We start from the raw sequence: 264,058 nt of genomic DNA on the forward strand, positions 1-264,058 counted from the left end.
TGGCAGGATAAAGTACAGGACACTGAGGTCCTTTCTTGAGCTGAACTTCCAGGCATTCAAACTCTACTGCAGAAAACACAACTCCAATGGGCTGGCCATGTTGTCTGATGTCAAATGTACATTTGCCTAAAAGAGTATTTTACTGAGAGCTCACACAAGGCAAGTGCTCATACAGAGGTCAGAGGAAGCGATACAAGGACACTCTCAAAGTCTCTCTGAAGAATTTTGTAATCTATCATGAGACATGGGAGACATTGGCACAGGACTGCCAGCATGGTGTGCCTGCATCAAAGAAGGCACTGTGCTCTATAAGCAAAGCAGAATTGCAGTAGCTCAAAAGACATTCAAGATGTGCAGATTTAGAGACATCTTCATCACCAGGTTAGAACTGTTGTTGGTTTACTTTTTGTTGTTCAGTTGCGTGCAACTCTTCATGATCTCATTTGGGGTTTTCTTAGCAAAGGTACTGGAGTGGTGTGTTGTTTCCTTCTCCAGCTCATTTTATTAGATGAGGAACTGAGGCAATTGCCCAGGGTCATACAGCTAGTAAGTGTCTGAGGCCAGATTTGAATTCATGAAGCTGAATCTTCCTGATTCTGAGCCCAGTACTCTATCCACTTCACCTCTTAGCTACTCCTTCTCATGGATAAGAATGTTTAATTTATGATGTTTTAACAACAACATGATTTAGATTTTGTTTATCATTATATAGTTGTATTTTTTTAAAAATTAATCATTCCTTGTGTTTATAGATATTTATGTCTTTATCTTATTTTTCCCTTTGGACAATAACGTCTTGATAGATGCAGATTAGGTCTTCTTTTTCTTGGTAACCCCTCCACGGTATGTAGCTTACTGACATACATAACTGCTAAACAACTGATTGATATTGACATAATATGATTAAGCATAGAATGAGAAATGCAGGTCTTAACAAATTCTCTTTTTATCTTAATATGGACATTAGAAATACATAAACCTATGTTCCATATAAAATTAGCATCAGATTTTAAAAATTGTCCTCATGGAAGGGTAGTTTTAACTCTAGGTGGTCAAGTCTTAAGACCATGTAGAGTATGTGTTAAGAGCCACAAAGAAGAATGGTAATTCTGCTACATAAATTAGATTTTGCACAGAATAAATACTCATGATGAAATAAAGTTATTAATATACATTTAAATTTACTTATTTCAACATATTATTGCCACATGCAAACAAGATATCATTTTGTCCTCATAAAAATCCTTGAAGGTAGGTGCTATTATTATCCCCATTTTCACAGATGAGGAAACTGAGGCCAACAGAGGTTATGTTATTTACCAGGGTCACACACCTAGTAAATGTATGAGGCAGGATTTGAATTCAGGTTTTCCTTACTGTAGGTCTAGCACTGCACCACTTAGCACTTAGCATTGCCTTCTTTTATATTCCTCACAATGCCTACCATTGTGCTGGTCACAATGACATTATGAAAATATTCAATACATAGCTATTTATTGAGTTTTTAAAATGAGCTTACATATCTAGGATAGATGGCACCATTCCAGGAGCTAAAAATTCTAAATATGGATGTTGAAATTTACTATTTGGTGCTAAAGTATTTCCTTCTAAGTTCTGCTTTGAGAAATGATTTTTATATACATCTTTATTTGCATTATCCTCAAAGAATACAGATGTGGAATAAAAGTTTGCTTTAAATGTCTATCATTAGTAATTAAAATAATTGTGCTAAGTTGCCTGGGTAATGACTTATTTTGTTTGTTGTTCCTTGTTAACTAGTCACAGATGGTTAATTTTCTAGTCACCTCTGTCTCTTCAACTATCTCTCCTGGTCTTAACAACTCTGAGTGAAGATAGTTTAATTAAGAATTGCTTTGTTCCACACCCCCTCCTTGGGCCTTTAAAGTTGACCATGGAAAATTTGATAATGGAAAAATAAATTACTTAAAGCAGTTATTAATCTGAGGATTTAAACAGTATCATGGGACCCAAAAGATACCATGCAGAGAATTCTGAAACTTTATAACAAGATGTTTTTTCCTGTAATTTATAACACATTGAAATAACATGTAATCAGATGTCATTTATTTCAAAAGTGTTAATTAATCTATTCTGAGTTCACTTCTTAAATCTAAAACAATGAACAAATAGAAATTTCTTTCTCTTACTCTATCCTCAGCTAGGGATTTCAAGGAACTCATTAGAGTGTAAACAAACACACCCTTATTTTTAAAACCTTCAGGAGTCTTTTCTATGGAGCTTCTCTCCTAAGCATTGATTCCCTGAGCAATATATCCTATGTGGACAAACAGAATTTTAAAATGTAATATTTCTTAGTTCCCAGGTTATTTTAGCTTTTGTCAGATTTAAGAATGTTAGAATTTTAGCCATAAAAATCACATCCCTAAACAGTTTTTGATGGCTTATAAAGATTTATTCTGATAAACTGCCAAAATACATGTTTTTGTAAAAAAAAATCCATTGCATTTACTGGGGACTGTAAATAGAGATCTTAAATTACTTTTAAAAGTATTAGTGAATACTTTTAAATGTTTCTGATTACATATTATTTCAATGTGCTACATATTATAGCAAAAACATCTTGTTGTAAAGCTTCAGAGTTGTTATTAAGCTGCAATAGTGTATTTTGGGCCCCATGATACATGCTTAAATATTAAATAAATTAAAATTAATAACTGCTTTAAGTAATTCATTTTTCCATTATAAAATTTTCCATGGTCAATTTTATCTAGCCATATTCCTATGAAGTTGGAAAACTTAGGAAAAGAAGAAAATAAAATGAATCATTCTAGATACACCGAAAAACCAAAACATTTACTCCAAAGAGATCTTGGTTCTGAGAGTACAACTTTCAGGTTCTCACAGTATTGCTACAACCTAGAAGATGCCTGCTACAACTTGAGGAAAACTTCAATCAAGTCTCAAACAGGCAGGTTTTTTGTTTTGATCTGACAATAGTGTTGTTTATATAGAAATCAGATACAACGCGTAATTTTATGGCCTAAATTCTAGTTTCAGCTCTGACGTCAGGCCATCAGTAAGAGAGGCAGGAAGTCTGCTTCCCCAATCCCTAATTTAAGAAACAAGGCAATGAATTTTGTGTCAATCTCTGAAAAAAGCCACCTCCTGATCCTGAAAATAAGGAAAATTCTTTATAAACCCAAGGGGGCAGTGGGGGTAACTAAACATAAAAAAAGTTATCTACATGCAGAAGCCCAGCTCTGGTTCAACGAGAAGTGAAAGGCACGAGTGGGTAACTGATGAAAGGTCTAGCTAGCATCCCTTCCCTTCATCCTCTTAGGCAGTTCCACCTGGTGGTCCAGACCAAATCTGGAAGTCTCATCCAGCCAGGTGTGAAGGGTTTTTTCCCTCTCTCCGCCCCCCTCCCCTAAGCCCTTCAGCACCAGCCTTAGGCTCGCAGCAGGTGGCTGAGCACCCACGGGGGGTGGGGAGTAGGGCCGAGGCGCCTCAGCTGGGGGAGAAACGGGGAAACGAGCACGCGCGCGAGGGAATCAAGAGCATCTCTGAGAATTCGTTCCCGGGCTTTTAGCTCCGGTTGGATGGAGATGAGACGCTCGAGGCGTGTGGGAGGAGGGGCACGGCCAAGGTTGCGGCTCTGGCACGCGCAGGAGCTTGGTCCAGGATAGGAACTGGAGGGGCGGGAGAGGGGGAGAGGGGGAGGTGTCGAGTTTGGCTCGGGAGCGCCCAGCGGCCCCGTGGTGGAGGAGGAGGGGGATGGGGGCGGAGAGGGCGAGCAGGTGGATCTGCGCTGGCGCGCGGGGGCGCGGAAAGGCGGCGGGGGTTGGGGGGCGGGGATGTGGAGTCGTGCGCGAGCGGCTCCTCTCCGGGCTTCGAGGCACCCGGCGGGCTGCGCGAGGCGCGGACCCGCGGGGTGGTGACGAGGCTGAGGGGGCGGAGGCCGCCGCGGGGCACGAGCCGTGCCGCAGGTGACCGAGAGGAGGAGGGTGAGAGAACAGACCGCTTCCTCGGCGCTGAGGGCGGGGACGGGGGAATTAAATAAAATAATAATTAAACAACAAACAGACGCCGTGCGGCCCACAGGCCCGTGCCCCCTCCCCCAAGCCCTCCTTCCCGGCATGAGCATCTCCCTCCCCGCCTCGGAGCTCTGAAGAGGAGCCCGGCGCGGCGGGCCAGAGATGCCCCGGCCAGAGGTGGCTTAGGGGGCGCGGGCTCCGGACGAAGGAGCCCCGGGGCGGGCCTGGAGATGGCGGCCCGGAGCGCCCCGAACTGCCACCTGCGGCTGGAGTGGGTGTACGGCTACCGCGGCCATCAGTGCCGCAACAACCTCTACTACACCGCCGCCAAGGAGATCGTCTACTTCGTGGCCGGGGTCGGCGTCGTGTACAGCCCCCGCGAGCACCGGCAGAAGTTCTACCGGGGCCACAGCGACGACATCATCAGGTACAGCCGCGCCGCTTCTTCCCGCTTCCCGGCGTTACCTGCCTGCGACCCCCCATTCACCCCGCCTGCAGCAGGAGTTGGCTTGGGCCCCTCTGGCAGCCTGGAGGAGCCTATACAGACCTCCAGGATAATGATTTTTAAATGCATAAAATACAAAGGAAACGAATTATGTTGAAACAAAGCTAATTCCTCCTTCCTTTCCCCTCTTATCCAAGTTCACGGGCTCTCGGGTTGAGAATCCCCAGTCCTGGAACTTGGTGCTTTCGTCAGCTCTGTTCCCTTTGCCTCTTGGAAAATAACCTTCCCTAGAAACAGCCCCATCACTTTGAATGTTGTAAGCTCCTTTTTCCCTACTGCCTCTTTCCGGGCTCTCTTTTGAGTCGTAGGAAGCCACTTGGTTCATTTTCTTTGATTGCCTATCGGTCAAAATAATGAAGGAAAAAAAGGCTTATTTGATGACATTATATTCCATTCCATGAAAACATCCAGCTATTTCTAATGAGATACATCTTAAGGTAACAGGGTACCAGAAAACTCCATCGCCAAATGGCAAAAAAAAAAAATACAGGATGCTCTAGAACTGGGAATGTTGTGTCACTATGGTGGCAGGGTGGAGGTCACTAACCATTCGGACATAGTTATTAGCTAACTTCCAGAAAACATCATTAAGTCCATTTGACTTAGAAATTTGCAATGATTGATTGGGTAGGCATTTTGAACGGTAGGATATTCTTATTAAAATAAAGAATTCCCTTAAATTTTCACTAATTTTTATTTTTGCTCTGCTATCATGAAGTAAGACCTAAGATTTTTTTTAAAAAATTCTGTTAGCAACTCCTTTTGTATTTTTCTTCCTTACCTAATAAAGTACCTCTCTTTAGTGAATTATCTTGTTCTTTCTTCTTTTGGATAATAGCTTATCTGAAATAATGATTTTGTGTGTGAACAGGTAAACCTCCGTGATAACTAAAGGTTTAACAGTAATGCAAACTATTATAGACCACTGACAATGCACTTAAGTGCTTTTCAGAGGGGCTGTTCGATATTTTGAAAAGCATATTTGCTACTTTTGGACGGTGGAAGATTTGTGTTGGGTTGGATCGGATCTAACTCTGCTTCTTTTTAATTCAGAAGAGGTAGGGAAAGGTATACTCATCTTACATTTGAGCAAGGGATCTGGTACTTTAAACACTGCTGCAGATATTAAAGTCCTTCAGTTACCTTTCTATATATGTAAAAGAGAAGAAATTAATAGAAGAAGGAAAGAAAAGACTATGAGAATAGCTTTCATTTGATAGGGGAGGAATTATTTTGGAAAACTTCTGTGGTCCTTTTTTTAGGTTGCAGTGTAATCGTCTACTTAGGAGAAAAATGAAGAGTCATGACATTTTTTTCTGAAAATAGTATGATTATTATGGTGGTATTTAGTATTACAGATCTATGACAAGTGTCCAAGCTGTTATAAAATTCAGAATCAATATATTAATTTAAATAATGTAATACATAGGAAAAAGAAGTTTGCCCATAGTGCTTATATATTTTTCTTTCAACCTTGCTTCTCCTCTCTCCCTTGCTTAAACTCTGATTCGTGTAGCCTTATTTGAGGCACCACACCAGATGTTTTATCTGTTAGCTGAAATTCTGGTAGGTGGATAAGTGGGGGATATGCAAGTCTTTTGGTAGTGAAGCCATATCTATAGTGGCTAGCCATAAACAGATGGTTTCAAGGCCTTGTGGAGGTGAAACTTGTTGGAGAGAAACTTATTTGCCGTTTTTATGGAAGTGGTGATCATTGGATCATCTGAATCTACTGGGACAATAATACATTTTGCTTTCCTTAAGGGGGAGGGGAGTGCAAATATTTTACATCCGTTACCAAATAATTGAAGGCATAAAGTAAGCTTTCCTTTTTGCCATGTTATAATTAAAATCTGATTTTATGCAATATACCTATCAAAATATATCCAAGCAAAATAGAAAGGAGGTTGTGAAAATTTGAGATTGTAGTGAAGTTTTAATCTTCTGGCATCCTGAAATGGATGGAATAGTTTTCATTTAATATTTAGGTACTAAAAAAATGCAGCCATACATAGAAATTAGCCATGATGTTCTAGTAATTTTGTGTGTATTAGAGGTGGCAGAGATTAATGAAAAGCAGAAAACAATTAGGACATGTAAATAGGGCAAATATTCATAATTGCATTTTGCTTAAATTGTATTTCTCTTTAAATTCATAAGCTCCATAAAGTTGATATTTTGATGGTTCTGAGTAAGAATCTTTACGTTTTTATAATTGTGAGGCATAGTAGAAAACAATGCAGTGCCGCAATTTGACCCAAAGCAAACATTCCCCCTTGATCTATGTGGTAGTAATTGATTTTGGTTTTTCTTTATATTTAGATATAGTTTGTATATAGAAATCTTAGGGGTTATCTAGTCCGACTTCACTTTATAGAGGAAGAAATGGAGGTATGGAGAAGTTAAGTGATTTACCCAAGGTCACTTAGGTTGCAGTTGTCAAAACTGTGCTTCCAGGTCCTCTGGTTCTAAATCCAGCACTTCTTTCACTGGATCGTGATACTTTTCATTTGTATGAAACTTACATTGGTTTTGGTTTTTGTTTTTGTTTTTGGTGGAGGGCTCAAGTTGGTCTTTAGTCTAGAGTGATTTCAAGGTGTAGTTTAATGGAGAGAATCTGGTTTGGAGTCAGAGGACCAGTGTTCAAATCCTGGCTCTAATGCTTCCTCCCTATGTAATCTTGGGTAAATCATTTTACCCCTCTAGGTCTCAGTTTCTTCATATGTAAAATGAGAAGATTGGGTTAGATAGCCTTTGAAGTTCTTTCTAGGGTCTTACATCCATGGTCCTAGGATCTGATTCTCCCCTATCACTTCCTTTTTATTTGAAGATCTCACTGTTATAGAGAATGTAAAGACTGATGCATGATCTTTAGTTATTTGTCTGTTGAATTTGTTTCCCTCTGTTTAATAGCTGGTTGTGCTACATTGCTTAAAGTTATGTTTCAGTGTGTTCTTAAGCTTGTCTTCTAAGTCCTATTTATGGTTTCCCCCACCTGCCACTTGGCCCAGATCCTCCAGTTTCATGTAACCTAGGAAAGCTATGTACCAAAGATACCATACTAGCTATCGTCCATCTTTACCAGGGACCTCCCCCCTTTCTTTCTTTTCCTTAAATGTTGTTGCTTTAGTCTTCTAATAAAATGGCTAACAAGGTTAAATATAATAGTCTGTTATAAGGCCAAGACACTGTCATATCCTACTCATCAAAAAAAAAAATCATACCATTGTCTGGTTGAGACTTGAAGATGTGTTGGTACCAAATCTTCCTGCTAACTCCTGAAGAACACACTGGCTTTTTAAAAGTTTAGTTTTTTTATTTGTATCCATCAGGTTATTATTCACACACTTTGCTTTTTAAGAAACATTTTTCACCATTGAACATCATTGGGTCATGTGAAATTTATTGTGATACATGATGTTAAGTGACTTCATGGAATGAACCATGAGCTCATATTTCAGTTTAAAAAATCTACTTTATATGGCATCTGGTATCTTTATTGAGAATTGAGAGATTAATACCTGTGCAACCTACCTATGAGAAGCCACATTGAAAAATGTAATATTGAAGGTGCCCAGCACAACTGATAGCCACCAATGGAAGAGTAACTTAAGAATATATGTTATGGTGCGTTGCAAGCTTTTGTTTTTGGATTGGTTATAATCTTTTAATAAGGCATAGATATTTTGTCATCAGTTTTTCAGAAATATTGTTCATTTGAATTGTATAAGGTAAGGTAGCCACATTTATATGTTAAAGTAAAATAATTTTTTTAGACACAATTATAGGCAATTAAAAAACATTCGCTTAATGTCCTTCAGTCTTGTCATGTCTGACTTCTTGTAAGTTTACCTAAGCCATGAATATTTTACAGTTTAAAAAATTTCTAGTTATTCAGCATGATGTAGTGGAAGAATACTATTGAAGTCCCATTCTTGCCATTTTATTACTTATATGACCTTGGATTAGTAATCTCTCTAGACCTCAGTGACCTCATCTGTAAAATGAAACAATTGAATTAAGTGACCTCCAGTGGACCTTCCAGCTCTAAATCCTACAATATTTAATTCCAAGATTTAACAAATTATATTTGGCTCTTTCTGTTAAACTAATATACTGTGTAAAAAAAGAAATAGAAGATGCAGGTCCTGCCCTTGAGGATTTTTGCAGATCAGTAGTTTGTTTTAGGATATATAATATTTTGAGGCTCCCCTCAGCCTTGGTTTTTTTGGTAATGGTAGAAGAATATCTCTTTTCACTGTGTTTCTTGTAAATTGAACGATCATAAATCTAATAATGATTTAAATGTAGTAGGCAGATTAATGGAGGAAGAACATTGGATTTGGAATTAGAAGGTCTGGTTTTAAATTCTGGTTCTATTACTTAGAACTTTCTCAGGTCATTTCCCTGTTTTAAGACTCAGTTGTTTTATCTGTGATGGGGAAGAATTATATTAGAAGACCCTTTACATCCTGTGCAGCTCCAAATTCTATAATCTTGTGTTCTTCTTCAGATTTAGGACAACAGCTTTTCAGGATTTGAAATGAGCTCCTTTAGATCTAGTTTGTTCTGCCTTGAAGTTCCAAATGCACACTTGGCTTTTGTCATCATTATGCACCTCTTTCCAGTCTTAAAATAGGAATATCTACGATTTCTGTCAGGTTTTAATTTGGGAAATGGTTAGATTTTATATACCAGTTCCAATACCATACTGGAATTCTTTGAAAGGGGATATGTACACCCAGAAAACAGTATCACAGCAATCTCATATTACATAGATTTAATGAACTGCCCCTCATTAATTAGAAGCTGAGTTTACTTAAGCTTAATAGAGTATTTAATGGTAATCCAGTAACTTTGTAAGATTCATGTGATGTATCTTCAGGAACAACAGATTGCTTTGCGGTGTGTCAGGGTGAAAACTAGTGGATTGCTAACAGATTTTGAAATGAATAGCTGCATTTCTTGTTGAATAGTATGAATAAAATAAGGAAAATGGAGCAAATTGACATTAATGTCACTTATTGATATTTTAAGCACATCAATATGAGTTTAGTCTTTTTTAACTTTTCATTGTAATAATATATTTCCACATACTTGATTGCATGCTTGAATACTACAGATAACTCTTAAACAATTTTTTGCAAGTAGTCCGAAAACATGATTTGTGTGCAGAAAGTAAATAGCATAGTAAGAAAAAAAAATCATACTCAGGGACTAATATGAACTCAGTATCAGTAATTTCAGTATTTTTCTCCAACCTTTGATTTCATTTTCTGGATTTTAAAAAATGACATTAAATTTGATTCATTTTAGCATTCAGCTTCAGAAGTAGAAAAATGTCATTTTCTCAGGTTTATTAAACTTATTTGGTACATAGTTGACTTGATCTTCCTTGATAAGGATGAAATGTAGCATGGTCACATTCAATTATTGTTAACCATAAACTTGTATCTTTAGATTCAGTTACCGGCGTTACAATTTTCTCCCTTAAACTAAAACTGCTTAACAAGTAGACTGGTCATTGTTATTTTTTTATTCTCTTTTTGGAAGTATTAACGAGCAGGTAAATATTTATCTTTACTAAAAGGGGAGGAGATACCTGGAGAATATAAGTAATTTATAAACTTCATAAACAGCTTTTTAATAATTGAGAGTTGAATGTGCTAATTTTTAAGAATATGTAACTATAAAAATCAGTTTTTAGTATTACATGATCCGTAAAATGGCAGAATAATTGTTTTCTGCAAACTCTTGCAATCCCAACACATCAGACAAAGGAATTATGTAAAAGATCTAGAGTTATTAAAACCAAATCCAGAAAATAAATACCACACTAGGTAAAAATTGCATGGAATAACATTGACAAGTGAGGTACTTAAAACCTCTACTCTGTGTCAAACATAATTAGCACAAGTGTCTTCAAACACTTGTGTTTCATTGTTCAGCTATGGATATCCCTCCCCTTCTGTAAACAGTGATTCAGCCTGAAAATCCCTTTACCCAGCAAGAATCAGAAGACACTGATTTTACCCAGCCACATGGTGTTAGAAGAGCGTAGTGGGAGAGGGGAAATGGACAGTGTAGGGAACAGCACAGAATTCACTATGGGGGAAGAATTTCCATGTCTTTTTCTTTTCCTTCCCCCTTTTTAAAAATATTCTCATAATCTTTGTTACATTATGGCTTTCTGGGATGTAAGGATACAGGGGGAAATTTGGGCGATGTAAAAAAAAATCAATAAAATTTGTTTTAAAAAAAGTTTCCATATCTGAAAGAAGCTGGGTATTGGAAACCTATTTGGTACCAACGTTTTTTCTCCTTCAATTCCTCCCCATCTTTACCACCAAATTTGCTTCAACTTGTGATTGAAGATTTATATAGCCTTTTGGGATTGAGGATGGAGGAAAGGAAGAATGAGGAAGGAAATCAAAGACAAGTAACTTAGAATATAAGAAAAATGCTGAGGGACCAAAATACCAAGGGAGAAAAATGCAGATAAAAACCTAGTTCAATAGCAGTCAAACCAGCAGCGTCATATATTGAAAAAGAAAAAAAGGAAAAAAGAGTAAAAATGCAAAGAGAGGCCAGAGTACAATGAACAAGCATTATACAATGACGATAAATTACTCAAAATTCCTTAGTGGAAAAAAGAATCCAGTAGATTCCCTAGAGATAATGGAATGATAGCAAGACATTCTGGAATGTTTTAAAATAGAAGTAAAACTTGTAGAAGATTTCATGAGCAGCATGACATAATGCATATAGAACTGGACTTGGTCAGGAGAACCTGGGTTTAATTCCTGTTTCACACAGTAGCTTTCTGAAATTATGAGTGAATTATTTCATCCATCATCTTCAACTTCTCATCAGTCCAGAACTTTAGACTATGACCCTGGAAACACTTTGGGTTGGGATAGGTGAGCTTTTGCCTTATTTACCCAGAACAAGGCTTTTACATCACTTTCTGGCCACCATTTCCAAATCATAACGGTGTGCAAATATTCATCCCCTTCTTCACTTTTCCAGCGCTCCGTTATGTATTGTTTTCTAGCTTTTTGAGAGCAAGGACTGTTTTTTTTTTTGTGTGTGTGTGTGTGTGTGTGTCAACTGCACTTCATGTGGTGCTTGGCACTTAGCACTTAATAAAAGCTTTCCCATTCATCATCATTATTGTTTGACCTCCATACCCCAGTTTCCTCACTTACAAAATGGGGAGGCTTAGACTTGTTGGCTTCTAAGGTCCTTTTAAATTCTAAGTCTGTGATCCTATCATCTATATTAGGCATAAATTTAGATTAGAAATCAGATTTGAACCAAGCTTAGATATTTGGGGGGGAAAAAGGGAAAATATTATGGAGAATTTCTCCAAATAGGTAGAAACTCTTAGAAGACAGGTTTGGAACACAAAAAGTACAGTCATAGAAGAAAATTCATCAAAAAAGAAGCAAAAGACAATATCTTTTAAAGAATATGTGAATTCTTTATAAACCAAGGGAACTGACCTGAAAAAAAGATATGCAGAGATAACTTAAAGATTATAGATGTCCCAGAAGACCATGCTAAATTAAAAAAATGCATGTCATAATGAGGAAATAATACAAGACAACTACCTGAAGTTTTGAGACAGAAGTACAACTGAATTAATTCATATATTAAAACCCCATGCTTAAAACTCCAAGGCATGTAATGGTTAACTCACAATTTTAATTTTGGACAACACAACAAAATTTCTAAGTAGCCAGGTGAAAATGTCAAGTGTGAAGGAATGCTATGTTATAACCCATGGTTATACCAAAGCCACAAGAAATCAAAGAAGAGAATGTAAAATAGGAAATCCCAAAAAGTAAAGAAGCTCAAGCTTTAGCCCATCATCGTTATCAGTCATCATCGTAGGTAACATTTATATAACTCTTACTGTGTGCCAGGAGCTTTACAGTTATTACCACATTTTATCCTCACAACAATCCTGGGGAGGTAGGTACTATTACTATCCCCATTTTACAGATGAGGAAACTGAGGCAAATGGGTTAAGTGACTTGCCCAGTGTCACTCAGCTCCTATGTGTCTGAGGCTGAATTTGAACTGAAGTCTTCCTGACCCAGGGTGCAGCTCTGTATCCACTTACTGCCCTTACTATAACCTACCCGGTTAAGCTGAGTCTAATCATCAGTGAGAAATTGAAGTTTCAGTAAAAGAGGGGGAGGAGAGAAGGCAGGGTGAGAGAGGAAGAGAAAGCTGCCTACTCTTCTATCATAGGTGATCTCGGCGTATTCCAAGCAAACCCCATTATACTAGAAAAAAATACAAACAGATGTGCACATTCTACTTGCACATATGACAAACCAAAAGCAAAAAAGTTAAATACCCTTATTAAGAAAAGACTATGTAATGAAATGAATCCATGTGTTTATAGGCTTTTTTTTAAACAAGAAAATAAATAGAAATAAAGCATAAAAGAACAAAGAGGTTCTTATTAAACAAGAAAAAAGATTCAAGGGATTAACTAAAACATTTAAGGAAAATATAGATAAATATGGAGAAGAGCAGGAGGAGAAACTGAATTTAAATGCTGTGGACTAAATCCTGTGATCTGCTATAAGTGAATCATCTTTGTTGGGAAAAATTGTACAGTGGGAAATTGCCTGAATGGGGAGATAGAAAGTGGGAAAGGTGGGATCTAGAGATGTACCCCTTTCTAGTCCATAGGTATATAAAAAACAGATTTAATTTTTGTAGTCTTTCAGTTAGAGGATGGGCTTTGGGAGATGAGGATTAAATCAGTGGGTGGAGGGAATGTCTCATTTCATAAGAAAGTAAAGTGTGCATTAATGAATGTTTCCTTGGGTGTGTGTGTGTATGTAGGTATATTCGCACATATTTAATTATATACACCCACATATATACATATGCCACATGTGTAAATATATGCATACTCTTTGTGTATATATAGATATATGTGTATATATATCTATACACACACACATACATTCATACTTTATGCACATCTGTGTAGATGTATATATATGCACATATATGTCTATAGAGGTTTTGTGTCAGGAGATTGAATGCTAGGAGATAACCTTCTTTGAGAAATTGTTGTACCTCCCAGGACTGTATTCTGCCTAGGAAAGTGAAAGTATGCATATCTAAAGATTTGTTACCCACAGTGGTAGGAGTCGGGTGGAGGTGGGACATAGAAGAAGAAATAGGATAACTTTAAGATGAGAGTGGTAGATGATGAGGTCAGGGGAATAGGACCATCCCTTATGACTTGGGCCATACCAAATGATTCCTACCACATGACACTGCTTCCATTTGAGGCTGTTTTCTTCTGGATTTGGTATTTCTAAGAGTGAGGGACAGTAGAAAATAAGGGAGGGGGAAAGATAAGAGCTACTAATTCGATAAAATAGAAAAGATGATAGAGGGAGTTCAGAGTTGGTACTCCAAACACTTTAGCCTTGTGAGGAATATAGAAAGAACTAAGAAACGGGTAAGGAAACAAGCCAACCTATGAGCTAAAGAATAGAATTGAGAATAGATTAAAGGGGGAAAAAAGTAAGAACAATTAAAATTGCTTAGAAAAGAGTGCCATAAAAGAATAGTATTTAAACTAAGAATTTGAGGAAAGAGAGGAAAGATGGGGAACAGAAAAACTCAAAAGTGGTGGTATAGGAGGATAATAGAAAACTAAAACAATAAATTAATAGTTTAAGTAAATTCAAAGGGTGAATTAGGATAGGACATGTAAACTAAAGTGGGGTGAGAGGAGAGCCTGTGAGCAGCTGGAATATACCTTTTATTAAATTATATTTTTTGCAATCAGCAAAAATCTGCTTTTTCTCTCTTACTAGGGTAAGAACCATAGTCCCCCAATTGAAAATGGAAAAAAAGTAAAGCCTTTGTTACAACCATGTATAGTCAAGCAAAATAAATTTCCACATTGTCCAGGTCTAAAAATAATGTCTTTTTTGCAAACTGAGTCACTCACCTGTCCATCAGGAGATAGTAGAATGTTATTAGTCCTCTGCAGTCATGTTTGGTCATTATGTCGATCAGAGTTCCTGATTCTTTCTAAGTTGTTTATCTTTGCTATGTTTGTTCTTCAGGTTCTATTCACTGTGCATTAGTTCATACAAGTCTTCCCAGGCTTCCCTGAAACCTTCCCCTTCAGCATTATTTATAGAATAATAGTCTTCTATCACATTTATATACCGTAACTTGTTCAGCTTTTCTCCAGTTGATGGGCATTCCCTCATTCCAATTCTTTCTCACCTCAACAAAAGCTTTTCTTTAGGACTAATCCTTTCCTTAATTCCTTAATCTACCCTCCTAATTTCTGCTTCTCTTCTTTCACTACAATTTCCCTAATAAGTGAAATGTATTTCTGTACCCAGTTCTGTGTTTTCTTCCCTCCTTTGACCAGTTCAGATGAGAATGAGGTTCAAGTGTCAGCCACTCCCCCACCTCTTCCTTGTTTATATAGACATCTACTTGTAAATCCTAATTATGTAAGAGAATTTTTCCCTAACCTTCCTTTCCTTCACTTTCCTCTCCACCCCCAACATTCCTCTTCCCCTCTATCCAGTCTTCTCTTAAGATCATCAGCATATAATAGAACTATTCTGAGGCCTTCTGTCTAATTAGACTCCCTCTGTGACTCTTCGTGATAGGGTTCAGAGGGGACACATGTATCGTCTCCTTATATTAGAGCTGTTTATTCTTGGTTAGTCTCTTATGATTGTTCATTTTTCCTCCTGACTCCTGTGTTTGAACTTCAAAGTTTTTCCACAGTTCTAGTCTTTTCATTAGGCATTCTTGGAAGTCCTTTTTTTTCCATTATAATTCAGTTTTTCCCCCTGTAGCATTATACTCATTTTTGCCGGGTAAATTATTCTTGGCTGTAAGCCTGTATCTTTTGCTTTCTTAACTATCATGTTATAAGCTCTCCACTCCTTTAAAGAGATAGCTGCTAAATTATGTGTTACCCTGATTGTGGCTAACTACTGTTTTAAGTCCAAGTTGTGTTACTTTTTTAAGTGAAGCTACTTAAAATGGAAGATGAAGGTATCTTTCAAAAGTATAGGTAGGTATGGAAATCTGAAACAAATAAAGACTGGAGAATATCAGAGTAGATATCCATTGGATTGGATAAATTAATATATCTAGCTACTGGAGCTGTGACTCAGTCTAATCATTCTGAAAAGCAATTTGGAATTATAAAGAAATGCTTAGAAAGTCCATACCCATTGACTCAGAGATCCCATTGCCAGGTTTGTAGCCCAGGAGCAAAGACAGAAACAGACGTTCCATACTGAAAGTATTTATAGTAGCATGGGAAATGACTAAACATATTTTTGTGCTTGAATGTAATGAAATATGATGAATATGAAAAATTCAGACGCATGAGGAGTATATGAACTGACAGAGAGTGAAGTCCTCAGAGTCATGTAAACAACGTACAATTGATTAGAACATTGTAAATGGAAAAGGCAGTAAAACAAAAGTTTGGACAAAGTTGGTCCCTGAAAACAGTTGAGAAAATGTATTTCTTTCCCTTTATTTCAGAGGTAGGGGACCATGGGTGTGGAATATTTCATACACTGTCAGATGTCAGTCAATAAACAGACAGTTGGTAAACATTTATTAAATGCCTGATGTGCTAGATACTGTGCTAAGGACTGGGGATACAAAAAAGGCAAAAGACAGTCTCTGTTTTCAAGGAGCTCACGGTCTATTGGGGGAGATAACAAGCAAACTAACGTATATAAACAAGCTATATGCAGGATAAATAGGAAATAATTAAGAGAAGGTAGGCATTAAAATTAATGGGAGTTGAGGAAGGCTTCCTATAGAAGGTGGGATTTTAGTTGGGACTTAAAGCCAGGGAAGTCAGTAGATGGAGATGAAGAGCAAGAGCATTCCAGGTGTGGGAGACACCCAGGGAAAATTCTCAGAGCTCAGAGATAGAGATTTTGTTTGTAGAATAGCCAGGAAGCCAGTGTCACTGGGTCAAAGAGTATGTATGAAGGAGTAAGGTATGGAAAATGAAGGAGAGGGATAGGTTATAAAGGACTTTAAATGCCAAATGGCATTTTGTGCTTGATCCTAGAGGCAGTAGGTAGCCACTGAAGTTTATTGTGTGTGCATGTGTGACATGATCAGACCTGTGCTCTAGGAAAATCACTTTAGTGGCCAAATGGAAGATGGATTGGAGTGAGGAAACATGGCTTGAGGTAGGCAGACGTACCAGGAGGCTGTTGCAATAGTCTAGGTAGGAGGTGATGATGACCTGCACTAGAGTGGTAGCAGTGTCCAAGGACAGTATTTTTCTTTTCTTTTTTTTAATCATGGTTAATCAAGGAAATATTTGCCCTTCTGTCAAGATGTGGGTCAGGTAAAACCTACATGAAGCCTTTCCTTATTTCTAGTTGGTTAGTGTCTTCCCTCACAAACTAGTTTGCCTTTAAGTCCTATTTGTGTTTAATCTTTATATAATTATATATGTACTTGTCTTCCCTTTTAGAATGTAAGCTCCTTATGAATAAGGGTTATTTCATTATCGTGTTCTGTGCCCAGCTCCTAGCACTGCATGTGGCACTTAATAAATACTTATTGCTTGCATTATTGGTTGATTCTTCTTTGAAGTTCCTTATCTGTTATAGCTTGCTTACTCTCACATGTGCCTCTCCATTGCCTCCTCTGATACTCATTTTTACTTAGACTAGCCTTTAGAGAGAGGCTTTACTTAAGGCAGTATGACTTATAGTCATACTGCAATAGTAGTAGAATATTAGTATTAACAATCTGGACCTGTATTTCTGGGAGAAGTTTGGTGTTATTAAAGGAGCTTTGTAATTTCCCAAAGGTAGCCCAGCCTACTCTCCTCCACTTTTTCAATTCTGAGGCCAACTCATTGTCCAGATGAACTTTCTGATCCAGTTATATACATACAGATGAACAAGTGCTGTAAAATTTTTTGTTCTAACTACTTGTTATAATGTAGGATGTAGATGCACTTCATCCATTTGGTTTTTTCCTGTGTGGAAGATTAGAGCAAACGCCTTTTAAGTAGTTTTATATCTCTTCCAGATGGTTCTGCAGTGTTCTGGGGCTTGATGCAACCAGCATGATGTCATCCACAAACAGGAGCATCTAAAAGGCCTTATCATCCATAAATCCTTCTTCAGATTTGGTTCTGATCTGTGTCTTCTCCATGACTGTGGTGAACAACTTTGGTGAGCATACCTCTCCCTGTTTTTGTGCTTCCCTTGATATTTATGGTCAGAGGGTTGTTTGAATCATGAATAATTTTTGCTACATTTATGGGAGCAATCTTGTTGAAAGAGAGCCTTTAAGATGTTTTGCTCTGCCAAGTCAGTTTTAAAAAAAAATTAACAAGTAGGGTTGAACTAGATGGTTTCCAAGATTCTTTTCAGTTTTAGATCTATAATACTATGATTCTTATTAGTATAATGAAATCATATATTCTTTACATTTTTTTGTCATTTGTGTGTTAGTAAGTATGTAGTCTACTGTGGAATATCACTTGTAAAAGCCTACTTGTTTCCTATTAATACTTTCATTGAGGATGCTCTTGTCTGTTAAGTAATTCTCATTAAAACTATATACAGATAGGAAAGTAGGAATAGAGTTTGGTAATTACTGATGTTTTCTTGGTCACCTTTTTCAGTATTAATAATCTTTGAGATGTTCACATTTGATTTCTTTCCTTATGATACCTTGTGAATTTACATCAGTTAAATGCTCACAATTATGCCACCTACAACTACAGGTCTTTTTTATGTACACTTGATCTAATCCCACTGTTTTTGTTCTCTTTAGAGCCACTTCTACTTCCTCTATAAAGCTTATCCAGAACTCTGATGTCAGGCTCCAAGTGTGGTGGCTCTACTGTCCATGATGCCCCTCCAAATTAAACCATCTTATACTTTAATATTCAGTTACTTCAATGTAAAGGTAGGCATAGGGTAAGATAGCAGAAAATATATCGAAAATCATGGTTTCAGAGTAAGAAAGAAAGGTCAAAATCTTGTAGACTAATACTGAACCTCTACACCTTTATGCCATGAATACTTTCTTTGAGAAAATATTGGATACTTTCTCAAGTAAGAGTTTAGAATATGAGTATAATATTGAGAGACACTAGATGTGACAAGTAGAAAATATCACAAAAAAAGAAATTGATTATATTTTAGCAGGCAGTAAATGACTAATTATTGAGTTAGGGGTTATTCCTAAATCAGCTATGTGTGTATCACTGACTTACTGGAGAATTTCAATCAATACAACATCAGAAAAAGGATAAAAATTGGAAGAGATCATGACCAATTGTATTGATACTGAAAAAATGGGAAATGGATAAAAGAAAAGAAATGAACCCAGACTAACATCATTTGCTAAGGAAATTTAACTGATGTAAATCAGTTGCTATAATGAGGGGACTGAAAGAGCCTAGAAACGACCTTAGCACAGAATTTTATCTCCTTGCTAGCCAGGGACCCCAATGTAAACCTATTCTTGCAAAATCTAAAGGAGGAAGATGATGGAAAATTATGAACAGTATTGTATCAAAATAGTGTGGACCAATAGAAGTTAAAAATAAGTTTACAGAAAGCTTTGCTAAAAACTCAATGAAGTAGATTATACCAAGACCATCTAACTATTAAACTGGAAGGACAACCGATTTCAAATATAAAAAAAGATCATTAACATTTTCTAATAAACTCTTTTCTTCATTGTTGACAAGGAAGCGAACACATATTACTGCAGCATATCAATTCCACAGCCATAAAGAAAATGGAGTTGGTGGGAGCAGTTGGACAAAACCTAGCATAGAGTGAGAATGGTTTTTATAGGAGATGACACAATTTTGAGGGCATCAAGAGATGGATTCTCAAGGTGTCTGAAAGAGAGGAGGGATACCATAGGCTTAGGAAAAAGTTTCTAACTTTATTATTACCAAAAAATGTGACTGAGAAAATATCAGTATCCATGGGCCTATATGCTTATTTTCTTAGCTCTATAAAACTTTCATGAGCGTATCCTTTCTCTCTATCATATACATATATATGTATATATAATGTAACTATTATTTATGTGTATATATCTATAATATATGCTCAATTAGGTATTTGTTTTAAGTGCTTACTAGGTGTCAGGTACTGTGCTAGGTGCTGGGGATACAGTGACAAAAATGAAACAGTCCCTGCCCTCAAGAAGTTTGTATTCTATCAGGGGTGAAAAAACACACTTAAACACACACACACACATATATACATATGTACACACATATGTACATATACACACACATGTATACATATATATGTTGAGAGCATGCTTTATGAAGTATGAGAAAGGAACTGGCAGGTTGTGTGTATTATATGTTAAATGTATATGTATTATATGTTAAATGTGTAGGTATGTATATGTGTGTGTGTGTATACATATATATGTATGTATACACACATACAAATACACACACCTACACATTTATTTTGAGGGAATGCTTTATGAAAGTACGAGAAAGGAACAGCAGGCTCTCACAAGTGATACTCTACAGCAGATCTCATTTTTATAGTCATCCAAGTGACTGAATAAAGATTCTCACTGTGCTTATTAATTGTAAAAACAAAATTTGATTTGATAGAGCAAAATGCCATCTTAAAGCCACTCCTTCAACAAGGTGTGTCCTATGCCTATGTCAGAGTTATCTAAGATTTCTTGAAAAAAGCAACGTAGAACTTTATTCAACTCTCTGGCTATCAATATTAAGTATGGCATAAGAGAGGGAGATGTATGCTCACCAAGGGTGTTTGCCAGTATTGTGGGGGATGCCCAGCACAGATTTCAAATGAAAGTGGGATTCCCTGTAGATGGTAAACTCCTTGAGATGATCCTGTTTGTAGATGACATTGTGCTGATAACATTTGACCTTGCTACTTGACTTGCCACTTTCATACACTTCTCTACAAGCATCTTTTATTGCTTGTGCACAAGAGAGGGTAGTTCAGGAAGAAAGAGCAATGGATTTGGTAGTAGAGAATCCCACTTCAAATCCTGACTCAGCCACCTACGACTAGGGTGACTTTGGGCAAGTCATATAATATCCTTGGGCTGCAATTTTCCCATATATAAAAAAGGGAGTTAAACTAGATGGCCTGTGTGTTCCCTTTCAGCACTAAATTTATTGTGCACTGTTGCAATTTCCTCTTCCCACTGTTCTCTGTTGTCCTCTGGGTGATCCTTACAACTTTAGTTCTTCAGAGACTGTATTTAGTGACTTAAATCCATTAAAAATCATTGAAAGAAGGGACCCTAAAAAGTACTTATTACATATTTGCTACGTGCAAAGCACTGTGCTAAGCTTTGGAGATAGAAAAACAAAGATACTTTTTGCCTTAAGGAACTTGCATTCTAACTGGAGAAGTGATGGCCAGGGATGGGCACTTTGGTCCTAAAAGTTACACAGTTAGTTGAGTGGGTCTTTAGGTAGTAGAATGGCAAGTACAGTGGCAGAATTGATTTGATCATGATGTTTATGGTTCCAGAATTGAGAAGAGGGGACCTGTCTACCTATGAACAAGTAAGCAGCAGAGTAGAAGGCTGGAGCATAGGGAAGGAAAGAAAACATGAAGTGTGGTTGCTAAGACTTTGTTGAAATAGTGGCATGGAAGAGATAGTCACTAGGTAGGACAGCAGTGTCTCAGGGCAGCAATATGTTTAGAAAGATTAATGGTGTTTTTAAAAGAAAAAAATGTCTTTCAGGGACAAGGTTGAAGCCCATAAAAAGCACTGTGTAATATAGCCTGTTGTCTTCCTCCTATTAATTCTAAGCCTTGTTCATTTTCCAGTTATAGTAGATACCCAAATATGTACAACTGAACCAGCTCTGTGGGTTGTTCAACTGCATATCATAGCCTAAATAATAGGTTTTCTTCATTTTAGATCTTCATCCTTTGTGGATGGTTAGGCCATACTTTGAGTGATTATGCCTGTCATTTAGAAGGCTTAGCAGTACTGCAAACAGCACAGTGTCATGCACAGAAATCAGTAGCTGGCGAACTCCACTGCCTTTGACTTGGACTCTCCTCTGGACCAAGTATAAACAGAGGAGGTGTGTGCTGGAGGGGACTCTGTATTGCGAGCATTGGGGGGATTAGTTTTCAGTGTGTCTGAACAAGAGGAGGATACCATGATAAAGAAAATGGTTTGGACCTTATTACCCTTAAATGAACACCAAGAAAACATAAATAGTTATCAACCCATATACCTAGTTATCCAACTGTAGAAAATTTTTGTGCGAGCTTGTGCATCAAGTACATCCTTGATGAAGTTATGAGAAGAGATCAGGCAGGCTCTTGCAAATAATGCAATTTTAAGAACACATTTTTAGAGTTACACAATTGACTAACAGATTTAGTAACCACAGTATCTCATTATGCTTACTGCTTTAAAAAAAATCTTACTCCTTTGAGGAAAACATGATCTTAATGTCCTTCAACAAGGTGGCACCTGTGAATATGTGAAAGTTATATAAGATTCTTTGAAAAATAAAACAATGAAAGTGATTTTGTTCAGTCTTCCAATTATTAGATTCAAATGAGGTATAGAACACAGAAATGTGTGCCCATCAAAGGTGTCTGTCACGGCAGAGATTCATGATAGATCTTCATATAGTACTATTGTTTAGTTGTTCAACTCTTTGTGACCCTCTTTAGGGTTTTCAGGACAAAAATACTGGAGTGATTTGCTATTTCCTTCTCCAGCTCATTTTACAGATGATGGAAATAAGGCAGAAACTTGGAAGTTTGGGCAAATAACTTGCCCTAAATCACACAGCTAGTAATGTCTAAGGCCAGATTTGAACTCAGGAAGATGAATTTTCTTGATTCCAGGTGCACTCTACTGCACCACCTAGCCTCCCCTTCAAATAGTAATCAGTTGGTAAAACTTAACTGAATTAACTTGAATTAATTGCTTTATCTCTTACCTTATTTTCTTAGCCTCCTAAAACCAGTATAATGGCATCTGCTCTATTCACCTTATAGGGTTGTTCTGAAGAAAGTACTTTGTAAAACTACAGTAGTCTGCATAAATGAGAGCTTCTCTTATTATTCAGAACTCTTTTGAGATGCTGGAATTAGATGCCATAAGAGAAAATGGAGTGAGGAAGAAGAGAAAATACTTATAAATTAATTAGGAAGGAGAGCTGCTTTACTAATTCTAGCTCAATTAGGCCTTCTCCAGAGTTTGCATTTTAAGAGCATGAATAATAACTTCATGGGTTACCTGTCCCGTATATCTTTACCGTGGATAGACATCACAAACAAATGGGTGGGTTCAGAATTGAATAGAAAGGAAGGAAACAAGCATTTATTAGGCATCTACTGTGTGCCAGGCACTGTTCTAAGCACTTTCAAATATTATGTCATTTGATTGCTCTTCACAATAATCTTGAGAGGTAGTTGCTATTATCCTCATTTTACAATTGAGGAAACTGAGGCAGACAACGGTTAAGTGACTTTTCCAGGGTCATGCAAATAGTGCCTGAGAATTTGAATTCGGGTCTTCCTGTCTCCTAGGGGTAACTAGGTATCTCAGTGGATAGAGTACTAGGCCTGGAGTCAGGAAGACCTGAGTTAAAATCCAGCCTTAGGAACTATTAATGTGATTTAACCTCTGTTTATCTTAACCCACTGGAGAAGGAAATAGCAAGCCACTCCTGTATCTTTGCCAAGAAAACCTCAAATGGGGTCACAAAGAGTCTGACACCAATGAAATGACTGAATGGCAACTTCCTGACTCCAAGCCCAGTGCTCTGTTCCTTGTACCATCTAGCTGCCACTTAGGAAGAGGAGAATGTCAGGATTGGAAAATCACATAATTCTTTAATGACCACACAATTCCTCACTGGGAGGAGGGGAGGGCCATATTTTAGTATCAGTATTTCACTGGCATTGTTGTATGAATGCAAGTTGAAGAACACTATAATCTATAAACTATTGAAAATAATTATTACTTGCAGGGAAATGGAGACATGTGGAGGGTGTGAGGAGTTTACAACAAATTATATAAAAAGAATTACTGAAGGAGAATTGGAATAAAGGATGTCTTGAAAGAAATGTATGAATTGAAAAGAAGATGGGCTGGACTTGTGAGAATGAAGGATAACTGATGGACAGCCCTTATGTTCCACTATTATTCTCAAGATGTCAAGAGAAAATGAATAAGGTCTTTAGCACGTTGGGTGGACTCCTTATAGTGAACTTATTACGGGAGGATATGGAGAAGAGTTGCATGGAATGGGTAGGAATGGATGATTTGTGATCTGTGGAAGGAAATATGCACACCGATAATGATCAGAATGCCAAATGAGTATTTGAGGTCGTCATTTCACTGAATTTATTACTAAAAGAATGCTTTAATACTTCCTAGGATTTATAATTTTGTTGATGGGTATTCCACTAGTACAGCTTGCAATCCTTCTACTTGGTAGAGAGAATGATTATTTCAAAAATGTATCACTCTGCCATTTCAAAATTAGCAAAATCAGTTATTAGATAAGACATGTATAGTCTATTACCAAGCTTATACTTGAAAACTTTCTAGTTTAATGGGATGTGCTAGAGTTTGCTCTTATTGGCATAACTTTAAAGAGCTTCTGCTTACTTCCATCCCACAATTAGGTTTCAGAATAGGATTTTAGTGGAGAATTATTATGAATAGCCTGGTAAAATTATTGATGTCTTGTGAATACTTAAGCAGAAGTATATTAAAATTGTGACTAATACATTTCTATAAAAGTTCTTTTAAATTAAAATAAAAATCTTATACAAACTAAATACTATAAAATATATACAGGCAATTATTTAAAAGTGTTCACTTTTTTTTGGCAGCCTTGCATTGCATCCTGAACGAGTGTTGGTAGCAACCGGACAAGTTGGGAAAGAACCATATATCTGTGTGTGGGACTCATACACAGTGCAGACTGTATCAGTGCTTAAGGATATTCATACACATGGTATAGCTTGCTTATCATTCGACTTGGATGGGCAAGTATGTGGTCTTTTTTCTAAATAACATTTTAAAATATGTACGAGGACTTGTTATGATGTTAGATGTCATTAGTTGTCATGTTAGAAATACTTAGGAAGTAATTGAAAAACTTTTATTAGAATGTAATAGTTGAACATTTCAAGTAGTTAGATCTCTAAGCACTATTTGTTTAGTTGAACAAAACTGGTTTGTTCTTGCCAGCTAAACAGTTTACCTTGAAAGCCATACTGATTATGCACTGGTAGAACATTGCCTGGTCATTAGCAATAAAAAATGTAATGGATAACGATTGCCAAATAACACATGGTAGAGGTAGAATAAATGGGAAAAAGTCTTAGAATTAGTTTTTCATAAGTTGAACTATCCTGATTTTAGTTTTTTAGTATTTCAAAAGGCAATTGAGATTAGATTTTTTTCATGAAAAATGTGGGATGAATACTTTAAGATGAGCTTTCTTTCTGTTACTTCTTTGTAGATAGATGTCTCAGAATGGGAAAGCTGTGTGATTTAATATGCACATTTACTAAAATAAGAGTAAAATCACCACTGATTAAATATCTGCCCCCAAAACGTTAGTTACATCTTATCAGCAAAGAACCAAGAAGAACAAAAAAATTTTGGCAGAGTTTTAGCACAGTTCTTGGCACATTGTAGATGCTTAATAAATGTTTATTTAAGTGAATTGTTTTAGTTTCTCAGATTTTAAAAGATAATTGTTGACAAACATTCATTTTTCTACCTATGGCTTGTTGCAAATATGATTTTAAAAGTGTATGCTAATAATAAACCTTACTCTTAAAATCATCTTAAACTTCTTAATTTGCATTTTACTAATTTATTATTCCTGTTTTTAAATTATCCATGTAGTACTAAATATTCCAAAAATAGATTCCCATACGTGACATTTCTTCAAAGATATCAAACTAACAGAAATCGAGGAGGTTGTTTTTATGTAAAATATTGAAGAAGGTCCTCTTTGACTAGCTGATTGAAGATCATAATTATTTTATTATAAGGAGTCATTCTGTTTTTTACTTTTAGAGACCCAATATGATTTTCCAGTACGTTTCCTAGAAAAAATTTTTAAGAGTTGTATTTTTGACTGAATGGTGTCCTAGGTTAGATTCCCATTAAGTACTTTTTGAGTCATAATATAGTAGTAATTCTATTTCCTTATTTCTTAAAAAGCTTCCTTGGTTTCCATTTTAAAGGGAAGATGTTATCTTACTGTTTAGATGTATCATAGTAGTAATAAATTATACCTGCAAAAATTTTTTACAATAAGTTTTATTGATGCTTTTCATTTTTATGGCAACATAATTTCTAGATATATCACCTTACCCCTAATTTAATGCTTATTTATAAAAAGAAAACGAATTAAGCAAAAGTGACAGTGTGTCCTATGTGATAACACGTGTAACATCTTTTCTTGTTGTACCTTGACTCCTGCTGAAAAGATATGTATTCCAGTTGTTTTAGGACCATTAATGGTTTTCAAGTACTAAGAGTTCGGATTTCTTTTAGTAATCTTTTCATTTACAGTATTGTAATCATGTGTTGTTGTTGCTGAGTTGTTCAGTCATGTCCCACTCCTTGTGACCCAATGGACTATAAAAGTCTGTCCAGGCTCATGTTCATTGTTTTCATGATACTGTCTAACCATCTCATTCTCTGCCATCCTCTTTTTCCTTCAGTCTTTCCCAACATCATGGTCTTTTCCAATGAGTCCTGTCTTCACGTTATGGGTAGTCAGTATTTAATTTTCTGTTTATTTCACTCTTGAGTTCATACAGATATTCTCATGTTTCTTCAAACTCCTTTTGTTCATCATTTGTTATTACATGTTCCATTACATTAAAACACCACAATTCAGACATTTAGTTTTTGCAGTCTTGAAAATCTTATATGGAGAAAACTAGAAAGACTTGTTAAATTTTCCTTGAGGAAGTTGAACTAGGTTATCTTTTGGGGCATTTCTACCACTAGTCCTATGAACCTAAACTGGGTATAGAGCCAATATGGAGAACCAGGTTGACACACACCCTTGCTACTCTCAACCCTAGTCCTGTGCTCACCAAAGTAATGAATGCTTTCCTCAGCTTTTCCTTGACTCTAAATGGACTTGGGGTAAATCCTTTTCCTGTCTATGGGTCTCATTTTCCTCTTTCTTCATAGAAACATAATAATTCCCACCGTGTCTGTCTTGTGAATTTCTGAAAGCATTATGGAAAATATGACGTGCTATACAAATGGAAGATACCAGTACGGATGCCTGTGTGACTCAGGTGTTCTCTTTTAGGTTCCATGAATGCTGTGATTACGTAGTCTTCTCTTGATATTTTCTAGCTTGCCCTTCATCTGAATTCAACCACATGGCACTTGTCTACTCCAGAACGTGCTGGGATGGTGTTTATATAAGGTCCACCCTCAGAATGAGGGTCATAATGCACAGTTTATGAAAGTTGGGTGGCACCTGCTTCCCAACATCCACACCTTCCAACAAAGTTCCCTGTCATAAGCTTTAAGACTTCAGTGTAACTAGATGAAATTTAGTTTTTTTTATGCCTCTAAAGAAACTATTGATGTTCCTTACGTGGTAAGAAGACACATAGCTGTTGAAAGAGCAGTGCTTTTGGAATGAGAAGACTTGGATTCAAATCTTATTTCTATCCTTTACTAGTTGTGTAATTTTTAGCGAGTTACTTCCCTTACCTGGACTTCAGTTTCCTCCTTCTTTTCTAATCCTGTTTATTTTATGATTTAAAAATTATTCTGAAACATGGTCTGTAAGCTTTATCAGAATCACAAAGGGGTGGAAGACACAAAAAAGGTCAAGGGCCTCTGGACTACTTAATTGCTAAGGTCCCTTGCAGCAGGCAATTCTGTGATCTTATGAGGTCTAGTTTCTCTAAACCCCTAGTAAGCATGTGGTAGAAATGTGACTGTACCCAAAGGGAACAGTAAATTACTCCATCCCCCAATTACTCTACTCTGTCCAATAAGTTGGAAAACATAAATTGAAATAAAAACTCTGTATCTTACTAGCTATGTGAATTTTGTTCAGCATATATATATGTACATTTTTTTCCGATCAGCAAAAATCTTTCGCCATAAACTGCACCCCGCCCTCCACCTTGTGAAATAAAGAAAAATGCAGAAACACAAGTAGTCTACAAAACAAATTTCTACATTGGCCATGTCCAAAAAATATATTTGTCTCATTTTGAGTCTACTGCTCTATTGGAGGTGGATAGCATGTTTCATCAGCAGTCTTCAGGAATTGTGGTTGGTCATTACACTAATCATAGTGTAATTCTTTCAAAGTTGTTTGACTTTACCATCTTGTTGTCATTGAATAAAATTATTCTTTGCACTTCATTGGGCATGAGATCATATAAAATTTCCTAGATTTCTCTGAAGTCATCCCTTTTGTCATTTCTTGCAAAACAGTGGTATTGTATACATGTGTATATATATCGTTACTTGTTTGTCTATTCCCCAAATAATGGGCACTCCCTAGATTTACATTTTTTGCCACCTCAAAAGAAGCCTGGCATTTCTTCTATTCCTGGGTATAGTCTCTCCCTGGACACTGGAGTGGTGTGCTTCTGTCTTGGTCCAGTCCCCAGTGTCCACAGACCTTTCTGTCTGTCTCCTTATGCCAACCTGCGCAAAACAAAAGATTTCTGACTTTTTCCAGATTTTTCCATCAGAATTTGGACTGGTGCATTTTCCAGATCTGTTTGGAGGAGCCATCGATATGAACTCATCAGAATTCCCAGAGCCCATTCCATTTAGGAATATTTTGGCAAAACACTTCTTATCTCTGTATCTTAGTTTCCTTATCAGTAAAGCTAGAGGATCAGACAATATGATCTATAACGTTCTCTCCATCAGAGCCTGTGATTCTAAGTTGTAAGGGCCTATATTTACGAAGAAGGTAATAAATTAGCAATGAAACTGAAGCCTAGAGAAGTTTACTTTATGACTTCTCCAGGGTCAGCAAGTCAGAGTAAGCCATGGTTAGTATTCACATAGCTTGAGGTCATTTAGTCTGACCTTTCCTTTCCTTTACATTCACAATTTGCTGTTGGTCGCATAGTATGAAGTTGAAAATTTAGCTGTGTGTTTTTTTTTAAAAGCTGTTTTTGAATGAGGTTGAAAGACTGGGAAAATGATGGCATTGGTAGGACCTAATGGAGCCCAGTTCTCCCCTTCCCCCATGGAACTCCAGAAATGCAGTAGAAGAAACAATGATAAAGAAAACCAATGAAAATTATCTGTAATCACCATCAACTCTGAATGTGTACAAAAAGACCACCTACCAGAATCCTACAGAAGAGCAGAGCAAGGGATTTGAGGAAGGTAGGGAGGATTTGGACTGGAAATTCACAGGGATTGTTAGTGAGAAAGAAGCAGCATTCTCCCCCCCTCCCATTTTACTTTTGTTTACTAGACTGCAAGAGTAAAAAGAATTATGGATCTCGAATGTAATGACTTGTTATTTATCTGTTAGCATCTTTCTCTTAGGTTTAGTAGGAAAGAAAGTTGAAACAAATGGCTAAAAAGAAAATTTAAAAATCCATTTGGGGGCAGCTGGGTGGCACAGTGGATAGAGCAACTGGCCCTGGAGTCAGGAGGATCTGAGTCCAAATCTGGCCTACTAGCTGTGTGATCCTGAGCAACTCACTCAACCTGTATTTGCCTCTCAAAAAAACATTCCATTTAGGATTTTTTTTTGTTTTATGAATGTATAGATGCTTGAGAGTTGGCAGTATTGAAACTTTCCCCAGATATGCGTATTTTCATTATTGTGTTAATAGTGCTATTATTAGTTATTAGTAATTTTAAAAACTACTCTGTGTACTAGTACTCTATGTACTAATTCCTTTTTTCCCATTTTAACACTATGAAATAAAGACTATTCTCTAAAATATCCATGAACCTTTTTTACTATTGGTTTGAAAAATGTAGTTGAGGAAGCTAGGTGGCATAGTAGAGCATATGGGCTTAAAGTAAGGAAGATCTGAATTGGATGTGGTCTCCAACATTTAGCTGTGCGAGCTTAGGCATGTCACTTAACCTCTGTTTGCTTTAGTTTCCTTACCTGAAAAATGGGGATAATAATACCTACCTCCAAGGGTTGTTGTAAGGATCAAATGAGATAATTGTAAAGCACAATGCCTGCCACATAATATATATTATATAAATATTAGTAGTAGTTACTGTAATATCCATCTAGTTCATTTAGGCTCAAAGTAGATTTCTTTGGGCCAAAAAAATCATATGTAAAATGCTTGCGATTTACATATTTCAGTTACTTGATTTATTCATTTTTCTGTTTAACTCACTGAAAATGGTCAGCGCTTGGTATCTGTTGGACTGGATTCAAAAAATGCAATATGTGTTTGGGATTGGAGAAAAGGAAAAATGTTATCTATGGCCCCTGGGCATACAGACAGAGTAAGTATTCTTCATTTGAATTCCTGGTATGGTGGGGCTTTGAGTTTTATTCTTTGTTGCATTATTGTCATGAATAGGAACTTTTTAATTAGAACTCCAATTTTAGAGCAAATGTAGAAAAAAAACCCCAGTTTTGGGAAAGAGATGTATTTCTCAGATTGAGGCTAGGTAAGTGTAAGATCTTTTGGGGAAAAACTTATATTGATTGATTTCAGTAGACTAAGAATGTGTCTGTGGTCATTGACACCAGAGAGATTAATGGAGTGAATTTAGTACATCTCAAAATGGATATATTTTTGCAATTTTAGAGGAAAAGCATATTGCTCATGAAAATTGTAAACATACATTAGAATTTTGTTTACATAGCCACCTCAATTTTTCTGCTCTGAGGCTTTGTCAAATAATATAGTGCATATCCTTGGGATCTCAAATGGTATAAAACTAACCACATAGACCATTTTAAAGGTTCTGTCTTTGTTAAATGCTATGCAAATTTTTCTTCATAATTAAATATGGATTGAAAACTGTAATAATGAAACTGCAAATATGTTTAATTTTTTTTATTGTACTAGAATTTAGTGCTATTAAATTTTACCTTATTAATGGTTTCACTGGATCATTCATTGAGCCTTGAAAATGTTATTCAGAGGCTTCATTATTATTTTTTAAAAAGCTCTCTGATATATGTATGTAAATGAATATTGCATAATCATGTAAGGCAGTGTAGTATAGTAGATGGAGACTCTGGGTCCATCACTGATATGTAACTTGAATCCCGGGAAGTCACTTTATTTTCCAAGAAAGCGATTTCTCTCTAGCATTGTGTATTTTCTCTTTGGTACTTGTTTTGTTTAAAATATTTTTCTTTAATGGATACATTATTTAGAGATTTATGGGTTTTAGGAATACCTGAGACACATATGTTGTAAAAATTCATTTCCTTTTATCTTTTAATAAAATTTATATGAATAATGTGTAATAAGAGGAAAGGCAGAGTAATGTGGATGGAGAGCTGACCTCAAAGCCAAGAAGACATGGGTTCAAGTCCTTCTTCTGATAATGTAGTGACTGTGGGACCCCTGGGTAAGACAGTTAACCTCTGAGTGCTCTAGGCACCTCTCTAAGACTGTAAGTTGCAGATAAGATACCAACCTCCTTTAGTAAAGGGAGTTTTACTCTTCTGTGTCAGTAGAATCACAGGTCTGTAATAGGTCATTTGTACATATTACAGTAACTCCAAATTTTGAAGGTGGAATCATATGTTTTTAATGGGTAGCATAATATTAAGACAGGTGGGGTTTTGGATTTTGATCATATTTAATGTGAGGCTAAAAATGTTATTAAAATATGAGTTTAACTGCATTTCTTGTTTATTTACAGATATTTGATATTTCTTGGGACTTGTATCAACCAAATAAACTTGTCAGTTGTGGTGTAAAACATATTAAGGTATTCAAAAGTGTCTTTTTTTCCGTTCAGCCACATCACATTTTGTTTTTTTCCCCAAAATTGAATTTCACACTGCTGCTTAATTTTTATAGCCATTTGAAATATGAATGTCCTCACTTTTATTTTTAGAATTTACATTTGCATTTCATATTTTAAAGCCCTTGTCAGTGGTTGTTCCAGTGTTTATGAGAAACTTAAGGTCAAAATTATAGGTAACTTTTTCTCCAGCTAAATGGGAAAGCTGCCATGTAACTTAATTTCCGGTGAGCCTCAGAGGCCTACTTGCAGGGTTCCACTCCAGTATCTATCTTATCTTTCTTGTATCAGATTCCTTTGTGGTTCCCCTTCAAGAATGTTGACCTCTGCTGTATTTAGTTATGATAAAAAAAAAAAAAAGAACCATAGATTTTGAGTGAAATCTTGGCCTCAAATCCCATAAGCCACTACTATTTGTTTGACCTTGAATCACTCACTCATCTTCTCTGAGCCTCAGTGCACATTCATAAATATACAGAATATTAATATTCTGTATATTTCACATAGGGCCAAAAGCTCAACTCATAGTTTATAAACTCATTGTTTATTATTAATGAGTATTTTATTTGTACTAGGAATAGATTTGTATCTTCTTTCTCCAGGAAAATACTATGAAACATAGTAGTTTTTCTTAGTGGCCAGCACATCAGAGAAATTCATTTCCATAAAGGAGACTTAGAAAAAGGTAATTAATACAAGTTTTGATAATTAGGAACCAAATAAAATCTTAATTCAATGAAGCAGTAATTTGTTACTGGAATAGATAAGAATCCTAGAAGATAGTGTTTAAAGGAGAAAAAAAGATTACTTGTATAAAGTACCAGTAAAGTATATTAAAAGTTTCTAGTTCATATTAAGATGTTGTACAAGCCCACTGAATAGTTTAATTTCTCCATAATTTGAATGTGGTTATTTGGTATTAACCTTTTCAGTGAGAATTAATGTTTAAAAATTATATCTATCCTATCAAACCTTTTCCATTCTTTCCTGTTTTCTTATGTGTACACTATTTACTAATATTTACTAAGTTTACTAAACTTGTATTATTTTTAAAAATCAGGGTTACAGATAGTTTCTCTGGCTTCCAAAGGGGCTACGTAGATTATTTCTAAGAAGTTTTTAAAGATTTCAAGGGAAGTGAATTTTAAAATTTAGTAGAAGACTATAAATGGGGAAAATGGTCTGCTCAACCAGAAAGCTGGATCTAAGGCAAAACCTTCGTGTCACTAAGACAGAATTCTAGATTAGATGAACCAATCATATGTTCTATCCAACATTCTTTTTGTTATTTTTCCTCCTGCAGGTAGCTAACCTGTACCTTTACCTTTTCTATTGGAAAGTTTACTATAGGTTCTATACTAAGTATATAATATATAAATAAGAAAAGTTATAAATAAGAAAGTTAGAAGGATCTTTATAAATATCATCGAATCTTAACAACCAGGGGTGGCATGGAATAGTGGATAGAGATTTGGCCTTGGAACCAGGAAGGACTGGATTTACATTCTGCTTCTGGCACATGCTGGTTGTGTGACTTTGGGCAGTCTCTCAACTTCTCTGTGCTGAAAGGGTCCCGAGTGGAAAAAGTTTAAGAAGCACTGTGTTTAGGCAACTTTATTAGGCTATAAATTGCAGACATAGGGTCCACCTGCAGGAACTCCTTACCTGGGAGTTCCCTGTACCAATGAAATCATAGGTCTTGTCTCTATCCCTATAAAAAGTTGGAACTGGAAAGAATTTTAAAGTAATCATGTCTAATGCCCTGGTTTTACAGATAAAGAAAAGTGAGACCCAAACAATTTTAGTGAGTGCTGAACACAGACTGTGACAATAACTGTTAATTCAATATTGCAATAGCATTAGAGAATTTTTTAGTCTTATGTCTTCTAATCCTTTAAACAAATCTCCCATTGGATGCATACTTCATAAACCATGCTAAATGTATGTAAAATATAGTTTTAAAAAATTATTTTTAATTTGCATTTATTATGTATTTTTATAGTTCTGGAGTTTGTGTGGAAACTCTTTGACTCCAAAGAGAGGCGTCTTTGGTAAGGCTGGTGATCTTCAGACAATATTGTGCCTTGCCTGTGCAAGAGATGAATTAACATATTCTGGTGCACTCAGTGGGGATGTCTATGTATGGAAAGGAGTCAATCTTATGCGTACAATACAGGGAGCACATACGGTAAGTATATTTTTTACTTTAATCTACAGTTTGTTACATGGACTGATCTAGTGAATAGAATGGATAGCTTTGGAGTCAGGAAGACTTAAATTCAGGTCCTGCCTTTGACACATACTGGATGTGTAACTATGACAATTTACTTTGCCTCTCAGTGCTCTCTGCAAAACTCTTAAGGTCTAAGTTGCAGAAAAATTGCTCATCTACATTGGTAAGAGATTTTCTGCACTGGGAGTTCCTTAATACTGATAAAATCACAGGTCTGGACATCCTCTTCCTTGCTACTCTTAAATGTAAGCTTTGTTAAATAAGCTTTTTCTAATATATTACAATACCAGCATGTTCAAACGGACATTTCTTTCAGCATGTCTTTACATACTATTGGGTACTAGTGCTACTGTCAGACCTTTTCTACACTGATTTTGTGAATTTGCATCTTATCTTTACATCATTTAAATATACACTGATCTAAAAGTGTCCTCAACTTTGCTTACTATACTTTCCTTTTGCTTAGGAGAAAGGAGGAGAATAGTAGTCTTGTTCTCGGAGCCTTGTATGTTCTCAGAGTGCTTGTATGAACATACAAGTGAAGTTAGATAGTACCTTAGGTTAGTATTAATGTAGCCTTGCAGACTGAAAAAAAGTTTATCCTTCCTCCAATTTTTAATATGTCTGCCTTCACAATTTTCATTCTTTTCTCTTATTAATATTTTGTTCATTAATACATCTGATCAAAGTGGACATCAGCCCAAGAAAACTGTATTAGTGATGATAATTTCTATATTCATCTTTAAATCAAATAATTTGTACTTTTATTTTTTGCTTATATTTAAGTCCTTGGGATATAATCTCATGTCATAACTAGGTTATTTTACTTTTGATGAAACTTTACCAAATACCATACAGGTAGCTGTAACTGGGTTATTTCAGCTGAATTTTGTGCTTATTGAATTTGGACTCCATATTGCCAACATTTTGGGATCTCCATGTGAAATCTTTGGGGTATATTTGTCTTTGGGATTGTGAGTCAAAGTATTTAAGTAATCTTCTAAAAAATCTTTGGATGTTTAAATATAGGAAGCTCTGTTATATCGGTTCAGGATATTTAAGTGTGTGTGTGTGTGTGTGTATTTATCAAACCAAAGCTAGAGTTTAAGTAACAGGGACACTGTTTAATTACTTAACTGAAATGTTTAATCAAGCATTAAATATATTTTAGTGGAAAACTGTAAATTAATTTAAATTATTATTTAGATGTTTTAAATTTTGTCAAACTAATGTATTAGTCCACAACTTTTTTTTCAGCAAGACTACATGCCATTATTTTCTTATTGATAGATTAGGAATAAAAATAAATTTTCTAATCTGTAATTGTGGTTACATGACTAAAAATTCTTATATTTCAGAATGTCTTCACCTAAGAAAGATATAGCTGAAATTTCCCAAGTAAATTACTTCATTATCTAGTACCAGAGTGCTTTTTAAAGTCTTAACTGATCTATGTAATACTTGCATGAAGTATAAATACATGATTTAAACTTTAATCTTTCTTACTGTGCACAACATGTAAAACAGGATTGATTCAGAGATAAAATGTTGGTTTTATAGGAGTAATATGTGGACTTTTCTCTGAGAAGTTCAAGTACTTATCGTTTTAGTCATTCTTTCTGCATTCATAGAGGATATCAAATTAAGCTGAATAGAAGATAGTCTGGGAGAGGCAGCCTGGCATAATAAATAGAAAGCTGGCTATGGAGCCAGGAAGAGCTAGAGTTCAAGTCCTATTTCTGACACATACTATATATATGATCCTGGACAAGTCACTTAAACTTTCAGTGCACTAGGTAACTGTCTGAAAAAATAAGTTGCAGGCAAGGTGCTTATCAGCATTCATAGAGTAAGTTCTTTTAGCTGGCTCCTAATACTGAAGAAATTATAGTTCCTTTAAAAAACAAAATAAACCAAAAAAACTTCTTAAAAAGTAATATGTAGTCATAGCAATTCAAACTATATAAGAAATTATTCTTTAAAATTTAATTTAAAGTTTAAAATTTAATTTAAAATGATGGAATAATTTAATTATTTAATAACTTAATTTAAATTTAAATTTTTAAACTTTTAAACTAAAAGTCTCAGATGTAGAGGAACGTTGTATAAGGATAGCCCACTGGTTGAATTGGAAATGGGAGGGATATACCTTTTCTGCAAAAGGATGGCTTTAATTCAATGCAGTAAACATTGTGTACTATATGCAAGGCTCTATGCTTTAATTAACAGCAAAGATGAAGAAAGATCTTCCTATCTAAGCAGTTAATATAATCTTTGACCTCCTTTGGTCTACTCGACAAGTAGCTTAAAGGTAATAACGCTTATATCTATATTTGGGGTAATGAAACATAGCTGTAACAATGTTTAGCAGTATTTTAAGTAAAGCCTAGAAAAGACTTTAAGATGGGGATATTACTCCATGAAAGGATATGCTTATCTACTGCCTGTGCTTTTGCTGCTATTGTCGTTGCCTTTATTTTTCTATCTTTCTCATTTTCTTTGTCTCCATCTGTCTGTATTTCATTATATGTATGTCTCTTTCTCCACCTGGTCATCATCCTCCCAACCTTCTGTTTTGCTTAACAGGCCATAATATAGGGGCAAAATGGTTACTCAGTCCTGGTTTAGTGATTTCTCCAGGTAAATACAAAGTTGATTTGGCAAAGAGAAGAGTAATGAACATAGAGAATTGTAAAGTAGTCTGGTATAGTGAGAAAAAAATTGACCTTGGACAGCCTTGGATTGATTGGTTAGGAGTTTGACCATATTTGCAAAGGGATATGAAGTGTCATTGGAAGATTATCAAAAGTGAAAGTGAGCAAGAAAGATAATTGTAATTTATTAAAGCTGACTGGGAGGGAGAAATTATCAAGGAAAATATGTAACATGAAAAGAATATTAGTATTTGGCAATTTATTGGCAATGTCAAGTAAAGGGCATTGAGTCATTGAAAACGGAATTAAGGAGCCAATAGGGTAATTATGCCATCTCTGAAATTGTAGCAGAATTTAAAGAAAGAGATGTCCTAATCATAGATCTGGTTGTTAAAAAGCTATTAAATAATTCATATAAATAAATATATATTTTTTTATTCTTGATACTGCAACATTTCTTAGGTTTTTCACAGCTGACTGGAAAAGTTAGTATTTGTCCCATGAGTGGTTTTTGAAATAATTCTCATATTTAAAAGACCCATGAAGCAATATTTGTAAAAGCTTTCCTACCACCTAATATACTAAATAATTTAAAACAAAAATGATTAGTACTGTTGTTATAACATAAGGTAAAAAGAAAAATGAAGCTCAGAGTTTTCTGAATTACCTATTTCAGGCAATTTCATAGCAATCTTATTTTTAAATATTATTTCACATTTTACATAGCTCATGTTAATTTTAGAGGCTTATGAACCTCTAAACAGTTTGCTACTATATTACATTACTATTTTACTTTTTCACTAATGTGATTGCAAATCGGCTCCCAGTTTATAGGAATTGTCTGTGTACTTTTGGGTAATAGTCAAGTTGCTTATTATAAGCTCTGGAATGAGTTTTTGGAATTGCCGTTTTCATCATTTATCACAATACTTAAACTAACTTCTCTATAGTAATGGAGGGAAGTATTGGATTATTCACTTATAAAATTAACCAAATCATTACTTTCTTTCCTAGGAACCAGAAATAGGGACTACATCTATGATTTCATTGGTATAGGGAACTCCTGTATGTAGAGGAGACTTTACACAGGTTGGCACCTTCTTTGAAATTCATAGCCTTAGTTGATCAATACACTGAGAGGCTACCTGATATCCCAGGGTCATGCAGCAAGTCCAAGGGACTTGAACCCAGGCCTTCTAATGACATGCTGCTTCTATTTCTTATAATGTAGTTCACTTTTTATAATGCAGTTAATAAAGTAGTGATATATGGTTCCAAGTTATTAAAAAATGGCCGTCATCTAGATTTTTAAAATTTACCATAAATTCTCATGTTTTATCATATATCATTAAATGAAATTCCATTATTTTAAGTATAGTTTTTGCTTTCCAAGTTGAAATTGTAAAAAAAAAACCAAATACATGCTATTAAGTGATGTTTTCTTTTTTCCCATAGGCAGGAATTTTCAGTATGAATGCATGTGAGGAAGGCTTTGCCACTGGTGGCAGAGATGGTTGTGTTCGCCTCTGGGATTTAACTTTTAAACCAATTACTGTAATTGATCTCAGGGAAACAGACCAGGGATACAAAGGTAAAAAGCTGTGAATTTGATTGGGTCATAATTGGGTAAGCTGTTAATGGACTACAACATTGTATAAGTGAGCAGAGGTGTGGATCATAAACTGAAATTTTCCTTTCACTCTAGCTTGCAAACTCAATTGATTTCATTTGAGATAAGAATTTTTGCTTTAATGTTTATAGTTTTACTGTGTTTCACAAAAGCTGCTCCGTACAAATAAAATGCTTATAGAAACTTGCATCAGGAATTTACATTGATTAATACATTTTTGTTCTTTTCTAGCAAAGTAGTGGATAAACTAATATAAATCCCATGAAGGGAATCTTGAACATTGGAATATCATGGAACTATAGAAAAAAACAGCGTACAGTGCAGCCATAGTTATTAAGTGAATATCTATAACTAAAAAGACTGGAAAAGTAGCTTTTTTCTGAAAACGATTTGCTTTCATCTGAACTTAACATATTTTTAGAACTATTTTCAAATCATATCCTTGTGAGCCCTTTTTATAGGATATCAGTTTCATAAGAATTTAGTTCTTTAAAGTGCAGTCAGTAATTTGAAATTATTTCCTCTTTTCTAATTTTAAAAAATTGTTGCAATAAGAGAGGGCTTTTTATTTCTCCACGAATGGAAAGACATTGTGCTAGGTACATAGTAAAATGATGGCTGCCTTCAAGAAACTTAGTCATATTGAAAGGGCAGAACCTAAAAATATGTAAAGGAAAATTGTAATTTAAGATAAATAATAAGGGGCAGCTAGGTGGCACAGTGGATAGAGCACTGGCCCTGAGTTCAAATGCGGTATCAGATACTTCACACTTACTGGCTGCGTGACTTTGGGCAAATCACTTAATCTCTATTGCCTTGACCGCTCCCCCCCCCAAAAAGATAAATAACAGTTCAGTACAGGAAACATGATTGTCAAATGAATGGTGTAGGACTTTAGAGGAGGGCTGGAGTGCTCTGGAAAGGCTTCATAACCTCATGTTTTGAGTCTTAAAGCATGGCTTTGAATAAGTAAAGAGGGAATGGCATTTAAGGGGAGAAATATTATAAATCATTGACATTTACGTGTCCCTAACTGATTCCTCAGGGAAGCTAGGCAGTACAGTGGATAGAGTGCCAGCCTGAAGTCGGGAAGACTGATCTTCCTGAGTTCAAATCTGGTCTCAGACACTTATAAGCTATGTGACCCTGGGCAAGACACTTAACCCTGTTTCCCTCAGTTCATCGTCTGTCAGATGAGCTGGAAAAGGAAGTGGCAAAGCACTATATTATGTTTGCCAAGAAAACCCCAAATGAGCTCAAAGAGATGAATATTACTGAAAAGTGACTGAACAATAATTTTCTGTGTCACACTGCCTGTAGAAGATATTCCAAATTTTGTTTTATCTGCTGAAGTTTCCTACACTTCTCCTGCCACACCCCTATCTCTCATAGCTGAGGATTTTGCTTCTTACTTTACTGAGAAAAATTGAGGCAATTTGATTTGAGCTCTCTCTTCTCTCCTTTTCATCCCCCAACCTTCTTGGATATTATCTCCCACCTTCTCTTTCTTTCCTCCAATCTCTGATGTAGATTGCAAACTCAATCATTACTTCTTTGTAATCTTTAACCTCTTTTATCTACTAGTTCCTTCCCTTCTGCCTTCAGACATGCCCAAATGTCCTTCATCCTTAAAGAACTTTTACTAGATCTTACCGTCCCCTCAAGTTATTGTCTCCTCTCTTTCTCAGTCAAATTCTTAGAAAAAAGCTATATATACTCATTATTTCCACTTCTTTCTTCTTACTTCTCAACTCTTTGCATTCTGGCTTTTGTCCTTACCACTGAACGGAAACTGCTGTTTTAAAAATTAATTGCCTTAATTACCAATATGAAGGTCTCTCTCCTCAGTCCTCACCCTTCTTGACCTGCTTGCTGCATTTGATACTATTGACTGTTCTTTCCTCAATACTTTATCCTCTCAGGGTTTTCATTCCACTGTTCTCTCCTGGTTCTTTTCCTACTCTTCTATCTACTCTTTTAATTGTTACTTTAGTTCAGGCCCTTATCATCACTTATGTAGATTATTTCAATGGCCTCCTAATTGATCTTCCTGCCTCAAGTCTTTTCCTAATTCCAGTGTATTATACTTACTGCCAAAGTGACTTTGTTTAAGTGCAGATTTGACCATGTCACTCTGCTAGTCAGTGAATTCTAGTGACTTCTTAGACCCTGAGAATAAAATATGAACTCTTCTGCTGTTTAGCTCAAGGGTTTTTAAACTGGGATTCATGAACATTTTTTATTTTAATATTTTGATAAATGTATTTCAATATAATTGGTTTCCTTTGTGATTCTTTCTATTTTATTTTATGTATTTAAAAACATTATCCTGAGAAATTATCCATAGACTGTACCAGTCTGCCAAAAAGATCCTTACTGTAAAAGGTTTAGCTTTTAAAACCTCTTCACAATCTGGTCCTAATTTACTTTTCCTTCCTGGTTGTATATTACTCACCCTCCTTTACTCTTTGAACTAGCCAGACTGGCCTTTTCTCTGCTCTCCACATAAAATAGATATTTTATGTTCCATCACTTTTCCAGTTAGGAATATTATACATCCAATCATTTACCAAGTCTTATTGATCATACCTCTACTCTTCCTGCATCCATTTCCTTCTGCCTTCTCACAAAGCTAGCTTTCTAATTGGTTTCCCTGCTTTTAGTCACTTCTCCTCCATAGTTGACCATGCTCAAAATGCTTTAGTTAGATGCTGTTGTCTGTAAGATAAGATACAGGCTCCTTTGTCATTTAAATCTTTTGCAACCTGATTCCAGTTTACCTTTCCTGACTAATTTCTTGTTATCCCCCCCACATACACTCTTTTCCAATCAAACTGGAATATTTGCTGTTACCTGTATATGATATTCTATTTCTTACCATTATGCTTTTGCATAGAAGCTTTTCCCTGGAATGCTCTCACTCCCTGCTTCTGCCAAGGAATCCTTAGTTCCTTTTAAAACTCAGCTCAAGTAGAAACTCCCACCTCAAGGCCACATGTGGTCCTCTAGGTCCACAAGTGTGGCCTGCCACAGTTGTTTATATGCTAACTCCACTCAAATTATACATTTACACTTACTTGGCCTATGTTTTATATTTATTTGTGTACTCATCTTGCCTTAGTGAATTTAAGCTCCTTGAGGACAGAAATTTTCATTTTTTCCCTTTGTTCTCCTAGCACGTAGCACAATGCCTGGTAAAAGAAACATTAACAAGTGTTTGATTATTTGAATTGAATTGAGTTGAATATTTTCCCAGGCATTGTGCTATGTAGTTATTTTCCCCTTTTTTCCACCGGCAAAATTATTCATCCTTTTGTCCTGTTTCTTTTAGCTATCAGAATTAAAAATGACTTAATAAACTGAATTATACTCAGTTGTAAATGATAGCAGCTTGATTTGTTTCCTTTTCTAGGGGTCTTTGCATTTATAAATGATAATCCTTGAAAAGGTAAAACCTTAAAATCATATAGAATGACATGTTCTGGGTTGGTAGGGAGGATAGATCTTCATGATGGATTTTAAATCATACTACGTACACAGCTCCCTGCTCCACCTATACATTATGAAATTCATTTTGTTTTTCGCTAGGTTTGTCTGTCAGGAGTGTTTGTTGGCGAGGAGATCATATCCTAGTTGGAACACAAGATAGTGAAATTTTTGAAATTGTGGTGCATGAACGAAATAAGCCTTTCCTGATTATGCAGGGACACTGTGAAGGTGAACTTTGGGCCCTGGCAGTGCACCCGACTAAGCCGCTGGCTATGACCGGAAGTGATGATCGGTCAGTCAGGTAAACAAATTATAAATTACTTATACAGATAGTCATTTATCTTTAGGGTGTTTTTTGTTAATTTTCACAAAATTCCAACTTTACTGAGTTATGTCAATGATATATATTTGGCATATATCTAGAAACTTCTAGAAATGGACAGTTTTAAAAGATATGTTTATGAATTGGTGGCTTCCTTTTTGTGAACTTTAGGGAGAGCATGAATAAAAGTCATATAAAACGATTAAGTGTGGCTGGAGTGTTATCAGCACTGTTGGAGGAACCTTGCAGATCATTAAGGTCATAGATCTTAATTTGAGTATTGAGTGTATAAGCATATAAATATGACCTTGATTGACTCAGTAGTCCTGTGAAGTCAACCTCTGGCTATGGCAATGATACGATTATTTTCTAAAATTTGCATATAAATTATGCTTGCCATTCACTGCCATCCAAGTTTTAGATCTGATTGAATGTGTCTACAACCCTATGATAGCAAAACTTTATGTACAGAACTAGATGCAGCCTTTACTCTTTGGTTTACTAGCCCTTACCTACTGTACTTACACTACTTTTCATCTGGTTGATGCAAAATCACAGGCATTGGCACCAGGATCGTGTTACCATGTGTCTGTGGTGCCTTCATGAGCCCTGTTTTTATCTCACCAGCCAGCCCTTATGCCACCAACTGGCTCATTGCTACCACTCCCCTTTGCTTTAACTCTTTACTGTTTAGAAAAGAGTACAGGCTTTCCCTTTCTCTTACGTTGCATTTTATAGGTAAGAGATCTTCTGCTTTTATCTTTTTAGGTAGTCAAAATAACAAAGAAAGGGAAAATTACCTATATCTTAATGTTTTGTAATTTTTTTCTATATGATGACTTAGCCCTTTTTGTTGGATTTATCTTTTCTTTCAATTAGGACTTAATTCTTTTCTTATTTAGTCCCTGTGCTGTCACTTCTCAGGAAACACAAGTAATTTTGTTTTTTGTTTGTTTGTTTGTTTTTTAATTTTATTAATTTATTTTTATTTATCAACAATCACTTCCATATGCTTTTGAGTTGAAAATTTTTCTCCCCCTTCCTCCTCCCTACCCTCCCCAAGACGACACAATCTGATATAGGCTTTATATTTACATACCCATGAAACATATTTTCACGTTAGTGAAGTTGTAAGTAAAAATTAAAACCAATAGGAGGAACCATCAGAAAGATGAAACAAAACGCAACAGAAGGTAAAAATAAGTGACAGCGATTGGACTTCCATAGTTCTTTCTTTGGATGTGGACAGCATTTTCCATCCTGAGGCCTCTGGAGATGTCTTAGATCTTTGTAATGCTGAGAAAGAAGGGTTCAGTTTAACAGTATTAGTCATCGCATAATGTGGTTGTTATTGTGTACAAAGTCCTCTTGGTCCTGCTCACTTTACTCAGCATCAGACCATATAAGTCTTTCCAGGTTTTTCTGCAGTCAGTCTGTTCATCATTTCTTATAGCACAATAGTATTCCATTACATTCATATACCACAGCTTGCTCATCCATTCCCCAATTGATGGGCATCCTCTCAATTTCCAATTCTTTGCCACCACAAAAAGAGCTGCTGTGAATATTTTTGTACATGTGGGTCCTTTTCCCATTTGTTTGATCTCTTTGGGATATAGCCCTAGAAGTGCTATTGCTGGATCAAAGGGTATGCACATTTTTGTAGCCCTTTGGGCATGGTTCTAAATTGTTCTCCAAGATGGTGGGATCATTTCACAGCTCCACCAACAATGTAGTAGTGTTCCAATTTTCCCACATCTTCTCCAACATTTATCATTTTCTTGTTTTGTCATGTTGTCCAATCTGATAGGTGTGATGTGGCACCTCAGAGTTGTTTTGATTTGCATTTCTCTAATCAGTAACACTTTAGAGCATTTTTTCATATGACTATAGATGGCTTTAATTTCTTCATCGGAGAACTGTCTGGGGAATGGCTTGGAAACACAAGTAATTTTGGATATAAATAAAGGCATGTCCAGTCCAATCTGGTCTAGATGCTAAGTCAAGCTCAGGGTTTCTAGCTGGAGTGCAGTGGCTTTGGAAAAGCCATTAAATTAAGCCATTGATTAAGCCACTCTTATAGAATCTGCCTCCTTAATCTTAGTTTTTAATTCAGAGTTGCCTCTTTTTGGCCTATGTTGCTTCAATGAGTAGGCCTTTTAAAAACCTTGCAATTGGAGATACAGCCAGCAAAATTACAGAGTAGTTATTTCCTACAAATCTCTCCAACCTAAAAATCTGAAAAAATTGGAAATGTGCACCACATATAGGATAAGGAAAGCTGATGAAAAAGACAGAAATACTGAACAAGGTGGAAGCCTCATGAAACAACATTGACATCTGACATGCTTTAAGATCCTTCTATGACAGTACCTTAAAACCATGCCATTCACTGCCAGCACAAGCAACCTCACAGGTTTATGTTTTAAGATCCAACTAATGGGGACGCTTTATTGTCCCCACCCCCCACAGCAGAGACGGTATTAAACTCTTTCCCCACAAGAGATGGGGAACACTTATTCTTCCCAGTTCCACTAAAGAAAGGTGTAACAACTGGTGTAGGATGGCAGGTGATGTGAGAGTGCGGAGTCAGCTAGAGAGGAAGATGACTTTCCTTTCAGCTGCTGTCACTCTTCTTACCAGTATATTAGAGGCAAGGATCCAGCTAAGACCTAATACCGCCCAAAGGGGAAGATTAAAGATATTCACCCCAGGAAGTCTGGGAAGCAGTGAAGATGAGAAAAACCAAGAGAAGTCAGGAAGTCCAAGACAAGCTACTGGTAAAATAAGAGAAGGACTGAAAGGTAAACAGTCCTAGAGAGAGGCTAAGTATAAACCTATCTCCCAAGCTGATAAACCAGCAGAGAGACTTATAAAAACCTAAGGAAAAGTGAGTAAATGAACGAAAATTCTGCATTGAAAATGCAGACTCCTCAGAGATCACAGAATATAGCAAGAAACTCCAGAATGACTCCAAAGAGGAATATAATGTGTAAAAGAAGGCATTAGTTTGGAAATCAGACCTCCCAACATAGAACTAAAGGAGATAAACAGGTTATAGAACTTAGAACCACATGATGAGGACTCTCTACAAAAGGAGCATGATTTATTTAGAACTCAGAAATACCGGTGTTGGCCAAAGGAGCAAAAGTCGGCAACTTTAAAACTGTAAAAGAACACATAATATACAAACTGAAATGAACTGACCTTGAAGACAGGATGGTGTTGGCCTTGACAGTAATGTGGAAATTTGAAAGTATGGGTAGGTTTAGGGGCTGGAGAGGGGGAATGAATTTAGTGTTGGATATGTTGAAGTTAAGAAGCATATAGGAAATTCAGTGGAAAAAGTCCAGTTGGCAGTTAGCTGCAAGATTGAAGCTTAGGGGTGACCAAGGCTAAAAATAGATATCTAGATTTCATTTGTACGAAGACAGCTTAAACCCTTGAGAGCTTGTATAGTTACTAATAAAGATAACATTTATATAATGCTCGCTAAGCACTTTATAATTATTGTCTCGTTTGATGTTCCTCATAACAATCCTGTGAAATAGGTGCTATTATTATCATCCTCGTATTGTAATTGAGGAAACCAAGACAGAGGTTAAGTGACTTTGCCAGGGTTTAAGGCCAAATTTGAATTCAGGTCTTCTGGACTCCAGGCCTGGCTGGAAAGGTGTTTTGAAAGCAAGAGAGAAAGCACCAAGAAAGAGAATAGAGAGAAGAGAGTTCAGGATAGAGCCTGGCAGTTAGGGGACCTCATGATCCAGCAAAAGAGACTGATAAGGAGTTGTCAAACAGGAAGGAGAGAACTTAGAGGAGGATAAAAGAGAGTATTTAGGAAGAAATTGTGGTCAACAGTGAAAAATGCTACATCAAGATCAAGAAGGATAAGTACTGAGAAAAGGTCATCAGATTTGTCAGTTAAGAGATTATTGGTAACCTTGAAGAGATCATTTGAATGATGAAGTCAGTAAAGTATTCAGCATCTGCTATCTGCCAGGTACTGTACTAGGCTCTAGTGACAGAAAAATGACTGAAATAGTTGCGACTCACCAAGGAGTTCCTATATTTTTAAAAGGAGACAAGTACATAAATAAGTATAAACAAGAAATACAAAGTAGTTAGCTAAAAAATAGTTTTGGAAAGTGCTAGCTGTTTGGGACGTTAGAAAGGGCTACATGTAAAAGGTGGTCGAGAGCTGTATCTTAAGGGAAGAGGGGAATTCTGTAAGGGGAAAGTGAGGAGGGGGTGCGTTCCAGGTATGGAGGGTGGCCCATGCAAAGGTACAGAGAAGGAAGTTGGAGTGTTTTATGTGAGAAACAAAACCATTTTGGTTCGATTTCAGAATATGGGAAGGAGAGTAATGAACAATGAGGTTGGAAAGATAAATTGAGACCAAGTTGCAAAGGGCTTTAAAAGCTAAACAGAGCAGTTTATATTTAATCCTAGAGGCAAAAGGGGACCACTACAGATGGTTGAATAAAAGAGTGACATGGTCCTCAGATGTGTGCTTAAAGAACATCACTTTGGCAGTAGTTTATAGGATGTGCAGCCATGGAGAAAGAGTTGAGGCTGGGAGACTAATTAGGAAACCTTTATGATAATGTAGGTGAGAAATGTTGAGGGCCTAAACTAAGGTGATAGTTTTGAGATTAGATAGAAGCAGTTGGATGTAGGAGATCGTGCAGAGGTAGGAAAAGTAAAATTTGGCAGCTGATTGGATATGTGGGGTGATTGAGAGTAAGGAGTCAAGGACAACACTGAGGTTATGAATCTGGGAGACTGCAATAATGGTGATACCTTCAACAGAAATAGGAAGGCTTGGAAGAGAGGAAGGTGGAGTAGGAGCGATAATGAATTGTTGTATACTTGTTTTTGTTTGAGATGTTTCTTGGGATATCCAGTATGAATTTTCAGTAGATAGTTGGTGGTACAGGTCTGAATCTTGGGGAAGAGGCTAGGACTGCATATGTAGATCTGTGGATTATCTTCATCAAGATGACAGTTAAACCCATGAAAACTAATGAGGTCACCGACAGGGAAAAGAGAGTGAGAAGAGAAGAGGGTCCAGGATAGAGCCTGTAGGAACACCATAGTTAGGGAGCATGAGACTGAATGGACAGATAAATAGGGAAATGCCCTGGGGAAAGCTGTGCTAGAACCCAGAGAAAAGAAAGTATGCCAGGAGAAGGGGGTGGTCAACAGCTTCACCTGCAGCAGAAGGGTCAAGAAGGATGAGGATGGAGAAAAGACTTCATGTAGCCTGAGATCACATTAGCTTCTTGAACTGACATTACACTGGGGAGCTTATGTGACATTTCAAAAACTAGCAGATCTTTTTCACATACAAGATGCTTCTTAGAAGCAGCTCCTCAATTCAGTGGCTACACTTCACAACTTTTTCTGCCCTCTGCCCAGATCTTCTGCCACTCTTCTTTGCTCTTAGGTTGCTAAATGTTTCACTGTTCCAAGTCCCCTCCCTAGTGGTATGGATTTCCATGATTTTATATTTGTTAAGAAAAAAGTACAGAGTAAATAGTAATTGACAATTCTCTTCATTAGTCACGGCAAAGTTATACTACCATAGCCAGTTCTTCAACTAGATGCTTTTAAAAAAATGCAGCAAGTGTCAGGGCTAGCTGGAGTAGGAGCATGTAATCATTTTCCCTTTCCCATTTGCCATTCTGCTTTAATATACATAGCTTTTAAAAATGCCTTTTGTTTCAAGATACTGATTAGCACTGTGAACCTAATTATAATTTTCCAAAACAAATTTCCATCTGAACTTACAATCTCAATCTTTTTCAACTTCATTAACATCAAAGTGTTTTCTAAGTTTTATACTACGTCATCCAACACGCAGAGAAATTTTTAAACAAATGTTCTTGTGATTACTTGTCATTTCCTAGTGCTTTTTCCTTGATCATCATTGAAAGATATAACTTTTCTGAAAGATATAACTTTTTTTTAAACAGTTTTGATCAGCTGATTGGGAGAAACTGATGCATACTAAACTGTTCTCAAAACCCTTTAGATTTGTATTGGAAGGATTCTAAGGCCCTATTTTTTCTACATTTTTTTTGGTTTTAAAAGGAGAAAGAGTATCAGAGAGAAGCTATTGACCACATCTTTCAGGAATAACAAAACGCAAATCCCCTTCCTCCCCTTATTCAAGGTCATCCTCAAAACCCACTTCATGTATGAAATCACTTAGGTGAGTGGGATGAAGACTAAATAAATCTTCAGTTCCCTCGAGCCTCTTATCACTTGCCTTTTGCCATGGTAGTCGAATTCATATCTATTAAAGTTAAGATAAGCCAAGAAGAAAAAGAAATCATTAAAAATTAAGTTTGGTTCTAGTTGTTTAATACTTGTATATTGCATAAAACACTAGATACTATTGTACAGTAGTGCCATGCTGCCTTAGAATATTAAGTCTAGCTAAATAAATATTAAACTATGAATATATAGTGAATATGTAATAGTTTTGGTCATGCATCAGTCTTAGATCATACCTTCATGAGATAGCACCATCATCTGTGTGGCTTTTAAATATAAAAATTTCAGTTAAAATAGAAAATTTCAACTTATTAATTTAAAATACTTAGGGCCAAGTCAGTGTGGTAATGCTATTATAAAGGCACTGATTCTGTAGCTATCAATTGTTTTAAGCATGCTTCTAGCAGAGAAGGGTTTAATTGCGACATTACCAATATCATTAAAAAGGATTCCATTGCTAAATAATATGGCTGTTTGTAAAATGTTATATTAATTTCTTTATTTAAAATGAAATCATTATTATTATATTGATCCTTTCTTGAAGATTTAATACCTTTTTAAATGTTTATATTTTAGTTAATTGAATATTTGTTACAGGATATGGAGTCTAATAGATCATGCATTAATAGCAAGATGTAATATGGAGGAACCAATTCGTTGTGCAGCTGTCAGTACAGATGGAATCCATCTTGCCCTTGGAATGAAGGATGGTTCTTTAACTGTACTTCGAGTAAGGTGTGTCATTAATTTAGAAAAGTATATACAATTTCTTAACAATCTAAGATTAGTTATTAACTTCATTAAATGTAAAAAAAATTTAACATTTAAATAATTTATAAACTTAAATGGAATATTTTTCTGTTTTTGCTTATAATAGCAAAGTAAATAAAATCGACTGATGTTTCTGATATTTGTACTGATTATAGTACACATATGTATATGTACACATACATACAGTACATATAGATTATATATAACTTCTGATAACAGTACTGATTTTCACTCAGCCTAATTCTCTACCCTAGACAAAAAAAACAAGCTTTTCTGTCACAAACTTAGGAAGGGACATTTCTGGCATTCCTGTATGACTTCATGTTCTATGAAAGAATATTTTCTTCTACCTACTATATTTGAATGCTTGGAAAATCTTGAAGAACTTGCTCAAGCAGTTTGTTTTGTATTGGTTGTTGTTGTTCAGTCATTTCAGTCAAGTCCAACTGTTCATGACCCATTTGGGGTTTCCATGACAAAAATACTGGAGTGGTTTTCCATTTCCTTCTCCAGGTCATTTTACAGATGAGGAAACTGAGGCAAACAGGGTTAAATGACTTGCCCAGGGTCACACAGCTAGTAAGAGTCTGAGGCCAGATTTGAACTTGGATCTTCCTTACTACAGGCCTGGTACTCTGTTCACCACACCACCTAGCTGCTCCCTTGTATTACTGTTTTGTAGTCAATTTTTGCCATTCGTGCAAAAGCTCAGATGTGCTAAGATGTTTTCCTTAAACTAGGAGTTTTCTTCCACATTCACTTATATTATAGGTAGCATAGATATTAAAACAGTCCTTTCTCTAGCCAGTTTCAATTCTTTTTTGTAGATGTAAATTTATTTTTAGGAGTCTTATTCTTAGGTTAAATTTCCCTGTCATAATAAGATAGTTTCTTAAAATGAAGTATCAGGTGAACACTTGTAGAACTTATCATTAAGACTTGCTTTGTATATCATTATAATCTTAGCAGTTTGTTTTTTTTTGCAGTTGAGCTTTTTGACTGGATTCTCTAAATAATAGTCACCTAAAATTGAACAGCTGTTTAAGTTCTCCTCAGAGAACAGTTGCTAATATGTAATATTAGAAATATCTGAAAATGTGTGTATGTTTTATATGTTAATTATGTTTTGGCATAATTACTAGTACTTTCTGTTTAACCTACCCAGTGATGTTTTCATATTTCTTATAGGTAATTTATATATAATAGAATATTGCAGATAGTCAGAAAGTGATTATGTCTACCAATATTTCATTTAGCTTGTTAAATTTGTATGTTCTCTGACCAGATAGCCCCACTTCTACCCAATTAAGCTCACATTTATATAGTGTGAAACACATAAATTATTTGTTGCTACTCCTGTCACCTCCCTGAAAACTTAATGACAGCTGCTTGTTGGCTTCCATATGACTAAGTAAAAATAATAGAGTATAAGGTACCAAAGAATAGATTTGGAAAGAATGGTCATAGTATGTCTGCTAGATCATAGAATTAAGCACATCCAATCATTGAACTTAACATAGTGGATCAGAGTATGACACTCCAGTATTATACCTAACAATAGCCCATGTTAATGTCAATCTTAAAAGGCTAAGGATGTGCCTTAGAGAAGTTAGTATAGGATAATGGAAAGAACAGAAGACTAGGAGTTAGGAAACCTATGTTCAAGTGCCAGGCCTGTCATTTATTTTCTTTATATCCTTGAAATATTACTTAATTTTTCTAAGCCTCAGTTTATGGCCTGTAAAGTAGAGAATTGGGGTGTCTAGATGGCTCAGTTCTGAATAGAATGCTGGGCCTGAAGTCAGGAAGACCTGAATTCAAGTGTGGCGTCAGACACTTAGTAGTTATGTGAACTTGGGTAAGTCACTTAACCTCTGTTTGCCTTAATCCTTTGGAGAAGGAAATGGCAAACCACTCCAGTATCTTTGCCAAGAAAACTCCATGGACTGTATAGTCCGTGGGGAATAATTACCTATACTGGTATCTCAGAGGGTTGTTGCCATCAAATGAGAAAACAGATGTGAAGTGCTTTGTAACTGTTTTTTAAATATAAATTAACATTATTACACTATTACATTTATTTATAGATTTATCTAAGTCTTTTTTAAACTTTTTGTATTATTCTGCCTTTTGCTTATGATGAGTCCCATAAATCAGGTACTTATAGTAAGTAGTATTTCATTTTCTTTATCTTGTCTTAACACATAAATCTTTCAGTAAGTTCCTTAAGTGAGAGAGAATATAAGATCCCATACTGTCTGATATTTATTGATTCTAAAAAAAAAAAAGTTGAGTTGGTAAAACAAAATCTAGCCTTGAGGCCTTTTCTCTAATAAATGTTTTCTAAACATTTGTGTCATTTATCAGAGATTCTCCAAGGTATATGATCCAAAGACAAGTGTGTTTAGTGATCTGCTGAGGTTTGACATTAAATAAAGTGAGACATGTGTTTAACTTAGGTATTTGCTGTTGTCATGAAAAAGGTCCTGTTGCAAAGTCTACATGAGAGAAGGAAGTGCTGCTATAAATATTGAGACTTTCCAAATGCCACTTTTCACAGATGACATTGTTCTAATTGCATCAAGTCCCACTAACACTATTACTTCTTCAGTGAAATCCAGTGCATTGTCAAAGAGATTGGTGTAAAACCATCTTCACCAAAAAAAGTGAATAATAAACTATAACATGCAGCCAGATCGGTAGCTGTTCAGATTAATCCAGTAACACATACTCAAAGACATATACACATACATTTTTTCTGTACCTTAAAGCGCAGTACAGACTTGCTTGATCATGGCTACTTCTTGCTTTCTGTCTGCTTTCTATGTAGAGCTGGAGTCATAGAGTGTAGTGTTTTTAAAATAATCTTTGTGGGAATGGATACAGAATGACTAGCAAAATCACAGAATGGAGCAAGAAAACCAGTTCGACTGGACCTGTAGTAGAGGGCAAAAGTAATTTAAGACTGGAAAGATAGGTTGGTTGGGACTGTGTTGTGAAGTCTTTAAAAGCCAAACAGCAGTTTGCAGATGATCCTAGAGCCAATAAGAAGCCATTGTAGTTTGATTTGGAAAGTGACGTGATCAGACCTGTGCTTTAAGAACATCCTGTCAAGGGGAAGCTAGATGGTGAAGTGGGTAGAGCACCGGCCTTGGAATCAGGAGGACCTGAGTTCAAATCTGACCTCAGACACTTAAAACACTTAGTAGCTGTGTGACTCTGGGCAAGTCGCTTAACCCCCAATTGCCTCGCAAAAAAAACCAAAACAAAACAAAAAAGAAGAAAGGAGGTCCATGTGAGAAATGTTTGCAAAATAGAAACAAGATGGTTATATGAGGTTGAGGGATTGTTTGACTACAAATATGTAAACCTAGGTGACATGTAGAATGGTTGTGTCCATGACAAAAATAGTGAAGTTCGGAAGGAGGAGGGGAAATTTAGATGAAAGATAGTAAGTTTTGAACATGACGTGTTTTGATGTATTTACTAGACATACATTTTGAAATACATGATAAATAGTTGACTGGAGCTTAAGAGAGACTAAGGCTAGATATATAGATTTAGTAGTCATCAACTTAGAGATGATAATGAGACCCCTGGAAGTAGATGAGGTCAACAAGTGAGAGCCTTGGAGTATACCTATATATAATGAACCAACAGGAGTGTGAACGTGGTCAGACAGAACAGTATTATGAAAATCCAGAGAGGAGAGAGGTCAGCAGTGTCATATTATGTTGAGAGGTGGAGAAAGATGAGGGCTGAGAAAAGGCCATGGCATTTGACAATTAAGAGATAATTGGTAACTTTGGAGAGAGCACTTTCATCTGAACAATGAGGTTGCAAGCCGTGTTGCTAAAAGTTAAGTAAGAAGGGAGGAAGTAGGGTCAGTGAGGTTATACTGAATAAAGGAGATGATGATTAAAGGAGTAAAAATGAAAGCTAATGACATTAGGAGATGTTAGAGTTTAGTGAAAATTTTTTAAGGATAGGGAAAGTGGGTGTATTTGTAGGCTGCGGGGAAGTAGCTAGTAGCTATGGACATATTGAAATTTATTGAGATAGGGATGATTGTGGGGGATAGTCTACTGGAGAAGAAAGGAATGGTTGAGATCAGGGGTAAAAGTAGAGAGAAATAGGGTCACATTTTATTAGAAACTAGAAGAAAGAAGAAGAGAATGGAGGATAATATAAGTGATGACGTTTGTGTCCTGTCATGATTTGATTATTTTAATTAGAGTTGTTGTATTTACTGATTAAAGTATCCTAATTGTTTTAAAATTAGGGTTCTTTTGTAGCAACTTCTTCCCAATCTTTTCCTTCAGTTATTTTAATTTTCCCTCTGGACCTGTTTCATTCATTCAACATTAATTTCACTTAATGTTAATGGAGTGCCAAATATATTTATGGGAATGGCAGGGGAAGGGACAGGGAGATATACAAAGATAAATCATAGTCTTCATACTATTTTTTGGAGGTGGTAAAATATAAACATAGAGAAATATGATATAAATAAGAATAGCAAAATGCCTGTGAGATTGAATTCCAGCTTAGGGGAAGTCATGGAAAGCTTTATAGAAATGAATGGTATTAGCTGGGCCTTTAAAAATAATAAGATGGCAGTAAACAGCAGTGAGATATGAAGAAAAACCAGGAGAGAGTGATATCCTGAAAATCTAGAGAGCACCAAGGAAGTGAAGGCAGTTATAATGAAGATGTGGAGACTGCTTGCAATATTGGAATTGTCTTCCATCACAACTATTCATTAAAACTTGTTTGGGAGAAGTTTAACTCACCTTCAGTATGCTGAATGTGTTTTCTGCTCCATTATGAATTGACAGTGCAAAGAGGCAGACTTAAGCTGGACCTCAATGAAGATTTCCTAAGAAGAATCCAGAGATGGAATGGACTGATTGGGAAGGTAGTCAGGTCCTTCTAATTAGAATGCTTCAAAGAAAGACTTAATCGTTCCTTAGCAGTTATTTAGTAGAATGAATTATTGTTTAGAATTGAGTTCAGCTAGATGACCACTGAGAAGTCTTCTACTTTATATATTCTATGACTAGATTATTCTCTGAGGAAGGCAATAATTCTTCTAATACTTGCATCTCTATAGTTCATGAAATCCTCAGGCACTGCAGAATCCTAGCATTTCAGAGTAGATAAGTGTCTGATCTACTTTCATGACAAATGCAAAGTCCTATACACTTTCACATGAAACATTTTATGGAAATTCTATTGCATGATAGATTTTGAAATGTGGTAGGTTCTCTGAGTATTTAATACCTAATTTGTTATTCATTCCCTAAGAGGCATCAGTGATTATCTTGAAGGAATGGAGAAAAAACTAAGCCATTTTCATAACTACCAATGTTTACTAAAAAGTTCATTAATTTTGGAGACTGGAGCTATGGATTATGATATCTTGTTCTGTGTTAATTTTCCCAGCCCTCTCTAGCTGGTGTAGTGGCTAGAGTGCTGGGCCTAAAGTCAGAAGATTAGTCTTCCTGAGTTCAAATCTGACCTCAGACACTACCTGTGTGATTCTGGTAATTTAATGGTATTTGCTTCAGTTCCTCATCTATAAAATGAGCTAGAGAAGGAAAAGGCAAACCACTCTGATATCTTTGCAAAGAAATGGGGTCATAGAGAGTCAGACATGACTAAAAACACCTAAACAACCAAAATCTAAGGGAAAAAGCAGTGGTCATCACTGAAAGTCCTCTCTGTCATGGGATGAGATGTTGCTTGTTAAAAAACATGGTACTGCTGGTGTTAGAATGTCTAGGGCGGTAAAGTTTATTCACAGACATGAGAGAAGAATTGGGTTTAATTTGGGTTATATGGTATAAGAGAATCAGTTACTGGAGACAGAGAAAGGAGAGGAAGAAAGAGGAAGAAGAAGGGAGGGTAGAGAGAGAGATCATGAAAGAAAGGGTGCATTCAGGAGGTTTGCCTCAGAATCAAAGGTATGGAACAGAATGAGGAATCAAAATCTAATGAGGCAGGTAGGAGAACCAATCTATGGCTTCTCTAGATTTCTAAGAAACCAGGTGTTCAACAGGATCTAAATTTGAGCAAGGAAAATTAGTAGGTTTTGTAATAAGGAATTCGTATCAATTTTATTTTAAGTCCGTGTTTGTGTGACCAAGTCCATTTTGGTTAGTGTTTCAAGTGAGCTTCAGATTTGGACTGCTTGTGGCTGCCATGAGGATTTCCACTATGGGAAACAGCTGTATCAGAGTCACAATAGGCATACTTTGCCATAAACATTTTATGTGACCATATCGGAGTAAAATTTAAACTGGTCAGGCTTCATTTTCCTTTTCTGTAAAACAGGAAAGATATTACTTTCTCCTCTAGTTATAAAGATTTTTTCCTAACAACTAGAATTGCTAAAAAGTGAAATGGGCTGCCTTAGAAGGCATGAAATTGCCCTGTCTTTGAAATTCTTAAAGAAATAGGGAAATGGGAGATGGTAAAATAGAGGCAACAGACAGGTGAATTCTCCTTCCCCTCCAAACAACTGTAAAGTAACACATTGATTTCATTCTGGAGTGGCAAAGTCAACAAAAGTTTGGGGTGAAACATTTTTCCCAGGCAAAGACAACTTAAGAGGTTGGCAGGAGAAGTCTGTGAACCCAGGGTGGGGGCAGGACTAGAGTGTACTACTCAGCACAGCACAGCAACACAAACAGTGGACCTCAGAGGTGGCTGGGACATCAGCAACATTAAGCAACAGAGAGCTCTAAGTCTAGAGAGAATAATGAGCTTGGGCACCTGGTCAGAAAAATATTAGAGGGGACTCTGAGTAGACACTGGGTACAGGACCCTTTTACCTTGCCTAAACACAGTTCTAGGTCACACTTCCAGGCTGGCTACAGGGAGCAGCGGCACTTCCTGGATGAACACCAAAGTGCAGTCCAGGACATCAGTGACCATATACCTTTGTAGAATATCACCACAGAAACAATGAAAAACTTAGAGACACCCAGAACTAGCTCTCAAACCAGCAGCACAAAAAACCTGAAGTTTGGGACAGTGTCTCTCCACCGATAGGTGAGCAGAACCCAATTTTAATATAAAGTTAAAAGTCAAAATAGGCTGGACAAATGAACAAGAAAAAAAATAACTTGAGTATGAAATGCTGCTATGGTGTCAGGGAAGACCAAGACATAAACTCAGAAGACGACAACATGAAAATGACTACGAGCAAAGCCTAAAAAAACCCTACTAATTGGACACAAACCCAACAAGAATTATTGAACTGAGAGAGGTTAGAGTTGTAGTGGAACAAATGGAAACATAAGTGAGTGATGGATGCGAGAAAATTGTGGAAATTGAATTAGTTGTTGCCTTTCATGCTAGAAGAGGATCTAAATGATATCATTATGTCAGAGTCAAGGTACTGTGGGTCCAACTGAGACTATATTAGATCAATACAGGCTCAGAAGGCTCTACTTCAGGTTCAGCACAAATAGTCCATATAAACATTTGGAGTGGAGATGTCTCTATATTTGCACATCTCACATTTCTTTTGAGCTGCCATATTTCTGTTTTGCTCAATGAATAGAGCACCTTCTTTGATGAGGGTACTTCACGATAGGTGATCTTGTGTCAGTATCTCCCACGTCTCACAGTTGATTCCAAAGTTCTTCAGAGAGAAAAAAAAAAGATGGCAGTAAACTAATGTAGAAGGTGGGGTAGACATCATAGAAGATATGAACAGTATGAGCAGAGGTATAGATATTTGGGGAATAACAAGTAGAACAGATTGATTAGAATACAGAATATGTATGTGAAGGAGAACAGTGTGAAATAAAGTTTGAGTGATAAGTTCGAGCTAAATCATGGAAGGTCTTTAAATACCAAGTCAAGGAGTTTGAAGCACCTTGTTTGAAAATGTTCTAGATTCAGGCTCATTCTTATTTTGTTCACGTGTAAGATAATGCTTTATATACTTTCTTTCTATTTGTCTTTTGTGTTAATGTTAACCATTTTGTTGATTTTTTTGGCTATAGTAACTCTTCAGGGAATAGTAAGCCCTGGTTCCTAGATGTCATTTCTAAGTAATAATTATTAGTTTAGAATCCATCTATATTTTGTATTTGTTTCCCCCTCTCTCAAAGTACCACAGTAAGGCTCATCTATTTTTTTGCCTTATTTGAGTAGCTCCGTGAGATTTTCTCTTATTTCCATAATCCTGTCAACATATTTTTTACAACTTAAAAGAGTTTAATGGAAATGTGTAATCCTGGCTGGTTGAAAATGCATTTTATCGACAGTTTATAAATATTTTAAACAAGATTAGCCCATATCCTTTGTTTCCTCTCTAAGTACGTTTTCCATATTAAGCCCTCCTCCCCCACCCCATGGTGCTTTAACTTCTTTTTATTTACTTATTTATTTTTAGTGGATTTAACTTCTTTTTAAAAGATCACTTTGATGTGAAACTTTGTCATACTATTTCTGAAAGCCTAAATAAAATGTCTGGGTTTTGACCATGTACTTATTCGTTCTTCTTAAGAATTATAGGTGATACATTTCCCTTTACAAAAACTATCCAATCTTTTCACTGATATATTATATTTGAAGTGTTCAGTAAGGCTACACTTTATTTTAGATTCTACCAGCTATTCTAGTATAAAAAGAATGTTCACTGGTCTGTAGTACTGAGAGAGAAGAGAGAAGAGAGAATCAAAGTATAAGAGGAGTGAAGCACGGATTGTGCATAAAGAGTAAGTAGCACTGAAGAAGGTTGAGGTGTCAGTGAGACAGGTCCAAAATCAGGCATGTGAAAGTATCCCCGTCCCAAGTGGGTGTCAGGTATTCTTTGCATTACTATAATTTTAAAAATCTGTTTCCATAGTTGTTAATATTTTTGTGAGTTTAAATACAGCCATAAGGTATATAAATATTAATTTTTGTTATCAGTATAGCACACAATTTTGAGTAGAAAATAAGGGTGATAATGTAACGGATATAGTGGGTATGATTACTGTCCTTGAGGAATTTGTGTATTTGAGGTGAATCAAGCTATAAATAGATACAAAAGAATTCCATACTCTATAAAACAAACAGGAAAAGCTGTCTCATGACATATTGTGTGTGCACACATATATACATATATACACATGTACACATGAGTATATATTTGTGCACATATACACTGCCATTGATGAAGCAATACATGCCTTTTTAAATGTTTCTATCAATTTGCTTTTCATCTTTGTCTTGTTATTATGGATAATTATGTATATAAGTTTTAATTTTAGTATTTTAAAGTCACAGTGTTTATAGTAAGACATAATGTATATGTGATATGAAAGTATTTCACATGTTTTAACTTATTAAAATCTTACTGTTTTATTCATTCTCTGTGTTTACCAAGTCCTTGCTTGGTATGACACTAGAATATGTTTATTGAATATGCCTATTTTTTAAATTGTAAAGTAAGCATGAATTATATATATATTGTTCTTCTTGTCATCTGTATTAAGTGAAGTGGCTGTTTCTGTGTTAACTATGTTCATATGTCATTTTTAGTTAATTTTCTTGTTTACCATTTTTGCTATAGACTCATAGTCATATTTCATTAGATATAAATTTCAAAACTGAATCAACACCAGAGTGACTTGCTCTTTCATATGTCTGGCAAATTTTCTTTCTCTCCCACAGAGATATGACAGAGGTTGTTCATATTAAAGATAGGAAGGAAGCCATTCATGAATTAAAATATTCACCAGATGGAACTTTCCTTGCTGTTGGATCAAATGACAGCTCAGTTGATATTTATGGAGTTGTCCAGCGGTACAAAAAAGTTGGAGAATGTGTTGGATCCCTTAGTTTCATCACTCATTTGGACTGGTCTTCAGACAGTAGATATTTACAGACTAATGATGGAAGTGGAAAAAGACTGTTTTATAGGATGCCAAGTAAGGTTTTTCTAATATACTATATATGTCACAAGTTTTAAAGAATGTCCACAAAAATTTTTAAATCTGTTATTAGAAGGGTAACATAACCAGCATTTAATTTAGTAAGACTGTTTAATAAAACCACAATGCCTTTGGGGTCATATTGTATTTGATATATATCTATATCTATATCTATATATATCTATTCTGTAGGACTAAATTAGAAGTAAAGACTAATGTAAAACAGAAAGATACCTTAAAAATAATTTAGTTCAACTTACTCATTTCACAGATGAAGGTACATTATAATGGGATCCTTTGGGTAATTAATTAAATCTTTGGATAAGATCCAAGATAAACTCATTTCATAATCAACTGTACGATGAATGTTGTTAACAGCAAAATTCCACTGTATTTTGGTAGGATTACAAAATGCCTTTCTTTATCTGACATTAAGTAACCAATAGAAAATGGATCTAAGATGAAAATTTGATTCCTAGTAGAATGGAGTCAGCTTGGTAAACTTCATAAAGGTAATTTGAAAGTAAGCACAACTTATAGTGCAAATATAACTAAATTTGAATAGCATGAACAAGTTTTCTTACAAAAGTTAAATTGAAATGAAGTAAGCATCATTATCAAAAATATTTGTAATTGGTTACCTTAGTGTAATATTTAAGTAAACTAGTCCCTGTTCTTTATAAGATAATGAACTTATATTTAAATTTCACACTATTTTTTCACTGCAACCTAAATGCAACAAAAATCTGAGTTCTGGCTGCTATTCAGAGTTGATAGAATCTCTTCCCATAAAGGATGATTTTACTTTCATTTGTTGGCTTTTTATTTTGGGCTCTTTTCTGTCAATCTTATTTTTTTTAAAAGCCTGGGTTCCATTATTTGGCTCCTGATTTGCCCCTGGCATGGCTCTTCCTCTTCCTCATGACTCATGTCAATACAGTGTTTTGTGTACTCCAGTCATAATGGACTTCAGTTTTGCTTTCCACAGTAGCCTTGACTACCATGTGCATATTTGAGTTTTTGCAAATAACTGATGGGAATTGTTCAGTTATATTCTTTTAGTTATTTCATGTTTTAACCTGTCAGCTCTTCCTTCTTCCATAATGCACAATCACACTCTTATGTATTCCAGTCAAACTGGGGTGGGAAGATTCATAGTGCTTAAGGTTAGACTAGATGGGGGAAAAAGGCAATTAAAGTGAATTTTTAAAATGAAAAAAATTTGATTTGATTTTAGGTGGAAAAGAAGTGACAAATAAAGAAGAAATGAAAGGTGTACAGTGGGCTTCGTGGACTTGTGTTTCAGGCATTGAGGTTAATGGAATTTGGCCTAAGTATTCTGATATCAATGATATAAATTCCGTAGATGGAAATTTTATTGGCCAAGATTTAGTTACTGCTGATGACTATGGAATTATAAAACTATTCCGATATCCTTGTTTAAGAAAAGGTATCTATTATCAAATATCCTGTCTGTTATTGTTATATACTGTTAAATTCTTGCGGGAAATTCAACTTGGTGTAAATATAGGAGTTTACAGTCTTTTTTGAAAATGTTTTTGGATTACTTTTTTTAAATAAGAAAAGTAAAATTTCTAATTGAGTAAAATTAGAGTATTAAAACTGGAGTTGTTTTAATTTAATATAAGAAAACCATTTTTCATATGGTGGACTATAATTTTTGCATCCTGAAAATTTCATTAGAATGAGAACTATTTTTTGTGTGTGTGTGTGTGTGTGTGTGTGTGTGTGTGTGTGTGTGTGTGTGTGTTATTAGTGATGGAAAATCACTCTTCTTTTCTAGTATTGTTCTCTTACCTTGAAAAATGTGTAATCCACATGGGTCTATATTGATAAATTACTGTATTTTTCTTACGAGTTTGTACATTCATTCATCATGTATTAATTGAACATATAGTTGTCAAGTGCCTGTTACACACAGGGTGCATATGAAAATCAGGATGACATAGCAAAAAGATGGTTGAATTTGAGCCAGAGTCCCAACTTTGCCATTTAGGATGGTGTGAACTTGAGGAACTCACTTCACTTTTCATTGCTTCAGTTTCCTGAACCATGAAATGTCAAAAGTAATACTGCACTACTCCCTTGGCAGAGTTGTGAGGTTCAAGTTGGAATAATATATAGAAAGTTCTTGGTGATTATGAAGTGCTTTGTAAATGTAAGATATATTTTAGACAGTGTTCTAAGTAATATTTTTATTTATTAAATAGTTCTTATATGCTACACATTAGATTTATTAAAATACTTTTTACAGCTCTTTAAAGTGATTTTATTTTGTATGTCCTTAAATAAAGATAAGGAATGTAACTGCTTACCTTCCTCAGATACATCAGCTTTTAACTAATATACTATTCTGTATATATCTATTATCTATATAGTATAATCCATATGTAATAAAATCCATTATCTCCTAATCTCATATTGTATTCTTTAGTGAAGCAAACAGTGGAAATAATCATTTGCTATTTTTTTATTTTAAAATATACGCCCCTGTGGCAGTATACTGAATTAGCCCATGGAAACAAGTCTTAAGAAAATTGAGCTCAAAACTAAAGGAAATTAGCTAACTATCCCAAAATAAATTTAATTTATCAAACATATTTACTTCCCACTATGTAGGTTCCTTCACTAAAGTTTTCCCCAAGTTCCTCATCTTTGTGTTGAGATAACCCTGAATTTTTGAAGATAATGCCAGTAGAGTTCAAGGTCTGACATATGCTGCCAACCTTGAAAGACTTTGAAATTTTAATTTAATATCTCTGCAATTAGGCTTATTTCAAGAGAAATCAATCACCCTTTTGACCGTAAGGTGATGAAGTTTTCATCTACAGCTACTTTTAAGGATCATCTGCTAAGTAAAGTTGCAATTTGTGTCAGTAAAGGGAGTGTTCACACTGATTAAAATCACAGATTCTTGAAGTACTTAGGTAGATACAGGTCAGTATTGCAAGGGATTGGAAGATACAAGGATGAATGAGACTCAGACCTGTTCCTTTAAAATATTGTAATCTAACGGGCTAGACTTAAAGCGATCATTAATAGCTACTACAAAATAGAATATAACACAGAAGGCTTCAAAAGCAAATTGACATTAGATCTGTTACTTGAAGGATGGAAAGAATTTCAACAGACAGAATTCAACAAAGCAAATTCAAAAAACATTTAATTAAACATCTTTTATTTTTACTGAGAACTATGCTAAATGTTGGAGGAGGTAAGTTCAGGTGAGACGTTTTCTTGGACTTGCTAGAGCTTTTTGTCTGGTGTGTAGTTAAGACAAAAGATGACTACAATGCATAGGTGGAACATTAGAGAGCTGAAAAACAAAGTGCTATATAAGGTCCAAGACAAAGGTCATTTCTCACAGAGAACAGCGAAGAGTTTGTGGAGTAGGTGACATTTGAGTTGTGTTTTAAAGGATAGATAAAAATTTGCAGACACCGAATGGGGAAGGCCTTTCCTAGCGTAGGGCATAATGTGATCAAAGAGATGGAGACAAGCAAACTTAGGGCGTTTTCAGGTTATAGAAAGTAAACTGGTTTATCAGAAGCATACAGTACATCATGGAGAGGAATTATAAATATGAAATAAGTCTGGAAAGGTAGGGTGGCATCAGATGATAGAGGCTGTAGAATGTTAAATAGAGGAGTTTGAGCTTTACTTGCTAGGTGATGAGGCAGTCTCTGAAGATGTTTAAGCAGAGGAGTGACATGATTAGAATACTGCATAAGGAAAACAAAGGTGACATGTGAAAGATGAGTTGGAGGGAGAGTGGAGGCAGAAATCTCTTTTTGGTCATATTATAATAGCTTATATGGATGGTAATGAGTGTTTGTATTAGGATAGTGGAAGTGGGAATAGAGTGGAGAAGTAGAAATGCTAGAGATATTATGGAAAGCATTTGATCATTGAGTAGGTATGAAAGATGGTAAGAATCGATGAAAAAAAAACACCTAAGTTTTGACTGGATGAACAGAATTGCCACTTACAAACATAGTGAAGTGAGGAGGGGTAGGTAGACAGAATGGATCTGTGCATAGGAGACAGAATAAGCTTTGGAAAGACTATGTTAGTGAAGAGAGTACTGTATTTGGAGTCAGGAAGACCTAGTTTTGAGTCCTGCATTATGTGCTTACTTTTTTGGGGTGGGGGGGGAGGCTTTATGTACTTGCGGTCTTGCCTGGGAACAGTTCATTTAACCTTTTTGAGATTACATCACTCTCTTCATCCAGTAACATGGAGATAATACTGAAAATACTCAGCTTATAGTGTTGTGGTAAGGTTCAAATGAGAGAATAGATATAAAATCGCTTTGCAAGCCATAAAGGAATATATAAATGAAGTTTATTATTATGAGCAAACACTCTTGGGAAGAGAAAGGCTTTGTGTGCCCTGTTTGTTCCATTTTAATAAATATTTATATTGAGTGGCAGGAATATATTTGCTTTTGAGAAATTTATATTTTCAGTTATATGCTTTCTCCATGATAAATATTATGGTTAGCTATAGCTAAGAGGATAGCTAGATTGACGAGCATTGGAAAAGAGATAAAACCACTACGTTTAGCAATTAGCAAAATTATTTTAAGACCCAAAATTTATTTAACCTATTTGTAGAACTATTGTACAATGCCATTTATATTGATAGATGTGATTTTAATTAGTCATGGTATTCTAAAATTCCGTATTTGAGAAAGGTGAGCATTTGAGGGGAAAATTTTTTTCTTCAAATACATCACATTAACTTGACTAGAAAAAAACTGTAAAAATGAATGGGTATTCTACCTTATTGTAAAAGTCAGCAATGTCAGATAAACAAGGGAAATAAATTCCATACTTAAAAGCTATATTATTAATTTAACAAAATTCACATTAGGAATAATATTTAGATTTTACCTTTTCAAATAATTTCATAAGGGAATGTGCGATACAGTAAAATTTAAATAAACTGGAAAATCAAATAACCAGATATTCATCCAGATTTTTTTTCTATGTTAAATTTTTGTGAGATCATAAATAACAGAAATGATAATATCAGGGACTTGGTTCTCTACAAAACAGATAAATTTCTAATATTTACCCTGAGTCAATGTAAATTCAGCTTAATATCCTATACCATCCGCATTTTTGGTACTATATAACTATAATTGATCAGAATGTGGATACCAAGGCAAGGTCATGAATCAACAAAGAAAAAATAAGTTGTTTGCTATACTAAGAAAAATAGAATAATATACGCTAGAAAATTTGCAGTGATAGTTTAAAGGAAAAAATTTATTCAATTTTTAGCCCCCAAATTTTAAATAAGAATAGCTTCTCTGTCACTCCTCCCATCCTTGTTTTTGGTTAATTGACATTTAGCTATAAATTTTAAGACGAGATTTATATTAACCCCATAATCTAAAATGCATTTTAAAAAATCAGAAGAAAGGATACTAATAATAATAGTTATATAGTTCTTTATAGTTTTCAAAGTAAATGATTATATATGTATCTATACATATATTATTTCATTTGATATTCATAACACCTCCTGTGAGGTAGACAAAATGTTATTATTTCTATTTTATGAATTAGAAATTTGCTCATGAATTGTTTCATATGTATTGTCTCCCCATTTAGATCATCAGTTACTTACATAGGTTGTCTATCATTTGCAAAATGTATATGAGAAATAACTAGATGTAACAAAAAAAGCACCCTACTTGGAGTCGAAAGACAATTTGATTTGAACTCTATCACATACTATCTTTGTGAAAACTAGTCATTTAGCCTAAGTTTCCTTAGAGCAGCAGTTCTCAAAGTTTTTCATATCAGAACCTTTTTTGTATTCTTAAAAATTATTGAGGACCTCCAAAGAGCTTTGGTTTATGTGGGTTTTATCCAACAATATTTTCCATATTAGAAATAAAACATCTTAGTATTGTTTTGAAAGTAGGTTTGACCTCATGGATCTTCTAAAAGAGTCTTGGGAACTGCCAAGGGTCTCTGGACTCTAACAGCTATTGCTTAAGAGCTGGGACTATGTATTAAATTTCTTTTATATCCTCATAGATTCCAGAATGAATGAATGAAAAACATTTAGGTGCTTACTATGTGTGATAAGCACTGAGAATACAAAGACAAAAGCAAGACAGCCCTTGCCCTCAAGGAACTTACATTCTAATAGATAAATATAACATATTAGTAAGCTAGAGTTGGAGGGGGTGGGATATGGGTTGAGGGACACTCAGACCTGGCTTAGAAATGGCAAAAAAGATGGCATGGTGGAAATCCTAGGGGCAAACACTCCATTGGGAGGTTAAAAAAGGCCAGAGTGCAGGTGGCATGTCTTAGAAATGGATGGAAAGTAGCGTGGCCTGGTTTTGTGCAAGATAAGATAAAAGCTCATCCATCATAACCCAGGGTACAAGGGGTAACAGTCCCAGTGCTGATAGGTGTGAGAGAAAGGCCAGAATGTGGGCAGCATAGCCTGAATGGAGTACTATGCTCAGTACATAGTAGGTACTCAATAAATATTTGTTGATGAATCAGTAATCCAGATTTTAAAATGACTTTCTATAGCCCTTAAAAAGTGACAATTCAAGCCAGTCTTCCCAGCCATGCTATAAATCAGCAGAGTAGAGATTCAAAACTTTTTCATTCATTATCTGATATCTTGCTTAGTCAATTGAGTCACTAGTTGAAGATAAGCAATATTAATGGGAGAAATGAAAGAGGATCCATGATAAATGGATATAACATCTGTTTTTAAAATGACATTTATGTAATTGTATAGGAAAAATACTGTGTTTAAACATGTATTTTTGTTTTAGGAGCCAAATTTAAAAAATATATTGGTCATTCAGCTCATATAACCAATGTCAGATGGTCACATGATTATCAGTGGGTTATTTCTATTGGTGGAGCAGATCACTCTGTCTTTCAGTGGAAATTTATTCCTGAGAGAAAACTAAAGGATTCCCTTCATATAGCACCACAAGGTTAGTAATTTATTTTTTAAAGTTTTATATATAAATACACATAAACACACACATGTTTAACTTCAAAGTGGTATCAGTAATTGTTCAGTAATTCCAAAGTAAAAAGATTTTAATATTTGAAGTAATTTAATATAACTTAAGCAATGTTAATTATTATTTGGATTTATTATTATAAGCATAGGGTTAGAGAAATTATAGAGCAATGAAAGGCAAGGTTATTTTAGGGACATTTTATCTACTGAACCCTGGGGAAGTAAATTTTATGCTAGTGTTTAAAAATATTCTGGGGGTATCTAAATATTTCATTGGTTTTTGACCAAAGGAATATTCCTTAAAATCAATTCATCCTCATTCCTTGTTTTTTGAGCTCTTTTTCACTTTCATGATAGGGTAAACCAATCTAAATTTTGGCATTTAAATTTGTTATATTAGGGAGTGGAGAAGTAGTGAAGGGATTTAAGAGCTATTGACTTTTCAGTGAATGGAGAGGAAGATTATATTATGGTTTGCTGGCATCTTATGTATGTATAATCTGAATGGGTTATTTTATTTAATTGTATTATACCTTATATTTTCATGTTGTTTGATAGTAGTTAGCTATTCATTTTATATTACTTTATTAAAATTGGCTTTTTTAATAATACTCAAATGCCTTTTAAATATTACAGAAAGTCTAGCCGACTCTAATAGTGATGAGTCAGATTCAGACCAGTCTGACGTTCCAGAACTGGACTCTGAAATTGAACAAGAGACTCAGATCACGTATCGTCGGCAGGTAATTCTCCCTTTTCATTTGTGTGTATTTTCACTTGTAAAATTTAATTCCCAGTTCTTTTTGTTAGCTTGCTTCATATTCTTCTTGTCTTTGTTATCCTTTCATTATTAGACATAATCTCATGTTTATTAGTAATATAACACAATAATTTATTTAAATATCATGATATGCCATATATTACTATTGTGATATGTTATAAGAAATCTTCCATAAAAATTCTTACTCTGATGCCTCATAACAAAGTAGGTTTTTAATGGCTATGCTGGCATAACAAAAATTCTGTTTAGGTTCTGATATCTAAAGAAGGCTTCATCCAATCTAATAAACATTTAATAAATGCTTATGATATGGTAAGCACTGGGGATACAATCAATAAAAAGAAAGACAATCCCAGGCCTCAATGAGCTTATAGTCTAAAGGGGGACATAATACATAAAAGGAATCAGGAAAGCAGTGGTGTGGGGGGTGGGGAGACAGGAACAGGACACTAAGACTGTCTCATTTTATGGAGTTGAAACCAAGCAGGGCAGCAGATACAAAGTGGAGTCATCTGAGAATCCAGTTTCTATTCCCTATAAAGGAAGGCATTGGGAGAAGTTTGGTACTCTATCCTTCAGTCCTCCAAACAGAGGTGAGAAGAGGCTGAGAGGTGGAATCAGTCAAGGCTTGAGTTAGCAGCCTACTGGTGAGTTTAGAAGTGATGAGGTTATCCTAGGAGGGGCATGTTGTTCTGTGGAGCTGAAACCAGACTAGTTTTGTATATAATCCTGGAAACAAGTTGCATTGGCTAACCACGTACTGGCTTAACTAAGTATAGAGAGGTTCATCACTAGTAGTATGGCTGTTAGGGGATGAAATCTTTGGCCTTTACAAATGAAATAAAGTAGAACTAAAACTCACAGTCCTGTGTATCCATGTTCCACTTAGACAGTAATGGTTGATAGACTAGCAGAAAGGGGTAGAAGGTGTGGAAAAGCTTGACCTTTGGTTCTTTAAATGTGAGATCTTTGTTCAACAACAAATGAGTTGATATACTTTTGGAGGAATTGAATCATACTGACACTGGCCTTCTAGTTGTAAATGAAACTAGAAGATATAAAGAAGTGTAAGTTAAATGGAAGAATGGTCCTCAGTGTGGTTTCATCCTTAGCAGTGCCCCATGGGAGCTGGAAGTGAGCATCACATCCACCATGCCCCTCTTTCATATTGCTACCCAGTAGATAACTTGAAGGAAATGAACGATAGCCACAGAAAATCATCTTCAGTTGTGAACTAAAGGCAGCAAAAATTATCAAGATAGATAATGAGGAAAATGAGGGCCATTTGTTATTGAGGTAACCATGTATTTCAGGGCTGTAATACAGGACAAAATGCATGTTGTTTAAACAGAGGCATTGAACTTTGAAAGCAGTTCAATTGAAGGAACACTGGATTCTTTGACAATGTCTAAGGAGTTGACAATTTCTCTAGATTTTGAGATTACACCAGTAGTTTAATAATAACAGCTAGCATTTACATAGAGCTTCAGGTTTTGCAAAGTGCCATTATTACCCTCATTTATAGATGAGGAAACCAAGACACAAGTTAAGTGATGTGCCCAGGGTCTCATAGATAGAAAATATCTGAATCAGGATTTGAACTCGGGTTTTCCTGACTCCTGGTTGAGCACTCCTATTATCCACTGTGCCTAGCTGCCTAGTTTTGTGGTTGAAATGTGGGTCAGGGCCTTTATACATTAGTGTGAGCCGCTAGTAGTATCAGAGGAAAATGCAGGGTCAGATAAAGTAGGTGAAGATAATGTGAAACTCTTAAATATGTTTGGCTAGTAATCTGCTCCTTGAGTTAGCAGCAGAGTTTCCATAGATAAAAATGCAACTCTAAGGAAGGAGGAGTATAATCCCCTCTAGCAAAGAAATCCATTGGTGATACAAACTGGGGCCTGGGAAAGACCTTAATTTAGAAAAGCCAAGGTCATCCACTGCATGCAGGGTCATCACCAGTCATCTTGACTTTTGTCTTGCCACTTTGCACAGCTTTGCCTCACTAAATCCAATTCATGCACAAGTCAAGACATCACCCTCATGATGTCTTTGGTCCTCTTCAAGAATTAAGGACAGACAACAACTCCAGCAAAAAATGCACAATACTCAAACTGGAATATAAAAAGATTGAAGGCCATCCACACCAAAATTAAAGGTTAATAATTCTTCAAGAACAGAACAAGGCTTTCAAAGACCCAATTCTCTAAAGGATATTAAGGCAAAAATGCAGGTAATCACAGAAAAGATTGGTCCATCCTCAAAATAAAACAAAAAAAGCAAATTCATCCTCTCTGTAAAAAATTGCTTCAGGACATCTGATCAGGAGGCTATTCAAAAATACTTGTCTGTGAAGGACATCTTTTTAAGAAAAAAACGTGAATGATTGTTAAAAATATTCTGCCTTATTTCTGTAATAGCTGATATCTGGCAATCCTTTTTATAATGCAGAGTGAAAACTTTTCCTACCACAACTTATAAGTGTCAGCTAGATTATACTGCCAAGAATGTAATGTCCAAAATACTTTTTAGTTTTCAAAGAAGGAACTCTACCCTTTGCTTTATTTAAGTATGTATGAAATGCTTTGATAGGGTATAATAGTAGTGGTGAAGGTCAGATAAATGGATGTTGGGTGGGGAACAAAATATACATGTGGAATAAATGCAGTATTTTAATGAAAAGTAAATGGTAGGATGGCTCAGAATTTTACCTTTAAGAGGCACATCAAGGAGTTGGTGGAATTATTTTCTTTGTTCATTGAAAGATAGCAAAGAATATCATTTTACAGGAGACTTGGGCATCTTGCCTTGCAGTGTTCATGAAGAACATCAGCAAAAAAGACCATCTTGAAGAAATTTAATCATATAGGTCAGCATACAGGAAGCAGCATGGTACAGTGGATGAACACTGGCTTTGGAATCAGAGGACATGAACTAGTAGTCTACCTCTGATGTTTATTCCTTTGATGACCTCAGGCAAGTCACGTAAGCTTCCTTGGTCTTCTTTACTCATCTGTAAAATGAGTAAAAAAGAGTTGGACAACATGGCCCTCCAAGGTCTCTTCTTTTTCTAGACCTGTGGATAGTGTGCTGGATTTGCAATCAGGAAGACCTGAGTTCACGTCCAGCCTTAGACACTTACTAGCTATGTGATCCTGGGCAAATCACTTAAACTCTTTCAGCCTCAGTTTCCTCTTCTGTAAAAGAGTATAATAGTAGCAGTAGCATAAAATCTCACAGAATTGTTGAAAGGATTGAATGCAATATGTAAGCATTTTGTGAACTTTAGAGAGCTAAATAAATGCTAGCTATCATTATCATCATTATGACTGGTTACAGAGAATGGGAAAGTAAAGAACTTATATACAGAGCTAGATAAGACCCTCCAAATTAAATTAGCACGTACTCTGGTACTCACTGACTTTTAATGCAGAGGTAAGCAGAGCAGAGGACAGTGAAAAATGTTGGAAAGTATGGTTAAAGACTAAAAAATTAGAGACTAAAGGCTTATATACTATATAGAAACCTTGAGGCCATTGTATCATGAATTATATGTTTAGGAACTAAGTTGGCAGGCACTGGATGTAGAACACTGAATATCTTCACAATCACTGAAATTGGCTATGTCTTAATAGTTAGGAAATTACTGGGTTAGTGATAGGAGATTGTGAGAATTGGCCTACTTCTAAGCCCTAGCTGACAGAAATAATGTCATGTTTGACCACTAATTGACATGCTTATACACTGGGAGATTCCTTTATACCTAATTGGTTTAGTTAGCTTCATTTAAGGAAAGAATACATGGTTCTCCTGATCATAATCATTTTAGCAAACTGTATCTATTCCAAGTATGCAGTGTTAACAGCTTTGCAAATTATACTGCCCTTTTGTGTCACAGTCTACGCCACTGCTGATTGACTGCCCCAAGGCCCCCTTCCTATTCAGGTTCTTTGAATCTGTCCAGCAACAACAATCAGATATAAGGTCAGGGACTCAGAGTTATGGGCTCTAGATTGAGATATATCTATCCCACTGTATGCCTTCGCTGAAACCTCCTGTGCTTGCCTTTGGTACAGAGAGGCTAAGGAGCCACCGTATTGCATATCTGTGAGTAAAAGACTGCCTAACTTGTGATCTTTTTTAGTGCGTGTGTTCTTTTTTGGTACCTCACCTACAGTCTCCTCACAGGGAACCATTTCTGCATCACCTGTAATCCTTGATGCTAGGGATGCTGAGGATTGCTTGAGATCAAGAGTTCTGAGCTGCAGTAGTGTTAAAGCTGCTCAGGTGTTCACACTGAGTCTAGTAGCAGTATGGTGATCCCCTGGGACCAACAGACCACCAGGCTGTGTGATGAAACGTGAACTGGCCTAGGTTGGAAAAATAGAATAGGTTAAATAGTTTAGGGATTGGTTCTGAGTGGCCACTGTACTTCTAGACTGAGTGAGATAGGGTGATCTAATCTCAAAAAAGACCAAATTAATTGCCAATTTAGAAAAAACACTAAGTTGAAAAGATATGACATACAATTAAAACAGTTCACATGATATATTCAAGCAAGCTACCAATTTTGAAAAACTGAAAATATTTAAAGAACAGCAATTAACATGAGGTATAGCCATTTTGCATAGAAGCTTACCCAAAGTAGTAGATTATTCATAATGGAGGCCTAAAGAGTAAAAAAAAAAAACTACTTCTGACAGCAAACCTTTAATCTCATTGCTAGACAGAGAAACATTTGTAGCCAAGGGCAAAGCAAAGCTGGTTTAGGATATAAACTTGTTTTTAACATTATGGAGAGTAACAAAACTGTGAGCAATATCACCTAGTAAAACCGCAAGAATCAGTGTAGACAAAAATAAGTTTGTGGAAGGATTGCTGTTAAGACCCACCTAAAAACACTTTCCAACATCATTTAAAGATCAAACTGGAATGACAACAAGCAGACAATAAAAAAGAATTTTCTACTTTTCTGCAGCAGAATATTTCCTTTATCTTCAACAGTGGAGTCACCACATTTTGAGCTCTTAACATCTCTGTCTCCAAATTGTATGCATAATGAAGAAGAAACAGTAATAAAGAAAATGAAGATGACAAGTTATATATATGGATAGAATTGTTTGCTGAAGGTGACATAGTTTTGAGTGATTGATTCTCAGGAGATCTGAAGGAGAAAAATACTGAATACTAAAAAGTCATGAATGGCCAAGGGGAGTTGGTGGATAGTTCTAGATATGAAAAAAAAAGCATTGGAAGCATTGAAAAGTATACAGAGAGGGAAGACCAGAAGAACACAAACAGCACAGTTCTTTTTAACGAACTACATAGCAAGATCATACTTTTATATATTATCTTTTTTCATTTTTTGTATATTGAAATACAGAGATGATATATGGTGATATCATAGAATACAAGTTTCAGAAAAATCATTTTAATGGTCATCAAAAGCACAATTGAGAGATGCATGGTAGATCTAAATAAGCTGCAACATAATACCAGCAATGACTTGCACACAAGAAATAGTGTAAAATAGGGCTTCTTAAGCAGGGTACTCCTCAGGTGGTCTGTGAGCTTTGATGGGAAAAAGTCACTTTATTTTCACTAACTTCTAACTGAAATTTAGCATCTCTTTCAGTTTTGAATGTAGGCAGCAAACATTCTGAGAAAGGGTGCTTAAACTTCAACAGACTTCCAAAGTGGTCCGTGACAAAAACAAAAAAGGTTAACCTCTGATATAAAAGATGCCATCCAAGAGATGTATGAATGGAAGAGGAGGTGGACTAGTAATTTATCGAGAGTGACAAATAATAGGTGGTCAGCCTGCATGTACTGATGCTCAATAAGTATTAAAAGACCTAAGGGAAAACACTGAGCCTGTAGAATAGATCCTCTCTAGAAGACTCATTGAAAGACACAAACAAGGGTTAAAAGGGATGGAGATATTTTGAATGGGTTGTGATCCCTACCACTGGGGCAATGTGGAATACCCAAATTATTGAGATCATAGATGCATTGAAGTGTTTTTATGCATACACACAATACGTATATACATACATATATATGTTAGTTTATGTATATAATTATAGTGATTTAATAATATAATTTTAATTAGTATATTCTAGTGGGACAAGAGTTGAACATGAAGTCAGTAAAGATGTGAGTTCAGTTCTTCTTCTAGTTAGATGATGACCGGTAAGTTACTTAACCTCACTTAGTTTCAGTTTCCTCATTTGTAAAAATGGGGATAATAATGAAAATTTAGTACCAGCTTCACAGGGTTGTTGTGAAAATTAATTAAGGTAGTATATATAATATCACTTTACAAACCTCAAATCACTCTATAAACATCAACTATTATTACATTAATCATACTAGTACAAGGAAACTGTTTCAGTCAAAGAAATTAAGTTAATGAAATAGCTAATTTTTGACCAATGAAATAGATAGAAAATCGATATCGTAGTGCAGGGGTGGGAACCTGTGGCCCTCTTGGTTGTCAGGGTCAGCCCTTTGACTGAATCCAAACTTCACAGAACAAAAACCCTTTATAAAAGGATTTGTTCTGTAAAACTTAGACTCAGCCAAAAGGCTGCACCCAAGGACCTAGAAGGCCACATGTGGCCTCAAGGCCGCAGGTTTCCCACCCCCGTCATAGTGTAATAGATATCTTTTCAGTGATAGTGAGTGATACACACATGGTTTGGATTGGTATTTCTCTTACTACTTAATATAAGTAAATTTTTGTTTTTATATCTATGCATTTGTGTACATATTTACATATTCATTTTTAAAGGTTTACAAAGAAGATCTACCTCAACTTAAAGAGCAGTGTAGAGAGAAACACAGAAGTGCTACATCTAAAAGAAGGGTACGAGCCCCAGGACAGAGTATACGGTTACATTTTGTACATGGGTAAGAGAATATTTAGGCTTTTTCGCACTTATTACAAATTTAGTAGTTTACATAAATGGGAAAGCTGTCTGTAGGCAGAAGAAAACAAATTAATTATAAGAAATGACAGAGTACGTAAGTGTATATAAGTTGGATTACTTTATGATTCATAGAACTATATATCAGTATACCTATCAGGAACTGTAAGCTAAAAATTAAATGTATTTGGAGGGTTTTCCTTTTATCTGTTTTTGAGCTAATTCTCATAACCAAGAAGTCATTTTCCTTCCAAAGTGAACTTCTGACTTTGTTGAATTGAGTGCAATAAGCAATTCACATTACAGAGGAGCCCAGACTCTGAAACTGTCTGAGACCTAGGAAGGATGTGATTATCATGCACTTAGTCTTTTTTCTTACCTCATAATTAATTTTCAGTACTAATAAGTAGTATATAGTTTCTATGTTTCTCTAGGAAGAAATAAAAATTAAAAACCCATTACACAAATCTTTTTGTATTTAATTCAGGGAGAATGGAAGATTTTATGTTATCCACTATCAGAGAAAAGCTTTCTCATTTTAAAAATTGACTATATTTGTTTCTGAGATTTCTTGTCAGTTCTGTGTATGGTTTTTGAGAAATACACATAAGTACCCGAGATTCTTCTTCAGAAAGTCATCCAAATCTAGTTCACTTATGCCCTGTTGTGATCAGGAATCTGGAAGTGGCAGAAAGATTTTTCTCTTCTGCAACTATGGAAAGTATATTCATAAAATCATAGAATCTCAGAACTTAAAGGATTCTAAGAGATCATTTAATTTAAGACCTACTTTTGAAGCAAAAACCCTATCTATAAAACACCTAAAATGGTGTTACAGGCATTGCTTCAGGGTTTTTTTTTTGACATTTGTAATTGTTAGGAAGTTTTCCACATATTCCTCAGTGTGTTATGCAGAATATTCCATTAATTAAAGATATTCTGTATAAATTGGGTTCCTTTTTGCTGAAGAAAGTTGGTATGAATAGAAATTTATCTGTTACTTTTAGCATTTTAGTATTTTTAGTTCTGTTTCACAGATATTTATTGTGCCTGACATAATAATATCTTCTTTGATTTGTTAATGATCGTTTTAAGACAAGTTAATATAAATAATATACATGTATTTTGTGGATTGTTTAAAATACAAGCATAATTTAATATGATTGATTCTATTTCTGTTTTAGTTACAGAGGCTATGATTGTCGGAGTAATCTGTTTTACACTCAGATTGGTGAAATTGTGTACCATGTTGCAGCTGTGGGTGTAATTTATAATCGACAACAGAATACACAGCGATTTTATCTGGGTCATGATGATGACATTCTCTGTCTGGCAATTCATCCTTTAAAAGACTATGTGGCAACAGGCCAGGTAAGTTAGGTGTTTTAGGAGTTGTGTATTTGTGTGAGAGATATACATAAATTCATTCATTTTTAGACTTTTTTGTATTTTGCACTTCCTACATTTATAGAAATGTGAATATGAAGAATTAAGAGGGATTTTCAGAATGAAATTTTTAAAAATGTAATGTATTTCAGAACAGAAACAACTCCATGTGTTTTATTTTGATTTCTAAAAGCCATTTTTAAAATTAATTTTTATCCATTTTGAATTTAAATACAAAAAGACACAAAAAGAACATTTCCATGTACACAGCATAAAGTGAGGACTCAATATAAAAACATAAATTTTTTTTTCCATTTCACACTGTTTACTTTAAAAAACTGCAATAAACACAACTCATTACACACACACACACACACACACACACACACACACACACACACACACACACACACACACACACATATGTAAAACCATAATGTAAAACTTTATCAGTTCTTTTCCTGGCAGTGGATAGCATCTTCCTTCATAGGTCATTTGTAGTTGATTTGAGTATTTGTGATACTCAGAATGAATTAGTTGTTCAAAGTTGTTCTTATGACAATATTTCTATTACTGTGTACAATATTTTATTGGTTCTGCTCATTTCACTTGTCATTATTTCATTTAAGTTTTTCCATGTTTTTCTAAAGTCAACCAGCTCATCATTTTCTTATACAGTAGTATTCCAGTAAAGATGAAGAATTATTTTGGTAGAGATTCTTAAAAAAGTAAAATATGTTTAAAGAAATTACTCAAAATTGTAAATAGGCAATGAAGTGTGGATGAATACTGGGATATTTTATATAAGAATACTTTAAAAATTAGCATCATTTCTGATTTTTTTTGGACAATAGCCTGAAAAATTTTTTTTCTGACAGTAGATATAATTTTGTACAGCAGAAAGTGAATATGCTCACTTATGTTTGTATGTATAAACATGAATATTTATTCTATCTTGCACTGTAATTAAGAGGTTTTGTTTTCCTGATATTCTATGTTGATTATTTATATAAATACATAAAAGCAGGGAAAATAATTATGTGCATTTCTTAGTCTCTTGGGATCAAAAATTATAGATATGATTAAATGTATGAAAAATTAAACACTAATTCCAGTTTATTAAGTATTTTGATAAACATTTTGATGCCTTTTGTTTTTAAAAGATGCCTTTTGTTTTTCCCCCAATATACCTTTATTAAACCTTAGTAACAAATAGAAGTGCATACAACATCCCACCTGTAGTCTTCTATCTCCTACCAAGAAGGTGGAATTGTGTGTATCTATTCTCCATTTGCATTTCATCTAAATTCAGCAGCATTTTGATATCTTTTTAAAAATATCATTGTTATTAGATATGTGTTAAGTTCTTGGTTCTGCTTTTTTCATTCTGCATCAGTTCATAAAGGTTTCTCCATTTTTTTTTCTGCATTCTTCATATTTGTTGTTTCTACCTTTTAGCAAGTTTCCTGGCACATTGTAGTTTTTTAATAAATGCTTGTTGACTTACAACTCAGTAATATTCCATTATATATACAGCAATGCCAGGACAGGTACATCTTCCACTCAGGGTTCCAGGGGTACCCCTGAAGGGTTGAGTGGCTGTGTTTCTTCTCTAATGCTATTGGTTTAAGCTTCCATTCCGTTCCACCAGCCCCGTTGTGAACTGCCAGTGATTTCACACCCCAGTTCCATTTGAGCAGTTAGTGTCAGGGAGCTTTTACAAAACTTTTACAAAGCAGTAGTTACCTTAGGGATACATTTTACCCCTGTACCCACCTGTCTCAGCGTACACTCAGACTTAATAAAATTTCTTTATAGCTTTGGTCCCACAAAGTTCCCATTCAAATATGGCACTGATGTTGGCTGAATCTTACCCCTGTTTCTCAGGGCATTGATACTGGGCTGGCTGCCTTGCAACTCAGCTCTCAGACTTTGGGATGTCAGGTGGTTTGCTCTCCTGATCTTTAGATACTAACAAGGTTGTAACTTCCAAATTAATCTCCTTCACCTAAAATGAAAAAAAAAATAATGAAGATATAGTCCATATGGTGGCTTCAAATGGAGAGGGATCAAGACCTCTCTTCTTCAGCTTTGTCTTTATTCTCTCACTGGCATGCCAGCTGTAGGAAGAAGTCAGTTGCTACCCACTCCCCTCTGCCTTGGATCTGTGACCTAGAACTGAGTACTAGACAACAGAGCTTCCAGATGTCACCTGTTCCTGTAACCTGTACTTTTTAAGGATTCCCCTGAGATCTCTTTCTGCTTCACTTCATCCTGCCTTGGTGCCCAATCTCTTTTTAGTGTCTGGATGTTGGAATGTTCACTGCATGTGCATGCCTGGCCAGACTTTGTTCCCACTGTCTAAAGGGATCTCTCTAAGCCACCTTGGGCTAGAAAAGTTACTCATGACTTTTTCTTGGTTTTTCTGGTCAGAACTCAGTTTGGTGCATTTTCCAGATATTTGTGGAGGAGATATGGTGGAAAGCTAGACTGTATTGCTACATTTGTCCATCTTGACTTCACCCCCTTCCCTAAATTACTTTCCAGAATGATTGAACCAATTTACAGTTCCACCAGCAGTGCATTATTGTGACTATCTTTCTAAATACTTTCAGTACTGAAAAATGTGCAGTGTTTCATGACTTGTAGATCTCTCCTCAAGGAGCCTGCTAACATTCTCTCTCTAGTCTAATTATAGTATGTGTGCTAAGGAAGCAAATACAGAACAAATACATGCTTATCATCCCTTATTAGGAATCCATGGCCTGGAGGCTGTTATTCCTATATTTTAATCACTGGCCTAGAAATCCTACTTCTCTTTGCTGAAACCTTTGCCTGTGTTCAGCAGCAGTGATAAAAACAGCACTTATACCTAAGGACTTCAGTTTTTTTGCCCAGTTCTTCATGATATTTAGCACTGCTCTAGATTTCTGGCAGCATAATTTCTGTGTGAATTCTTAAAAGTCATCATCCTGTTTCTTTGGCAAGAGTTTTTTTTTTTATCTCTTCATTAGGTCCAAGTATTTAGTAGTCCTTCCTTTCCTTCTCATTGTCACATCTATCCTCCAGCCATCTAACATAGCAGTCTGTCTTTTCATATCTTTTTTCTTCTTTGTTTTTACATTGAAGCCAATGTTATATTTTATTTTTCTTTCTCTTTTTTTAAAAGGAATATTTCATTCTCTCCAATAACCAGGAGAGTAGAGAGGAATTCTTTGAGTTCGTGTACCTTTTCTGGGAGGGAGACTGCCTATATATAAATCACTTAGTAGTAGCAAAAACACAAATATTCTATATTCGATGTACATCACTGCAAAAGTCTTCTTGCTCTTCATACTTGTTGGAAGTGAGATCTTCAGTCTTTCTTCATTCTTACTAGAAGGTCCCTTAATAAACTATTTCTTTGCTTCTTTCTTGAAGCTCTTCAATTCTTTCAAGGAAAAACTTTATTCTTTCTTATAAATGGAAAATAGAGATGCATTGCCCTAGTCCTTTCACCTTTCCTCTAGAGTGAAGACTAACATCCACTATGGACATATATAATTACTACTTGATATTGACCGAAACACAAGCATTGTACTCTTTATACAGATCACTTAATGTGAAATTCCTCTTACCCTCCATGTTTGCTGCTGTGGAATATTCTCTTTAGTTATTTGTCATATCTGTTGCTCTCTATGGTAACTGACATTGCAGATGTTTTAGGCTATTTTTCTTCCTCCTGCATTTTCAAAATAAAATTTTCTCGATTAGATCCAGAAATCTTTAGGCAAAAACATACATTTCATTAATTTTCATTATATATACTCCAGCCTTGCTAAAGAGGTCATTTATTACAATATCTTGAGCTGTAGTACAGCAGTCTAAATTTTATTGTCTTATGCTGTATATTTACTTCCCTAGTCTTACTTTTAAAGTTTCCTTCATCAAAGGCTTTGCTAAAATTTTACCTTCCCATTAAAATGTTCTTATTTCTCTAGTTGTAATAATTTCTACCTATTTTTGTTGTCATTACTCATTATTTAATCCATAAACTGTATTAGCCTTTAGTAATTATCTCTATCACATATTTGTACTTGTGGTACCTCATATTGTTTAATTTTCATATATGCATCTTCAGTCTCCCTAACTAGATTGATGGCAACTTTACATCCATAACACCTAAGCCTAGTAGTGCCTTTTGTATAATAGGTTCTTAAGAAATGCTTCTTGTTGATGATTGTGATGAAGACATATGGGATAGTCTCAAGAATATATGAAAAAAAAACTAATTTCCTGAGTCTAATTTCTAATGTATTCATAGCTTAATGGAATGAAATTAAAATGAAATTTGGTGTTTTAAAAAGTATTTTGAGCAAATCTTAAAATCAGAGAGTCAGTTAAATACCTACAATTACTTTTTTGATCTTTTTCATTTTAGGTAGGTAGAGATCCCTCAATACACATATGGGATACAGAGACCACTAAACCATTGTCAGTATTAAAGGGCTATCATCAATATGGTGTTTGTGCTGTTGACTTCTCAGGTAAGACTTTTTTCTACTCTAATGAAAATTATTTTGAAAATTGACAGTCTTCAAATTTATAAGAATACAAGTCATTCCCCAGTTGATAAATGGTCAAAGGATGTAAACAGGCAGTTTTCAGATGAAGAAATTAATGCTGCGTATAGTCATATGAAAACATGCTCTAAATCACTATTGATTAGAGAAATGTAAATTAAAACAACTCTGAGATAACCACCTCACACTTATGAGATTGGCTAATACGATAGGAAAAGAAAATGACAGATGTTGGAAGGAATGTGGGAAAATTGGGACACTAATGCATCGTTGGTGGAGTTGTAAACTGATCCAACCATTCTGGAGAGCAGTTTGAACCTATGCCCAAAGGGCAGTCAAACTGTGCATACCCTTTGATCCCGCAATACCACTACGAGGTCTGTGTCCCAAAGAAGTCATAAAAAGGGGAAAAGGACCTACATGTACAAAAAATATTTACAGCAGCTCTTTTTGTGGTAGCAAAGAGTTGGAAATTGAGGGAATGGCCATCAATTAGGGAATGGCTGGACAAGTTGTGATATATGAATGTAATGGAATACTATTGTACTGTAAGAAATGATGGGCAGGTGGATTTCAGAAAAACCTGGAAAGACTTACATGAATTGATGCTGAACGAAGTGAGCAGGACTAGGAGAGCATTATACACAGCAACAGCAACATTGTTTGATGACTAGCTTTGATAGACTTAGCTCTTCTCAGCAATGTAGTAATCCAAGACAGTTCCAAAGGACTCATGACAGAAAGTGCTATCCACATCCAGAGAAAGAACTGTGGAATCTGAATGCAGATGGAAGCATAATCTTTCCATTTTTTGTTTTTTCTGTGGCTTTTCCTTTTCTCTTTTTCCTCTCACATCATGACTAATGTGGAAATATGTGTACGTGATTGTACATGTATAACCTATATCAGATTGCTTGCCGTTTTGGGGAGGGTATGTGGGAGGGAAGGAGGGAGAAAAAAATTGGAACTCAAAATCTTATAAAAAATTAATGTTGAAAGCTGTCTTTACATGTAATTGGAAGAAATAAAATACTATTTACAAAAAAAAGAAAATTGACAATCTGTTTTCTCTTTGGGAGAGCAGAGTTCAAGGTGTTCAGAGAAGGCTACAGGTTCAATCCTGTGGACTAAAATTCTGCAGAGGAATCCAACCTAGAAGAAGATGGGAACCTTCAAGAATGAAATTTGAAGACACAAGGAGAAATAATTATGATTAAAACAAAGAGTACAAGTTGTCTAAAGAGACAGATTTAGATATATAGAGAGCTATCATCCATCAGATCTTTAAAAAATAAATATAGAATGGCACAAAGGGAAGTAACAGAGGATAAATATAAAAATGTGGCATGGTTTTATAAAATTTTGTGTCGAGTGCTTAAATTTAGAAAGAGCTTAAAACTAGTTAGGAAAGCTAAGGATGACAAAGGAATTTTTTAAAAAATTCTTAGAGGGGGAAAAGAAAACCAGTTAAAGGCTAGGTCTGTTCTTTGGAGCATGTAGGACATTGCTGACCAAGAAACTTTTGTTTTTATTTTCTCTGCCAGGGAGAATTCATAGGACTGAAAAGAAAGCAACAAAATTAGGTAACGGGAAGTTGATCTCCAGCATAAGTAAGGAGATAGTAAGAGAGTAACCAGTTATCCTCATGAGTTCAAGTGACTAAGTCCAAGTGAATTGTATGGTAAAGATATAATGGAATTATATCATTTAGACATTACACTGAAAGAATTGACATATAAGATTGCTGAGTCACTGTCAGTGATTTTCGAAAGATTGTGGACAATGGGAGAGGTACTATGGGATAACTGTAGAGTGAATATCCCATTTTGCAAAAAAGGGAAGAAAATGGAGTTTGTACACTGTATGCCAGTGTGTTTTATTTCCATTCCTATTATAATCCTGTAAGTTATAATTAAAGGGGTGATTAGTGTATATCTAAAAAAGGAAATGGTCGTCAAAGAGAACCATTATAACTTCATTTATAACAAGTATCACCATTCCAATTTTATTTCCTTTATCGACAGAATTACTGTACTGATAGATAAGGGAAATGCTATTGATAAAATTTACCTAGGTTTTTAGCTAAACAACTGACAAAATCTGATGTACTGTTCTTATGGGAAAGATGGAGAGGCATGGCCTAAATGATAGAACAGTTAGGAAGATTTGGAACTAAATGGCTGGCAAGACTCAAAAAGTAGTCATTAATAGTTTAATCTTGACTTGGAAGACTGTCTCTACTAGTCTGCTACAGTTATCTGTGCTTTGATCAAGTGCTATTTAACAACAAACGGCAGGGGACAGCTAGGTGGCACAGTGGATAGAGCACCGGCCCTGGATTCAGGAGGACCTGAGTTCAAATCCAGCCTCAGACACATAACACTTACTAGCTGTGTGACCCTGGGCAAGTCACTTAACCCCATTGCCTAGCCAAAATAAATAAATAAATGAAAACAAATTTAAAAAAAACAACAAGCAAACAACAATAATAGCTGACATTTATATAGTACTTTAAGGTTTACAAAGTGCTTTCCATTTATTAGGAGCAGCTATGTGGTACAGTAGAAAGAGTGGGTTTAGAATCAGGAGGAGTCATTTTCATGAGTTCAAATCCAACCTTAGACATTTATAGTGTGACCATGGGAGAGTCACTTAGCCCTCTTTGCCTTATTTCCTCATCTGTAAAATTAACTAGAGAAGGAAATGGCAAACCACTCTAGTGTCTTTGCCCAGATAATCCCAGATGGGGTCACAAAGAGTCAGACATGACTAAAAGGACCTAACAACAGCTATAACTTTATTATCTTACTTGATCCTCACAACCCTATGAGGTAGATGCTTATTATTCCTATTTTGCAGATTACGGTATTAAGGCTCATGGAGGTTAAGTGACTTGCCTGGGGACACACAACCAGTAAATATCTGAGATATTATTTGAACCCAGGACTTCCCGACTCCAAGTCAAGCACTTTGTCCAGTATACCGTGTTGTCTGAGGCATAAGTGACATGCTAATCAAATTTGTACATAACACAAAGCTAGGAGGATAGCAGTCACATTCAGTGACAGTCCTTGGATTCAGAAAGATTGTGATGGTCTAGAACATTGGATTACTTTTAGTGGGAATGTATGTGTATACACACGTCTTCCTACATTTGAGTTTTTAAATCGTATGTACAAGTACAAGACACGGGAGATGGATGGACTGTAGTTTATCTAAAAATGATCTAAACTGATTTTTAGCACATTGATAAGCTAGAGAACACACAGAGGAGGGGTTACCAAGACAGTGAAAGGTGTGTGACATATGAGAGTCAGGTAAAAAGAGTGGGGATGTTATAGGAGAATATAGGACTGAGGTGGGTAAGGTGGAATCATAATAGCTGTATTCAACTATTTGAAAAGCTAGTATGTGGAAGAAAATTTATATTTGTTTTGTTTGGCTCTCAAAGGCAGAAATAAATAGGAACTTCCGTCAAAGTGAGCCTGATTTAAAGGGCTTTTTGTTCATATCATAGGAAGATCAGTTGAAGGACCTGAGAACATCTTTAGCCTAGAGAAGACATGGGATCCACAACTGTACATGAAAGAGACGGTTGATCTGTTTGGCTCCAAGGACCAGAACTAAGAGCACTGGGTGCAGTTGTAACAGAATAAGTAGAAGTGAGGTAGTGAGTTCCCCTTCCCTGGAGATGTTAAAGCAAACTCTAGATGACCATTTGATGGGTATCATTATAGAGGGGATTCTTGTTCAGGTATGAATTTGACTAAATGGCTTCTGAGTCCCTTCTAACCTGAAATTTCGTAATTTGTCTAAATGGAAATTTCACTTCATTATGCAAAGTTTGAATTTTTCTTGGATTGGGATTATAAGAAGCTGTCTGAGTTCTGCTAACTTGTATGTGAAGATCAAATGACAGGACTTCTATCTCATCTTCTCATGTAAGAAATCAGCTTTTAGTTGTGTAGAAATCAGTTCATATTGGGTTAATTCAGTAGGTGATGAAGTTTCTCCTAAAATTAAATTCATTTTTTAATAAAGAGTTCAATTTGTACCCTGCTTTGCTGCCAAAGAATTTCTTTTGGAGTAGAAAAGACCAAGAATGGCTAAGGAGGAGTTAATAACCAATATAAGTTAGGATGTATTAAGAGGGCACCTCGTTGCCTTTTATTCATTAAGGTTATCTGACCGAGATGAACTATATCCTAACTGGAATTAGGTGATTGCTGAGCCTGTCAGAAATCTTTGAAACATCATGAAGGGAAAAGCCCTACAGAGGTAGAGTAGGGCATATATCATGATTTCAAAAAAGGGAAGAGGAAATTGTTTGCGAACTTTAGGCCAGTAAGCTTGATTTCTATTCCCAGCATAATTCTACAATATATTATTTTTAAAATAGATTGCGTTCATGTAGAAAAGGAAACAGTGATAACAAATATGGTCATGCCTCGCTTCATTTCCTTTTTGAAGTTACTAAACTCAGATTTTAAGGATATGCTATAGATATATAGTTTATGTGGATTTTTTAGCACAGCATTTGATGAAATATCTTATGCTATTCTTATTGAAATATAGAGATGTGGACTATATGATAGTACAATTAGATAGACTATAAATTCGGTAAATTGCTATACTCCCAGAGTAGTCATTAATGATTCAATGTAAATTTGGCATCAGGTCTTTCATTCTGTAATTGCCTTATTGATTTTTTAGCATTTGATTGTTGCTTTGATAAAGGAATAGAGGCATCCTTCTCATTTGCAGATAAAACATAGTTGTGTAGGATGGATAACAAACGCAATGGATGATAGTCATGATGCAAAACAAATTTCTTTGACAGGCTAATATATTTGACTGAATCTAATGAGGTGAAATTTAATTGGGATGAATATTAAGTCTTAACAAATGTAAGGTTCAAAAAATAAACTTAAGTAATAGTTGAGGGAGGTATGTTTAGAGAGCAGTTTGCCTAAAAAAGATCTGGGGATTTTAGTGGACTACAAGCTCAAAGTAGTTTATCTTTGTGACATGGAAGCCAAGAACAAACAAAAAACCCCTAGCATGACACTGTCTTGAGAGGTCTAGATAACTCCTACTACTGTACTCCGCTTTAGTCAGACTAACTGCACCTGGAGTACTTGTGCAGTACTGCTTGCTGCCATTTAGGAAAAATATTGCTAAACTGGAGAACATTCAGAGGAGCTGGGCAACTACTGTGGTGAAGGACTTTGAGTATGCCCTATCAGAATCATTTAGAGGAATTGAGTTTATTAACTGCGATGAAGAAGTCTTGTGGACAAAATAATTGTCTTAGATATTTGAAAGGATGTCATATGGAGGAAGGATTAGACTTTTTCTGTTTGAGTGAAAAGGCAGAAACAGGCAACAGATAAAAGTTACACAGAGATATATTTAAGTTTGATGCCAGGGAAAGCCTTTCTAACAATTGAAACTATCCAGAAGTGGAATGGCTTGCCTCGGGAGCTCTTCACCTACAGGACGGATATCCAGCTGTGGGGCGTTTTCTAACGAAGCATAAACTGGACTAGGTGGCCATTGAAGTGCCTTTCAATTTTGATATTTTTTGATTCTTTGACAAAAACTTTGAAATTGTTGAAAACTACATATTTTAGAATAAAACCATGAAGCCCATAGAAATGGGAGAAAGGAAAGATAATAAGTAGAAAAGTCTTACAGCAATAAACTCTAAACTAATACTCACCTTTTCAGTTGTTCTTCACTTAGTAACAAGGTGTTATCTATATTTAAGAACTTTGCCACAAGTTAAATAAAATCTGTGGAAAAACCATGAAGTTAGATAACGATAATATTACTAGTATCATTAGGGATCAGACAGAGTATTCATGGAATTGGAAGGAAAACAGAATTTCAGGCCATCTGAGTATGTTCTGTCATAGTTATTATGTTTAGAGGATGAGATTAGATGATTTTTTAAGTAACTCTGCTGTCACTTGGAACTTGACAGTGGTGACAGCTAAAATTATGGATTTTGAATTGAAAATGGTCAAACCATGTACATGAACTCTGCCTTTTCCTTGGTTAACTATACAGAATTGCTGAAAATACTTAAGGTAGTTGATATTTGTGAAGGAAAGGAGTAGTACTTCTTTTGACAGCTTTAATTCTTTTCCACCTAGAGGATGGATATCGTCGTGAAGTTTACTTATTTCACCTTTTCTTCTCACTCTTCTTTGTTCACTTCTTTCTTCCTCTTTACTTTTCTATTTTTTTCCTTTTCCTTCCTTTCACTTCTGAGACCTCATATGCCAAAGTGATGGATTATTAGAACTGCTGAGGTCTACCTTAAAGAGTATAATCAGATGTAATTAACTTTTGTGTGGTAACATTCAACTTTCTTACTAATCCTGTCTTAAGCCCTGGTTCCTGCTGCAGTTTATATATACTATAACTCATTAAAAGTGTATAATGAATATTATAAATTCAGTTTTCTATTGATATTGGAAATTTCACTAATTATATTTATTTACTGAATGTCAAATGATTAATATATATCATTTTTTCTCTGCTTAACTTTTTTAGCGGATGGCAAACGTTTGGCTTCAGTTGGAATAGATGATAGTCATACTGTTGTGTTATGGGACTGGAAGAAAGGCGAGAAACTGTCAGTTACAAGGTAGAGAAAAGACTCGAAACTCATCAGCAACATTACTGAAAGAGTAAAATGTCTTTGGACTTGAAAAAGTCTTTAACTAGAGCTTTTTAAAAGATCAGAACAGAATTTTGCTACCACAAGTACAGCATATTAATATATGTTTCAAAATCTTTTTGCATATCTGTTCCATTTTATCTCTTGGCTTTCAACTTTTCCCATCTTCAGGGGTTTGTAACTGGGTTGGTATGGGTACTGCCTGCATCAGTGCAGATTGCAACCCCTCTGCTCATTTCAACAGACATAAAATAAGCATTTATATCTAAGCCACTGGGCTAGGCAGCTGAGTGTGTAAAGACAAAAAGGAAACCATCTCTGACCTAAGGAATGTTTTTTCCTGGGGAAAGAGGGAGAGGATACAGCCTTTACACAGGTAAGTAATCTGAAGAGAAAGAAATATAACAGGATTCAGGGAAGGATTTATGGAAAAGGTGGATCTGAACTGAGCCTTGAAGATAAGGATTCAGAGCAGTAGGTTTGAGAAGGGAGCACATCCTGGGCATAGGGAGGATGGCTTGTGAAGGTACACATAAATGAGACAGATAAAACTTCAGGGGTTGGGAATAATTGCTATTCAGGTTTAACTGACATATAGAGTGTGTGAAGGGAATAATGTAAAATATAGTGTAAAATAAAGTTAGAAAGGTAGGCTGACAGGATGGTACATTTAGAGCTGGAAGGGACCTTGGAGGCTGTCTAGTCAGCACTTCCATTTTACAGTGGAGGAGACTGAGTCCCAGAGAGGTTGAATAACTTTCCCAAGGTCACATGGGTAGTATGTAGAACGAGTACTTGAACCCAGACCCTCTGACTCCAAATCTGTACTTCCCAATGAGTGTGTAACACAGGCTTCCCAAGATGAAGTGAGACCATAGAGGTCTTTACCTGCTTGATTGAGTAGTTTTTATTTTATTTAGAGGCAGTGGGGAGCCACTAAAGCTTTTTTTAGTGAACTCCAAGAACTTTAGGGTAGGAAGGAACCTTAGAGACCATCTAGTCAAACCCATTCTTAATTGAGTAAGAATCCCTTTTCTTCTACACACCCAGCTTGTCAATCAACCTTTGGAAAAATCTCCTGTGAGGGGGAACACAGCCTCCTGAGACACGCCATTCCACTTTTGAATGGCAATTATTAAGAAGCTCAAGTGGTTCTCTTTACAGCTTCTGTCTGTTGTTCTTTGTTCTGCTATCTGGGGTCTGGGAGAACAAGTACTTTTAATGCATTGGGGCATAATCTTCACTACACCCTTTAGTCTCTGAGGAGAAGAGGAAGTCTGTTCACACTTTAGCTATATTTCTATAAAGCATCAATTCTGCCAAGTTCCAGGTCCAAATTTCTGCTGGACTTCTGTCCCGTAGCCCTGGCTTCTCAGGGCTTCTCTGCTGGGCTGCCAGCAATATCTGGCCTGGAATCCTTTCTCCAGGGTCCCAGTGGCTTTGGCGCAAGAGTCTAGGACCCCATTTACTGCACCTGGAACTGAAAAGAACAAACCAAACAGATCAAAACGGTAATCCTGTTTCTCCAGGCCACAAGGGAAGAGAAGGTACCCATTTCTATCCAGTTTCCTGCAAGGTGCTCATACTGTGAGTGAATGAGACTTTCATCTTTGGACACTTGGAGAAAGAGATTGTGTCTCGTTTCAGTAGCCATCCACGAGGTAGGGGAATGCAGAATATTTTTTCCCAGAATCAGGTGTCTAGCATCTCTCACAGGAATGCCTTCATCTTGAGTGATCTGGGTATTTGCCAAAGCCCTTTTAAGCATGAGTGAGAAAGGCATGTGGACAAGTAGTTCATGTTTAACACTAATAGGACTTATAAAAGCCTTTTCTCACAACAAGGAAGTAAGTAGTACAGGTGCTTTCATCTGCATTTTAAAGATAATAAAACTGAGGCTTTAAAAGTTACTTGACTTTCCCAGGGTTACATAGCCCTCCTCCTGGCTAGTCCCCCTTGCTGCTCATATTACTTCTCACCTACTCTGTATATCCTCTATGTACTTAGTTATTTGCATGTTGTTCACTCCAAGAGAATATAAGCTCCATGAGGGCATGCGGTTTTTATCATTCTTTGTATTCCTACCATTTAGCTTAGTGTCTAGAACATAGTAAACACGTTAATAGTAATTGTCTGAAGAAGTATTGAACCCAGGTCTTCTGACTTCAGTCTAACACTCTTTGCACTAGTTATTGTTGTCTTTTTGGTGACTTTTTTTTTGTTAAAAATGCCATCTATGATCTTCTCCATTAATATATCATCTTTCTACTTGGAACTATTTTGAAAAATGAGTTACCTGGTATGTTTGCCAAACCTGTCATTCATGTTTGAAAGGTTGTGGAGAAAGTACCACAGGAAAAGAGGAGGCCAAGATCTTTTGAAAATGTATATATCTTACTTAAGAGACTCAGCACTGACTTTGGATGTGGTGCAATTAGCACTATGTCATTCACAAACAGGAGCTTCTGGTAGACCTTTCCATCTTTTAATATTTCTTCTTTACTTTGATTCTCCACAGGATTTCTTTCATGACTGTGGCAAATACCAAATACCTTTGGCAAGCCCTGTTTCATCCTTTGTCTGATATTAATGATCAGCTTCTGTCTAACCCTGGAACTTCCCTCAGTGATCCCAGCCTTTTCAGCCTGGAACATCCTTCAGCCATGCTGGGCTTTTCTCTCATTAATAAATTCTGCCTAGGACCTTCATTCCTCCCAGAGAGTACCCCCAGAAACTCTGTGAGAGTACTTACCCTCCAGAAACCCTGAAAACTAAAGAGAGGTTGCTACAGGAGAATATGTTTACTTCTTAGAATTTGATTACTTTCCTTCCTTTGGGTACTATAAATGAATTGAGCATGCATACATACATTTACACATCCCTGTATCTTAAGAGGACAGACCAAGACCACTGTCCCTGCATTGACTAGACATTTTAAATTGACTACTATCCTGTGAACATATATAGTTTAATTGGTTCTTGCTTTTACCTCTGTAACCAGCCGAGAAGGTCTCACCTTCTTTCCCCAACTATAACTTCATAAATTAATGCCTATCTAGGCCTGAATAGCCCCTTATTCCCTGAAGTAATAGATAATAGATAAGATCCTACTCATCTTCCTAGTTGGCTAATCTTAAGTAAATGAAAAAATATTCCATTCCCATATTCTCATTTCCCTTACTTACTGTGTTCAGAGATCTTGAAACGTAGATTTGAAAATGGAAGTCATAGATAACACCTTGCTTCCCACCAATTCCTGTCTTGTAACCCACCCTGACAACGAGTGAGCATCTCTATTATACATTAGAGACTGAATTATTATACAAAAGTTGGGAAGTCTTCTTGGAGAGAACTGTCTCTTCTCTCTTAATGCCATTTCTCACTTTGTGTAAATGAAGGGGTGGGGATGATCTGGGCAGCAGCTGCAATCACTGGTGCAGCCCTGAGCCAGGAGTCCTCCACTCTAGGTACTGAAGCCACTTGACTGTGATTAGAGCCCCAGAAAGGGGAGGGGTAGGTCTGCAGAACTGGCCACTTGTTTTAAGTGGAGACTAGCTGTATTGCTGTAGTCTAGATAAAGATTAGAAGGGTCACAGCACCTTCCCGATCCCTATGTCTAGTCAGTTTTAAAGAATGTACTCTAATTTCTTCAGGGCATATAAGTCTTACTTGTAGACTTTCTTAGTTTCCTCTTCTCACATGGAAGTTGTGTTACCACAGAATCATTTGGAGAGACAGTTGTCACCAAAAATGGGACTTGAAATGGCATGAAGACATGAGGCTTCTATGTAGCTTGGTTTTTCTCTTGCCTTCCTCTAAAGCCATATTTTCCAGCACAGTTTTCACTAACCTTACTTATTCTCATCTTTATGTAGCAGTCACTAAGAATTAAAGTAAATGTTGATTCAATTTGGAGGATCTTATTGAATTCTTCATATATTTTATTTACCTCTTCATCCCCTGCACCACATATTAAGTCATAAACTGCATTTACTTTAATGATCTTTTTTCAAATAGTTATCATGAGCACTGCAATATAAAGATGACCAATAAATGTTGCCTTTGGAAGCATGATAAAACCAGCTTCGCCAGTTCTTTTATTTCCTTATCCAAGGAGAACCTGTGAACCAGTTTTGCTTTAATCTCCTTTCATCTTATGTTTTCATTTGTAGCAATTATGTGCAGAGTGATATGATTTAATTCTGTTACTATTACATCCACTAACTGGTCTTTGGACAAGGATCACACGTTTAGAGTATCAACAACCACCTTAATGTTCATAGATGCTTTAGCAGCCAATATTTAATTCTAAGTGGATCAAAAAGCAAAGTGGATAAACAATAAATAATTATGTTAAAATGCTAATTAAAACAATATACAAGAATATGATGCTATTCAAGCAGTGCTTAGGGAAAGAATTTATATCTATAAATTTGTCACTCAAGAGAAAAAGTAACAGAAAAGTTTTTAGAAAATTTAGAAAAATTTAGAAAAAATAACACCTAGAAAACTAGATAATTAGAAAATTAATAGTCCCCTCCCTCAAAATCTTAAAAATAAAGGAGGAAAAAAAACAAAATTGAAATAATAAAGACTCTGAAGATAAAAATAAGAGCTGGTTTTTTTTAAAGCCTCATAAAATGGACAAACTAATAGCTCAGTGTAAACTGAGAGGAAGACATGAGAGCTAGGATTTATATTGAAAATCATCAGAATCCATTATACACAAATGTATGCTAACAAAACTGTTTTTGTTTAAATGGACTAATTTTTGCCAAAATACAAATTATTCAGGTTAAGAGAAGAAGAAATAGAAAATCTTAACCTATTCTCCAAAAGAGAAATTGAGCAAGCTATAAATGATCTCTCATAGGGTGGGAAACCATGATGAACAGATAAATTTACATGAAAGCTTTGTCAGATAATTAAGGAACAATCAGTTAAACAGTATGCAACATAAACAGTTGATGTAGTCTAAGAAATATTTTACCAAACTACATCTGTGAGACAAAGATGGGCCTTCTACCTAAACAAAGGAGGAGTAAAGCAGAGTAGGGAAAATCTTAGACCAGTAGTAGAGATGCTCAGAATACTCCGGTGTATCTCTGATCACAAAAGTATAAATATTCCATCCAGTAAATTAATATGTAACCCATCCTGTGTGACTTGTCTTCCCCTAAATTCATCAAATGTGAATGTACCCATCATGCTGGGGTCTTTCTTTACTTTTCCTTGATGTTTTAAGGATACCCTTGGAGCTCATGAACTGCCTAGCAGATAACTAAGAGAAATACAATGATCAGAAAAAGTGTATCATATTCTGGTTACTCTTAAACTGGAGTTAGACAAAGGAGCTGACTAGGCAGCAAACTATAGTACAGACCTGAGGGATAAATGCTAAGGAAGTGTGGAATCAGGGAGTGTTCAAAGAAGAATGGTAATATTCAAAGATGACTCTTCTTTCCAACTTCCCCTCTTGCTATTGTTGGTATCACCATCTTCCCCAGTTTTATAAGCCCAAAAGCTTTGCAGTAACCTTTGATTCTACCCTTTCTTCTTTTATCCTATCAGTTGCTAAGACTTGTCTATTTTACCCTCATAATATCTCTCACATGTAGCCTTTCTGTTTTATTCATTGCCACTATTCTAGTCTTATCCTATTTTATCAATCACCTGGATGGAAGCCTTAACTGGCTTTTAACTGGTCTCTCTTTCTTTGATCTATTCTTTCCTTATCTCCCAAAATAATCTTCCTTGTTCATAGCTCTTGCCGTGCCACTCCCTGGGACCAAAAAATGTGATTTGTAAATTATTTTCTTATAGACCTAACATAGGGTAGAGAAAAGCTAGCAGATCCTGGACTTGTATGTATAGTGACTGAGGGATTGAGAGTTACAGGGCATGAGAGGTAAAGCTCTACCTCAAGCAAGTCCTAAAAAATACTCAAAGTATATGAACAGATAATATTCAAAAGAAGAAATACAACTTGTTAATTATCATTTTTTTTTTGGTGAGGCAATTGGGGTTAAGTTACTTGCCTAGGGTCAGGCAGCTAGTGAGTGTTATGTGTCTGAGACCAGATTTGAACTCAAGTCCTCCTGATTCCAGGACTGGTGCTCTATCCACTGTGCCACCTGGCTGCTTCAGTGATCACTTTTAAAAAGCTCAGTCTCACTATTAAATATGAATTTAAACATTTTTGGGAGACTACCTTATGTCTATCAAATTAGCAAAAATAATTAAAAGCACCAAAGCTTAATGCTGATGGGGTTGTAGAGAAACAGATTTATGTTTCATTCGTTGCTGGTGGAATTGCAAACCTGTGGAATCTTTTGGAGAGCAGTTTGGCAGAGGTCAGTCAAAATCCTAAAGATAATTATACCCTTTGACCCAATGAATATTCGAAGTATTCCCCAAAACTCTTATCAAAAATTAAAAGCTACATGTTAAAAGATTTTTCAGAGCAGCATTGTAACTTTAAAAAAGAATTGAAAGCAGCTGACAACAGGAAATTGTTTAAATTGCGTTATATTAATGTAATGGAATACTGTAATGCCAATAAGATGGAAAAATATGAAAAATATAAAGAAGTCTTTATTAAGACTTTCATTAAATAATACAAAGTGGAAAAAAAGCAGAACCAGTAGAAAAATGAAAAGAATGAATGGACAAAGAATCCTGATGAATAATTAGGAATAAGATGTTTTATATTTTTAAATTAATTTAATTGTAAAGAGTTATAAAGCAAGTTTAGCTCATTGTATTTCATGTTAAATATTAAGTTTTTAACTAAATATGGAGAAAAAACTTTTAGTAACTACTTATTCTAATGTAAATATTCAGACTCCTTGGCTTGGCATTTGGCTCTCACTCTCTGGCTCCAAACACCCTTTCTGGATTTATCTTAACATCATTTCCTCTTCATGTCCCCCTGTTGTCACTTGTTGAAATTCTTCTTTCAATACCCAGCCTATTGTTTACCTCTTGCCTGATCCCTTCAGTTGAATATGATTGTTTCTTTCTCAGATTTTTCCTAGAACACTCTGGCTAGATCTCTGTGTTACGCCTATCATGTTCTGTATCACATTTATTTGGTTTCCTTGTCTGTAAAATGAGGATGATAATAACACTTACCTCCTTCAGAGGATTGTTGTAAGAATCAAATGAAATAATATATGTAAAGCATTTTGCTAGCCTTCAAGCACTGTATAAATACTAGCTATTTTCATTATTTTTTTTATTACATGTCATATCCCATGTGTAGTTTATTGAATTTATTGAATATAGTTTCTGTATATTTTTATTGAATCTTAGTGAATGGTTATTGAATTCTTAGGGGAGATATTATCCAAAAAGTAAAAACTAAACATTTTGGGTTTTGTTGCAGAGGAAATAAAGATAAGATTTTTGTTGTGAAGATGAACCCATATATGCCTGACAAATTGATTACAGCTGGTATTAAACATATGAAATTTTGGCGGAGAGCAGGTGAGGAAAGGCTTTTTTTTCTTCAGATGTTGTTTAGGAAATATTAATTTTCTTGATAATCCCTGTTTTTCTTCTGTGTATTTTAAAAACTAGTTTAAAAATATTTTATTTGCATCTTTAACTTTTTAACCATATGAGAAACATTACGTATTTGCAAGATGTTATATAATTTAGTAGTTAATCATTGCCATACAGTTTTGTAGAACATTATTGGAATTAATATTTACACATGACCTAAAATCCTAAGATTTAATGACTTACTTATGGATAAACTAAGGAATTCAGTGATACTGTTATGATTATGTAATAATTCAACTCCCCTCCTGACTTTATGGTACTTTTTTTAGTCATTGTAAGTATTGTATACAAAATATTCTCATATCTTAAATAATCTTACCTCTTTAACAAATACCAAGTTCTAGAACAAGTGGTGGGTAAAATCCAATAAATCTAATACTGCATAATAAAGTATTGAAATTGTTGACGCGTCAAGTGCCTATTAAAGAAAAGGAAGACTTCCCTCTTTTTATTCCATTCTAAATTATTTTGGGGACTACTAATTGAACTTTAACAAGTACAAATGACTCCAGGTGGCATATTTGCTGCTCTCTTTATACAACACTCCCTCTTTCACTTCCAAGACTTTGCAGAGGTTATCATCTCATGTCTGGAATGCTGTTCCTACTCTCTTCTACCTCTTGGAACCCCTCATTCTCTTCAAGGCTTACCTTGGGTGCCTTCTCCTTTAAAAGGACTTTCCTTGTTCCTGTACTTGTCAATGTGTCACAATTACTGTATATTTTATGCATATTCTGTTTTTAATTGATTTTTTCAGTTATCAAGCATTCACCTTCTCCTTCCCACCTCTCTCATCCACTGAAGGAAAAAAAGAAAGATAAGAAAACCCCACTGTTACAAAAATATGGTCAAGATGAATTCCCACTTTGAGTGTATCCGAAAATGCCTTGCTAAGCCTGAATTTTTAGTAATATCTGTGATATTTTTATTTGGATAGCCATTTTTCATGAAATAATGAACTTTCAGACTTTAGTGAGTAAACATTTATAGGTATACAAATTTAGAAGTGCGTGGATTACTTTGATTCTTTTTAAATGTGCTATTGATTTTTCCTTTAATATATCATTGTTAGCATTTTCTCTTAAAATCATTGCTCTTTCATGCCAACATATTATTTGCAATCCCAGGTTTTAAAAGGGCTTATAAAATTACCTGTGGGTTGTGGTGGTTTTTATTCATGTTATTAGTGTAATAATCCTGAAAAATAATTCTTGGCCTCCCATTCCGGCTCTCTATAAATAAACTAAAAATATCACTATAATACCTGAATTAGACTCATCTTAAGAGGTGATTTAGCAAGGATGTTATTTCACAGGTAGATTTACAACCACATTATTGGTGAAAACTGGATTTGGAGTTTGTATAACCCCTTTTATCCCCAGCTTGTGTATCTAATATTTGTGTGACAGTGGACAAGTCACTTCATTGTTCTGAGTGTTATTTTCTTCCTCTGTAAAATGGTGTTATAATACTTGTAATACTGCCTATAGAGGTAAAGCACTTTGTAAGTATTACATGATATAAAAATGTTAGTTGTTATCATAAATTGACTTTTTAATACTGCCTAGCATTTTTTTTTGTAGAAAGAATGAAATTACAGTGATTCCTAATTTTATAAGTTTTAAAAGTAGTACTTTAATAATATGATTTTTAATTCTAAAATAGGGGGAGGATTGATTGGGAGAAAAGGCTACATTGGTCCCCTGGGGAAAAGTGACACAATGATGTGTGCAGTGTATGGCTGGACTGAAGAGATGGCATTCTCTGGAACTTCAACAGGAGACGTGTGTATCTGGAAAGACATTTTTCTCATAAAAACTGTCAAAGCACATGATGGACCAGTATTCAGTATGCATGCTCTGGAAAAGGTAAGTGAATTGTCATTTAGAAGGATATACAATTATATGTTCCCAATAATATGTAGTGAGTGATTCTATAAATAGAGGAGCAGTGCCTTTGCACTGATATTGCCACCCAGTACTAGCAATCAGTCTGGGAACTAGAAGGTTTCTTGGCAGGATGGCCTGCCTCCCTTTTCTCAGTTCTTCACACTTTTTTGTACAATAAGCAGAATCATTATATAAAAAGACTCTCTCATGTTATAGGGTAGTATTGACACTCATTCTCATTGATAAAGCTTCATTTAAAGGAGATATCATTATTATCTTTGACAGCCAGGGGAAAAGCATATACACATATACTATATACATACATAAATATTTAAAATAACCATTATATATACCATTATAAATACTTACATTGTTATGTGTTATTATGTATGTAATCATTTTCTTCTCCCTGGTGTCCCTCTGTGTTTTATCCTACATTCCTTATCTACCTCACTATTAAACTTCTAGAAAAAAAACTTTCCACTTGACCAAATTACAAAATCTCAGAATTGGAGAGGACCTTGGGGATACACATCTGTGAGCAGGGATCCATTTTATAAGAGTCCTAATAGGTAGTTATTTAGTATTTTCTTGGGGGGCTTCTGCTGAGGGAAGCCTGCTTACTTCTTGAGGTGGATTATGCCACCTGTGAATGCCTATAGTTTGGGGGTAGGAGCTGGTTTTTTCTTCCTTAGAGCCAAAATCTGTTTCTCTCTGCAGCTTCTAGTGCTCCCAGTTCTTCCTTCTATTATCAAGTACAACAGATGTGGTTCATTTTCCATATGATGGCCCTTTCAGTATTTGAAAAACTACTGTGGCCTAGCCCATATTAGGACTTCTCTTATTCAAGCTAGTCATCCTTAGTTTCTTTATCCAAATGTTACATTGCGTATAGTCTTTGCCATCTTGAGCGTCCTTATCTGGATATTATTCCTCTTATCAGCATTTTCCTTAAATGGGACTCTCAAAATTAAACACTTCAAATAGCTGTAAACGATATTTTTTTTTTGCTTTTTTTTGGTGAGGCATTCAGGGTTAAGTGACTTGCCCAGGATCATACAGCTAGTAAGTGTCAAGTGGCTGAGGTCAGATTTGAACTCAGGCCCTCCTAACTCCAAGGCTGGAACTCTATCCACTGTGCCACCTAGCTGCCCCTGCTGTAAACAATATTAAACAACTACAGTCTGACCAGGGCCAAGCAAACCCGTTTTCCTTCTACACACTAACTTCTCAATATAACATTAGCATTTCTGGATATCAGATTACGTTGTTGATAAAAATATTTAGCTTCCTGTCCACTAAAACTCTTTATCTTTTTCACACTTTTGTCTAGCAGTGTCTACCCTTATACTTGTGAATATGTTTTTTAAACCCAAGTGTGACCACAGTTATTGCTGTTAAATCTGACCTTTCATCTTATCACATTCAGACTATCATTTTAGCTTGTCGAATTCTTTTTGGATTATGACCTCTTTTCCAGAGTCTTAGCTGTCCTTCTCAGCTTTGAATCATTTGCAAATTTGATATGGATGTCGTTTATGCCTTGAAGTGATGGTTAAAAGTTTTAAATAGTACAGACCCAAAGACAGATGTCATGTACACTCCACTAGAGATCTGTCTCTAACTTGCTATGTATATTCTTTCTAACTTCCCATGTATACACACATATGTGTGTATATACATATATACACAAATATGTATATCCATATATATCCATATATCTGTATCTATATCCATACACACACACACACACACACACACACACACACACACACACACACATACACACACACAGAGATAATATTACTGATGACATTGAGGACCTAGAAAGCATCTCGACGCGGGTAGCTAGGGTGATGAGTTTTGAGATCATGATGAGTAAGGATCACTTGAAGGAACTGAATGTCTTAGATGGGGAAAGTGCATAGTTTCTGCCTTTGAGTGTTTGAGTGTCATGGGAAGGAGATATTGGACTTATTCTGTTTGGCCACAGAAGGCAGAGCTTGGAACAAGGGGCAGAGGTTGTAGAGAGACATATTTGGGCTTAAAGCAGGGAACAGATTACTGTCAGTTAGAGCTATTGAGGAGTACAGTGCAGTGGGCTGCTTTGGGAAGGCATCTTCCTGTCATCTTCACATCATGAATTGGAGGACAGATAACTGTTGTCAAAAATGCTTTAAAAAGATTCTTTGTTTAGTGCAAGTTGAACTGGATGACATCTGAGTCTTTTTCCACCTCCTTATATTCTCCTGTGTGATTCTGTGTAATTCATATGCTTATTTTGGGGGGGTACAAATTATAACTGTCCTAGGTTCACTTTTATTTAGACTTAAAAATTATTTGTTAAGAAATGTTACCGTGGAAAATTTTCAAGCAAAAGTTTTATTAGAGGGTTATTTTCTTGGTGTTATGGAGATTGTGTAGTTCTGATAAATTATGTAGTGAAATAGTGCTATTTGAAAACTAACTCTGTAATGGCTGCAGTTGAAAATGGATCTGCTGTCAAAGTGAGGATTGAATTGGGAAAGCAGTTAAGTAATTAAAATAAATAAGATGGCTTGTAGTTTATTCTTTGTTTCAATTTCTTCTCTGATGCTTTGTTTTTTAGAATTAATTCAGAAAATTTAAGTCAACAAAAATGTGACTTTTCTCTCATTTCCCCACACACACTTTTTAAGAAAGAGAAATAAAACCACTATATAAAAATGTCTAGTTAACAAAACAAATTCTCCATTGGTCCTATCTCTTTAACAATAACAAGTTGCAATCTGTACTCACTTCTCTGACAGGCGATGGATATTATGTTTCATCAAGATTCCTCTGGAATTATGGTTGGCCACTGCCTTGATGAGAGTTCTAAAGTCTAAGTTGTTTGTCTTTACAGTGATGTTGTTATTATATACATTTTCCTCCTGTTTCTGTTCACTTCACTTTGCATCAGTTATTACAAGTCTCCCCAGGTTTCTACGATACCATCTCATTTGTCATTTCTTATGGCACAATAGTATTTTTTCACATTCATATTCTGTAATTTGATCAGCCATTCCTCAATTTAATGAGCACCTGCTTAGTTTCTTATTCTTTGCTATAAAAAAGCTGTTAATAAATGTATTTGTACATGTTAGATCCTTTTTTCTTTTGTCTCTTCCCAGAAGAAACCTAATTGTATATCCAAAGTAAAGGGTGTGCACAGGTTAATAATTTAGGGTGCATAGTTCCAAATTGCTTTCCAAAATGGCTGTACCATTTAACAGTTCCACCAGAAGTACAGTAATGTCCCTGTTTTCCCAAAGCCCATCTAGCATTTTTCATTTTGCTTTTTTTTTGTCAACTTTGCTGATCTGGCCTTCTAACTTCCTTGGATTCCTTTATGTCTCAGGTAAAATCCTACTTACTATAAGAAATGTTTTGCCACCCATTAGTGCCTTCCCTTTGGTAATTACCTCTAATTTTTCTTGTATGTATTTTGTTTATTTTTGTTTTCGTGTTATCTCCCTCATTACACTGTAAGCTCCATGAGGTCAGGGGCTATTTTTTACCTTTCTTTGTATCCCCAGCATTTAGCACATTGCCTGGCATTTAGTAGGTATTTAATAAATGTTTGTTGACTGTTGTATTAATTTTCATTTCTCTAATTGTTGGTAATTTAGAGCATTTTTTCATATGCATGAATATGAAAGCTTGAATTTCTTCTTCTGAAAGGTACCTGTTCATGTCTTTCAACAATTTATTAATTGGAGAGGACAGAACCACGATGGGAGAGTAAGGCAAGAACTAGCCTGAGTTCTCCCAAATTTCCCCACAAGTACCTTTAAAATAACACCTCAAAATGAATTCTGGAGTGGCAGAACCAACAAAAGGATGGAGTGAAATAATTTTCCAACCCAAGACAATTTGGAAGGTTGACAGGAAAAGTCTGTCTCACTAAGGTGAGAGTGGACCACAGTTCAGCACAGGCATCCTGTGCAAGCCAGCAGCAGACTGCTCCCCAGCAAGCCAGCAGTGAGGCCCTGCACCTGGTTCAAGCCAGCATCAAGACCCAGTGCCCCTGAGCAAGCTAGTGCAGGCCTTGGGGGCAACTGAATCAACAGCACCAACTCCCAGTGCTCTTAGCGCACAGATAATGAGGGGGCTGAACAGTTGGTCAGAAGGAGTTTGATTACAGGGGACACTTTGCTGGCACTGGGTGCAGAATTCTTGCATTGCAGAAATGGGGATTCTGGTCAGAGACTTTGGTCACAATTTCAGGGTGAGGAGGAATACCAGCACACTAGAATATGGAGACTCAGGGGAGCAGTGATCTTAGTCATAGGCCCAGGGTGGAAAAGAGTGCTTATGGTCATGCAGAATGCAGAGCACAAGCCAGGAGAGCAATGACCATACCTCCCTTTAAATCATACCACCTTGGAAGAACCAAACACTTAGAGGTCCCTAGAACTAGCTCTGAAAACAGCAGCATGAGAAACCTGAAGCCTGGGATAGTACACCTCAGCCCAACTTTAATATAAAATTAAAAGTCAAGAAATAGGCTGGGAAAATGAGCAAACAATAAAAAATAACCTGCACATAGAAAGTTAATATGGTGACAGGGAAAATAAAAACACAAACTCAGAAGACAACAATGTCAATAAGTGGCTACAATGTGAAGCCTTTAAGAAAAATGTAATTTGGTGTCAGCCCCAATAACAACTCCTAGAATCTCAGAAAACCTATTAAAATTCAATTAAGAAAAAAATCAATTGAGAGGTAGAAGAAAAATCAGGAAAAGAAATGAGAGTGATGCAAGAGAATCATGAAAAGAAAGTGAACAGTAAAGGAATCACAAGAAAAGAGAAAAGATGTATAAAAAATCACTGAAGAAAACAACTCCCTTAAAAAGTAGAATTGAACAAGTGGAAAAGGAGATACAGAAGCTTAATGAAGAAAATAATTCCTTAAAAATTAGAATTGGGCAAGTGGAAGCTAATGAATCCACGAGACGTCAAGGAACAATAAAACAAAATCAAGAGCATGAAAAAATAGAAGAAAATGGTCAATATTTCACTGGAAAACAACTGAACATAGAAAATAGATCAAAGAGAGATAATTTGAGAAGTATTGGACTGCCTTAAAGCTATGATTAATAAAAGAGCCTATACATTGTATTTCAAGAAATTATTAAGGAAAACTGCCCTGATGTCCTAGAACCAAAAGGTAAATAGGAAATTGAAACAATCTACCAATCACCTCCTGAAAGAGATCCCAAAATGAAAACTCTGAAGAATAATAGCCAAATTTCAGAGTTTCTAGGCCAAGGAGAAAATACTGCAAGCAGCAAAAAAGAAACAGTTTGAATATCATGGAGCCACAGTCAGCATTACACAGGATTTAGTAGCTTCTATGTTAAAGGATCAGAGAGCTTGGAATATGATATTCTGGAAGGCAAAGGAGCTGGAATTACAGCCAAGAATTACCTACCTGGCAAAATTGAGTATAATCTTTAAGCAGAAAAAATGGATCTTGGATCTTCAATGAAATAAAGGACTTTCAAACATTCCTAAAGAAAAGACTGGAGCTGAACAGAAAATTTGATTTTCAACTATGAGATTCAAGAGAAGCCTAAAAATATAGATAGGAAAGAGAAAACATAAAGTCAGTAAGATTAAACTGTTTGTTTACATACCTATACCGGAAGATAATACTTATAACTCTTAAGAACCTTATCACTCTTAGGGTAGTTAAAAGCAGTACATACAGGTAGAGGGCACAGGTGTCGGTTGACTATGATGGGATGATATACAAAAAACAAAATTAAGGAGTGAGGGGGACACATTGGGAGAATGGGGAAGGGAAAGGTAGAATGGGGTAAATTGTCTCACATAAAAGAGGTACAAAACAGCTGTTACAGTGGAGGGGGGAAGGTAGAGTGGGGGGGAGGCAATACTTGAACCTTATTCCCCATCAGAGTTGGCTCAAAGAGGGAATAAAAAAAACACTCAGTTTGAAATCTTTTAATTTATAGGGAAGTAGGAGGGGAAAGGGATATGAAAGGGGGGGAGACTGATAGAAGAGAGGGCAGATTGGGGAAGGCAGAAGCAAAACACTGGTGAGGAGAGAGGCAAGGTGAAAGGGAAGAAAAGGAGAGACAAGGATCAGTTGGAAAAATAGGATGGAGGGAAATACACAGTAATCATAACAGTGAATGTGAGGGGATGAATTCACCCATAAAATGGAAACTGATTAGATTTAAAAACCAGAATGCTGCACTATAGTGGGGGGCTTTTTTTTGGGGGGGGGTAAATCAAGGTTAAATGACTTGCCCAGAGAAAGAAAGATTAAAAATTAGTTGGAAACTAAATAATCTAACTCTAAAGAATGTGTGGGTCAAAGAGCAAATTATAGAAACCATCAGTAATTTCATCAAAGAGAATGACAACCATGATACAGCTTACCAAAATTTATGGGATATAGCCAAAGCAATACTTCAGGGAAAAATTATCTCTCTCTTTTTTTTTTTAGCTTTAATATAAATTTATTTATTTTTAGTTTTCAATATTCACTTCCACAAGTTTTTGAGTTCCAAATTTCTCACCCCTCCCCCCACCCCAAGATGGCATGCATTCTGAATACCCCTTCCCCTGGTCTGCCTTCTCTTCTATCTCTCCCCCCTCCCTTCTGTTATCCCCTTCCCCTTCTGTTTTCCTATAGAGCAGGATAGACTTCTGTACCCCATTTCCTGTATTTCTTATTTCCCAGTTGCATGTGAAAACATTTTTTTAAAAATATGTGTTTTTAAAACTTTGAGTTCCAAATTTTCTCCCTTCCTCCCTCCCCACCCACCCTCATTGAAAAGGCAAGCAACTCAATATAGGTTGTACATGTGCAGTTATGCGAAACACTTCCTTAGTAGACATGTTGTGAAAAACTAACTCTATTTCCCTTAATCCTATCCTGCCCTCCCATTTATTCTATTCTTTCTTTTGACCCTGTCCCTCCTCAGAAGTATTTGCTTCTGATTACCCTCTTTCCCAATCTGCCCACCTGTCTATCACCCCCCTGCTCTCTTGTCCCCTTCTCCCCCTATTTTCCTGTAGGGTAAGACAGATTTCCATACCCAATTGAATGTGTATGTTATTCTCTCCTTAAGCCAAATCCTATGAGAATAAGATTCCCTCATTCCCTCTCACCTTCCCCTGTTTCCCCTCCACTGTGAGACTTTTCTTTTCTGTTTTTTTTTGTGAGATAATTTACCCCATTCTACCTCTCCCTTTCTTCTCTGAGTATCATCCTCTCTCATCCCTTCATTTTATTTTCCAGATATGACCCCTTAATCTTCAACTCACCCTGTGCCCTCTATCTATCTATATTTACATACATACAATTTTTTTCCTTCAACTACCCTAATACTGACAAAGTTCTCATGAGTTACAAATATCATCTTTCCATGCAGGAATGTAAACAGTTCAATCTTAATAAGTCTCTTATGATTTCTCTTTCCTGTTTACCTCTTCATGTTCCACTGGAGTCCTGTATTTGAAAGTCAAATTTTCTGTTTAGCTCTGGTCTTTTCATCAGGAATGCTTGAAAGTCCTCTATTTCACTGAATGACCATTTTTTCCCCTGAAAGATTATACTCAGTTTTGCTGGGTAGGTGATTCTTGGTTGTAATCCCATCTCCTTTGCCCTCCAGAATATTATATTCCATGCCCTGCAGTCCTTTAATGTAGAAGCTGCTAAATCTTGTGTTATCCTGATTGTGTTTCCACAGTACTTGAATTGTTTCCTTCTGGCAGCTTGTAATATTTTCTCCTTGACCTGGGAACTCTGGAATTTGGCTACAATATTCCTAGGAGTTTTCCTTTGGGGATCTCTTTCAGGAGGAGATCTGTGGATTCTTTCCATTTCTATTTTGCCCTCTGGTTCTACTATATCAGGGCAGTTTTCCTTGATAATTTCTTGAAAGATGATGTCTAGGCTCTTTTTTTGATCATGGCTTTCAGATAGTCCAATAATTTTTAAATTCTCTCTCCTGGATCTATTTTCCAGGTCAGTTGTTTTTCCAATGAGATATTTCACATTGTTTTCTAATTTTTCATTCTTTTGGATTTGTTTTACGGTGTCTTGATTTCTCATAAAGTCACTGTCTTCCAATTGCTCTATTCTAATTTTTAAGGAAGTATTTTCTTCAGTAATCTTTTGGACTTCCTTTTCCATTTGGCCAATTTTGCTTTTTAGGGCATTTTTCTCCTCATTGGCTTTTTGGACCTCTTTTGCCATTTGGGTTAGGCTGTTTTTTAAGGTGTTATTTTCTTCAGTATTTTTTTGGGTCTCCTTTAGCAAGCTGTTGACTTGTTTTTCTTGCATCACTCTCATTTCTCTTCACAGTTTTTCCTCTACTTCCCTTACTTGCTTCTCAAAATCTCTTCTGAGCTCTTCCAAGGCCTGGGACTCATTCATATTTTTCTTGGAGGCTTTGGATGTAGGAGCTTTGATTTTGTTGTCTTCTTCTGGTTGTATATTTTGATCTTCTTTTTCACCAAAGTAAGATAATATAGTCTGACTCTTTTTGCAAGGTTTGCTCATGATCCCAGCCAATTATTTGAGTTTTAAACTCTTTGTTAAGGTAAGAGTCTGCTTCCATTGTGGAGAGTGTACTGTCCCAAGCTTCAGGGGTTTGTGTAGCTGTTTTCAGAGCTACTTCTAGGGACCTGTAAATTTTCAGTTCTTGCAAGGTGGTATGATAAGGTGTGAGGTGTTTACTCCTTTCCTGGCCTGTGACCACAAGTATTTCTTTCTGTCCCATAACTGTGAGGAGGGGTTCGTCTCCACAGCCACTACAAGCTCCACCACGCCAGCGCTCCTCCTCACTCCAGCACTGCCGCCCAGAACGGTGGCCCAGAGCCACACGGGCAAAGCAAGAGATTCCTGCCTCAGGCAAAGAGATCCCTGCAGTCCCTCTCTGATCAGCCACTGGATTCCCCCTCAGTCTGTGGGCCGGAAGCAGCTGCCCCCCGCCCAGGGCCAGGCTCTTGGGGAATGAGCTGAGAGCACGCCTTCCTCTCTGACCACAGACAGAAACAGATTTTTCCCACTGACCTTCTAAGTTTTCTTTGGCATTGGTGGATTGAAGTCTGGAAACCTCCACAGCTGCCCACGATTCAGTCCTCTAAGGCCTGCTCCAGGTTTGCTGCGGCCTGCGTGCCCACGCTGCGCTGCGCTCCCAGCCCCGGCACGATACACCTTTCTGATCAATCATCCAGGTTGTCTTGGGCTGGAAATTTGTTTCACTCTGTCTTTTTGTGGGTTCTGCTGCTTCAGAATTTGTTTAGAGCCATTTTTAATGAGTATTTGAAGGGGTTTGGGGGAGAGCTCAAGCAAGTCACTGCTTTCACTCTGCCATCTTGGCTCCGCCCCCGAAAAATTATATCTCTAAATGCTAAATCTCTGTATATCTCTAAATCTCATCAGTGAAACATAGAAAGACCAGATCAATGAATTGGGCATGCAGTTAAAAAAAACTAGAAAAAGAACAAATTAAAAGTACTCAGTTAAATACCAAATTTGGAAATCCTGAAGATCAAAGGAGAGATGAATAAAATTGAAAATAAGAAAACTGTTCAACCAATAAATGAAAAATTAGGAGCTGGTTTTATGAATAAATCAATAAAATAGATAAACTCTTGGTTAATTTAAAAAGGAATGAAATCAAATTACCAAATTACCAATATCAAGAATAAAAAGGATGAATTCACCACCAATGAAGAATAAATTAGAGCAATTATTAGGAGCTGTTTTGCCCAATTGTATGCCACAAAATATACCAATCTAAGCAAAATGGATGAATGTTTATAAAAATATAAATTGCCCAGATTAGCAGAAGAGGGAATAGAATACTTAAATAACCCCACCTTAGGAAAAGAAAGTGAACAAACCATCAAGGGCAAGATAGATTCATAAGTGAATTTTGCCAAACATTTAAAGAACATTCAGTTCCAATACTATATAAAGCATCTGAAAAAAATAGGCAAAGGAGGAGTCCTACCAAATTCCTTTTATGACATAGACGTGGTGCTGATGCCTAAAACAGGAAGAGCCAAAATAAAGAAAGAAAACTACAGACCAATTTACCTAATGAATATTGATGCAAAAATTGTAAGTATGATACTCTCAATGAGATTAATAAGTGACCATGGTAATCTAGTATAAACCTGAAGATCAGAGCTTTTTGGACAAGAACTCAACATTTGAAAAAACTGCTTGGAAAACTGGAAAATAGTTTGGCAGAAAGTAGTTATAGACCCACATCTCACACTGTATATTAAGATATGGTCAAAATGGGTACATGATTTAAATATAAAATTGGTACTGTGGGCAAATTAGGGAAGCATGGAATAGCTTACCTGTGATGTCTGTGGACAAGGAAGGAATTTATAACCAAACGTGAGATAGAGAGCATTATAATATATAAATCGACAATTTTGATTATATTAAACTAAAAAGGTTTTGCACAAACAAAACCAATGCAACCAAGATTAGAAGGAAAGAAGAAAGCTGGGAAACAATTTTTACAGCAAGTGTCTCTGATTCCTCAAATATATAGAGAACTGCGTCAGATTTATAAGAATACAAGTTATTCCCCAGTTGATAAATGGTTGAAGGATACAAACAGGCAGTTTTCAGATAAAGAAGTCAAAGCTATCTGTAGTCATGAAAAAATGCTCTAAATCACTTTTGATTAGAGAAATGTGAATTAAAACATCTCTGAGGTACTACCTCATACCTATCAGATTTGCTAATATGATGGAAAATGAAAATGATAGATGTTGGAGGGAATGTGGGAAAACTGGGACACTAATGCATTATTGTTGGTGAAGTTGTGAACTGACTCAACCATTCTGGAGAGCAGTTTGGAGCTATGCCCAACGGGCTGTAAAACTGTGTCTATCCTTTGACCCAGCAATATGACTACTAGGTCTGTATCCCAAAGAGATTTTTTTTAAAAAGAAAGGGAAGGGACCTATTAAAACAAAAATATTTATAGCAGCTCTTTTTGTGGTGGCAAAGAAGTGGAAATTGCTTCTCCTCTATTTTTAGTCACACTGGTTTTGTTTGTACAAAAACTTTTTAATTATAAGTAATCAGAACCATCTGTTTTACCTCCTGTCATCTTCTTCATTTCTTATTTGTCATGAATTTTTTCTCATTCTTCTGATTTGTTTAATACGTCACCCTTTATGTCTAATTCATATACCATTTGGAGCTTATTTTGGTATGTGATGTGAGGGAGATGTTTGTGTATCACTAGGCTGCTGTGCTCGTTTGTTTCTGTATATTGTTCTCAATCTGTTCCCCTGATAAACCAATGTCTGTATTTCTTGTGTAGTGCCATATTGTTTTGATGATTACTGCTAGGTCTCCTTTTATCACTTGAGGTTCTAGACCTTTTATTCTTCTAAATGAATTTCGTTGGTGTTTGTTTGTTTTTAGCTATAAGTAATGAAGTAATTTTTTGATAGTTTGTTATAACACTGAATAAGTAAATTAATTTAAATAGTATTATTGTTTTATTGTATTGGCTTACCTTGAGTAATCAATATTTCTTCAGTTATTTAGACCTTGCTTTATTTGTGTAAAGTATGTTTTGTCATAGTGTTCATGTATTTTCTATGTGTGTCTTGGCAAGTAGACTCCCAAGTAGTTATTTTAAATTTGATTCTTTTATCTTGCTTTCCTGCTTATTAAAGAGGAAAAGATGATGGTTGGACTTCTTGTATTGATTAAACTTCACTTCCAGACCTTGTCAGAGTTTAATTTTCATAAGTCCTTGATAGCTAAAAGATCCCTGAATCTCTCAGGAAGTAAAATCTTTTGCAGAATATGTTTATGAAAGATGGGAGGAAAATGGGCCTCTAACGAATATAATTTAGGTAATTATCTCATATCTTATTCTTATGCCTCATTATGTGTGGAGTTTTTGAAGGCTGTGTCATTGAAACAAAACTTCTGGTAGATTCTACCAAACTTCAAATAAAGTTTTGGAAATAGATTGCATATTTGATATGTGAGAAAGTAGCCTAAGGTCAAAGAGGTTTGTCACTTGGCATAAGGTGATGAATTTTTCAGCCACAGAAGCTCCTAAGGTACTGAAGGTGTGTGATTATCTGCATTGGTGGAGGGAGGGAGAGCCAGTCAAAGAAAATAGTGGGTCTTTGGAGTACATGCTTTATGTCATTTATCTCATATTCAACATTATAGAACCCTGCTGCTGCTGGATTGGTAAACTGTGCTTTCTGTTTGACGCATAAGTGGCAGTAGCATCTCTTATCCACCATGGAACGTTGGCTTCCTCTGCTTTTTTATAACAACGTATTACATTTTTATTTCTACACTATTACTTACATGGTTTTCACATTATATGTTTGAGGGTAAGAGTGAAGAATGGAAATTATAGGAATTATTCAGAAAAGGCAGATTAATCAGACAGGACTAGTAGAATGTCAAAGGTGGGGTGGGAGGGATAAGGAATTAAAGATTGAAAACTAGTCCATGTTTATGCATTTCTGAGATTCATAAACTGCTTATAAAACTAATTTGTTCAATAATATTAAGCCCATGTGCAAGATACTGTGCTAGGTCCCAGGATAAATGAGAAATGAGATAAATTATTGCTCTTAGGGAGGATACAGTCTAATAAAGGAGATAAGAATTGTACATACATTTGCTTTCAAAACTCATGCAGCTTGTACATTTTGATTTTTACAGGGCTTTATAACTGGAGGAAAGGATGGAGTAGTGGCTCTCTGGGATGATTCCTTTGAAAGGTGCCTCAAAACCTATGCCATCAAAAGAGCTTCTTTAGCTCCAGGATCTAAAGGTGATCTAAATTTAGTGTACTTACTAGATATTAATGCCTTATCTTGTTTTCCTCCTTGGTATTTTTTGTCTTTAAAAGAGACAGAATGTAGAGGTTCTACGTTCGTGATGGTCTTATATTAAAATGTTCCATATAGTTATTTTAAGAATAATATGTCAATTCATTGTTTTAATTTAGCACATCACTACAGAAGTTAATTAAAAATTTTTTTCTATTTTTTTAAGGAGCAGTAGTCACTTGAACACATCCATCACATAGTAGCTTTTTCTTGTCTGCTTGACATCTCAGTATGGCTCTAGTCTTCCACAAAATATAGATAAAAATAAACAAACTTTAAATATAGAACCACAGAATTTCAGTTTTAAAGACCCAAAATGTAGTGAAACCCAGAACATCTTGAAAAAAATCCACTCCACTTTTATATAACTGATTGTTAGGAAGATTTTTGGGACGCCAGACCAAAATTTGCCTTTTTACGACTTCTACCAATTCTTCTGCTTCAGGCCAAGCAGACTGAGTCTAATCCATCTTCCAAAAGACCACTTTTCAGATGTGAAGACAGACATCATTTTCCCTCTTCCATTTTCTTTTATTGAGACTAAATACCTGCATTTCCTTCCAGATCCTTGTATGGCTTAGACTCAAGGCTTTTCTCTATTATGGTTGCCCTATTCTCTAGCTTATCATTGCCGTTCCTAAATTGTCAACTGTAATAATGAATATTTTATTCCACATGTGGTTTGATCAGGGCAGAATATAGAGAGATTTTCACCTATTTGATTCTGAAAGTTATGAGTCTATTAATGAAAATTAATATTACATCAGCTTTTAGGTTGCCATATTATTCTGTTAACTCATATTGCATTTGCAGTCCACTAACCCCTTCCTCCATGTACGCATATCTTCTTCAAATTACTTTTTAACTGACTTCTAATTGAAAAGATTTTTTTTTTAACTCTAGTAGGATTTTTCATTCATCCCTCTTAAATTTCATCTAATTTGATATATCCCAGTGCTGTAACCCATCAAGCTCTTTTTCGATCTTGACCATCATTCACAATATTAGCTAGCTCTCCCAGCTTTGCGCCATCTGCATATTTGATAAAGATGTCATCTATGCCTTTACCCAAGTAATGAATAGAAAATATTAAATAGCTTAGGACCAAGTACAAACGGCTGGGGTTCCAAAGTCATCATATTGTCTTATCGCTTAGCCCACATCTTTCTGTCTTGTCTACAAAAATAGCTTAATTATAAATGCCATCCTAAAATCTGTGTGAATGATACCTTCAGCATTCCTCTTATTTACCAGTTTAGTAATGTAAAAAAGGAAATAGCGTACTTTGGCATGACCTGTTGTTGCTGAAACCATCTGATCATTATCACTTCCTTTTCCCTCTGTTCAGTAACCATTTTGCCAGGAATTGAAGTTAAACTCACTCTGGCCTGTTGTTTATAGATATCCCTTTCTAGAAAATCAGGGTAATGCTTATTCCTTCCCAGTACTGCATTACATCTGCTTTCCTCCATAGTCTTTTAAAGATCATTTGCAATCACTTAGTCTAATGTTCTGTTTTTTTCAGTATCAGAGAAGATGGTTCAACTCAGTCAGATGACTTGAATTCATCTCTTTTACTATTTAATTTTTATTTGGTATCTTTTGTGTGTTAGCCATTTTTTGTTCGGCTGAAAGGATATTCCCTTTGCAGAAGGAAAAAACCAGAAGCAGAATAAAAATTTAACATCTTTGTCTTTTTTTGTTTCTATATATTGTATTTTATTTTTATTTTTCCTCAGTTACATGTAAAAACAATTTTTAACATTCATTTTTAAAACTTTGAGTTCCAAATTCTCTCCCTTCCTCCCTCTCCAGGCCCACCTCATTGAGAAGGCCAGTAGTTTGAGAACATCTTTGTCTTATCTCTTTTCTCAGTCATCTTTATCTCATCCTATCAGTCAGGCATTCAGTAATGCCTACTGTGTTCCAGGCGCTGAAAAGGCAAAGACAAAGATCCCTCAAGAATCTTACTTTCTGAGACAACATGTACATATATTAGTATATATTAAATATATATATATATATATATATATAAAGCACTTTTATATGATTCATATAAAGCAGTTAAAAATGTTACCTTGAAGGGAAAGACATTTGCAGCTAGAGGCATAGCAAAGGTCTAATGCAGCAGGTAGTACTTGAGCTGAGTCTTCAAAGAAACCAGGGATTCCAAGAGGTGTAAGGAAAGAGGGGGCAGCAGGCACAAACGCAAAAATGAGAGATGGAATGTCATATATGAAGAATAACAGACTGTGTCTTAGAGTGCATTGAAGGGAGTAATGTGTGAGAAGGCTAGAAATATAGTATAGAATAGAACCAGTTTGTGGAGAACTTTCAAGGCCAAACAAAGAAGTTTATATTTGATCTTAGAGATAATAGGGAGCCACCAGAGTTTACTGAATATGTGTGTATTAGGGGGAGGTGGGTGTTGCATGTTTAAACCTGTACTTTAAAAAAAATCAGGGGGCAGCTAGGTGGCACAGTGGGTAGCGCACCGGCCCTGGATTCAGGAGGACCTGAGTTCAAATCTGGTCTCAGACCAGACACTTGATACTTACTAGCTGTGTGACCCTGGGCAAGTCACTTAACCGCCAATTACCTAAAAAAAAAAAATCATTTTGGCAGCTATGTGGGAGATGGTTTGGAATGGCGAGAGACTTGAAGCAGGGAGGCCAATTGGGAGTTTCCTACGGTAGTTCAGATGAGAGGTGATCAGCTTCTGAAGTAGAGTAGTGACTATGCCATTGGAGAGAACAGGGTCTAGATGAGAGATGTTGCAAGATAAAAATGAAATGATATGATTGGATACATGCAGTAAGTGAGAGTAAGGAATGACTGAGGACATAATTGAGTTTGAGATGTCTACAGGGTATTGTCATTTTGAAATGTCTAGTAGACAGTGATGGGAAGACTGGACCTCAGGAGAGAAATTAGGGCTGTGTATAGATTTCTGGGGGTTATTTACAGGGAGATGATGATTGAACCCATGCCAGTCTTATCTTTTCTTTACTACTCCTCTTTCTTTTAATATAGCTTTTAAAAAAAACTCTTTTTGTTTACCCCTGTAACTCATTGAATTGTAGCACTCCTTATAGTATTGTGCCACACTTGTTTTTATCCTCTCTTGCTTCTGTTCATGTATTTTAAAATCAAAGTGAGTTGTTGAGTTCTCTATGCAGCTACTTCAGTCTTTTCAAATAACTCCCATTTTTTTTCCTAATCAGAATTACTTCTTTTTGTGTCATTAGAATTTCATTCTTGAGATTTTCCATCTCTCTTGAGCTGACTTTCCTCTGTAGAATTTTAGCTTGTGGTAGATACATGTCGAAATCTGCATTCCCAGAATCTTTGGTGCATTTTAGACTATGCCCAGCTTTCCTTTTGTACTTTGTTAAAAAGTCCCATTATTTCCACTCTGTCAAGCAGTTCTTCCCTTTTAGTGAGAATCAGACATGGAATAGAATTCTCCCCTTGTTCTTTCAACTAGTTTTTGAAAGATTGAATTTTGTTTAAGGCAGGTTAGCAAGTTATTCCCTGTTCTGCTTTTAACAGAGAGTGAGCTGCTGAAGGTGTCTAATTAATTGAAAAAAATCCATCACTGTTATTTCAAGCCTCTGTAATCAGATTTGTTCTTTTTCTTAAATTGCTCATTTCTTTTCCCTTTCTGTTCAGGTGGTCTGACAGATTCTTTCCACTGATCTTCAAACAAATGTTTTCCACTATGCTGTCTTCTGATTTTTCAAAAAATTCTTCAAATTAGTGTACCTTCTAAAGGAATCCAATGCCCCTCCACCCCTTTACCTTTTTGCTGTTTTTGAACAAGACATACCCATCCAGAGCCATATTAAACTTGTTCTTTCCTAAAACTCCAAAGTTTTTTTTTATATTAACTATTTTTCCCAGTCTTGGACTGGACCACTGATTATATGTATGGGATGACAGAGAATTAAAGTTGACCTTCAAGTCTTAGTAACTTGGAAAGGTATAGTGCTGACAGGAGGTAGGGAACTTAGTAAGGAGAGCAAAGGAATGACATGGAATATGATAATTCAGTTTTTGAACATGTGGTCTGAGGTGCAAATGGAATATCCAGGTGGTAATATATAGGAAAAAATAGAAATATAAAACTGGAATTCTGGAGAGAAATCAGGGCTAAAAATACAGATGTGGAGGGTCTTTTCAAGAGACTAAAGCCTTGGGAATGGATGAGATTATAAAATCTCTTAAAGTTAGAAGGGATTTCAAATGTCATCTGGACCAGAGATGTGAAACTTACTGCCCAGGCAGCATCAGTATGCCACTGCAGGCACCCCTGATCTAGACCAAGCCCTGCCTAAAGCATGAAACTTTTTAATAACATGAAGTAGTTATCTTCCATTTTTACCAAGAAGAGAGTTTGGAGAGGGAAGCTTCATACGACCAAGGACAGAGCCTTGAAAATTGCACCAGTTGGGGCAGCTAAGTGGCACAGTGGATGGAGTTCCAGCCTTGGAGTCAGGACCTGAGTTCAAATTTGGCCTCAGACACTTGACACTTACTAGCAGTGTGAGCCTGGGCAAGTCACTTAACCCCAACTGCCTCACCAAAAAGAAAAAAAAAAGAAAAAGATAATATCACCAGTTTATGGGTTGGGAGTGAATGTGGAATGAGGGAAGGAGACAAAGAAAAAAATTGTCAGAGAGGTAGGAGGAGAAACTATTAGTGTTCAGTATGCCTGAAAAGCCAAGTGAGGGGTCAAGAAAGCTAAGGACTAGAAGGGGCGCTTAGGTTTTGTGATAGAGGAGTCTTTAGTGACCTTGAAGAAAGCATTTTCAGTAGAGCAGTGGAGACAGATTCCAGATTACAGATAGTTTAGAAATCATAAGATCATAACTCTAGAGCTGGAAAGGATCTTAGAGTCCATCTTTCCTAACCTTCTTATTATAGATGAGGGAACTGAGACCCAGAGTGGTTGAGTGACTTGCCCAAAGTCACAAAGCTAATTAATGACAGACGAGGGATAAATAGAAAACGTTGACACCTTCTCAAAGTTTGACAGTGAAGGGAAGGAAAAAGAATAATTTGCTCAAGAGAAGTTGTTTTTGTTTAAACAAAAGGCTTGAGCTGTGAACAAAGAGCAAACTTGTGAAGAAATTGAAAAGGCAAGAGGTGATTGAAGAAGCAAGTTCTGGAAGGAGATAGAAGAGGGATAGCATCAGTGACACAGGTGAAAGTAATAGGTGAGGAGGAAGTCATCCCGTCTTATGAGTTGAGAGTGGCAAAAGATTGGCTAGACAAAGATATTAGATTATAGGAGCTTAGGTTTTAGAGATGAAAAGGACCTTAGAGGTCTTCTAGGTCAGCCATCTGATTTTATACATTAGTATACTGAGGACCAGAGAAGTTATTTGGCATGTCCGAAGTCACACAAGTAATAAGTGGCAGAGCAAGAATTTGAACATAGGTCCTATGATTCTCTATCCAGCATATTTTCCAAAGCACCATGCTGATATTAGTAAAATAGGAAGCAAGGTTATCTGCTGAGAGAAAAGAAATGGAGTGGTGGTTTTGTATGAAGAAACTGTAAGGTAACTTAGGACAAAAGATGTGGTAAATGTGATAGTGAAAGGATTGATAAAAGAATCACAGTACAGTAGTGAAGGCCTAGTTGAGAATAAATAGTACATATCTGGTCAACACATCTTGATGATTTTTTCTATTATAGCTGTATGCTTGAGGGTAAGAGTGAAGAATGGAAATTATAGGAATTATTCAGAGAAGGCAGATTAGTCAGACAGGACTAGTAGAAGGTCAAAGGTGAGGTGGGAGGGATAAGGAATTAAAGATTGAAGACTAGTCCATAAATTCATTCAGTAGCTGACAATTGGTCAAGCCTGAGTATGGAATAATGTGAAATAAGAGCAGAGGTGACAGTGAAGAATAGGTTAAGACAAATGAAATAGAAGCAGTAAAATAACAAATGATTATGATAAGAGAGGAAATTTAAGGGTTTGATGTCTTGGACCAGTCATGTAGCAAGAATGAGGAATAACAAATGGTTAGCCTTTGTACTTTATTGGTAACCTGTACTCATATAATGTAAAGAAACCTAATGGAAAGTGCACATCACTTTCCTACCCTGGGGTAAGAATAGGGTAGGATTTACAGAAGGATATGAACAGTAGTTGTGATGGAAAGTTTTGGATCAGTTGCAGTCTGCTCCATTGGAAGGAGTACTCACATGATTGAGGAATTTCTGATCTCAAACAGATCTTGAATTATGGAGCAGTTTTGAGTGATAGTGAGGTCTTATATTGGACCATGTTGATGGCTAGCTGAAATAGACTAGATGTACAGAACCGGTAGGAATTGTGAAGTCAAGGAACTCTGACAACAGTGTTAGCATAGTAATATTTGATGGAAAACCCAGAACTACTGAATCAGTCTGGGTCATTAAGATATGTAAAGACAGACCTAGAGTTCAACAGATGAAAGCCAAGACTTATAAGAGAGTATAATAATCGAAATATAGGAACTTCAGAGGAGAGGTTGTTGAATAATTGTATTAGGGCAACAAGCTGGCCATGGGAATGGGTAAGCAAGTGAAGGTAGACTTCTTTCCTTCAGACCCATGAGTTCAGGATGGAGTGATAGAAACACTGTCCAGCACAGTAGAAGAGGTAGAGAAAGATGAAGCCTGGTATTGGGGTAGAATTGGGGTGAGTGGAGATGAGCGAAGCTACTCTTGTGAAACTGGCAGAGGATGTTTTATGCCACATTATCAGAAAGAAAAATTATAATAAAGATAGAAAACCCTGTATAAGTAAAGGTAAAAAAAGGTCCATTTTAATTAAGATAGTAGAGCTTCATTCTTAGATTAGTTTTTATTGAATGAAGAGAGGGGAAATATAGCCAGTTTGTTGGAACTTTTAAGATGGAAGAGAAGACTGCCTCATCATCTGAGGTTGTCATGGTCAAATAGCATAATTGAAAGTATTTTGTATTTTTTTAAAGTAACATATTACTTAGAATTCTTCCATTTTACATTTCAGGTCTTCTTTTAGAAGACAACCCCTCTATACGTGCCATATCATTAGGACATGGTCATATCTTAGTAGGCACGAAGAATGGCGAAATACTGGAGGTAGATAAAAGTGGACCAATTACTCTGCTGGTTCAGGTAATTTTAAATTTTAATATACTTTTTCATATTATTCCTTTGAATGGTAATTTGATTTATTAGAGGCTCTGCTATATAGGATGCTGAGAAAATGGCCTAGGAATTGAAAATTGCCATTACTGAAACATAGAAATGCTTATTTGTCTGTACTAATGTATATAGATTATACAGTAACCAAATGAGTTGATACAAATGATATACTTTGCCAAGTAAACGAGTTGCTGATAATTTTATTGAAGTATTTCTGATCACCAGAGAAAAAAGAAATTTGGTTTTAAAAAAAGGTATTCAGTTTATATTTATATTTCATGTGTTTTATTTGATTTATCCATATTTTTGAACCTGACTATATTTTCTGGAACTCTTAACTGATTATAACCTTTTCTTTCACTATTTATAAAAATAGATTGCTAAAACCCTGTTAATACAAACTTAAACTATTGTTCAAACTTAAAATTAAGGAATATAAGTTTTCAAGATATATTTAACATAAGAAAATATGGAAAGTCATAAATGAAGAAAAAAATCTTACTACCCATTTAGGAAATTTTTTTTTATACAAGCCTTCTGTATGCTGTAGAACTCTGGTGTCCCCTTTTTTCCTCCTTAAAATGTGGTCATGTTTCTTAACACAAACTTAGTTTTTTTCTTCCTTAATTTTTATTATTGGTAATAATCATGATAGCTTACATGTATCTAGTGATTTGTGATTGAAAAGCACCTACATGATTACATTTGATCCTCCTAGTAATTCTCTGAAGTGCATAATACAGATATTAGCATCCTCATGTTAATGATGGAGACTCTTGGGCCTAGAGAAGTAAAAGTGATTTATCCACAGTCATATGAGTTTGTCTTGGAATTGAAACTTGAACCCAGGTCTTTTGATACCCAGTTGAATATTATTTCCACTTTAATATTCTGTTCCCTTGCTTGTGGGAACTTTACATATTTTCTGGCTAATTTAGTTATTTTAATGGTACCCATATTGTCCTGTCATACCAAGGAGTTTTTTTAAGTAATAAAATATTACATATTTAAAGACTGAGATCATTATGAATATGATTGACATTATTGTATTTCAAAGTAAAGATAATTTATATTCCTTGTGCTCAGATAACTTGTGACCAATTAGAAATATGAGATACTAATGACTGCTGTAATAGCATGGGCATGTTACACAGTACAATAAAAAAAATAATTAGCATTTTTATAGCACTTTAACGTGTGCAAAGCTCTTTACAAATACTGTCTCACTTGATCTTTACAACAATCCTGTGAAGTAGGATCCTCCCGCATTTTACAAATGGGGCTAAGAGAGATTATGTGATTTGCTCAGGATCACACAGCTACTGAGGGAGGCAGGGTTTGAATTCAGGTCTTGCTGACTCCTATGTGCATACTATCCATTATATCACTTTATGCAGTTTAATTCATAAGTACTATTTTCTGTACAAGGACGTACAATATCACTACGGAAAGTGCAGGATTCTTTAAGGGTACACTAGATCTTAACTGTGTATTACAAGTAAGGGTATTACTTCTAATAATGTGCTCAACCCTGTAATATGCATTTAAATGCTGAAGTATTACAAAGTGTCCAGTGAAGGACTGTATATTTAAAAATGTCCAAATTTCTTCAGAAACAGAGCACTGTCTTAGCCAAATTAGGAGATGGGCATCTCCAGACTGGCCTGCAAGTGAAGCATTATTTTATTAGTTGCGATTCGTCAAGATTAACTATTATAACTATTAAGGAGGGCTTACAGTCTACAGTGGTGGAAAAACTCTGTGTGTGTGTGTGTGTGTGTGTGTGTGTGTATTTATATATATGTATATAAATATATATATATATATAGCAATCCCATATATTTTGAAGTCTTAAAGCGTTACAGTTTAAAGCTTGAAATGTCAAATTACACTTGCATGTTGCTCCTTTTATTTGGAACTAGAAAAACCTAAGGAATATATATTCCCATTCTTGAAAGTTAACATTTTTCTCAAATGCATATGCTGTGCCTTTTCAGAAAAGGATAGGATAAAAAGCTTTAATGCTAGCAGGAAAGATTTAAGTCACATTAGGAAGAGTTTTCACTGTTTTCCAACAATATTATAATTATCTGATAATTTCAAGTATCACTAAACTTCCCAGCATTATCTACAATGTATGTACTTTGGCCAAGGGGCCAAAGTACTACATTTAGCAGGTTCATACTCTCAGAGATAACTATAACTCTTTCCCAGAACTTTCATGGAAACACCTAAAAGATTCTGGAAGTGTGAGGTGAGACAAGATAGCTGAACTTTTTGGCAGCTGTTCCAGAGTCTGCTTCTTACATCTAGTCACTAAAAGTGTTTATGGAATGTAAATTAGCTTTAATGTGAATTTAAGTGATTTATCCTAATTGAGAGGAGAGAGAGAGAGATACACATACTGCAAAATAATTCTTATTTGTTTTGATTATATTATTTTCTTTAATTATTGGTGTAAGTAGGTACAAGTAATTGTAAATTAAATGTAGTTTATTTTATGTATGGAGATGTGTTTCCATTATATTTTTGGTCATTAAATATGTAAGCTAAATTACAGTTTAAAGAATTAGAATTAATTTTTCTGTTCTGTATAGGGACACATGGAAGGAGATGTATGGGGTTTAGCTACCCATCCTCATTTACCTATTTGTGCAACTGTAAGTGATGATAAGACCTTAAGAATATGGGATCTGTCTCCTAGCCATTGTATGTTAGCTGTCCGGAAACTGAAGAAGGGTAAGAGATTTGCTACTTTAATCACAATCACAATCTCAAAGTGGTAAAAGGCCTCAGAGGCTATCTAGTTGAAACTGTACCTGACTAAAAATCTCCCTTACCACAAGATCCAACAACCAGCTTTTCCGTGAACACCTCAGGTGACAGACAATCCACTGCTTCACAAGGCATCCTGTTCCACTTTGTGTATACGTCTATTGTTAGGAAGATTTTCTTTATAACAAGCTAAAATCTGCCTCTCCACAACTTGTACTCATGTCTCCTAACGGTTGTACTTTAGGGATAAGTAGCATCCTCTGGACACTCTCCGTCAGTGTCCTTCCTAAAAGTGAACACAAATATCTTAAAAGAATATTATGAGAGTGTTACTTCTCGTCTTCTGAAAACTGATTCTTTTAGTATATGGTAGTAGATGATTGCTTCTGCTTTGTTGTCTGCCATATGTCACCGTTGATTCATATTGAGCTTGCAGTTCACTAAATCACTAGAGCCCTGAATCCTTTTCAGATGAACTAGTTTTTAGCCATCCCTCTTCCATCTTGTACTTGTGACGGGTTGTTTTTTTTTAAACTCATGTAAGACTTAACATTTTTCTCTGTTAAATGTTATCTCTTTAGATTATCAGCTCAGTGTTCTATCTTGTCAACATCTTTTTGGATCCTGATATCTAATCCAGTGTTAAGTTATTTCTCTCAGTTTTGTGTTATCTACAGATTTTATGAGCGTGCCATCTTTTCACTTTATCCAAGTCATCAATAAAATTGTTCAACAACACAGGGTCAGTGTAGACTGCTATTTAGGTACTGTAATAAAAAGTTTAGTGCAAATTGATTTCTACTTGTTAATAACTGCTCTTGAGATCTGGTCATTCATCCATTTCCAAAACCAGCTATCTATGCTGTCTAATCCATAGCTTTGTATGTTTTGTCCACAAGAATAGCATTAGAAACTTTGCCAGCTGCTTTGCTGAAAACCTGCAATTTTTCACAATCTACCCATCTAGCAGTTGTGAGGAAGGAAAGTAAAAGAAAGGCAGCTAGTTTGGCATGAGCTGTTCTCAGTGAAACTTTACTTTCTATGTATAATCACCACTTCTTTTTTATTGTTCACTAACCGTCCTTCTGATGGAGTGCTTGGCCCATATCTCTCCCCAGCCCAAAGACCCTATCTCTGGAAATAACTCATGAGTGGGCCCCAGTGAGGCAAACTATTTCTCCTTGTTACAAGAACGTGCTGACCTCTGTAGAATTTCCCTTATATGAATAGGATTATCTTGTACTGATTCCCATAGCTACTGTATACAATCTAGAGGTCATGCTATCATAGGATGGCTATGCCAGTAGTGAATGACACCTGCATCCATGGTACAGAGAGTGTATGTCACTACCTAATTAGCATACTTGGCATACCATTCACTGTTCTTTTGCTGTATAAGCTTTAGCATCACCCCCATTAGGTTGGGAGTTCCCTAAAGAGCTCTGCTCGCTATATAGCATTACAGTAAACTTTTTGTCACTTGACTAGAAGATTGCTGGAGTCCACAAATTCTTTCCAGACAACTCTTCCCTGAACCTCTGTATTTTGGGATCCCTGCACCACTAAAACAGCATCATTTAATGGTGCCCAACATAGGGCATGTTTGAAATCTCAAGCCTTCACCCCAGTCAAGGTAAGCCTCCCCCCTTTCCCTCGGCCTCTGAGTTGTCCCACAAGCACTAGGAAGGCTTGTCGGGACTCTTTGTTGAGCCTGCCATAGACTCTGGGTTGGGCCTGCAAAAGGCCTTTGGCGGAATTCCCTCTTGACAAGGGATACCTTGTTTTGGGAACACATGCAGCCATTTCCCTCTCTGGGACACCAGTAGAGGCATGACTGTAAGTGCTTACTGATTTCCCTTTCTCTCTAAGGCATACAGGCTCTTTAAGAGATGGACAAATTCTCCCCTACACCTGGGGATCTGCCTCTAGGTTTACAGAACTGGAAAAGGCTGGGTCCCCACGACCTTAAAAAGGAATGTCTTGTCTGTCCTCAATGTGATCTAGAGGACTAGGAAAAAAATGTCTGATTTGTGTGGGGAATTTCTGTTCTCTGCCTAAAATTAGCCCACTTTGAATAGAGAAGGCAAGAAGGAAACAAAGGTCAAGTTTTCTCCCCTGTATGAATCTGAATTCTCTGGTTCCAGAACTGAAAAATGAAAGTGAATGGTTACTCAAAGGGTTGGGGAACCTGCAGCCTAAAGGCCTCATGTTGCCCTATAGACCTGAAGTGCAGCCCTTCGACTGAAGCAAAACTTCACAGAACGAATCCCTTTAATGTAAGGATTTGTTCTGTAAAACTTGGACTCAGTCCAAAGGCCTCACCCAAGGACCTCGAAGGCCACAGGTTTCCCACCCCTGTTCCAGGGGGATTACAGGGTAAAGAGAAGAATTTAAGATTGAAGATATGGTGATGATATGAAAATAATTGATAAAGCAAGATGCTTCAGGACGTGGGAGAGGATAGGTGGAGTCACAGCACTGGTAGAGAAATTAGTCTTAGACATGAGAAAGAAACATTAAAAATTGTGTTTTTCGTGACATACAGTTTCTGTACCTTGGGTGCAGGCGTCATTCACTATTGGCATAGCCATCCTATTTGTACAAGGTAGCCTCAGGAGTTGACATCTATAGCATGACCTCTGGATCGTATACAGTAGCTATGGGAATCAGTACAAGATAGTCCGTTCATACAAGGGAAATGCTACAGAGGTCAGCTTGTTCTTATAATGGAGAAATAGTTTGCCCCACTGGGGCACTCATGAGACACCCTGATCTCACAGTTTCTCACCCGCCTTAACAACAAGAAATTCTCATTTACTTGCCTGCTGTGTACAGTGTACTTTGCTTTACTCCAAGAAGCTTAGTTTAGATAAGAAATGGTTCCTTCCTTCAGGTCTGATAAGGAAGAAAGATAGCAACACAAGTAACTGTAGTGCAAAATGTTAAATAATTATATTAGATTTATAGTACAAAGTGAAGGTCAAGTTCTTACATCTATTAATTTACTGCTAAGAAGACAGTACTTCGGGTACTGTCATCTGATGTTTTCTGTTGAGTCTACATCTCCACTGGTTTTGTGGTCTTTGGGTTGTTCTTTGCAGACATCTGCTGGGCTTCAGCTTTCTAGCCTCTTCAGAACCAGCTGTCCCTTTCTGTTATCTGCTGGGATGAAGTCACTAGCATGTCTTTCCCTAAAAGGAGAAACTGTAGCTTTTTTAATGCATTGCTGAGATCTGTAAACTACCACACCCAGTTAGGTAGTATCCAGCAATAGCTAAAATAGGAATTCTTATGTCAATTTTTTTGTGTCATGGACCCCTGTAACAGTCTGGTGAAGCTTATGAACCCCTTTTCAGAATGTTTTTAAATGAATTTTAAAAAATACATAGGCTTACAAAGGAAATCAATTATATCCAAACTGAATTATCAAAGTACTAAAAAAAAAAATCAAATTAATGGAACCCCTGAAATCTATCCATAGAACCCTTGAGGTCCAGGGACCACAGGTTAAGTTGTTTTAACTGCCTACATCTGATATAGATCTGAAGTGTATAATCCCAGAGGACTTAGACTAGGAAATTCCTTGTGACTTCAATTAAGTCTCTAATGGGGAATCCTGTGTCCTCAAAACCTATTTTGGGAATTCTGCTTAAAAAAAAACTGTAAGAAATGTGTAGAAATTGGGACAGTGAAATGTTTCCAAGTTTCTTTCTGGTTGGTATGCAAACAAAGTAAAAGACCAGAGCAAAAGCTGGGAGAAGAAGCCAGCACCATCTCACTTTGCCCTCCGGGTCCATATTCATAGAATCACAGAAATAGAATGGAACAGGGTCTCAGAGGTCACCTAGTCCAGCCTCCTTACTTTACCAGTGAAGAAACTGAGGCATAGAGAGATTAACCCTAGTTCACATAGATGTCAGAGCTGGGATTCAAAGCCCGCCGTCTTTCCACTATATGATATTACTTCTTGTTCCTAACTCAAAAAAAAAATACTATCTTTCTACTTCTCTGAAATGTCCCCCTTTGGCTAACAAGTTCTGTCCTTCCCCTCTTTACTGTTCCTCAATTCACATTAACCTGTGCTTTGCTCCCTAGTCCCTGAATCCTTTTCCATTTTCCCAGGCTATCTTCCCATACTCTGGCTTAATACAGTTTATGGGCCTCCCTACTTAATCTTGTCCTCGTGGTCAACTACTGTGATGATTCCTTCTAAGGTAGTGACTAATGAATTACCTACGGTGACCTTACTTATATGTGACCTACTGCCATTCTCTGCCTGCTAATCCTCAACCAGAGGTAACTTCTGTCATCTACTTTCTCTGATCCTGCCCCCAGACTGCTAAAAAAACAAGCACAACAAAAACAAAACAAACCAGTTTAAAAACTGAGCTAATTATAAATTTATGTTTAATATACTGAAATGTGTCTTCGGTGGTGTTTGGCAGCTCCAGTGCTGTGTGCTAATTCCGCTGTTCGATATATTTTAAGGCAGTTTGATGGTGCAGTGGGTAGAGCATTGGGCCTATGGTTAGGAAGACTTGAATTCAGATCCAGCTTCAGACACTGTGACCTTGATAAAGTCACTTAACTACCGTTTGCCCTAGTTTCCCCAACTATAAAATAGGGATAATAACAAGACTTACCTTTCAGGGTTGTTCTGAGGATCAAATGAGATGTTTGTAAAACACTTAGCACAATGTCTGGTATAGCATAGGCTCGTTTCCTTCCCTTCCCTTGCCTCTATTTTGATTCTTTTTTTGATTCTTCAAGTCCATTTTGACTTAATGCCAAATCCAGTCCTATCCTATCCTCAATTTCTCTATAGTATTAGAAACTCTTGTTCCATCTTGTTCTTACTACTTTCTTCTCTCTTAGTTTTTATGGCACTGCATTCCCCTGCTTATTTCTATATCTCTGACATATTTCTCTACAGTATTTCCTTTATTGATTCCTATTCTTTTTCCCACTCCCGTACATTCAGATTCCTTAAAGGTCTTGTTCCTCAGCTTTCTTCTTGCTCTATCTTCTCTCTTGGTAATTTCATCCACTTATCTTGCGTAAATGACAGACAAATCTATATGTCCTACCTTAGCAGTCTTCTACTCTTAACCTGCATTTTAATCACCTATAGACATATTTACACATTGTTCTTCGAGTACCACAAACTCTTTTCAAAAACTGAATTCCTCATCTTCTCCCAAAAAACATGCTTTTCTAATTCTTTTCCTCATTTATTTTAATCATATTACCTTTCTTCTGTTCACCAGTGCTGGAAACCTTGGTCATCTTTTGACTTCACCCCCTGTTTTTAATTGGTTGCCATGTGTATTTCCAGAATCTTTCTAATATCCTGTCTTTCCTTTCTAGCTGGTTTGAATGTATCATATGGGAACTGTTTTAATTACATCACAAATTTTCTTATCTTTATTCTTTCTTCTAACTTGATGTTGAATTTAGTCATTGCTCTAACAAATTAATACTCTGACTATATATACACTACTTATTCAGAAATTATTGCCATAACTAGTAGTCAGTTTCTCTTTTTGAGATCAGTCTGTTTGTGTCCAACATCTTCCAACTTTCTTCTCTTCCTCCTTCTCCTTTTCTTCTTCTCCCTCCTCCTTCTCCTTCTCTTCCTCCTTCTCCTTCTCTTCCTCTTCCTTCTCCTCCACTACTACTACTACCACCTTCCAAAATACAGTGGAGAGCCTCATGTGTGTGCATAGGCTGTAAGATATGAACTTCCAAGAATTGTTCAAAAGAAGTGACATAAAAAGATATTCCCAGGGCATGTATGACTAGAAAAGAAAGAGGACCACTTGTGAAAAGAGCAGTAGGTAACTGATGGACAGCTGTGCTCCATTGGTATTCATGCAATATCAGGAAAACTAGGAGAATACCCCCAAACAAGTTCGGTGTACTCCTAAGGGAATCTTAGGTAGAATATGACAAGAGTCAGGATGAGGTAGTATGGTAATTTGTAGTCTGCAGCATTAGAGGAAATACCGATATTAATGACATCACAGACCCATCAAAATAAGATTTGGCTCAGCCATGTGAGATCTTTTTTACCCCAATTTAGGCACTCAATATATTAACCATCCTTCCCAGCCTAAGCCCCTAATACAGTGCCTAGTTGTATAAAATGCCTGTTGGTTGAATTTGATAAACATGCTATCCTCCAAGTCAGTGATAAAAGTATTGAATAGAAAAGAGCTCTGCAGTACCCCATTCTAATAAACTCTTTTTCTTAATCTATGCTTTGGGTCAGATATCTTAAAAAGTGATCTGAATGCTTATTTTCTTCACTTTCTATATTGTCCAGAGGAATATCATGAAAGATTTCATTAGATGGATGGGTTCCAATCTTTTCATTTGAAGACCTCTACAATGTCAGGTGCTCACCTGTTAGAACAGCCAAAATGAACTTTTCCTTATTCTTCTAATGTACCTCATGCTTTTTAGATTGTTGATCATGTTCCATTCTGGGCTCCACATTTACAAAGGGCATTGATAATCTAGAGTATTCCCAGAGGCAGGCAGTCAAGAACTTGAAGGGACTAGAAACCATGCCACACAAGAATTTGTTAAAGGAATGAGGGGGTTTATATTTTAGGAGAGAAGGCTTCAGAGTGAAAAGGTGGTTTGTCTTCAGATATTTGAAGGTCTGTGCCTCTGTTCACCCACATACCTTGGATGCTTTTCCCTTACATTTCCACTGTTGGAAATCCTGCTTATTCTTCAAAGCCCAGCTTGAATGCCACTTCTTCCATGTTATATGATCTTTAATCCTCCCAGCTAGAAGTGATCCCATATTCCTTGAACCTCTCACAACACTGTTTCTACCTGTCATGTACTTTCACATTCTACTTTCTGTGTATCTGTTTGTGAATATGTGTTATAGCCTTCTACTCTCCTCTATTTTAATTCATCTTTGCATTTCCTTAAGCATGAAGTACAGTAACTAAAAATTATAAATATTCAGTAAATGTTGAATTAGATTTGTTGTTTACTCCCCAGTTTAGAAGAATGAACTTTTGTATTCTCTTTGAAATTAAAAAGGGTTGTGAAGATCTGTGTTTTGAAAAATTTTTTTAAAATTATCACTTAGATTAGGAAGAAATTTCTTGAAATAACTGGTTCTTTTTCTCTTTTTTTAGGAGGGAGGTGCTGTTGTTTTTCTCCTGATGGTAAAGCTTTAGCTGTAGGTCTCAACGATGGAAGTTTCTTAATAGTGAATGCAGACACCTTAGAGGATCTTGTCTCCTTTCACCACAGAAAGGATGTTATCTCAGATATTCGCTTTTCACCTGGTAGGATTCAGGAAATATATAATTTAGTTTGACAAATACTTCAATTTGGTAGCTAAATATGTTAAAATAATATAAAGTTTCTGTGAGTAAAAATATTTTACTCTTTAAAGTTTCTCAATTGACAACTTATTTGTTGCTTTTGTAACTAGATAGATTTTATTTTATAAATTCCCATGAATTAGTGTCATAGGTACATATACATGTATATATTTATGCATATATTATTTAATACGCTATTATAATGGAATATAGTATTATAATTGAGTACACTATAATGGAATAAATTCTAGAAGTAACCTAGACAAAACTTTTCTATGATAGGTTTCTCTGCATTTCCAAAGTAAAAAGAAGTTTGGGGGTTTGTTTGGTTTTTTTTTAACTGTAGGTGAAGTATACAAAGTTTCCTTGCACAAAATTTTAGAAGTATAACTCTTCTTCACTGAGTTTTCTTACCAAATGTTTATGAAATTATTCTGTGAATTTTTTCTATCGTTCCATCTTTAAGAAATGATTGTACTTACAAAAGCTATCAATGAATTCCTTAAATTTTTTTAAAGTTTAGAATAAGTGTAACTATTTGTAATAGCAGAAAATAAGCTATACTTTATGGTAAGAAAAACTTACACAGCAGTATTCCTGTTCATGTGTTATAGGTTCTGGAAAATATCTAGCCGTGGCATCCTATGACAGCTTTGTAGATATCTATAATGTAATGAGTAGTAAGCGAGTAGGAATCTGCAAAGGTGCTACCAGTTACATAACACATATTGACTGGGATTTAAGAGGTAAGAACTTGAGTAACAATAGTTTCCAAAAAAAAATTGTATTCAGTGCATTACCATAGGAAAATAAAAACACAAATTACATATCTCAACTCTAAGACATTATAAACATTATTATTTAAAATACTTATGTTATTTTATGTATGTATTTGTACCATAACACTACCCGCAATTTTATGAAATTTATTCCAATATTATCCAAATAACAATGATTTCTAGAGATGTTTTATTTATAAAGCTATATAAATATTGTGCTAAAGTATTTTCACTTTTTATAATTATAGTACAATTTATACTGTACCTTTTATTTTACAGTGATAGTAAAATCATTTTTAACAAATGATAGTACATTTTTGTTACAACACTTGATTTAACATAATTTCACATTTGTTAAATAGATATTCTATGAGAAGGAACCATTACCTAGTTTTTACACCTTTAAAAACATAATCCCCCAAATTTTGAAATTAGCATGATACAGTAAAATACTGGTTTTAAGAGCGTGAGTTTTGTTCCTTCAGCTTTCTTATTTTTTTCTAGTTGTGTAATCCAGTCCTGAATGGCTACTTTCTAGATTAATAATTATAATTATTCTAGCTATTCGCTGTCCCCTTTTTTTGAAGGACTTGAAGTACTCTTTTTTCATTCATTTTTCTAAGTTTATTTTTTGGGTTTTGTGTTGAAATTTTCTCAGAGAAATTCATTATCTCTCTTCAGGCCTGTCTGTATTGTTCTCCTGCTCAAGAAGTTTCAGTAGCTCCCTATTACCTCTAGGATAAAATACAAACTTTTCTGTTTGACATATAAAGCCTTGGTGGTCTAACTTTATCCTTTATCTTTCTTGACTTATTTCACATCCCTTCTTTTTACATCTTATATTACCAGGCCTGCTTACTCTTGTCCATCCATTACACTCCATTTCCCACTTCCATACCTTTGCATAGGCTGTCTGTCATGCCCAGAGTGTTCTGCTTCACTTACAACCCTTGATATCTGTAATTCCCTTTACGCTTCAGCTTAAGCCTCACCTCAATACAAAAGGTCTTTCCCAGTCCCTCCCCCACCAGGTTGTCAATTCTTTTCCCTTCACAATTGATTTATAAATATTTTACATTTATCTGTATACAGCTAGTTCTTGATTAGTGTGGATAATGAATCTCTTGAAATGATTGCTTTTTTTGAATTTGCCCTATATATTTCCATTGGACTGATACCAGAGACCATATTTTATGTAATTTCAACTTCAAATAATGTAAATTTAAATATATGTGAATTCCAATTCTTATGACTGTTTTAAAGGATGTGTCATTCACGCTAATCAGGATGTAGCAGGTTTAATCTCCTGAAGGGCAGAAATTGCTTTCATTTTGGCCTTTGTAAGTGCTTAATAAATTCATGTTAAATTGAATTGAATTTAAAGTTATATAAATTATTAAATTTTGAGAGCAGAAGAAAATGTTTTATAGACCTTTAAACTTAATGTTTTTCCATATAGAAGACACAGAAATAATCTGACTTTATATATTATATTTATGTTCATGTTTTTTAAAGGAAAGCTTTTACAGGTCAATACTGGTGCTAAAGAACAATTATTCTTTGAAGCTCCCCGGGGGAAAAAACAGATTATTCCTAGTCTAGAGGTAGGAGAATAAATTATTGATGAGAATTTTTCTGTGTGAATGTTATTTAAAAGTCTGGTGCATATTTTCTATACTTCCCACACTAAGTACATGTGAAGTCTGTTTTCCATTCATTAGCAATTGTGGGATATTATTTGAAGTATTTATTTTTATTGTGGGGTAGATTTAGGTAGTTTGGTAATGAAAGAGAAGGGCAAATGTTTGAAAAATGATACAGTTATTTTCCAAAATGGAAAACATATTAACCTCCTCACAGTATTAGCAAATTATGAACTGCATAGAAGTAGAACAAAAGAAATGAGAAAGAAGTAGAACATAGAGCTTGTGGGGCAAAGTTAAACAAATCAAACATCAAGAAAAGGAAGATTAGAAAGCAAGTTAATATCTCTCTTCAAGTTTGTGAAGAGATATTTCATAGGTGACTATAAACAACTATTCATATTTCCAGTCATGAAAATTAAGGGTAATTTTCTGAAGTCATAGACAGGGATTTCATTGGTTTAGTGAGATGAGGAAATTCCCAGAACCTTATAGTTTTAGATAGCTGTCTGTAGGTCTGAGAGTTTACACAGCCAATACATGTCACAGACAAAACTTGAACTTTGATCTTTGACTTCGAGTTGGGTTCTGTTTTCACTGTGTTTCTTGCACTTGATTAGGTCATCTATAAGGATCAACTTCATGACTGAAGTAATACTAAAATGTAGGTTTATTAAACTAGTATTATAATAATAAAATGTTATGATTGCTAAGTGCTTTACAAAAATTATTTCATTTGATGTTCAATAACTTGTTAAGTACTACAACTATTATTCACATTTTACAAATCAGTCTTTGGTTAAATGATTACCAGGTTATCACAGGTCATAGGCTAGTAAGTTCTGGATTTGAACCCAGGTCTCCCCTGACTCCATGTCTTGTTCTCTTTCCACCATCGTTGCAGCCCTCCAAAATAGTTACCTCATTTGAGCCTCATTAATAGGAAAGGTTTTTGAATCCTTCTCTATTAAGAGTGAGATTGTAAGCAAACCAAGAGATTGTATACTTAAATCTCTCAATATCCCTCCTACCATAGATCCGTTTAATGATGATAAATTATCTTTCAGATGATACGTTTAATTCAATTCATACTGTGCTATGAGGAAATATTTGGAAGTTTTTCTATTAGTGTTGATATGCAAAATCTAAAATAATTTATTTTTGTAGGTAGAAAAAATTGGTTGGGCATCATGGACAAGTGTGCTTGGTTCTTGTTGTGAGGGAATTTGGCCAATAATTGGAGAAGTCACAGATGTAACTGCCTCTTGTCTCACAAGTGACAGTGTGGTCCTAGCTACTGGTGATGATTTTGGATTTGTGAAGTTATTTCGATATCCTGCTAAAGTATGTATTTTTTTCTTTTTCATTGGTAATTGAGAACTAGCTTAGCTAACCCATTTCATAGCATTTTAGAGAAATACATGTATATACTTCACTTAATAGCATCAGTGATACAAAATTACATTATTAGACAAAATCATCTCAAAATGGATAGTTCCACTGAATTATATAATAAATGAGTTTCTGAATGTCCATACTATATTATAGCAATTGATTTTTTAATAATGAGATAATTTTAAAATAAAGTTGCTTGGGTTAATTTTATGTGAAGTTTGTCGGTAATATGAATGGCATAGAATAATTTTCTGATCTTGTTAATTGTTCATATCTAGAAATGACATGTATGATTGCATGCCTTAAATCATATATAGCAATACCTTTATTAAAGAAGATGTGTTACAAAAACAGATTTTGTCAGAAACATAATTAGCCGAGGTTGAAATAATATGATAGGCATAGGAATGTGTAGGAAAATATGGTTTCCTTCACCACCTCACTACCCAAGGGATTATTACTTCTATTCACATCTTTTATTTACCAGTTTTTTTAAAGAGTAAGGTAATTCTCAGATAACTTATTAATTTCAAGCATCGCTATATTCCATTTATTTTATTACATCACTAATTCTTCTAAACATATAGCTGTACCATTTTATATTTAAGTTTTGCAGAACTTTTCTTAGTATGATTTTTACCTAGAGGAAAATTATGTAATTTTGTTTTTATTAATTTACCAACTTGTATCTTCTTATGTTCAAGAAGAAAACATAACACATGGAGTATTCAGAAAATAATTTCAAAAAGATTGTATACAGATAAACAAAAGCCAATGTAATTAAAGGTGTGCCTGTCTAGCTTTTATTTTGTAAATTAAAATTCCTCTCAGTGATATTGCTCATTTTTAAAAAAAAAATAATAATTACTTAAACTACTGAATATTCACAATTAGATTTTTAATCTTGTATTTCAAAAGTAATTATAAATATACTTTTTAAACTTCCATTTTTTTCATATTTTTAGGGAAAATTTGGAAAGTTTAAGAAATATGTAGCCCATAGTACACATGTCACAAATGTTCGTTGGACTTATGATGACAGCTTATTGGTCACAGTAGGAGGTCCAGATACATCTCTTATGGTTTGGACATATGAAATAGAAGGTTATCGAGAAAAAAGACCATGTGATAGTGAGGAATCCGATATAGAGTCTGAGGAAGATGGAGGTATGTAATTTTGAAATAAAGTAAATGTTAAAGTATCAGGAAATTTTAGCAATATATAAATTATGAAAAAGTTTTGTAGCTAGATTAGGAATGATTAATTTACTTCTAAAGGCAATTTTAAAATAACTTATGAAATAAAATTTTAATACCTAATAAAATATCAAAGGAAATTAATGAGGGAGTGGAATTTTCTTTTTAGCATCATTTGTCCTTTTTAAAATGCTAAAATTGAGTTTTCTGTAACCTGGAGTTAAAAAGTAAATATGTAGCTTAGCATGTATTGATGAATTTGTTAGCTCAGCTAAAAGTATAGGCCTGTTAAATTTTAAATGAGGACAAAGTTGTGTTACTCTGCCTAACAATAGTTTATTAAACGTGTTGATTATAAATGTATTTTGAGCTTTTAATAAATCACTTTCATCTAGGATAATGAGTTATTTTATATTATTTAATGTATAAGTGGAGTCATCATATCTTTCCACCATTGTGGCATGTGTGGTATATGTTAAATGAAATTCTTGGTTCTCGAGCCTTTTGACTCTTTTCATCAAGCTTTTAAAAGAATTTAAATTGTTGCGGGCAGGTAGGTGACTCAGTGGATAGAGCACTGGCCCTGGAGTCAGGAGGACCTGAGTTCAAATCTGGCCTCAGATACATAACACTTTCTAGCTGTGTGACCCTGGGCAAGTCACTTAACCCCATTGCCTAACCAAAATAAAAAGAATTTAAATTGTTGGAAACACAATTTTTAGAGTAGCTAGGTGGTGCAGTGGATGGAGCACTGGCCCTGAAGTCAGGAGGACCTGATTTCAAATAACACTTTCTAGCTGTGTGACCCTGGGCAAGTCATCTAACCCTCATTGCCTCCAAAGTAATAAAATTAAATTAAATTTTAAAAAGAAAACAATTTTTTTATTCTAAAAATAGTTTTTACTAAGCAAATTCAGAATATAAAAAGAAAAATGTATTTTAGGTGGCCTAAATCTATAATACCGAATGTGGAAATCCTCTCCACGGATATGATCAGCAATTTTTCTTTGACTTAGTTTGCTGGCACACAAGAGGTTAAATGACTGGCTCACCGTCATTCAACTGGTACATTTGAAGCCAGTCTTTCTGACTTCAAGTGAAAGCCATCAAGCCACACAACCTTCCAGGAATAATCATTGAGATATTGTTTTACTTCCCTTTTTTGTATAGAATTTGAGAAAGTACTTCCTGCTTATCCAAAAATGGCTCTCAAAAGCCATATCTCTGCCAGGTAGGGAAATTGTAAGCTGGTTTGGTATGGTGTTTTTTTTTTGGCTGGTTTTTTTTTGAGGGGGTTAGTTTGTGTTTTTTTTTTTACCAAGTTTATGAAATCATAATAGCAGTCTCCCTAGTCTTTTATTTCTAAGAGAATAATAATTCTCATATTTTTGATGATAGGATATGATAGTGATGTTACAAGGGAGAATGAGATTACTTACACCATTAGAGCCTTATCAACAAATATCCGACCTATGTTTGGAATCAAGCCTCATTTACAACAAAAAGAACCTACAGTGGATGAAAGGTAACTGCCAAATTTAGAATTACATGCAGAAAAAAATAAATATTTCAGAATTTGAATTTTACTTTTAATTTAATGGAAATATTATTTTAAAATGTTAACAGTGAAACTGTTAGCCCTTATTTATACAGTAATGAACATAGTTCTGGGCACATTTTTGTTTAGTCAATAAGTGCTTTTTTGATGGTGTCAATTTATCTTTTATAGGTCTAATTTAAAAGTACTTGTGATGTTAGTGTATATTAAGGTTATATAGTTAATATTAAGTTAATCCTGTTTGCAATTATAGATAAATGTGCATTTGTTTAGGAAATAAAAATTCAAACAAATGTCCTTTGTTTATTATGGAAGGTGTGAGCAGAGGTGGGATCAGATTTCAAAAGATTCTATTTATTCAGAGCATAATTTTATTTTATTTTTTCTTTTTTTGGTGAGGCAATTGGGGTTAAGTGACTTGCCCAGAGTCACACAGCTAGTGAGTATTATGTGTCTGAGGCTGGATTTGAACTCAGGTCCCCCGAATCCAAGGCTGGTGCTCTATCCACCGCACCACCTAGTTGCCCCAGAGCATAATTTTCCACATGAAACTTTGCTACTCTAATTGTGCTAAAATCACCCCTCTCTGATATGGAAAAATTGGGACACTCATGCATTCTGGAGAGCAATTTGGAAGCTATTCCCAAAAGACTATGAAACTGCACATACCCTTTGACCTAGCAATACTACTGCTAGGTCTATATCCCAAAGAGATTTAAAAAAAAAAAAGGATCTTTTTGTGGTGGCAAGGAATTGGAAATTGAAGGGATGCCCATCAATTGGTGAATGGCTGAATAAGCTGTAGTATATGATTATGATGGAATGTCGTTATGCTATAATAAATGACAAGCAGGATGCTTTCAGAAAAACCTAGGAAGACTTACGTGAACTGATGCAAAGTGCAATGAGCAGAACCAGAAGAATATCGTACACAGTAGCAGCAACATTGTGCAATGGCTAACTTTGATAGACTTATCTCTTCTTAGTAATAAATGCTATCCACATCCAGAGAAAGAACTGATGGAATCTGAATGCAGATCAAAGCACACTTTTTTCCCTCCACTTTTGTGGGTTTTTTGTGTTTTCTTTTGTAACATGGCTAACATGGAACTATATTTTGCATGACTTTACATGTACAATCTGTATCAAATTGCTTGCCTTTTCTAGTAGAGTAGAAGGGAGAAGTTGGAAGGGAGAAGTAGGGAGGGAGAGAATTTGGAACTTAAAAAACAAATATTAAAAAAATTTTAATGTAATCTAGAAATATTTAATAAAATAAAAATATATTGGGGGGACAAAAATATCACCATCTCCCTCAGTCCTTTGCACCCATTGTCAAAAACAGTACATGTTCTTTAATATAAACAGTACTAAGTTTTAAGTAAGACGTATATTGAAGTATTGCCTAAAACTCTCAAGTATTATTGGTCTAGATTTGAATTGATTGAACAAATTGAGACTAAGGATGAAATTAGTTTATCGCCTTAATTTTAGAAAAATATGCAGTAGAGAGTTATTGGTCCTAATATATTTTTAGCCATACTATTTGAACTTCTTGAACTTTGTAAAAGAGAAGAAATAAAATCTAAACTCCAGGTAAATAAAATCAGTGAACATTAAATTTTTTTATTAGCTAATATTGAGTTACATATACATACTTAGAGGATTCTTTGATTTTTTTTTTGTCAGCTTGAGTATTGAGTCCAATCAGGAATGGCCTATGAGCCCTCACCCCCCAGCCCCTTGCCAAAAAATCACCCCCCAGAAGACAACCAAGTGATGGATCTTTCAAAAGTTAGGTAGGCTGGCTCTCAGACAGTAGACATGAAGTCAGGGAGATTAGGTGGTCCTGGGGCAGTTAGGTGGTGCAGAGAATAGAGCACTGGTCCTGGAGTCAGGAGGACCTGAGTTCAAATGTGGCCTCAGACACATAACACTTTGGCAAGTCACTTAACCCCAGTTGCCTTGCCGATAGAGAGAGAGTCAGACAGACAGACAGACAGACAGACAGACACACACTATGTGGTCCAGTGGATGATAGAGTGATGGGCTGAGGTAAAATGTGGCATCAGACACTTATTAGCTGTGTGACCCTGGACAAATCACTTAACTTTTGTGTGCCTCAGTTTTCTCATCTATAAAATAGAGATAATAACAGTATCTATGTCCCAGGATTGTTGTGAGTACCAAATGAGATAATTGTGAAGCTCTCAGCACAGTACATTATATGCATATAGTAAACATTATATAAATATTAGCTATTATTTTTTGTGTGTGATTCGTTCACATTTATCTTTCATGAGTTTTTCATGGTTTTTGTTTGTACTAAAGTCTAAAAGACCTTCACATTTTCTGTATGAATTTTATACTTTATCAGTTTGAAGCAATTAAATTCGAGTTTTGGGGAACATTCTTTTTTAGTGACACAAAAGGAGCCAACGAATTAATATAAGTTTATCTCTTTTCATTGTTCTTAGATTTCTACTCAGATATTGCCTTAGTTTATTTTGTTTCCTTAATTTATATTCATGTAGTTTTCATAGTTACTTAAATTTCTTTTTTCTTTTCTTTTTTTTCCTTTGCTGTTTCTGAAGGCAGGGAGTAGTCAGGTAAGTGTTATAATAGGACATGTTGCTCAGAAATTCTTTTTATTTTTATAAAAATTTGTACTTTATCTTGAAAATTGCCTGTCTGCCTTTTGTTTTGTATATTGCATTTTCCTTTGACTTAAAACAGATTTTGACCTGATCTAAGAAAACATTTAGCTAAATAGATGTAATTTTATTTGGCTACGTAGAAAAAAAGATTGATATACTTGAATAAAAAGGAAAAAAACTTATGGTCAGGGTTATGTTTACATATTGTGTATATGAAGGTGGTTGCCATAATTAGAATGGTTTGGTTTATAAAGAGCATTTTTCATAAAAATCTGTTTGTTAAACTTATTAAACAGAACACTTAATTTCCATGCATTAGATCTCAAATATCAAACTTATCAACTAAATTCATTTGTCAGTGAAGCATTATTCATTTCAGTAAAACTGTTCTTATCATACCAGCTAGCTTTATTTAACCCCTAATCAACACAGCAGAGATTCATTTTGGACTTCATTTCATTTTACTCCAGAAGAAGGAACTAAGGTTTGAGTTATATGGGAAAGATTTTACTTCACTCTAAGTAAAAATATTTTAACAAAGATGTTCAGCAGTGAAATAGGATGTCATAATACTACTACTACCACCACCACCACACCACCACCAGCAGCAGCAGCAGTAATAATAATAAAGCATTTATATAGCACCTTAATGTTTACAAAGAACTTTACATATGTTAACTTTTGATTCTCTCAACAACACTTGGAGGTAGATCTTATTATTATCCCCATTTTATTTATGCAGAAACTAAAACTGAGAGAAATCAAGTAACTTGCCCAGGGGTACATAGTTATATGTCTAAGGCAAAATTTGAACTTGACAGGAGTCAAGAGTTCAGCACTGTGTTCTCCACACCATCTAGGAGGTTCAAAACCTTCCAAAAATCTGACTCCAGCCTACCTTTCTAGCTTTATTTCACACTTTTTTCTTTCACAAACTCTGTGTTCTGGCCATATTTGATTGTTGGGTATTTCCTGATTTTGTCATGCCGCCTTTTGTGTCTGCATTTCCTATACAAACACATGTACCTCAGCCTCCCCTTATCCCTCGCCAGTATCTAGAAAGGTTTCCCACTACATCTCCATGTGTTAAAATTCTTCTCTTCTTTCAATACTCAGCTCAGATCTTGACCTCTAAATCCTTCCTTTATTTATCTAGGTAGAATTGATCTTTTCCTTTCCTCATCTCTTATTCCTCTTTTTAATGATAGGTATTTCTCATATTCTAGCTTATTGCAGTCAGTCATTTCTGTGCATTTCTTATCCTCTACTAGAAGGATTGTATTACTCAGTAAGCAGAGTAAGCAATCTGTCTAGGGCCTGCAAAGTTGTTTTGATCATTTAAAAATATTATGTTATGAAAAAATATTATGAGAACTTTAACAATCATAAAGAATTGAAATGTAAGGGGCATCTCCTTATCAGTTTGAGTTACAGTGTAGCGAGTGTTTAGGATGTTGAGAGTGTTGTCATTCTTCTAGATAAGGTAGATATGGCAAGTGATGTCTCGTTAAGAGGAGTTCTTTAATCATTTCAATTAAGTACAAAGAGATAAATTGGGGTTGGGATTGTATTTTCCTGTGAGGGAGTGTTAACACTTCGGTACACCTGGATAATGTGTTTGATCTGGTGGGAACAGATTGCTTAGCTGGCACTCCTGTGGGACAGACTGTTGTGATGAGAGGACCCACCCTTTGAGATTGAAGGTCATTTGCAGAGTGAAATTTTTTGCTCCTTTAACCTTTTATATGAGATCCTGAGCATGCAGCAAAGCTTAGAGCAGATGTGATTCTTGGTCCCATTCCCGAAGGTCCACTAATGGTAGCCTTAGAGCATGAGCTTCATTTATCCACATCTGTTGTACACGCTCATGCGTGTATGCATAAACATGCACGCACGCATACACACACACAAACAGTCATAGTCCAAGAAGGGAAGACTTTAAATTCTAGCCTTGAAAGAACAATGGCATAATTTCTCAATCTCATAGGAATTATGGAGCAATAATCCCAGTAGCCTTAAGTGGTTCATTAACTTTAGTTTCTTGAATAGAAGAATCAGCAAGACAGCTCTGAGAGAGAAAGGCAGGAGGTGGTGTGTGCCAGGCTGGTCAGATACCATCACCACATGCCTCAGGTCAAGGAGAAAGGCTAGGGCTCTGATCCCAGAAGCCTGGAAATAGAAGTGTCCACTAAACCACAAGCTGATTCAAACCTGGTGTCTGCAGTCATCATTTAAGAGAACAATAACTGTGGGAAAGGGGCCTGCCTTTTTCTCTACCACCACCACAAAAAACTGCTAACCAACTACCACTGATTGACACCTTAAGATCAAAAGCCTTAGGAGTGGCAGCACTCCCCCCAAAATTGCCATTCTTGCTTCAAGTCCAGAAGGCATATAATGGTTTCGAATAGGAGCTTGTGTGTAAGGAGGAAGATGGAAGAAGATTATGGGCAAAATCACCTTAGGCAGAAACTTAGTGAGAGATCTGACTAAGCAGAGTTTTCCCAGTAGCATTTAAGGATAGAAATGGAAGGAAGAAAGCCAACAGATAAACACTAGAAATGATTTTATGACTCCTACATTGTAAGGGTAGGGGCCTCTTCCTCTCAGAGGAGAGAATGAATGCTGCTTCTGTCCTACAATAATAGTGCAGAAGATAAGTTTTTCTACCTTATACAATCATTAACAGATATTTGGCTGTAATGTGCAATTGAATTTTAAAACCCTGTAGCACAGGGTTCTATCAGTATATCTTTCTTCAACAGGAAGAAACTAGGTTGTATTAACTTTGGAGAATTGTGGAGTTCTTTTAATGACCCCAAATAAGATCACATCTTTTTGGTTTCCAAAGAATTGAAATTGAGCATCACCCAAAGAATAGTAGAGAAAAACAAAGTGGGTATTAGTAGGCTGAACATTTTACAAAGAATTTGTTCAGTAGTGGTGAAAAGAATGTCATCAGAGAAATGTGCAGTCCTATCAAAAGAGAAGGATAATCAATGGACAACCCACATTCCATTGATTTCCGGTCTTTCTCAGGAGATCTAGAGGGAGAGGAATCCTGAGAAGATAGGTGTGCAGAATGTTTCCTAGGGGGCTGTTTTTCTCTCCCTCTCCTCCCTTGTACCACCCAAATAAGATAACCTCAAAATTCAGTAAACTCAATGAAAACAAGAAGAGGAAAAGTGAAAGAACCTATAAGATGCTAATTTTTCTTTGCAGGGTTGAGGGGGCCTCCAAGATCAAATCAGCATTCCCTTTCACCTGGCACTCACTCTTATTTCCTGCTTCTTATTCCCTTCCCCTGTCTCACTCTACCCCTCCAATCTCCATCTTCCACATCCTCTGAATTGAACCTCCAAAAATCCTTGGCTATAGCAGTAGGTGGAGGAGGCTGTTCCTCCTGGGGCAGGTGGAGGCTAGGGACTGGAACACTAGACAAACAACTATAGGTTGAAATACTAGGCAGAAAATAAGATGGAATGTATCAGTAATCATGTAAATTTCTGAATTTAGATTCAGTTGCTCAAATATAAATGATTAAAACCATGCCTGGAGAGTAGTTCATTCAGAGTGTGGTAAGGTTAGGGGTTAGTTGACCACAGGTTATTAAGTCAACAATATTATGCTGCTAATGCAGACAGTACAAAACATATATATATGTATGTATGTGTGTGTGTGTGTGTGTGTGTGTGTGTGTGTGTGTGTGTGTGTGTGTGTATATATATATATATATATATATATATATATATATATATATATGTAAATGAAGTCTTCCCAATAAAGCATATTGATGCATTTAAATAGATTTGGGTGTTGTATTTTAAGGGGCACATTGGCAAACTAAAGTATATCTCATAGAGGATCCAAAATGAGTCTTTTTTTTTGAAACCATGCCATGATTCTTGCCATGAAACATTAAAAAAAACTGTCATATTTCTCAACAGCAGAGTTAGGGTGCATGTCTAGTTTCATGGGGGAAAAAAGCCCTTCCAACAAAGATCCAGGTTCTAAAATAGAATTGATTTGGACACTCATCAGATTAGGCAGAGTTTTTCCTAATCAGCCTGGTACCTGCATAAATAAGAAATGGAACTGTTTTGTAAAATTGATAAGATCACATCATTAGTAGGTCACAGATTTAGACCCAGAAAGGAAACATTCCAGACTACCAAGATAAGCCCTGTCAAGCCCCTTTTAAAGATGAGAGAATTAGGGCCAAAGGAAGGATGTGACTTATTCAAGGTCCCCCAGGTAACAGATAATAAAAGAAGTTAAAATACAAGTCCACTGACTGATTTGAACACTCTTTCCACACATAAAATAGTGTGTGCTTTTACTGGTATTTCCCAAAATCTTTATTTTTCTGAATGACTTGGTCTCTCCTTTCCTGAACCAGTGACTAAAGAAAAAAAAAAACCCACAGTTAAACTGGTGTTTTAGACTTTCTGTCAGAGATGAGCCCCAATTTCCTAGAAGAAGGTCTAGAACTTTTTGTTCTGGATAGCTTTGTAGTTATTTATTTATATTCAGATATCATGCTAAGCATTGGGGAGACAGAAGTAAAAGCCAGAAAAGTCCCTGTCCTCATTCAAATAGGGAAAGGTTATATGTATAGGAAAGTGATGTTCATGGAAGGGATATTGGTCAAGGAGAAGGAGTGGAGTTAATGGGGAAGTTTTTATTTCATTCAGTAAACATTTATTAAGTACCTACTATGTGCCAGACACTGTGCTGCACACTGGGAATGAAAAAAGAGGCAAAAGACAATCTCTGCCCTCAAAGAGCTTACAGCCTAATGGGGGAGACAACATACAAACAAATATATGCAAAGCAAGTTATGTATATGATAACTAGGAAGTAATTAAAAGAGGGAAGGCCCTGGAATTGAGAGGGATTAGGGAAGGCATCATGTAAGAGGTGGGATTTCAGTTGGGACTTAAAGCCAGGGAGGTCAGTAGTTGGAGCAAAGGAGGGGAGTGCATTTCAGATATGGGGAACAACCAGAGAAAGTGCCTAGAGCTGAAAAAGGGAGTATCTTGTTCCTGACACAGCGAGGCTAGTGCCACTGGATGGAAGAGTACATACAGAACAGTAAGGTGTCAGGGGACTAGAAAGGTAGGAGGGCGCTAAGTTATGGCAGGAATTGAATGCCAAACATCATTTAGCATTTGCTCCTGGAAACAATTGAAAGCCACTGGAGTTAAAATATTGAGTGGGAGCAGGGGTGTGTGTGACAAGATCAGACCTGCATTTTAGGAAAATTTTCTTAGTGGCTGAATGGAGAATAAAATGGAATTGGGAGAGACTTGAGGTGGACAGACCCACCAACAAACCATTGCAATAATCAAAATGTGAGGTAATGAGGGCCTGTGCCAGAGTGGTGGTGATGTCAGAGGAGAGAATGAATTTTATTTCAGAGATGTTGCAAAGGTGAAATTGACAGGCCTTGGCAACAGATCGGATATGGGGGGTGAGAGATAGCAAAGAATCCAGGATGACTCCTAGGTTGTGAGCCTGAGGCACTGGGAGGATGTTGTTGCCATCTATAGAAATAGGGAAGTTGGAGGTAGAATTTAGGGGGAAAGATAAGTTATTTTTTGGACATACTGAGTTTCAGATGTCTGCTGGATATGAGAGACGAGATCAGCAGAGAGTTTGAGGCAAGAAAGATAGATCTGAGAATCATCAGCATAGAGATGGTTCTTAAGTCCATGGGAGATGCCCGGGACAGAACCCTGAGGATACCTACTGTTAAAGGGCGTGATCTGCAGGAGGGTCCAGTAAAGGAGACAAAGAAGGAGGGCTCATATAGGTAGGAGGAGAAGCAGGAGACAGTGGTGTCACAAAAGCCTAGAGGGAAGAGAGTATCAGGGAGGAGAGAGTGATCAACAGTACTAGGAGTAGTGGCCAGGAAGGTGATGGTCATCAAGATGAAGCCAGATTTAAGTAAGAGCTAGTAGATGGAAGAGGAATAGATCAAAGATGAAGGAAGGTTTGCTGTCTGTGGAACAGGCATTTCAGAGGGAGTGGGAAGGCTAGGTTAAGTTAGGATGAAACTTTGGCTTGGGAGGGTTGAAGGAGATGAAAATAAGGAATTGAGAGGGAGGGAATGTGGAGCAGCATTTGGATGGTGATCTATAGGAGTTCAAAATGGCTGGGATGTGAAGGGTGTGACCGGGTGTGGAAATATTCATCACTAAGTGGAGGACGCCACTCCTCCACTGCCAAAGTACAGGCACAGAAGAGGTAGGAGGCTTGAAGTCCAAAGGAGGGTTACTTTTCTTTTCACTGAAGGTTCTCCTCATCCCATTTGGGACATTGGTTTGGCAGCAGGAGGTGGACAATACCCTGTGCTGATAGAGATGGAAGTGGTGGCTTTGGGGCAGGAGGAAGATGCCTAGTCTGGCTCTAAGCAGCCTTTCTTCAGGGGACACACTACGCTAAGTGGGAGACGGGAAGGCTCAGGGCACTAGTGCACTGAAGTCTCAGGTGTTCTCCCCTGAGGAGGCTGGCTTGGAGGCAGCAGCAGGTAGATTACCTGTGAAGATGGGACATGTCCTTTCCAGGAGTGGCAGTGTTATTTGATTATTGTTCTCATAGCAAAAGACAGAATGGGGTTGGAGGAAGGTACTGAAGGCATGGCATAAGTATAGCAGTTAGTCTGGGTCCCCCTACGTCCCTCACCCCCCCATGAGGAAAGCGTGGTCTCAGGACACAACACAACAGGAAGAATGCAACGGTCTGGAGTCACGTTCAGGAAAACAGCCCCAGGACAAAAGCTGGAGGATGAATGTTTTGACACTTTGAAGGAGTGTGGATTTCATTAGTGTAAATTCTTCTACCAACACAAATTATAACCTTCCACATTCTCTCATCTCGAGTAGTGGTTATCCCACTCAGTTGTTCCATAATTTATCAATAGAATATTCACCTCACATACTAGAAACATTTCTCATGTTCTTTTAATATCTTGATGCTTTGTCCATTTTTTCTCACTTTATCTTCATTTCCGGTCATATCTATTCCCAATAAAGGCCTTAATGCCATTTTTGCATGCGAGTCATCATTGTGGTAACACTTTAGTCTACTTAATGCCCACCATGCGCCTTTCCATTCACCTTGGGATTATTTGCAATTTCAATTCTTCTGAGATTATGTGTTCCAGGATTCACAGGCATATAGCATCCCTGTGAACATATTGGAGTTAAAGAGATAGGGTAGTCTCCATTTAAAGTTGAAATAATGCATATAACAGCAAAAACAAGGATGACAGACTTACTTCACAACATAAAGCCTAGAGAGACAATGTGGTGTACTGAAAGAACAGACTGGATATGGGAGATGAGAGATAGTGCAGAATACAGGGTGACTCCTAGGTTGTGAGTCTGAGCGACTGGGAGGATGGTGTTGCCATCCACAGTAATAGTGAAGTTGAGGGGGGTGGAATTTGGGGGAAAGATAACGAATTCTATTTTGGACATGCTGGGTTCAGATGTTCAGATGAAATGAAAAATACTGAATTCAGAGTCAAAGGACCTGGGTTTGACCATTTAGGCAGGTTCATTTACTTCTCTGGGCCTTAGTTCCTTCCTCTGTGACTCCAGGGACTAACATTCTCCCAGGACCCTTCCAATTCTAAACCTGTGATCCTGTATTTTAATTCTTGTCTCCTTTTATTAACTTTGACCACAATTAATGGAAGAATTTAAGCTTCTTATAGCAGGCATAAGCTAAAGAAAGGGGGAGAATCCTTTGTTACATGTAAAATAGAAACATTTTACGAATAGCTAATATTCAAACTTGTAATCTTTTTCTTTTTTTACTTGCTGCTGAAAAGGGGTTCCAGGTAATCCTTTTCTTTTGCTATACTAATAGTTCCTCATTTTATATTTCATTATTTTTCATCTTCATGATTAATAAGCTGTCTGTGACTGAATATACCTACATTTTGTTGCAGGGTTAGAATTCCACTGAAATAGCCTTTTATTTATTAAATTTTTTACTATAGCATATAACATTTTTGCTTTTTAGTAAAATGTATTTATAGTAACAGCTTTATCTAGTACTTGGCTGGCAAACTTCCTCTTTATACAAACAGTTCCATTTGGCAAATCATTGCTAATCTCTGGAAGAGGCTAAAAATTGAATTCTATTATACTGTAGTAGTATGCTTTTTAGTGTTTGACACATTGATGAAGCTGAATGAAGACATTTACATGACATTAACTTTTAGAAAAACAAAAGAGATCAGCTATTTACATTTTTAGATGAAAGTGGTTTTCGTTTTTGAAGTAAAATGGTATGTAGTTTTTTTAGTAGTTTGTCTTGTTTGTAGACCATTCTTTTCAAAAAATTATTTAACATTAATTTTTATGCACAAGCCTGTCAGTTGCTCTTTGTTTATTAATGTTGGCTAAAATTGGCACTCCTTGAAATTTATTTGAAATAATTTTTGGAGATTTTCCAGAGAAAGTAAGTCCAGAATTTATAAACTTAATAATTTAATTTTTATTTTATGTTGATGTGTGTGTGTGTATATAAACATAATGGGTATTTCTTGATTTCCTCAAATGTCATTTTAAGCTACTTTGTTTTAGGGAAAAAACTTTGCATTAAATGGAAGGTTACTAAAACAAGTTTCTAATTTATAATCATTTTATAAGTTACAATTAAAAAGAAGAGAGATATTAGATAGTAATGCTGAATGAATTTTAATTGTTCTGTTAAAATTGAAATCACAGTAGACTTAATGGCAAAGTAGCAATGGCTTTACGTGTCTTCATTTCTTCAGGCAAACCTGTCATATGTCTTTTCCAGCAAGAAATATTTTTAAATATAACATAGCCTGTTAATTCATTTTTCATTTAAAGAATGGCAAGAAGATTCTAAGTATCATTTTTTACAAAATAAAAGTTGTATGATAGTTGAAAATTTAGATTTGCTTTTTGAAATCCTTGAAATTCTCATATTAACCTCTGAAAAGCCTTTCATGTTTTGTACATTTTGTATCTGCTGCTTCTGAGCATGTCACATGTGTAAATTCATATTTATTAGATATTATACATGCAACATAAAATCCTTAACATACTTTTTTAGATGTGCAACTTGTAAGAAACATTTTGAACATGTATTTTCATATTCATATCAACTATTTTGTGACATTGATTTAACTTAGAGTTCATATAGTTGCTCCGAATCAGTATGTTAAATCCACTTTTCACCTATGTGAAAACGTTATTGATGTTTTAGTTGAATTTGTTTTATCTAATTGGATTTTAGTCTGCAGAATTCTTGAATAATGATAGGATATAAATTTTTTCATACCATTTATGTAAAATAAGCAAAGGATTTTAAATAAGCTCCTACAAACTGAAAGGGGTTCATAATGTGAAATGTATTTCTCTTTTATGGGAATAAATAACTTATACACCATAGACTAATTGTCTCAATGAATATTTGCAAATGGGATTCATAGCAAGCACCAATTGTAGGTGGAGAGATCCTACTCTCCTTACTAACTTGTGCTTTTGAGTACCAATGTCTTTGTGAAGCAATAGATTTGGAAGTCTTGGTCCAGATTAAGACCTGTTGCATGACCATCCTCCCACAACACCCTGGTACTATTGTAGTGTAATTTTCTGCAATGGATTTGGATGAAAAATAAACTTTGTTAAATATTTTTAATACTGATGTCCTACTATAATACTGTTCTCAGGATCCATGCGTTGGTTCTCCATTATATGATTTATAAGTGCTGTGTGAGTTCTTTCTAGTATAACCTTTCTTTAGGATACAAGATAGCTCCATCTACCAAATTTTGTGCTGTTATGTTATGGCCAGAGTACAGTAAAATTAATTTTGAGTACTCAGTAAATCATTTAACCCTCCTCTCAGAGTCTAAGATTCCTAAGTAGTGGCATATATAGAATTAATGAACCTACACATTTGACTGATTGTCAAATAATAAGCATTTTAAAAACAAGAAAATCTTGGTTTTGATCACAGTGTGTTAAAATTGATTCATAAAGCAAGCTGGCACCCAAGGTTGTGAAGATTAAGGAATAGAAAAATTAGAAATGTATTGACAATGTAGGAATGGAAGAAATAAGAGGGGAATTTGTTGATTCACTAGTGATTCAGAGAAAACAATTGCAAAAAAAAAAAAAAGCTCTTTGCTGCCTATTATTCCTGAAAATATATTTAGAGAGTTTTGTTCAAATTTTGAAATGTTGGAAATTAGTCATTTATTAGAAAGGAATGCCTGAGGAAAGATTATGTTGTGGAGAAAAATTAAGTTTTAGATTAAAATTCCTTCCTGGCTAAAGGGGTTTCATTTATATAATTTTGAAAAGCAGGCTCATGGTCATAAAGTGAGAAAAATGAGTCTGAGAATGCCAACAACCTATATAGTGTATACCCATCTCACTAGGTTATCTGTGCCTGGTGAATGTAATTTAGCTGCTGTATCCAAGAGTTTGTACTGTTACTTTCCCAGCTTCTAGTGGTTATTCCAGGGGTGAGGAACCTGCAGCCTTAAGGCCACATGTAGTCTTCTGGTTCCTTGGGCGTGACCTTTTGACTGAGTCCAACTTTTACAGAACAAATCTTCTATTAAGGGGATTTCTTCTGTGAAGTTTGGATTCAGTCAAAGGGCCATACTTGAGGACCTACAGGGCCACATGGGTCCTTGAGGCCACAGGTTCCCCACCCCTGGGTTATTCCATTGTCATTTCTGGCTCTAATTTGGCATCAGAGACACAAAGAACTACATGGATTAACTAGCAACGTTTATAGCAAAAACATGATTTCCTCTCTGTACTTTTTCTATATGCTCCCTCACTGTGTGCCCTATCAGTATGTTACAGAAAAGCAAAAAGCACTGGTTTGAGCCAGAAGTTCCCTAACTTTTATACCCAGTTTGATCACTAGCTTGTGAAAATGAGCAAATCACTTGACCTACTTAGATTTTTTTCTCTGATTGTAAAATTGGGGATACTTGTTTCCTATATACCCCAGAAGGATGTTATGAGGATTAATTAGGTTTTAAAAACCTAATGAATGCTTTTAAATCCTTAATGATTTATGCTATACAAACTTAGTAAGTGGTTACATTATGATTGGTAGGTTAAGAGATATTGTTAAAGCAGAGTGGTTTGTATATGGCTTTTTCTTACTACTAACTGTTTCAGACCACTAGGTTTCTATAGTAACATTACAATCCAGGATATAATGGACATAATCCTATCTTCAAGGAGGCCACAGTCCTTAAGCTATAGATTATAATTCCCATTTACTTTACTTTTAGGGATAGCAGGACTAAGAATAATATACCTTAAATTGTGAAAAATATAGAAATTAAAATATACTGAAAAACTCTAAGAAACCACAACCACATATTATTGTGGAATAACAGTTTTAGATTACTATTTAGTGTTTTACAGTTTGCAAACCACTTTCCTCAAAACAACCCTCTGAGGTAAATAGTGCAAACATTATTTCTTTTACAGATGAGGAAACTGAGTCTCAGGTTGTGATTTGCCTATCATTTCATAGCTAGTGAGTACCAGAGCTGGAACTCATACCCAAGTCTTCTGATTGCAATCCAGTGTTCATAAAGGTGTTAGTATTAAAACAGTGAGTACAGTTTAATATAACAGTTTTCTCTTTTCAGATAATAGATTAGAAGATTTTTTTTAAAAGACAGAATGGGTGACAGACGGCCTTTTCTTATTCACAGTTCTCTATTTCAGACCACCAGTTAGTAGGGCATTACCACAGCCTGAAAAACTTCAGACAAATAATGTTGGCAAAAAAAAGAGACCTATCGAGGTAAGGAAAATTCCATTTTATATTAATTTTTACTTGCTTTAGTATTAATCAAAACTGAGCTTTTATGTTCTCTTCTTCTTAGTGTCTGTGTTAACTTTTATGGTCCCTTTAACTAAACAGAATCCCAAATGGGATCAAATTCTAAAGAATTTCTAGACTCCAATCTAGAATTTATGTTAACATGAAATAATAGGTACATTCCTCATGAAATTACAAATGAATCACTTTTTATTTGAAATTTTACAATTATTGGATCTAACTTATTAGTTGGTTGAAATATTTAGGTACTTATAAGTAATTTTGACTTAAATGCATGGAATACTTTGTCATTAATAATATTAAAATGTTTAACTATGGTGAAAAAAACTTAGAATATACATCAAAGACATGTTCTTTTTTTCAGTCTGATTTTTTATCAGTTTTTTTTTAAGAAAAAAATCAGAATTCTTTGGATGAGGATGCCTCTTCTGTGTTCTCTGTTATAATTTTGTGTTCATTAAGTACATACAATACACTAAGCATTGAAAAGGATCTCTGGAAAACCTAACTTTAATTAATAGAAAAAAAGTTTTATGTGCAGAAGTATGCTTAGAATTAGAAAATTAGACATCAGTCTAATTATATGATTCTGTCTTAGAAACACAACACAAAATTTAGCTTTGTGAAGTATGCTAATGTTATCCATAGAACAGAGCTTTGGGAAAAGTATATTAAGGGATTTTAAATTCATAATAGCTGTATCCTTATTCTTGATAGGACCTCGTGTTGGAACTTGTTTTTGGCTATCGAGGCAGAGATTGCAGGAACAATGTTCACTATTTGAATGATGGCAATGATATAATTTACCACACTGCATCTGTTGGGATCTTACACAATGTGGCAACAGGTTGGGAAAACTGCATCCCTTTTTAAAAAAAAAAATTGAGTTGCAAAAACACTGTATTCTAGTGTGAAGGAAACCTCATACAGTAATAATAATTCTAAGGTAGAGGAGGCCATTAAAATTATCACTGTTATTAAATGTAATAATTCTCTTAGAAAGACCATGCTGACAATAGAAAAGAACTTCCTTATACTACAGTTTTCCTAGTGACGTCACTGTCAAAAGGGGAGCTATATTATGATATTAATTCAGTTGTACCTACTACAATACACTGAAACAGTACTGCTCTATAAACTTTTATGGAAATATAAACAGTTGCCCAGTCACAGTGACTAATTAAACGATGTGTAGGATGAGTGTAAATTTTGCAGGGCCAGGGTCCAACAGCCAAAAAAACCCAAGGAGAAGGTCAGGCTGTGAAGAAAACCAAAGAAGCAATACATCTACTTTTAAAACTGTTTATGATTTATTATTTGACTAAAAATTAGAGAAAATAGCTTTTTGAATGCCTATCTAGCTTTTTTTGGAGATGTTGAGAATTAAATTAAATAGTATTGGTAAAGCACTTTGTGAACCTTTAAAGTGCTATATAAATGCTGCTATTATTAACATCATCATCATCATCATCATCATATAATTAAAGTACCCAAACCATCATTTGAAGAAAGATTGAACATATTGGCGAGATATTTATTCACATTTTTTTTAGCTTTCCCAGTAATATTCTTTTACTATGAAACAGGCAGAAAATTATGAAAGCATTTCAGTTTATCCCTGCAACCTAGATATACTCTAAACGGAGGTATCAAACTTAGGGCAGTGGGCCACATGCATCCTCAGAATTCCCTAGTGCTGTCTAAACAAGATTAAAATGTAATTGGGAAATCTTTAACAAAATAAATAAAATTCAACATGAGCAATGTTAATTTGTGACTTTCTATGTCAGTGTGGTGCCTGCGGCAATCCATTTCTTTTTGAGTTTGACACCATTAGTTTTGAATAAGCAGTATTTTACTTTTCTACTTAAATGTTTTCAAATTCTCATTCTTTAAAATGCATTACAGTAGCAAATAGTGAATTAACATACATATATATTCTTAATTTTAGGCTTTCAGAGTTTTTATCAGGAACATAATGATGATATTCTGTGCCTCACTGTAAATCAGCACCCCAGATTTATCAACGTAGTGGCAACTGGCCAAGTAGGTATGTTTGTAATTTTTAAAAACAAACTAATGCATAAATGGAAAATGTTGGGCTTATATGACATTTTTATGGAAAAAATATTGGGATTTATCTATATTAGTTATCTCTGTACTCTTTTTTGTTTACTTGTTTGTTTTGTTCAAGTTATGGCTATACCACTAAAAAAAGTTTGAGGGGTAAAAGATAACCGTTGTTGTGGATTTGCATCTTGGACCCTGCTGCTGAAGCTTTGTTGTCTAGACAATTCATTTATTCATCCCAAGCCTTAAGTTTCCTCATCTGCAAGTAAACTAAGTCAGGTTACAGTTTAGATCACTTAGAGGCTCAGCATGTACTAATTTGAGAGGGAAGATTTACATATCACCAAGGTCGCTGTGAAAACTCAGTAAACATAAACACCATGAAACAAACAAAAGCCAGAGGAATACAATAATGAGCATCAATATTAAATAACAGCAAGTTTCCTTGTAACCTGGTAACCCACTCCCAACATTCATTTAATCAGCACATTTTATCTTGAGTCCCAGGTGTCCCATGTAGTTGTCTAGTCCCTAGAAATATCTTCCCTTGGACATTCCAGAACAGGCCTTGTCCTCAGGGCAGTTCTGAAGGGAACTTCATACGAGAAGATCTGCTTCTCTGCTTTGGTTCCAAGTTCTTGCAGAGATTCCTAGATAACTCTGCTAAAATCTGTCAGCAAGAAGACCCACTACAATTTAGTACAACCTCCTAAACTTGCTTTTCCAATAAGTAGTCCATATTGATGAAAACTAACTCGAACTTTATGGATCTAAGCCTATTAACAACAGAGCTATAAGAACAACAGATTAGGAACCCCTAATTCACCTGAAACCTCAGAGGATTTCAGTTTTTACATACCACTTGCTCTTTCTGTCTTTACCCAAACCTTGTATCTGATATGGAAAGTAACATTCACAGGCTGGAAGAACAAGGCCTGCCTTAGAAAATGAGCCTTCCCATCCCTTAATATTATTACACAGATACTTCAAAGTAGGGGGGAAAGGAAAAAAAATTAAATCCTTTACAATTATTAGTATGATTTTATATGTAAAATCCCTAATCCAATTTTGAGAATTTATTACTAAAACATACTTAAAGGCTGTATTTCCTGTTAGAAACACTTAGAAGCCAATCGAAAATAAGTATATGTATATGTGTACGTATATATACATATACGTACACATATACATATACATATATATATATATATATATATATATATCCTAGTTCTTAGATTTCTAAGTCTAATCTTGTTGTTTTATCAAAGTCTATTACTCCACTAAATTAAAAACCTTTTAAATCTTTGTCTTGTCCCCTATTTTTGAGGGTATATGTAGTATATATTATATACATTACCCTCATATCATCTTGAAGAAATTCAGTACTTTAAAAGACCTAATCTTATACACGAATATAACTATTAGCAAGGGAATGGCAAGCCTAAGAACTCATTTACCTAGTTGCATAGGATATAGACTTGATCATAAATAAAGATTAAAAATATTAAGATCTCTCATACTTGTATCCTATTATAGTACCCAGATGTTTTAGTATTAATGTATTAATTAATAGATTTAGTATTGCAATGACAAAAACTTCTACTACTCAGCTGGCCTGATTATAAAAATTTGCTATGAAAGGAGAGACATGCCCTACCTTCCTTAGGGTTGTTGTGATGAGCAAATGAAGGAAGATATATAAAAAATATCCAACATAAATGTAGAGTATTTGTATTATTATTAGCAATAACAACATATGAGTCAGATTCATGCTACACAACATTTCATCCAAACTATTGTCTTTAAACATGTTTCTTCCATAACGAATGAAGATTTCCAAGAAAACACTTTATTATTAGTAGCAAGACATGTACCTAGTTAGTTTTTGCACACTATAATACCATTTTTAAATTCCATTAATTCAGAATATAAAGGGAAATAGAAAGTTTGGTGTCCAGTAATACAATGAAATTCTGAAACATTTATCTTAGAAATGTAGAATGCTTCATTTCTCAGATGAGGTGTACCTCCCCCCCAAAAAAAGTGACTTGCCAAAGGTTAAATAGTGAATGGCAGAACCTGAGACTAGCACCTAGGTCTTGTGAGTTATAGGTGAATGCTTTTCCGTTATGAGATGTCTTTATGGATACTGAGTGTCCTTGAAAAAAAACAAAAATAACATATACCTATTTATTTGATTGCTTTAAACCTTTCTCTGCATGAGCAAGTATTCAGTTTCCCTTTTCCCTCCATTCATTTTGAATACCTAAGCCTGTGTAGAATTCTCTCCTGAATGTTAGCACATTGAATGCAAACTCCTGGGGTTCAAATTAAATTCCTTCAACAGATTTCTCAGCAACAGACAACTTGGTCAGCAGCTTTAAAGTCAAGTGGAAGAATGTGAGAGGGGGAATAGTGAAAAAAGAGGCGGGGGGGGGGGAGAGAAGCAGAGAGAATTGATTTAGAATAGATATTGAACCCGATAGTAATAGGTAGCACAGAGAAAGTCTTTATTGGTGAAGTTTTCTTCATTATCCCTTTTCTCTTACTCTTATTTTCAAATTTGCTTCTTTTACTATTTTGAACTCTTGTCTTTGTTCACTTGTCTTTCTTAAGCACTATACATGAAAGAAACAATACTATATCTACAGAAGCAAAATGATTGGATATGGTCAATTTGATCAGATTAGCTATTTGGGGCAGATGTGATTTCATTTTCATTTCAGGGAACTCTTGGGACAAGACTCCCTCCAACAATGCAAATCAGTTTGTAATTTGTACTCTAAGAGTTACTACTGGCCCTGATATATTATGCAACTTGCTATGAGTCAGATAGCCAGCATATGTCAGAGGCAGGACTTGAACCCAGGTTTTCCAGAGTGAGGCCAGTTCTCTACCCCCATACCACACTTTGTCTCTCTAAATCAGCCATATTTGTGATTAGTGTGAACAGTTCGTTATAGATTTGGCCAGTTGGTCATACCAGCTGTAAGAAAATTTGCAAAAAAACTGAAATAATTGGGTTGGTTTTGGTTGCACTGATTATGACTCTCAGAGCTAGAGCAATTACCTAATGGACACGGCAGCCTTTATGTTTCTTTTGAGTCTTTTGATTGTTTACATTTTTTAAGAAGTCAAACTGATCAGCTAGAAACTTTTGCTTAGTGTGTTTCTCTTGATTGGTCCTATAGTTAAGTTAGCACATTTTCATTTTTATATAGTTCTGTTCTAACCAGAAAAGGATTTTAGTGCTCATCAAAACAAACAAAACTTTCTGTTTGAAAGTAATATACATAAATACAGCACTATACTAAATATAGACAGCCCTCTGGAGTATTCCTGCAACCTCTGCTTTCATGTTGGGCCCTAGTTCATACCTCCATTAGTTCTCACCTGGACTATTTCAGTACCTTCCTAGTTGTTCTTTCTGCCTTGTCTCTCCCCTTTCTAGTCAGTCCAACACATGACTGCCAAAATATATTTTTCTTAAAGCTCAGGTCTGAACCATATCACTCCACTACTCAGTAAATTCTGGTGGCTCTCTATTAAGACTAAATATTATTTCATCTTTATCTCATCCCTTTTAAATTTCTCTGTGTTATGGAGTATGCATAATTACAAGTACAACAGTACAAATACCAGTTTATAAATATGTAAATATTGGCACTCTGTACTCAGAAACTTATTTTCTAATGGGTTATACAGTCAAAAAAGTTGGAAGACTTTTCCTATAAATGTCTGAAATGTGTTATGGCTTTTTTGTGATAACCAAAGGAAAATTATTTCCCAAATTTAGCTTATCTAATTTATCTTGGATTATGGTATAGTAAAATTCCTGTTTATTGTTTCATTTTTAAAGCAGCACTACCAGTACTGATGAATTAGAAAATGAACTAAAAGCTAGTGTTAATAAGTCATAGTTTTGAAATTTGTTATCATTTGTATTATTTATGATCTAATGATTTTTCTGCTGCTTTTCCATTACAGGAGACTCAGCAGACATGTCAGGTAAGGGAAATTAAATTCTAAGGTTTTTCAGGTTAAAATAGGTTATTAAAGTAGTGATAGTCCAAAAATGGATAAAGTAATAATTCAGTAAGCTCTAATTAAATACCTGCTATGTGCTAGGTACTGTAGTAGGTACTGGGAATATCAAGGCAAAAATGAAAATCGTCTCCCCTTAAGGAGCTAACTTAATTCTACTGAGGCAAAGTAACATTTACAGAAATAAATAAATACAAAATATATACAAAGTATATTCAAAGTAATTTTGGAATGAAACATTAACAACTATGAGAATCATGAAAGGCCTCCTGTAGGCTCTTCAATAAAGGAATTCCAAAAAACAGTTGAGGAAAGAGAGCAAGCACTTCAGCCCTAGAAGGCACAGCCTAGGCAAAAGCCCAAGAGTGGGAGGTGGAGTGTACTGGGGATAAGCAAGTACACCAGTTTAGTGAGAACACAGCGAAGATAACCTGTGAGTGGGAAGTAATTTGAAAGCAGTCTAGAGAGTTCCAAGCTAGGCTGTGAAGGGCTTTAAATATCAAACAGTTTGCATTTTATCTTTGAGGCAATAGGGGGGTCCCTGAAGCTTTTTGAGAAGCAGGGTGACATGGTCAGACCAGTGATTCAGGTATATCAATCTGGCAGATGTTGGAGGATCAATTGAACAGAGGGTTGTAGAGACTAGAATCAAGTAATGAGTTAAGAGGCTAACAGTAATGACTGATACAGAAAGGAGCACTGATATAGTCCTTACATAGACTACTAGATAAGCATTTCTCAAATTAATTTGGCCGCAGAATACTTTTAGGCTTGAAATATACTAGTGGAACCCATAAATGCTAATTGCTAAGAGTCTGGGTACCAGGCATATACCACATAAAGGTCAAAGGCAGAGGGAAAGGTCTGTTGTTGTAGCAAAGGACTGAAAACAAAGTGGGTGCTTTATTACTTGGGAAATGGCTGAATAACTATGTTGTATATACTAAAATATTATTATGATGAGAAATGATGAATATGATGGATTCAGAGAAACACAGGAAGACCTGTATGAACTGATGCAAGGTGAAGTGAGCAAAAACCCATTTACACAGTTATTACAAAAATGTATAGGAAACCAACTTTGAAAGACTACAGAACTATGATCAATGCTGGTCATAACTTATGACATCCCTCTCACTCCTTAGCAGAAAGACAATGGTCTAGACTCTAGAGGTTCTGAATGAGACATAAATTGTTAGACATTGACAGTATATTTATTTTATTTGACCATATTAATTTATTACAATTTGTGAGGGGAGGGGAGAAGAGCTGGTGAGTAGTACAGATTTTTCTTAAAGAGCAATGAGTTATTTTTTAAAATACAGAATAGAGCAGAAAGAAGTTCCCAGAGGACACAGACAAGCAGGGAAGGTTTATAGCCAGGTTTAATTTAAAATATCCTTTTTTAAATGCTGCATATGATCAGAGTTTACAGTTTCATATAAAGTCTTCCTTTTCTAATATTTGTATTTTGAAATATTCATTTTTGTTAAATTCATAATAAAAAATAAAATAATTTTAAAAGATACTCCTTTTTTCCCCTTGAATTTAGAATTTATTAAGTAGGTTTGGTCAATTTTTCAGTCAGTTAACACTTAAGCACCTACTATGTTCCGGACACTGTGCTAAGTGCTAGGGTTGCAATGAGAAGCAAAAAGACAGTCCTTACTCTCAAGGGAATGACAGTCTAATTGGGGAGACAGCATGCAAATGACTTTGTACAAATAAGATACACAGACATGTAGGATAAATTGGAGATAATCAACAGGGGAAAGGCATTAGAATTAAGGTTTAAGAGGTCAGGCTGAATTTGTGATATTTTAGTGACATAACTGGGAGATTGTAATTTTTAAAATTTAAATAAATCCCTGATACCAGATATTATTTGTGTCTTTTTAATAAAAAAATGTAAAAAGTAAATATAGCACTCATTTGACATGACTGATGGTTTGGTTAATGGAAGTTTACTGTAATTGTATATAACTTTGAATTTTGTAGTAATTTTAGCTGAGCATTTTTTCCTTTTTTTCCAAATATTTTTTCAGATTACATGTAAATTTCTTTAACTTTTTCTTTCAAATTTTGAGTTCCAAATCCCCTCCCTTCTTCCCTTTCCCCTAGTTGAGAAGGCAAACAATTTGATATAGATTATACATGTTGAGCGATTCTTTTCAATGTCATATTTCTTAAGTCAGCTTTTACATTTTGCTAACATAATATGTGGGTTCCTGGGAAATATGTATTTGCATATGCAAAAAATCCTTGTGTAGTGATTGCCACTAAATCATCTTAGCATAGTAGAGAGGGGGCCAACCTTAGAGATAGAAGACCTAGATTCAGGTCCTGCCTTCCAACATATACTAACTGTGTGACCATAATTAGATCCCAGCAGTACCATGGTTTTCTAATGCTATTATAAGTGGGGTTCCCAATATTAAATAAATCACAGGTCTGTTTCTTCCCCTCTACACACACACACACACACACACACACACACACACACTCTCTCTCTCTCTCTCTCTCTCTCTCTCTCTCTCTCTCTCTCTCTCTCTCTCTGTCTCTCTGTTACTGAACAAATTATATAATGATATATACTGTTACATATTTGAATTTTGAACATTTTCTATCTTAAATTATTTATTGATTTTATGGTACTTTAGGTTTTTCTTTTCTAGTCAGAAGTTTATGTAACTAAGTAATAGGGACTGAGATGGAGGAGAGCAGGGATAAGAAACTGGAACTATGATTTCATTAATAAAGGGAATTCTGAAATGAGGAAACTCACTTTCCTGGAATAGGTTAGCACCTTCTCAGCCAGGGTATCTCAGACACGGGTCTTGGATCCATTTGTTCCTGATTCTGAGGCCAGCTTGCTGTCCTTTTTACTCTGCTGCCTTTTGAACACAGAAGAGATGTAAATGCCCTCTGAATGACTATGCTTTAGTTGGGTCTCTTTCTTAAGACTAGTTTTATCCTGCACTGCTTCTTTTTTCTTATAAGATAATAATAGTCATAATCTTCCACCATTCTTATCCACAAGATTTTAAAAACAAGATTATATTCTAACATAGTGTTGCCTTTAGCTGGCATATTTCTCTGCTAGATAAATAAGTTAAATGTTCACTGATTACAAGGTTGTTTTTAGGTTATCTTGGTCTCCTCATTATGACGATTTATATTGCTTAAACTTCATTTGAAATTGTTGCAATCGCTGTCAACATCCTTTCCTTTATTTCCCATTATTTTCAACAACTTGTCTAAATAGAACATGTTGGAGTAGTTTGGATTATTCATGATAAATTTTTTCTGATTTTTATTCTTTTAACTTTATATTAATTTTGATCTTTGTTCTAATAAGTTCAGTCTGACAGTGGACAGATAGCCACATCAAGAATGATCTCTTTCTTCTCTGTTAAAATACAATGTTTCATGTTGTACCTGTCAGTCCACCACTTTTCTGATTCCTTTCTCAAAAAAGTATTCATGACCTACAGGTATGGGCTATTGTGTATTCTACGTCTTTGGTCTTAAGCCATCTATTCTGACATTCTTTTTTTTGCTAACTTCACTTATCTTTTCCTTTGTATTGAAGTCACCAAATATGAAAGCTTATGCTGAGTTAATTTGATTAATTCTTCATTGATTTTCTCTACCTCTTTATCCTCTTCAGTAGATGATGGCAAACAAATTGCAGTTATTTTTGTGTTGGTCTTTTTTTGCAAATACCTATCATGAGTTTTGATGAGTTTAATAATAGCACAAGAAGGCCAAATGTTTAATGAAAAAGTGTTTCTTATTGCCTTTAGAAACACAATAAAACTAACTCCACCAACTTTTATTTGCCTTTCCAAGGAAAATTGCAAACTATCCTTAAAGCATGGCATAATTGATAGGGTCCTAGACTTTCAGTAAGTAAGAAAGACTTGGGTTCAAAGTTATGTCTCAGGTACTCACATAACTGTGCCTTTAGGCAAATCATTTAACCTCTTGGAGCCTCAGTTTCTTCATCTGTAAAATGAGAATAATAATAATGCCTACATTACAGAGTTGTGAAAATCAAAAGAGCTAACCTGAATAAAGCACCGTTTAAATGTGAGCTATTAGTAGTTTTATATTATTAGTGTCTCCTGGATTCATTTATAACAAGAATGTCAAAACTAATATGGTTCAATTCCTTTAGTAACATGTTCTGGCGCTGGTAATTATACAGCAATCCCACACTGAGTACCAACAGTAAAAGTAATGTTTATAGATGGCCTGAAAACTACGTGATTCTTAGCATCCTGTCTCCTATTCCTATCACTCTGCCCTTTGCTCCATGGAGGTGAAGGTAGGGCACACAACTGAGGACCATTTCATATGGCCAAAGAGTAGATCCCCAAAATGCTAGCTGACTGGCAGTGAGCCTTTCAGAACTTAGCAAAGCTCAGCCTCAGGTAACAGAGTCTGCTGCCAGGACTGTACTTGAAGCTTCTCTAGTGTGGTAAAAGCAGCCAGAGCTTGTTCCCCTGGATTAGTCATCAAGAACCCAGGGTCACCTCTGTGCCATAATGTGGCATTGAGAAAGCGGACAGGTAAAGGAAACCTGCCCATATTTTTACAGTGAACCCTCTTCCCTGTAAAAACAGCAGAACAGTCATGTCGCAGATGTGCTTATAGAGGAAGGTGAAATGACACTGAAGAAAACATAGATGTGAAAAGATGAATTGTACCAGGTATGCACAGAGGAAGAAGCCCCTGCTGGCAGGGACAGTAGTATTAAGGGCACTGAGGGATGTATTCTCAGGGTAACTTAAAGAGTAGAAGATACCAAATACATAGAAACTGACACCTCATATTACCCTCAGAAAGGGGACCAAGATCACATTAATTACTAACAATCTATATGCCACCATCTCGCCTGGCCCACTATTTCAGGCAGACTCCAGCTGTACTTTATTTCACTCTTTATGCTTTCAATCTCAGTAGTCTTGACAGCTGCTTAATACCCAGTGTGTACCCTTCACCTTCCTCCAGGCTTAGAACCCTGACTAAATCAACAGTGCCATTTTTCCTGAAGGAGTGTGTCAGCCTCCTTCCGCATTCTCCCACTCACTATACCAGCAATTTTTCAAAGTGCCAATTGCCAATGTATGTTGTCTTCCCAGTTAGAATATAAATGTAAGCTCCTTTTGGGGAAGGACTATTTTTTTTTTATCACTGAACCTTAACACTGTGCTTGGCACATATTAAGTGCCTAATGAATGCTCTTTCATTTATTCATATCTACTTTACCTTCTATGCAAAATTTTATGAGAATAATTTAAAAAGAAAAACAGACTAATTCTCTATATTGTCCATGTCCAAAAATACGTGCCTTTGTCTGCTCCCTGAGTCCATCACCTCTCTGTCAGGAGCTGGGTAGCATGCTTTATCAGCAGTCCACAGAACTAATTGTTAGAAATTTGCATTGATCACAATTCTTAAGTCTTCCAAAATTGTCTTTACAATGTTGTTATTGTATAAAGTGTTCTTGTTTCTGCTTACTTCCTTCTTTATCAGTTAATACAAATCTTCCAGTTTTTTCTGAAAGTCACTGTCACCATTCCTTACAACATAATAGTATTATATTCATATACCATAATTACATTCATGTATCACAATTTTTCAACCATTCAACCACAATTGATAAGCACCCTCTTTAGCTTTCAGTTACTTGCCACCACATAAAGAACTACTGTAAATATTTTTGTGCATCTGAGTCCTTCTTTCATTGATCTCTTTGACCTAGTAGTGGCATCAATTGGGGTCAAAGGATATTCAATTTAGTTACAGATTGCTCCCCAGAATGTATTTTATTGGACATACAAGAATTGATTCAAATTGAAAAGTATAAAAAAAAATGTAACCCATTCCTCAGTTGACAGATGGTCAAGGGATATGAGCAGGCAGTTTTCTGAGGAAGAAATCCAGTCTACAAACAGTCATATGAAAAAATCCTCCAAAATATTAATAATTAGAGAACTGAGAATTGAAACAGTACTGAGGTTCTACTTTACACCTTTCGGATTGGCAAAGTTGACAACAAATAAAAATGACAGATATTGAAGGGTCTGTGGTAAAACAGGTATATTAATGTGCTAATTGTTGGTGAAGCTGTGAATTGGTCCAGAGGTTGCCAAACTTATTTGGCCTACTGCCCCCTTAAAAAAATTACTTGGCGCCCCCCTAGAATCTGCTTTCTTTAACCTTTTAGCCATTTTTTAAAAATTTGCATCATTTCAAAAAAATATAAAATATTTTTAATACGTGTCTTAAATTTAATAATTTATTGTAAATTTGTGGGGTTTTTCCTGCATTGAAATTTTCATGATGCAATATTGTATCATGTAACTGTATGGTATCATATTGTAAACAAGTCATTACACACACATACTCCTGCTGATACATGCTGGACTTTTTGACAATGCACGACATGCTTGCCAACCCACACTTGATTGTTCTATAAGTGATCAGTTATAACTTGCATTTTGTGTATTTATTTGGAAAATAATGTAGTCACTGTGACTTTAACTCTGTTACACAATAGATGAAACATGTATGAATGGTTTTTCAAAATTTCTTCTCTTCTTTCCTTATGCTTCCACTGCCCCCTTATTTTTATTCAACACCCCCTGACTGTACCTGAGACTACTAGTGCCCTCCTGGAGAGTTCCAGTATCCCCTGGGGCAGTATCACCCACTTTGGGAACCTATGTTTAAATCTGAAAAGTAATTTGGAAGAGTCATCAGTAAAATATATTTAAAAATAGAGCAAAGTTTATTTTTTTTAAAGAAAACAGCTTATTTTCTGTCTCCTCCAAAAAGCTTTTCATCGTTACTTTACATGCTCATGCCTTCCCCTCCAAGGTCACCTTCTGTCTATCCTATATGTATCTTGTCTGTAATCTAAGTTCATTTTATTCCATCACTTTCTGAGACTGTTAAATTAGCTACTAGATATATTTTTCAAAATTTATTTGGATGTTACAAATGGGGAGATTCATGGAGAATGGATATTTTCAATGTGTAAAAATGGTCATTATGTTCAGAAGAATAGTTATTTTTAAAAATTTTAATAGACCAACACTGGGGACAAATATTTAAAGGAAAAAATTGTAAGCAGAAAAAAATATGGCTATACATTAGTATAGCTAGCATTCACAATCTTTACTCACCCTAACATACATTTAGTTAGTCTTTTCAGTTGCTCTTATCTCTCTTACCCATCTTAATTGTATAGCCCCAAGAATATATTTTGGTTTAGGTTTAAGGAGTTTTAGAGGGCAGCTAGGTGGCGCAGTGGATAGAGCTGCAGCCTTGGAGTCAGTAGGACCTGAGTTCAAATTCGGCTTCAGACACTTGACACTTACTAGTTATGTGACCGGGGCAAGTCATTTAACCCTGATCACCTCACCAAAAACAAAACAAAAAAGGAGTTTTAAAGTTATTGTGTGAAATGTAAGTGAATAGACGCATTATAATATGCAAACTGAATAAATATTAAACAAATGCATGAAAACATTACCTTGTGAGCAGTGTCCTTTATGTAAGTTTAAAACCACTAAGACTTTTGGCACATCCTGTATCCTCACATTGTGTTTACTTTTTCTTTAGTTATTTTAAATTGCAAATGTTTTGAATTATCTCTAAGAGAGATAAGATATTGTCCTTAATTTCATTAACTGTTTCATATTTCAGAGATTACATACTATTTGTAGAAACTAAAACAGCATTTGTAACAAATCTATAACATATTTATTTCCTCAATTGTTGTTTAGCTACAGCTCCTTCTATACACATCTGGGATGCAATTAACAAGCAAACTTTGTCCATATTACGATGTTACCATTCAAAAGGCGTATGTTCTGTCAGCTTTAGTGCCACTGGCAAATTGTTGCTTTCTGTGGGTCTGGACCCAGAACATACCATTACCATTTGGAAGTGGCAAGAAGGTAAAAAAAAAAAAAAGATTTTTCTTTATAAGTTATGTTTATAGAGACTACAGTTCAGAATGAATTTTATGTGAACTGTTTTTATATTAATTTCATGATTTGCCATTTTGTTACAAATAACCAACATATATAACTGTCTATTCTCTGCATATTTATGACAGCATTAAGAAAAACTAATACACCAAAATCTTAATTATCATTTATGAGAATAATTTTAAAAATAAAAATGTGACACATCATCTAAAGAAGGATTTATTCATGTTACAAAAGGATTTGCCTAATAATTCCTTTCAGTAATGTGTTTGTGGATAACTGATTCTCCAAAGAAATTGGGGAGTGATGAATAAAATATTTAAAATCACTGCCAACAAAAATAAAAATGAAAATAAATTATGTCAGAATAATAATGAAAAGTCATTGGGGAAATTGTTTTAATTTACTAAATTTCTGTTTATTATAAAACTTTTGGGGAACATTATTATGTAAAGTTAAATACACCTGCACAGAGGCTTTATGGTTAAAAAAAAGTTGCAGTGCTTGCTTTGCAAGAACTTATGTGTTTGAATAATAGAGATCATGGGTAAACTAAATCTAAGAAGATATGCTGAGAATATGATAGCTAAGTGAGCCATACATAATCATGCCTTTAGGGGATGGCAACAAGAAAAGCAGGCATACTTTCTGGTTTTCAGTTACAGCCTTTGAAACAAGTTTTGATTACTTTAAAACTTAGTCACTTTTATAGGTCATTAGAACAAGCTGAATACAGATCAGAAATGTTCCAAGTGAGTAACCCAAGCATATAAATTGCTTGGGGGAAATGACCTGTTCAGTGAAAACTACTAGGAAAACTGGAAAGCAATTTGACAGAAATCAGTTTTAATCCAGCATTTTACACCACATAGCACAATAAATTCAAAATGGTTGTGCAACCTGAATGAAAGGCTAAATGATAAAGAAACATGAGAAGAGAATAAAAATCAGGTACTTTTCACAGCTATGGTTATGAGACAGTGTTATCAAACAAGGTATAGAAGAGATCATAAAAATAATATAAATGATTTCACAGAATTGAAGTGCTTTTGCAGTTTAGCAAGAATAATATGGGAAATCGTCAAAAAATTTTTGCAATGTTATTTCTGATAGGAATCTGATAACCTGTGGTAGGAATCTGATAAGGAATTAACTTCAATGCGAGACTACAAACCATTCTACAATATTTGTGGCAAAAGCATATGAAAAAATAGTTCTTAAAAGAATTGAAAACTGTTATCAATCACCTGAAAGATTTTAGCACATCAGTAATAATAAGAAAATATAATCAGCATATCTCTAAGGTTTCACCTCATAGCCAGTTGATTGGCAGAGTTGGGAATAATCAATATTGGAGGATCTACTGGAAAACAGGCATACTGACACTTTCTTGGTGGAGATATAAATTAATCCAGCCATTATTAAAAACAGTTTGTAATTTTGCTTTTTAAAAAGTGACTAAAGTGTCTATATACCCACTACTAGGCATACTCCAAAGAGGTCATAGGTATAAATAAAGGTACCATATACTTCAACATAACCATAGCAGCACTTTTTGTGATAGCAAAGAACTGGAAACAAATTGGGTGCACAGTGGGGAATGGCCACACAAATTGTGTTACATAAATGTAGTGAAATATTACTGTAAGAAATGACAAATATGTAGAATCCAGAAAAAGCATAGGAAGATGTATATGAACTAATGCAGAATGAAATAAGAGAACCAAAAAAATAACATATACAATGATTATATATTAATGTAAACAAGAAGAACAAAGAACTGAATTCTTTGTAAACATATAATGGCTAACCTTCACTCTGGAGAATAGTGCAAAAATGAAATTCCCTTCATTGCAGAGATGAGGAATTTCAGGTATGGAATATCACATATACTGGCAGACCCAATAGATATATTTGTTAGTTTTATTGAGCTGCCTTTTTTCCTCTTTTTTAATCTTTATTATAAAGGATGGTTTGTGTGTGAGAGGGAAATGGATTTAGGAAAAAATGTGTTATAAAGCAAACAGTATTAATAATATTAAGTTTTAAAAAGCAATCAGTTTTTTTTTATTTTAAACTTGATCTCTTTATAGAGCTTTTGTTGTTTGTTGTTATTAGGTGCCAAAGTTGCCAGCAGAGCGGGCCACAACCAGCGTATTTTCGTAGCAGAATTCAGACCAGATTCAGATACTCAGTTTGTTTCAGTAGGAGTAAAACATGTCAGGTTCTGGACCTTAGCTGGAAGAGCTCTTCTTAGTAAGAAAGGACTGCTGAGTACAATAGAAGATGCCCGGATGCAGACGATGCTAGCTGTAGCTTTTGGAGCAGTATGTATTTTGATTGAGCTTTTAAAAAGTGTGTACGTGTGTGTATTTGTGCATGTGTATCAATTTAACCATTCTTTGTAACTTTGTATGTTGTGTATTTCCCTAAATTTCCTTACTTACACAAATGAACTATTATTATACACAGGCTTATGTAATCTCTGAATCGTAAAATATGCTTCTCTCTTTGCATAAAACCTCCCTTACTTTTTCCCTAATGTTGCTGTTCTGAAAGAGGAGGAAGCTTAATTGGAGAGAAGGTAATAATAGCTTATTTAAGTAAAGCTTTGAATCAAGAGGACCTTAATTTCCAACCTCAGCTATTTACTCATTTGGGTGAGCAGGAGCAAGCCATGTACCCTTTTGGAGCTTCCTTTTCCTCCTCTTTAAAATGTGTTTAAGAATCCTTGAACTGTGTCTATAGTACAGGATTGTTGTAAGAAAAGCACTTGGTGTTAAAGCACCCTATAAATGTGAATTATAAGTTTGATTGTCACTCTTATATACCACAATAAATCATAGAGTGTTTATTTCCACCTATGGAAGACAAGTGACTTACTCAGAATTACAATAGGGGACAGAATACACAGGCATCCAGATCTCCTAAAATATATCTTCTTTCAGCAGTTTTTCAAATTCCTGAAAAGTGCCTCTCAGTGTTAAGTAGCAGCAATCTGTGCCTGTGCTCCTACAAGAAAGACAATTTGTGGCTATGTTTATACTTAGGGTTTCCTCTACTTTTTAGGTTTCAGGTTTGTGTTTTAAGCATTTTTTTTAACAACAAAGGAACAGCAACCATGTGGCTTCTGCAGCCTTAATTCAATTCAACAAATGTTTATTTAAGTGCCTCCTTATTTAGTATAAGTCACTGTGGTTTGTGTGGGGATACGATAAAAAAATAATACAGTACTTGCTCCGGAGATGTCATACCACCATGAGCATACATGCGCACACACACACACACACAGATACACAATACTTGTATGCATATATGTATACACACACATTTATATGCACACATATATATACATGTAAATAGGAAATAGATAAGACATGTATAAGAAATAAGCATATGGTAGAATATGATCAGGGTAAAAAAGAGGTCCTGATATAGTGCTCTAAGAAATTTCGAGAAGGGAGAATTTGCTTTCATCTGGGAGATAAGGTATGACTTCGTGAAAGAAAAATGTCACAACTGAGTTAGGTCTAACAGGAAGAGATAATGAAAAAGTACTTTTTCTTCCTGAGGAATGGCCTGTGAATAAATGAAGGCAGGGCAAGACAGGATAGGATCAGAGCGTAGCTAGTGGTCTGACTAGAATGTAGACTGTATGAAGGAAAGAAGTGTGAAATAAGATGGGAAAGAAGAAAATAAGTCTGGTAAGGTTGGTGAGAACCAGACTGCAGAGAACCTGGAATACTAGGCTAAGGAGTACCCTCTGTTCATGAGAAGAAAAGGGAGAAAGACAGAAAAGGAGAGGAGAAACAACTATGTTCCAGAGAGGAGTGATGCTAATGGGCAGTTACTTTATTTTAGCCTTTTCATAGATCATCAGTAAGCTTCTAGCTTGTGCTAGAACACAGTTTGGCATTTTAATGAACTATGAAGATTCAAATATATTAGTAAAATTTAACTATAACTTGGGGTGAGTGATTAATGGAATATTTACTTCTTATTTTAAATTCTTGGTGGCTAATCCAAATGTAATATACATAATAAAATAAGTGACATTTATATAGCACTTTAAAGTTTGCAAAGCACTGAACATAATTTCATCTGAGGCTCCCAAGAAGTGGGTCAACATGTGATTTTTTTTTTTATCACAACTCAAGATTATTCACTAAGGCATTGAGGGATTGTGATTTGCTTCAGTGTGGGGAGCCCATAGTGATAAAATCACGTCTCTGTATAAATATTGACAAAGGTAACTAAATCCATAGGATTCTTCAAACATAGTTTTAGCAATTAGTTTCAGTCGCTTCTCTGATTATATCTTTTATCAAAACTATTGAAAATAACAACACTGAGTTGTTCCATTTCTTTAAGGCACTCTAAGAAACAGGTAATAAAAAATAGACAGTTGGGTGGGGAGCATCAGTAATTTATAAACTAGATAATCATTGTTTGCACTGAGAAGTCATATGTTTTATGTTAGAATTATTTGCATCCATTATTTTCCTCATTTGAATCTTTTGATGAGTATATTTTTCCCCTTTCAGAATAACTTGACATTTACAGGTACCATCAGTGGAGATGTCTGTGTATGGAAAGACCATGTTCTGTGTCGTGTTGTGGCCAAAGCTCATAATGGACCTGTCTTTGCAATGTACACAACCCTTAAAGATGGGCTTATAGTCACAGGTGGCAAAGAAAGACCGTAAGTATTATTTTTTTTCTTATTTGAAATTTTAACTAGAATTGTCAACTAAACGTAAACTTCAGTTGGATATGTATGAATATGAGGTTGAAATCACTGTATTTTATGTTTTTAAACCATGTCAGTTTTTTCTTCTCACATACTTCTTCCTTCTCTTCATTTCTTATCTTTATTCTCTCTTCAAATTTTTCCCTAGCATATATTAATTTGAATTCTAGCAATTCTGCTAATAGATAAGATTTTCAGAGCATTGGACTCAGAGGCCTGTGTTCAAATATCAGTTTAAATGCCCAGTTCTTACTAGCAAGATGGCCCAGGGCAAGCCCTTAAACTCTTGAGTCACAAGAAAAAATTTCTTCATCGAGGGGGCAGAGCCAAGATGGTGGAGTGAAAGCACTGGCTTGTTTGAGCTCTCCCCCAAACCCCTCCAAATACCTGTTTAAAAAAATGGCTGTAAACAAATTCTAAAGCAGCAGAATGCACAAAAAGAGTGAAACAAATTTCCAGGCCAAGACAACCTGGATGGTTGATCAGAAAGGTATATCGCGCTGGAATGCAGTTTGGCGTGGGCACGCAGGCAAAATAGGCCTCAGAAAACCTGGAGCAGGCCTCCGAGGACTGAATCCTGGGAAGCTGTGGCGGTTTCCAGACTTCTCAACCCACAAATGCCAAAGACAGCTTAGAAGGTCAGTGGGAAAAGTCTGTTTCTGAGGTGAGAGAGAGAAGCTAGGTCCCAGCCCCATTCCCCAAGCTCAGCCCTGGGGCAGCAGCTGCCTCCTGAGCTTCCAACCCACAGACTGAGGGGGAATCGAGTGGCTGATCAGAGGGCGATTGCAGGGATCACTTTGCTGATACAGGATTCTCTTGCTTTGCCAGTGCTGAGATCTGGGTCACAGTTCTGGGCGGCGGTGCTGGGGCAAGAAGGAGCACTAGTGTGGTGGAGCTTGTAGTGGTAGTGCAGAGAAAATCCTCCTCACAGTTCCAAGACAGGAAAGAGTGCTTGTGGTTACTCACAGACCAGAGCACAGGCCAGGAAAGGAGTAACACCTTGCCCCTTATCATACCACTTTGGAAGAACTGAAAATTTACAGGTCCCTAGAAGTATCTCTGAAAACAGTTGTACAAACCCCCAAAGCTTCTGATTACCCCCCTCTCCCAATCTGCCCTCCTCTCTTATCATCCCCCTGCTCTCATCCCCACCTGTATTGAGTTGCTTGCCTTTTCAATGAGGTGGGTGGGAAGGGAGGAAGGGAGAAAATTTGGAACCCAAAGTTTTAAAAACACATGTTCAAAAAGAAATGTTTTCACATGCAACTGGGAAATAAGAAATATAGGAAATGGGGTACAGAAATCTATCCTGTCCTGCAGGAAAATAGAAGGGGAAGGGGATAAGAGAAGGGGGGAAAAGATAGAAGAGAGGGCAGACTAGGGGAAGGGGTATTAAGAATGCATGCCATCTTGGGGTGGGGGAGGGGCAAGATGGGGTGAAAATTTGGAACTTAAAATCTTATGGAAGTGAATGTTGAAAACTAAAAATAAATAAATTTTTTAAAAATTTCTTCATCTATAAAATGGAAATAATATACTACTTATCTCACATTTTGTTTACAGGAAAAACTTTTGTAAGTCTTACAATATTATATAATGTGAATCATGATCATTTTAACTATAATCCAATTCCACAAGTGTCAAGCTCCTTTTACATACCTAACATAAACATTTGCAGAGAAATTTCCTCCAGTGAACACATATCTTCAGATGTTTTAATAGTTACCTGCTTTTATTTTTGTTTAAGACAAATTTGTCAGATCTATATGATCTGTGATGATGTAAGCCAGTGGTCTGCAGACTTTTTTAATCACACACTTCTATCAGTAAAAACTTTTTGTACTCATACTCTAATATGTTCATATTTATTTATAAATTATATACATATACTCTTGTACTAATGTACTTTGAACATTATGAAACAAGTAGAAAATGTTGTAAGTACGAGATAAAAAATAAACAATATTTTGAAAAATTATTAATGGTAGGAAAAAACCTTTCTGCTCTTGAGAACAATGTGATTGAATATTTCTCATTATTATAACCCCTGTGTATTTCCTAGTGGGTAGGCAGACTCAAAAATAGTAATTGTTACTGATTAATCAATTAATTTGATTGACGTATCTAACCAAAGAGATGAATTTTAGATGCTTTTTTGTAAGCTGTACAATATAGCAATCAAATAATAATTGATCATGACATTTAGTGAACATGAAAACTTTTCAGCAAGAACCATATGTGTCTGTAGATAATCATGCATTATACAAAAATAATAAGCAAAAGTTAATTCTCTGATTCTGACTCAGCAGAAAGTTTCTAGAATAAACCCATACTTCTTACTTTTTCATGGATCTGTTTAATGAGCGATATCATACCTTAATTTCCTATTCCTATTTGTTTTTGTATGAGTGTAAGGAACCACAAGAAGACAAATTTGGCTGGACTGTAGAGTGCAAGAAGGGAAATAATGCATAAAATAAAGCTGGAAAGGTAATTTGGGAACAGTTTATAAAAGGCTTTAAATGGCATACAGAGGAGGTTATATTTATTCTAAAGATAATAAGCCACTGGACATTAGAGAGGGAGACAGTGTGACATGGTTGATTTGTGCTTTTAAAAAATTTCTTTGTATAGTGCCTGCCTTAGAGTCAGGAGGATCTGAGTTCAAATCTGGCCTCAGACACTTGACACTTATTAGCTGTGTGACCCTGGACAAGTCACTTAATCCCGATTGCCTCACCAAAAAAAAAAAAAATTCTTTGGCTGGTGTGGAAAGTAGACTGAAGTGAGGAGAGATTTGAAGCAGGGAGGTTATTGTAATAATGCCAACAAGATGGGGTGAGGGCCTGGTGGCTGTGTGAGTAGAGAGAAAGGAGTGGATACAGGAGATGTTATAGAGATAGAAACAGTAAATTTTTGACAATTGCTTGTATATGTTGAGTGAGTAAAAGTGAAGAATTGAGGATGACACCTGAGTTGTGAACCTGGTGATTAGAAGGATGGTGGTATCTACCCTTTACAGAATTAAGAGAATTGAATTTTGGTGGAAAGATAACAATAGGCAGATAAAGCATTTATTAAGTGCTTACTTTGTGCCCAGGTACTATGCTAAGTACTGGGAATACAAATACAGTGTTAAAAGACAGTCCCTCCCTGAAGGAGCTTACATTTTAACGAGAGAAGATAATACATAAAATTAGCTGGTAATGGATGGGTAGGGATACCTTTGAGGGGGTAAGGTCAAGACTCAGGAGTTGAGCCCATAGAGAAGTGAGGATGGAGAGCTAGAAACTTCCTAAAATGGTATATCTAGACAAAAACTAACAGATCAGAGGAGGGGGCCGCAGATGTGGGGGCTGCTGGGGTAAAGGTAGAAAAGTCTGCAGAAGCAAAAATGAGTTAGAGCGGAATGGGATGAGATGTGGAATGTAGATCACAACCCCTCCATGCTAGCTTATCCTGTGCAGCTCACTCTGTCCCTCCTAAAATGAAAAGGGAGCACGAGAAGGATGTGGGGTTTCACCCACTTCTCACCACCTTAGAGTGTAGCATCATGGGGCAGTGAGCAGGGGCACAGCAGATATAGAGACTGGGAGTGGGGTGGAGATTTCCTGTGATAATTATGCAGCTGCTGCTGTGGGTACATAGGACAGGGTTTGATTACAGCTTCCCTTAAGAGCAGAAGCCTGGTGCAGAAAGGAGGTTTGTAACTTCCACAGAGTTAAGAGTGGGGTAGGGATAATAGTTATACTTGTATTGGAGATGAGCATCACAGTTGACTACCAGGGAGCATGAATATTGAACCTAAAAATAGGCCTATACCATGACAAAAACATCATTACTTAAAATATTTAGCAATGTAGATTGAACTGTCTTCTCTTCGAGTCTTCACATATACTCTGATATAGGAATAGAGAACTTTCGGCCTCAAGGCCACATGTGGCCCTCCAGGTCCTCAAGTGTGGCCCTTTGATTGAATCCAAACTTCACATAACAAATCCCCTTAATAAAAGGATTTGTTCTGTAAAACTTGGATTTAGTCAAAAGGCCACACTCAAGGACCTAGAAGGCCGCATGTGACCTGGGGCCACAGGTTCCCCACCCCTACTTTGGTAGGTTCCAAATACTTAATCTACATCTCAGTGAATTTACTTGCTCACATTTTCCTACAGTGAACCAAGTGTAGTTGGATGACATGGAGCATTATCTAAAATTAGTGATACTTTAATTGTGGTATTATTCACCTTAAAATATTTTTCAACAGTTGGACTTTGAAAACCATTCTTTAAAAATAGCTTTCTTATATGACCACTAAAAAACTAGAACCAATCAATGGTTATGCATGATTATTAGTTTTAATTTTAAATTCTTTTCTGCCTTACCTCCCAACAAAAGTGTCTGGTGATCCCTTCAATCCAGGTTGTTTTTTCTTTCTTGGAAACATAAGATTCTGTAAGCCATCTTTTTCTAGAATAAGCATGTATCATCGACATTAGGCATTTGTTAATTATTCTATCTACCTTCTTTGATTATTTTCATCAGATCATCAGGATATTTAGCTGCTGCATCCTCATTTGCACTGACCACCTCTCTGATAATTTTTAAATTATGTGATTGAACTCAGTTTTTAAAGTGATCTAACCAACACTTGCGTAAAAATTTCTTCTCTAGCTATTTTATTTCCCTTTCCATTTATTGCCTTACCTAAACTTGAAGCTTTTTCCTAATGGCTGCTTGGCCAAGAAGAATACATTTTTTATTTCAATCTATATAGCTAAAAGATACTCTATTTCTATCACTGAAACACTTCTACTCCTTGTAGTTACAAACCACAAAAAGCTAATGCAGTATTGCGTTTTTCTTTTATTTCACCTGCATGTTTTGTAATATTCTCTGCCTGTGCATTCCTATATCTCACTCCACATTTATGCCATTTAATTCTGTCACATTTTTGTTTTGGGGTAATAATGAGCCTCTTCTTTTTTGTCCTAGCAGTTTCCATCTAAAGTATTCTTCCTTTTGTTCACTTTGTTAAGGACTTTTTAAAAACATAACACAGCTGTTGATAATATTATATACAGCAGCACATAACATCCACACATGACATTAGGTTAAATGCCGACTTGACAAGATAGCAGGGTAAAACCCTCAGCTATCTACCTTGCATATGTTACATTAACTGAATTTTGGCCAATATTAAATGTGACCTGGTATTTTGTAGTACTAAATCACTAAATTGAATTTTGTATGATTCAAACTTAAATTAACCAGGTCCTAGCTCTACATAATCATTTATATAATGTTTCTCCCACTAAAATGTGAACTTTTTGAGGGCAGGGACAATGTTTTTCCCTTTCTCTAGATCCCCAATGCTTAGCACTGTGCCTGGCACATTATAAGTACATGTGATAATGACTATAGTCTCTTAAAAATATTTTAGAATGATTTAATGAATTTTCTTTATTTTTCACAATGTTTAACTTTCAGGTTACTTCAAAACATTTTTCTCTATTCTGTATCTAAAAATAAAGTGAAAGTGAATTCTAAACAATGATGGCAGTTATTTTAAGTTTAAAGATAGATAGCTAGGGTATTCCACCAGAGATCTTCTTCAAAATTAATGAAGCTATTAAAGTTTGGCCATTTAATCAGTTGTCAGTACACCCAACTGTACTAATATTTAGACTGCATGTTTCAGTCTTATAGCATAAGCAACTTGTTCAGATGCTTTGCAGAAATTAAAGTTAACTATATTTATGGTGTTTCCCTGATCTGCCAGCGTAGTAGTCCTGTCCACAAAGGAGACATCTCCTACAGGCTGCTAAGAGCTTTAGAATTAGAAGGCTTCCTTGGGCTGCTTTGACTATTAGAGGTTCAGAAATGTCCTTACCCTTTTAAGAAAGTTCCCTTGTCCCTTCCTGCCTATTCCTAATACAGAAGGATATGTAATTTAGCCCCGTCAGCTTTTCCTACTCCTTTCAAGCCTGTAAGCTTAACTTCTTTTTCAGTTTTATATTCCTCTACTCCCTATGTGAATTCTTAATTATTGTCAAACTGGTCTACTCACTGTCCATAGAGCAAGTAGGTATGCACTACAGTTTAGTATGGTTAGTGGGGAAAGTGTTAGACTTGGATTCAAAAGACCCAGATTCAGATCCTGGCAATGACAGTTATCGTGTGATTCTGGGCAAGTCACTTCACCTTATTGTGCTTCAGTTCTTCTGTCTATAAAGAAAGGATAATAATATTTGCATTACCTACCTTATAGTGTTGTTATGAGAAAAGTACTTTGTAAACTTTCATATTTCATACAAATGTGAACTATTAATATTAATGTTAGTAATCTGGGCTGGAATTTTAAAAGATATAAATGATAAGTGATATATATTGAGAATTATGGAGGAAAAGGATAGATTACTTTAAAATTGATATCACTCAAAATGAAATTATTTTTACATTGAATTTTTTTTTGGATAGAGATTGATTTTAAAATATCAGAAGAATCTGATTTGAAATAGGAATACATTTCATATCCTTTTTATTTTAATTAAGACAGTTATATCCAGTTATAACTGATATTTAGCCTGTTGTTTGGGCTTGGGGTTATTCTTTACTTAGGTCAAAAGAAGGAGGAGCAGTTAAGCTTTGGGACCAGGAGCTGAGGCGGTGCCGTGCCTTCAGACTAGAGACAGGACAAATTACAGATTGTGTTCGCTCTGTGTGCAGAGGCAAAGTAAGATTTTTTTTTCTTAACATTTATTAGATTATGTATCAGGTATAAGAGACTAATTTTAGTTATAATTTTCTTACCCATTGCTGTGCTGCTTAGCATTTGCCACTGAGACCAATTTACTTGCTCTTTCTTCACTGTTACTTCCTTTACTCTGCCATCTTTGATACTGCAGCTATATGTAGAGCCCTTATATCACTGAACAGGGTAGAAAGTTATACTCCTCACTTTATCTATATTTAATTTTGCTTATTTTCTTGAGCTTACTCCCACATTAATTAAGTAGATTTGGGTTCAGAAGCCATATGGCTCAGGTGGTTGGAACATGTTAAGTATCATGATAATCAGTTAGCTGATCATAGAAAGAAATGCTATACACAGTGGCCATAGACTATATCTGTAACACAGCTAACCCTATTTCAAATGTTTGCTTCTGGTCATAGGAAGAACTGGATAAAAGTGTGGTTTGTTCAAAACTGGGGGAGGGGAGAGAATTCAAAGTCACATATCCTCCTAATTGTGAATCAGTAATCATTTTTGTATTAAAAAGGACAATATTATATAACAATGTAATATTTTTGCCTGTGTTTCAGGGAAAGATACTAGTTGGGACTAAGAATGCAGAAATAATTGAAGTAGGAGAGAAAAATGCAGTGTGTAACATCTTAGTTAATGGTCATATGGATGGACCAATCTGGGGACTTGCAACACATCCTTCAAGAGATTTTTTCCTTTCTGCGGCAGAAGACGGCACAATAAGACTCTGGGATATTGCTGATAAAGTAAGTACAAATAATTTAGAAAGGTGTTACGATTCGCAAACATCGGCACAACAATTCTGCATTTGTTAACAGTTAAAGAAATTATTTTCTCGAGGTTATATTGAGTAGTTGATAGCCTTGGGGAAAACTGATTTTGTACAAGATACCTAATTTGAATCCTCTGTGACCTTTTCTGTTCTCATGTAGAAGATGCTAAATAAAGTCAATTTGGGTCATGCTGCCCGTACTGTGTGCTACAGCCCTGAAGGGGACATGGTAGCTATTGGCATGAAAAATGGAGAATTTATCATTTTACTGGTGACTTCTCTAAAAATATGGGGAAAGAAAAGAGATAGGAGATCTGCCATCCAAGACATCAGGTTAGTAAAATATTAGCAATATATACTTATTTAAATCACCGTGAAATTTAGTACTTGGTATGAACATAAAAAATGTCACACTAATCCAGCCAACCTGGGATTGTTTTCTGCTGGTGACACTAAGGATTATGTTATAGGGGAACAATTTTGTTCTTTGTGGTGTTAGCCTCCAGAAAATATGACCAAATTTAATTATGTCTCTGAATTTTTTAAACTACCCTATTTAGTATTTTATATCTACCCTGCATATCTTTATTAACAAATTTTTTTCTACCTCCAATTATGTTGTCAACTTCTTGGAAGCAGAGAGTTTCTTAACCTGGCTTTGCTTATATACGTAATAATTCCTCTTATTTAGACTAAAACTTACTCTTTCAAGCTTTCAGAGATTCTTCCTACTTATTTTCTGCAATTTGATAAGGAAGTCCATGGTCACCTATCCATATCTTTCATGGGTTTATAGATTTTTTAGCTTGTTGCCACGCAGCTTTCATCTTTGCAAATGTTGACATTCTGATTTTTTAAAATTTCATCTCTCTCTTAAACATTTCGCTATTTCACCCGCTGTATTCTGCATATACCTGGATCTATAAAAGGTATGATAATGTTTTTACCTACTATAGTGCTGAGCAAAAAGTAGATTCTCAGTAATTATTTGAATAATTGTTGAATTATTTGTCACAACACACAAGCTGGGCTGATGACAGTCATGAGTTTATAATTGTGTAAAAATTATTTTTCCCCATAGATGAATAAGAAGGTCTGGGTTTGAGTTCCAGTGCTTCAGTGTTACTCTAACTAGTTCACATTGGCATTCATTTTCAGTTTTTCTACTCACGTTGATGCTTAAACTTTTCCAAACTGAAGATTATTTGCCATTTTCCTACCACTTCAAAAAACCTTACGAGATATTCCTTTGTTTTATGCTGATAAATTTGGTTTAAGAGCCATCACCTCTTATAACTAGGAAAATTTACTTTCTAACCCACTTTGATAGATAATTCTTTAAAATGTTAAGTAAAACTGATCCCAGAACCAGTCATTTGAGAACATGCTGATCATAATAAGAGTGTCATATAGAAGTGTCCATTTTTTTCCTGCTTTCATTTCTTGTCTTTAAGCCAGTCTTTTTGTGATTCCTTTTTTTCCATACCTATTAGTTCTTAATGGCAGCTTAATTCTTTTTTCCAATGCTTTGGTTTGGTTTTGAATGGCAGAAAGGCATCTTGGTGTGTTGGGGAAGAAGTACTGAATTAGGTAGTTAGGAGACTTAGGGGTTTAGATGCATCTCTGCCATTAATTAGTTATATAAGCAAATCACTTAGGCCTCTGGGTTTGTTTCTTTATCCAGGGAATTAGGGAGTTGAGATTAGATTCTTTTTAAGGGTCTCTTCCTGCTCTTAAATTCTGATTCCATGAGAGAGAAATTTTAATTCATACTCTTCCTTTCAGAAAATATCATCTCTGTATTTAAAGGTATCAGTGGATCTATGATGTCACTGATGTGATAATCCCTTTAATGGGGCAAATTACAACCCATCCATGCCTTTTTATCCCCTTGGTTCTTGTCCACACCTTCCCACAAATCTTTCAAAGGGGGCCTGCTCAATGTATCAGAGGCCTTCCTCTAGATCTGTTCACTTTTACCATACAGTATTTAGGCTTTCCAGTTATCCCTAAGTTGTCCTAAGTCTCAGTAAATGAGTTATTCACCTCTTTTTTTCTTCTTCTTCTTTTTTTTTTTTTTGGTGAGGCAGTGAGGGCTAAGTGACTTGCCCACAATCACACAGCTTGTGAGTGTTATGTGTCTGAGGCTGGATTTGAACTCAGGTCCTCCTGACTCCAGGGCCGGTACTCTATCCACTATGCCACCTAGCTGCCCTCTTATTCACCTCTTTTTCTGATATTATATCTCCTGGATATATTTTACACCACTCTTTGTGTGCAAGGCATTGGTTGGTATTATGCTACAACCAGCTTTTATCCATATACTGTCTCTCCATTATCCTTTGTGTTACCAATGCTTGTGATTCTTTAGAGAGTGAATATTCCATAATTCACTATCATACAGCACCATTAATAGAATGCTAGTGTTAAAAAAGATGAGCTTTTGTTTTAGGGAAGTGCTTGTAGGTAATTAAAAGTACCACATAATTTCCTCAATGAAATCCAGCCAGCTTTTTCTTTCCATTTAATTTTGGCCCTGTTCGTTGGCCATCCATGGTGTCCTGTCCAAGGTATACATACTGATAAACCCACCATTTGGACCTTATATCCAACTGAATGTAAGTCTGAACAGTTGTCATTTTTTCATCCATTTGGTTTTCTTTGTATTCCTTGTTAAAACAATTTTGACTGTTGTGCCACTCATTTAAGAGGCTCTGCAGTGTTCTTGAGTTTGTTGAAATCAATACAATATTTGCAAAAAATAGTATCTGAAGGACTTAACATCTACAGGTAGTCACTCTGTTGTTGAGGCTTTATGTTGAATATCATTTGTGACTACGGAAAACATTTTTAATGCACACATAATTTCCTGTTTTATGCCTTCCCTTATATTGATAATCAGGAGCATGGCAGAATACTCATCTCTGTTGATGTATTTTGCATGGGAAATACTTATTGGAAAAAAGAGTCTGTAAGAATGCATTTTGTTCGGCCTCAGACACGTAACACTAGCTGTGTGACCCTGGGCAAGTCACTTAACCCCACTGCCTAGCCAAAAAAAAAAAAAGAATGCATTTTGTTCAGCTTTTTTTATAGTCAAATAATAAACAATGGAATCTTATATCCTCTGTACATTTCAGTCAATTTTACTTTAAGATATCACTATTTACTCTCATTTGTGAAAGCCTTTTTTTCCCATCTTCTCTTCTGTTAAAATACCCTCAATAAGTATATGGATCATTCTTCTTAAGATTTTGTAAAGAGAAAGAAGAAATATGGATAAGTACTAATTGATGTCTTCTTGATCTTTTCTCAGTACTAATACAATCCATGTTGTTTTACATTCTTTCATTATCTTCCTCTTTTTCAGATATCTTGAGAATTGATCCCTTAATGCCTTCAAAATTGTATAACCTTCAGAGTAGACCTCTTCTGTGCATATATTTGGTCCTGTTGAGCTGTTTTTCCATCTTTGTTTCCCTTAGTTTTATTTCTACTTCCTCATGTAACACATCTAGAAACTGACATTGTAAGGTCAAAGTGGTGGTTCCACACCATCATCAATGAAAAATATTTTTGTTGTAAAAAATGCTGACAGATTTATTCCATTTTTCATCTGTTTACTGGTCTCCTTCGGGTTTCATTTTTAAAACCTCTTGGAATGAGCTGATTAAACTGGGTTACCAAGTCTTCTGAAAACTCATTTTTGTCTCCACTGTTTTATGAAGCAGATCTCATAATCTTATACGACAATCTTCCTCTGCCTTTCACACACCCAAATTATTTCAAGTATATTATACTCTATCCTCTTTTTAAAGTCCACTACAGTAGATAATTCTACCATCCACCTTGGGAATTAAAAATTTCAGAATAGAACAAATATCACTGGTGAGAGATTCTTTGTATGTAAAACTTTACTGACAGGAAGTTATCACTTTTGTCCTATTTACTCCGGTTCTGGCATCCAGATTTCAAAGCCATCTATTAAATTACTCATCTGCCTTTCCTTTTTTCTCTAAATCGAAGAGCCTCAAATTCTGTCGCTTTTCCCTATGTGGAGTATCCCTTCCCTCTAATCATCTATAAAATTTCCTTTGACCTCCAAATTCTTCACTTTTGCCTTAAGTTGTGGAATACTCCTTAAGCATATGATCAATAACAATGCCTTATTTTGCACTGTCTTCAATATGGACATTTGATCCTATCTTCCTGTCCAGAGAGCCTTCTCTCCAACCACTGCAGACATTTTTGTTAGATACTCCAAGTGATACAAAGATTTATTATTCTTTTGTCATCATAGTTCTCTCCTGAGGAATGCATATTTTTCATTGTGAAAATAACCTCTAAAAAGTTAGCTACCAGGGGCAGCTAGGTGGCACCGTATATAGAGCTCCGGCCTTGGGAGTCAGGAGGACCTGCGTTCAAATTTGGTCTCATACAGTAGCTGTGTCACCTTGGGCAAGTCACTTAACCCCAACTGCTTCACCAAAAAGCAAAAAGAAAAAGTTAGCTACCTCTTTAAATATGCTTTAATCTCTGTTATTTAAAAGATTGAAAAAATTGCCTCAAGTTCAGGTTCATGTCTTAAGAAAAGCTTGGCCGTCAAGAACGCATGTCAGAGCTGTCTCCCATTTAACTCTCCCTGAGAGTGGAACTAAGAAATCCTACGATGACATGAAAAACGCCATCTACCTCCAGAGAGACAAACTATGAGTACAGAATGAATCGTATTTTTTCACTTTATTTTTCTTGCTTTTTTGGCAACATTACTAATATGGACATGTTTTGCGTGACTTCACATGTGGAATTGGTATCATGTTGCTTTGGATTCTCATTGGGTGGGGGAAGGCCTGGAAGGAGAGAAAAAATGAATGTTAAAAAAAATCTTGAGATGAAGGAGCAGGACAGACTTATTCTCTACTCTTCCTTTTTTAACCTCAGAAGCAGAGAGCACAAAGGGCAAGAGCAGCCTTTTTTATTTCACAGCGCCCCTTTGCTTCTAGTTGTGAATAAGCATCACATAATAATAGCAACACATTTAAGTAGGCCTGTTAATGCTAACAGTTCTGTGAAGGAGTTAGTGTGCTTGATCTTAGCCCCATTTTATATAAGAACTGAAAATTAGAGTGATTAAGTGACTTGCTCTTGGTCACACAACTAGTATGAGTTAGAATTTGAGCCCAGGTGTCCTGACTTGTTAGTGTTTTCAGTTATTAAGAAAAGTTTAAGTAAGTGCCTAGTAAGCTGATAAGTATGGGCAGGCCGTGGTGTTCCACAGAGAACAGAAGTGCCCAGGAACAGGGACATCAAACACATACAAACAGGTTCTTATGCTCACCTTAATCACCGATCTTAATGGCATTTGTATCTTCCAAATGCTTTTTATGTTTACATGTTTTCTTAGCACGGGCAAATCACTTAACCTCGTATAGCCTGTTTCCTCTTCTGAAAAAAATGTGGATGGATGTTACTTGAAATACTTACCTAATAGGGTTTTTGTGGGGAAAAGCACTTTGCAGACTTTGAGGCACTATATTAATATGTGACAATTTGATATACAGGCATACCTCAGAGATACTGCATCGAAACCAGCAACATGGCAGTATTTTTTTGGTTTCCCAGTGCATATAAAAGTTATGTTTATACTACATTGTAGTCTGTTTAGTGCAATGGTATTATGTCTAAAAAACAACATACATACCTTAATTAAAAAATACTTTGTTGGTAAAATATGTTAACTAACCACCATCTGAGCTTCAGCTTACTGGTGGAGGGTCTTGTCTCAGTGTTATTGTCTGTTGACTGATCAGGGTGGTGGTTGCTGAAGACTGGGGTGGATGTGACAATTTCTTAAAAAAGACAACAAGGAAGTTTGTCATATTGATCAATTCTTCCTTTCACGAAAGATTTCTCTAGCAGGCGATACTGTTTGATAGCATTTTACCCATAGTACAACTTCTTTCAAACAGTGCTGCTGCTTTATCAGCTAAGTTTATGTAATATTCTTCGATATTGTTGTGTCTCAGGGAAAAGGGAGGCCCAAGGAGACAGAGAGAGATGGGGGAATAGCCAGTCAGTGGAGCAGTCAGAAAACATACATTTATCAATTAAATTCACCACCATGGCACCCCAAAACAATTACAAGAGTAAAATCAAAGATCACTAGTCACAGATCACCATAATAGATAGAATAGTAGTGAAAAAATGTAAAATATTGCGAGAATTACCAAAATGTGCCACAGAGACATGATATTGAGTACATGCTGTTGGAAAAACAGCACCAATAAGACTCACTCAATGCAGAGTTGCCACAAACCTTCGATTTGTAAAAAAACAACCCCCCCACCCCCGTTATCTGCAAAGCAAAATAAAGCAAAAATGAGGTATGCCTGTGATAGGGAGCATACCAGACATAAGACAGCTGTGTTGTAGGCATTGACTGGCCACACAGTCACGGGCAGGCAGCCACTGACCCTCTTTAACCATCCATTTCCTTATCTGTACAGTTGGGGTACAGTTCTGGATCCCCTTGATGCTAATGCCTTTCCTCTGATTATCTCGTTTATCTTGTATGCATATTTTATGTACATGGTTAATTTGCACATTATCTCCCTCATTAGTCTGTGAGCTCAAGAAGAGGGACTGTTTTTTGCCCTTCTCTGCATCCCCGGTGTTTGGTTCCTGGCATAGTAGGTGTTTAATAAATGCTGGTTGACTGACTTCTCACACCATAGTATTGGTGTAAGAATCAAATAAAATACATTTGAAAGCACTATAAATGTAAATTGTTATAATCGTATTAGGAAAAGTATTATTGTATCTCTTGATTTTCTGACATCCTGTTTATCTGATGCCAAATAGGCCATTTGTGGTTTCTGTTATAAAGTTAATAAAAGTACCACCCTCTACATTCCTCAGATCCATAGTTAGGAGCCTAGGAAGAAGGAATAAGCCTACAGAATGCAGAGAATACAGTGACCAGAATGCCAGACAATTGGCACCAAAAATAAGTGCTACATATACATGCTTTAGACAACAGCATTCTGAAAAACCAATAAACATTTTAAATGGAATTTGGAGACAATCTAGGAAAAAAGCTGTTCAGAACTAAAAGTGAGATTTTTACTTTTATTACAAAAGTTAGCTCACAGCTTTCCAAGAGAGACTAGTACTGTTTACAAAAGTAGAGCTAATTAATTTGACAAATTATGCTGCTGTCAACTAAAATTAGTCTACTATAGCCCAGTGTTGACCATCACTTAGAAAACATAACTTTGGTCAAAAATAGAAAAACCCAAGCTTTTAAATCTTTGAACTATTTCAAATGTGCTATACTTTTTTTTTTACATGTTTCAGTGTTTTTTCTTGTATATTCAGGTTTAGTCCAGACTCCAGATACTTAGCTGTGGGTTCTAGTGAGAATGCAGTGGATTTTTACGACTTAACATTGGGCCCTACACTTAACAGAATCAGCTACTGCAAAGACATCCCAAGCTTTGTTATTCAAATGGACTTTTCTGCTGACAGCTGTTACCTTCAGGTACAGTACCTATAAACAGTTTATCAGAGTACTTGTCTAGTGTTTTAATTTAAGTACACTTAAATTTGGCCTTTAAACTATTTCATTTTAACTTCATTATTGTTTCCATATCCTGACATTTTCATTAGATATTCCTCCCTACTCTCATTTCCTTGGGAAAAAACTTATTTTTATAGCACTCATGTTTTATTTACTTTGGAATTGTAAATTAGGTGGTAGTATTACTATACGTATGTATTATAGCATGTATAAACTCTTGACTTTTGGCAGTCTCTCACATAACTGAAATCTTGTCTCTTTTTAATTATAATTAAAGGTCTCCACTGGTTCATATAAACGGCATGTCTATGAAGTGCCTTCAGGAAAACAGCTGATGGCTCAAGCTGCCATCGACAGAATAACTTGGGCTACGTGGACTAGGTAAATGTTTCATGGGTTCAGAATGAAAGCTTTCTGAAAGTGGTTAAGTTAGTGAAGAGGATCACTTTTCTCAACAAGTCTGTCTATATAAGGCAAGAGGTGTCTGAAACAAAACAGTGGCCAATCAGTTTTCTGTCAGTGATATTTCTTTCTCCAAGGAGCTCTCAAAAAATGCCTGCCAACAGCGTGCTGACCTCTTCCTATGCAATTAAGAAGGGAACAATAAATAAACTGAACTGATAGCTGCTGGTTTTAACTTTATAATGTCTGTCATTTGTTTGCCTAACAAATATCCAGAGAGTTTTCAGAATCTCATTTAAAAAAAATACAAAAATCAAAACAATAATGATTTGGGCTTTTTCTTTACTTTGGAAGTATGAATAGTCATCACAGATTTCCGGTGGCAGCTTTAACTTGGAAAGAGATTGATGGCTTTGTTTTGTTTAAGCAGCAGCTGCCACTTTTCTCTCAAGAGGCTTTTACAGTTATGCTTACGTTGTTGCAAAGAAAGGTTTTACGCACAAGTCAGTATGGTGAATTTCAGCATATCCTCAATATTCTCTTTTAGAAATATGAGCAAAAAAAATTGCAGAAATTACAACTACATATTCAAACACAGCAATGACTACATTCTAGACAGATGAAAACTGCAAATTAACCTTTGGTATACAGACTCTGATATATTATTTTTCCCAATGTTAGTCATATGTTTGTAAAGGTTTCTTTTTGTTATTTTCTTCTTTGGAACTGTATAGGATAAAAGGTGCCATAAAATTGGTATCATCTATATTGCTTTGGGAAAACTGAACTGTTGACGTCCATCGTTGTTAGTACAAGTTCTATTAGAAAGTTTTATTATTAAATATCTACTTAATCCTTTAAAAGAACTGTTAAGTCTTAAACAGCCTTTTAAGTAACACCTTGATTTTGAAGAATTTATTGACTCTAAACAATTTAAGGTCTAATTACAGAAAAACAGAAACCAACTAGGCATATTCTCACTAGTAACTCAGTTCAAATGTGTTATCCCCTGCCTTAACTTAGTTCCTTCCTCATACTTCCCTAATAGGTATTGTTTATTACTAATGATTAATAACTATTTACTACTTTTAATTGCGTGTTCTATGAGTTTCCTTTGGAAGTCTTGTTTAAAATCCTAAACTTATCACTAAAACATGTGCTCTTCTTCAGTAAAATGTAACTTTGGGATTTTCCAGTGGATACAGTGACCTTTTTTTTTTGTCCTTTATCCCCCCAGCATTCTAGGAGATGAAGTAGTTGGAATATGGTCAAGACATACTGAGAATGCTGATGTCAATTGTGCCTGTGTGTCTCATTCAGGAATCAGCCTTGTAACTGGAGATGACTTTGGCATGGTCAAGCTATTTGACTTTCCATGTCCAGAAAAATTTGTAAGTTTGTATTTTCTGTTTAGTATTTATTTTGTTGTACTGGTTCACGCCAAAGTAATTTTTAAAAAAATCATTTGTACTTAAGTTAACTTCCTTTTGGTCAAGGAGCTTTTAAAAAAAAAATTCTACAACTTAGCATAATGAACACTTAATAAGCACTTATTTCCTACATTAAAAAGTGATACAGGCAAGGCCCCAACTTTAGAATACGTCACATTCCAAGTCACTTCTGGAACCTGAATAGCATTTTTTCATTGAAAAAATTGTTTGCATGGCATCTAAAGTGGGGAAATAAACTCCAGAGGTTGGCAACAGAGGGAAAAGGGCAGTTTCCTGGGGCAGATGTTCCATGGTGGCCATTCATAAATAATATCTGTAATTAAGGTCCTAAGGAAGTCAAGGGTTGCACATACTTTTTCATTTGGAAATACTTCAAATTTCTCCCTATATGCTTATCAGTCAAATTTCCCTGAATCTTCCAAATTTGTTAGGGTATCTCTTACCTAACATTCATGAACAAAGCAGCTTTAAAATCTAGTGTGCACAATTTAAAAAATTTTTGTTTTATGTGTGTGTGTGTGTGTGTGTGTGTGTGTGTGTATATACACACATGCATTTAAGTACTAGCTTCTCATTCCAGTTAGAACATAAGCACTCCTTGCAAATGGGGGTTGTTTTATTCACTGAATTCATACTTGGGTTCCCCAAACCTTGGCACGTGATAGATACTTAATAAATGTTTGATTGCAATAGGAATATTTTTTTTTCCTCCAAAGGTACATTATAGTTACCATCTCTGGAAGTTACCAATGATATATCTTTTTTGAGGCAGGATGGTTATCACATTCTAGGTATGATTTGCCCTCTCATCTTTTTTTCATAAAATAATAGTATGACAACTCTGTCTTTCCTGGAGACTTACATTTAACTTATACTTTATTATACCATGGAGCCCAGCACATTTTTGTATTTAAATTCAAATCTTATTTAGTAGGGGAAATGTCTTTGGACTAAAGCCACATATAAAACCTATCAGAGAGTCATAAAGGACTCAAGAAAGCTTTCCTAGCAGATCTTTGATATAAGTTTTAGTTTTTGTCTCCTAATGAAAATGTCCTGATGTCTCTCATTTTCACTGTGATTTTCCTTTTTCTCCCCATTCAGGCAAAACACAAAAGGTTCTTAGGTCACTCTGCACATTTGACCAATATTCGGTTTACAAGTGGTGATCGACATGTTGTTAGTGCTGGAGGGGATGACTGCAGGTTGGTATCTTTCCCTACTCAAAAAAGGATTAGGAAGGGGAAATAATTTACTAAAGTTTATGAGAGGAGTGCCTTCAAAAATTGAGTTTATAGAGTATGCTTTTGAACAGATTATTTCATAGTAAGAAGTTAGAATGATTATTTCATGTAAAGTAAAATATGGTAGGAAAAACTAGAATTCCCTTATAGATTCTATTTGGCTAATACTACAAATATGCAAACATAATTTAATGGTGGTTATTACATTCTTTTAGAACCCCATAGAATTTTAGAGCCTCACCAAAATTTAAGTACCCTGAACACATTAGCATTTTTTCCTCTAACAACTTACTTTTCTATTTATTTCAAACCGCAGCTTATTTGTCTGGAAATGCATACATATGCCACACTGAAGGAGATTTGAATGCTGAGGAAACACTGTATGAAGTAACTCACTCAAGAATACAATAAGAAAAGCCTTTGCATGATCAAGAAATGGTGCTAACCCCAAGATAAATCAAAATTGGGGAAATGCCTAGAATCTTAACAGAAAGATTATTAACTCAATATATTTGCTATAGTACTTAATCATGTTAGTAATCTGTTCACTGCCAGATATTCAAAATAATATTCAGAGAAATCAGAGTTGAATGTGGGCTTCACATAAGATCAAGGATTTTATTTAAGACAATTTTATTTGAAACATAAGTTATTATTTCCACGGCTTTCTGTATCAACTTGGCAAAGCTATAAGGTACAGTATGGTGTGTTGTTTGGGGGGGGGGGGTTGTTTTGTTTTGGGTTTTTTTGGCAAGTGAAAGATTCTTTATATTCCCATTTTCTTCTCTCTACCTTGCCCATCCCAGTTCACCTTTTACAGTTTCATTCTCTTAAACTTAACTATTACAATTAGATATCTATTTTCTCCCACTCTATTCCCCCCCCCAAAAGAGCCCCCCAAAGCACTGGTTATTTCTAATCTAAGTATGAACACTGAATGCTGATTAAACTGTCACACTGAAAATATTTTTGAAGGCTACCTAGTGAAATATTATGCTATCTATTTTGCTAAGGAAAATGAAGCTACTTCAAAATGTTAAACTTTCTTATTCATTTCAGCAAATTGGTAGCAAACTGAAGTCTGACAATGGCTTACACATAGTAAATTTTCCTGGAGAAAATGGTAGAATGTTTTTAAAATACCTTTATAAAAACTGAAGTCATTACAAATTCAGAACTGTCATATCCACAGCTGGTAAATCAGTGCTTGCTAAACACACACCAAGCTGCTTTCATAGATCTTTAGTGATTTGATTTTTGCCCTGACTTAGAAACAAAGTTTTTCACTTTGTCAGCACTTTGTGCAAGACTGGAAAAGTATAATTCTAGTTGCTGCTTTGTGAATAAACCCATGGTGATTTCAACATCAGATGTTTAAGATATTATCATAGTTCCACAATATTTGAGCTCTTATCACCTTTTTCTAAGGTTCAGAAATTAACAGTGTAAACTAAAATTTAAAAAAGAACATTTAGTCTAAATAACGAAATTGGAATAAGGATTCTCATGTTATTTGGGGATAAATAATACTAAATAAAATTAAGTAAGATTTAAAAGTAGAAATTTTAGACAGGAATAAAACTGGAAGACATGTTCAAAAGCCATCATGATTTCATGTTTCGGTAAAATGTAGATGGTCTCTGAGGTTTCTTCCAGTCTTGGAACTCTAATACTATTTTAGCTGAACTTGTAATATTATTCTCACAGCAACTTCATTTTTTAATAAGTATGAATTTGAAATAAATGCATTGGTTATGATAAATCCTTGGCATAAATTTAGTGAGGGAAAAATGTTTTTTTCTCCTATTGGGAAGATTAGTGCAGTTTTACATAGGCTGGTTTCCAATATGACTTTTAAAAACTACTAAATCAAATGAACATTAATATGTTTCAAAATTGAGCACATCAAAATTACTGCTTGGCTGATTTAGACAAATGAGTACAATACTTATAATTCTTCCATTACTTGCTGCTGAGGACAAAAAACTAGTACTCTTTTATTTATGTGTGAAATTAAAGTCCAGTCTTAATTTAGAAAATTTTTATAGCATCTACTTAAAAGACCTAAAAATTTATACTGAGCTGGCTCCCTCCCCCCAATGCTTAAGACAGATCTTTGGACGTAGACTATTACATTAAGCCACTGGGGTACAATGCTGTGAGTTGCCACAGAAGTGCACTGATAGTATCCAAGTGGCTTAATTTAATGAGGCATCCAGATCATCTAACTTGCTTCCAAGATTGGCTCAGTGTAGCAAAAAACAAAAAATCATCTGCTTTGTATATGAATAATGCAAATATTTGCTGTATGTGAAATTCTGAGCAATTATTTAATTATGTGTCAAAGGCATATCAAATTATCTGAGGCAAAAATATCAGATGAATAATATCTTAAGATCCTCTATTATTAAGACTTACAAATAATTAGAAATTCTGAATAGCATTCCCTGATACACAAGTTCATTTGGAAAGATACCTGAAATGTTCTCTCATATCCCCTATTCATATGAACTCTAATATCAATGGATTCTTCTAAGTCCTGGATAAAAACAGGTTTAAGATTCAGTCATTTTCTTGATCTCTTAAGCACTCCTCAACTAATGTGTGAATTTCCCTAACAATATAGTGCTACCCGAGAAGTAATGAAAAGAAGTCTCCTAAAACTCACAGTGAGACAGTTCATTTTGAAATTTTTAATGTTCATTCAGCACAGAACTAGATGCATTTTCCAGTTAGTGATAATGCAAGTTAAGCAATAGTAAAATGTTAGGCTATGGGGTAAATCAACTTTGTCCAGCTACTTAATGCTTTTAAACAGTTGATCTTAGTTGCCTTTTAAATATAGGTAAGAAAAATAGCTGCGGTACTGAGGGCCATCACTTGACTTTTTAACAAGTCTAATTGATGAATTTATAACAGGAATTTATTTGGCCTAGTATCATGTAAGTCACTACAAGGCAGTACTGCGTAGCATGCTCAGATTTCCTCTATGTATTCCAGACATAATTTTTCAAAAATTAACACCGAAAGAAAGTGGAGGGTTTTTTTTTTAATCCTTCTCAGGCAGTGCATAGTAAACCTCTGTTGGGAATGAGCTATTTTGGAAAATTAGGAGCCTTATGCCTTTTTTCAGGTTAGGTTACAGACTTCATGATTTACACCCATAAAATCTGGCAGATACAAAATAGCCTTAATTATTGTTCAAGTCCTCTTTAGTTAAAGCTTAAAACTATGTTGCTAATTATATTTTCAAAAATTAGTTGTGGGGAGGATAAAATTTGGCAGGTAACTGCCGTATTTTGTTAGACTCTTTTCTAGTTTTGTTTTTAAAACCCAGAAAATTATTTTTGTGTGCATGACATGATTTATCTGGTTAATTTTATCAACCTGATTTGTAATCTGAGACTTCCTGTTTGTTACCTGTGATTCCACTGGGTTTATAAACACAAGCATGCCAAAGCCTACTATGCACTCTTTGTACCAATCACTGTGCTACTGTCAGACCAAAACCATCTCCCTTCTTTGGTCCCCTGTTCTTGTTAATTCTGGATCAAACTTTAAAAATTACCTAGCATTTGTTTTATGTGCAATTTTTTATGTCATAGTAAACAGTAAGTAAAAAACAAAAGCAGTTATATATTGTTTACTTAAGTGGCAAAATGTAATTATATATCAAGGTCAAGAATGATCAGTTTCTAGCATATTAGTATGATTTTTCTCCCCAGATAATTTATTCAAACTCCAACAGCTGTTAAGTTTTGCTTTTTTGTTTAAGTATACATATAGGTGGAGATAATCTTCCTTTTATAAAGAATAGTCTAGATTTCTTACAAATGGCTTTAGCCATTTGAACCAAATGTTTATTCACCTTCTACTTTAATAAATCATTTTTGGAAGGCCTTGTTTCTCAAAATAAGTTAAGTAGATTAGTTTAATAAGAATGTAAAGGAACTGTCTTTTCCCCAAAACCAAAACTTTTTTTGGAGGGGATGGGGGAGTGCTATAAAAAACTCTGTATACAGAAAAATGTATTTTTAGTCTCCTTTTCCTGTCCTAATAAATCATACCTTTAGAATCAACATAGCAATTGTAATTTTTCTCCATTTTGTGAAACAAGGGACTTTCTAAAGGAAACTATTCTATTAAACAGTAATTTGTTCACTCTCTATATAGGATGCACCAAGCCAGAAACTTATCTAAACAACTCAACAATTGGAAAATAGATTATGAAAGAGTTAGCAACATGTTTTTAAATTAACTTACGTGAGGGGAAAAAATTCAACTCTGTAAGTTCCTTGCCTCCTATTCAAATTTGTTTTTGAAAATCAATGTTTCTAATCTTTTCTTCAACTGAAAAGAAATGTTTTTCAAAGCCAATATTCCGTAATTGTTTCATTCTGATGTATAAACAATCTTTGCTTTTAACCAAATGGAGCTTTTTTTTTCTGTATGTTAAATGGCCTCAAAGGCATAGTCATACAACATGTGAAAGATATTTTTAAATGTGTTCCTCTTTATCCATTTGGGCATTTAATCCTTTACAATTAACTTTATAGTCCTGTAATTTTCAAATGTGTAATTCAGATCTGCTTCGTTTAAAAAAAAAAACCTGCAAGTATGCTGTCCACACAATTTTAATTTCCTGGTACATTAATTTTTCACAATGTGAAGATGTATGTATAAGCTATATATTTGTTAAAGCAAAGTTTAAATTGTGTAGCAACTGTTTTATGACATCTTGTGTATATACTTGTAAAAATCTTCTTGTATATTTTTTGTGAAAATGTCATTCCCAAAAGATTTACTGAAAAAAGCATATGTAACTTAACAGTAAATGAAAACATTTTAAAGAATTGAACATTGTACACATTTTTGCAGTTACCATTCTAAATGTTTTACTAAAAGCAAACAGCCTTCCCTTCTATTCTTTTAGTCACAAATTTGCTATGGAAAAAAACTCAGGTAAGTGGATCACATCTAACTTTCAAAAACAACTTCCAAAGCAATGAGTCTGTATTTAAACTGCAAAGTCTACATTTCTCTCTCTCTCTCTCCATGCTTTTCAAAATGGAAAAAAAAAATCACTTGATGTTTCACCCAGTACTATTTTTATTCTTAGTATTCCCCTGCTCATTTCAAACTGGTTAGGGCAATTGTATTTATGTACATAGCACTAATATAGGCCTCATAGAAATGATACAATCAGTCTTTTAATTACTTTAGATAACACCACACTCAGATTCTAATTTTATAAACACTAGGACTCAAATTAGCAGGATACAAACCATGCCTCAAAATGTTTTAATGGAATTTAAAGGTTTTTTTTTTAACCTTACACACTGACTTCTCTTCATAGTAAAAAACCCATGTTAAAACCACTTAAGAAAACTTACAAATTTGAAAAATTAGACACTTCAAATAGGCAACAAACTTCATATTATGAAAACAATATATTCCAAGTTCAAAAGATCTGATAAATTTGTAGAATGTCTTTCACCAGTAGAGTTCAAAGATGGGAGCTTTAAAATCCATGATCTTCTTTCTAGCTACTATGTCTGGTTGTCATTCACTGGAAAAATAAACACACAGTTTATTGCTACGTGTTCATATATAATTTTATCATTCTTCCTTTTTCAGGAAACTGGTGTAGATCAACAGCACTTTTAAAGGCTGGTCAAACCATAGCTTATTCAGTTTTTAAGGCATCTATTACAGGGGAACAAAGATAGCCCAAAGAAGTACATTCCCAGAACCAACATATCCAACTTGGCTATACTAACTCTAAAAAGGTCTGGATAAACAGGAAAACTGACTAATTTTGTTCTAATTCTTCCTGACAAACTTAGAAGTGATTCATAAGCTCCTCCAAATGTGCCCCCACAGTACTAGGCATTTAACAAATACCTGAAATGAAATGGGAAATTATTCAGCCTGCTAATTGGAATAAGATTAAAGGTTCATTTTAAAAGATCTCTCAGACTTGAGTTAAGAGTAACCCAGAGAGTCCTGCTGACTCTAAGCCCAACACTCCTTACACTATATGCTAAAATCAAAACTCATTTTGATTTTACCTGGTTTGAGGTCGAGTCCATTTCAAGGCATGACGTGGTGGCACAGTAATTGCTGGATGGTAAAATGTGCAGTCAGGTCTTGTACACTGAGTGTTAAATCTACAGTGCTAAAGACAAAGGTTTGGTTTTTTGTTTTTTTTTATTGGCTTTGTCAATATATAAAAATGTAATACTCAAAGATCTGGCCCATAAAATCCTCATCCCTTAACCATGCATATCAAAGAGCTAAAGAAAAGTAAACACTAGTGATAAGGATCAATGATTTTCATTTTAACTTGCTGTCTCATACTTTTCATATGTGACTTATAGTAAAATGTGAAAAAATATTCATTCTATGCCTGGTACATAGTAAGTGCCTAATAAATGCTTAACTGAAGGTCTAGATTTTTCAATCCTATGACAAAACTTTACATTATGGAAAAAAATATGGCTAATATTTTTAATCATATGTAGTATATCCTTTCTTTGCTTTCAAGACAAAGTAAAATTTAAAACAATTTTTAACTTTAGTAAATTAAATATCCTCCAAGGCCAGGCATACCAGTTAGTCCAAACTGACAGTGTCTTTTTAGTAGGGTTGAGAGATAGAAGGGAGCCTCTAGAGATAATCTAAATGACCCTTCATTTTATAGATGAAGAAACTAGGCTGGTATCTGAAGTATGAGACTATTTACTTACTGAGCGATGAAAGAAAACTCACTACAAGAAACTTAGATGAGGCAGTTACTATCATTACCATCTTGGATATAAAGGCAGATTGGCCTTTGATAACACTGCCCCCAATCGGTATTACTATAACCAAATTATGACCAAATCCAAATGTGACAACACTGGAGGATCTCTACCCTCATACTGGTCCAGTTAATAACAAAATGGATTTGTGTTACATAGGCCTACAGGAGGTACTCCCACAGAGTATCCAGCCACAGAAAACCATATTTGATCCTTCTACACATTTCTCCCTTCCCTTACAATTGAGTCTTTATAACATGTAAATTTTGGGTCTTCCACCCCAGATGTAGATTCTGTATTTATATAGCTGTATTTTTCTATTATTTCCCCCTAATTTCATGAATCCCATTAATGTTTATAAGAAGTATTATTATGAGTTAAATTCTACCTCTTGGCTCTCTTGCCTACGTGAGGGATGCATACAGAACAATAAAACATGACAGAGTTTTACTAAAAAAGATCACATCTAAAACTCAGTGTCACTGTCTTATTTATTCAGTTCCCACCAAGTACTGCCAGTCAGTCTACTCACTAAAGTAATGTTACAAAAGTAAAACAGCTAAGAGTAAAATGGGTTGAAGAATTATTCTTTTTAAGATACTTTTCCTGTAGCAACAAATTAGATTTAATGTAAATAAAAGGTCCACAGTTTCAGACCTAGTTGTTTTTAGATCAGCAATAATTAGTAAACTAACCAGGCACAGATAGATACAAGCTACTAGACTTGAGAGACAAATAACAAGTTGAATGAAGAGAACATAAGGATCACACAATGGTCAATAATTTATTGCTAAAAGTTAATAAGCAATCCCATCAGCTCCAAAGTCTCCAAAACGCAAACTGTTTTGATAACAGGATTCATAATCTCTGTAACAAGTAGTAACTGGGAGTCCTAGCAGAGGTATCAGAGCCATAGTTTGCAACACATGGGTAAATTATCTCTAATTTATCTAAATCACTATCTTTACCTCTGATGACATGGAAAATCTAGACTTCTTTGTGAAATGATGCATCAGTAAATCTAAGACAAGAGAGAATCCTAAAAAGCAAATGGCTACAACTTCAACCTCCACATTAAAATGTTCGACCCATGTCACATTCAAAGAGCAAAGAAAATGTTTAAGAGCTAAAAAGGCCAAGAAAATATTAAACATAAAACAGACAACTAAGCAATGACCATAAACATTTTGAATAGCTTTGTTACAACAAAGACAAAGAACTTTCTCTAATGGAAACAGTTATTGAAGCAATTCAGGGTGTTAAATTCATTCATCCTTGAATGACTCAAAATTAAGGGATTATTCCTAAGTAATTCTTTTTCCAAAATGAATTATTTTTAAAAAATCTATCTCAAAGGAGTACATAGCTTACTTTCGGATGATAGAAGGGACATTCCATTTTCTTACAAGCTGGGAAGTAACGGCAAAGCTGACTACTGGAAGATGTTGGTGCTGGTGCTGTGGATAAAATAAGAATTCAGGATAGATTAATGAAATTTGTAATTAATTCATTTTAAATGGACAATTTTTAAACTAAAATGGACATCTTTTTATTCACCAAGACAAAAGTGTTAAGCTTGTAAAAATTCAGAAGTTTTAAAGTTTTATTAAAACTGATTTTAAAATGCTCTGCAACAGGTTACCCTGATTTATTCTTCCAAAGCTGACAGAATTGGTCCCTTTAAATATATGACTATTTCTTAGAATGCAGGACGTTACTATCAATGAAACTGGGTAATTAGAACACAACATTACACAAAAATGGGGAAAAAAATCCTCCTTATGATATATTTGCTTTAAACACACATGCAGGCACATGCACACAATTTACATAGACACTAATTAACTCAGCTATGATTTATTCCATCCAAAAAAACCTCCAAACCAAAATTAAAGCTAATCCAGATACCATAATATAAAACTGCCCAAACAGAAATTCCAAATGGCAACATGCAAAAGTGACTAACCTGGTTTGGGAGGCAGCACTGGGATTCGTCTACTGGCATGAGTGTAGGGACAATCTGGTTTAGTACATTTTGCATCATATTTACAGTTTGGATGAATAAACAAGCATTTTTCAGCAAATTTACAATTGGGAAAAGCTCTGAAAAAAGAAGAAATGAATATTACTCAATACAGACATCCTCTCTTGGTGTATTATAAGAGTTTCTTTGAAGGGGACCAAACAATTTTTTGCTGCCTTGAGAAACACATGAACAACAAAGATGATAAATGAAGCAACATTTAAGAACAAGACACAAGGTCTTTTCTTTGTGTATTACTTGTATAAGTGTATTTTTAAAAGTCGGACATTTGGGGATAGTAGCACTTTATTTACTTGGAATCAGCTAATCCAAATAAACTGGATTTTCTAGATAACTGATGTAAACTTCAGCAAATGGGCACAGTGAATAGAGACCCAACCATAGTGAAGAAAACCTGGGTCTTGCCTCTGATGCCTACTGTACTGAGTGACCCTGAGCAAATCACTTAATCTCTCCATGCCCCAGGCAACTCATACCAATCTACAAAAAAATCTCCTTATTGGAAGGAATTCCCTACATTAATAAAATCAAAAGATCTAGTCTCCTCCCTTACTCCACAAAATAGCATCAAAATTTTATTTTAATCATTAAAAACATCTTTCCCAAACGTACTACATGCCTTTTTCTCTAAGTAAACTAGGTAATCTGAATATAATTTAACCTTGTCTTTAAGATTCTAGGTCATGACAAAAAATCAAAACAAGATTGTAGCATGTCTTGGGCAAAACTTCCCAAAATGTACTCAAATAGTTACACTGTCTGCTGGAAACAATCTTCACAATAACTCATGCAATTCAAAACCACAAACAGCTACATATCATGGAACAAAGATCTTTACGTCACTAAAACACATGTACATTTATAAAGATTAGTATTAAGATATGTTCCCAAGAGCTGCCTACCCACTAATCCTGGCTCCAGTTTTAATAATTATTCTATGCTATAGATCAGGGATAGGCAAAGTCTACCTGGCCATGGCCTGTTTTTATAAGGTAAGTGAGCCAAGAATGACAGCTACATTTTTAAATAAAGTTTTGTCATATTTTAAAGTATAAAAATCATTCTTAGTTTATTGGCTGTAAAAAATTGGCAGGCTATATATATAGTTAGCTAACTCCTGCTGTAGACAAATGAAGATATTATAGTCAGTCTAGGAATTGCCCTGGATCTTGCTAGTTTAAAAAAAAAACTGCTGTCATCTTTACTCACAGAAGTAGAATGAGTATTGTGCGGCTACACATAAAAGATGTTCAAGTATCATTCTTCAGAAATAATTACTGAAACAAAGGCTGCCAAAGCAGTCTTGTTCCCAATTTTCTCATCTGTCATAAAAGCTACTTCTTCACTGTTCCTATCAGACTCCTCTGGATTATTAATAGCATTCAAAATAGCATTTCTGTGTAACCAATGCAATAAAATTACAGTTATTCATCAACTTCAATCCATTCTTTTATGTCCATTTCATTTGCACTGCATTTGTTGAAGGGATTTGAAAATAACTTCCTTTCTATAATTTGTGATAGGTGTTTTTAATCATATGACATTTCTGAAAAGATGACACAAAGTCAGAGTTTTCTCCAAGTTGTCAATATTTGACTTGTTTAAAAAAAAAGAATTCCAAGCACAAGCAACATTAAAGATGCCTCTTTAAAATGTAAAAACTCTGGGGCAGCTAGGTGGCGCTGTGGATAGAGCACCAGCCCAGAAGTCAGGAGGACCCAAGTTCAAATCCAGCCCGAGACCAAACACTTGACACTTACCAGCTGTGTAATCCTGGGCAAGTTACTTAACCCCAATTGCCAAAAAAAAAAGTAAAAACTTTTAAGTCTTATATGGTGTCTATGAATCTAGTCATGAAATAGCTTCATTTCATATTGGTTTTTTTCTTCCTTAGGCAATCGGGGTTAAGTGACTTGCCCAGGATCACACAGCTAGTAAATGTTAAGTGTCTGAGGCTGCATTTGAACTCGGGTCCTCCTGACTCCTAGGCTGGCGCTCTATTCACTAACATTTCATATTCTGAAAAACACTGCATTCCAAGTGTTGAAATCAGTGGAATAATACTAGCAAAGCATAAAGATATTCCCATATAGACGCTAACACTGTTTTCTCTTTGACCTGGAAACTCTTGATTTTGGCTATCACAATTCATGGTGCTTTCAATTTTCTTTAGGAGGTAGATTCTATTTTAAGTTCACTCTCTAGTTCTGATAGATCTGAACAGTTTTATGATTTCTTGAAATATTCCAGTTTTTTAGTTTGGTCATGGTTTTCAAGGAGTTAGGTTATTATTAAATTATTTCTCCTCAAGCTATTTTCTAGACCAATTATTTTTGATAATATCTTAGATGATCTCTTTTCGGTCTTAACTTTGTTCTGGTATTTCTTGTCTCACTGAATCACTGAATTCTATTTGTTTTATTCTGGTTTTAGGGAGTCCATTACTTGGGCTTATTTTTCACCTTATGTTCTAAGCTATTTCTCCTCACTTTTTCTTCAATATTCCTAATTTCATTTTTTAATCTCTTGCTTCATTTCTTCCAACAAATCTCGGGGTTTGTGGCCAACCCATTCTTTTTTTATTTTAAGACTCAACTTCTGTTTATTGTGGAGTTACCACTTCTGGGCTTAACACTTGAGTTTTTTTCTTCTTTTTTAAAAAGTTCAATTTGTTTTTATTTTCAGTTATGAATTCTCTCCTCCCTCAGGCCCTCTGAGTCCTTCAGGCTCTATTTGGAGGTTTACAGCATGTTTCATCATGACCTCTAGAATTGTAGTTAGTCTCTATATTGATCAGAGTTCTTAAGTCTTTCAAAGTTGTTTATCTTTATACTACTGTTAATCGTATAAATTGTTCTCCTGGTTCTGCTTACTTCACTTTGCATCAGTTCATACAAATCTTTCCAGGTTTTAGTATTTCTTCATTATGTCCAGTTTTCTTCTTTTACTCAACTTAGCCTTACAGTTCATGGAATAAGACTTTGTGCCAAATACAGGCTCCCATCACTTCCCATACTCCTGCCTGAATGTAGTTGACAGGTACTGCCCACACAGTAACTGCCAAGTTAAATGCCATTGGCCTGTGATATCTCTGCATGGCTTGGCCAGGGACCAAGCTTTATCCTCTACTACAAACCTTGGTTGTGGTCTCCATCTCCTGGTGGCCCAATATGGGAACTGGGCTTGGCCCCTTCTCTGTTGCCTCCTCCTTCAGCAATTGTTAACCAGGAGTTGGCTCCAATCCCATGTGTGGCCCTAATAGGCCTGACACTGGATATCCGAAGTCATTCTGGTCTCGGTCCTCCCTAAGTGTGGGGCAGCCTAGTGACACAGTGTTTCTCTCCCTAAACCAGGGGTTCTTAAATTGGGGTACAGGAACTAATATTTTCATAACTATTTCAATATAATTTTCTTTTGTAATTTTGTGTATTTTAATTTTATGCATTTGTAAACATTTTTCTGAGAAAGGGTACATTTAGTGACCAGAATGCCAAAGGAGTCCATGCCAAAAACAAATAAAAAAACTCACAAACCACTGCCCTAGGCACTCACCCACTTGGAACTGACCGTGTCCCTTGCTATGGCTCTGACATGGCAAGATTTGGCTCTCTTGCAGAGCCCCTTAAAGGGACTTCAACAGGCGAGGACCAAAAACATCCTGCTGACTTCAGGCCCCACTCACTAAAAGACTGAACAAATACCAGCCACTTGATGTGTCCTACTTAAAAGCACCTTGAGGCACCAAGCCATCTTCTTATGCTGGATGACAGATGCAGGATTAAAGATGAAGAAGCTTGCTGGTGTTTTCCTTTGGTCTTGTCAGGGACACGGTTCAGCTAGAGCCCTTCACATTACCATTTTAATTTCAAACTTTACCCACTTTCTCAAAGCAATTTATGTACCTGACTACCAAAAAGATTAGTTAGTTATGCCCTGAGAAAAACATAGACAGTGAAAACACTAAAAAGCACACAACTTGTAAAAGACTTAGGTACTAGGATCAATGAAATGACCAAGCACGATTCCAGAGGGCCAAAGATGATGCATGCTACTGACACTCCTAAGGCAGTGGATGCAAGAGGCTACGATAAGACATTTTTTTTGGACAGGGTGAATGGAAGTCCTTGTTTTGCTTAACAACAAACATCTGATACAAGAGTTTTTCTTTTCAATTTTTTTAGGAGTGTGGGTTTGACACAGAATGAAAATAAATGTGTTAAGTGCAAAGTAAAATCTAAAAATCCCCCCCAAAATAAAGATATTACCCCAAAGAATGGTAACGCTAGTATAATTGTCTTTCATTAAAATTTTTTTTAAAAGGCTTTTTGAAAAACTGCATAACCTCTTCTGAATTGAACGGGAGAACTTTCTAATGAAAAATCACTGTTGAATCTATAAAGCAAAAATTGCTTTTTTGTGCATCCAAACTCCCATATATCATCAGGTTTGCTAAAGTAAGGAGCATACCAATATGGAGTAATATTCCAAACTCCTCAGAACAAAAAAAAAATTCTACTAAAATTTCTCAGTAAGCTTGTTCCAATGAACTAGGCTAGTAAAGAAAGCTTCAGCAGAAAGCCAGTGTTTCCTCATTATGTTATTCAATAAAGGCAACTTTTATTAATAAGGACCTTAGTTAATAATAACTTAGTTAATAATAACATTAACTAATAACATTTAAAATGGTCAATATATCTATTAATATAACTTAATAATAACTAAGGTCTTTATTAATATTAGGTGCTTAGAGAAAAATTTCAGTGCCTTAAAAATCTCTCCACTTGAATACAGGAAAAGATAAACACAACCTGTAGCAGTTCATTGATCTTACCAAAGTAACAAGATTCTTTCAAAGACAAAACCAGAAATCTCCGTGTATTTTTACCATATTTAAACATTGGTCAGTAAGCTTCTCTAAAAAGGATGCAAAACTTATCCTCTCCTGCATGTGACCTGACCCATTCCACTACAGAACTACAGCCTGACCCCACATTAAACAGTATCTCGGCCAAGAACTGAGGTAGAAACGAGGAAGAACTGGTTTTGTGCCACTTACTTGCAGGATGAAGTCGGATGGTGATAAGCACATTCATCCCCATTTTTGCAGGCAGGCCAGTACTTGCAGCGCTCTGGCAGTTTCTCTGGTTTCTGTGTAATACTCAATTCACTCATCTCAACTGTGAAAGGAAGAAGATTCAACAACTGTCGGTAATTATGGATTTTTTAAAACGCCACCAATTGTCCAACTCTTATCAATTCTCACAATAACATCTAATAAGAAAAGATTCTAAGCAAATACATGTCTCCAACTGTGAGAAACCAAGAGTACAATGACCTGGCTGCACCCAAAGTTCCTAAATTAAATGCAACACTGAAAAGGGAGGCAAAGGAGGCATAATGAATTCCATGTCTCACTTAGAGTACATCATTCTTTATGATTTATATGGTAACTACACACTATAGTTACCCAATGTTAGAGTAAATCCAAATTCCATCAGCCACAAGAGAATCCAGGGCAAACCTCATCACATAACTGTCACAAAACCACTACCACTATATGCCCTCACCTCTGCCCCAACACATACAACATCTTTACAACACATCAAAATCACACTGTTAGTGGTCACAGGGACTTCCAACTCTGGGGACAGAAAACTCCTAGGTCCAACAGATAATCTGAAACAGAGCTAAAGGAAAATAAATTTCACCTTTCAACATTTGGAACAGAATTGTTTGAATCCTCATGAAAGCAGAAATGAAAATCAAAACATTATAACAAGGCCTTAAGAATAAAAGAAGAAATGCACCACCCTCTTTTTATTGGAAAAGAAGGGGATTAGGAGAGTAAATCAGTAATGCAGGCTCTCAGACATGGTTACTGTCTACTGGCTTTGCTTAACTTTTTCTTTGTAAGTAAGAGAAGGCTCCAAGGATGGGAGGTAGCAATAGCATATCCAGAAAGGGCAATGATAGAAACACAAAAGGTATCAAGTAGCTTTTAATACATTATGGCAGGGAACTGTGTGGTGCCCTTCCTATAATAAAGAATTAGGAAGTAAAACAGAAGTCTTTCTTCTCCTATTCATGAGAAAAGTTACAGAAGAAACATAAAAGACAATACACAGAATATATCCAAGTGCTTCTTGACTAGAAAATCAAAGAGTTTATCAGTATTTGAGGGCAACTTTCAAGAGAAATTACACTAGACTTCTTTATATTTGATATAATTGTCAAGTCATGCTGGATAGGACTAGCTTTCTCTGGCTAACATCTTTTTTTTTTAATATCTCCCATAAAATGCTCCTTTTGCAGGCTTCACTAAATTAATGTTATTTTATGTAAATGCCCATTTCTATTGGCTGTGGTAGGTTATGCTTCTGCCTTTGCTAGGTGTGCATCAAACTGCATGGAACTTATAGAATATCATGGGTATGTGTGAGTCTCCTGATTTTCCCACAGAGTTGCCAACTTAAACATTCAGCATGCTGCAATTCCATACAGGAAAGAGAAATGCTATGCCTTGAGCAAAAAAAAAAGTTTGAGAACCACTAATGTGGTAGTATATGTGATGACAAAAAATGAGCTGTCCTGAAGAAACCACACTGCTGAGGAGTTGTGCTTGAAAGAGAGAGGCAGGGAGTCCCACATCCTTAACATTCATCTATATTAATTCTTTCATGATGGCTGATACTTAAAAACATCATCCTTATACTTTACACACACAAACACAAGCAATCAAATTGCTATGCTTCTTTCAATGTTGAACGCAGCAGGATGTTTCCTGAAAAAAACGGAAGGTATAAAATCCACAGCTACATTTAAAGGAATTATTTAAGAACTTTTCAGAAGCAGCGTCCAATATTAAGCTATTTTCAAGGCCGAATATATCTTAAAGTATCTTCTCTATTTCAGCCTACACCTAAAATAGTCAAGAAAATATCAGACCTTCACACATCTTAACGCTTCAAAATAAAAATACAAATTACTCCTCTTTACTTTTGACTGCAAGAGGCTTAATATTTAGATGATGCTACCTTTAACTTTTATAGGAAATTCCTACTATTGGATTTTTTATTTACTCTACCTTACATGACAATTACTAACAGTCTAATCATGATTTTCCAATGGAATCACAAAAGACATCCTAAAATGTATCTGCTACAAGACACAATAAACCGCTTCATTTAAATACAGATTCTCATGATCCAGATTCACAAAGTTTTAGTTAGAAAGGACCTCAGCAATTATTTAGTTCAACCCATACCTGAAGAGACAAGTCGTCATCCACCGTCCACTACAAGACCTCTGACGGGGCAGGGAGGAGTGACCCTTGGGGAGACAAACACTACTTCCAACGACAGCCAATTCCAATTTTGCAGCTTTGGGGGTACATTTTTTGAGCACTCAACTAATTTTCATATACATACCAAGAAGTAGCTCACTTTATAGTTAATTCCTCCAAATGCACAACTTTTAAAAACTTTGTTATTTTCAAGAGTCAGTAATTATTTCCCTATCACAGAATTATTTATAAACCTTTAAGAGGTTTGGAGAGTTTCACTGTCATTCTCTCTGATCAGAATGGAAATTTTTAATAATGAAGTTGTTGCTACTAGGTAGACTAGGTCAGAGAGCAAGTTAGCAGTAATTATAAACATTCACCTACCTGAAACCAAAGCAGTGGACTAGAAATTCTTACAGTCCACCTATTGTTGCACTCAACCTTACACACCATATCTTTTTGATACTTCAATTAAGTGCTATGGTTTCCTAACAGAACTAGTAAGCAAGAAATTTCTAACATGAGGAATTTCACTGCTATAAGCAGCAGCTGGGCCAATCATTTAATTACCAGGGAGACTGACAAGTCTATGGGAACACACCAATTTATAGTTTCTTAAAAAAAAAAAAAAGACACCAAGAATGGTCTTTCAGACTTCAATAGGTATAGTATAGCAAACTATTCTAGTTTTAACATTCAAAACACTATATTTGGGCAGCTAGGTGGTGCAGTGAACAGAGCACCAGCCCTGAAGTCAGAAGGACCTGAATACTGAATTCAGATCTGCTCTCAGACCAAACACTTGACACTTACTAGCTGTGCGACTCTGGGCAAGTTACTTAACCCCAATTGCCAAAAAAAAAAAAAACCCAACCAAAAAAACCATTATATTTGTAATATTTGGATTTTATGCCTGTGTTTTCCCTTTTCATACTAGACGTCTTATCTACAAGATAAATGAAAAAAATCAGAATCCATATTTCCTTAATAAGTCCTTCTGGTAAAGAGTGAAAGGATGGTTTTTTTACATACACAAGAATATTTTAAATCTCCAATCAAAAAATTTTCTTCACATGGGAAATTTCCCTATAAAAGGATGATCTGAATTCCAAACACACCATTTGAAAGACTCCCATCTGGGTCATCCAGTTGCCTGCTCATCAACTGTGACTGCTGTGGGCGGAGGCCTTTTAATCCCTTGATCGTGGATGCAGTTTGGTTTATTGGTTTCATTCCTTCAAAACTTAGGTCCTCCTCCTCTTGATCCGACATGTATCCTGGGGGGCTGGGGACACCATCCAGTGTCACTATAAACTTGGGACTTGCAGGTTTATCTGGTTGTACAAGATCTCTGCCAGACAAATAGAAAATACCATAAATTTAGGGAAATGTGAACACAATTTTAAAACATTGCTGAGAATTCCTACTGAAAGCACTCTTCAGAGCAGCCTATCACTCTCTCACTTGCTGAGAACATTACCAACAAGAAATGACTACTTAAGTCTTTTTTCAAGGAATATCCATTTACTAAAGTGATTAAAAGGTACTGTATTATCAGAGTAATCAAAATTTGTCACTGTGCTCTGTCCAATGTAACAGTAAGTCAACAAACATTTATTAAGTGCTTAAAATGTGCCAAGTACTTGACTAAGCACTGGGTCTATATAAGGAAATCCCTCACCCTCAACAGTTCCTGCCTTCAAGAATTATACAATCTAATGGGGGGAAACAACCTGTACAACATAAATACATAGTTACATAAATAACTGGTACAAATAAGATTAAAGAAATCTGAAAGGGGAAGACACTAGCAGCTGTAGGGACTTTACATTCTAATAGGAGAAGCAACACATATACATCTAAGTATGTATACGAAATAAAAACAAGGTGGATTTAGGAAGATTTGGTAGATTTTAGGTGGCTAGGAGATCAGGAAAGGCTTCATATAGGAGTCTTTCTTGTAATAAGAAAAATAAGCTACCGAGTTTGTATAAGGCGTCCTGAAAGAACTCGAAGGGTATCTGCAGTCTTCATTCCAGATTCCTGGTTTGGTGTCGCTACCAATTCTTCTGACAGCTTTGGTTTCTTCAGGATAAATGATCTTGTGTCTGCATGGACCATGGATTCCATGTCATAGTAATCTGACCCAAGAAAATTGGCCATAGACATATAATTATTCTTAAATATACCTGTCCATTTCCAGAATCAAAGTTTTAAAAGACTATTTGGCCACATTTTACATAAAAGACCATTCAGCATGTATAATCACCATTCAAAAAATTTCAAAAACAGATGACAAGTAAGTATCTATAGCCAGTTAGAACATTTTTAACCTGAGGTGTAATAATGCCAATCATTCTTTCTATGGATGCTGATGATCTTCATGTGGAGACAAGATTACTATTCCTTTCACAAAGCATTCAATTTCTCTTAAAAGTCCTAATTGAGGCATCTGAAGTACTTTACTAGCAGTAATCGATAGTTTAAAGATATAAAATCCCTTTGGAAAACCTGGATAGGTTAGTTAGCAGTCCCATCATTGTCTAGAGTTAACCACTATACAAAATGTCTAGCTATGGCCCTAAGACACCAAGCTCTCAGACAACACAGATCTGTTTAATCCATTTTGCAGTGCCACTTGCAACTTAGAACTTAATGCTTCTTAATGATGGTAATCATTCTATTTCATGTGTCAAACTATAAACAGAAGTAAACAACAGTAAAGAGAGGAGAGAAACCTAGTAAGGAAAAGACATAATCTTCAATACAATCAACCATAAGTTGTCAGTATAACCACACCGCACTTACTGCATTGTAAACAGGTATAATCATTAGCAAGACATCAACTGGCTAAAGAATCTGCATGCATATTCTATAAATGTAGCAACTCGTCACGGAAGCAGGGACAAAAAATATAAACACTCAGTTTTAAATATCCTAGCTTTAGGAAAAGGTAAAAAACCCAGACTCTAAGGCTCAACACATGCACACACACAAAAGAAAACATACATGATCTGAAAACTACAGTACCACAAAGGAAGTTTAAAGCCATCACCAACCTTGACTCATCTGTAAAGTTTCCTCCACTACCGGGTCAATTTGCAGTCGGGAAAACAACTGCCTTTGTTGAGTTCCTAAAGATGGCATGGATTAAAAGAAGATTTCACTAAATCTCAAAAATAATCAATGCCTACATGTTTAACTTAAAGAGAAAAGTATGTCTATGCTTGAATATAATGTGTCAATTCTCCTGATTGAAGGCTTTGAAGTAATCTGATAGTTATATTCCAACACAACACATCCATGCAACACCTGAGAGAAAGCTATACTTAGGGTTAACAGCAACATAGTAGAGGACCTAAATTCAGTGTTTCAAAACAGGAAGTGATACCAAAGATGGAAAAGAGGAAGATCACAGAGCCATTACAAAGGGGTTTCAGAAAATGGAGCTGTGGGGGCACCGATGAGCTAAATGATGGTACAGAGAGCCAGCCAGGTGCAAGATATATGAAAAATATGAACCAATAATCTAACTCCTTGGCCTTTCCCCTTCACCAGACCTTTAAATTATTTAGCGAGAAAAGAGACATGAAAATTGAAGCACTCCAAACAGCTACCTGGGTTGTGTCACGCTTCTGCTACAAATTTGAGATGGAAAATAAAAAAGTTTAAGAATTAGCATTTAGAATTTAGTATTAGAATTTAGAATTTAAGATTCAGTATTTGAGTATTCCATTTGCTGATGAAGTATAAAAACAGTAACTACATTAGGCTCTTATTAGAAAGAATGCATTTTAAGCTGAGTTGCTTTGTTTTCTAAATAGGCTCCTTATTTTCTAATATTCTGAGACCCTAACACTTATATACTTTCATTCTCTGTACTATACCGAAAATTTTTGGAAGAGAAAGTCTGCATATCTTGGACACTACCTATACATAGTAAGTGCCTTGCACACAGCAAATACTGCCATTCACATTAATTATGTAAAACAAAAGCCTTTTCACTTCAAAGGAGGACAAAAAGTCAGGACTGAGTGAAATGAAAAATATTGATAAGATAACTGAAAGATAACTATATTATCTGTTAATAGGGTTAATCTGAACTGCAGATGTCAGCACAATTAAGTATCTATTGTTTAGCTATGTACCAAATTTTACTGAAATGTGTTACAAGTAAAAAATATGCCTGAAAATATTATCAGAAATTGTTTTGTTTCAATATTCAAGTGGCATGATAACCTTTAGTAACACCAAAGCACAACAAAATTAGTTCAATAACTTCAAAAGTTACAATGGCTCAAGCAGACACACAAATACAAAATGTCAAACAATGAGTTGAAACAAAGACCCCTCTTCTCTTAATTCAGGCAATTAACATTCTTGTCCTACTCTTAGAGAAACTGACATAAGAACTAGAAATAAGACAATGGAAGTTTTCATTCCATATATATATTCAGATACTAAAACATTTCTGACAAAATGAAGTAATTGTGCAATAGCTAATAACTTTTTGGGTATCAAGTTTATATTCAGGTAAATACAAAAAAAGATGACATTTATTTTAAAGGTGCTTCAAATGTCTAAGTAATGTTTACACTATTCCTCCTAGATCTTAAAAAGGATTATTTTGACAAGAGAACCCAGAGAAATGTTGGAATTCTAAGAATTCTAAGCTTCTGTATCATTTAGCAGGATTCAGAACTGGCAAGAACCTTACTGATCAAACTAGTCCAAATTCATTTTTTACAAATAAGAAAATTAAGGCTTCACCCAAGATCACTAAGATAAATAGTAAGCAAAAGAGCTGAAATTAAAACCCATTTCCTTTCAAATCATGAATAATTCACATTTGTTCATTAGAAACTCATGAGAAAAAAGGTCAGAATGAATTGCTGCTATATCCAAGCTGAGCTGAGATCTGTGTAAGATGGATACCTGAAGAACGCACTCAAGAGTTTACCTTTTTCAATGTTTCTAAGAAAGCCAATTATTTTTATGTCAGTAGTCCTAGACTGTGTTTCAAAATTCTGTAGTTTCTCTTGAAGATCTTCAAATTGCCTGTTGCATTGAGATGATGATGTTGAAAATTCATTCATTTTAACTTCCAAAGATGAAATTTTAGCTTCATTCCGTGACACTCTAACATTTAGGTCAAAAAGATTTGCTTCCACTGTTAAAACTGCTGCCTTCATGCCTTTAATTTCATTAATATCACTGGATATTTTCCTCAACAGGTGTAAAATACTATCTAGCTCATCCAGCGAACAAGAGGAACCAGTTACAGTTCCCAACTCAACTGGGCCAGGTGAGAAGATTGGTGAAGATGGTGACAAGTACCTTGATGACATTTTCATAGGTTTTTCTATCTCCTTTACTGTTATGTGACTTTTCTTTCAACAGGCTATTACTTTAGACTGTTTCATCAAAAGGTAAAAGCAAAGATAAAGGCTTTTACCTCCAGAGGCACTAAATTAGGTCTGTACTACATTTTAAAACCTACAATTAAGATAGTATTACACATTTCCAGAGTCCTAAGTTAAAGTAGCTTTGAAAATGCTGTATAACACAACCCACGCTAATTTTCCCTACACCTCAATGAACAAGCCCTGAAACTCAGTCCCCTCTTTCTCATAAGTGCTACTTTATAGCTCCTCTTTAAACAATAAACCCCATTATTACATACAAAAATACATCCTGGCTTGTGATTGGCTGAAAACAAACAATGTGATACATCAGGAATTTTCTATTATTTACCTCATGTGTCAGAAGTACTGAGGACCTAAATCAAAAATTAACTACTCTCTAATAATATTTAATATTTTACTCACCAGCATAAAGATAATTTAAATGTGTATGTCAATGGCAAATCTTTGATTTTGGATTTGCTCTAAAAAGTATGCTTTTTTTTTAAAAAAACAGATTTTAAGCTATCATTCCCTCTTCAAGATTCAGAAGTTGGACAGTACCAACTCATGTTACAATCAACTTCAGACAGTAATGATCTACCATAATGGAGTTCTATTTATATAAGGAAAAAAAAAGTTAAACGTTAAGATCATCCAATTTGCATATCTAAGAAAGACATGCAAACATGTGATCACAGCATGTTATTTTGTATATACAGAACTTTCAAATCCATGAGCAATAATGTCATGATAAAATAGTAGATACAAAATACTTATCATTTATGGTGGATATCCATTAGGTTTTTTGTTTTTTGCAACCTGTGACTACTACTTCTTCTTACAGAGAAGAAATCCTAGTTAATGTTACGTCCATAGCAAAGAACTATGTTTCAAAGGTGTCTTCTAGCTCTAAATCCTATGAAATATAAATAAGCTTGCTATACTAGTCGCACTAAAATGATAATTTTTAAACATAAACATATAGGATTTAGAATTGGAAAAGACATTAAAGACTACCTAGTCTACCCAAGTTAACATATACAAATGGATAGCACCTCATTCAAGGTTGTCACTTCAGTAGGCTGGTTAGACCACAGTTACAGATATTTTAACCATACTCCTGTTGTTCACTGTCAGCCTACAGAGCCAATTTGAGCCACACAAGAAAAGGGAGGTCAGTACTTTATAGCGACACTGTAGGAATTATTATTTCAATTTTGGGAAGTTTCATCAATAGACTATCCAACTTTTAAAATAAGTTATAAAAAGGTTGGACTATATTTGGAATTAACTTTTTTTGACAGGAATTGATCAATTTACTATACCTATTTGTAAGAACAATGGAATGGTTATCAGGGCTCTGTCACTATCTAACTATGTAACCTTAGGGAAGGCATGTACTCTGGATATCTTAGTTCCCCTCCCTGTAAAATTAGGAATTTGATAATGGATTAAAAACCTAAAACCTAAATACTTTTATGATTCTCTGTGAGTCACTTTCACATAATTACCAAAATTCAAACTAGAATGTTTATTATATTTAATAAACAAACTCATTTGTTAGTTAGTTGGCCTAGTAGGACCAACCTCTGGCTTTCTGATGGAAAGTTCCCCATTTGTGAATCAGGTATCTCAAAGGTCCTTTCCATTTCTAAAATTATGTTATTTCTGAAGAGAACAGAAGGGAGCAAAGGGCTCTGTCTAGCCTTATTTTACATACACACATATGTATGTATGTATGTATGCAATACACACACACACCAATGTTTGTATCTTAAACACCTCGTATCCTAGGCTCCAGCCAAACTGAATTTCTCTCTTTCTCCAATACACATTTTATGCTTTTCTTCCTTTACTGGTTTGATTCACAACACTCCCTAAAGCCTGTGATGCCCTCTTCACCAAATGAGTTCCTAGTCAGCCTTAAAAGTCCAAAACGAAGATCACCTCCTTGATGAAGCATTCCTGATTCACTCAGTTGGTAAAGACATTCTCTCCCACTTCAGACTTCAATAAAATATATTTGTAATATATTTGTAACATATAATAATTATCTGCCATAACCCCCATTAGCATACAATTTCCATGAGGTCAAGGAATATGTCTTCTGTAGAATTTGTATCTTCCTCAGAATCTAGCATAGTACACCCATAACAACTTTTGGTTGAACTTTAACTTTTTTTTTTGTTCCATTTTACCTTTTGAACTTTAACTTTTTGTTAAATGTTGGAGGATAATTAAAAAGTTGAGGTGAGAGTATCATTAAGGAACAAAGAAGGGAGTGATATAAGTAGTCAGGATAAAACAAAAAGGCCCAAGATGCAATCAGATGGAAACAAATTTTATACAGAGATTTGGCAGTTTGAAAAAGCAAGCACAGAAGTATCAAGGAAAACCTCCTACTCTTTCTAACCTGTGAAAATTATTCAGGGCAGCTAGATGGCGCAGTGGATAGAGCATTGGCCCTGGAGTCAGGAGGACTCAAGTTCAAATCCGTCCTCAGAAACATAACACTCACTAACTGTGTGACCCCGGGCAACTCACTTAACCCCAACTGCCTCGCCAAAAAAAGAAAACAAAACCAGAAAATGATCAAATCTTCAACAAGAGACTTTCCTCCTCCCACCCCCACCTCATCCCCCCAAAAAATGACTTGCAGTTTCTCCTAATCAATGGTCCTACAATATGCTGAGAAACTTTAAGCACTGCTCTGTGCCCTCTCGGTTTGATGTTCTCAGGGAGAGGCAATCAGAAGATATGGATAAATTCCTGGCAGTGACACTAAGTATCCCCAAAGCCCTAACATCAAAAAATATAATCAGCTCAGAATCCTAAAACATGACAAAGAGATTTAACCTCAAAAGCAGCTGGGTATGTCCTCATCTCTTCCTCTCTCTTTCTTTGGGCCACAGGACTCCTTCTTACTATGTGTATTCTACCACTTCTAGCTTGAAAACCATCATCCTTGTTGGAGCTCTGCCTTCTCCCCTCAACATGTGCAGGTCCTGCTTGAATTCTTGATCAAAACACCGCTTTCGAAAACAGTACATGTTGTTGTCATTAGCATTTTTACAAACCTAACCTCCTACCCTTCTTGACAATATTTTAACAAAGTTGTGCTATTCTGTATTCACATCTGGTCATGCACCTTTAGCCTTCCATCTTTTGTTCCTGCCCTTCTAAAAACATAAGCTGAATAAACTTCTGATTAATCACCCCGCTGCATTTAACATACTTACCCTTTTCTTTTCTCATTATAACTTTTCATAATTACATAGACAGAATTGCCATTTACCTCACCCATATTATTTTTTCTACTAAATTTTCTTATTCAAAATAACCACCAAAAACATTTCAATAAAAAATAGATTTTACATAAACCATAAATTAAATGTTGTAATTGTTTTTAAATGTGTAGAATAACTTAAATAAAATACAATAAAAATTTGTATGCTTTCATTATTTCCTGATTTGCATTTTTAATTTTGGAGCTGTTATTAATTTATACACAGCTGTAATCAGTGTATATATTATTGTTTATTCTTTTTTTCATTTAGCATCATTTTATATATGTGTTCCCATATTTCTTTGTATTACTTATATTTGCAATTTCATATTGTACAAATCATTTCAATACAAACACAATTTTGTTCAGCCCTTTCCAAATCACTGGACACATGATTTGTTTCTAGTTTTTCTCATTATAAATAAAGTTGCCAGGAATACTTTCATAAAGATGGATAATTATTTCCTTTCAATAGTGTCCTTAGGGCAGTCCTAGTAGAGTTCCCTACCCATTTTCTCACACTACTTTCTCATGCTGAGAAATTACATTCTTTAAGCATCTCTACCCATACAGTCTTTCATTTGGATTCCTTGAAATCGGTTTCTTTAAAATCAAGCTGTTCAGCAATCATCAAAACTACTTGGTACTGACAAAGAAACAGAGTGGTGGATCAGTGGAATAGGTTATGTACACAAGACACAGTACTCAATGACCACAGCAATCTACTGTTTGATAAACTCAAAGACTCCAGCTTCTGAAATAAGAACTCGCTATCCGACAAAAACTGCCAGGAAACTGGATAACAGGCATAGGCCAACATCTTACATCGTATACCAAGAGAAGGTCAAAATAGATACACGATTTAGATAGATATAAAGGGTGATACCATAAGCAAAACAGGGAGAGCAAGGAATAGTTTACCTGTTAGATTTATGGAGAACAGAAGAATTTATGAACAAACAAGAGACAAAGAACATTACGAAATGCAAAATGGATAATTTTGATTACATTAAATTGAAAAGTTTTTGCACAAACAAAGCCAATGCAACCAAGATTAAGAGGTAAGCAGAACACTGGGAAAGACTCTTTACAACCACTGTCTCTGATAAAGGCCTCATTTCTAAAATATATAGAGAACTGAGTCAAATTTATAAGAACACAAGTCATTCCCCATTGATAAATGGTCAAAGGATATGAACAGGCAATTTTCAGATGAAGAAATTAAAGCTATCTATAGTCATATGAAAAAATGCTCCTAAATCACTACTGATTACAGAAATGCAAATTAAAACAACTCCGAGGTACCACATTACACATATCAGATTGGCTAACATGACAAAACAGAAAAATGATAAATGCTGGAGAAGGTATGGGAAAATTGGAACACCAATGTATTGTTGGTGGAGTTGTGTACTGATCCAACTATTCTGGTGAACAATTTGGAACTATACCCAAAGGGCTATAAAACTATGCATACCCTTCAACCCAGCTATCCCATTTCTAGGTCTTTATACCAAAGAGATCATAAAAATGGAAAAAGGACTCACACGTACAAAAATATTTATAGCAGCTCTATTTGTGGTGGCCAAGAATTGGAAATTAAAAGGATGACCATCAACTGGGGAATGGCTAAACAAGCTGTGGTATATGAATGTAATGGAATACTATCATTCCATAAGAATTAGTGAGCAGGCAGACTTCAGAAAAATCTGGAAAGACTCACATGAACTGATACTGAATGAAGTGAGCAGAACCAGGAGAACACTGTACGCAGTAACAGCAACACTGTGCAATGACCAACTTTGTTAGACTTAGCTCTTCTGAACAACACAATGATCTAAGACAATTCCAAAAGACTCACAAAAGAAAACGCTATCCACATTCAGAGAAAAAACTATGGAGTCTGAATGCTGATTGAAGCATACTTTTTGCTCTCTTTTGCTGTTTTTTTTTTAATGGCTTTTCCCTTTTGTTCTGATTCTTCTTTCACAACATGACTAATGTGGAAAAATGTTCAATATGATCATACACAGATAACCTAAATCAAATTGCATGCCATCTGGGGGAGGGGGGAAATTTTAGAACTCAAAATCTTAAAAAAGAAAATGCTGAAAACTAAAAATAAATTAATTTTTTTTTAAATTATGAGCAGGAGGATTTTACAAAAACCTGCACTTACATGAACTGATGCTGAGTGAAATAAGCAGAACCAGAATACTGTACATAGTAACAGCAACATTGTTCAATGACCAACTTTGATAGACTTAACTCTTCTCAGCAATGCAATGATCTAACACAATTTCAAATGACTAAAGATGGAAAATGCTATCCATATCCAGAGAAAGAACCATGGAGCCTGAATGCAGACTGAAGCATACTATTTTCTCTTTTTTTTTTCCTTTCTCATGGTTTTTCCCTTTGGTTCTGATTCTTCTTTACAACATGACTAATGTGGAAATATGTTTAATATAATTGTGCATGTATAGCCTATATCAGATTACATGTCATCCTGGGGAGAGGGGAGGAAAAGGAGGGGTAAAATTTAGAACTCAAAATCTAAAAACTGAGCTTTCTTTCATACCCTGCTATACTCAAAATTGTCTTAATAATTCTGAAAACTAATTTGGAATTTTATCCCAAAAGTCATTAAACTATGCATATGACCCACTTGAATTTTATCCCAAAAGTCATTAAAATATGCATATGATCCACCAATACCACTACTAGGCTCGTACCCCACAAGAGAAGACAGAGGGAAAAGACCCATATGGACAAAAATATTGATAGCAGTATTTTTGGTTGTAGCAAAGTGGGTGCCCATCAACTGGAGAATGGCTAAACAAACCATGGTTTATGAATTTAATGGAATACCATTGCACCATAAGAAATGATGAAAAAGATGGATACAGAGAAACCTGTACAATCTGATGCAAACTGAACTGAGTAGAACAAAGAAAATCACTTATACGATGACTACAATACTGTAAAGAAAAACAATTTTGAAAGATTTGACTGATTAATGCAATGACCAATTACAACTCCAGAAGAATGATGATGACGCATGCTTTCCAACTTCTAGCAGAGAGGTGACAGATTCTGGTGCAGAATGAGACAGAAATATTCAGATATGACCAGCATGTGAATATGTTTTGCTCGACTATCTATCTATCTATCTATCTATCTATCTATCTATACACACACACACACACACACACACACACACACACACACACACACACACACACATATACACTTTTTACAACAGAAGACTTTCATATTTAGGGGTGAGAACTGCAGGAAGGAATAAGAAGGTAGTAATACCAAAAATAAAGACAAAAGAACACTGTGAAACCTTTAAAATATACAGAAGAGAACAGAAGTTCAGAAGGGGAAACACACAAGCAGCACTGTATTGGTACTACTGGGTTAAATTTTACATATAATTTTCAAAGAGACTTATGTTATAGAGATTCTGTTTCACATACAATCCTCTTTTTCTGTTCTTTGCTTATTGAAATGTTCATGTTTATTGATATTTGACAAATTTTAAAAAAGAAAGAGGAAGAGAGGAAGGAACAAAGAATGGAAGGGAGGGAGAGAAGAAGAGAGGGAGGATGAATGAACCATTCCACCGCTGATAAGGCACTGGTCTTAGAATCAGAAAAAATCTAGTTCAAATATTATCTTTTAACTTTGTGCCTCAGTTTCCTCATCTGTAAAAGGAGGTTGGATTCAATGGTCTCAAAAGTCCCGTCCAGCTTTAAACTATGACCCTATCATCTGATATTTTTTTAAAAAAGGTAGCACCATCCGTATTCTGTGTATAATGTATTTCCTGTAATATTACTTCTGTTTCTCCTCTCCCAAACACTCTCTACCATGTTTCTACTTTGAGGTCCATGAAAAGAACTCCAGGTCTTTTATCTCCTTTACAAACAATGCTACTGCTCCTCCTCCCATTCACTGTTTAGTAGACAACCGCTTTTGAATAGCATATAATTTTAACTGCCATATTCAAGTTATTAGTCCAGTTACACTAAGTTTGAACAGCTGCTTTGTGATATACACCTTATGTTACCTACCTCTTGTATGTTAGTTTAAGTATTAGTTACTGTTAGCAACCAACTTGCTTTTATTTTCAGCTGAGAACTACCAGGCAGCACTTCCACTATGCTACTTCTTTCTTCTCCCACCTTTCATAAAATTTGGTTTTTGTCAATCCTCAACTTTCTCTCCTTCCTCCTAAAATAAAAATTAGGTGTGATCTTGAACAGGTCAGCAGGGTATCTCACAAGATACATTCTTCTGGATAATTTTGGTCTGTCCCTTGTCCAAAGGGGATCCTAACAGCATTCTGTCAAGCTGTTCACTTCTAATATCCCCCTTCCTTCTAAAACTATAACCATCAAAATGGAAGAGATAAAAGTACTACCTATGCTGCTGAGTTCTTTTATTACCTACATGAAACTACAAAGTTCCTAGAGGTGCAGTATAGATTTACTTTAGGCTATAGTTGTTCCCCAGGTTAAATCATCTGTAGGCACAATAGTGGGTTTTGGTAGAAACTAAAGGAGGACTGAAATTTCTCAAAGGTCTCAAAAACACCTTACAGGATCATCTATGTACTAAGTAAGACAACTCTGAGTTATCTAGGAATTAATTTAAAAGACCCCTAAACTAAAGGAACTAGCTAACAAACCTTTCAGGACACAGACTAAAGGGATAGTTGGTGATGTGGAGCTCATGCTGCTTCTAGAAGAATGCTAGTAAAAAACTGGACTCTAATTATCCAGTTATAATTATATATTGTCATAATTTATTTTTAAACATGTAAATTAATTATAACAAAATATCACTAAAATGTCCTATTTGTTTTTGTCATCTCCTGATCTTCTGCATTTTAAAGTTCATTTTTCTTAGTTTTAAGACTCCTGTACCTATTTTAGCACAGAAGCATCAAGTACATATACAGTACTGTGGTGGAGAAGGGACAAAAAACCAGCAAAAAATAAGGCTGTGAAATTTTATAGTAGCCTCAGAAACAAATTCAACAGTAATATATCTATGTATTTTTGAATCTGAAAATGTTTGTCACTGATCATTTTGGCTAGGAGACAGAACAGCAATGAATGTCATGATTAGGAAGATCACTATGATAATCTATTACATTTACACTCGCAACCAAATAAACGCCTGCCAAAATAATGGCCTGAAAAAGAGCTGAAGGCATTTAAGTCTATATGATTTAGCCCTCAATGTGTTTGTAAATAAGCCTGCAACTTTTAAAACTACAGAGAGCATGAGCAATTAGTCAGAATTAGAAATGTCCTAACTTCACAACGAATCAAAAAGAGAATTCGAAGCTACTGGAAAGGCCTCCACTAGAGGGCACTCAAAAACAACTTCTAAAATCTTCCCCGGGTTCTAGTCTTTGTCCAGTCTTGAGGCTGGAAGAGCAATATCATCTTCCTTTGCCATTTGTTTCTTTACTGACTGCCTGTCCAGGTTCACTGACATCAGGGTTATAGGCTCACCATGTTACATAAAGCTTTCACTATAGGGTAAGGATTTTCATGAGTGATTTTCCCTATCAATTAAACCTAATAAAAAGATCTATGATTTCATCAGTGTAGGTACCCTCCACAGACTTAGATTGAAATCCTTACCGTATTACCTTAGCATATAGCCTTTATGAGGAGTTTCCTGCCCCTCCCCCACAAAAAAAAGGTCACCTGATGGACAATCTTCAAATGATTAACACTGAAAAATGAACTAGGATGGTCCTTTGATAATTTTAACATGCACACTATATTAGAAGAAACCTTTTCAGATTGCTAGGACCTGCCCAGAACTTGTGTTCCCCTGGCATAGTCTTTAAGAGCCCAGGATCACTTCCATGTTAAAATAGGCATTGAATTAAAACTTTAGAACAGACTTTAACTGAACTCTCTTAGGGTTACAAATCACATTTCAAAAGCAAAAGCAGCTTTCAATGTAAAGGCAAATTAAAAACATAATTTACAGGTTTAGTGGTCACCGGGAATTGGACAGGCCATTGTTTTAATGACTCAAAATATTAAGCAGAATAAAAAAATAAATAAAAGATATGAAAGGGATGAGAAAGCCTCTTTTACTATACAATATTGCAACTACGAGCATGGTAAAATGCTATGGTTGAAAAGGTAACGTTATTAAAATGTGATCTCCCAATTTTATTCCTTCTTATTGAAAGTTAGTACTGCAGAACCCAGACATAGCCTCCAGAACTTAAGAGAAAATATGAAAAACTATGAAACAGTTTGGAAAATAATGATTAAATGGGTTTAGAAAATGGAATCATTTAGTATAAAGAAAAAAGTGGTAAGGAGGTGATTTGTCACTAGCAAAGCCTGCTGTCATTACTACTGAGGAGAGGTATAATGGCATAGTGAAGAATTAGCCATGAAGGAAAGAACACCAGGGTTCAAGGCCCACCTCTGACAAACATATGCTACATGATCTCAAGGGCAAGTCATTTAACCTGTTAGAACTCACAGATAACTCTCTAACACCAAAAACTGCAGAGCTGGTGAAAATCTGTATTGGTAGAGGAAGTTTCCTTTTTGAGAGCTACCTCACAGGTCTAAAAATAAAAATAATAAAATAAAATTTAAAATATAAATAAAAATCTAAAAATAAAAGCACAGGTCTAAAAGTCATTAAAGATAGTAACAGCTCTCATTTATACATAGTATTTTACAGTTTACAAAGCTCTTTCCTTACAATCCTTTTAGGTGGGTAATTAAAGTTACTACCCTAATAAATATCTGCTGGATTTTACAGAAGAGGATAAAGAGAATCAGAGACACTATGACTATCTTACAAATTATTCATAGAGACAGAGAGAGGGATAAAGAGAAACATACACCCATACACAAAGGTTAAACATCAATCAAAGAAATTTACCTTAGACAACTGAGAAAAAAATTCCTAACCATGACTTATTAAACAATGGAACAGAGTTAAGTACCAACTGAAGACTAAGAGAACCTTTCTTTTTATAGTACCCATAACCCTTACCAGAGTGTAAGCACAAGAGCAAGAACTAAAACATTTGTTGAATAAGCATAATGCTGAACACACCTATGTCTAACTCTACTACACAGTATGGATGCAAAATTCACGATTCAGACAGTCCTATCTTACTACCTAGATGAGGAGAGAAGCAGGATGGCATGACAGATAGAGAAAGAGCCATTCTGAGAGTCAGGGAGACCTGAATTAAAGGCTCACCTCTGACACATACTGGCTGTACAACACTGGTAAGTCACTTAATTCTCAATGTCCTAGGCAACTCTCTAAGACTCTAAATTATGGAGCATGTGTCAATCTACAGTGGTATAAGTTCTTTACCAAGAGCTTACTACACTAATGAAATCTGGCATAAATAAATAGGGTTAAATTACACTGTGAAGAAAAGTGCCAAGGACTTGGAAAAAATACAATTTAATGCGGGACAGAACTGTCAAGGAAACCCTCACAAAGCAAGTAAGACTTGGGCTATGCATTCAATGTGCAGAAAGGATCAACACAGAACACTCCATACTGCAAAGAAGGATCAGAAGGTAGAGGTAGGGGAAAGTGCTGAATAACATGAGCAACAGCAGAAGGACTGAGTACCTGGGTGTTGGGAATCCAGTAACGTGAAAAGATTAATTAGGGCGCAAGATTTAATTGAGTAGTTTGAAATAGGATGTAATAGGTTAGGGTGGGCCCAAATCACAGAGAGCCTTGAAAAGTAAGCAAAGGAATTTATAATTGGTACAGGTGCTAACTGTGGACTCACTGTGGTTCGTGAATAGGAAAGTAACATGGCAAAAGTATTTTAGGAAGATCAATGTAGCTAATGGTTGCAGAGAATGGTTTAAAGCAAAGGGAAAATTTGGAGACAAGAAACCAATGATGGCATAGTGATTAGGACCTGGACTAGAGGTGGAAGGCTAGGGAGCAATAGGTATGGAGATGAAGGAATTAATCTGAGACCCTGAGAATGAATATCTGATGAGATTCAATTACTGACTATATATGAATGGGAAAATCAAAGAGAACAATGTAAAATGACTAAATGTTTTAAACCCAGGAGAACAGTAGGGGCATTAATAAAAAGACAGAAAAAGAATACAACATTCTTCCTCAGAAAAACGTTAAGTAATGATAGCATTATTAAGTGCTGGATCTGAATTTAGGAAGTTCAAATCTGGCCTCAGATGCTTACTAGCTGTGTGATTCTGGGCAACTCACTTAACCTCTGTCTGCTTCAGTTTCCTTCTCTGGAAGATGGGGATAATAACAGTACATATCTCTGAGGATTATAGTGAGGATAAAATGAGATATTATTTGTAAAGCGCTTTACAAACCTCAAAGCGCTATGTAAATGTTAGCTATTATTAAAAATGTAAGGATACAATGTTTCTCACACACATTAGATACAGATGCTCCTTGAGATAAGAAACTGTAGACCTCTTCATAGGCTCCTTCTAAGTTTTTAAATTTAAGGTTGGGTTAATTATTTTTCTAACAGTACAGCAAATGTAATTTCATTTGAGGAAATGTGCAATAAAAAACTGAGTATCACTTTACCATTACCTTGAATTCTTTCTACACTCTGTTCTTTTGCTTCCTCTAGTTGAATTGGGGGACTTAATCTGGGCAGCCTGCTTTGCCCCTGGACCACTTCTATCAGAGATTCTTCCTGAGCAGTACGAGTTCGGGGAGCAACTGGAACCGTCTGTTTCTGTGGGACTTTCACACAAGAGAGAAATATACAAATGGTATTACTGCATTTCAAATCTCAATTTTGAATGTCATCATATCTAACAGTAACATCACCTTAAGATTATATAATGTTTCATGAAGACTAAAGTAGTTCAACATTGCCTTATTTATGGCTACGGCATCTCTGACAGGATGGAGAGAAGGTAACCATTATTCCTATTCCAAATGTATATCTATCATATAACAATAATCTACACACACCTACACTTATCACTGACTAATCCTCATGATATCATGAGGACTTCACATCCTAACTCCTATGGTCTAGGGTTAGGAAAAATGTCAAAGCTCTTTCTTTAAAGATGGATTTATGTACAACTAGTTTCTCATTGATTTTCAAGACACTTAATACTACTACCCTTCTTCACTGTTATGAATATTGGTGATGAAATGGAAAGGAAGAATGAATGTAAATCAGGTCAACGCATTTTGAAATTCCAGGTATTTTTCATCTTTGCTCCAGTCTCATGCAGAAAGAACACTCTGGCAATCCAAGCCATTTGGCTCCAGAATGTTCAATCGTATATTCAGGGTTAAATTTTTCTTGGGAGGGATCTTTATTTTAAACAAAAGCTGACAGATAGTAATTAACTCTCTTCAGCGTAGCTGAAGCAGCAAGGCACCCTGAAGAAGAAAGACGAGGTAGTACATGCTAAGCAAGTCAAACCATCACCTCCATCACCTTATGATGAGGATATAACACTATCCTCCAAGTCACTCAGGCTTACAATCTAGGTTATTATTCATTAAACTCTTTCTCCTCATATTCAATTTTTCGCCAAGTCCAATTGATTTTACCTTTTTAACATCTCTTATATACCCATGTCCTCTAACACTGACACCACTCCTATGCAAGTTCTCAGCATTTCTCACCTGCACTACCACAATAGCTTACTTTTGGTCTCTCTGCCAGAAGTCTCTCTCCACTCAAGAAGAATCTCCAATCAGATGCCAAAGTGATCTTCCTAAAATGCAGTGACACCCTTCACTCCCTACTCAATAAATTCCAATGGCTCCTTATCACTTTCAAATCAAATATAAAATCCTGTTTGGCATTCCAAGCCCTTCACAACTTACCTCCCCTTTCTTGTCTTTTTTCACTTTACTTACCTCCACATACTCTGACCTCCAGTTCACCATCTTCTGACTCTCAAGTGTTTTCACTGGCTATTCCCCACGCCTGGAATTTCTTCTCTTATCTTTTCTACCTATTAGTTTCCCTGGCTTCCTCCAAGTCCAGCTGAAATCCTACCTTCTATAAAAAGCCTTTCACGGAATCTCCTCTCACTGCCACTACCTGCCCTCTGTTGATTATCCCCAATTTATCCTATATATATCTTGTTCATATACAGTTATTTACATGTTGATTCCCCTATCAGACTGTGAGATCCCCAAAAGAAGGGAGTTTTGTTTTGTTTTGTTACTTTCTCTATATCCCAGTGCCTGGCACATAGTAAATGCTTAATAAATGCTTCTTGACTGATTGACCACCACCTCCCTTTAGACCTTGATGGAGACAGCCAAGGACCCTGAACCTAAAAATTCTAATGATAGGACTGTAGCCCAAACCATCAGACCTGCTTCCAGCACAGCCCCTACAGCCTTCAAGTGGAGAAAACTCATTGTGGAGAGAAGGTCTACCTTCCTCCTCACTACAAGCAACAGCTGATGATCAACTGCCACTAGTAGCCCAGAACTCCTAGGAGTCCTCGGAGTGGCAATGCCCCAAGAACACCAGTTCTGCTTGCAGTCCAGTCCTCATAGGAATTATCCAAGGAAAAGGGGTACAGCCAACCTCACCAACCACCAACCAACTGCTACTCATAGGACAGACAAGCAGCAAAACATACTGAGGGAGAGAGAACGCAGCACAAGCCAGGCAAATCAAACCAGCACCTCTACCTTGACCATCATCTATCCTCAGGCCCTGAGGCGAAAGCCCAGAATTCAGAACCCAAGAGTCTTTGGAAGAGCAAAGCTTCCAATCCAGTACCCATAGCCATCATCCCAGGAAGTATGGAGTTTTGCCAACCGTTCCTGCAAGTGCTATGGCTACACCTACTAAAGACCCAGAAAATTCTTATCACCGAAGTCTTTGGCACTGTAAAGTGTTTCAACATCAGAAACTGATATGATTTTATATTAGTGGAAATGACACTAAAGAAGAGGCATTACCATCTCTTTGCCATTGCACCCCAAGGACCAGGGGACCTTTCCATGTGTGTTGTCTCTCCCATTAGAATGTGAGCTCCTTGAGAGTGGAGACTGGCTCACTTTTCTATTTGTATCTCCTGCGCTTACCACAGTACTTTGCACACAGTAAATGTGTAATAAATGCTTCATTCATTCATTCACTCATTCATTTCCAAAGTAAACAGAGAGAGAAAAGGAGGGGAAGCAGAAAGCCAAGCAGAGCAAAGGTCTCATGAAAGAGCTAGCCCCCCAAATTCTAGTTGTCAACAACAAATTGGTAACTGGAATTTTAATACATTGGTTACAGAGGCAGGACGGCAAAGAATGCAATGCCATCATAGTGCAGAATGTCTTGAGTTTTAGTTCACTGCAAAATTATAGCTATCGGATTGGAAATTCATTCTCTCAACAGTAAGAATTATGCAAAAAGCATAATTTTACTCTTAAATTTCCCTTAAAGAAAAAAAGGTGATTTTTATGAGTTACGGTCTTTTTTCTCATAAATCTGGTGCTATCATCATTCATCAATTACAGAGGGAAAAAATATATATTATATAATTTATATTATTTATATATATGAATATTATATATTTATACATATTAAATATATATAACAGATTCAGTTCTCTGCCTTATGTTTGTTTTTTTACATTAATGGAAGAAGTAAGGGAAGAGATGAGAAAGGAGAAACTTGTTCATACACTAATAGTTTGGATTAAATGAAACTGAAACTACTTTAATTTCTCTCAGTTAAAATATTTTCTTAATTCAAATTCCTTCTTTAAAAATTTAAACAATGGTTGATGATCTTACTTTCATCTATTTGAAATAACCTCTTGAATGTTACCATATCTTGCTGTACCAATGCTCCTCTTAAAAACATTTTCCTGCTTCTCACCTCATTCTTGGTTCTTGATGTGACAAAAGCCTTTAATCTCCATGCAACCTCCCTTTACCACAACTTAAGTCTTCTTTTCGCTACACACCAGAGTTATCAATGACATTCTCTCAAGCTATAAGTTTACTGCAACATAAGCAGAGCAAATAGCTAAATTACCTGTGGAATAGTTGGTTGTTTTTGTAACAGATTCCTGAGCTTCTGATATAGCTTTTAATATTAGGTTCTTGTTAGCTTGTTTGGATGGTGGGAGCGAAGGCCTAAAAAAGTAAGGTTTGAAGAAATTCACTTTTAGTAGATATTTGTTCTCAGAAGAGGAATTCTCTGAGTTACCTATCTTTTAGGTAGCTATTCCTTTTGTTACAGTTTTGTCTTACATTTTGAATAAATTAACTTCAACTTTTAGAAGATATATACAGTGCCAACTTAGTACTTGATACTCAAAAAACAAAATAATCTTAACCCAAAATTTTGCCAAAATGTGCATAGAATTCCACCTGAAATATAAACAATGTCTCACCTCACCTATCCATTCATAATCATCTGTTTATATCAGTTACTGTTTTTATCTACAATACTATTTTAGACTATACTTTAGTTACTTGAAGTCGGAATGAGCAGTATTTTCCTCAACCTAGATCAAAACTAACAACTTAAAACTTAGAAGATGATCTTCAAGAATTGCTATACCTTGAAACTCAAAATTTTTAAAAACTAAATGTTACAAAAATATTTTTACATTAATTGGGGAAAAACATAAAAGATTATTCAAAAAAATGAAAGAATTGTTATGCCTAAAAATCTTATCACCCTGGAAACAATCTAGTCATGAGTCATCTCCCCAATTTAGCTAGGGTTGTCCTAAGATGACAGACATACCATCCTACATAATACCCCTATTTGAAAAGTGTCCAGCTTGGAAGGACCTGCCAGAACTTGCAGCTCTCCCATTCAACAACTACTTATTTAAGTTAAAAAAAAATCAAGGTCACCTCTAAGCCACAATGACACACTAGTGTTAAGATTTAAGTGGAAAGTACATGTTTCCCAAATGAGCAAATTATGAATACTAGTTTACATGTTATTCACATACCTTCTTTCAGGCTTTGCTGGGACAGACACACTGCTAGACACACTTCCTATACGTAATCCATATTCTTCATCTTCCTCTTCCTCTTCTCCATCATTATTGTACTTTTTTACTTTAACAACTGAACTTACCACAGGTAACTTTCTCTTCCGAAAGTTTTCTTCCTGCAACCAGAAATACTTAGGAGTGCTTCTCTATTCAGATAATGGCAAATTTCTACTTACAAGACATATTTAAGCAAAAATTTAAAAGCTAGTCAGATTAACAGTATCATGGAATATTCTGTGGCAAAAGCAACTAAAAACGCTAACTCCTAACTGAACTGCAGAGCTACAAGAGACCTCAGAGAACATCTAGCTCAATATATACCTGAAACATTAACTCATTCTACAACATTCCTAACAAGTAGTCAAGTTATTACCTAAAAATTTCCAGAGGGGCAGGTAGGTGGTACAGTGGATAGAGCACTGGCCCTGGAGTCAGGAGGACCTGAGCTCAAATCTGGCCTCAGACACATAACACTCACTCACCATGTTACTCTGGGCAAGTCACTTAACCCAATTTGCCTCACATAAAAACAAAAAAAAATCCAGGAAAAAGGTACTCTCTCAAATCACCACATTCTATATTTGGACATCCCTTTTTGTTAGAAGTGCCTCCTTTTATTAAACTAAATTTGCCTTTCTCCATTCATCAGTCACATTTCTGCCCGGTGGGATCAGGTTAAAACTAATACTTCTATATGATAATGCAGAGAGACACAGAGAGAGACAGAGAGAGAGAGAGAGACAGAGAGAGAGAGACAGAGAGAGAGTGTGAGTGTGTGTATGCATATGTTTTTTGGGGTTTTTTTGGCTAGGCAATGGGGTTAAGTGACTTGCCCAGGGTCACACAGCTAGTAAGCATTATGTGTCTGAGGCCGCATTTGAACTCAGGTCCTCGTGACTCCAGGGCCAGTGCTTTATACACTGCGCCCCCTAGCTGCCCCATACACTGAATATTTTTAAAGACCATAATTAGGCTTGCGGGCAATGTTGTTTTCTCTTCTCCAGGTGAAGCATCCCCAGTCAATTCAACTGAATCTTACGCCATTGTTTTGATGCTCCTCACTATCTTTTCCTCGGATACTTTTCAGTTTGTCAATGTTCCTCTTAAAATGCGGTACCCAAAACTCAACACAACACTCCACATTTAGTATGACAACACAGAGTAGATGGGGACCCTAACATTAATCTCCCACATTTTGGACACTATACACCTATTGACGCTGCTTAAGAGCATAGTAGCTTTCACACGAATTTATAGTTTACTAACATTGCCCCCATTTCCACATGATCTAGATATATATTCCCCCAATTATAATTACATAATTGTAATGTGTACAATTAATATCTGGGACCCACATGCAGGACTTTTTATTTGTATTAAATTTAATCTTACTAGACTTACTCCATATTCTTAGAATGACCAGATCTTTTCAGATCCTAATTGCTATCATCCTACCTATCTATCACAAGTATTAAAAAAGCTAAATTTTATGCCTTTATACAAACCTCATTGCTTATTTTATCAGAGTTTGCTTTGGTGATAGGCCTATAGGTCTCTGCTAAGCCACTAAATGCTTCTGATTCACACAGATGTACTGTTTCAAATGACCTGCTGGTCTGTACGTCTAGCTGCTTGCCAGTCTGTATACTGTTCTGCTGCTGCAAATGCAACCTGTGTAAATGTGCATTGCTATCTGTATTTCGACTTCCCGGAGGTCGGTAGATTTCAACAGAAGGACGAGAAGAACTGTATGTAACTGTCACAATAGGTTTTTTCCGTGATAAAAGAGTGTTTTCCTGAACAAAATTTAGGTCTTCATCAATGAGATCATCTGGTTCTGGTTTAATATCAATTACATCTTCAGAAGGGGCTAGCTCTCGGAGAGGTTTCACCGTTGACATGAGTCGAGCTGCAGTTCCATCATCATAAGGCTGCCTATTTAAAAAGAAAACAGATTAAACTATGACTAAGAACTTAAAACATTTCCAAAGAATGATTATGAAAACAAAGAATGGAAAATCAAGAGTTTAGCAGTCACTTTTTCAGACTACCCAAAAAAGTACTTTAGTTTCCTTTTTATTCTTTGTACTTTGGCTTAAACTAATGTATTGGCAACAGATAATATTCTCCTAAGAACATCCTAATTCTGCATTATTTCACTTAACAAAAGTAGGTTATAATCTTTTTTTACTGGCTATGCCTCCATATTTTCTAAAATTCAAGATAACTAATCTCTTTATACTCACTCATACTATATTTAGGAGATCAGATTTAAGAGTTGGAAGGGGAGTTGGAAGGGGCCCTTGATGTTAATTATTAAGTCCAACATCCTCATTTTACAAATGAGGAAATTGAGGTTCAGAAAGGTTCAGTGACTTGTCCTGGGTCACACAGCTAGTAAATGTTAAGTGGCTATTGTGTGTTATGTACTGGGCATCAGATTCTTACCTGATAGTAGAGGTTCTGTGATCTTGTGAACTTGTAGAAACTCTGGAATCATTTTTTTCAGATCGAGTGCTAGAAACAGCAAGAGGTAGCATTGTGTCCTCATGTCTTCTTTCATCTCCTCCACTTAAACTGGTCTTGTTTGAAGGCAAACTACTTTCAAAGATATTGGTCTCAGAAGATTTTAGACTGGAAGGCTCTGTGAAAGAAAATGGTCTGTCTTAAGATTATTCTAAAATACTTGAAATGAAGATAATTTTACTGTGATTTCAATTCATGGAAGTATTTTTTAATAGCCATTTAGACCACTGTTTTAAAAGTCATCTTTTCTTTTCAAAAGAGCACAAATGCTATTAAAATAGCAGAGAAAGAAAAATATCTTGCAAATTCCAAATTGACATTATAATAGATCTTACCAGTAGTTACAGAGCGAAGTTTATCTAATACACCATGAAGCCTAAAAGAAAAAAGAAAAATCTTTCTAAATTCAAGTTAATTTCATTCAACTGTCCTCTTCCCTTAAATTCCTATCACAAATATGATGATATTACAGGATCACTCTTTTAAAATGGATAAACAGTATTAAAATTGACTGTCATATTGCACAGATTTTTTTGTAGAGCTGACTTTTCTGCTTCTGACTCTACTAACCTTGCAGAAGTCAACCAAATTTAGAAGATTTTTCTTGGCTGATTTCAATACCTAGAGCTTTCACCATAAGAAAAAGAAGCATCATTTGACCATGACTACCTCATTTCATTGTCTCATAAGGAATACAGACACTGAATTACCAAGCCCTGAAGTAATAATACACGTGACTAAAATCACTGCATATTTTCATATATTCATAATTAGATATCCTCTAAATTTAATCACCTACATAATCTTCTGCATGCCTTAGTTCTGAGGGGCATTGAGTTATAAGCTATATTAAAATATGGTAAAACCCTTTACTGAGAGCATTCTGTTCAAAATTAATGTTACCAGAAAGTGGAAAAGAGGAAAAAGGAAGGACAAAAGAAAAAGATCAAAGATGATGGAACTTCAGAAAGCTGGTTCTTTGCTTGTTGTCTTTTTTGTTAACTCATTTGGTTCCATCTTACTAAAGGCTAAGGGCTTTCAATGAGATTTTACCTCTTGTTTTACATGTTTATTTGACTAATTATGTTGATAGCTTTAAAGTTTATAAAAGAAAAATAATTAATGCGACAGGTTTATAGATAACCCCAAAAAGAGAACTGGCTAAAACCACCCTCACTTTATGAACCTCCTGGCGGCCATAACCACCGGCCCTCCCATTCTCTACTCTTAACAAAAGAGACTCTATCTGGAGAGGGGAAAAGCTAAAAAAGAAACTGCTGAGGACTGGTTCACTTCAGAATTCTCCCATTCCTTCTCCCCACCCTCCATCAACTTACTGGGTTCCACCTAGGAAATACCGCTGACAGAAGAAGCCTCCTTTACACCAATGTTGTAAATAGAACTTTGGGGCCTGTTTAGTCTACAAGTTTCTCCATACATCACATTTCTCCTATCCTATGATAAAATTCACATTCCCCTCTAATGCTTTTAATTCAGAACTGCCATCTGACTAAACAAAACCTCTACTTCCCCATCTCCCCCAGAATTCTCATCCCAATCAAATCAATCTTACCCTATCCTAGCTGCTATTACTGTTCTGACTTTCCCATCCACTGAGACCTTCAGAAGTCTGATCTATAGTGAACAAACTCTCCTTCAACCTAGAATGCCTACTCTCATAATCCATTCCATCCTAAAGCCCTGGGTGAAACCTGGCTTCTCCCTGACGAAACTTCATCAATGAAGCACTGGTCCCTCCTCACATGCCCTAACACTGGGCCAAGAGTTATTTGTTGGCACACTCCTCACTTTCAGATCTTCCCTGTGCTGTCATCACACAGCAATCTCTCCTCCTATGAAGTTTGTTCTGTCCATTCAGATGACCTTTCTATTCTTAATTGCTGTCATCTCCAGCTCTCTCTTAAAGAGTTCAGTACCTTGCCCACAATAGTCTTTTCCATCCCAAACCCCTAAGCAATGAAGTCACATAGTAGTTAGGGCAATGGAGTTAAGAAGATCTGAATTCAGATTCTGTCTCAGTCACTTGCTTGCAACATTACCCTGGGCAAGTTACTGAATCTCTCTGGCCCTCAGGTTCTTCATCTATAAAATTAAGGGTTGGACCAAATGACTTCTAAATCTTCCAGCTGTATATGTATGATGCCATGATCCTTGACCATATCCTTAGGTCCTTCAATATTCAATCCAATGATCCTTTAAACAAAACAAGTTGACCAACTTCCTTAATTTCTTCCAGTCTACCTCAATCAAGCACACACAGTAGATACAACTTGAAACAATTTTGGGTAATGGTACAGTCTAAATCCAAAATCTTTAACTGTGAAATTTCATTCTCTAATCACAACCTCTACTTCTCCCCATGTCTCACCCCTCTTCATCCTCAAAACAACCTCCAGTCTCTCTATCCTGTACTGTTTTCCCAGTCCACTGCCCTGTTATGGCTTCACTTTACTCCCTTTCCATCTTGACCTGACTGTTAACCAGTTCAATAAAGTGCTTGCTATCTTCCACTTCTGCTCTTCAGACTATACTACTAAACTTCCACCTAGGATCACCCTTCATGCCTTGCTTTTGTGCTTTAGATCCAGGGGAAAATCATCAAACCATGCTAACTAGGTCCACTAAATACTTAATTTTATCTAACTTCACGTAGGTCCTTAGTGTCACATGAGAATCCCTACTCATCTTTGATACTCCCCCCCAAAAGAAGTCATAACCAAAGAAAAAATTTCAACTACAAATTTAAAAGCTCTTTCACAAAATCAATACACCTAGAAAAAATTTTTACATCCATCACACTCCCCCAAAGACATTTTCAAACCTACTTCTCAAGCCACAAACTCTATCACAGTTCTTGCCTCCCACTTAGCAGATAAACTCACTTGCTACTTTAATGAACTGAAGACCTTCTTACGAGCTCTTTTACCTCCCCTAATCCACACTTTATAACCTTTCCACATTTTCAATCATGATTTCCCTACTTAGCTCCAATCAAAAAGGATCCCTTTTTACCAAAAGATACCAAAAACTGCTTCATTGATTATCTCCAATTTCTTCAATCAATCTCTCCTTACCTACTTTCCTCTCAGATACTTATAAACATGTTCAGGTCTTCCTTATCAGAAAATCCTTCCCTGGCTCTCCCATTCCCTGAAGTTTATAACTTTCCTATCATTCACTGCTAAATTCCTTCCTACTCACTCTCTTGATTTCCTTACCACCTACTCACATTAAACTTTTTTTAAATTATTTTTTATCATAAACTTGACAAACATTTTCATAAAGAATAGGAAAAAGGATAGTATATGAAACTACGAATCTATATTATGTTCAGCTTGACTTTTTTTTACATATCCCCTTCAATCTGAACTGACTTCACCACTCTACTGTGAAAGCAAAATATCAGATGGTCTCAAATTTGCAGATAAATTAAAAATAAGAGAGGAATAATACTAACTAGACATTTCCTAGGCCTCTAAAAATAAAAGCAAGGGCAGCTAGGTGGTGAGTGGATAGAGTGTTAGACCTGGAGTCAGGAAGCTGGGATTTCAAATCGGCCTTAGACACTTACTAGCTGTGTGACCCAGGGCAAGTCATCTAACCCTGTCTGCCTCAGTTTCCTCATCTGTAAAATAAACTGAAGAAGGAAATGGCAAATCACTCCAGTATCTTGGCCAAGAAAAACCCCCAAATGGGATCATGGAGAGATGGCCACAACCAAAATGACTCAAGAACAACAAATATAAAAGCTACTACTAGCAGGTAATCAAAATAAAATGATCTGCGTGCAAAAACTAGCGTACACTATAGGATACCAGAAGACAGTAACATCTGAATAGGGGAGAGGGTTTTATAATGAGATACAGTTTCATTTATTCTCATTAAACTACTACTGTTTGAATCCTTATGATTTGTATCATCTTTAAATCTTGAACCTACAGGAAACTGATGACGACTTGACTCCCATATGCCAATGTGTATGTCCTTTTACATAGCTTGCAGAGGGCAGGGAAGAAAGAGAGAAGAAAACAGATAAGGGAAGCTAAAGTCTAATTAGATTAAAAAACATTACTCTTGCAAATGAAGAAAAACCAAAAAGAAGATTCACTGAATCTTGTAGCTTGAAAACACTACCACATTTATCAGGTATTTATTTGGAAGATATATGAAAATTACATGACATACTGATTCCGAATGGAATATTTTAATGATCTCACTCTATGAGAGAAAATGTCCCCAAGCTTTATACCTTATACGTAAAAAAAAAAAGACATCGAAATAGTTTGTTCTGTAAACATATATAGACGTACCATACAGTAAATCTAACTGTGTTATTCCCTAGAAAAAGGGAAAGGTCCTCAGTCATTTGCTCTTGACTTTTCTTGTTAGCCACCATTACCATGATATAATCAGGAAGCTCTTCATCTAAACAAAGGAGAAATAACAGCAATAAAATAGCTCATTATAATAGAAAATTTGAGAAAAACAGTTACATACCTGAGGTTCTTAAGTTAATTATTAAAAAACATATAGCTCTTGAAAGAGTACATGATAACATTTTTTTAACCAAAAACATCCTGGACAAAAAAAGTTTTATTTTTCTTTCTTTCTTCCATAAGTGTTCCTATTACTGGCCTAATAGATATGGAATATAATTATTACTAGAAATTCTGAATACAATCATCTAACTAGAAAGCTGACTCAAAATGGCCTAGCTATATCAGTTCTTAAATTTTATTATAAAGCAGCAATCATCAAAACTACTTGGTAGTGGCTAAGAAATAGAATGGTAGGTTAGGTACACAGAACACAGCGGTCAATGACTACAGTAATCTACTCCAACTTCTGGGATAAGAACTCACTATCTGACAAAAACTGCTAGGAAAACTGGAAAATAGTATGGCAGAAACTAGGCACAGACCAACATCTTATACCCTATACCAAAATAAAGTAAAAATGGGTACACGATTTAGATATAAAGGGTGATACCATAAGCAAACTGGGAGAGCAAGGAACAGTTTACCTGTCAGACTTATGGAGACCGAAGAATTTATGAACAAACAAGAGATAAAGAACATTATGAAATGCAAAATGGATAATTTTGATTACATTAAATTGAAAAGTTTTTGCACAAACAAAGCCAATGCAACCAAGATTAAGAGGTAAGCAGAACACTGAAAAAGAATTTTTACAACCACTGTCTCTGATAAAGGCCTCATTTCTAAAATAGATAAGAGAACTGAGTCAAGTTCATAAGAATACAAGTCATTCCCCAATTGATAAACAGTCAAAGGATATGAACAGGCAATTTTCAGATGAAGAAATTAAAGCTATCTATAGTCATATGAAAAAATGCACTAAATCACTATTGATTAGAGAAATGCAAATCAAAACAACTCTGAGATACCATCACAGAGGAACCTAACCACTGAGGTACCTATCAGATTGGCTAACATGACAAACAGGAAAATGATAAATGCTGGAGAAGACGTGAGAAAAGTGGAACACTAATGCATTGTTGGTGGAGTTGTGAACTGATCCAACCATTCTGGAGAGCAATTTAGAGCTATGCACATAGGACTATACAATGTGCATACCCTTTGATCCAGCAATACCACTTCTAGGTCTGTACCCCAAAGAAATCATACAAATAGGAAAAGGACCCACATGTACAAACATATTTATAGCAGCTCTTTTTGTGTTGGCAAAGGACTAGAAATTAAGGGAACGTTCATCAGCTGGGGAATGGCTGATCAAGTTGTGGTATATGAATGTAATGGAATACTATTGTGCTATAAGAAATGATGAGCAGGAAGACTTCAGAAAAACCTGGTAAGGCGTATGTGAACTGATGCCGACCGAAGTGAGCAGAACCAGAACATTGTACAAAGTAACAGCCATACTGTGTGACAACGAACTTTGACAGACTTATCTCTTCTCAGCAATGCAAAGATCTAAGTAACTCCAAAAGCAACTCCAAAAGACTTATGATGGAAAATGCTGTCCACATCCAGAAAAAGAACTATGCAGTCTGAATGCAGATCAAAGCATATTATTTGCTCTCTGGTTTTTTTTTCTTCTTTCTTGTGATTTCTCCCATTTGTTCTAGTTCTTCTTTACATATGACTACTGTGAAAATAGGTTTAATATGAATGTATATGTTGAGGCTATATCAATTTATGTGCTGTCTTGGAGTAGGAGGAGGGGAGAGATGAGGAGAAAATTTGGAACTCAAAGTCTTATGGAAGTGAATGTTGAAAACTAAAACTAAATAAATTTATTATAAAAAAGTCAATGTTGAAAACTAAAACTAAATAAATAAATATATAAAGAAAGCTGACTCAGTTCCATGAAATGCCAGGAAAGGGAAAAAAAATACTGATAAAATTCCTATTAAATTCAAGAGATATTATCAAGGGCATGGTGAATGTTAAATATTTAATCCAGCATGTGAAATGTATCTAACAATAGTGTAAAAGATGTCCTTCAGGATATGGATGACAGGCAAAGGAGATGGGTCAATCACGTAGTAAGAATGGGAGATAACAGTGAAGAATCTAAGTGGTACATCAGTAGCTCTAGATAAAAAAAAAAATAAGAGGAAGTTCTCTAGTAAGTTGGGTAACTCACTATCTTTCTCCTCAAAATTACCCTTCTTCCAAACTTAGCTATTACCATCAAGAGCATCATTGTCTTGATGTCATTTTCAACTCCTCATTCTCACTCATGCCACACAGTTAATCAATTGCCAACTCTGATCCTTTTTACCTTTACAACATCTCTTACATACGTCCCCTCTTTTCCACTCATTCAGCCACCACCCTATTACAAGAGTGAACCACTAAAATTAAGTTTCCTATTTGATCTCCTAAGCCTTCAGCCTCTACCCACTCCAAGCTATCCTCCACAAGACCACCGAACTGGTTTTCCTAAAGGGAAGGTCTGGTCATGTTAACCGCTATTCCTGCCCCCTCCAACTCCACTGGCTCCCTATTAATTCTAGTATTCAATATAAACGTCTCTGTTTAGCCTTTTAGTCTCTCTACAACTTGACCCCTTTCTAGGTTTACTGCAGGAGTTATGAAACTTTTTTGTGGTATGGACTCCACTGGCACTTTGGGAAAGCTCCTGAAGGTAAGGACTTCACTTTTGTCTCTGTATCCCTGGTGCTTAGACCAATGCCTAGCACTTCATAAATCCTTAATAAACTCTTGCTGATTAACTGCCCAAGGTCATATGATTACTAAATATATTCCAAACACAGTTCCTCTTACTCCAAATCCAATATCCTTTAGACTGTACCACATTGCCTTGCAGAGCTAGCTCTCATCTCTCTCCTCCCCCACCTCACCAGTCACTTGCTTAGATTTCTCCTTCTCGATATCCCGTGGGTATCACAAACTCAAATGGAACTCATGTTTCTCCTAAACATGAATTCATTCTTCAGAATGCTCAATTTCTGTTGAAGGCAGCACCATCCTTTCAATCATTCAGGTCTACAAACTCAGAGTGATCCTTGATTTCTCCTATTCCTTCATTCCTCAAGTCTTGTCTATTTTAGCTTCATAATATCTTTCAAAATTCCTCCTTCTCTCCCATAACATGGCTCCTAGTTCAGCCCCTCATCACCTCTGGAATGGATTACAATAGCAACCTCCTAATAGATCTCCCTGCTGTCCATTCTCCAAACAGCTCAAAAATCTTCTGTGGCTTTCTATTGCCTCTAGTATGAAATACAAACTCCTCAGCAAGAACCTTAAAGCCTTCCACAATCTGGCTGCAACCAACCTTTCAAGTTTTATTTTATACTATTCCCTTTCATTCAAGTCTACATTTCAACCAAATTGGACTACTAGTTGTTCCACAAACTCAATGCTCAATCTCCTCTCTACCAATGGTTTTCCATGCCTTCTATCCTCATTTCCACCTTCGGCTCAGTTCAGATGACACCTATTCAAAACTTTTCCTAGGTCCCAGGTGATTAATATTCTCTCTCATACCAAACCGTTTTTTATATACTTATCTATATACACTTTATATAGAGATAACACGGCATAATAGATTAAATAAAGTAACTGACAAAGAGCTAGGTTCAAATCCCACTTCTGATGTCCAACTGGTTCAGCAGACTCTTTGGGCCTTATCTATTAAATCACAGACAATTATGTTCATTTGTAGAAGAAATGCCAAACTGAGACCTCCCTAAACTGAGAAAATCACATATTCCTATATACATACTGTATCATCCCAGTAGAATTGGAGTCTTTGAGGGCATGCACTGTTTTGTTTGTCTTTGAATCTCCAGTGCCTAGTATCAAATACCTGACAGCTTTAATAAGTTTTATTGGGGGAATTATTAAGCTAAGACTAACATTTTTCTAGCTTGTTTTGATACTTTTCACTTGATATAACAGATAATTAAAAATTGAATGAAAAGCCCAAATTTAAGAATATAAAAGACAATAAAAAGACTACCTTAGTGGAACAGATCATATAAGCAAGACTGAAGAGCAAATGCACATAACAATCTACAGAAATCAACAAATTCAACATCCAGGATTACTGACTTAAAACTACATAGTTTTATTATCTAGTACCTATGCTAATATTTTAGATATAAAAAAAATCAAGGGTCAGTTAAGTTATCTGTCCAAGGTCATGCAAGTAATAAGTGGCTGAATGTTCTCTAGTGACTTTTTATAGTAAACCATGCTGCAATTCCCCAAATTACTGGAAGAGGGCTTTATTCAACTGCTGGGAAAATAGGAAAACAGCTTGGTAGAAAATAAGTTTTGACAAACATTTTACACCTTTAAATACAATAAATTCCAAATGGGTAAACAACTTAGATGTAAAAAATTATCTATATCATGAAAATCTTTCACAACTTTAGAATTTCTAACCAGACATGGAATAAAGGAGATTATATAGCTCCAAATATCTCTGATAAAAGTCTACCATCTGAAATCTATAGAAATTTGACCCAAATCTATAAATCTGACATCTTATATCTGTACAGAAATGGTACAAATCTACAAGGGGAACTCATTAGTAGATAGGTGGTCAAAGAATATGAACAGTTCCCAAAAGAAGAAAAACAAATTATCATTAGAAAAACTTCAAGATTTTAAAAAATCAAAGAAATGCAAATCAAAATAACTCTGTGATATCAATTTATACCCATCAAACTGTCTAAAATGTCAAAAGATAGAAAAATTCAATGTTGAAGGGATATATACAGAAAAGCACAAGGAGCTATGAACTGGTCCAACTATTAAGGAAAACATTTGGAATCATGTGAGAAAAGTTACTAAATTTTTCACATGCTTTGGCACAGTGATCTCAGTACTTAGATATAACCCAGGAGGCCAATGACAGAAAATACTAGATGTGTCAAAAAATTCCTAGCAGCATTACTGGAATGAAAAAAAGTTGGAAATAAACTATGTGCACAATGACTACAGGATGGCTAGACAGATTATAATTAATAAACGTAAAGGGATTATTATTGTACCATAGGGCATGCCAAATAAGAATGCAAACATAAAAAAGGAGTTGTAGGAACTGAGTCAAAGAAAGGAAAGCACCAAAGGAATACTATACAAAATAATTACAACATAAATGAAAACAATATTAAAGGCTACAAAACTCAGGTCACATACAATACACAATGAACTTCCAAATTAAATTTAAATCTCACACCAAAAACAAACTCAAAAAAATGACAAAACTTAATAATGGTGTGACTACGGTAAAAAGTTACCCTAATACACTGCTAATAGAACTGTGAACTGGTTAAATCATTTTGGAAATCAATGTGTAATAGTAATAGTGAGCTACAAAAAAAAAATTCCGTGTACCATTTGACCTGGATATCCCACTGCTAGACAGGTAGCAAGGTGCTATGGAAAGTGCACTGTTTTTATACAGAAAACCTTAATTCAAATTCTGATTCTACGACAATGAAACCTTGGGGAAATCATTTAACTTCTCTGATATTCAGTTTTCTCATCTATAAAATGAAGGATACTAGATTTCTAAGGCCTTGTCCAGATCTGAATTCCTATGACTATATCCTCATTGAAGGTTACTGGGCACAAGGAAGGGACAGGGAAGGGAAGAGAAACTTATCTGTACAAAAATATTTTCCTTATTTTTTTCTTCTGTGAGTTTTCAAAACCCAGCCAAAAGTAGAACTGTAAAAAATTGATGAACTATCCTTCCATGAAATAAGAAAACACACAAAAACCTGATTCTCAAGTACCTGAACTACAACCAACTGAACCAGTCATGCTAATTTTTCTCCTGTAAGTCAGGAAAAAATAAAGCCTACTACAGGGGGAAAAAAAGAAAGAAAAGGAAAAAGCCCACACCAAACACTTTTACAACCATGTAATACAAAAACTTTAAAATTAACAGGCAAAATGGAAATGTCAACACCGTATTGTTATGCAAGACTGATGGCTTTTGCTTTGTTCAAGGCCATTCACTGGGGGGGGGGGATCATAAAAATACTGACTAATAAAAATTTCTCCAATCCAAGAATGTGCTGAACGTATACTATAAGACAATATTAAATTTCTTTAGTTATATCCTCACCAAGTAAAGTAATAGCCATCCTTCTTAAAGAACACTAATTTCAAGACATCTTTATTTGCCTACAAAACAACTGAATAACACACAAATCTGTGGGCATCTTATCTTTCCTCTTAGAAAATGAGGTGCTTGAGACAACCAAAATTTTAAACAACTAATAAGCATTTATTAAGCACCTCCTTTGTGCCAGGAGTAGTTCAAGACACTGGGAATACAAATAAATGAATGAAAAAATTCCTCTTCTCAAGGAGTTTACATTCTAATGGGAAAGATAAGTATTTATGTAAGACTTTACAGAATGCAAAGAGAATAAATACAAATAGATGATACATAAATACAAAGTAATTTGGGAGGGAAGGCATTAGCAGTTGGGGCATCAACAAAGGCTTCATGGGATTCTCTTTTATGCTCTGCCCAGAGTAGGTACCTAATAAATATATGCTGAATAACTAAGTTTTCATATGCCTAGAAAGCTTTTTGCATTTTCTTCTATGTATACATCTGCTATGCAATTCTATAAACAAGGCAAATGAAAATTATGAGGTGGACAATGGTGAATACCGGAAATTCTAGTCCCAAATCTGCCAGTGACTAGCATTTTACTTAAACCTCTTTGAGCATTATTTTCCTCATGTATAAAATTAAGGTAATACTTGCTCTGTCTACCTCATAAGGTTGCTGTAAGGTTCAAACAAAATAAAGTATACTAAAGTGCTTTGACAACTACACAGGATTAATGAACATTTTCAGAAACTAGATGGCCACTGAGGAACCTTCAAACTCCAAATAAAGGATTTTATTTGTACAACTTCTATTAATCAAGGAATACCAAGTCACAGCATAACATCTTCGAATACATGAAGCTTGTAAGGTAGTGCATTTTAATTGTATGGATTTCTTTGGAATCCTAGTAATTATTTTTCATTTTATCTAAACCAGAGAAGAAAAAGATAAAATTAATATTATGCAAGGAGACAGGACCAGGAGTAGGAAAAAGTGAATTACTTGGAATAATCTTTAACTGGATGAAAAGAGCAGCCAAGAGACAACACAACACATACAATAAATAATTTCAAAAACCTATGAAGATGCATTATCAAATCAAAAGGATGGTAGACAAAACGGAAGCCTAAAAACAAAGGTACAAGCATCCGTTATTAGGTATGGAAAGAGATGAAAATGTTAAAAAAAAAAAAACAAAAACCATGTAACAAAACAGCTCTAAAAATGAGATACCCAAGTGAGGAAATAAGAACCTAGAATAGACAAATAAGTAAAGGTGACAGGATAGGGAAAATATGGTAAAATCTTAATACAACTCCCCAAATGAAGAACTCATAAATAGGATAAGAATGTCCAAATGAAGAAGACTCATATACAAAGAGTTCCAGTAAAGTTTTAAAAACAAGAAAAAATGGAGGGGAGGGAGTTCTTAACCTGGGATACAAGGGTATATTTCAGGGTGTCGATGAACTTGGATGGAAAAAAAAAATTACATCTTTATTTCAATTCGACTAAGTTTCCTCTGTAATCTCATTTATTTTAGGAATTTAAAAACTTTATTCTGATAAGCAGTTCACAGGTTTTAAACTAACAAAGGGGTAGATGACACAAAAAAGGTTTTTGATCCCCTACTCTAAAACCTTAGTATTTTCTTCAGCGACTTGATTAAATGCCTCAATTGTACATTTACTAAATTTTCAAGTAACAAAAAGCTGGAAAGAATGTCATTATGATTTTTAAAGCCTAGCAAATTTGGCCAAATCTAGTAAGATTAAATTTAAGATAGACAAATGTTGTTTTACACTTCAGTTTAAGACATCTCCTTTACTAGTATGGGAGAGGTACAGCTAAACAACAGTTCAAAATAAAAAAGGAAAAGATCAAGAAGACCTCTCTGATTTAACACTCAATATGAATATATAATTTAGCAACCAAAAAAGTCAATGAGATTTTAAGTAATTGTGATACAGAGGAATCAAAAGTGATAGTATTTTACACTGGTCAGACTACATTTGGAATTCTGTTCAATTCTGGGTCCATTTTAAGAAGGACCTAAAGTTCAACAAAATTCAGAGAAAAGCAGCCAACCTAAAGGGCCTCAATGTCATGCTTTAAAAGTACTGACTGGTGGAAGTAGAGATTCAGTCTAAAGAACAAACTTATCAAAAAGGGAGTTCTGACAGCTGCTTTCAAGTAACTGAAGGGGTATCTTACAGAAGAGAGATTAGACTTGCTCATCTTAGTCCCAGAAGGCAGAACTAAGAACAATGTGTCTAAATGACAAGGGCAAGATTCTACTCAATGTAAGGAAAATCTTCCCAACAATAAGAACTGTCTAAAAGTGGAATGGCCTGTCAGAAGGTAGTATAGCTCTCTCTTCCCCCATGGGAGATCTTCAAGCTGAAGTTGCATAGTTTGTCCAGGATATAGTGGGGAGGACTCCTTTTGGAAGGGGTCGGCCTTTGAAATTCTATGATTCTATGGCATCTCTAATTGTATAATATAAATCAATAAACTATCAAATTTACAACTTACAAATATAACAAAACTTACCAACATAAGCTCCCAATTCTTGCAATTTTCCCTTAATTGCACTCTGTAAAAAAAATTGGGCACATGAGAAATGAAATAATCATTTAAAATATGACAGAACATGACACAAAAAAATCAAAGCTTCGTGAAGAACTCGGACAACCAAATGATGTCCACCTTTGAAATTGAGATTGCCTATTTCTCACTCGGCCTTTTAGACAGTCCTAGCATATTTATTTAATCCCATGCTAGTTCCTAAATTGAACATCACAAGGAGCCAGTGTAATAAAGCAAAGTAAATATCTATATTGAAAATTCATCAAAAAAAACCAGAAAATTCATCTACTTTGGGGGGGGGGGGATTTTTGCTGACATGGGCCACATTCTTTTCAAAGACTATACATATTCCAAAATTTGACTTGACGAATTTTTTGTTCTTGTTAGCAGATCAGAGACGACCACGTTTGGTCAGGTTTCTAATTCAATTTGATGAATTTTTTGTTCTTGTTAGCAGATCAGAGATGACCACGTTTGGTCAGGATTGTAAAGACAGCGCCCCTTAACCCGCCCTCCCCCCCAAGGCAATTTTCAGTGAGTAACAGCAATATAACAGTGGATTTCAAGAAAAGCCTCGGGTCTCTAATTAGGTGGCTCATTAAAAGCTCTGCCATAGGTGGGAGGACGCCGCCACAACCCCTGGAGGCGACTTTATTAGGGGTCTACGAGAAAAACAAACCAAACCAAAACACAAAAAACGCGCTGCTTGCAGCCCCCGAGCAGCTCGCACACTTCAAAGGCAAACCAGCAGAGGAGCCTGAGGCGACCAGGCCGACCCGCAGGCGTCGGGGGAGGGGGAGCGGCCGCCAGGGAGCCCGCCCCAAGCCGCGAGAGGGTCCTCGACGCCGCCCCGGCCAAAGCCCTCGTCACCCCCGACAAGCCGGGCGTCCCGCTGAGCCTCGGCCTCGGCCTCGGCCTCCGCCCGGGCCCCACGCCTAGACACGGCCTCGCCCCCTCCCCCCAGACCCCAGCCCATCGCCCGCTGCTCCCGCCAACGCTCCCTCAGCCCCCACCCCCCACCCTGGGCCGGGCTGACTGACAGACCGACGCCGGCTCGGGCCTCACCCGGATCTTGCGGCTGATCTCAGTGCCGATCTCCATGGTCCCGGAGGGGGTGCGGGCCGGGCTCGGGTGGTTGCGGCGGCCTCCGTTACCGGGCACCAGCAGCTCCTAGGTCGTCCGTGCAGCCACCGCCGCCACCGCCGCCCCCGCTCCGCCCCCGCAGCACGCACGGCGCGTCCCCGCCCCCAGCCTGGCGGGGAAGACGAAAGGAGAACTAGAGGAAGGCAGGAAGATTAGGGGAAGGAGCGTCGCCTTCCTCCTCTGGCGCGGCGCTGCAGGGCGACGGCCGCCCTCTGCTGGCAGGAGGGGCGCAGAGCGCGCACTCACTTTTCCTCCTTTCCCCTCCCCCATTCGTCTTTCGTCTTCTCCCCTCCCTCCTCCACCTCCTCTGGTCCCAACCCCACCTTCTCTTTCTGTTGCTCTTCCTTCTCCCCTCTTTCTCCCTCTCCCCTTCTTTCTTTCTCCTCTTCCTCTCCCTCCTCTCCTTCCCTCCTCCTCCTAACTTAACTGTTAGATGAAATCCTCTCAATCACCCAAGCTCAACCAAAGAGTCACCTTCCACTCCTCACTGTCTCTCACACCGCATATCCAATCTTTTGCCAAATTCTGGGGGTTCTCCCTTTAAAATATCTCCTACATACTCCTTCCTCTCCTCAGATACTGCCAGTCACCTTGGGATGGAGACCCTCATAGCCTTCTGCCTCACATCTTTTCTTACTCCAGTCACTGATCTTCCTCTCTGAAGCACCTATCTGACCTTGTTACCTCCCCTGCTCAGTCAACCTCAGTGACTCCTTTTTATCTCCAGAATCAAATATAAAATCCTGTTTGACTTTTAAAGCCCTTCCTAACCTGGCACTCTCCAACCTTTCCAGTTGTTCATACCTCCTTCATTACCTCATTACCTTCATTACCTCCACATACTTTATAATCCAGTGACTCTATCCTCTCTACTATTCCTTGTATACAGCACTCCATCTTCCAGCTATTTTTATTTATTTATTTAAAATATATGTTGCAGATGATTCAATTACAAATGTTATGGTAATTGTGATATTGAGATTAAATCTGACTTAATCATATCAAAGCAATGAGAATATTTGTCAATGTATATTAAAGACATAGACAGCTGAAGAATGACCAAAGAACAGTCTAGATTTTAACAGCTCTTCTTAAACTGTGGGCTGCAACCTCATATGGGGTTATGTAACTGAATGGGGGAGGGGTGTCACAAAAAATTTGTCAGTAGTAAAAGGTTTCTGAACACGCACGGACCAAAAATTAATTCAAAAGGAAACAAGTAATGAATCCGAGGTATTTCTGGCAGCGCTTGCCTGTTGCACAATTTCACTGCAGCATTGGTTTTGAACACACAACACGTACACTTTGCACTGGGCATTCCATCATACCACACAACACCAACTAATGCTGCCAGAAACCGCCTTGTGTCAGAGTTAAGACTATTGTATGTTATGAATTGCAGTGTTTTTACTACACATATAAAGTTTTCTGCTCCTACAGAAACATAATAGTTTAATTATAGAAAATAAAGACTTTTAATATTTTCCTACTGTCATTCCTGAAATTAGTATCAAATTAGTATATCTTTTGATAATACTGTGTTAGAATGTTTGATTTTTAAAACTGCTATTATATCCTTATTTTACAGAAACATAAGTGTTTAATTGCAGGAAGTAAAGACAAAAACCCTTTAATAACATTTCTCCTCCATCATCACTGTATGTGTATGGGTGAACATCAGTTTTTTAAATTAAGCACAAATGTAATTCCATGCACTAAAGCTAATATTTACTTGAGAAACTATTAGCAATATTTATTCACATTTTAGGACAAAAATATTTTTTAGTTATGGATAAGTGGCTAAATTTAGACAGAAGAGGCAAAAATACTGATAACAATGCGGCAGACACTCTGCTACCAGGTTGTATTACACCTAAATTGACAAGAAAAAGAAAATATATCGAATCATTTTTGCAATATGAATTTACTTCTAATAGTGATAGTGGTGTGGAAAAACCACTTTGTAATGAAGTTTTGGCTGTAGAGAGCATGAAACCAGCCCAACTGAAATGACATCTTAATACCAAGCATGCAGTGTTCTGCAATAAACCAAAGGAATATTTTGAATGACTTTTAAAATCATCAATGTTTTGAGAAATTTCTTACTGTCAATAAAAAGTATATACTTGCATCTTATGAAATTTCTTATTTAATTGCAAAAACTAAAAAGCCCTACATGATAGAAGAGTTCATGTTACCTGCTGCTATTAAAATGTCAGAAATAGTTCATGGGAAAAAGTGTGAAAATGACATTCATAAAATTCCTTTGTCGAGTCACACTATTTCCAGAAGAGTTTTTAAATTAGTAATGACCAATTCCAGCAGCTTATTGCCAGGCTTAAGGGCAGCTCAAAGTTTGCAATTCAGTTAGATGAAACAACTGGTATTTCTAATGCGGCATAGTTGTCACTTTATGTAAGGTTGTTTATGAAGGAAGCATACTTGAGAAAGTACTGTTTTGTCACCCTTTGGAAGGGCATACAAAAGGGGAAGATATACATCTTAAAGTTGAAGAATTTTTAGCAAATAAAGGTTTACAGTGGAAAAATTGCATTGGAGTCTGTGCAGATGGTGCTGGAGCAATGATGGGTGAGAATGTTGGATTTGTAGCAGAAGTTAAAGCTGGTGGCAGTGAACATATCACTTTTACTCATTGCATGATCCATCAGGAGGCACTTGTAACTAAAAAAATACCACCAGAGCTAGATATGTTTCATGATACTATCAAAATCATTAACTTCATTAAAAGATATGCCCTTAACAGTCATTTGTTTTCAAACCTTTTGAAAGACATGAACTCCTATTGCAAAAGCTTATTACTACATGCAAAGGTACAGTGGCTCTCAAGAGGGTGAAGTTTAAACAGATTATTGAAATTGAAAGATGAAGTTATATTTTTTAACTGAGCAGAAATCTGATTCTGTTCATTTTTTTCATAATAACTTATGGCTTTCAAAATGATGTTAATTTGTCAGATATTTTAGGAAAACTCAATGATTTAAACATGTCCCTTCAAGCAAAAAATTGTAACATATTTATGTTAAAAGATAAAATTGAAAGTTTTACTAAAAAAGTTAACATATGGAAGGGTAGGGTGGAAAATTGTTCTTTAGAAATGTTTACAGCTACAGATGATTTCCTAATTGAAAATAACCTTCCCAAAGATTTAATTGTAAGAGTTATAGCTGATCATCTGAAGTGCCTGGAAACACAGTTCAGAAATACTTCCCTTCAAATTTTTATTCTAGTTGGGTTCATAAACCATACTCAATTGAAATAAAAAATGTCAGTCTTCTGCCATTAAAAGTTCAAGAGGAATTTGTTGAGTTATCAAGCAACACAGGTTTAAAACCTGAGCTACCTAAAAAATCGTTTAATGAATTTTGGCTTGGCATTAGGACAGAATTTCTAATAGTTTCTGAAATGGCCCTAAATATACTTTTGCCATTTTGTAATACGTATTTATGGAAAGCAGTATTCTCAGCATTGACTATTATAAAATCAAAATATTGAACAACTCTGGAAAAACTTTGAAGATGTTCTATGTCCTGCAGTATCAAATATTCTGCCAAGATTTAATTCCTTATGTAAAAATAAACAAGCACATCCATCTCATTAGTATGCAAATTTACTTTATCTTTAATGAATGGTAAAATTATTTGTATGCCAAAGAATTGTTTTAAAATAAATTTCTTTATCATTTATTATCAGTAAATGTTTGATTTGTATACCTATTTAATATACCTATATGCCTGGGGGTCAACATAAAAATTTCTCGAGCAAAAAGGGGTCACGAGCAGAAAAAGTTTAAGCAGCCTTCGTCTAGAAATGCAGAAACATCAGAGATAATGAGGACACCTGAAGATGGGAAAAATCTCAAAGGCAACAATAACAGTATAGATCACTCTATAAAGAAAATGAAAATCATTCTACCTCAAAATTTCAAAGACAAAATAGAGAGTGAGCTTACTCAGGCCATCATTCAAGCTATCTGAGAAAGACCACACAGAACAGAAGGGTTAATTTTTGAAGTTTCAATAAAATGACGTAGCCAATATGCTGCCTTTTCCAGCATCACTCACTAGAATGTTTTCGTATTAAAGAAGTCACTGAAAGGATTAACAGAAAACAACTTATCATACCCAGCATCTGCTAAAAATTCTGAGTTCAATTTTTTTTTCATGTTACTGGCAACTCTGAGATTTTCCACTTGTAAAATAAAGAGTTAAATGGGAAATTAGAGACCATATAATTCAACTTCTTTATTTTATAGACAATGAAACTGAGGTCCAGAGAAGTTCACAAGAGTACTAAGTAAGGGAACCAGGCTTTGTTCATCTAAACATGTGAACAAGCATGTGTGTATCTGTGTGTTGCTGAGAAAAGGGTGTGCCCAGGCATTATTCCTGGGTCCTTATTGACATATTAATGTGGTCATCTGTTTTCCTATTGATGACGTTTTCTAAACTTGGTGTGAAATTCCACTGATAAGGTGAACTCCCTGACTAAGTGGAATTTGAACCCAGTTCTTCATGACTCTAAGAAAAGCATTCGTTTCACTATGCCACACATGGCCTCTCTAATAAATTCCTGTGAGCTAATCTTCAAAAACCAGATTTTTTTTCCTCCTACCAACTTTCTCTTATGGTCTTATATTTTAGCCATATTGCCATAATTGGGGGTTTTGCTTATTTCATTAGTGTAGTATTCAGATGAAGAGAAGGATTCACTTGGGTATGGTAAACAAGAAATTATAGCAAAGGCCAAGGAAACTGTAAGGTACTTAGTGGTCAGGAAGAAGCCAGGGATTGGAGATCCAGGTAAACAGTAGTAGTGTGGTTGAGTCTGATCCTACAGAGGTCCTAGGAGAAGTAGTTACAGGAATCTAAGGGAAAATCTGAGTCTGAGGCCAAATTAAAATAAATTGGCTGAAGAAAGTGCCAGCAGATGGCACTGCTAGTCACTAACCTGGTCCAATTCAATAGGCGCTAGTTTTGTCCCATATTCACCCTAGAACTTCTGCAGCTCCACTCCAATGACTGCAATTGTTGTCAAAGTGCCAGGCTCTCTGTGGTTCTCAGGAAGTCAGTGACCTTCTTTTCGCTCTGAGTGGGGGCCCTGACTTGCTATCTTAGGGAACCTGAATTCTTATGGATATACTCAAATCAGACCTGGCCTCTACCCTTATCTTGCTATTCCTGGAGCCTTGTCACACAGCCTTGCATAGTGGAATAGCGCTCCACAGAAGCTGACCAGATGTGCTCAATGGAAATTTTCTCTTGTGACAACCCTAAATCTGCTTCTTTTCCATTTCTACCTACTGTTCCTGATTCTGCCCTCTGGGACCAAACAGAATAAGACTAATAAATCTCTTCCACAGAACAGATGTTCAAATACTCAAAGACAGAGGCAGCTAAGTGGTGCAGTAGATAGAGTGTTGGACCTGGAGTTGGTAAAACCTGAGTTCAAATCCTGCCTCTGATATCTACTAGTTGTGTGACCTTAGGCAAGTTATTTAACCTCCATCTGCCTCAGTTTTCTCATCTGTGAAATGGGAACAAAAATAGCACCTACCTCTCAGAGTGGCTGTGAGGATGAACTGAGACAAGAATTAAGAAAGCTTTATAAATGACAGTTATTATTATGTTGTCCCCTAAGTCTACTTTTTCTCAGACTTTTTCTACCATGTCCCTCTGCCAGCCTCACCCCTTCAGCTTCTTTGCATGTATTGTCTTCCACCATTACAATGGTTTAAAATTAGAAAAGGATTATAAGAAGTCTGTATACTGTAACCTTATTTATTTAACTTATATGCAGAGTACACCATGTGAAATACCAGGCTGGATAAATCAAAAGCCAGAATTAAGGTTTCTGAGTTAAATATCAACACTCTCAGATATACCACTCTATTAGCAGAAAGTGAAGAAGAATTAAGAAGCCTCTTGATGAGGGTGAAAGAGGAAAGTGTAAAAGCTGGCTTGAAGCTTAACATCAAGAAAACTAAGATCTTGGCAACTGGTCCCACCATTTCCTGGCAAATAAAGGGAGAAGAAAGGACGCAGTATCAGATTTTATATTCTTGGTCTCAAAGATTACTGAAGATGGTGACTGCAGCCATGGCATTAAAAGACGCTTATTCTTGTCTAATTTCTTTCTTTAATTCTTTAAATGGAAGGAAAACTATGGCAAATCTGGACAGCATACTTGCCAACACAGTTCCACATAGCCAAAGCTATGGTTTTTCCCGTAGCAATGTGTAGCTGTGAGAGTTGGACTAGAAGGAAAGCTGAGAGCCATAGAATCTACACTTTCAAATTGTGATACTAGAGGAGACTTTTGAGAGTCCCTTGGACAGCAAAGAGATCAAAACAGTCAACACTTAAAGAAATTAATTCAGGCTATTTACTGGAAAGTCAAATGCTGACATTGAAGCTTAAGTACTTTGGCCACATAATGAGAAGATGGGATTCATTGCAAAAGACCCTGATGTTGGGAAAGATTGAAGGCAAAAGGAGAAGGCAGAGGATGAATAGATAGACATTGTCATGGAAACAACAAACATGAACTTGGACAGACCCAGAGAAATAGTGGAAGATAAAAGGACCTGTTGGGCTACTGTCCATGGGGCCATGAAGAGTCGGATAAGGCTAAACAACAATAACAAAATTAGAATGTAAGTTCCTTGAGGGTAGGGACTGTCTTCTTATATTTGTATTCCCAAAACTTAGCACAGTGCCTGACCCAGAGTAAGTGATTAATAAATGTTTGTGGTCTGACTTACTGACCATCCGCAGTTCCTTCCACCAGTTACTGTGCAGTATATTCTGCAAGATGCTCACCATTCTAGTTACCCTGTTCCAGATGTTTGTTTTGTCTCAAAGTGTGGAGCTCAGAACTGAGCACACGATTCCCGATGTGGCCTCACCAGGGAAGAGTAGAGTGGCACTATATTTCTCCTTCGTTCTGGTCGTTAGACCTCTCTTAATGCAGCTCAGGATAGACTGCTAATGAACGTTTTTTAAAGGCTGCCCTGTCACACTGTTGACTCCTATTGAGCCTGTAGCTTAGGAAAGTGATGCAGTGGAGAGCTGCAGTCAGGCAGACCTGAATCTAAATCCTGCTTCAGACCCTCACTACTTGTGTGACCCTGGGCAAGTCACTTAACCTCTCTAAGACTACTTCCTCATCTATAAAGGGGCACTATGTCAGAGGATCAAATGAGATAAATATATGTGACATAAGCTTTATCAGCCTTAAAGTGCTATACTAAATGTTAGCTATCATTATTGTTATTCATAAAATCTTCAAAACTTTTTCGTAGGATAAAGGTGGACACCGGGCATCATGCCTCTGAATGATGTTCAGAATACCATCAGCCCTTTTTGGCTGCCATGTCCCATCACACCGCTATTGAGACGCCCTAAGACCCCCAGATCATTTTCGTGGAAAGTGTTGTGTAATCATACCTCCAACCATGCTGTATTTGTAAAGCTGATTTTAGAATCCAAGTGTAGAATGTTAGATTTATCTCCATTAAATTTCATTGGTATTATCTTGTCAAAATATTTGGGGATCTAACTCTATTACACACCATGCTACCTCCTCCCTCCAAATTACATACAGTCTGCAAGTTTTATAAGCTTGCCAATCATGCGTTCATCTAGGTGATTGATAAAAATGCTGACTGGGGAAAGATCCCTGGGGTACCAAACTTACTTATCTAGCCTAATTCTCTTCATTTTGTCTTTAAGCATAGCTTGAGAAACTTTGTCAAAGGCTTTGCTAAAATCTAAGTATACTTTATGTCTAGCTTTCCTCTCCTTCTCTAGCAGGACTTCTAATATGGAGTGGTCCCTTATTTCCATGATTTCTATCCTCCTGAAGTACTCGATGAGCCAGAGACACCGTCCTACTTGCTCTTCTTTGTTGTATATTATATTCTGTTTCCTGACTCTGGGCTTTTTTACTGTTCCCCCCCGCCATTCCTGGAATGCTCTTCTTGCTCACCTCCACCTCTTGACTTCCCTGACCATGATGACTCATCTTACGTCTCATCTTCTGCATAAGGTCTGGGTACTGGAGCTGCCAGTGCCTAGCCTCCTATTTGTTGTTGTTGTTCAGTCATATTCAACCCTTTGCAACCTCATTTGGGCTTTTCTTGGCAAAGGTCCTGGAGTGTTTTGCCATTTCTTTCTCCAGCTCATTTTACAGATGATTAAACTGAGGTAAATAGGGTGAAGTGACTTGCCCAGGGTCACACAGCTAGTAAGTCTGAGGCTGGATTTGAACTCAGACCTTCCTGACTCCAGACCCAGTGCTCTATCCATTGCACTTGGCTCTACATAATTACTCCTGGGGCTCATACTGCTTCCATTGCTACTAATGCTTCCTTACCAGTTATGTCTCTTAGAATGGACCTCAGGTCTAGTGAAGTATTTCCAGCTCTGTTAGGCTAATAGCCTTACCTGATAGTATCCCAAAAAAAGTAAACCTGTGCGGATCTCTTTCTAGACCTTGTGCTAATCTTTTTCAGCCATGATCCCCAAACCTCATGCTTATCCAAATTAGGATCATAAAATTCCATTCATTTCTTTCTTTCCAGAGAGTACAAGTTATATGCCTCCCACGTGTTCAGTTCCTCTCATAGAGTGTTTTTGTTCAGAGAGAAAATATTCGTGCCCCCCTTTTGTCTTTCCAGCTCCTGCGATTTCCTCCCTATTTCCCATACCCCCATGAGTAGGCCATGCAAATTCCCCAGTGAAAACTCAAAAAGAGGGAAAAGCATAGTAGCAGCAATTGCTGGCACCCTGCTAGAAAAGCCAAAAACCTCATGTTCCTATGACACTTTTCCCCAGTTAACAAAATTTGAAGTTCCTGAAAATTATACCAGATTAAATTCAGTTCAGTAAACACTTATTAAGCACCTACTATGTACCAGGCACTGTGCTCAGTGCTGGGGATACAAATAAGAAAAAAAAAGTTCCTACTCTTAAGGAACTTACAGTCTAATGGGGGAAGACACACAAAAGGAAACTAGAAAAGGGAAGAGGAATACCAGGGAGTACTCAGCAGAGGCATCTCATTCAGTAAAAATGAAACCAGGAAGAGATGCAAGATGCAAAGCGAATATAAATACAGCTGTTCTTTAAATCCCCGAAAATTATACTAAGTATACGTGTGCTGTTAGTAGGGACAGGTTATATATTACACAGCATCCACTGCTTACATATAGTAGGATCACAGTGCCTGGCACCTAGTAGGTGCTTAATAAATATTTATTGACTAGCTGACCAGTTACAGCCACAGGCCTTGACTGCATTCTATTGTTTGTACCTTTCCATACAAACTAAGTATGCTATTCTGAATCAGCAAATACCTTCAGACTATACTGGGAATATCCTCATCACAATCACTAGATAACTCCAAAATCAATAGTTTTTGGTGAAGATTTACACCCATAACTGTGTACCAGAACTCTAGGCAGCCCCAATACATAGTTGAACAATGAACCCTAGACTCAGGTCTATCAATGAATCATTCAGGAAGCATTTATTAAGTGTCAACTGTGTGCCAGGCCCTAAATTAGGTGCTAGGGATACGAATGCAATAAATGAAATAATTCCTTGTATGCACTTATATTCTAACAGGAGAGACAACATACAGAGTACGTTTAAAGAAAAAAATGCAAATAAATACAAAGTAGTTAAATACAACAGCAGCTAGGTGGTGCAGTAGACAGAGCAGTAGGCCCGGAGTCAGGCAGACTCCTCTTCAAGAGCTCAGCCAGAACTCAGACTAGCTGTGTGACCCTGAGCAAGTCACTTAACTTTGTTTCCCTCAGTTCCTTATCTGTAAAATGAGCTGGAGAAGGAAATGGCAAACTATTCCGGTATCTTTGCCAAGAAAACTCCAAACAGGGTCATGCAGAGACAGATACAACTGAAAAACATCTGAACAAGTTAAATATAAGGTATTTTGAGAAGGAGGGCACACTCAGTTAAGAGGATTAGGAAATTTTTCACATGGAAGGCGGAGCTAGGTTTTGAAGGAAGGCAGAGGTGAGGGAGAGAGTTCATCCCAGCATGAGGTACAGCCTTGGTGCATTCAGGTATCTGTCTGAATAGTTCACTTTATTTTTTATTTATTTTTTATTTTTTGGCTTTTAGGCAATTGGAGTTAAGTGACTTGCCCAGGGTCACACAGCTAGTACGTGTCAAGTGTTTGGTCTGAGGCCGGATTTGAACTCAGGTCCTCCTGACTTCAGGGCTGGTACTCTATCCACTGTGCCTCCTAGCTGCCCCCCTAAATAGTTCACTTTTAATGAGGGTAGCTTAGACTCAAAAAACATCAGTTGTAGTCTATATCTCAGAAGTAAAAAAGTTTTTTAAAAATTCTAAGATGAACCTCCCACCCCCAAATGTAATCCAACTGCCCAGAACTTGATTTCTGAGCATGTGAGCTATATAAATATCCAAGACTTCTAGGCTCCTTTTAAAATGTGTACCATAAAAGTCTACAAAAGCCAACATTGATATATACATGTGTGAGGCAGCTGACAAAGTTCTTGAAGGTTAGGTCCTATTTCTTGCTCCAGTGACCTCAAAATAACACGAGGGGCTTCAGACCAGATTATTCCTTTCAGCTGTTTGTCCTTCATGATGACACACTCCCAAGTAAGATAGCTCAAAGGTTTAACAATGACAGCATAACTTACCACAAATTTAGTAGTCGCCGAATCCTAGAAAAGTCTTTTGCTCTCAAAATTTCTTTGGCCAAGTATATTTTTTCAGGCTCAGTACTTACTCTCTGCTGAAATACCATGGGACCCTCGTACTTGACATAGACTTCAAAACTAGCTCTTAAATCCAAATTATCAACAATCGTTAGAAAAATGATCCAAATCATTGATAATTATAGAAATGCAAAGGAAAGGAAAACTAAGGTTTCACCTCATATCCATTAAATTGGCAAAGATGACAAAAAAGGAAAATGCCAATTGTTGGAGGGATGTGAGGGAAGAGACATTAATATAATGTTGGTGGAGCTGTGAATTGGTGCAGATATTCTGGAAAGCAGTTTGAAAGTATGCCCCCAAATCCCTAAATTTTGCATACCTTTTATTGTCATAGTTGTTTTAAATAAGTTTTTATTGGTTTCTTTTTTTTATTTTTACCTCACCATAATTTTCCTCAATATACCTCACCTTTCCCCTCTTAGTAAGCCATCTCCTGTAACAAAGAACAAAGAAAATGAAAATGAAAAAAATCAGCACAACCCATCAACACATCAAAAAAGCCAGCACGTATGTACAAGTACAACACTTGTACACCTCTGCCACTAGATGGGTGGAGTTGTCTTCTCATATCTCTTCAGCGCCGTGCTTATTTTTTATAATTTTGAAACATTGACTTTAAATTTACTTCTGTGGCTATTCTTCCCATTTATGTTGTTCTACAGTTACTCCGTATATTGTTTTCTTGGCTCTGATTACTTCACTCTGCATCAATTCATATAGATCTTTCCATGCTTCTCTCTATCTATCACAGTGGTCATTTTTTCTAGCACAGTGATATTCCATTACATTCATTTATTGCAATTGGTTTAGCCATTCCCCAATTAATGGGAATCTACTTTCTTTCCAATTCTTTGCTATCACAAAAATCACCACTATAAAATATTTTGGTGCATATGAGAACTTTCTTCTTTTTGATGGTCTTTGGAGCATAAGCCTACTAATGGAATCTCTGGATCAAAGGATATGGGTATTTTAGTCACTTTATTTTTATAATTCTAAATTGCTTTCTAAAATTGGTATGCTGATTCACAGCTCTATCAACAATGCATTAGTGTGCCTATCTTCCCATAACTTCTTCAGCACTGACTATTCCCATCTTGGCATTTTTGCTAATTTAGTAATGAAACCTCAAGGTTGTTTTGATTTGTATGTCTTATCATTAGAGATTAGTCTTATCAGTGACTCTTTCATAGAGTTGTTGGTAGTTTTTTTGTTGCTAATAGTTTTAAATTCTTCTTTTAAGAATTGTTCCTATCCTTTGACTACTTGTCTATCAGAGAATGGCTTTTGGCTTATATCTCATAGATATGCGCTAATTGTTTATATATTTTGGATATCAAACTTTCATCAGAGAAAGTCAATATAAATATTTTTTCCTACTTTATTGCTTTCTTTTTTGTCCTATGTGCATTAATTTTTTTAATTGAGGGAGCTGGTAGCATAGATAGAGTGCTGGCCTGGAGTTAAGAAGATCAGGGTTCAAATCTGGGTTTAGACTCCTGCTAGCTGTGTGACCCTGGTCAAGTCACTTAACCTCCATTTGCCTCAGTTTCCTCAAATGTAAAATGGGCATAATAGTATCTAACTCACAGAGTTGTTGTGAGCATCAAATGAGATAATATGGGTTTTAAAAAAAAGCACTTACCACAGTGACTGACACATAGTAGGCTCTATATAAATGCTTATTCCCTTACCGTTTTCTTTCTTTCTTCTCCTTCCTGTCAGTTGTGTAGAAGCTTTTCATCTTCATGTAACTGACGTTACCTATTTTATTTTCTAGAAGTGACACTATCCTTTGTTTGGTTAAGAATATATCTATCCATAGCTATGAGAAGTATCTGGTCTGCTTCTTTTCGAAAATTTTAATAGTATATTATTCAACATTAAGGCTACATATCCCTTTATATAGTATGGAACGTGGCATAAGACTGGTTTCTAGTCTTCTCAGTAGTACTTATTATAAATAGGGAGTTCTTTCTCAAGAAATTTATTTTTTCCATATTATCGGACACTGAATTCTTGAATTCCATTGTCTCTGATTCTCCCTTGTCTAGATTATTCTATTGACTTACCTCTTTATTTTTAAACTAATATCAGATGGTTTAGATAATTTGTACTTTATGATATAGTTTGAGATATGGAAATGCTATTCCCCTTTTCTCCTTACCTTTGAAAATTATTTTTCTTGATACAATAGATCTTTTATTTTTCCAAATGAATTTTATTATTTTTTGTCGAATTCTTTAAAGTATGTCTTTGTTAATTTGATTGGTAAATCATTAAAATTGTAAATTAACTTCTGTATTAATTTGGTGAACTTATTTTTGGTAGTTATTTTTATTATATTGATGTACCCTAGGCATGAGCACTGAATATTCCTTCAGCTATTTAAATTGTTCTTTGTTTAGGGAACACATTATAATTGAAATTGTGTAAGCATTTTATGTGTTTTCACATGTTGATCTCCAGATATTATATACAGATTTTTATACAGTTGTTGGAATGGAATTTCCCTTTTTATTTTTGCTTCTTGGGTTTTGTTATTATTATATTGAAACACTATTGATTTTTTACAGTTTATTTTATACACTGCAACTTTACTGAAGATATCAATTATCTCAATTAGTATCTTTGCTGATTCTCTAGATTTTCCAAATATAACACAATACCATCAATAAATAGGATTTGAGCTTCTCTTTATCTATCTTCATGCCTTAAATTTCTTTACTTATCTTACTGTGATTGCTAGCATCTCCAAAAATGTAACAAGTGCTAGGAGGAAAAGTAGGCATTTTTGCATAACACTTATATTTATTTGGAAAGGTTCTAGATAATCTCTGTTGCACATTGTACTTGCTTTGTTTTACATAGATACTTTTTGTGATATATTTTAAAAAGTCTCTCATCCTTGCCTTCCTGGTAGAAATCCAACTTGATCACATTGAATGATTTCTTGCATGAATCTATGTAGCCTATTTGATAGGATTTTATTTAAAATATTTGAATCAATATTCATCAGTGATATTGGTTCTCCTGTGCTTTATCCTTCCCTGATCTAGGTATTAAAACTATAATTGTCTCATAAAAGGAATATGATAGTGTTTTCTTTCTCAGTTTTTGAGAATGATTTATGTAGTATGGGTACTAACTATTCTTCAAAGATTTTACAGAACTCGCCTTTGAATTCATAAAGACCAGGGTTTGTGTGTGTGTGTGTGTGTGTGTGTGTGTGTGTGTGTGTTGTCCTTTGGTAGTTCCTTTATAGTTGGTTCTATTTAGTTTTCTGGGTTTGGATAATGTAGGATCTCTGGTCTTCTGTTAGGATATTTTTTATTTTGTAGGATATTCCTCTACTTCTTTTGTGTTCTCAGTTTTGATAGCATACAACTGTGCATAGAAGATTCTGATAATCCCTTATGTTTCTTCTGGCTTTATTGTGATTTCACATTGTCCTTTTGCTATTTTGTTGATTTGATTTTCCCTCCTCTTCTTTTTAATTATATTGGCTAATGGTTTATAAACTTTATGAATCTTTTAAAAGAACGAGCTTTAAGTTTTATTTATCATTTCTATGTTTTTTTGTTTCCAGTTTATCTATCTCTCCTCTAGTTTTAAAAATATTTTCTTTTGTGTTTATCTGAAGTTTTTTAAATGTACAAACAATTTAGCAATCCTTACCATCTGTTTTTTAATGCATTTTTGTAGGGATGTGATTTTCCACCTGAAGACAGCATGCTTTAACTGCATCCCAGAAACTTTATGTTGTTTTATTATTATTTTCTTTCACATAATTACTTAGGACTTCATTAATGCTCCATATGGGTCTGTGTATTTTGTTTGTGCTCTCTGAATTGATTTCTATGTTTATTGTCTTATGGTCTGTAAAAGGATATCCTTACTAGTTTTGCTTTTAAAAAAAACATGTATTTGCATATATCTGTGCCCTACTACATGGCAATTTTTGTGAAAGTTCCATGTGGCGCTGAAAATTATATTCTTTAGCAGTCCTATTTAGAAGATGCCACAAGACATTTAGCTCTAGTTTCTCTAGTACTTTGTTCAATTTTATATTTTCCCTTGTGTTTATCTGTTAGACTTATCCAAAACTGAGAGAGGGATATTGAAATCTCCTGCTACTATTTTATTACTGTCTATATATTCTTGCAGTTAACTCAATTTTTCCTTTACAAATGGTTACAGAAGCATGTGGATCACATAATTTTAATATTGATATTGGTTTGTTGCTTTCAGCAGTCTCCTTATTTGTCTTTTTTTCATGTTATAAAAGTTTGTTTCTGCTTCATCTGATGGCATGATTGCAACTCCTGCTTTTTTTTGGATTCACTTGATACATGTAAAAATTTTTTCCCAGCATCTCATTTTTAATTCTTTGCATATCTTTGCTTTTATAATGTGTTTTTTTATATGCAATTGATTGTGGTATTTTGCTTTCTTATCTAATTTATTATTCTTTTTCATTTTATTTGATTGTTTAATCCATTTGCATTTAAAGCTATGAGAGGTTTATATTTTCCTCCATTTATCTCTAATATTGCTTTTTTTTAATACTGGGATTTTATTCCTTCTTCCTTGGCAAACACAGTACTTTGTCTCTTCAGTTATTTTAGCTTAATCTACTTTAAGGAAACTTTATTCCCACTGGCTCTTTTCCCCTCATAAAGAAGGTCCTCTCTGCAATTTGTTACCTCTTTCCCTCCTTTCGGAGTTTTGTGTATTTGTTCCTTTTCTTCCTTCCTTTTATCTAGTTATTTAATTCTTCTTTTCTTTCTGTTAAGTAAAGTAAAATCCATCTTCTCTCCTCTTCAACTTGTTTTCTTCATTGTTTTCTTGGACTTTCACTTTCTGCACCTTTTTCTAAATAAGACCTTTCCCTAATTCCCTTTATTATTTATCATCCCTTTGTGCTTATTCTAGACTTGCCTATATTCATGAGCCTTTTATTTATTTAGTCCTTCTTTAGTTTCTAATAAAATGGAAGATTCAAAGGTTCCTAATTTGGGTTCCACTTTCTAAACAGTTTCTGTGTTATTGCTTTGTAGATCTTCCCCATGACTCCCTTTTTTCTGTTATCCCTTACTCTAAAGTATGCCAATTCCTGAGGGTAATTAAGAGAATATGGTAAGAATTTCCCTATTTTCTTGATTGTGCAGTTCATTATTGGCTTTTGCCATTTCCATAGTCACATTCCCCTCTCCCCAATTTTCTTGAAATCTCTTCCTCAGGGTCCATGTCCTCCCACTCTTCTGGTTTTCAAATGCCCGTAGGAGTTCTGATTTCTCTTTTCCTGAGGGAGAAAAAGTAGTATTTCTAAGCTCTAAATTCTTGCACAGTATACCCATTGTAAGGTCTTAATCACCACTCATAGAATGTCTTCCTTGTCATGTGGGACCATTCATCAGTGGCCCTGCCTCCCATCACTGAAACAAGATTTCACCATTTCTTTCCCCCTTTTCAATCCTTCCTTTGGGCTCCTTGATCATCCTCTTATACATTATCTTCTTTCTAAGAGACTTCAGAAATTCCTCATTATTAGCCTTTGATATGATTAGGGTATATCACATATTCCTCTCCATTCTTTTCTTCCTTATTCTTCTTTTATGCACCCTCCCATTCTATAATCGTAGTCCCACAGAATTGATTCAGAGTAGGTGGGGTGTTTTTAGGTTTAGTCCATGCCTATTTCTTTACCATCATTGCTATTTGACTTCTGCTTTCACCCTTGTCTCTTTATATACTTTCAGAAAGAAATGTCTCAACAGTTTCTCTGCTGTTGTTGTCCCTGGTTGCTACAATTATTTACTTTTCTTGCATATGCATTGTTTGGAGTATTTGAAAAGCAGATAACTTGTCAAGGTATAATTTTCTCTCTGACAATGATTTGGACATCTTTTATTAAACATCCATTTCCCCTATAATGGTCAAGCTAGGTTTGCATGGTATATCACTTTGTGTTGCATCTTGAGATCCTTTGTTCTTTGGGATATGTTATTCAATTCCCTCCTGTAGTTTCTGGTGGGTGCAGAATAATCATGTTATTTCAATTTTCTTTTCTTTTTATTTGAAGGTCTTTTTTCACATTGGGCTGAACTTAATATAAAGAAATGTATTTCAAGTAATTTCTTACTTGATTCTCTAGGATTCTATAGTTATGCCAGCGTATCATCTGCAAAGAGTGACAGCTTTGTTTCTTTGCCTATTCTAATTCCTTCAATTTCTTTTTCTTCTCTAATTGCTACAGCTAACACTTCTAGCACAATATTGAGTAACAGTGGTGATAATGGGCATCCTTGTTTCACCCCCAATCTTATTGGAAATGCTTCTAGTTTATCCCCATTGTATATAATGCTTGCTGATGGGTTTTGACAGATGTTATCCATCATTTTGAGGAAGATTCCACTTATTCCAATGCTTGCTAGTGTTTTTAATAGGAATGGGTGTTGCATTTTGTCAAATGCTTTTTCTTCATCTTTTGAGCTAATCATATGATTTCTGTTAGTTTTGTTGTTGATGTGGTCAACTATGCTGATAGGTTTCCTAATATTGAACCAGCTCTGCATTCCTGGTATAAATCCTACCTGGTCATAGTTATTATCCTCGAGATAAGTTATTGTAATATCTTTGCTAATATTTTTAATAAATTTTTGCATCTATATTCATTTTTATTATTTTTTTATTATTTTTAGGCAATTGGGGTTAAGTGACTTGTCCAGGATCACATAGCTAGTAAGTGTCAAGTGTTTGGTCTGAGGTCATATTTGAACTCAGGTCCTCCTGAATTCAAGGCTGGTGCTCTATCCACTGCACCACCTAGCTGCCCCCTTTTTTAATTTATTTTATTATGCATCTATATTCATTAGGGAAATTGGTCTATATTTTTCTTTCTCTGTTTTGGCTCTTCCTGGTTTAGGTATCAGCACCATATCTGTATCATAAAAAGAATTTGGTAGGACTCCACCTATTTTCCCAAATAGTTTATATAGTATTGAAATTAGTTGTTCTTTAAATGTTTGATAGAATTCACTTGTAAATCCAACTGGCCCTGGAGATTTAGCAAAGTTGCAGGATATAAAATAAACCCACACAAATCACCAGTATTTCCATATATAACTAACAAAGCCCAGCAGCAAGAGATAGAAAGAGAAACTCCATTAAAAATTACTGTAGACATTATAAAATATTTGGGAATCTACCTGCCAAAACAAAACCAAGAACTATATGAACACAATTACAAAACATTTTTCACACAAATAAAGTCAGATCTAAATAACTGGAAAAATATCAGTTGCTCATAAGTAGGCTGAGCTAATATAATAATAATGACAATTCTACCCAAATTAATTTGCTTATTCAATGCTGTACCAATCAAACTACCAAAAAAAATTTTATAGAGCTAGAAAAAACAATAACAAAATTCATCTGGAATAACAAAAAGTCCAGAATATCAAATGAACTAATAAAAAGAAATGCAAGTGAAGGTGGCCTGGCTGTACCTGATCTTAAATTGCATTATAAAGTAGCAATCATGAAAACTACTTGATTCTGGCTAAGAAATAGAGTTGTGGATCAGTGGAATAGATTAGGTATGCAAGACACAACAGTGAATGACTGTACTAATCTACTATTTGATAAATCCAAAGACTCCAGCTTCTGGGATAAGAAATCACTATTTAGCAAAAACTGCTGGGAAATCTGGAAAAATGTATGACAGAAACTGGGCATAGATCAACATCTTACACTCGATACCAAAGTAAAGTCAAAATAGATACATGATCTAGATATGAAGACTGATACTATAAGCAAACTAGAAGAGCGAGGAATAGCTTACCTTTCAGATTTATGGAGAAGGGAAGAATTTCTGGCCAAACTTTGTCTTAGCAAAATTTGGAGTGTTGTGCTCAGTTCTTGATGTCACATTTCAGAAAGGTCATTGACAAACTGGGTTATATCCCAAGGAGGGTAACCAGGATGTTTAAAGAATATTATTATAGGTGTGGCTCTAAAGCCAGCACTCTCTTAGTTTAGGTTCTATGTTGGGCAAGTCATTGAACATTTAACAAAGGAGGAAACTTACTCTGCTCTAAAAACAAGAATATGTAACAGGAATACAATGGCACTTAGCTTTTCTGTATGTGGCCCCTTTCATCACCATTTTGAAAAGCATCTGGTTAGTAAGCCATCAGGGTATGGCAACTCACATGGTCTCAGGGACTTACCAACTCTGAGAGATCCTGATTTCACATGACTGGGACCTTTTATGCTCACAGACTAGGAAGCTGTGTCAGAGGTATCAGGGGAACTGCACCTATCACACCATGCTATCCAAAGATTGGTTAAAGAAATTGAAACTAACTTAGAGTAGAGGAGACTTAGGGGTTGACATGATAGCTGTCTTCAAATACTTGCACGGTTATTAAGAAGAAGCTTAGACTTTTTCTGCTGTTGTATTGGGGGCAGCTAGATAGCACAGTAAATAGACGAGTGCCCAGCCTGGACTCAAGAAGACTCATCTTCCTGAGTTCAAATCTGGCATCAGACATTTACTAGCTGTGTGATCCTGGGCAAGTCACTTAACCGTTTGCCTCAATCTCCTCATCTGTAAAATGGGATGGAGAAGGAAATGTCAGTGTCAGAGGGCACAACTAGGAGCAATGGTTGGACCTGGCAGAAAGGCAGATTTTTGGTTTGATATAAGGGGAAAACATTCCTAGCGATCACGGCTATCCAAATGTGGAAAAGGAGGCTTTGGGAGATAGTGGTTTCTCCCTCAGATATCTTCAAGTATAGCTTGGATAAGCACTTGCCGGGAATGTTGTGAAGGCATTTCTGTTCAGTCATGGGTAGGATAAGATAGTCCCTGAAGTCCCTTTCAAATCTGAGATTCTGTGATTATCTAGTTTCTGTGAAAATGAGGGTTTTTTCACTTTCTTAAGACCAAAAAGAGAAATTAGAAATTGTTCATCTAACACTTTGAAGAAACTGTACAAGGAATTTATTATGAGTTTTATCGTTCAATCAGTAATGTCTGACTCTTCATGACCTCTTGGACAGGTTTTCTTGGCAAAGACATTGGAATGGTTTGTCATTTCCTTCTCCAGTGGATTAAGGCAAACAGACACCACATAGGGTCATAAGGCTAGTAAGGGTCTGAGGCTGGATTTGAACTCAGATCTTCCTGACTCCAGGCTCAGTACTCCATCCACTGAGCCACCTAGCTGCCTCAGGGATTTTACTTAGATATAATTGACTAAATCAACATAGTTCATGAATTTAAGGCTTAAATTTTAGATCTGTCTGCAAGTTACTTCAAAGAGTGAGAGTGTTGGATTGCTGTTGCAGGCTGAACCTCACTCAGGTTACCTCCTACCTACTTAATTTAGGTTTGATATTGGAACAAAATGAGACACCCATAGGTCATTCAGCAATTAACAAAAGGAGATTTACTTAGACACAGCAAGAGAAGAATATTCACCAAAGACAGCAATTGAGGACATCTCTACTTGATTCACCTGAACCAATCTCCCTATCCTGAATTGCCCATTGTGATCTACCAGTCAAGTGTCAGAGAACCCCTGGAGTTCCTCATGGCTGCTTTGTACTTAGGTCAACAGTTGGAGCATTTAGTACCCTGAGGCAACCAACTCTTGAGGAATTCCCAATACTTTTAAGGAAAAATGAATATAACCTGCATTGTTCCTATTACAGCTCTGTTGTCAAATGCATATTACCATTATAGACATACACAGTACACAAGGAACCTCATTTTAATAATTGTTTTTTACGAATATTCAGTCATAAAGGATATTAATTTTACCCATAAACCAAAAATCCCAAATCTAACAACTTCTAAAAAAAATTCAGCAATCAACTTTCTTTTAGAAATACAATTTTTTTAAAATGAAACAAAATTCCACCATTTGTGGCTGGGCACACCTGTCATATCTGGTATTTATGACCATATTACCATAAGATTTAGAGGTACAAGGAATCTTAGAGATCCATAATTGTATAGTTGAGGAAACTAAGGCCCAGAGGAGTTAGGTAACCTGCTCAAGAATACCCAGGTTGTAAATAACAGAACTGGGCTTTTGGACTCCAAACCAGGTACTCTTTCAGCTGGACCATATTGGTTTTCATTTATGTTTTCACTCATTTTTGGTATGACTGAATCATTTAGTACTATTGGGCTAGGTGCTGTAGGAGACAGAATTTTAGAACTGGGAGGAACTTTTTTTTTTTAGGCAATTGGGGTTAAGTGACTTGCCTAGGGTCACACAGCTACTAAGTTTCAAGTGTCTGAGGCTGGATTTGAACTCAGGTCCTCCTGACTTCAGGGCCGGTGCTCTAGCCACTGCGCCACCTAGGTGCCCCAGGAACTTTTGATATTATCAAATTTAACTTCCCTTATTTTAGGCTGAGCAAGCCAAGTCTTATAGACATTAAATAACTTCCCCACAATCACAAAGGCATTTAATTGTAAAGTGGAACTCAAACTCCTGTCTCTTGACTCCTGGTCTCGTGTTTTTTCTGACAGTCTAATGCTCATTCCACTTTGCTGTGCTGACTATAGCTGTAAATGAAATAAGCGCTTAAGCAGCTTACAATCTAGCTTGGGAGACAAAAATAGTATAGATTAGAGAACAATTAAATGTGAAACTATGTTGTATTGGGGGCAGCTAGATGGCACAGTAAATGGAGGAGTACCCAGCTTGGAGTCAAGAAGACTCATGTTCCTGAACTCAAATCTGGCCTCAGACATTTACTAGCTATGTGATCCTGGGCAAGTCACTTAACCCTGTTTGCCTCAATCTTCTCATCTGTGAAATGGGCTGGAGAAGGAAATGTCAAACCACTCCAGAACTTTTGCTAAGAAAACCCCAAATGGGGTCACAAACAGTCAGGCATGACTGAAATGACTGAACAAAATGTTGTATTGACTATAGATTCAGGAAATCCAGGCCTTGGAGGAAGAGCAGGATTTGGAAAAACAGAAAAACAATCTGGTACATTGGAAAAAGTGTCACCTCAGACTCAAAAGACTTGAGGTTTGAATCCATGGTAATACATTTACTAGCTGGGTTAACATAGGAAAATGATATAGTGTCTGTGAAGATCAATTTCCTCATCTACAAAAAGGTAAATATTTGTACAATCTCCCTTGTAGGTTGAGTTTTAGTGTAGTAGGTATGCAGCTCTTATAAGCTCTGGGGAATCTCATTCCAACTCCTACTCTCTCAGACTACTTGGGCTCCCCAAGCTAGGCTGGCTATATATATAATATCTCCCTTTCAGGGTTCTAGGGGGGTACTCCTAGGAGGCTGAAGCTGTCTTTTCTCTAATGTTATTAGCTCAATCCACCATTCTCCATTCCATTGTGAGTTGCCAGTCATTAACATTACAGCTCCCATTTAACAAATTAACATCAATTGGTTTTTAAGTGACATTTATTTTGCAGATATAGCAAAAACAGAAATACAAACATCTACCCCTTCTTACATCTTGGGGTGGGGTTATACCTTTTGTCTCTGGGGAGAGTGGACTCAGACAACACAGTTTTTTTTTTACAGCCAGTTTTATTTTATTTTAATTTTTAACCTGTCAACAAGCATTTTTATATATTTTATTTCCCCCCAATTTTAACATTTTAAAAAAAGTTTTGAGTTACAATTTCTATCCCTCCCTTCCTGCTCCCTGAAACAGCAAGCAATCTGATATAATTTATAATGTATAAGGTTTTGGCTTCTACTGGACTAGGTCCTGAAGATTGTTCCTGGCTATTCACTCAGGGGAGCCTTGGTGTTGAACTGTTTAGAATCTAGACTCTAGATGCATCATGAATTCCATTCTAGGACCTCCTTCCTAGTGGCTCATTCTCTAGATTTTTTTGAAGCTCATTTGGTGGTAGCTATCTCCAGTCCCCTTAATTGAGAAGCAGGAAAAATAAATACAAAGACAAAGAGCTGAAGCCCATGCTCCCTGGTCACTTAGTCTTATGCAGGCAGGGACTAAGGCCTTTCCTTTAAAACAATGGCCCTCTTCTCTCACTTGAATACAGCCAGGTAGGAAAGAGTCAGACCAAAAATGACTGACTCTGGTAGACTATTGCCTATTGAAGGTCCCCACCCCACTTCTGACTACACAGTCCTCAAAACCTTTCTCTTTGACATGTGGTTACCAGAGCAGAACCAGTTACATTTGTACATGCTCCAGTGTGGGAGTAAGGCATTTTCATTATGCGTCAAGTTGTTTCTCCAAAAGTAGACTCCCCAGTTTCTTCCACATTTGGATTGCATTAATTGTGTAGGCAAATGACTTCTCAGAAGTCCTCCTTCACATATATGTGTGAATAATTTTAGGTAGGAAAGCAAGGTGAGCAAACACAAAGAAGTGTAACTAAGAATGGATATTCCAAGAGACCTGGAGATCTTTTCCTGGAGCAAAAAAGTGTTCTGGGAGAAATGGATCATTGATTTAGAGTTGGAAGCTACAGGACACAATTGAGGAAAACTGAGATACAGAGAAGTTGTGTTTTATCCCGAGTCATACAGAATTACAATTTGAACCCAAGCCCTCTGACTCCAAATCTAGTAATCTATCCATTGTACCACACCAAGTAGTAGAAAATAAGATGTAATAGGTAGATTTCAGACAAATTATAGAGGGTCCTGAAATTCAGGTAAGAGAATGGATTAGGAGATCTGTCACAGCAAGGGCCTTTAGATTTCAGGGAATCTAGTAAACTTCTATTGGAAAAAAATGCATCTTTATTTCAATAGAATTTGCTTTCTTTGTAATCCTAAATATTTTATTTTACATATTTAAAAACATTATTCTAAGAAGGCATGCAGAGGTTTCAAATTGTCAAAGCACTCCATGACACAAAAAAAGTTAGTCTCTTTAACAAGGAAAGAAAGAAAGAATGAGTGAAAAAGCATTTATTAAGGGCTTATTTTGTTCCTGGCAAGGTGTTGGAACCTTGAGATACAAATACAAACAGAAAGAGTGCCTGCCCTTGTGAAGTTTACATTCTGATAAAGGAAAACAATACATGTGGCCTAACTGTAGTTAGGGAAAGAGGTGTTTTGGACTGAGAAGTCATTTGGAAGTTAAGGAGAGCTACAGGGCAATTGACTGACTTGAACTTTCCAGGAATGGCAGTGTTGATTTGATAACTCTCAATAGAACATGGGTAGCTAAGAAGTGACTTTATGAAAACAATGTTTTAGGAAGATTACTCAGCCACCAAAATGCAGAATTGATTTGGGTGGAGGAGGGAAAAGAGAGAGGGGAATTGAAGGAAGAGAAATTAGCTAGGAGATTAGCAATAATTGAGGAACACGGTACAACTATGGTGATGTGAGGATCTTGGCAGTGGGAATGGAGAAGGTGGAATTTAAACAAATAAACAAGTCAAAGGAAGAGATGTCAGGATATGAAAACTGGTTAGGTATAGGGAAAAAGAAGGAAGATTTAAAGATAATTAGCATGACAATGATGACAGTTAACATTTATAGAGTACTTTAAGGTTTGAAAAGCACTTTGTGGCTCCAAAGCCATATGGAAGGCTGAGAGAACTCCACAGGACTCCTCTATTCTCCTTCTAAATATACAAATTAACCTTAATGTCCCCTGGAAAGAATGAGTTTACTCAATTTAGGCTAATTTTCCTTTATAAAAGCATGCTGTCATTTAAAAAAAAGATTTTTCTGAACTGATCCAGATTTAAAAATGATTTGAGTCAAAATTAACTTACATTAAACTATTAATTATCTCAATTTTCCAGGGCTATTTCCTCTTCAAATTTTAAAAAGTAGAAATCAAATATTATCGTGATAGTCTGTTATGCAAATAATTGAGTTTTCTTACAATAGACTATATATGCATATACTATATGAAGCATTTTCTTTAAATGGCTCTTTAAGTATTTATAAATTCTTGATTTAGAGAATGTATTTTTTCTTTTATCCAGTCGTATCTAGTACTCCTGAAAGTGTAAAAAAAAAATGTAACTCAGTTTCTGTTTTCAGGGGTCATAGCTTTCTCAAGTAGCAGGCACAAAAGAAGTAGCCATATAGTAAAATAAGTAGCAAATTATTACAGCAAATTAGTGATAGCATTTTACACAGTCCAAAAGACCTAATTATCTGTCACAGAAATAATATCCCCACTGTATTTTATAAAAAACCCGGCTTCATTTGGGAAGCCTTAAAATAAGTGGTCATATGATTAAAAAAGGAAACGATTCGTTGTAACCCCCTATTTCTGTAATGCCCCCACAGCAGGCGCGGCAGCTGTCCCGCTGCTGACATTCCCCTGCCCTAACATTCCAACTCTCTGAGGTCATGGACTGCAAGCATACGGGCTCTTCGCTCTTTCCTCCGTATCCGTCCGCG

General features: G+C 35.7%; 2 protein-coding genes across 8 annotated transcripts; one reads left to right on the plus strand and one right to left on the minus strand.

Moving 5' to 3' along the window:
- The first annotated feature begins 3,881 nt into the window (after positions 1-3,881).
- EML5 (EMAP like 5) lies at positions 3,882-186,724 on the plus strand. Of its 2 annotated transcripts, XM_078151443.1 has the most exons (43): positions 3,882-4,443; positions 24,444-24,603; positions 29,968-30,066; positions 31,447-31,515; positions 33,554-33,739; positions 37,894-38,029; positions 41,657-41,858; positions 48,756-48,893; positions 58,605-58,861; positions 60,102-60,314; positions 65,700-65,867; positions 66,536-66,642; positions 73,474-73,592; positions 74,794-74,980; positions 79,416-79,521; positions 86,119-86,212; positions 93,633-93,733; positions 95,477-95,679; positions 108,442-108,553; positions 115,643-115,770; positions 118,398-118,539; positions 125,736-125,888; positions 126,542-126,673; positions 128,222-128,310; positions 129,517-129,693; positions 130,710-130,911; positions 132,340-132,466; positions 135,094-135,108; positions 146,910-146,988; positions 147,745-147,874; positions 148,979-149,077; positions 153,085-153,105; positions 160,941-161,114; positions 163,266-163,474; positions 165,692-165,849; positions 172,516-172,630; positions 173,221-173,409; positions 173,596-173,768; positions 180,813-180,975; positions 181,292-181,395; positions 182,654-182,807; positions 183,972-184,072; positions 184,428-186,724. In XM_078151443.1, the coding sequence occupies exons 1-43, from the start codon at positions 4,247-4,249 to the stop codon at positions 184,462-184,464; spliced, it is 5,925 nt and encodes a 1,974-aa protein (XP_078007569.1). In that variant the 5' UTR covers positions 3,882-4,246; the 3' UTR covers positions 184,465-186,724. The 2 variants fall into 2 exon arrangements, with proteins under 2 accessions (XP_078007569.1, XP_078007570.1); XM_078151444.1 differs by lacking the exons at positions 135,094-135,108; positions 153,085-153,105.
- On the minus strand, positions 178,157-238,941 carry ZC3H14 (zinc finger CCCH-type containing 14). 6 transcript variants are annotated; one of them, XM_021000375.1, is made up of 18 exons: positions 238,775-238,941; positions 237,674-237,716; positions 228,832-228,946; positions 224,836-224,876; positions 224,423-224,618; positions 223,480-223,909; positions 221,930-222,090; positions 220,996-221,096; positions 217,557-217,712; positions 203,300-203,374; positions 202,222-202,381; positions 201,359-201,591; positions 198,015-198,135; positions 192,881-193,017; positions 192,286-192,371; positions 190,183-190,289; positions 178,774-178,880; positions 178,157-178,285 (listed from the first exon to the last, which is right to left on the minus strand). In XM_021000375.1, the coding sequence occupies exons 1-17, from the start codon at positions 238,808-238,810 to the stop codon at positions 178,850-178,852; spliced, it is 2,229 nt and encodes a 742-aa protein (XP_020856034.1). In that variant the 5' UTR covers positions 238,811-238,941; the 3' UTR covers positions 178,157-178,285; positions 178,774-178,849. The 6 variants fall into 6 exon arrangements, with proteins under 6 accessions (XP_020856034.1, XP_020856032.1, XP_078007568.1 ...); XM_021000373.1 differs by adding an exon at positions 179,137-179,284 and having other exon boundaries at positions 178,157-178,880; XM_078151442.1 differs by adding an exon at positions 179,137-189,680 and having other exon boundaries at positions 178,157-178,880.
- Positions 238,942-264,058: the final 25,117 nt, after the last annotated feature.

Source organism: Phascolarctos cinereus, unplaced genomic scaffold (genome assembly GCF_003287225.1).
Source record: "Phascolarctos cinereus isolate Bilbo 61053 unplaced genomic scaffold, phaCin_HiC Scaffold_3;HRSCAF=262, whole genome shotgun sequence".
Lineage (NCBI taxonomy): Eukaryota > Metazoa > Chordata > Mammalia > Diprotodontia > Phascolarctidae > Phascolarctos > Phascolarctos cinereus.

Bases quoted from the DNA above. Each gene is read 5' to 3' on its own strand.
- EML5 (XM_078151443.1), top strand. From the start codon at position 4,247: ATGGCGGCCCGGAGCGCCCCGAACTGCCACCTGCGGCTGGAGTGGGTG. The intron at 74,981-79,415 runs GTAAGTTAGGTG...TTTTCATTTTAG, and splicing joins ACTATGTGGCAACAGGCCAG to GTAGGTAGAGATCCCTCAAT. The intron at 163,475-165,691 runs GTATGTATTTTG...TTCCCCTTTCAG, and splicing joins TAGCTGTAGCTTTTGGAGCA to AATAACTTGACATTTACAGG.
- ZC3H14 (XM_021000373.1), bottom strand. From the start codon at position 238,810: ATGGAGATCGGCACTGAGATCAGCCGCAAGATCCGG. The intron at 202,382-203,299 runs GTTGGTGATGGC...TTCTTGGGTCAG, and splicing joins AACTTTACAGATGAGTCAAG to ATTACTATGACATGGAATCC. The intron at 190,290-192,285 runs GTAAGCTATGTA...CTTTGTCTTTAG, and splicing joins GTCCCTTCTATCATCCGAAA to CACTGTAGATTTAACACTCA.